At 61.1% G+C, this 273,505-nt stretch overlaps 9 protein-coding genes and 2 long non-coding RNA genes across 25 annotated transcripts; 4 read left to right on the top strand and 7 right to left on the bottom strand.

Annotated features, from left to right (window-relative positions):
* The first annotated feature begins 30,204 nt into the window (after positions 1-30,204).
* On the top strand, positions 30,205-33,104 carry LOC140617936 (uncharacterized). The gene is made up of 3 exons (XR_012018089.1): positions 30,205-30,388; positions 31,250-31,401; positions 32,514-33,104. It is a non-coding gene; the product is annotated as an uncharacterized lncRNA (long non-coding RNA).
* Positions 33,105-49,629: 16,525 nt separating this feature from the next.
* Positions 49,630-56,485, top strand: BHLHE23 (basic helix-loop-helix family member e23). Its single transcript, XM_072799740.1, has 6 exons — positions 49,630-49,746; positions 49,922-50,043; positions 51,623-51,707; positions 52,540-52,641; positions 52,979-53,117; positions 54,562-56,485. Exons 1-6 carry the CDS (start codon positions 49,630-49,632, stop codon positions 55,233-55,235), a joined length of 1,239 nt encoding a protein of 412 aa, XP_072655841.1. The 3' UTR covers positions 55,236-56,485.
* Positions 56,486-80,408: 23,923 nt separating this feature from the next.
* SLC17A9 (solute carrier family 17 member 9) lies at positions 80,409-93,857 on the bottom strand. 2 transcript variants are annotated; one of them, XM_072801702.1, is made up of 13 exons: positions 93,657-93,856; positions 88,716-88,913; positions 88,201-88,340; positions 86,684-86,783; positions 85,407-85,537; positions 84,909-85,005; positions 84,664-84,760; positions 84,011-84,098; positions 83,266-83,300; positions 82,791-82,906; positions 82,072-82,127; positions 81,899-81,928; positions 80,409-81,474 (listed from the first exon to the last, which is right to left on the bottom strand). In XM_072801702.1, exons 1-13 carry the CDS (start codon positions 93,716-93,718, stop codon positions 81,311-81,313), a joined length of 1,314 nt encoding a protein of 437 aa, XP_072657803.1. In that variant the 5' UTR covers positions 93,719-93,856; the 3' UTR covers positions 80,409-81,310. The 2 variants fall into 2 exon arrangements, with proteins under 2 accessions (XP_072657803.1, XP_072657804.1); XM_072801703.1 differs by lacking the exon at positions 84,664-84,760 and having other exon boundaries at positions 85,427-85,537; positions 93,657-93,857.
* A 923-nt stretch (positions 93,858-94,780) lies between these two features.
* On the bottom strand, positions 94,781-105,509 carry GID8 (GID complex subunit 8 homolog). Of its 3 annotated transcripts, none has more exons than XM_072801697.1 (6): positions 105,406-105,509; positions 104,962-105,171; positions 102,719-102,848; positions 101,533-101,729; positions 100,801-100,998; positions 94,781-100,132 (listed from the first exon to the last, which is right to left on the bottom strand). In XM_072801697.1, the coding sequence occupies exons 3-6, from the start codon at positions 102,834-102,836 to the stop codon at positions 99,959-99,961; spliced, it is 687 nt and encodes a 228-aa protein (XP_072657798.1). In that variant the 5' UTR covers positions 102,837-102,848; positions 104,962-105,171; positions 105,406-105,509; the 3' UTR covers positions 94,781-99,958. The 3 variants fall into 3 exon arrangements, with proteins under 3 accessions (XP_072657798.1, XP_072657796.1, XP_072657797.1); XM_072801695.1 differs by having other exon boundaries at positions 105,016-105,171; XM_072801696.1 differs by lacking the exon at positions 105,406-105,509 and having other exon boundaries at positions 105,016-105,257.
* A 205-nt stretch (positions 105,510-105,714) lies between these two features.
* Positions 105,715-155,534, top strand: DIDO1 (death inducer-obliterator 1). Of its 6 annotated transcripts, none has more exons than XM_072801659.1 (17): positions 105,715-105,880; positions 122,398-122,551; positions 123,061-123,177; positions 124,034-124,871; positions 125,548-125,869; positions 128,338-128,550; positions 129,522-129,732; positions 138,059-138,512; positions 138,603-138,762; positions 139,736-139,852; positions 139,974-140,078; positions 140,292-140,427; positions 140,694-141,219; positions 141,622-141,775; positions 142,611-142,700; positions 143,573-143,768; positions 150,973-155,534. In XM_072801659.1, exons 3-17 carry the CDS (start codon positions 123,135-123,137, stop codon positions 154,044-154,046), a joined length of 6,639 nt encoding a protein of 2,212 aa, XP_072657760.1. In that variant the 5' UTR covers positions 105,715-105,880; positions 122,398-122,551; positions 123,061-123,134; the 3' UTR covers positions 154,047-155,534. The 6 variants fall into 6 exon arrangements, with proteins under 6 accessions (XP_072657760.1, XP_072657765.1, XP_072657761.1 ...); XM_072801660.1 differs by lacking the exon at positions 105,715-105,880 and adding an exon at positions 111,057-111,179; XM_072801663.1 differs by lacking the exon at positions 105,715-105,880 and adding an exon at positions 121,604-121,648.
* Positions 141,024-161,746, bottom strand: LOC140618781 (uncharacterized). The gene is made up of 3 exons (XR_012018844.1): positions 161,609-161,746; positions 148,698-148,918; positions 141,024-148,170 (listed from the first exon to the last, which is right to left on the bottom strand). It is a non-coding gene; the product is annotated as an uncharacterized lncRNA (long non-coding RNA).
* On the top strand, positions 161,490-177,171 carry TCFL5 (transcription factor like 5). Of its 3 annotated transcripts, none has more exons than XM_072801682.1 (6): positions 161,490-162,231; positions 163,133-163,319; positions 163,577-163,739; positions 165,412-165,655; positions 167,514-167,655; positions 176,421-177,171. In XM_072801682.1, the coding sequence occupies exons 1-6, from the start codon at positions 161,501-161,503 to the stop codon at positions 176,541-176,543; spliced, it is 1,590 nt and encodes a 529-aa protein (XP_072657783.1). In that variant the 5' UTR covers positions 161,490-161,500; the 3' UTR covers positions 176,544-177,171. The 3 variants fall into 3 exon arrangements, with proteins under 3 accessions (XP_072657783.1, XP_072657782.1, XP_072657784.1); XM_072801681.1 differs by having other exon boundaries at positions 165,409-165,655; XM_072801683.1 differs by lacking the exon at positions 176,421-177,171 and adding an exon at positions 170,270-170,674.
* COL9A3 (collagen type IX alpha 3 chain) lies at positions 176,971-192,983 on the bottom strand. 2 transcript variants are annotated; one of them, XM_072801678.1, is made up of 32 exons: positions 192,853-192,983; positions 192,288-192,356; positions 191,123-191,158; positions 190,433-190,504; positions 190,066-190,119; positions 189,535-189,570; positions 189,306-189,329; positions 189,074-189,127; positions 188,701-188,754; positions 188,402-188,443; positions 187,568-187,624; positions 187,139-187,192; positions 186,606-186,659; positions 186,239-186,292; positions 185,948-186,001; positions 185,184-185,237; positions 184,524-184,577; positions 183,733-183,786; positions 183,589-183,642; positions 183,397-183,441; positions 183,190-183,243; positions 183,059-183,112; positions 182,667-182,720; positions 182,493-182,564; positions 181,627-181,662; positions 181,172-181,216; positions 180,525-180,557; positions 180,239-180,385; positions 180,065-180,119; positions 179,453-179,635; positions 178,704-178,781; positions 176,971-177,960 (listed from the first exon to the last, which is right to left on the bottom strand). In XM_072801678.1, the coding sequence occupies exons 1-32, from the start codon at positions 192,928-192,930 to the stop codon at positions 177,770-177,772; spliced, it is 2,055 nt and encodes a 684-aa protein (XP_072657779.1). In that variant the 5' UTR covers positions 192,931-192,983; the 3' UTR covers positions 176,971-177,769. The 2 variants fall into 2 exon arrangements, with proteins under 2 accessions (XP_072657779.1, XP_072657780.1); XM_072801679.1 differs by lacking the exon at positions 189,306-189,329.
* Positions 192,984-195,750: 2,767 nt separating this feature from the next.
* Positions 195,751-202,960, bottom strand: OGFR (opioid growth factor receptor). Of its 4 annotated transcripts, none has more exons than XM_072801686.1 (7): positions 202,741-202,960; positions 200,511-200,579; positions 199,871-199,949; positions 199,054-199,132; positions 198,127-198,193; positions 197,436-197,584; positions 195,751-196,891 (listed from the first exon to the last, which is right to left on the bottom strand). In XM_072801686.1, exons 1-7 carry the CDS (start codon positions 202,912-202,914, stop codon positions 196,045-196,047), a joined length of 1,464 nt encoding a protein of 487 aa, XP_072657787.1. In that variant the 5' UTR covers positions 202,915-202,960; the 3' UTR covers positions 195,751-196,044. The 4 variants fall into 4 exon arrangements, with proteins under 4 accessions (XP_072657787.1, XP_072657788.1, XP_072657789.1 ...); XM_072801687.1 differs by lacking the exon at positions 202,741-202,960 and adding an exon at positions 202,410-202,476 and having other exon boundaries at positions 200,530-200,579; XM_072801688.1 differs by lacking the exon at positions 202,741-202,960 and adding an exon at positions 202,163-202,380.
* Positions 202,961-207,725: 4,765 nt separating this feature from the next.
* Positions 207,726-213,974, bottom strand: MRGBP (MRG domain binding protein). Its single transcript, XM_072801698.1, has 5 exons — positions 213,796-213,974; positions 211,373-211,494; positions 209,442-209,523; positions 209,048-209,122; positions 207,726-208,668 (listed from the first exon to the last, which is right to left on the bottom strand). Exons 1-5 carry the CDS (start codon positions 213,941-213,943, stop codon positions 208,487-208,489), a joined length of 609 nt encoding a protein of 202 aa, XP_072657799.1. The 5' UTR covers positions 213,944-213,974; the 3' UTR covers positions 207,726-208,486.
* Positions 213,975-231,349: 17,375 nt separating this feature from the next.
* On the bottom strand, positions 231,350-269,910 carry NTSR1 (neurotensin receptor 1). The gene is made up of 4 exons (XM_072801690.1): positions 269,060-269,910; positions 238,198-238,399; positions 234,677-234,767; positions 231,350-233,331 (listed from the first exon to the last, which is right to left on the bottom strand). Exons 1-4 carry the CDS (start codon positions 269,780-269,782, stop codon positions 233,082-233,084), a joined length of 1,266 nt encoding a protein of 421 aa, XP_072657791.1. The 5' UTR covers positions 269,783-269,910; the 3' UTR covers positions 231,350-233,081.
* Between the last annotated feature and the right edge of the window lie 3,595 nt (positions 269,911-273,505).

Genomic DNA, 273,505 nt, shown 5'->3' with positions numbered 1-273,505 from the left:
CCCCACACTTGAATTTGGGGGAACACAACTCAGTCCGTACAAGCCTGCTTTCAATTCTTTGGGGTGTGTACAGGAACGGGGTTGCTGGCTCCCACGGTATTTCTGCGGCGAGACGGTTGAGGCCGGCTAGACTGTTGCACCGCGGCGGCCGGGTTACAGCCTCCAGCCCAGGTCGAGGCGCCGACGTCTCCACGGCCTCCTCGGCCCGGCCGGCCCGGCCTTCAGCCCAACAAGGGACCCGGCTCAGCCAGCTCCTGACCCTCTGCCAGGCTGCCGCTGCCTCCCCCGAACCCGGAGCGCCGGGAAGGGCCAGGGCCCCTGGGGACCCTTTGGGACCATCCTGGGCCACGACCTGCGGAATCTCATCTTGGACGGTGGCGCTTAACCAGGAGCGGAATGCGTGTGAGTCCACGCTGCGCCAGGCCCGCCCCCACGGGTGCGTGTGTCCAGCCGTCCATGGGCGCTCCGGCATGAGCTGTCCCCTCAGGGGGAGCACCCGCCCAGCGGCACCGCCCAGGCGCCCGGCGTCCAGGCTCTGGATCCCAGTCCCTCCGACGCCCTGCTCGCCTGCCCTGCGGCCCTGGGAGTCCTAACCCCCCCCCCCACCCCGCCGTTCCCGCAGGAATCCCGCCTGGCCCCGGGCAGAATCAGCAGCTGCCAGTGTGACTTCCAAACACCCAGCCGCCTGAGTACCCACCTGCTGGAGAAGCCGGACCCTTGACGGCCGATCGCGTGGCCTGGAGCCATTCGTGCCCCACGGAAGGGAAGCGGTTAGTCTAACTTAGAACATTATTGACCTTGTCTGCACGTCTTTGTCCGTTGTGACCGGACCACAGGGCGGCTCTGGAACGTGCTTCTCACACCCGCCGACCAAGTGCCCAAGAACCTCGTAGCTCACACTCAGGGGCAACTGCCGCGGGCGCCCCTCCTCGGGCTCATCTCTGCATCGTCTGGGGTCTCTGGTGGGGGTGCGAGGCTGCACAGGGAGGAGGGCTGGTGTGGCCGCGGCCAGCGGGGACAGGGCTGCGGGAGGCTGCGCGGCCCCCAGGGCCAGTCCCCCCAGGCCCCTGCGCCCGGGCTCCTGCTCCAGATCCCCACACGCGTGTTGGGGCCCAGGGTTCCTTCCCTCGGGACCCACGGAGAGTCCACCCTGTGCTGTCCTCACATCAGGTTCACAGGCATGTGTGTCACCGGATCCCAGGGGGTGGGGACAAAGGTGTGTGTCCAGAGAGAACAGACCCCATCCTGGAGGGAGCCGGCGGGGACCTCTGGGGACTTCCCTCCCCCAGGTGGTGCCAGAGACAAGCCCGGGAAGGGCCTTCCTGGCGGACGGAACGGAGCGAAGTCGCCAAAGTCCTGAACAGCCGGCGGCCAGGCCCCAGCCAAGCTCCATGCCCAGAGCCCGGTGGAAACCAGACAGACGGCGGGTCCCCCAAACCCCTGGGCTTGGGGCTGAGGACACGCTGTGCTGCTGCAGGACCTTCCACCCACAACGGCCCCCGCAGACCGCCCACCGTGCGCAGCCATCGGGCCGGACGGACGGGAGGCTCGTGCGTCTGTCTGGGAGGAGCCAGGCCCTGCTCCGCGAGCCGGGCGCGCCGCTGGGGGCTCCCGGGGGCTCCCGGGGTGGTCTGTGCCGCCCCATCAGCCCCCGCACGGCTCATGAGCCCTTCCTCTCCTGGCATTTAATACACCTGATGAAGTTAAAGCATCCAGTGTATATTAGAAATAACTCAATTAGCTTATCAGAGCCCCAGGTCACTCAGAATCCGTTTTCCAGTTCCCCAAGCTATTGGTTTCGGCCCTAACAGCCCCATCCGGAGCCCGGTCTGCAGCCATGTCCTGCCAGACAACGGCGACTCCATGTGGTCTCTGCGGCGGCCACCCGGCCCCGCGTGCAGGAGGAAGCCGCCGTGGGCCCCTCCGGAGGCCGGGGGGCCGGGGGGCTGGGGGGCCAGGAAACTTTATTGATAAAAGCAGGTGGTGGGCAGGCGTGGCCTGAGAGGAGTTCGGTGCTTCTGTCACGACGCGTGGCAACGGCTGCGGTGTCCTTCGCGGTTACGACGAAGCCTGTACTGCGGGAGGGGGCCGCTGGCGCGGAGCAGGGGACGTGGGGCCCACGCAGGGCACCCGGGACGGCCCAGGACAACCAGGCGCCCAGGTGTCCACGGTGCCGACACCGAGAGCCCCACTCTGGGGTCCTGAGTCCAGGGAGAGGGTAATGGGCGCTCGGGGGCCGGCGGGTTACACATGTGACAGTGGCGGCCGTGCGCAAATCTCATCACCGCTCAGTCCCCTCGGGCTTAAGCACACACGTTACGTGTCCGTCTGCAGGCTGGGGGCCAAGCTCGGCGTGCCGGCCGCTCGGGGTCTGCTGTCTCTCCCCGGCTCACGGACGGATCGTGGGCCCCCGACACCGCCGCACTCAGGCTCCAACCTACGAGTTCAGGGGCCCGCGCACCGGGTGACCAGGGCGGCACAGCCCGCTGGGCGAGGGGGCCCGGGGCGGGCAGGCATGAGCGAGCGACGGGAGGGTCAGCGCACGGGCCCCGCGTGCTGTGGGCCCGTTCCTCTGCAGGCACCTGGGCGCAGCGATGGACCCACGGACGCGCACCTGCTGGGCCACCGTCAAGCCACCGCAGGGGCGATGCACAGCCTGGGGCACCCAGGTGGGTGGAGGTGGGCCGCGTCTCGCCTCAGTGGTGGCAGAGAGATCCCCCGATGCGCCACATCCCTCTGCCGTGATCCCAGCGCATTAGGAGAAGAACTTTCTTGGAAATGGCCCCGTCAGCTGGGTCCACCGTGTGAGGTCCCCCGGCGCCTCCCCCTGGGTAAGCGGGGTTGTCTCCGGGTCCGGGTGTGCACGGGGAGGCTAGGAAGTCGGAGGACAGGACCCCACGGGGAGCACACGGTGTGCAAGGCCGGCCACCTCCCGTTCATGTGTAATGAGGGGCTAATAAGGACTCCCTACTTGTACAGTAAGTGCGCGTGCTATGGGTTACCTGATTATTTACCCGGAGTTAGCAAGTGACTCGGGGTCTAATTACCCTGCATAATTGTTAACCTCCTAGTAACACTTTAATTTGCAAAGCAGACATAACCATGTGATCGCCCCGCAATTACAGTGATAGTCACTCCTCAATTACCTGCACAGAGTTTGCGGGTGTTTACAGGCTGCCTAGCGCCCACGCATACTCCCCCAACGTGCTGCCCCCGCGTGTGCCCGCGCTGGCCCCCGTCTCCCGCACCTGCTAACCTCACACCTGGAGCCGCTTCCGGGGCTCGTTCCTCAGTAGCAGGAACGGCGGGGGGCCCCTGCTTGGAGCCGGGGCTGTGCCAGGCTCGGCCCCCAAGCGTCCCCCGGCCGGGCCTCATCGTCGCCTGAGCTTGTGAGCCAGGACCGCTCCAGTTTGTAGCTGAGGAGGCGGACGTCCAGGCGGGGCGGGTCCCGCGGGTCCTGGGCCTCTGCGGTCCGCAGGTGCAGGTGCAGGTGCAGGTGACGCCAGCGCTGTCCACAGAGGGCCCGCCCCGGGCTTGGCGTGGGAGGAAGCCGACCTCGAGGCTTGTTTCTGTGCTTGCTTCTTCCCAGCCCACGGAGTGTCCAGACTGGATGCCCCCGGAGTCGCGCTGCTGTCCCCTCCCCGGCGCGTCCACATCCATCTTGCAAACCGCTTCTGATTCCAGAGTTGAGGCCCCAGCAAGGGGACGTGGCGCAGGCATCACGCAGTTTTCCCACCTGGAGAGGATGTGCCTCGTGCCGGGCCCGTGCAGGCCTGGACACCGCCGACAGGGCCGTCCCCGCCAGAGCGTGAGGTCGAGGCTCTCCGGGGCCACACTGCCGCCCTGGGAACTCGCTGCATAGACATGAATGACCCTCAGCCCGTCCTGCGTCCCCTTTCTCCATGCGCCCTGGGTGCACTGAGTGTGGTGGGGACGGGGAGGAGGAGACGCAGGGTGCTGGCCCAGCCCCTCCACCAGGAAGCAGCTCTTTGCCAACCCGGGGCTCTCTAGAGAGACCCCACACCCACCGTGTGCCACACACCAGAGCAGGCTGGGCCCTTGCATCTCCTAGGACATGGGCCCTGGGAATAAGTGGACGCCCACCCCCGGAACATGCCAGCCCTTGGCCCCTGGTTCAGCCGGCGGAGGCCAGTGTGGGCAACGGCCCTGTGCCGGCCACACCCAGGCACCCCACATCTCAGCAACGCTGTCCTTTCGGATCCATCGGTCACGTGACGTCGGGCAAGCTCCTCCTGATGGAGCCCGTCCACAGCCACCCTCCAGGCGCTCCACACCTCACCGTCCTCTGCGGGCTCACCCCACTTTCTGTGTGTGAGCTCCAACACCCCCTTGGCCACTGCTCCCCCAGAACTGTGCCTCTGCCCCTGGCCTGGCCCCCAGACAGCCTGCACCTTCCCAGGATGCACAGGGCCAGCTGGGTCTGGTCTAAGTGGAAAAGTGGGGTTAGAATAAAATCAGGACGTGGTGCTTGGTCCACCTTCTGAGGGCAGGTGAGCCCAGGTGACCCAGTGCCCTGGGGGAGGCGAGGCCGGGGCTGGCCACCCCACCACAGCTCACAGCGAAGCCCCAATACAGGTGGAGGGCACAGCTCCTGCCCCTGTTAGCCCTAGAGACCTGCTCCCCACATCCGACCACCCTGACCTCTGTCCCCAGGACCCCGCGCTTGCTGCTTTTAAACAAAAGGCAGTGATGGATGCTCGCTTGATTGCAAAGCCCTGCAGGCTGTGCACGCTTGTGTTTCACACATTCTGAAACCCAAAATGAGAAATAATGGTCTACGTGTGACAGACTCCAAATACACCCCAGGCTGAACGGCCATGAACCACATCGGCAGGTTCTGTGGGGACATTTCCTGCCTTTGTTTCCGGGGAGGCGAGGTGTAGAGCTGCCCTCTACCCTGCTCCCAGCAGCCTCCACGCTGACTTGGGCCTGCACGGACGCTTCTGGTTTTGAAAAGGCAGATGTTCTGTGCAGGTGGGAAAACGCACACAGGTGCACACACACACAGGTGCACAGACACACACGCAGGTGCACACAGGTGCACACAGACACACACAGGTATACACACACGCAGGTGCACACAGACACACAAGCAGGTGCACACAGGTGATACAGACACACATGCAGGTGCAGATACACAGGTATACACAGACACACACTCAGGTGCAGACACAGGTGCACACATACACACAAGCAGCTGCACACAGGTGCATACAGACACATACACACAGGTGCACATAGACACACAGGTGCAGACACACACAGGTGCACACATACGTACACACAGGTGCATACAGACACACATGCAGGTGCACACAGGTGCACATAGACACACGCAGGTGCACACAGACACACGGCCATGCACACACACGGCTAGGAGAAGCTGAAGGGCCTGAGATTCCAGGGGAAGCCACATCCTTAATGACACATGATAATAAAGGAGCCAATAAACACAATTAGCATATGTTTTAAATAGTTTATTAGCGAGGCTTACCATAAAATGAGACTAGAGTGCTCCAGGGTGGGTTGGAATAACAGCTTCTAATTCTTTGAGTCGTAAAATCCGTGGCTCGGAAGAAATGGGTGTCCTGGCTGAGAGTCGGCAGCCCGAGCTGCCCCGCAGGGGTGAGGCCTGCGAGCCTGCGGGGCCTGGGAACCAGGGACGGGGCTGCCGTGGGGCGGGGGCGTGCACAGCCTCCGTGGGGGTGCACAGCCCAGAGGCAGGAGAGCCCACGCCCCCGCGGGCCCGCACCCTGGCCTGGTTCCCCTTTGCCGAGGGCCGTGAGGGTCCCTGCCAGGTTCAGCGGGAGCGGGTTCTGGAAGCTGGTCGTCTGGCCAGCTGGGGCAGAGACACAGGCCCCAGATCCTCCGCGCACCCGGGAGGCGCCCAGGTCAGCGGGGACACCCTGCCCACGGGCCGGCGGGCTGACGTCATGCCCCAGCCCCGGCCTGTCCCAGCACCCGCCTAGGGCCGCCCTCTCGCCGCGCTCGGGGTCGGCGGCCCAGGTGGCCGAGGCTCGTCGAGGCGCGGGGCGCCGTGTGCAGGCGGCACCAGGGTCAGTCCAAGGCTCCCCCGGACCAGACGCGGTGAGCTGATGCTTGAACGCATTTGCCCGGCGGGGGGAAGGCGGGAGGGTAGGATCCTTCCCGTAACTACGTGCGGGGCTCCGGCCCGGGCTCTTCAGTCGCTCACCCCGGATCTCTTGGCATTTCGGGTCTGGGGGAGCGCGGGGGAGCCCCGGCCACCGCGGCGGCTGCTGGAGCGTGTGTCGCAACACGGGCCGCAGGCCTGAGGCTCACACAACCGGCCGTCGGGCTCCAGCCCCGCGGAACAGAAGCCCGAGGCCACGGCGCTGCGCCGGTCCCCGCGGGGGCGTCAGGGCGGGTGTGCTCCAGGGGCTGTGCGCCTCCCGCTGTGGCCACCCTGGCCACGGGTCCTCCCACGTCTGCCTGCGTCTTCACGTGGCTTCTCCCCATGTGCCTCTGACCAATGTCCGCCTTCCCGTGAGGACGCCGGTGGTTGGACGCCCCCCGACTGCACCACAACCTCATCGTAACAGAGATGCAAAAAGGTCACCTTCCAGAATTCTAGGAGGGACGCTGTCCAGTCCTGTTCAGAGGGGGCCTCAGCACCACCCCAGGGGCAGCGGAGGGCAGGGGCGAAGGGGGGCCCACCCGAGGTCTCCGTGACCCCGCCAGGAGCTCTGGAGCTGCGGTGACCTTCGGGGTCGTCCCAGTTGAGGGCGGGCTAGGACCTTTGTCCCCCCACGCTGACCCTGGTAGGGCAGCGCTGAGCCGGGGACTTGGCCGTGAGCTGCCAGGAACCCCCCGGCCCCTCCCCTCTGGGCCCACCCTACCCCTCCTGGGATCCTGAACCCATTCCTCCCCGTTTCCCCAACCTGCAAAAGCTGGAGGGCCCCGGGCTTGGTCCCCACGTCTCCCTCCTCCAGTCAGGCCTCCCGACTGCCCCGGCTGGGTGGGGTCCCTGTAGCCATCTGCAGGGGCTCCCAGGGGAGCCGAGTGAGTACCCCAGGGTACAGTAGCACCTTCAACACCACCCGTCACCACCCCAGCGTCCCCACAAACTCTGCTCTCCCCACAGCTGTCCATCCTAGGACCTCCTTGTTGCTCAAGCCTGGCACCCAACCCAGGCCATGCCACTGCCCCGCTCAGAGGCCTCCATTCCCCTCAATTTGGATCAAACCCTACAAGGTTCCATGGCTCTGGTCCCACTGCCTCTCCTTAGTCCTGGGACATACCAGTCACACTCCTGCCTCAGGACTTTTGCACCTACTGCTCCCTCTTCTTGGAACGCTCTGTCCCCCAGATCTCTCTGTGACCCATCCCTTCTCTGCCTTTCCGTCTGGGCTCAGCTGTCGTCTGGAGAGCTCACGCCTCTGCTCTCTGCTCTGCCCTCCTACCCGGCCTCACTCTTCCTCTAGGCCCTGGTGCCACTCACGTCTTCGTGTCTGTCTGTCTGTCTTCCTATTATAACATGAGCTCCCTGAAGGCAGCAGCAGGTTTGCCCTGTGCTCACTCCAGGGTTGCTCACTCCGGGGTCCACCTGGTAGAGGGCAGCCTCCCCCGTCCTTGGGGGTGGGTGCCGCGGGGAGAGGACCACCTGTGAGCCGGGGCCCCGGGGCCGCTCGGAACAGCTCACACCTGTTATGGGCTGACGTGCCGCTTGTGGGGCCACCGTGCCCACCTCATCCCACGCAGCCCGGGTGGCCGGGTGGTGCACCTCTGCCTGTCGCCCGCCAGTGTTGCTGGGAAGGTGGCGCTGGACACAGCCTGGCCGCAGGGCACGCCCGGCACCGAGAAGACTCTTGTTCACGCTTGCAGGTTCAGCAGGGATGCCGTGCGGAGCCACGAGGACGGGAGAGGCGTCCCTGCGCTCTGCCCTCCGGCCCGAGGCCCCCAGACCGCTGGTCCCTGCGGCTCTGCACGCACGCCGGGGACCGTCCTCATCGAGCCACTATTGGATGGGACGCCTGGGGCCTCAGCAGTGGAGCGTCTGCCTTTGGCTCAGGTCATGACCCTGGGGTCCTGGGATCGAGTCCCATTTCGGGCTCCCTGCATGGAGCCTGCTTCTCCCTCTGCCTGTGTCTCTGCCTCTCTCTCTCTCTCTCTCTCTCTGTGTCTCTCAGGAATAAATAAAATAAAAATCTCTTTTTAAAAAAGTCACCATTGGATTCCGTGTCTCTCGTATCGGTCAGGCTCCCGGATCGCTCCCAAGACGGAACCCCTGAGGAAAGGGTCTGCCGCAGGCAGGTGCAGGCGGCCAGTGGCCACAGTTGGCCGGACCTCCCCTGGGACGGGCCGAGTGGTGGGCGTCCTCAGGACACAGGCGCGGGGCCGATCCAGCTCCAGGCCCAGGCAAAGGCACATTTACACCTTTAATTCGAAAGATTCCCCCTCAGGGGAAACAGCAGGCGTGGGACGAAGGCCCAGGGAAGGTGGCGGGAGCCCTCGGCCTCTTGGCTCTTTCATGCTCCCCCTGCACGAGCTGCTGCCTGCGGCGGGCGTGTGGTGGTCTCGGGAGATGGAGCAGCGCAGGAGACGCTTCCCCACTCCCTGGGAGCCTGAGGTGCACCAGGCTTCCCCGTTTCTGCTGCTGCGGAGGAGCAGCACTCACCTGGCCCTCCTCCCTCGTGGTCACGCGCTGGGCAGGGCCGGGAGGGTGAACATGGCAGCTGAGCAGCCACGGAAGCCACTTCCCGAAGACATGGGAGGGGCAGTGGCTGGGAGGGGAGGGCTCCCTGGCTCCGTCCCACCGAGTGAGGAACAACAAACAAGCCCTTCATCGCTCGGGGCTTCGGTTTCCCGAAATGAGCAGCAAAGGCAACATCCATGCCTGCTCCAGGCAGGACCCAGACAGCTTTCCCAGCCGCCCCCCCCGCAGAGGATCTTTGAGGGGATAAACGAGGTGCGCTTTGGTTGGCAAACCCCCTCTGCACGCGCGTCTCCATCGCCAGGTGCACGCAGGGAGCATCTGCTGAAGGGGGCGGCGGTGCAGGCGTCTGCTGGGCTCGCAGGGACCTGTGGCCACGGAACCCCACAAGCAGAGGGACCCAGCGGGTCACTCCTCCCCCAGACACACCCTGGGTGGGGGCGGTCGGATCATTTCTGAAGAGCTGACACCTGCGCGCCCTGCCCCACATAAGGGCTCTTTTTGCAAAAGGAAATGATTGGGAACGTAGGTTTTACGGGAGACGGCTTATACAACACAGATGCGGGAACTCGGGTACAAACAACACATGGACATCCTGAGAGCAGCTGGGGGTCACACCCCCCTTTCTGTGTGTCCTTGGAGAAAGCCAGACAGGCAGAGGGAACAGCCCATGCAAAGGCCCTGAGGTGAGAACAGGTCTGCCCTACGACAGGACCTCCAAGACCCCATTGGGCTCTGATTGGAAGGCACTGGGCATCCGCGGGGTCACGGTGGCAGGCATCACTCTTCCCTCGTCCAGTGGCCTCCCTGGAAACCATCCCCTGCGGGACACAGGATGTGAAAGAAGCTGCCCTTTCCAAGGACGGACAAGATGAGGAGTCACGGCCAGCCCAAGGCCGCTCACCTCGAGGGAATGTCCAGCCCCCGGATGCCCAGCCGCACGGGGCAGCTCCTCCAGCAGCTGAGAGCTCGGTCACCTGCAGATCCATCAGAGGCTGGCTGTGCATTGGCCGAGGAGCAGGTGTCCCTGAGACCTGGCTGGCTCTGCCCAGGGAGGCACCTAGGCCAGGTGGGGGGCGTGGGCCTGGCTCCTGCTGGGGCCCCTCCACCCCAACACCAGGGCCCCCTCAGTGGGAGGCTCTTCCTCTGCTCTGGCCCTCCAGCGGCCTCCAGGCACGAGCTCTTCGGAAGGGGCTACTTCCATTGTTCCTGGGAAGGTGCTGAGCAGGCACCAGGGTGCTGGCCCGGGTATTGACCAGGGTGCTGGCCGGGGTGCTGACTGAGGTGGGGGTTGGCTGGGGTACTGATAGGGGGGAGGGGATGGGGTGGTGGGAGTGGTGGTGGTGCTGGCCTGGGTATTGAGTGGTGGTGCTGGCTGGGGTGCTGACTGGGGTGCTGGTTGGGGTGGGGGCTGGCTGGGGTGCTGAGGGGCGGGGTGTGGGGGGTGGTGCTGACCTGGGTATTGAGCGGTGTGCTAGCCAGGGTGCTGACCAGGGGATGCTGACGGGGTGCTGGATGGGGTGCTGGCCAGGGTGTTGACCAGGGGGTGCTGACAGGGGTGCTGGCCAGGGTGCTGACCGGGATACTGGCCAGGGTATTGGCCGTGGTTGCTGGCCTGGGTGCTGACCGGTGTGCTAGCCAGGGTGCTGACCAGGGGTTGCTGACAGGGGTGCTGGATGGGGTGCTGGCCAGGGTGCTGCCAGGATGTCACGTACTTTCGTCTGTGGAGTCAACTCAGGTGACAGGTGTCTTTGCCAAGGACAGAGGCTCCAGGCTCTCCGCCACGCTCACTGGGCTGCATGCCCATCTGTGCAGGAACAGTGACGGTGGAGCTGGCTTCATCAGCTGGGGTGAGAGCCGAGAAAGTATTTGTGTGGGTGGTATGTTCCCCGGATGCCCTCAACGCCATCTCCCACCTCATATGCTGTTCTTACTGTGGGTCTCTGACCCCCTCTTGATGGGGCTTGGGGTCTGTGTCCCCCTACTTGACTCCAGGGGGCCTGTGACCACAGCAGAAGGGACCCCTTATGTGGAAGGTGACACAACTTCTTCCCTCTCGGGACACTGGCACTTAGAACCCAGCCTCCAGGGGTGAGAAGCTGACGCAGGCCCAGGCTCAAGCCCTGGTGGAGGGAGGCTGACCCAAGGGAGGGCCCCTCGGGATGTGGTCCTCAAGCCCCACCAAGATGCCCAGCTGAAGCCCCGTGGGGCAAGCGCAGGCCTTCCTCTCCACAAGATTGCAGATCTGAGAGCTGAACAAATGGCCGTTACTTTAGCTTCCTAAGTTTTGGGGTGGCCATCATGCAGCCATGGCAACCAGAGACGGGTTGGTACCCGGAAGTGGACAGCGTCCCAAAGCGGTGCCCCGAGGCGGTGGCATGGGCGGGGAAGGACCTAGCAGGCAGGGGGCAGGAGTCGAGCACAGGGTAGGAAGTGAGTGCCCGCTGGACGCAGAGGGCCAGTCCGGGAGGCTTCCAGGCAGCGCTGCCAGGGTCCACTCTCCTCTTCCAGCCACTGTGGTGAATGCAGGAGGGCCGAGCACAGGCGAGCGCACTGCACGGCTCCAGGGCGGTGGAGCAGTGAACGAAGGGCTGGGGCAGGAGTACAGCTGGCTCTCTGTCCGTCCGTCCACTCTTCCTGACCCTCAGACTGTGCTCAATCAGGGTGAGACGGGGACTGTCACAGCCTCCAACGGGCTTCGGGGTGCCTCACAGAGCCCCCCCACCAAGGTCCTGCTGAACAGGGGCCTCCAGGCCCTTGAAGGCATCGGTGCCTCTGAGCCTTACAGGGGCCAGAGGCAGAGGGTCCTGTCTCCGGGATTTGTAAGTGTGACCACACACCCATGGGCGGCCCCAGTAGAATTGACAGGAAGCCTACAATGTTTTGTGAGATGTTTCTAGTGGGGACATATCTGGTTTGGACTGAAAAGGAAGGCAAGTGGACAGAATGAACAGGGCAGAGCCAAGAGCCCAGAGGACATTTCCAGGTGACCATATGGAGCCCTCAGCAAGGAGCCAGGCACCCACCTGGACCTCAGGACCGATGGGAGCCTCTACCCTTGCCCCTTAGGGTTGGTGGTTGCTCGGTGGTTAGTCCACACTGGTCCCAGCACGCCGTGTGGAAGCTCGAGCTGCCCAAAGAGAGGCCTGCGTGGAGAGGCACCCACCGCCAGGCCCGCCTCTCCAGCCCTGCGGGTGCACCATCTTGGAAGCGGGTCCTCCAGCTGGAGTCCACCTGCCCCAGCTAACACCGGGGGGCAGAGACAGGTTGACTCCTCCAAGTCCTGCCCAGATTACAGATCCCTGATCCGGATGATCTTTCCTTAAGTCATGATGTCTTGGGATGGTTACACGGCAGTGGACAACCAAGGCATATATAGGACAGTTCCCGGCACATGGTGGGCGTTCAGTGAAGATTAGCTGCTATTCTTATTTTTATCCTTCTTATTATTTTCATCTAGAATATCAACATCAAAGAAGTTGGTCTGGCAGAAAATATCAACTTCCAGAGACCCACGGGCCCAAATCCCCTGGGCTGCAGCACTGGACACATCTCCCCCTCGGCTTTGTGGATGAGCTTGTTGAGACATCAAAGTTTCATGCTTTCCTAAAAAGAACGGGAACAGGTGTTGTATTCTGGGTTATCACAGGCTACATGCTGTTGTTTTTCCCCTTGTCCATAACTTCTTTGCCTAAAATGTAAAAGATGGTGAAAACGTATGAGGCCTCTCGGTTCCTCTGACTTAAAACTGCCTGACTTTGCTTTTGCAAGTGGTGCAAATACAGGACACTTGTTTCCATTTTGGTTTGAGCAAGGTGTTCTCAGACACCAGCCACGACCCCACGAACTGGCAAGTGGGATTGATGTGATGAGTTCCAGGGCTGCCCTGCAGGAAACCAGGCACCTGAGCCAACCCCTCAGGTTTTTTAATGTAGGTGGGTCATTTGGGGCCTTCAGGCTCCTCCCTGCTGCTCAGGTGAGGACCGCACACCACCAGGTACCACAGTCAGGTGGGGTCTGGAGCTGCCAGGGCCTCTCCACCGGCAGATCCCCTGGAGCAGGATAGCCCCCTGTGCTAGTGGTCCCAGCCCCCCAGCCTCAAACCCCAGTGCCCCATGCTGTTTTAGGATTTCATTCCCCATCCCAGGGGCCCCCAATGGAAGTGGCCCTAGACAAGGACCCTTAAGCAGCCAAGGAGACCAGGTCCATCTCCCCTAGATATCACGGGCCTGACCCCAGGAAGCACCTGCACCCCAGTCTGCAGCAGCCTCTCCTCTGCTTTCAGGGGGCCAAGGGCCATCCGGTGTCCCCACTCGGAGCCTCTTGCAAAGGAAAGATCAGCTGCCAGGGGAGCCCCATGGCGGGGAGAGCCGTGTGGCCGTGAGGTAATCAGCCCGCAACGTTATTATCATTATGCTGCTAATTAATTCCCAGCTCATTACATTTCCTGTGGCTAATTTGTACTCGGGCTGATTTGATTAAACTCATCTCTATGCTAATAAATGTGTTTTCCATTTGTTTTAGTGGCTGAAGGAAAAGAGTTCGATATTTACATATTTTGACGTTTATCAGAGAAATCGCGGCATCTGAATTAATGAATATCTGGGTTAGTTTGTAGGAAGCATTGTAGGGTCAGGCACTTCCTGCAGGCTGCCCTTCTGCTACGGGACCCTCAGGCCCAGCTCCGTGCGAGGTCTCCTTGGACCTGCGCCCCTGCCCTGAGGGGTGTGGTGGTCACCCCCTCTCTGCTAATAAGCAGGTGCATTTACGAGGCCAGCACAAAACCCCAGCTTTCTCCTCCCTCCAAGCCTGGGCAGGAGGCTGACAGGGAAGCCCCTACTTCATCTTGACTATGGACCCAGCCCCCCAGCCCCTCAGCCCCCGCAGCTCCCTCCAGCTGCTGTGTGAGCCCCCAGCCCCTGCACAGATACCTACTGGCACCCTGGCGGGTCGCTGCTCCATGCAGCCCCTCCCAGTCCGTCCACGCTGCGGCGTCCCCGGTCCCCTCTGGCCTCAAGGCCTCAGGCAGGTGGAATGAAAGGACTATGTGACCTGTGTCCATCTGTTTCCTGCCGCCTGCCCGTGTCTGCACCCAGCAGGTCCCGCTCTCGCCCAGCTCCATGTTCCTCTTCCAGTCCAGTCCTCTGCTCCACCTCCCACCATGGCTTCTGTTCCAGTGCTGACCACCGCCTCCCCCTGCCCTCCCTGCGGGGCCCTGGGCTGCGGCGCACAGAGGGGATACCTAGGGCCGACCCAACCCTGCTCGGGCAGAGGTTTCTGTGCCAAGCCATCCTAGACTGCATTTGGTGACCATTTCGTGGTGCCGGAGTTGGGGAGGGTGTCAGCGGGCACAAGCCCGCCCCAGCAGGGTCAGTGGATATGGCGGCCTCTGCCCCCCAGGTGCAGGACCAGCCTGCAGCCTGGGCCTCCCTGGAGAAGCGCCCTCAGCCCCGTGCTGCTCCCATAAAATGCTCTAGGGAGGAACGCAGCCCAGGAATGACTGAACGATGGCCCAGGGCAGGACAGCAGACACACCTGGCAGCAGGTGCCGAGGCCTCGGGGGTCTGTGCTGACCCACCGCCCACCGCCTGGGCTGTGTCTGCACAGGAGCAAGTCCTGCAGCAGAGCCTGAGAAATAGAGGTCGGGGCGTGGGGCAGGGCCTCTGGGGGACGGGGTCTGGGGTGGGGCAGGGCCGAGGCCGAGATGGCCTGTGTTCCTGGGCTCAGCATCCACCCCATGCCCGTGAACTCTGCCCCGTAGTGGGGCGAGCACTTTCTCGGGATCTTTCCACAGGGGACACTTAGGCACGAATTGCTGTTTCCACGGGCTCTGCTCTCTCCTGGTGGTGGCCTCCGAGCCCAGACGGTTGTCCAGTCGGTTGCGGCCATGAAGGGCCCAGCAGGACTGAGGCAGCATGTGAGGAGGGTGAGTGTGGAGGGGAAGGGAGCTTGGGAGCCGGGCAAGGACGTGGGAATGGATGCTGGAGTGTCCCTGCGCCTCTGCAGCCAAGATGAGAGAGACCTGGGGGGGAAGCGGAGGAAGGGTAGGTGTGCAGAGGGGACAGTGGGGGGGACAGAGCGGGGTGGGGGACGGGGGGGTGCGGGGAGCAGGCTGCCCAGGCCACACTGGGGTGATCTCCTGGAGCCTCCTAGGAATCCTCCACCGGGCCCAGCCCGGGGTTTGGCACCGACCACATGCACCTGTGTGGTGCAGCCTCTTGACGTAAAAGGACCAGATCCAAGGCTGCCCAAAGCACCGTTACGTGAACATATGAGCTTCGGGCATTTGCACGCTCCGCTCACACATCCCCCTGTTTGCAGCAGGGCTGTGGGCGTCATTTCCAGATTCCAGAACCCCAGAATCTGCCCTGCTTACACTCCGACTCCGACCCTGGGCCCGGTCCTCCAGGATGTGGAGCTGGCACTCCCGTGGAGGGAACACGTTGCTTGTCTTATCTTTTCTCATTGTTGTTATCACGGATCTAATTCGGGGGGCTCGTTTGTGGCATTCTGGCCCAGGGACAAGCCAAAGTCTCCCAGAGGCCGCGTTCCCCTTGGGAAGTACCACCCGGGCCTCTTCATCCCCATGCTTCTTCCTCAGCCACTAGCTTCCCCCTCATCCCTGGAAAGATGACAGAGAAGTGGCCCCCGTTTCCCGATGGAATGTTGACCCCGCCCCCAAGAAGGACTCTGTGGCTGCCCCCCCAGTAGAGCCAAGGGGAGGGGCCGAGGGGGGACCTTCCGGAGATGTTGGCTAAGGGTTCCTGGTGGGAATTCACGGACTGAGCTGCAGAGAAGGAAGCACGGTACCGGGCCGCTGCCCTGGAGGACCGGGTACGCCAGGCTCCGTGACTCACACCGGCCCCCAGCACAGCCTGACACACTGCCACTGAGGCGGGCGTGAGCTCTGGCCCAGGGTCCAGAATTTACAGCAATGCGTCCCCAGTATGGAGCCATTTGGCAGATGGGAAAACAGAAATGAATAATTGTTCAAAAACAAGCTGTGTGTCTCCTCAGTTCTCCGAGGTCACGCTGTCAGCGGTGGGGCCAGCATCCACCGCAGACAAGAGGGGTCCAGGGCCCCCCTTGTGGGCCGTTCCAGGCGCTTTCCCTTCACCGGCCTCCCCACCTGGCTCGGCAGCCCCCTGCGCCAGCCGCATGCCCCCCTCGGGTTGCCTCCGTCCTCAGCCACCCTCAGACTCAGGCAGCCCGCTCCCATGTCCCCACACTGCATGCGGTCCCCATTGGCGACAGGACTGGGGGAGAATGTAGGGTCAGCCAGGCTAGGTCCCACACACGCCCATCAGATGTGGCACTGAATGCCAGGTAACAGAACCACTCTCACCAACGCATCTGGCAAGAGTTCCAGGTACGTGCAAATGGTCATTCCGCTGGGTATTTGCTTTCACTAAATTTGGGTGGGGGACTCCATATTTCAGCATAAACTCAATGTCAGGCCTGTTGATAAATAGGCCAAGAACACAGGCCTCGCCCTTGGGTGCGTAGGGTGTGGGAGTACACTGGAGGTGCCCGGGGGAATCTGCTCACACCTCCTGAACCCCAACTCTCAGGGTGGGCAGACACTCAGACATTCCTAGTGACCTTCTTGAGGAGCAAGCAGAGGAATGGTGTCCCCTGTCCCTTCAGGCGGTTGCCATAGAGAGGGAGAGAGGGAGAGGAGGGTGAAGGAGGGAGGGACCAGTCAAGGAAGCAGCGGGAAGGCTCAAGGTCTGACTGAGGCTGATGGAAACACTTAGGTTCCCCAAGCACGTAGGCAGGACCGTAGCTCCCGGTGTGTTACCCCGAGGCCCGGTGGAGCTGGCGTCGGCCCCAAGCTGTCCCGGGCTGGAGGTCGTCTTCAGCACCGCGGACAGCGCCCCGGCCCCGCGTCCTGACCGGACCCTGCACTGCGACAGCGCCCTGGGCCCCCATCCTGACCGGATCCCGCACCACGACGGCGCCCCAGGCCCTGGTCCTGACCAGGTCCACACAGAGCCCGCGCCCTGGGCCAGCTGGGCCACTCAGGGGACGCGGAGGCACAGGGCCCGGCCCTCCCAGGCAGGAGGTGAGGGGGGCAGCTGCCATCAGCTTTGCCAGCAGCCGGGCAAGGACACACCTTTGTCTCCTGGGGCCGGCTGTCCTCCCTGGGGCTTGTGACACGTGCCCCCAGTGAGTGACGACCGCCCAGCTCCCTGTGGGGAGCAGGAGCCTCTGGGGCCAGGCATTGCAATCGGCCTCTACCAGCAGTTCTTAGAGCCCCTGAACCAGAGCAAATCAGCTGCCCAAGGAAGCTGGTGTGGACGCAGGGAAACAGCCCCTGTGCACCCTGGGGCTGCACTCGCAGTGAGGGGGTCCTGGCAGGGGTCCTGGCCTCCATCCCAATCCCACACCAGCCTCCGTGGGTGATGCTGGCTGTCTGCGCTGTGGACCAGGAGACGCGACACCACGGGGCTGTGCCTGAGCACAGAGGTCTCCTCTATGCTCTGATGTGGTTCCCACACCCTAGTACCTATCACGCGGGACAGTCAAGGCCCCAGCCTTCACACTTTGTGAATCCACACGTGGCTCGTCCACCTCCAGGCCCCGTGCCCAGAGACCTGGGAACAAAGCTCGTCAGCTCCTCCCTTGGAGGCTTTTGTGGGGATCCTGTCTCCTTTCCCCCCCAGGACCCCATCAATGCCCCAGTGCATGAGTCCAGGTAGGGGTGGGGGTGCTCTGTGTTCTATTCCTCACCAGGCCAAATGCAGGGGCGCAGCCCACGGGATTGGGGTCCAGAAGTCTGGAGCCTCTACTGAGAGTGGCCTTCCCTCCCTGTTTACCTTAGAAAGAAATCAGCTCCAATGGCACGTGTCCCCAGAAAGAAAGGAATTGTGTCGTGCGCACACCTGTGTGCACCTGTGTCCACCCCGAGCTGCCCTGGGGCCTGCTGTTCCCCCTCCGCAGCCTGCGGCCAGCCCTGGGAGGCAGTCCGCTGGTCCTTCAACATGTGCGTGTCTGTCCTTCTGGACCCCACCTCTCCCCACTGCAGGATGAGCTCCTTGCTTCCTGACCTCTAAGAATCCTTTCATGACTCCCCAGGAGGGGAGGAGTGTACAGACCCCTTGGAGGCAGGCAGGAGCTAAGGACCCTAATAACCTGGCTGCACCATGAGTGCACTTATGCCGCGCCCCGGCCCGCTGTTCCTGTGGAAATGTCCCGCTTACCCTTTCCCCTGACGCTACCTGCCCCGGGGGCCCGGGAGGGTCTGGGCTTCGGGAAGGCAGATGGTTTCAGCGACAGGAGGTGGGTCCCCGATCCCGGGAGCTGGGCACCTGCCTCCCGTCCTGGCCGCTGCAGACCACTCGCTGCCTTGGGCCTCCTGGGCATCAGGCATCAGCACCAGGCTGGGGCGCGGCAGGAGAGCTGGAGGGAAGAGGGGAGCGGGGCTGTCTCGGAGCACGCCTCCTTGTTCTGCGTCTTTGTCTAGCGTGTGTGCAGCCCCCACTCCTGCTGTGGATGCTGGAGCCACCTTCGCTGCTGCATGGGGTGGGGCTGGGGTGCAAGGCAGGGTGAAGACGCAAGCAGGTGGCGAGTAGACCAAAGACGGTGAACCTGCCGGCCCCGGCCCCGGTTTGCGCCACTGTCCTGACTCCAAACACAGCCCCCGGCTCACGTGGTCCCTAGGAACTAGCTCCCAGTTGGCCAAGGGTGCTGGTGGATGCTTCCCAAGGGCTGGCGGGGCCCCCCTCCTCCTTTCCACCCGCCTGAAAGGTCAGGCCAGTTTGTTCGAGGAATGAGTGAATGGGTGGATGTGAGGGTGGCATCCGGCCCTGGAGAGTCAGTGTGTGGAGCTGGCCGCCCCTCCAGGCCGCAGGGCCTCCCACTGTCCTCCGCCCGACGCACCCTCGCAGGGCAGGGTGAGACTTTCAGGTTCTGCTGGGCGGGCAACTCTGTCCCTTGTGTGTGCGACGGTGCCACGCGGGAGTCCTGGTGCGTGAACTGGGCAGGGGGGACCCCGAACGAGCAGGCTGGTGCTGGCCAGCGTCCCACGGGGCACACGCTCCCGAGAGAGGAGCCAGCACCGCACATCCTTCACCGCAGGGGCCGCTTGCTCGAGGACCGTCTGACGGGGGCGGGGGGGGGGGGGCTCAGGGCGCGTGGACACAGGGCCCTGCCCCCCCACGTGTTGCCCCCCCCAGCTCTGCAGGTCCTTCCAGGGCAGCGAAAGCCAACGTGCTATTCATTTACATCTGAAACAAGCTTAGGAAACCCTAAATCCTATAGTTCTTGGTCCTTCTTTGTCCACGAGGTCATGGCTCCAGTGGGTCAAAGCCTCCTGTACCCAGTGGACATCTGGGGCCCTGAGGATCCAAAAGCTTCCGTCTGTACCAAAATAGAAAGGCCTCAGCCTGGGTGGTACCAGGCAAATGAGCAGAAGAAACAGTTACGTGACCCAGGGAGAGAGAACATGTCAAGTGTGAGGCTTTTTCATATGGTGTTTAGCGTCACCCGCCTGAGTAAAGGCATTTCATCACGGACGTCCTTGAAGCTTGAGTAGCCATCAGTCCAGTTGAGGTAACAGAGCCACCGCCTGTGAAGCGGCTGCCCCGGCCCCCACCCCGCGTGCTCAGGGCCACACGGCCAAGACCGAGAGGCGGGGAGCCTCGGCTTCGGGGTGGGGGCCCTTGGGGCCGGGCAGGGTCTGGTCTGGCACCCTTCCCCGGAGGACCACGCCGCCCATGGTGGAAAACCGGTCCCCAGGGCAGAGGGACGCGTGAGTGCCCGTGAGGTCGGAGGCAGGCTGCGTCCAGAGGCTGCGTCCACCCCGGGGGATGGCAGGAGGCAGCGCAGGGAGTGCAGTCGTCCCTGGGGGGCTACGACGCTCTACCCCTGCCCGTTCCCCTGGGACTCTGCCTCTCCCCAGCCCGGGAGCAGCCCGTGGGAGTAAAGCCGCCTTAATCTGGTGAACAGCAATCCCCCCGAAATATGTTACCAAGGAGGGAGCGAAGGGAAAGAGGAGATCCATCACAGGGTGCCGAGAGCGAAGCCTGGCAGTGGAGCAGGTGTCTGTCCTCGGGGCGGCCCGGGGTCCAGGGGAGCCCATCCCCCCGACCCAGGGACACACAGTGCAGGCCCCCCCACCCGACAAAACCCCAGCCGGGAAAAGAAGCCCTGGGAGGACCAGGAGCCGGGAGGGGAAGCAGCCACACACGTCCTGCAGCGAGAGGACCGAGGGAACGGGCCTCCTCACCCGAGCAGCAGCCGGGGCCTGGGTCCCTGTGCCCACGGGGAGGAAAGCCCTGCACGGCCCACGGGCTGGGACAGCGGCCAGCGGCCCGCCTCCCGGGAGCCCAGCGGGTTTGCAAGTGTCACTCCTGCCCAGGCCCAAAGCCTGACACGGTGCACAGAGCCTGTGGCCCAGGCTGCAGGGGCTGCTGGGCCGGGAGAGGCGGCGCCGTGCACGGGGTTCAGCCCGGCCCCCTGCTCCATCTGGTCCCCCAGCCCCGCCGGTGCTCTCTCCTCCTCCTCCTCTTTCCTCCTCCTCCTCCAAAGACCGTTTAGGACTTTACCAATCATGAAAACCAGAACCCACAATAAACAATAGCTTCTAAAATTCTTTCTGTTCTGACAGTCGAAGAAGACGCCTTGGCAGAAGCTGGAAGGCTTCCCCATCTTAAGCCAGCGTCGCCGCAGCAGGCCCCAGACGCGGGGAGCATCAGGCCGCTCCCTGGAGACACCGGCGGTGCCCACGGGCCAGGGGCTGAGCCAGCACGTGTGGGTGGCAGCCTGGTGGCCCGGCCAGCCCCGCAGGGCCCACAGTCCTCCAGAGGGGACCTGGAGCAGGACACGGCAGCCGCGCCTCCGGGTGGCGGGAAGAGGCCTCCTGGACGAGGAAGATGGACCGAACCTGGGTCAGGCTTCAGAGCTGCCTGCCCCTTCCGCTGGCCCCAGGGTCCCGCCACCAGTGCCGGAACCAACGCTGGACGCCCAAGCTCAAGCGGACCCGTGGTCCAGCCCACAGGTTATTTCCCCCCTGAGGGTGCTGCGCCGTCCCCCCCCAAAGTTCCTCCTAAGGGGCCGCTTTAGCCCCCATGACTTTCTGTGTCTCCCCTGCGACTGACGAGTCCGCGGTCCTGCTGCGTCAGGGGGACCCACAAACACTTGCAGTAGGTGGGGAGGCTGTGGGTTCAGTTTTTAAAAAAACCAAATCTGATCCAGAGACTGTTTCTGGACTGATTTCTGATGAAACGCCCACATTCCACATTGGAGGAAACCACGTGAAAGGAAGTATTTTAGACCGTTTCTCCTAATTGCTGTTAACGAGACCAAAACAGAGGCTGAGGGCGCAGCTGAGGGGTTTCCACGAGGACAGCCCGTAGGTTGTGTTGGGGGCCCTGCCCTGGAGCCCCCCCCCCGGCCCCTGCCCGCCAAAGCCGCTCAGGATTTCTGTCCCTACTTGTAGGAAGCCGCCTGGGGGAGGCGGACAGGGCAGCTGGGGGCAAGTATCCCCCAAAAGGCAGGCGCCGTCTCCCCACGATCTTGGTGGGGTGCCCCAGGCCCCACCCATCATGTGGCTGCTGTGACCTCCTGCCTCGGCCGGGCTGCTGGCGCCGCAGAAGCAGGTTCACCGGCCCCTTCGGCGTGAGGCACCCACATCCCCCGCAGGACAGCAGCTCCTCGAGGCCTGAGGCCCCTCCCTCGGCGACCCGAGCCCACGTCTGCTCCGACGTGGAGGGGGCCACGCCCCTCGCAGCACCCCATCCCGCGCCGGCCAGGACGCCGAGTCCACAGGGTAACTACAGCGGCTCGCGCCCCCCACCCGGCCTTCCCGGGACGCCCAGGCCCAGCCCCGGCGCGCTCCCGCGTCCGACACACTGACCGAGGCTGAGCCGAAACTCTGCCCAGAGCCGGCCGACGAGGCACGAGACCAAGCGCCTTCCCCCGACGGGGCTGGAGGTGAGCAGGAGCTCAGCCCGCGGCCACCGCCACCCTGGGTGCCCTCCGTGGCCGCCAGCAAGTCAGGGGCGCTCGGGGGCTCCGCGGAGCCTGCACACGGCAGCCCGGCCGCTGATCGCCCTGAGAACCAGGTCGGGGTGGACGCTCCCTGGACTCGCTCAGAGCGAGGACCCCGGTGAGGGAAGAAAGGCCCGGAGCAGGGCGGCTCCAGGGGCGTGTGTCGCCCACGCGTATGCCCGCCCACGTGCTGGAGGAGCCCGGGATCCCCACGCCTGGCCGCCGTCGGGCTCATCCTCTGAGGGGACGAGCTCGCCTCCCTCCCGTGTGGCCCTTCCCGGCACCCGTCCGCTGGGCCAGCTGCTGCCAGCCTCCCACCTGCCCTGGGCGACCCTCCCCGGCCTCCTCAGTGGGAAGGCCAGCTCCGTCCTGGGAGAAGTGGAACAGGCCAGGCACCCAGAGCAGCCCCCGTGTCTCCGTCCCCACGTGCTCCGCCAGGGGAGCAGCTCAGGGCCGCAGCGGCTGCACCCGGGTGGCCCGGGAGGGGGGGACACGGAGACATCGGCCATCAGCTTGCCCGGGAGCTGCCGCCAGCCGGCCACGCTGACACGGTGCAGCTGCCAGGCTCTGAGAGACGGGCCCGTGCCGAGGACGTGGCCGTCAGCGTGGGGCAGGGGGTGTGCTGCCCATGCATGCGGCCACGGATGCGGAGCATGCGCCTGATAACACACCCACGTGCGCACAATCACGGGCACCCATAGGTGCGCACACACAGCCGTGCACATGTGTGACCACACACGTGAGCACACACAAGCACACACAGGGCAGGTAGCGGTCCCTGGGGTGCAGACCGCTCTCCTCCAGCAGAGCCCCCTCTTTCAGGAGCAGGTTTGGGGGCGTCTCCTGAATCCTTGTCTCCCCTCCTTGGCCTCCGCTGGATTTACGGATCTGAGTAAAGCTTGGTGAGTGCTTCCTCCCAAACCCCACGGCCGCCAAAGACGCTCACACCTCAGAGACCAGTTTCCTCGAGCGTGACCTGTGTTCCCTCCGTCCTTCCTGCAGGAAGAAGGTCTTGGGAAGTGTTTGTGGTGCCGCAGTCAGATGTCCGACCACCCGCCCCGACCCACTGCAGGGCTGAGTGCGGCCTAGACCCACGGGCCAGAAGCTCGACAGTGAGCCGGCCTCCCAGGGGCGCACGCCCGGCCGGGTGTCAGCAGCAGCTGGGGGGAGCAGCACCCCTGCCAGCGCTGGGAAATGCCCCAGGGGGCGGAGGGCATGGGCCATAAAGGTACCAGGAGGGCCAACAGCGTCACTCCCGTGCCGCGCTCTGCAGGGTGCTGGCCTCTGGCGCCGGGGGGGTGGGGGGGTGGGGTGGGGTGGGGGGGGTGGGGGGGTGGGTGGGTGGGGGGTGTTATGGAGACCCCGAAATGCAGGGCCTGCTTCCAGGGAGGACCCCCTGCCCCCACCCCACAGCGGCCAGCCTGCCACTGCCCTCTGCCGACCATGCCGGCCCACCACACTCCTGGCCCTGGAGGGCAGAGGGAGGGGACCACAGGAGAAGGAGGCCCGTGTCAGCTCCAGTCAGCATCAGCAAGCCGGTTGCTGTGGCAACGGGAGGATGGGGGTGGAGGGGCTGAGTCCTTCTGGAAAGCAGGGAATGTGTGTCCTCCTTCCATGGAGCCAAATTCTTCACGCTCTGCCTCCCCCTCCCAAACCCATGTGACCACCCAGGCCCGGGGATGGGGCTAGGCCCTGCTGTCCTGGAGGGCCTCACCCCACGGCCAGGTTCTGCTTGGGGTGTCGTCAGCAGGAGGGACGCTCCCCCATGCTGCAGGGTCCCTAACGCCCTCACGGGCCACATTCCATCCAGATAGACCGGAGGATGCCCGGGCGGTCACCCAGGGACAGTCACTGCGGCTCCCTCGCCTGGCTTATGGGGGAATCAGTGAGCTCAGCCAAAAGCAGAGGCTGGGTAGGCCTGACCCCAGCAGGGACCCCAAGGCCTCAGGCCCCCCCCTGCCCCCCGTGCACACAGGCCTTTACCTGACGCTGCCGCACACACCCGCCTGGAGGGTAGCCGCTGACCCAGCCTAGGCAGGAGCTGGCTGCAGCACTGCTGGAAGCCAGGACCCCAGCCCGGCGGCCCCGGGGGGGCCCACCCAGCATGCACAGGCCAGGCCGCAGGGTCACACCCACCCCAGCACCCAGCGAGGGGTGGGCAGCCGAGCTGGGAGCCTGCATCCGGGGGACCCAGGAAGCCCTGACCTCGGGGGGCCACCCGGGGAGAGGCTCGTGGGCATCCAGATGGCTCCTGGTTCTTCAGTTATTACTTTATGTAAACAAACAAGAGAGTCGCTGGTTCTAAATAAAGTTGTCTGTGTAAATTAATATATCATATTCTGTCCTGAAATAGAGTTATTTGTCTCTGGAGGATTCATGTTAAAGACTGACATAGGGTATAACCGTATTCATTTGCATATGCAGATATGTCTAATTATTCGACTCGCAATTAAAGGCTTGTGTGTCAGCAAATGAGACTAATTAGATACATTTATCTATGATAATCAGCTTTTTACAAACAAAATAGATCCCCCTTCACTTCGCAGGGATGTGGTTCTTGGGGAGGCCTGCCTGGGGGAGGCGCCTGGAGGGAGGGGCTGCGGCGGTCCACACCCGCCTGGACAGGTGCAGCAGACACACCTGGTGAGCTGCCCAAGGCCACGGACCCGCACAGCCAGGCTGGGGGGGGGGGGGGTGTCCTGGAGCCTGTCCCTGGCCCTCGCAGGAGGACGTGCCACCAGAATCACATGGTGGAAGCTCCAGGCCCTGCAAAGCTGTGGAGCAGAGGAGGCTCCCTGGGGCACAGAAGGTCCAGGGGAAGAGTCCAGAGACATGCAGAGTCCAGGGAGAGGGTTCTGTCCCCTGGAAAGAAAGGACAGATGTGTTTCTCATGAAGAAAAGAGGCCTCCAGGGTCACTGGGAGCCATGGGGGTCCTGGGGTCAGGAGCCTCATGCTGGCTGGCATTGCAGACCCCGGCTCTCGCCTCGGAGATCTGTCTGGACCCGCAACACAGGTGAGAGCCCCCGCAGACCCTTCTTCAGCCCCGCATCTTGGGGGGGGCTACCGTACAGCAGGCCAGCCCACCGGCACCCGGAGAGGGCGTGAGAGAGCCTGGCTGGCCCAGCCACAGTCACAGCCACCGCACGCCCCGCCCCGGCTCCCAGCCGCCCCACCGCCCGCCCCCTTTGGGGAGACCCCTCCAGGCACGGCCCACAGCGTCTGCCCACGCCGCTCCCCAGCCTCCCCATCTCCCTGCCCCTCCGTGCTCCTGCGGGAGCCGAGCGCTGCCCCCAAAGTAGGTCCACCTCAAGGTAAGGCTCTCAGGAGCCCGCCCTGCATTCGGGCAGGCTCCGGGCCCCAAGGTGCCTGTCCTTGCAAGGCAAGGAATGCAGCCGCGGCCGCGGGGAACAGGCCGGGCAAAGCGGAGACAGACCCGGGGGCGGGGCCGCAAGTGCGGGGCCAGGAGCTGCAGAGGCGCCTGACGCAGCTCCCAGCCCGGCCCTCAGAGCCCCGGAGGGCACCGCCGGCCACACCGGGTTTCTGGCTTCTGGTTTCCGGGACTGAGACACAGATCGCTGTTGTTCCAAACCACCCAGTTTGAAGCACTTTGTTAAAGGGGCCCTGACACCTCTCCCACCCCCGCTTTGGGGTCGACTTCCGGGGGAGCCCCGGCTAAGACAGGTACGGAGTTTTTTCCGCTAAGTAAGCAAATTGATTTATTTATTTTTTAATTTTTATTTATTTATGATAGTCACAGAGAGAGAAAGAGAGAGAGGCAGAGACATAGGCAGAGGGAGAAGCAGGCTCCATGCACCGGGAGCCCGACGTGGGATTCGATCCTGGGTCTCCAGGATCGCGCCCTGGGCCAAAGGCAGGCGCCAAACTGCTGCGCCACCCAGGGATCCCAGCAAATTGATTTAAATACTTCTTTTAGCCTTTGGCCGGAGCAGAAATATCTGTAAAATGACGGCTTTGGTATACTGGTTTAATATTTCCAAATACACACTCAAAATAAACCCTTGTAACGTCGAAATTGTCCACCGGAGCTCTGGCCGCCTGAAATCCCCCGCCTGCCACCTATGGTGGCCACGGCCCCTCAGGAAGACTGGCTCCTTTTGCTCTTTTCAGAAAGATGGGAGGGGGTTCCAGCATCAGAGGGACCCTTTCAACCATGGGTCTCTCTAAAGAATCCAAAGCATGAAACAAAAAAAAAAAAAGAATCCAAAGCATGACTAGTTCCTAAAAGAGCATTTTTCTTTTTTCTTTTTTTTTTTTTAAGATTTTATTTATTTATTCATGAGAGACACACAGAGGCAGAGACACGGGCAGAGGGAGGAGCAGGCTCCCTGCAGGGAGCCCGACGTAGGACTTGATCCCCGAATCCCGGGGTCACGCCCTGAGCCAAAGGCAGACACTCAACCGCTGAGCCACCCAGGCACCCCAAAAGAACATTTTTCGTACAACTTTGCAAGACTTGACAAGCCGCATCAAGCCAGGGGAGGTGGTGGCTGCTGCCACGTAGGGATCGGAGCAGGACTAGGCAACGTGGGCAAGGACGAGGCAGTCAAGGCCCAGGGGAGCCCGGTCCTGGAAGTGACCCTCTGAGCAAATGGAGCAGGTGGGAGTGGGGTGAGGACCCCCAAATCCCTCTGGCCTGGCCTAGAGCCAGGGGGTGGGAGGCGTGGCTCCCCTCCGTGGCTGGAGAAGAAAAGGACTTACATTTTGGGGGGCCAGACAAAGCACCCATTTCTGGGTGGTAAGTCTGTGCTTGCCGAGGTGGGGAAGGCTTTGTGGGGGGAACAAGGACCGCCAGGTTGGGGAGCTGCCGGCAGCCAGCATGGCCCTGGCTGATGGGGCAACTGCCTGGACACTCAGAGAGATTCCCTTCAGCTTCAGGCAAAAAAACGGGTGCCTGAAATGGGGGTGTAAGGCCCCCCACCCCGAGGCAGGACCAAGCTGGTGCAGCCCCCAGTGCTCCTTGCCAGGGCTCCTGTCCTGGGTCTGTCCTCCCACCGTGGGCCCCGTCTGGGGACACCGACGCCCCTGAGCACAGGAGAGCTGTCCTGTGAGCCTGCGTCTGGGGCCGAGGACGGCCGGGGGGCTGCGGCCCCGCACGGGCTCCCGTCAGGGCGCGGCGTCCAGCGGGAGTGGGGCCATCGCCACCTGCAGGGATCCAGAGGGTGGAGAGGAACTGCCTTCTCCTGCCAGACTCCTCTTCACAGTCATCCATTTGGGGCAATTAAAGCCTTTATTTGGAAGACATAACACCCAATTTCCTCAGCTGAGCAGCTTTTGAAGCAGCATATTATTATCTCGAGTTGTGAGAGCAAGTTGTCCCTCAGAATCGCCCAGCCTGCGTCCTCGAGGCTCGTCTGCCTCCCCTCTGCCCCTCGGGGGGATGCGGGAGAGAGCCGGGGCAGGCGGGGGAATGGCTCGCCGGGGGACAGACAGACCGGCAGGGCCTCAGCGCCCCGGAGCCCACCCGGGGACGGCCCCACGCAGCCCCGTCTCTGCAAAACGCCCAGGCTCAGAGCGCGGCCGAGGCTGCGTCAGATTAGCTGCTGCCTCAGCAGGTCCCCCAGTTGATGGAAATCTAATCAGGCAGGCAGTCTGGCACCAAATGTCCTAATTTCCCCAATGCTCAAGGGACACGAGTGTCTCTTCGCTGCTCCGGCTCCCGGTCACACCTGGCCCTGGCCTCGTCTCGTTGCGGGGCCGACCTGCAGCTGTGTGGAGGAGGAGTCCCATCGGAAACCCCGGCTGTTCTCAGAACCTCTAAATCAATTAGGCCCCGGTCGAGAAAGTCACTTTAAATATCGCTGACATGTTAAAGAAGTGGGGGCACGAGAGCAGACGGTCAGGGCCCTCCCGGGGCAGCCGCGCGGGCAGCTCCGGCGGGGGGAGGGGCCCCACCTGTCCTGGGGGGAGACGCCCTAACGGACCTCCCTGCTCCCCGGCCCTGGGGTCCAGGCCCAGGAGAGCCCGTGCAGGCGGACGCCCTGCCAGCCCTGATGAGCCCCGGAGAGACAGGCCTGGGCCTGGAGCAGGGGCTGCAGCAGGACTCCAGCGCTTGGCACAATGACCTGTGAGAGCCCCCCAGGGCCCGCAGGGAGGCTTCGCATCCCGGGCACCTGCACGCCTGCAGGGGCGGAGGGTCAGCGTCGGCTCCCCCGGCCCTGGATGGACTCCCCGGAGGGGCAGGGGCTCACGACGGGCACCTCCCCTCCAACCCCGGGGCCTGGCGTGTCCTTGAGGACTCACCCACGCCAGCTGGCATTCCTGTGCCCGGCACAGTGCGGGCTCTCCACAGAGACCCGGAGGTTGGGCGGGCAGGAGGGGGTGAGGCTGCCAGCCCTGGTGCCCTTGCAGGCCTCACGCTCTGGTCGCTGGGCCTGGGAAAGGCGCCCGGGCCAGGAGGGTGTGCAGAGAGCAGCACAGGCGCCCGCCCACCTCGCAGCCAGCGCGGGTGGGAGCCGCCCCCACGGGTCAGCCCATCCCAGAGCCCGGAGGACTCCGGAGACCACTCGGGAAGGGCTGTGGCTTCAGTGCTGCCCTAGATGAGCCAGAACCTGGGCTCCCCGTGCGGGCGGGACTCCCGAGGGGGACGGGCACTGCTCTGATCCCTGCCCCCACGCGCCTATGTCCCCCGCCTGCAGCTGCCAGTGGGAGGCTGGGCCTGCAGGCTTCGTCTCCCCCTCCCCACGTGCCGCCACGCGTGTCCCTTCCCTCCAGCTTCTGGGCGCTGGCCTCTGGGGGAGACCTCTCGGCCAAGGGCAGTGGAGCCCGCGGATGAGCACCCCTGGGCAGACAATTCTGGAAGCTGATCGTGCGTTTCTCAAGGGCTCCTGGCAAAACCGGGCCCCACTTGCCCAGCATGACCTCCCTGACCATCATTTCCACTTTTTCTTGTTTCTTGCCTCCCTCTCCCTGGTCTCCTCCCAGACGAGCCCCGCATGCAAGCCCTGCTCAGAGCCCAGCTCTTGTGCCCAGTCCCAGCGCACTTCTCGGGGACAAACACCCCTGGGTCGGCAGGGAGGGGCCGCCTCCCCAGAGGCCAGGGTGAGCGTCCTGCAGCCCTGAGGTCGGGACGCGGGCTGATGAGGCCTCCAGTCCCGCCAACTCCAGGACCGTGTGTGAGTGCGGATGGCATGGTCCAGGTGTCCACCCGGAGCCGAAGCCGGCCCTGAGCCGGCTCCCAGGGGGTCACCTCTGCAGATTGTTGTGATGGTGGGGTCTTGTTGCCTGTGCTGGACAGTCCATACTAACGGTGCCCCAGCCCCAACAGAAGCCTAGACACCCAGGCTCCGCGCCTGTTCCCACGGGGCTGCTGGGGCAACTCAGCGCTGACCACCCAGCTCCTCGGCGGGAGGGCTCCTGGAGGCGTGGGGTGGGGTGTGGGGGCAGGAAGGGAAGATAGCTGCTTGCTCAGCAGAGGGTGGAGACGAAATGGGGTTTGAGAACTAACCCCATTCTTCTGACGAGAACTCACAGTTCAGAGAAACGTCGTCCTAAGCTCTGCTCCTGGAGAGCAAGGTGCATGCACGGCCTCGGAGCAGCATCTGCCGGGCTGAACGCTCACGGCCAAGCACGGTCACAGCCAGGGCCTCCGGGTGGGGGGCTGCCCACACGCAGCCCCAGGGAGTGGGGGGCAGCCCGCCCAGCACCCCCCACTCCCCGCCCTCCCAGGGGCGTTTGCCCCACCGCCAGGCCCCGGGGACCCCTCACATGCCTGCACATCTCGAGCACGGTTTCCCTCCAGGACCCCCTTGCAATCAACTGAGTTAATATGTTACCCCTAAATAAGTTAATTATATTATTACTTTCTGACACCGCAATCACAGATTTTTTATGTTTTGATGCTAAATTTGGTAAAAGTTTAAATTAGGGTAATTAAATAATTAGCTTTAAGATGACAAGCTAGCAAACAGCTTCCCCCTCCCTGACATGCCCAGTCAGCATTGCCGGCTTGGGAAATGCCAGAGGGAGAGCCACCCCGCAGCGCCTGCACCACGAGATGGGTTGTGCCCCTCGTTCCGGGCCCCGGCCTGCACCCCTCCCTGTGGGCCAAGTGTCCCTGGGATCGCCCACCAGCCTGGGCTCTTGTCTGGGATGGGGCCTGGCTGCTGCACGTGCTCAGCAGGGAAGAGCAGGCCTGGACTCTCTGCCGGGAGCAGCGGGGCTGCTGATGTGGAGGCAGACAGGCCCCCACAGATCTGTCCACGCAGCAAAGCGAGTGCATGGGTCCCCACGGGGGCTCAGGGCTCCACAGAGTCAAAGAGCAGCTTAGGTGTGAGACGCCGTCCCCTCAGCTCTGATTCCCGTCCCTCCCCTTCATCCTCTTGTCCCTCAAAACTGCACTGGCTCTGAGCACCAAGTCACAGATGTGCGTGACGATGGTTCTGGAGTTTGTGGCTGTTTGAGGAGCTGCGCCGTTTCTAGGGTAACGTGGCACAAAGAAACATTTAGGACCTGAGTGTTCAAGGAAGCAATATTTATAGAGCGTGTGCACCATCTGTGGCCTCATTTCTCTCCAGGTGAATTCCCTGTCCAGGTTGGATGTCAGCAAGAAAAGGCAGAGCAGCGCTGAGCATATGACACTTTTCCTTTCATTTCTAGACGTCTGTGTCGACACATACTTCTGCAGAGCCGGCTCCGTGGGGGCGCTGACCCAGCGGGCCCAGGGGGAGGGCTCTGCAGCTGAGGTTTGCTTCCAGTCGGGGCCCCTGGCTTGGGCCTGCGCATCCTTACCTGCGATGTGTCCCGCCCCCATGTGGGGGAGGCCTAGGCAGCTGGCCTGTGGGGGGTGGGGGTGGGGGTGTGTGGCAGGTGCACCCGCCGGGAGCCGTCAGCACCACGGACAGCGCCGAGCCCGGGGGCGGGGCGGGCTCCCCAAACCTCCACCCCCCCCACCCGCAGGCGCAGGCCGGGGCCAGAGCTGAAGCAAGAGGAGCCGCCCTTATTCCTGGTGCCAGAGGGTCCCTGGGCTGGGGGCAAGGGGAGGCCCCGTCACCACGGAGTCATGCTGAGCGTCCGGCCAGCGAGTCACTCAGGCGCAGCAGGCTGGCCAGCCCTTGTGAGCCGGGACCTGCCCCAGGTCCTGGCAGTGGCCTGTCCTCCGCCCTGGGAGTGGGCAGGCTGCGCCATCATTCGCTGAACGCGGGGAAGCGTCCCCTCCCCGACCCCGGGGCCGTCAGAATGGACAGGGCGGCGGGACGGCATCAGGACCCAAGGCTGAGTGAGCCCTGGCGGGCACCGCCGCTGGCCCAGCCCCAGAGGCCAGCTCTCCAAAGGCATGTCTCCTCCCGTCCCAGGGGGGCCAGTGGCCCAGAGCGCACCGGAGCTGTCACACGTCAGGGTCACACAGGCGCAGATTAGGCACGCGGGGCCTGGCAGGAGCCACTACCATCACCTCTTCCATTTCTCAGTGATCCCTCCACCTGCGACAGCTCCCCTCCCCCTCCCTCTCCCTCTTCCCTCCTCCCTCCCTCTCTCCGTCCCTCCCTCCCTCTTCCTGCATAGAAAACCTCTGTGGTCCCTTCTCTCTCCTGTTCATGAACTTTTAGAAATGGAAACCCACCAGGAAAATCCACGAAGAGAGGAAGGGGAACCGGAGAAGCCCAGGAGGAGGAGGAGACGCCTCCCCGGGGAACGCCCAGATGACCAAGAGGTTCCCAGGCCTCTTAATCCAACCCAAAAGGAAGCCACTTGTGGGCAGGTGAGCACTGGGGCCCCAGTGGGCGGAGACACCTGCATCAGTCAGGATCCAGTAAGGAGAGCAAAGCCCTCGCCTCGGGGTTTCCTGGGCACCAGTTCAGAATCGGAAGGGCTGCAAAGCCCAACAGAGGCCGCGGAGGGGGCAGCAGCCCCAGGAGGCCAACCCCACCCTGAGGGCTGGGACATGCGTCCTTCCAGGAGATCTCGGGGCCCAGCTCCTGCTCGGGGCGGGTCTGGGCTCATCCGCTGGCTCAGGAGAAGCTGCCGTGGGCTGGGGGAAGGGGTGACCATAGCTTCTATCTTGGTTTGGGGAATTTTTTTTTTTTTTAGATTTTATTTATTTATTTGAGAGAGAGAAAGAACGGGAAGTGGGGAGGGGCAGAGGGACAGAGGGAGAAGCAGACTCCCTGCTGAGCAGAAAGCCCAACGTGGGGCTCCATCTGGGACAGAGATCATGACATCATGACCTGAGCCACCAGGCGTCCCAGGCTTCCATCCTGACCTGTCCCCGCCTGCCCTCGTCCTCTGCTGGCGTCTGGCCCTCCCACTCTCGTCTGACCACGGGGGGGGGGCAGCAAGGGGAGCCCACACAGCTGAGGGGGGCTTCGGGGGAAGCGCTATGGTTGGAATCTCTTTGAAGTCATGAGGTGAGGGCAGAGGCCCAGGAGGGGGGCCACCCAGCTGGGCGGTCACTGCCATGGGGCCTGGATCAGACCTCGCTTGTCCACGGTCCACGGTCGGTTGCAGCAACGCAACCGGTTGCAGGGAAGCACCCCCGGCCCCGCAGCCTCGCATCCCAGCTGCTCCTCCCCTGCCCGGGATGGGTGGACACCTCGGCGGGTCCGGGTCCAGCGAGCCGCCCGGAGCGTGTGTGCGTCCCGCCCATGGCGACCCCGACCTCACACACGGGTCCCGCTGGAGAGCACCGTGTCTGTCCCCCACGACGGTCTTGCTCTGGGGCTGGGGCTCTCGGCCTTTTCCAGTGTCTCTGTGCTTTGTGTCTTGGCTCTAACCACGGGACTCTACTCTCAAACTAAGAGGGTCAAATGACGCCGGGCAGACTCCCCGAACATCTAGCACTTCACCCCGCACCTCGCCCACGTTGCTTTTTAGATTTCTCTCTCGAGGTTTGTTTCCGGCCCTGAGTTTACCTGAGTTCCCCGGTGCACACGCAGGCGTGGCCGTCTGTCCTGACGGCGCTGCTGCCTCCTGGGTCTGATGGAGTCCCGTCTACACCGGAGCCCCCCTGCAGGACCCTCGTCACCGGGCCAGCCTCCCTGCTCCCTCTGGGGGAACCGGGGGGTGGCGATGAAAGCTTTCCGCCTTTTTTTCCTGCCAATGACCAAATTCGAATGTACAATTTAAAAGCTACATTGGCACTTTCCACCCCACTGCCTGCGATGATTGTGCCGAGATTATTAAACCCGTCATAAATAATAATGTGACATTTTCTGACTGGGTATCTGATGAAGAAGCCGATCTTGGCAGCCTGAGACTGGACAGCCGGGATTGCTGAGGACAGGACAATTTCACGGGGTCCCCTGCCAGCCCCCAGGGACCAGGAGTCAAGGCCCCCAATTAAGTCTACACAGAAGCAGCCTCCCGAGTCCCAGGAGGGCAGAGTGGGGGTGAGGGGTGTCCCCGGCCGTGTTGTTCCCATGAGCCTGCAGCCTCCCCGGACGCGGCTTCGACCCCACCTGCCCGAGTCTGAGAGCCTGGTTCGGCCCATCTGTCCCCCGAGGTCTGAACCTGTCGCCCCGTTTCCCAGCCCGAGGTCACCGTCCAGCCAGGACCTGAGCCCAGGCTCCCGCCTCTGTGGTTGCTAGCCAGGCCACGGCCTCCCCGCCCCCAGCCCCAGCCCATCCAGAGCGGGTTCTGGGGGGGTCAGTTCCTTGGAGAGGAGGGGACCAGGGCACACCCGAGCACAGTTCCTCAGTCTCACCAGGATGCACCAGCCCTCAGGACACCAAAGAACACTCCAGAGTCCACGAGGTCTGACTGCTGCCCCCACCCTATCCCGTGGCTTGGCAGGGAGGTGGTGAGGCTGTGTCGCGTGGGATGGGGGTGCTGCTGTCCCCAGGGAGAGCCCCGCCGCAAACCCCGACACTGACTGGACACCAGGACGGTCGCAGGGGCAGGTGGGAAGGGGCTGGGGGAGGGCTGGGAAATGAGGCCCCTGGTACCCGGAGGCCATGGTAGGGCAGGCCGCAGGCTGGGGTGCAGGCGGGAGCGCGCCCTGAGGGGCGAGAGCAAAGCCGCTCCCTCCTCCCGCTGCCAGGTGCTCTTTCGTGCTATTTGATGTGGCTCTAAGTAAAGCAAAGTTAAAATTCTGAGTAATTACCGTGAGTTTTACTGTTTATCCTCATGTTGTGCAATATCAGCATAAAAGCAAACCTAAGAGGATCCCTGGGTGGCTCCGCGGTGGAGCGTCAGCCTTCGGCCCAGGGCGTCACCCCGGGGACCCCGCTCGCACCGGCCCATCGCCGCCTCCTGCGTCCCCTTCAAGTGCTGGTTCAAAGGGACACGTGGCGCCTGCCAGCCTCCCCGACGGGACGCCCTCGCTCTGATCTCACTGGACCCCCGCACGTGTCCCGGAATTGTGTGTCCAGGGGCCTCCTGAGCGCTCCGTGCAAACGCAAGAAATGACGTAGAAAAGAGAGACACGCGTGGCTTCTCCTCCGCTCACGCGCTGGCTCCAGCGGCCCCTCAGACGTCACTTATGAAGCTCGGGTTCAGGTAAAATCGTTAAGAATTTCGAGATTGCTATGGCAGAGCCTTGAAGCAAGCACAGGCCCTCGGGGTGGCCCCACGCCTGCAGCCTGCAGCCCGTGACGCTGGCCTCGCTCCCCACGTCATGGGAGCCGCGGCCTGGAGCCTGGGCCCACCCAGCGCCGGAGGCCGCGGTCCAGGAAGGTGAGGCCCCCAGGACTGAGGCGCCACTACACCCACAGGCACACGTACACACAGGTGCACACGCTTGCCTGCACGCACACAGGTGCACACTCAAGCACACGGGTCCACAGGCGCACACAGGTGCGCACGCACACGCACACGCATACAAACGCAGCATCAGAGTCCCATCATCAGTGTTCCTTCCTGTGGGTTACCTGCTGCCTCACCTGGATCATCCTGTAAGTTTCAAATGTCCCTAAGAAGACACTGGGCACCTGCTCCCCAAATTCCTGCCCGGCCTGCTGAGTCCTCTCCCTGCCCATCTCCTCCCAAGTCCACATCCCAAAGGATCTGTCTGAGCTCTTCCAGGGAGGGGGGAGGGAAACAGGCTGATCAGGAAAGCCCTGTGCTGCCGAGTGAGCGTGCCAGACACACACCGACAGGCAGCTTCGGTGGAAATGGGGTTTGGGTTCTTGCCCCTGGGGCAGCACCGAGCTGGGTGCTCCCGGCTCCTTGCCCTGGATGAGGACGAGCCGCTCAGGCATGGGAGCCCCGAAGCCCCCACCACGACCACACCAGTACCCTCCTCCACCCGGCGGGCCCCTGCCGCTCCCTGCAGGTGACCCCAGGAGCCTCCAGAGGGGCTGAGGGGGCCGCCATGTCCTGGCTCTGCCGAGGGCGTCCCCAGCTGTCACAGGCCTAGCCCCCACTCACACGCCCCACCCTCCCCGGGAGGCCGCAGCCCAGGGACCTCCTCTTTGGGACCAAGTGCATGAGGGTGGTTCTGGGAGCCCCGGGCCGCTCTGCCCAGACCAGCTGCCCCTGGAGTAAACCTGGACGCCTCGAAGGTGCTTGCCCCCCCCCCCCACCCGGGCTGTCACCTGCCCCACTGAGCACAGAGCTGCAGGGTCCCAGGCTCAGCGCCTCAAGCCATAGTAGCTCTCACTGACTCCTCGCGTCCAGGTCGAGGGTCACCTGCTGTGGGAGCCCCTGGCCTCCCTGCCCCACCCCAGATGCCAGCCTTCGTCCCGACACAGGGCACACTGGCAGCGTGCTGCTGCTGAAAGGAGGAGGAACCGGTGAGCAGGGCGCTGGATGCCGGGCAGCCTTAATGACCTGACAGAATAGTGGTGCCGGAAGCTTCCAGAAGGCTCACACAGGAGCACGAGCCTCAGTCAGCAAGCAGCTATGCCACGCGAGCTCGGCCAGGCTGAGGAGGGCCTCCAGCGATGCGGGGCGCGGGCGCTCAGCTGCCAGGGGTCTCCTGGGCCGACAGGTACGTCCCTTCCCGCGGGTCCCGCCCCTGAACCTGAGGCCAGACGCTGCCAGGCGGCCCGCCGCTCCGGGGAGCCAGGCCTGCAGTGAACGCCGCCCGCAGACCACGCGTCCGCCCCGGGTCCTTGCTGGCCCGGACCTGAGGGCAACCAGGGGTGAAAACCCGGCCTCCGGACCCTGGCCCGGCTCCCTCCACCCGCCTCCAGGAGGCCTGTGGCACGAGCCTGGCGCTCCGTGCCATCCCGCCGCCACCCCGCCCGCACAGCGCGTGCTTGGCAGTTTGCGATTTCGCTTAAAAGGATGCAGAAAACAAGACATCCGAAGGCAGGACACACTCTTTGGTGGGAAGCCCACACTTAATTGAGGATGTAGCTATTTATTTTCTTCCCTCACTGGTCCAGACCATGAAATATTTATGTTTCCTCGTTGAGCCTCTGCGTTCAAACAGCCTCAGACCAGCTCCCTGTGGGACCGAAGAGAGAATTGTTAGTCGATAACCTCAAACAAGGGAGCGGAGACACAAGCCGGCGGCTCCAGCAGAACCCCGGGCGAGGGGAACTGTCACGGGACGCTCGTGAGCCCCGCGCAGCGCCTCGGCCCCGACCCTGGGCGGGGGCGGGGGGGGATTCAACTGCGTCCGGCAGCCCCTGGTCCAGCCCGGCGTTGCCCCTGGGATGCACGGGGGGCCGGGGAGCAGAGCATGCAGGCACGGCCGGGGGCTTGGGTCTACGCCAGAGGCGAGGCCTGGGTGGTCGGGAGCATTTGGAGCCTTCACCCAAAATGAATGAAATCATCACAAGTAAGGAGACAACCGCGTGTCTGCGTGGGGCTCTGCTCTGTGCCGCCCCGTGTTTGTGAGCAGGGGCGGCTTCTGCTGAACCCACTTCCCCCCTTATTCTGAGAATCAAGCTTCTTAAAAATGCCGAGGGAGGGGCTCCTGGGTGGCTCAGTGGGTTAGGCCTTCGACTCATGGTTTCAGCTCAAGTCGTGGTCTCGGGGTCGTGAGATGGGGCCCCGCATCTCTGCTCAGCTTGAGATTGTCTCCCATCCCCTGCCCCTCCCGCCCCCACTTTCGCACACACACGCACTCCCTCTCTCTCTAAAAGGAATAAATAGAAAAATTTTAAAACAATGCAGAAGAAGCGTCCCAGTCCCTGAAACAGCCCCTTCCCTGGAGCTGCACACAGCAGGTTAGGGAAGCGCTTGTTCTCCGGGGGGGGGGGGTCTGGGGCTGTCCCACACCCATCACACCTGGCAGGCACCCAAGGCCCTTGGAGAAGGGGGTGCCCCCGAGCAGAGCACCTGGGGAGAAGTGGCAGGAGGTGTGGGGGCGCCCAATCCCGACACCCCAAGCTCCAGACCAGGCTAGCGGACAGACGGACAGACGGCTGTGCGGGCTCTGCAGAGCCCTGGGGGGACTGAGAAGAGGGAGGAGGGAAGACTGGGCCCCCACCACTGCCCACACAGGACTTCATCACGAGGAGAGGGGAAGGGGGAGAACACAGATCCTGCTGCTGAGGAGCATCCCGCTTTAATTTCATGCCACATTAGGGCAATCGGGCAGGCAGCGCCCCGGAGAGGGGGTGGAGGGGGTGCGCGAGCCGCTTCCCCCAGGCCGCCAGCGCCCTCACTAACTGTGAACCCGATTCAACAGCGTTGGATTAACTCCATGTATCTCGCGGCCAGACCGGCAACCAAACAAGCCCCCCTCTTTGTTCGTCCCTCTTGAGAGGAAGGGGGTGAGCCCCCCCACGCCCACCTGCACACCCCAGAGTCGGGAACACCAAGGGAACATGACTTTTCCCCCCACAGAAATGACCCTCTGCCTTAAAAGGGAAAACACAGAATAAGAGATGGTGTCAGTTGGCTTCGCAGGCAGCTGCCGGGCGAATTACCATATTAATAAGCTGCTGTCTCGGGGAGGCGGGGCCGGACCCCGGAATTCACCATCCTGGGTCCCACTAAGTTCTGTCGTTTGGTGTTGGGTGCAAATGTTGAGTCTGCTCAAAAGGTACGCCGTGTGACACGCAGGGTCCCGTGTCGCGTGACTCCACTTGCCTGAAGGGCCCGAAGCAGGCTGGTCGGGGAGGGAAGTGGATCAGCAGGTGCAGGGGGGCGGGGAGGGGCTGCTAGGGCGTGGGGCTTCCTTTGCGGTGATGGAATGTCTGGAACCAAAGACTGAAGCTGCACAATATCGTAAATGTACTAAATGCCAACAAATTATGCTCTTTAAAATGGTTGACTTGGGGGACGCCTGGGTGGCTCAGCAGTTGAGCGCCTGCCTTCGGCCCAGGGCATGATCCTGGGGTCCCGGGATCGAGTCCCGCATCGGGCTCCCTGCATGGAGCCTGCTTCTCCCTCTGTCTGTGTCTCTGCCTCTCTCTCTCTCTCCATGTGTCTCTCATGAATAAATAAATAAAATCTTTAAACAAATAAAAAATAAATAAAATGGTTGACTTGGGAGCGCCTGGGTGGCTCAGTCGGTTGTGCATCTGCCTCCAGCTCGAGCTGTGATTCCGGGGTCCTGGGATGGAGCCCCATGTTGGGCTCCCTGTTCACAGAGAGCCTGTTTCACCCTCTGCGCCTCCCCCTGCTCGTGCTCTCTCCCTTTCTTTCTGTCGAATAAATAAATAAAATCTTTAACAATAAAAAATAAATCTATCTTTAAAAAAATAAAACGGTTGCAGTGCCCAGTATGGGAGTTATATTTCAGTAACACTGTGAACAACAGCAAGACGTGCCGTGCAGGCAGGTGTGAGGGTGAGGAGCGCCCCAAACTCCTGATGGGCACAGTCCCTCCATTGTCGGAGCTCTGCTCGGGGTGACGGCCTTGTGTGGTCACACTGAGGGGAGTGAAGATGTGACAACGACAAGCTCCAGTCAGGCTCCTCCATTCCCTTTGGACCAGGCCGCTGGGTCCTTCCTTGCACCGTGGACTCCCAGCGAGCTCCACCACCCTGGCCTCTCGGGCAGTGGCCTGGGCAGTTGATCTCTGCTCAGTCACCCTGTGCTCAGAAGGTTGATGGGCTTACAGCTCTGTGGTCACTGTCGGGAAGTTCTTCGTCATTTTTGAACAAAGGGTCCTGCGTTTTTATTTCGCAGTAGGCCCAGCAAATTCTGAGCTGGCCCTGCCTCCTTGGGGGGAGATAAAGGCCGGCCTCTCCCCCGGCTCGTTGGTGGGCCTGGAGCTGAGGACTGGCCAGGCCAGCCTCCAGCAAAGCACAACTGCCAGGAGGGGCAGCTCTGGGGACTGGGCAGGTCCAGCCCCGCCAGCCAGGCCCTGCCACCCACTGCTCTCAGATATGTGAGCCCCAACACCCAGCAAGGGCCAGCACCGAGTGGGCAAGGGGAATGGGGTGTGCAGGATGAATGAACGAGCAACAGGGAGATGTGTGCAGAATGAATGAATGCACGCGCGGGACAGCGCAAGCGGGATGAATGATGAATGGGGACTAGCAGGGGGGATGAATAAATAGATGAATGAATGGAGACAGCGCGTGCGGGCTGAATGAATGAATGAATGCTCATGTGGGATGGATGGGTGAATGGAGGGGCTGTGCATGCGGGATGCTGGGCCGCGAAGCTGCGTGGAGAGCTGGGCAGCAGGGCGCAGGGCAAGCCCAGCAGCGAGGGGCCCCGTCTCCGCCCCATCGCAGGGCAGGCCCCCCTTCATGAGCAGATTGTGCCCCCAAAGCCACCTGTTGAGGTCCTGAGCCCCCGCCCTCGGGATGAGCCCACTTGGGACTAGGGTCCTTGCTTCTCAGTCTGGCGGCAGTTCCAGCTCCCCAATGGCTCCGAGCCGCCCCCTCTGATTTCCACACCAACGCGCCCCTGATTTGCACGCCTACCGGAGACTCCCCACCCCCCCGCCCCCCGTGTTTGTGTTTGTAAGGCGCCCGCTTCACCTGGACCTCGGGAGGCGGCCGTCGCCGTCTGCCCCCACCAGGTGGCGCCCCTGCAGGAGCAGCTCTGGTCTCCGTGGGGCCTGGACGCGGGGTGGGCGCGGGGACGGCCCATGCTGGCCCGGGGTCAGGGGCCTCACCCCCTCCGTGCCGCCCACTGCTGTTCCCTGCGAGAAGGTTCTGGCACAGGGCACAGCGCGCCTTCTCCCTCGGGCTGCCCTTCCCTGTGTCTGGTTGACCCCGTCCCCTCCCCCAGGATGGACCGGGGAGGCAGGTGGGTGGCTCCAGCACCAGTGCCCAGCAGGTCAGCCACCCTCGGCTCAAACAGGACGCCACCCAGTGCAAGCTCCTCCGGGAGGCCTTCCTGGGACTCGCCCGGCCAAGTGCCCCTCCCACCTCCCCCCGCCCTCGCCTGGGCCAGGGCTGCCACCTTCCAGCCTGGGTGGTGGGGCCTGCAGGGCATGAAGCAGCGGAGGGGCCCGCAGGGGACAGCCAGCCTTCACGGCGGCCCCGCACAGGCCCAGCTGCTGGCGCTCACTGGCCTGGACCGAGCTGGGTCTCAGGTGGGTGCCCAGCGCTCAAGTCGGAGGTGGGGGCTCAGCCAACCTAACCGCAAGGTCCAAGGGTAGGGCGGACACTCGGGACAGAAGTTCTCAGGGAGAGAAGCAGACGCTGGAGGGACATGAAGCACCGGCTTCCTGCCGGGGCGGCTAAGCTGGGAGGAGCTCAGGCTGCGGCATCGGCCCCCTGGGGCTCCCCTGCCTGAGGGCGCAGTCAGCCCGGAGCACAGCCCAGAGGTGGGGCAGGGGGAGCCCTCGTGCTGTCATCCCTACACCTAGATCCAGCCGTGCCTGAAGCCATCATGGCTCATGTAACTGCAAACTCAGAGATCCTTTTCTTTCTGAAACCAGTTCGAATCCATCGAGGTTCCTTCCATTGCAGGCGGTCAGGTCCCCGCTCCGGGGAAGCCCAAAGCCCAAGGAGAAGCCAACCGTGTGCATTTGGCAGCAGGGAGCTGAGGCCGCCACGGAGTCACTGCCCCACACACGGATCTCTGGGCCCCAGGCCCCCGCCTGCTCCCTCTCTGCGGCCGTGCCTCGTGCTCGTGGGCCCCGACAAGCAATCTCACCTCGATGAACAGCAAACACCCACTCGAGGAGCACGAGGGCTGGGCTGAGCGGCGACCCGCACACCCGGCCCGGGGCACTGCCTCCCGGGGCCCGACACTCGGGCCAGCACGCTTGAAGCTCTAACGAATCATTCGTTTGCTCTGGACCGCGCCTCAAGCAGCTGTTTAGGGGCCTGAATCTTTTTTAATTTTCTGTGTATTAATATTTAATCTCACTCGAGCGCCACATCATTTGTGCAGTAACGTGGGAGCCGTGGGAATAAGAATCAGTAACAGACGCATCCAATCCGTTCTCCGTGTCTCCAGGGTCCCCGCCTGCTCCAGGCGTTCACGGCTCCTCAGACACGCAGGCCGCCCAGGACACGGCCGCCCGGAAGGGCTGCAGGGACGCGGTCGGGGCAGGGCCCGGGGCAGCCTCCCGGGCCGTCTGTGAGGTGCGCAAGGGGAAGCAGAGGTGAGACCGGCTCGTCTCCTCCACGGGCCTTCAGAAGGTCCCCCATCCGGGTCCCCGCAGACCTCGTGTCCACTGGGGGCTCCCCTCCGCCTGCCCGCCCACCCCCCACCCCGCTGGGGGCTCATGGGAGAGGGACTCGGGCCACGGGTGGGGGCAGGGAGTGGCCGGGGCCAGGTGACCTCAGGTGCCCAGGGGAAGACAGTTAAGTTCCCCCCGCCCAGGACCTGGACCCCCGGCCCTGGGCCCCAAGTCTCAGGCTGCCCTTTACCCCATCTGCACCCGGACAGATGGCAGCACAAGGCCCGGCTGTGCCCCGAGGGCACGAGAGCTGGCAGCTGACCCTCAGCAGAAGACGGCAACGAGGCCCCCGGGGCCTGGCAAAGAGCTTAAGTCTCACTTGTTCAGTAAATATCACAGACTCAGAAGCCCCCAGCCCAGGCCGCGGGCCCGTGGAAGGAAACACGGCCCAAGTGCAGCCAGACTCTGGCCTGCGGGGGAGGGACAGCAGGGACACCCGCCAGAGGAGCAGGGGCCACGCAGCAGCTCCCGCCCGGGACACCGGACCTCAGAGCACCCCGGACTGTGCTCTTGAGGGAGAGAAGCTGATCTCGGGGCCCTCGGCTACCAGCCCACCGGCTGGGGACAGTCCCCACGCTGCGGCTCAGGAAGGGTCATGGCCTAGAAGAGGCCTCTCTGAGCAGAGGAGACAGAGGCCAGAGTCCGGGAGGCGAGGCAGTGGGCGGCCCCAGGGCCAAGGACCCAGGGCTGCCTGGAGGAGCCCCAGAGATCGGCATAGGGACCCCGAGCTTGGGGCACATGCTGGTCTGCACGCACAGTGGAAACTCCCCAGGATGGGGACAGTGGCAGGACTCACGGTGGGCGGGGGGGAGCAGGCAATGGTCATCATCGCTAGCCATGGCCCCCGAGGGGCTCCATGGGGATGGATGAGCCTCGGGGTGCTGCGGGGCACGCCTGACCCCACGCAGTTAGCTGCACGAGAGCCAGGCTCCCCGAAGCCTCACACACAGTCTAGCGCCCAGTGGCACGTGACCCCAGACATCAGCGAACAGTCAAAATCACCAAGGACACGAGAAGGGGAAAACCTGACCCATAGCAGGAGAAACCTGAGGGGTGGGGGACGCAGGAGGGGGACACAGGCGGGGGACGCAGGCCGGGGATGCAGGCAGGGGACGCAGGCAGGGGACGCATAGGCAGTGGGGCCTCAGACAGAGACTCCACCCACCCACCCGTGACCCCTGAGCTCAGGGGCAGAAAGGTGGTGGGAGCCGGAGGAAGGTCTGACCCTTCCTTCCAGACATGAAGCGTGCAGCCTCTGAAGTGAAAACCGCAACCGACAACATTCACAGCAAATCGCACAAGCGTCCAAGATGAAGCCCACGGGGGAAACGGCCGGAAGACGAGGGTCTCCGTGACTCGCAGGCCGAAACCAAAGTGGCGGAGGGACGGAAAGCGCCCTACGAAATAACGATCAAGTCTTCCAAATGCGTCGAAAATCCAGAGATTGAAGGAGCCCGACGCCCCCGCCCCCAATGCCTGCAGCAGGATAAACATCAAGACGCCGCGGCGCAGCGATCCTCAGACAACTGAGGAAACCCGGCCGTAAAGAGGAAGCCCCAGCAGTCAGGGAAACGGGCGCAGCGCACTCAGCGGGTCGGGGTCGGGACGGCGGCGGGCTTCGGGGGGCCGATCCAGGCCGAACCCAGCGAGGCGGTATCTTTAAAGTGCCCAGAGGGGAGGAAGATCTGTCCGCCTAAAACCCTTCATCGCACAAAATTATCTTCACGGATAAAACCTTTTTAAACAAACAAAAAAAGAGTCAATTTATCACCCGCAGGCTCTCAGGGAAAAACCCCACCAAAGTTCTTCAGGCACCGGGAACGGCCCCAGACCCGTCCACCCGGAGAACAGGGCAGGCTGGGCCCGGAAACACGTGCGTGATGTTAAGATACCGTTTTATTGTTTATTTTTGGAGGATAATCGAGGCTTAAAGCCGATTTATTAACGATGCGCCGTGGATGCACCCACCTGCCCTCTCCGCGAGCCCAGCGACGGGGCTGCCAAGGCCGGGGCCAGCGTGCAAAGCAGGCGCTGAGACAGCGGCCGCCCGACCCGGGCCCAGCCGAGTGGCCTCGTCCACAGGCCAACAGTAAAGGCAAGAAGGGAGTCACCGTAAACACTCGGTGCAGAATGATTCCAGGGAAGAGGACAGGAAGGACTGGAGGACGTGAGCCGAAGAGGGGGAGCTGCGGCGTGTGCGGCAGGGGCGTGCCCTGAAGACCCACCAGCCACGGCCCGGGCCAGGAGGAGCCACCCGCAGGCACCCGCAGCGGCAGGTGTGGCAACCCCTCGGCCGGGACGAGGCCCGTCGTCCAGCACGGCTCTGGGAGGGAGGTCAGACTGGCCTGGGGCCCAGGGCTGCGACTTGCTGGCCGTGGGGCGCCCGTGGGGGACGGGCTCCTGCCTGCTGTCCCGGGGCTGGGCACTCCGATGCCAGGACAGCGCCCGCCCCGCTGTGCGCAGCCAAGGGGGGAAACGGCCCCGCGCACTGCCCCCGCTTCGTCTCTGCGTCCAGACAGCGGCAGGGCACAGACTGGGGTCCAAAGAGGTGTGGCAGGGCTGACGGGCCCGGTGAGGCCTTCCTGGACGGCGGGGCAGGGCTCCTGGGTCCACCGTGTGGTCGTCCCGGTGAAGGTGACCCACCAAAGCGCAGGAGGCGCGCGGGGCACACAGTCCTGTCCTCGCCTGAGAGCGCAGCACCTGGGAGGCAGGCATCATGGTGGGGCCTTGGTTTACCCACTTTCCAGGTGAGGAGAAGAGCTGAAGGGTCCGGGGGTGCTGCCAGCGGCCTGGCCCCGGGTACCTGGGCTCCGACCACTTCCTTCTAGGCCTGGGGCCACCTCAGCCTCCTGGATCCCCCTGCGGCCAGACCCTGCTGTCCTCGGGCACCAGGCTGGGCCCCCTCAGGCGCCACGCGAATGCCCTGTCCCCCTACATGGTGTCCCCTCCCTGCCCACACGGGACCTCCCCCTGACCCAGGGCTGTAGGGGGCAGGGGAGGGGCTGCTGCCCCAGAGCAGGGTGGGGGGACCAGGGGCCGCGGGCGGGGGGCCCTCCCGGCTGTGTCCTGGTTACTCTGGAGGGTCCAGGGCCTGAGGTCTGGCTCAAGAGCGGCCAAGACACACCGGGCCTCCAGGCTTCTGCGGCCCCCAATCCTCCCCGGTGGCCACTGGACGCACAAACCCAGGGGCTTGCTGCCCCCCGGAGGCTGGCGGGGGAACCGCCCCTGATGGGTCACCCCTCAGCCCTGCGAGCAGGTGTGGGGGGGACCTGGGAGAGGGGCAGGGGCAGGGACTGGGGCCGTCCTACTCTCTGCCACGGCCCTGGACACCCAGGCTGTCCTCCAACCAGCACCAAAGGTGCCGCAGCACAGCCCCCCACCCATGCAGAGCCCCCCACTGCCACCAACCCCGTGAAGTGCTCAGCAGCGGCTCAGGAGGCAGCGACCTCAGGCGACCTCAGCAAGGGCTGGGCAGTCACTGCCTGATGTCCAAGGGCCTGCAGAGCAGGTGGGGAAGGCGGCAGGTGGGAGAGGCCAGCGCAGCCGGGCAGGCCGACGGTAGGAGCAGGCGGGGGGCACAGAGGAGCAGGTAGGATGTGGGCGGGCGTGGGGGCAATGGCCGGGGCCTGGCACGGAAACGCCGCCTGCAGGTGTCCACAGCTGACCACCTGGGCAAGGGCGCGAGGGGGCCGGGCGGCTGCGGCTGCTGCTGTGCCCAGCTCGGGGGGCCAGGGGGCCACAGTTTTCTTTTGAGGAAGGGGACCAGGGCGGGGACTCGCCTGATGTGCTTCACCAGGATCCCCTCATCATCTGGGGGAGAATAAACGTGGGGACCCCACACAGCAGCGGGAGGCCGTCTGGGTTACCTGCTGCTGGGTGACAGGCCACCCCGCACCCGGCTTAAAACAACCCCCGCTATGGCTGGTCGTGTCCAGGGGCTTGTCTGCCCCACGTGCCCTGGGCTGGGTCGGGTCGGGAGTTCCAGGAAGGGCCAGCGACACCCGGGGCCTCGGCGTGGGCAGGCGCCGGGCACCCTCCACGGGACCCTCCCTGCAGGACAAGGTGCCCAGAGCCCAGAGGCGGGGAGGCAGCAGAGGCAGAAGCACCCCCCACAGAAGTGACGCGGACCCCCAACGCACGCAGGGGAGGAGCACAGAGGCCAGTGGCTGGAGCAAAGGAAGGGGTGACTCCAAGCAGCCACTCGAGCAGCAGGAAGACAGAGCCAAGGTCTGTCTGCACCCCCACGTGGCTGACCCAGGACCCCAGAGCTGGCCTGGACACCCCCAGCTCCAGGAGCCGCTCGGCCCTCACGGGTGGGCCGGCACACACCCTGCCCCAAAGAAAAGATAAGAAATTGGGAGAAACTTCAGGACCCCACTTCCTTGTGCCCCCGGTGAAGCCAGGGAGCAGTCGGGGAGCCCGAGTGGCATTTCCACATCGTCCCACGTCAGCAACCGAGACGCCTCCGCCAAGGGGAGAAGCCTGGGGCCGGGCGGCCTCTGATCTCACTTCCAGACTCCAGACTCTGCCGCCAGGACTCCCACAGCGGCTCGGCCGTCGGGTGCTCACGGCCCTCCCTGCCGCCCTCCCTGCCAACCCCAGGCAGCCTGAGAGCGGCTGATCAAAGCCAGGGACAGGACAGCTGGACCCACGGCCTTCCTTGGGCCCCAGAGCAGATGGTCTGACAGCAGCAGTGGGGAACACCGGCCAACTCCTACTTCCTCCAGAGCCCGAGGCCAGGGTTCTGTCCATTTTTAATCAAATTGTGTTTTTTGCCATTGAGTTGTATGAGTTCTTTATATAGTTTGGATATCACCTCCTTATCATACATAGAATTTGCAGTTTCTCCCATTCTGTAGGTCGCCCTTTTATTTTGTGGATGGTTTCCTTCGCTGGGCAGAAGCTTTTTAGTTTGATGTAGTCCCAGTAGTTTCTTTTTGCCTTTGTTTTCGGTGTCAAATCCAAAAAACTCATCACCAAAACCAATGTCAGGGAGCTTACTATCTGTGTTTTTTTTCAAGGAGTTCCATGTTTTCACGTCTTTTTTCAAGTCTTTAATCCATTTTGCGGTGATTTTTATGGATGGTGTAAGAAAGAGGCCCAATTTTTGCACAAGGCTGTCCAGATTTATCAACACTATCTGTTAAAGAGACCATCCTTTCCTCACTGAATAGTCTTGGCTCCTTTGTTATAAATTAATCGGCCATATATGTGTGGGTTTATTTCTGGGATCTCTATTCTTTTCCTCTGGTCTATTTTTCTGCCAGGACCACACTGTTTTGACGACTACAGCTTTGAAACACAGTTTGGAAGGAGGAGGAATGATGCCTTCAGCTTTATTCTGCTTTCTCAACACTGCCTTGGCCTTTCAGGATATTTTGTGGCTCCATATGGATTTTAGGATTTTTTTTTCTATTTCTGTAAAAAAAATGCCATTGGAATCTCGCGTTGAATTGGAAAATTGCATTGAATCTTTAGATGACCTTGGACAGTATGGACATTTTAACAATATTAAAGTCCAATCTATGAGCACAGAGTATCTTTCCATTTATTTGTGTCTTTTTCATGTCTTTTCATCAATGTTACAGTTTTCAGAGTACAGGTGTGTCAGCTCCTTGGTTAAATTTATTCCTACATATTTCATTCTTTTTGATGCAATTTTATTTATTTTTTTTTGATGCAACTCTAAATGGGATTATTTTCTTAATCCCTCTTTCCAATGGTTTGTTGTTAGCCTATAAAACAACTGATTTTGAGGGTGCCTGGGTGGCTCAGTTGGTTAACTGTCTGATTCTTGGCTTCATCCGAGGTCATGATCTTAGAGTCACGATCTCAGGGTCGTGAGATCAAACCCCGAGGTGAGCTCCGTGCTCAGGAGGGAGTCTGCTCGAGATTCTCTCTCTCTCCTTCTGCCCCTCCCCAATTGTGTATTCTCTCTCTCTTTCTCTAAAATAAATAAATCTTTTTAGAAAATAAACACAAATGACTCTTGTGTATTAATTTCGTATCCTGCAACTTTGCTGAATTATTTTACTTCAGTTTTTCAGTGGCGTCTTTAGGATTTTCTATACAGAGAGTCCCCTACTTATGATGGTTTGGCGTACGATTATTTGACTTTGCAATGGTGTGAGGGTAATACACACTCAGTAGGAACCCTAGTTTGATTTTTGATCTTTCCCCCAGCTAACGCTACGCGGTCCGATCCTACCTTACGATGGTGGGCAGCTCCCAGGCAGCCTCGTGTCCAGGAAGGTCAGCAATCATTCTGCACTCAGCCAACTATTCTGTTTTTCACTTTCCACGCAGTATGCAGTAAATCAGATACTCAGCACTTTATTATAAAATAGGCTTTGAGTTGGATGATTCTGCAGAACCGTAGGCTCACGTCGTGTGCCGAGCACGTTTAGGTCAGCCAGGCTAAGATGGGATGTTTGGTAGGTGAAGGGTATTGAATGCATTTTTCTCCTCGTGATACTTTCAATTTACGACAGATTTATCAGGATGTGACACCATCATAAGTCACGGAAGGTCTCTAGGCAATATCGTGTCATCTTCTAGAGGCAGTTTTACTTATCCCTTTCCTTTTTTTTAAAAAAGATTTATTTACTTATTCATGAGAGACACAGAGAGAGAGAGAGGCAGAGACACAGGCAGAGGGAGAAGCAGGCTCCATGCAGGCACCTGCAGGACCCCGGGGTCACGTCCTGAGCCCAAGGCAGATGCTCAACCGCTGAGCCCCCCAGATGCCCTTACTTACCCCTTTCTGGTTTGAATGACTTTTATTTATTTTTCATCAGGGATATTGGCCTGTATTTTCTTCTCCTGTGGTGTCCTCACCTGGTATGCAGGTAGTGCTGGACTCATAAAATTAGTTTTGAAGCATTCCTTCCTCTTCTGTTTTTTGGAAGATTTTGAGAAGGGTCGGTGTTATTTTTTAAACATCTGATAGAATCTACCCGCGAAGCCATCTAGTCCTGGGCTTTTCTTTGTTGGGAGGTTCATAGTTAATGGAATCAACCTCCTTATAGTGATTTGTCTGGTCAGACTTTCTATGTCTTCATGACTCAGTCTTGGTAGGTTGTGTGTTCCTAGGAACTTACCCGTTCCTTCAGGCTGTGCAACCTGGTGTACAACTGCTCAAGCAGCCTCTCACGATCCTTTGTATTTCTGTGCCATCGGCTCAGCGAGGTCTGCGGCAATTTCATTCATAACTACCGACCGCTAACAGAAGAAACAGACAGACTTGCAGCCATGTAGACCTCTTGAATGATACAATCAGTGAATCTGACCAAATTAACTTATATAAAACACCACACGCCACAACTAAGGAATGATCATGCTTTCACCAAAAAAAAAAAAAAAACAAAAAAAAAAAAACAAAAAAAAAAACCTTACAAATTTTGCAAAAATCAGACATTTGGGGACTCCTCGGTGGCTCAGCGGTTTAGCACCAGCCTTCGGCTCAGGTCATGATCCCCGGGGGTCCTGGGATGGAGTCCCGCATCAGGCTCCCCGCTGGGAGCCTGCTTCTCCCTCTGCCTGTCTCTGCCTCTCTCTCTCTGTCTCATGAATAAATAAATAAGTCTTTAAAAAGAAAAAAGAGAAGAAAATAAGTAATCATGTTCATGTCATTAGGGAGCAAAGTTTTCAGAGCAATCCTAAGCCCCCAGCGGAATGGCTTTACGGGTGGTTGTCACCGTGTGACCTAGTCCAGGTACACAGTGAGACTGTCACAGCTCAGCAGCAACTAAACACAAAAAATAAGAACACGACGGATTTGAATGACACAATACATACCCTTGACTGAATTGAGGTAAACACAGGTTATATATCTATACGTATATACGATTCCAACTGGGTCCAATCAAATTCCCATCGTGTGTGTGAGCCGCCTTCGCTGACCACAATGTGCCAAAATAAGAAATCAGAAAGAAAGGGGAAACCAAAAAGGCATTCATGTAAGTGAATATTTCGCCCGAGGTTAAAAAAAAAACAAATCACAAAATTTAAAACTGCTTCCCGGGCAGCCCAGGTGGCTTAGGGGTTTAGCGCCACCTTCAGCCCAGGGCGTGATCCTGGAGACCTGGGATCGAGTCCTGCGTCGGCCCCCCTGCATGGAGCCTGCTTCTCCCTCTGCCTGTGTCTCTGCCCCTCTCTCTCCTCTCTGTGTATTCTCATGAATAAATAAAATCTTTAAATAAATCTTTTAAAAATTAAAAAAAAAAGACTGCTTCCCTAGGAAGAAATCAGTCACTGCTTCAAAGAAATTTGGAGGCTCTGTATCTAAACGTGAAGGGCGCAGATTGTGTTCTCAGAGGGACAACAACGAGCCCTGACTGAATGTCAGGAGTCTCCGGCCAAGCTCATTGATCCCAATAAAGCACAACAGAGGGGTTTCTTGTCCAAGCGGGGGGTAGGGGGTGGGATGTCAGGAAGGCTTCCTGGAGGAGGAGGTGCATTCAGTCCTATGGGATGGGCAGGGGTGTTGGAAGTGGGCCGATGTCTAAAGCCAAAGCACTGAAACTAGACCCATCCCAGGTCACACCTCCCCAGCCGTGGTACAGCAACCCCCGTGGGCGCTGGGGGGTGATGTTGGGTCGAGGCTTGCGGCAGGGGGTGGGCAGGTGCAAAAGGCCCCCAGGGCCCCTGAGCAGCAAGTGAGCGGCGCAGCTGGGCATTTTACGTGGAGAGAGATGAGCCAAGCCAGGAACGGAGAAGAGGGAGGACAGAAGGAAGGGCTCAGGCCAAGACCCTCCCCAGCTTCCTCACCGACTCCTCTGCTTACCCCCAGGTTGGCAGCTGGGCGGAGACAGGCTCGAGCCGATGCAAGCCGCACCTGCCCCCAAGACGCGTCCTGGTCGCCCGGACCCTCCGCCTGCGGGGACGGCGAGAGGGGGGCGACGGGGGTGCTTTGTGAACTGTCCGGTGCCGTAAAAATACACTAAGTGGTAGTTTTGTGAGTTTTCTCACAACACCCGGACCAGGAAGAGCTTCCCGTGAGCAGATCGGGACCAGACCCTCCACCCTCCCCAAGGACAGCGCAGGGACCCTGAGCAGAGGGGGGCAGACGCCCAGCCTCGCTGCGGTCACTGCAGCACCGACCCCGGGGCCCTGAGGCGCTTGGCAAGAGGTACATGGAGACGAGTGTCGCCCTAAAATGAGCTACCGGCACTCGGTGCATCAGCAGCGGCCGCAAACGCGGGGGTGGGGGGCAGAGTGCCACCTGCACCACCAGGCCTCCTCCCGTGTGCCCCGGGGACCCCGCCCCGAGGAGCCGCCCAGCCAACAGCAGGCGTGGCAAGCCCGTCACCTCCCGCGCCGGGGAAACAGCACAGGGAAGAATCACGGCCCGAAAGCAAGAAGGGACGCAGAAGATGCAGAGGATTGAAATAAGCCCCGTCAGGCACCTTTCAGGGAGCGTCTGTGTGCAAACCGCGTGGCCTCCGCGGCCTCCAGCTTCTTGCGTACGACAGGCTGCTCCTCAGCGATGCTTGACGAGACACAAAGCGCAGTGGGTGACAGAGTGACAACGAGTCCCCGCGCGAGGACACGGGAACGTTGGGTGGAGTCCTCAACCCCAGCCTGGGAATCGCCCAGAGCAGGTGTGCCTGCGGCACCTGTGGCCTGTCCGTCCTCCTCGTCCTGTCCCCACGCCCCTCGGGTTTGCCGGCGAGGAAGGGCGGCTCCCCCAAGGCCACTCGGCGCGACCTCTGTGGACCGCAGAACTGTCCTCCTCTCCCCCCACCCGGCCCCCCAGGCCTGCGCCCCAGGTGACTGCACCCCGCTGGCCCCCACCCCGAGACCCACCCGCTGGAGGGCTGGCATCTGGCTGGCCAGGCCAGACAGCTTGCTGCATGGGGGCGCCGCCTGCAGGGCCCGGCACTGGACCCCACGGCCAGCGGGGGCGGGGGCACCACTGGCTCAGAACGGCCTTGGGGCACAAACACGATCCCCTCCACCCAGGCGGGCACAGGCCCAGGGGCTGCGCAGCTCCCTGGCACCCCGCAGTCGGCGCTGGCGGCCTCAGCTTGCACTGCCCCTGCTCCCGCCCGGGGTGAAGGACCCGCAGCGGAGAGCAGGCCGCCTGCCCTGAACACCGGGGGCAGCGTCGGGCCCCAGGACGGCGAATTCGGTGAGCGCCACGACCGCCCTCTCCACTCCATGCAGCCAGGGAACCAGCCTGTGGCGCCCCACCGGGAGCCCCGCACCCCACCGGGAGCCCCGCGGCCGGCCCAGGGCGCCCCTTGCAGCAGGCCCCAGCTCCCCAGCAGCCCACCCGCAGGCGGAGCGCAGCCTCCCGGGCGGCCAGCAGGTGGCGGCCGCTGACCAAAAACCAGCCTGTGTCTGCGCTTTGCGGGATCCGGGGCTGTTCCCTCCGAGGAGGGGCCTCCCCAAGGCTGCCTCCCGCCCGCACCCACACGTGGGCCCACCCGGCCTCCAGTCCTCCTGGGAGCCGCTGAGGGGCCTTGGCCTGAGCTTTCCGCCTCCCCAGCGCCCGCCCGGCCCACGACCGCGGCCGCAGCTGCAACAGACGCAGGCGCGACCTTAATCTCCGCGGCGATGCCACCTGCGACCGTGTCTGGGACGCTGGGTTCAGTTCTCAGGGTTCAATCTTTTACTTTTTAAAGCTTGTGTCGTAATCACCCGGTGCTCACCCCGGTGCGCGCCTCACCCCATCGCCTGCTGCCCCCCTCCCCCCCGGGCCAGCAGTGCACCCCAGAGCTAGGCGGCTGTTTCTTGGTTTGCCTCCCCCCTTTCCTTGCTTGTGTCTACAGGTCCACTGGGCGGTGATCATACGGCTTTTGTCCTTCTCTGACTTATTTCACTTAGCCTAATGCTCCCTAGGTCACCCCCGGGGTGGCAGATGTAAGACTTCACTCCTCTTGGGGCTGAGGGGCTCCCCATCACACGCATACATCCAGGCCAGGTTCTGGAAGCCCACCTCGCCCCCCTGTGCTTAGTTTCCTGTTCTACCGACATGCCCCACGCTGGGCACCATCCCCCCAATCCCACAGCCTCCACCCTGAGTCCCCCGGCAGGACACCATCCGATGCTCCCATGGCCTCAGGGTGTCTGTGGAGTTGGCCCAGCTCTCTCCGCGTCCCCTGTCACCCCCTGGCTGCTCTGCTAGGCCTGGGGGGCCCCCAGGGGGAAGTGCCCCCCGAGCCCCGAGACCACAGTGTTCTGTTGAGCACGCTGCCCTGAGCACGTTCAGTGACCGGTGCTACCCTTTGACCTGAGTTCAAACTCCCTGGCATGGCCGGTGCCCCGACCCTGGAGTCCCTGTCCCCACGCTGGCCCCTGCGGCTGTCCTCCAGCATGCTGTGCCCCTTCTGACGGCCTATATGCCCCCCGGCCCAGCCCCTAACCCTTCAGACCATAAACGCCATGGCCTCCTGTCCACACCAGGCTGTCCCCAGTGCCCGCCTGTGCCTGGCCTCAGCCCAGACCCTTCTCCTCCTTGCCAACCCTTGCCACCCACGTTTGTTCTGGGCCCGGACGCACTGGTGGGTGAGCCCTGCCCTCCTGAATGCACAGCCAGGGCAAACACGGGGCCCCAGCGCAGGCAGAGGCGTTAGCCGGCATGCAGGTCCTCTCCACTCCTCGCAGGGCCCGGAGCAAGGGGGCTCTGAGGTTCTCGGTGACTACTTACCTCTATGTGGCCTCAAATACCTGCACACAGCATAGGAGCCCCTGAGAGCCAGGATCCTAGGCATTGCTGGATTTCCAGAACCTTCCAGAGAGCAAATGGCTCTAGGCCATTCGCTCCACAAAAGCACACAGCACCTGCTCACCCTCCCTGAGCACCCAACAAAACATGGACCATCTCTGTTCTCTCGCTCTGAAGGAACCGGACGGCACAGATGTGAAGCCACTTCGCCAAGGTCTCGTGCTGGAGGCCAGGGTGAGCCCCGTCTCTGGACCGAGTGGCCAGCCAGCATCCTCAGTGGCTCCCAGGCCTCCAGGCAGCCCCTCACCTGGCGGAAGGTCTGGGGTCCCGGCCTTCACCCCAGCAGCACCTCTGGGGTCTCCAGGAGAAACTCTGGAAGCCACTGTGCACTCACGGCTTGTGTAGCGTTCAGTCCAAGAACACGGGGAACAGTTAGCCAGTGACGCTCCCGGGGCCGTTCCCCCGGTGAACGCTCCAAACGGGGACTTGGGCGGGGAGCACGAAGCCCTCCCCTGTTCTTCAACCGTGTCAGAAACTCCAGGGTCACTCCACCCCTCTCAAGCCCTCACACGCGGCTGGCAGTAATCCCCAACCCCTTCCCTCGGCCCCTGGAACACTTCCCACTGGACGGCCGCCTCGCACTGGGGAAGCTGCGCCCAGGGATCGGCACGGCCCCCGCCCCATTGCAGGCTGCTGGGAGACCTGCAGATTCCCACACCAGGCACCTCGGCCGCCATCCCCACAGGTGCTGGTCTAACACCCACCTGGGGAGGCCACCGCGATGTCCCTGGTGCGTGTGTGTGGAGGGGGGACACAGGTCAGACTAATGACCCCCCCTGCCCCTGGTCTCTCACTGGCCATCCTCCCACACCCCACCATGGAGGCCATGCCCTGGTGAGGACAAAACCAGAAGATTCCCTCCTTACATGAAACACCGGGACACTGGAACCAGAGGTTTGTTCTAACAGAGAACCACACTCCAGTCCCCGCCTTACACACTAGGACTTGCGGGAGCTGGAAACACCCTCAGGACGCAGGTCTCCTGGGAGAGCGCAGTGGGGACTGGAAGCCCAGAGAGATCCTCGCTGGCGCCTCCAGGCCTGGAGCCACAGGGCTGGTGGCCAGAGCCAGCAGCTGGCAGCCTCGTGGGGCTTCGGCGGAGAGGGCACCCACCTGGGGCTGCACACGGAGACCCCCACCCCGCAGGGGCCCCAGGCAGGTGCGAGTGCTCCGGGGAGCGAGGCGGGTGTCTCAGGTTGTGCTGCGTGCTCTGCTCCAGCCCCGTGCGGGGCGGGCTCCTGGCGGAGGGACGGAGGGACGGAGGGACAAACACGAGACGGACTGGGCAGGTGCCCTGGTGAGGTCGGGCGCTCTGCGGTGGCAACCCGGGGCGTGGGGGAGCAGGGGAAGCGGGCGCCACCCAGACGGCCAGCGCCCTCCACCCCACGGCCTCCCCACCTCCCCACCCTGGCCGTCGGTCTGTCCCCCGGCGCGGCCCGGGCTCCAGAAGAGGCCGTCACCAGGTCCCTTCTGATTGGATGGCCGCCGAGTCCCCGCGGGCGCCCCCCGCTCCTTAAAACTGCGGCGGAGCGAGTGGGAGCCGGAGCCCGGCCGGCCCTGCACGCGCAGCGAGGGTGGGGGGCGGAGGGCGCGGGGGGCGCGGGGCGCGGGGGGCGCGGGGGGCGGAGGGCGCGCGGAGGCGCCGGGGAGGGCCTCGCGGAGAGGCTCGGAGGGGCGGCCAGGCCGGGCGCGGGCGGGAGGCGCCATGGCAGAGCTCAAGGCGCTGTCGGGGGACGCGTACCTGGCGCTGGGCCGCGGCTACGCGGTGGCGACGGGCGGCCTGGCCTACGGGGCGGCGCGGGGGCCCGAGGGCGGCCCGGGCGGCGAGCTCCCCGCGGGCGCGGCGCCCCAGGGCGCGGCCGAGAGCAGCGGCGAGCAGAGCGGCGACGACGACGACGCCTTCGAGCGGCGGCGGCGGCGGCGGCGGCGGGGCGCGGGGGGCGCGGGCGGCGCGGGGGGCGCGGGGGAGGCGCGGCGGCGGCCCCGGGAGCAGCGCTCGCTGCGGCTGAGCATCAACGCGCGCGAGCGGCGGCGGATGCACGACCTGAACGACGCGCTGGACGGGCTGCGGGCCGTCATCCCCTACGCGCACAGCCCGTCGGTGCGCAAGCTCTCCAAGATCGCCACGCTGCTGCTCGCCAAGAACTACATCCTCATGCAGGCGCAGGCCCTGGACGAGATGCGGCGCCTCGTGGCTTACCTGAACCAGGGCCAGGGCCTGGCGGCGCCGGTGGCCGCTGCGCCCCTGCCGCCCTTCGGCCAGGCCGCCGTGTACCCCTTCTCGGCGGGCGCCCCGCTGCCCTGCCCCGACAAGTGCACCGCCTTCTCCGGGACGCCCTCCGCGCTTTGCAAACACTGTAACGAGAAGCCCTGAGGGCCCGGCCGCCCCCTCCCGCTCGCGTCCTGCATTTCACCTGCCCCCCGCCCCGGACCGGACCGGACCGCGCCGCCCCGCCCCGACTCCGCCGCGCGCGCCGGGAGAGGCCCCGGACCTGGGGCCCAGGGCGCCCCGCCGCGCAAACCACGTCTGGGCACCGGATGGAGCCGCCGAGCCCGCAGCGCATCCCCGGGCAACCTCCCCACGTCCCGCGTCAAGCCGGGGTCGGGACAGGCTGACAAGCCCTGCTTGTCCGAGCACCGTCCCTCACGCTGAAAAAGAGAACCAGGACTAGGGCGGGAGCCGGTCCGCTGCGACCCGGGCGGTGGCCTCGCGGGGCTGTCGCCGGGCCAGGGACAGAGCGGCTTGCCCGGCTCGGCGGCTCCGGGCCCTCGCGGGGGGCGCGTCCTCCGCCCGCTCTCGGCTCTCGCTCTCCGCTCTCCGCTCTCACCAAACTGCGGGCCGCTCCTGGTGGCTGTTTTCCCGCTGCCTGGACCCCACACCCCAGACCCGGACCCCGGCCTCCGAGGCGCCAGGACCTCAGCGCCCCTGCAGCTGAGCACCCGATGCGCCCCGACCCGGGCTGCAACTGTCCCGCACAGAGGAGCTGGACTGCGGCGGGCACCGGTGACCCTGGGCAGTAGCTTTGGGGCTCTTTGAAGTCAGTGTGTTCTGTTGTTTTGTTGTCTGCCCAGCGGCCTGAACGAACCTCTAGAGGTGAGTGGACGCCATCCCTAGCTGCCTCCGGGTCTGCAGAATCTGTCCCCTAAAGAATCCCTGGACTCCCCGGCCACCACCTCTCCCGCCGGGAAGTCCCTGCGGGGTGTGGCCCTCGTGGAGTTGGAAGGAGACCCGCCTCGCGCCCTCCGCTTCCAGGCTGCTGTCTGGAGGAGGGTCCTCGCTGCCCAGGGCCCCACTTGGCCTGCAGTGTCCCGGAAGGGCCCCATCTACCCCGGTGACCTCCACACCAACCCCAGCGCGTTTCCAGGGGAGACGGCCAGGCCACGGGTGAGTAGCCGGTGGGAGGAGCTGCTTCCTGACCCCCGGAAAGGTGATGGGTTTGTCTCTTGGTGTCCCGGGCTGTCTCTTTGATGTGGGTGCACAGCGCAGATCTCTGCCACCATAGGCGTCCCCGCACTCTGCGCCGCCGGCTGGCCACCCTGGGGACCAGGCTGTCCGCGCCCATTTGCACCCCAGCCGCACTGCTGCAATATCCAGCTTTATTAACCCAATTTCCTCGGCTGTCGTTAACGCTATGCTAATGAGGAGAGGACCTCCGCCCTACAAAGCGGCCTGTCTAAAGCATTTAACTTTAATTAATACATTTCAAAAGGCCCTTTTGTATTTGCAAAATGAAGTGTGTGATTAAGTCTTATTCATAAAGACATATGCTTAATACTGGTTTTTGCTAATTTCCATATTTATTTCTTCACTGTCCTTTTCTCCCAAACGCACTACTTTATCAGTTTTGCACATTCACAAAGCTGAGCGCCAGAAGCTATGCCTCGAATCCCTTTCAGGTAACGGAAGGCAGGACAACTGGCAATTCCAACTTCATTTACTGCCAGGGTCATTTCAAAGTGATCCTAAATCAACTTTATAAATTACTTGTCATAATCTGAAACAGAGTTGCTTATTCTGGTTGAAACCAGCTGTGTTTAGTACATCGTTTCTATTCAGCGTGAAGTTATGATTTCAAGTTATTTTTTAAAATAATAGGATTAAATTTTAATATTAAATTAAATATGTTCATTTGTGACTGAATTCAGTTTCAATTTTCAGATAATTGTGTTAACTTGGACCACATGCTTTTTTTTTTTTAACTCATGAGAAACAGAGAGAGAGAGGCAGAGACAGAAGCAGGCTCCCCATGGGGAGCCCGATATGGGACTCTATCCCAGGACCCCGGCATCACGACCTGAGCCAAGGGCAGGCGCCCAAACACTGAGCCCCCCAGGCGCCCCTGAACCACATGGTTCTAAATCATGGGGTCTAGAGTCTCTGAGGTGCAGACAGCCGATATGTATGCAGCCACTCAGCAAATATATGAGATACTAACAAAAAGGTAAAGGAAAAAAATCTCTCTGCCCCCTCTTGGATGAAAAACCACAAATTTTTGTAATTTTTTTTTATAGATTTTATTCATTTATTTGAGAGAGAGAATGAGGGAGAGAGAGAAAGCATAAGCAGAGAGGTGGGGGGCATAGGGAGAGGGAGCGGTGAACTCCCTGATAAGCAGAGAGTCGGTCATGGGCTCGATCCTGGGGCTCCGGGATCATGACCTGAGCCAAAGACAGACACTTAAAAGACTGAGCCATCCAGGCACCCCGAAAAACCACAATTTTTTTAAAAAAGGACCACGTAACTAATCATAAGTTCTCCCAAAAAATTACATTAAATGGTTTTTTTTTTTTTTTTTTTCTGTAGTTGCGCAGCCATGTATCTGCATGATCTACTGTTCTCCAAAACATCAGCCTGCCTTTCACGGGGGTGGAGTGGAGTCTTTTTTCAACCTGAAATTAGGCTGACTTTTCAACAAGCCTAAGGTCGCAATCTGTTCTATCAAATACGAGTCACTTGGCCTCCCCATTCTAAGAACCCCCAGCACAAGTACAGAGACGCAGTCTGCCCGTTAGCAAGCCCACCCCTCTCTGGAAACGTCGGACAACAGGGTTCTGGGCATCTAACCGGCGGCACTCCTCGTGCATCTCACCCCCGGAGCCGGCACTTCTCCAGCCCTGGGGAGGAGGGAGGTGGGAAAGAGCCTTGCTTATAAGTGGCCTTTGAAACAGCCTTTTTCCTAGATGCTCGTTTTTTTTAGATCCACCTTAGGGTAAGGAAAGATGACTTGCTGGGACATCTGGATGTGGCTGGGGGAATGTCCCTTTAAACCCTGGTTGTCCCACACAGACCGGGCCACCCATGAAATTGTAGCTTTTCTAGTGGCTACGTAAAAAGAGTAAATAGATGAAATCAATTTTAATGACTCTTATTTATCCCAATGTATGCAAAATATTATCTTTTCAACACATAATCATTATTTTTAAATTACTGGGGGGATAGTTCACATTCCTTTTTTTTTAACTAACTCTTCAAAATCCAGTGTGTCTTGTACTCAGAGCCTTTCTCAATTCAGACCAGCCCTGTTTCAAGTGTCAGTGGCCACACATGGCCCGTGACCGCCACGGTGGACACTGCAGCTCTAGGCTGTCCTGTCGCAAAGCATGTGAGGTGCCTTTGTTTCCTTCACCTTCATGATAAACAGGAAACGCCCACTGGTTCAAGGAGTAAATTCTAGAGCCAGACACACAGGAAATGCCCCATCCTGGTTACTCTTTGGAGCCCGGTTCACCAAGTCTAGCTGAGGCCAGGGCAGGTGGCCAGAAAAGCCAATGTCCATTTTCTACCATGAAATGGCGGTAGTACATCTACAGAGTCACCAGGTCCAATGCCGCCCAGCCCCGCACTGGCCACCCACGCCCACACCGGGGGAACCAGCAGCGTGGTGACACTGCCACGGGGGCTTGGCTTGAAGCCAACCCTGCCTTCTTCCCCGGTTAACCACACAGCTGGGGGCTCAGCCACGCTGGCCGCTGCTCGTTGAGACCAAGGCTCACTCAAACTCAGGTTATGAGCCTGGGGAGCCCAGCTCGTGGGGGCTTAGAGCAGGTTTCCCTGAACCCAGGGGCTCCCCAGGGGTCCCTTGCTGCGGGCTGGAGAGGCAGGTTGCCTGGCTGAGGTCCTGCACCCTGTCTGTGTTCATGGATTGGTGCATTGGTGGCCGGTGCAGGTCCCGGCACGCCCGCGCTCCCCATGGCACCCCCAGCTTGCCAAGTCGAAAGAGGAGGCACACAGATTGGAAAACCAAAGTGGGCGTTCCTTAAGGTTAAGCTAATGAGGGATCCCTGGGTGGCACAGCGGTTTGGTGCCTGCCTTTGGCCTGGGGCGCGATCCTGGAGACCCGGGATCGAGTCCCACGTCGGGCTCCTGGTGCATGGAGCCTGCTTCTCCCTCTGCCTGTGTCCCTGCCTCTCTCTCTCTCTCTCTGTGACTATCATAAATAAAAAAAAAAGGTTAAGCTAATGATTGAGCATCCCAGGACAGACACAGCCTCCTCTTCCCTCCTTTCTTTAACGTGACCAACGACAGACATGTGTCTCTCTCTCCTTTGGGTATTTCCAGGGGAACGTGTCTACCGACTTGGTAAGACACCACGGTGCCCGGGTATCTGACGCCCGAAGACCTTTGTTTTCCTCCAGTTAGGAAATTCACTCGCCTAAAACGGCATCCCTGGTTTTCAGTAATAGGCAGCGGCACCCGAACTCCATCCTGACCTAGCTCTGCCCCCAGGGACCGGAGCATGGACGTGCCAGGGTGTCCAGCCCGCAGGAGTTCGTCCACAGACCCTCATGGACGAGACGCACCGGCTCCTGACTGTTTGGTTTTGTTGGTTGCGTCCCAGGGTTGGGATTTTCTCTTCCTTCGTGCGGACGTGAGGAGAATCCTCGGGACGAAGCTACTGAGCGCCCCGGTGCAGACACCTGCTTTGCCAAATATGCGTGTCTATTTCCCTTGCAGGTTGGGACATGAAAGGAAGAGGCACCTCCTCATAAGGGACAAATACGGTTTTCCTAAAGGATGTGTGAATCGCACCGACGGTCCTTGCCTTGCCTCGCCCTTGGCCGTCTGCGGGAAGTCTGATTAGAACGACCAAGCGGCGGAGGCTTCGGAGCCCCGGTTAATCCAGCAGAGAGTGATTACAGCAATTTTATCATGTGAATTCGCCTGTGATATGTCTTTAGTCTATAATCGCTCTTGGCATCCCATTTTAGGGGATGGAAATAGAGGGATTTACAATGTATTAAATCATTTCTCCAACAATTAATTACCTTTTTGGATCATAACCCTGGACGTTATGCTCCATACCCCAACAAAAGTCAGTTCCATAAAATTAGAAAATTAATACACATTTGCAAATCTGATTGCGAAGGAGCAAAACCCACATTACCAGAAATGCAAAAGGGCTCAAAGAGTTAGCAAAATTTCCTTGGTGCCCTTGTTTTCCCTGTTTTACAAAATGATTTATGCTGGTTTTCCCCAGTCTGAAGTACCCGAGGCATATGTATTGATACAAATGTATAAAAGCTGTTTTTAAGTGAGGCCCTCTGAGGAGGACGACGCCAGATTATTTGGAGAGGTAGCGCGGAGGGGTAGCCCTTGGAAGATGCCCGCGTGGAAGGGGGTCTCTGAGTAAACTGAGGCTTCTGCTCCACGAGCGCCCCTTGGGGTCTCTGGGCTGTTGCCGGTCAGGCTGCAGAGGATCTCTGGGCCCCAGCGGCGGCTGCCGTCTGCACCCCCAGGAGACTCAGCCGTCGGAACACAAAGCAGAGCTGTGCATGGGCTGGGCCCGTGGCCTTTGTCCCCCGTGACGCTCAGACCCCCCTGGGTGCCCGCCCCACTGACCGCCAGCCTGATGGGGGTCGGCGATGCCACCTGGGACAGGAGCAGGATCCTAGGGGGTTTCTCAGGAGCGGCTCGCCAGCGCGTCAGTCGCGGAGAGCCTTCCCGGCCGGCCTGGTCTTGCCTCCAAGCCCACTTTGTCTGAAGCCATGAGGCCGCCGTCAGCCGCTCTCGCGGGGGCCCTGATTCAGCCTGACAGGAGCCCCACCTCGGAGCGCCGTGCGGACCGCGCGTGCTGCGCTAATGAGGCCACAGCCAGTCTGGGAATTGGCCACAAACCCAGACCCCGATGGGACCTGCGCGCTCTCTGATGGCCACGAGGCATGTGACAGGACGCATTTCACTCCGCGGCCTGGCCCCCCGGCCTCGAGCTGTGTGTCCACGGCCCTCCCCGCGCCTCTCTGCTTTTTAACCACCGAGGCCCTGAAGTCACAAAATCCCTGGAAGAGTCTCTAAGTCTCATGCACGGCGACAGAGCTCCTTTCACAGCTGAGGCCGAGTCCAGGATCCGTCCCGCCGCGTGGGCCCGGGGCTCCCGGAGCCAGCTCCATGTGGCAGCCCGGCCGCGGCCCAGGCAAGCTGCTGAGGGCGCAGCTCGTCCCTCGGGGGCCGCGTGACGGAGAGTCAGAGACCCCACACGTGGGAGTCAGTCGATGCCAGCGGGACCACGGCACCCAGGCTGCTGGCGGGAGAAACATCTGAGCCAGATGACTTAGGTAGAAAGGGCTTTGTCCCTCCGAGCACATCACTAGCCAACCCCACCAGGCTGGGCCACCCCGATGCCGGCGGCCTTCGCACCCTCAGGTGACCCAGAGATCTCTGCAGGCGGCACCTGCATCTCTGACACCACAGACCACTGCGAAGATGTTTATTTTATATTCGGGAATCTGGGTTTCCAGAATAAACCAGAAGCCTTTTCGCTACAAATAACTGCTGTCCGTCCACACTGGGGTCTCCCGGCGGGCTGTGGGGTCGGCAAGGACATTCAAGAAGAGCTCCTGCAGAGCTTCCGGCCCGCTCCTCGGCCTTATGATATCGGGGTACCAGACGGGGTGAGAGCTTTGCCCCAGGATGTCCACGGGCTGCTTCCAGAAAGGCCTGGGTCTGGGGAACAGAACAGGCCCCCGGCTCCCTGCGCAGCATACACATCCTAGCCCATTCTGTCTGTCCGTCCGTCTGTGTGTCTCTCACTCATTCTCTCCTGCAGCTGCTTTTGGAAAATCAAAGAGCCTACAACTCTTTCCCTCCCTCTGGGCGGCCCTGTTCCCCTAGAGCACACACGTTCCTTAAAATATTCCAAATGTATTCCGCTGTCTCAGGACCCGGGTCACAGCCTCGGGCGGTGCTGGCCGCATCTGGCTCAGGCAAAGGCCGCGGGGCTGGAGGGTGCAGGCGGATGCGGGGTTAGAGGTGGCGGGCCGTCACCCGTCACCCGGGGTGAGGACAGGCGGGGGCCTCCGTTATCCCCTGCGGGGACTGTCTCCTGAGCTCACAGGCGTGTGTCACGCTATGGACACTCCCATCTCCCATGCAGGTCCCCGGGTCCCCGGTTGCAGCCGGAACACAGACGCCCACACAGCCTTGGGCCCCCACCCACGGCCCATTTCTCCCGACGCCCCCCGTCACCCTCAACTCCCTGCCTTTCCATAGACCGCCTGGCCTTGAATGTGAGATTAGCAGGGTGCCCTCTTGCCTGCTTGTTGGGACTGGGGGTGTCCCAAGACACAGGCTTTCCATTTTAAACCCTGGAGGGGCACCTGGGGGGCTCAGCGGTTGAGCGTCTGCCTTCGGCCCAGGGCGTGACCCCGGGGTCCTGGGATCGAGTCCCGCATCGGGCTCCCTGCATGGAGCCTGCTTCTCCCTCTGCCTGTGTCTCTGCCTCTCTCTGTGTGTGTGTCTCATGAATAAATAAATAAAATATTAAAAAAAAAAAAAAAACCTAAAAAGTTCCTGGGCAGATGGCTGAGGTTAGGGCCTCAAACCCTTTCTGAAAACGTAACAGAGGGTAAAGCAGCATAAACAAAACCGGCGGGCAGGTCCCTGCTCTCCACCCCCCACCTCCTCGGGCTCCCCAGGGACGCCCTTCAAGGCCACAAGGCCACACCACGCCGGTGACCGTGGCCCGGAGCAAACCAGGGTTGGCTCAGGTGGGGTCCCCCTGCCGCCCACGCGGCTGCCCCAGAAGTAGGGCGAGGCTGCTCTACGCAGACCACAGGCAGGACCCAAGAGAGAAGTGCCTTCTGTTGGGTCGGGGACATCCTCGCCGCAAGAGCTACGGGGAGCGGGGGCCGCCGAATGCGTCGCCGTGCGGCTGAGGGGAGGCCCGAGCCGGGCTCCCAGAACGCGCCTCTCCTGGGTGCCGCCCCCCGCCCGGCCCAGCGCCCATCGGATTTTAGGAGGGGTGAAGCCGGGACAGGGGTGCGGGCAGGAAATCAGCGTCTCCTAATGAGCATGTTGTCGGGGCAATTTGCTCTAATATTTGCTTAATAAGGCTGGTTTATAACCTAATTTTGAGGAGCCGTGCCTCCCCTAACCTGCCCGTTACGGGGACGAGCGTCTCTCTGGCACCGCAGGGGACGCGGTGGTTAATTAATATCGCGTTGGAAGGTGGCGTTGCTGACAGATGAGGGACATGGGTGGACTTTCAAGGATACTGACTTCATTAGGCGGCCTCATTACAGCTGCAGAGCCGCTAAATATGTCATTTTAAAGGGAAGCCTCGGCTTTCAACTGCCCCCCCTGCTCTCCGCCCACCACGTCTGCGGCGGCGGCGAAGGAAGAATGTTTCCAAAATAATTACAAACGAACAAACAAGGTCAGAGGCCGCCCGAGGCTCCAGCAGGTGTTCCGGGGGCAGGGGGTGCGCCCCACAGAGGGCGGCGGCCCCTCCTCTGTGGAGGGACAGTGACGAAGCCACAGGCACTGGGGACCGGGTGGGGCCGTGTGCTCCCCCAGGCCCTGGTCGGGCTTCCTCGTCAGCTGCTCTGGCCGCACGCGGTCGGCGGGCTGCACCGGCCGGGCCTCGGACAGCACACGCGGGGACACCTCGCCCGAGGCCCCCGGTGCCCCCAGGAGCCTGCAGAGCCTCCGGGGGAGGGGTGCGGGGCCCTTGTACAGGCTCAGCCCTACACTGGGCGCTTTCCTCTTCGTGTTGTGCGACGACAGACTTTGCATCTGCCCGACGTTTAACTGGGTTGAGGAACACAGTTGGGCGGCGTGAGGTACGTCCCCAGCCCGCGCCGCCTGCTTCCAGACTCCGTCGTCACCTGTAACGGGATTTGTTTCAAGTCACGCTCATCAGGGTGTATTTACACGCAGTGCCATGTGCCGGCTGTGCCGCACGTCGCTGCGAATGTGGGGACCCGCAGCCGCCACCGCGGTCGAGATGGAGAATCTGCCCTCCCCAGAAGCCTTCCCCCCCCCCATGGGCGTTCTGGGCCTGGAGTCTTGCCTTTCCCAAAGCACCTGGGGGCGGGGGAGGAGTGCCCGTGTGCGGCCCTTCCCAGCGGGCACGTGAGCCTCACCGGGGTCCCTCCGTCTTACCATCTGTAAATGGGGTGCCAACCTCGACACATGAGGTTTTGAGAGGCCGTGCCAGGTGTTTCCCTAAATCTCAGCGCCACTCTGCGATGTGAACGGGACTTTTTCGGGGTGAGATGAGCTCCCCCGCCCTCGTCTTTACGGGCGGGTCTGATCGGCGGGGTCAGAGCTCCCCGGGGTGGTTCCCGGTGAGGGCCTGGGACGGGGTGCGGTGAGCACCCTGTAGGCACTGATTACACGGGAAGTGACAGCCGTGGCCACGGAGGGCCCCAGGCAGCGCCAGGCGGGGACGGCCACATGATACCACTTTCTGGAAGCCCAGCACCCTGGGCTCCCGCCAAGCCACTTGTCAGCTGGCGTTAGCCCGGGGACCTCCAGACCCTCCCGGGGCGGACAGCATAGAACGAGAACCTGGTCGGGACGCAGGACACGCTTGCAGCAAGGGAGCCGCTACAGCCACGACCTCGGCGGCGGCAGCCACGGCCACTCGGGCCCCACGAGCCTGCGTCCTCCCCGGGCCGCCGCTACCCGCCTGCTCCTGCTGCACCTTTTTGATGCAGTAAAACGCGGAGGATGTTTAACTGGAGGATGTGAGCTGAGGCCTGTGGTCGGGGCGGGGCCTGACGTCAGTGGGGAGCACAGGGGGCATCCGTAATCCTGCGTGGCAGCTCGGTCATCTGTCCCGAGGGAGCGTCACGGATGAGCCTGTGATTACACGTCCTCACGTAGGGCCCTAAGTCAATCTTTGCAATTTTCATTTTGTGGAGATTTAATGTAGATCCGGGCCCTGTGGTCGGCTCCCATTTTAATCCAAAGTCACTCATTAAATGGAGACCAGCAGACGCGGGCGGGCCGGGGCTGTGGGCCGAGCGCGGGCTGGACACGCGAGCCCGTTCCAGATGGACGCTGCTGGCCTCGTTCTGCGACGGGCACTAATCTGAAGCCCTGACCTGCTTCTCTGCACATTACACATATTAAATACAACCCGGACCCCGAGGAACCGAGCCCCGTGTGGCCACCGCCGGGAAGCAAGGGCAGTCACACTCACGGACACGGACGCTTTCCAAGTCTACCAAGTAAACACGTGACCAGAAGCGCGGTTTGCCGCAGGCCGTGGTTCTCGTTTCAAAGGAAGGAAATTTTCAGGGCACCTGGGGGCTCAGTGGCTGAGCATCTGCCTCTGGCTCAGGGCGAGACCCCGGGGTCCTGGGATCGAGTCCTGCATCGGACTCCCTGCGGGGAGCCTGTTTCTCCCTCTGCCTGTGTCTCTGCCTCTCTCTCTGGGTCTCTCATGAATAAATAAATAAATTCTTAAAAAAAAAAAGAAAGGAAGGAAGGAACATCTCTGTCCTCTGTCCTGGGGTCTTTGCTGACCGTCCTTGCAGACAGTGACCCGTGGCCCCGTGGCCCCATCTTCAGGGCCTGGGTCACGCCTGGATGTAAGGTGCAGGTAAGCAGATCCAGCTGGGCTCCCCTGACCCCACTGTGTCCCCCAGCCGTCTCCACCGAGTCCCTCTGTCCCCCAAGGCCCTGCCCCAGTGACCGCGGGCTGGGGAGAGACCTGCAGACACACTGCCTCTATCAATCCCCCGATGTTATCTTTTATTGGCAGTAATAAATGCTGGGGCTAATTAACGGAATGGGCCTAACGGCAGTAATGACTGTCCCACAGGAGTGGCCCTTCTGGGTCTTACATAAAACCCTCAATGATAAAATTTCCTCTGAGGCATTTTCATTAAGTTTCCATTGTTCTGAAATGAAGCACAGGTCGTGCTAGAACATTCTCAAGGAGCTGCTGGAGCCTCACACCCATGCTGCACTTGGGAAATAGGGTGTGGGGACGGGGGCGGGGCGGGGGGGTGGCCCTGGGGTCGGTCGGCGGTGGCCGGGCTGGAAGTGGGGACGCTGGTACCCCCGATGGGCCAGAGGCCCAGTGAAGACTGAAGACTGTCCAGGCCGGGGGGCAAGTGCATGTGTCTCCCTCGGGCACCCGGGCCTGGTGCCCTTTTACAAATGACCTGCTTGGGGTCCCTGGGCAGCACCTAGGGGACGGGGCCCCCAGAAACCAACGCGTGCAGTTGACACATGAGCTCCCGGATTCATTCCGGACCAGCGCCCAGCTAACCGTGCCCGTGACCCCCTCAGCCAGCGGGACGAAGCGTGGGCAGCCACGTTTCTCAGCTGCAGGGACAGGAGCAGCCAAGGTTAAGAGGGAGGAAGCCAGAACGAGGACTCCCCCCCTCCAGGCCAGGCCCTAAACCAGAGCCCATCCCGCATGCAGCCTGGGGCCTCTGTAGGGGGAGGTGCTCCTGACCTGGAGGTCTACGGGGCAACACTGCAGGGGTGGGGGGGGCCAGATGGGGGATACAGCTCCCACCATCCTGCAAACGCACCCTAGCGAGTTAGAGGCACAGACAGGTACCTGTGTCAGCAGAGCCAGCTGTCCCAGGACGGTCACCACCAGGGCTTCCAGACACACACACACCACTGGGGGTAGCATCAGAACCACTGGTGTTTCTGACTGGTTCTGGCTAGTGGTGGTCAGCTGTGCAGCTCTCCCTGGGTCTCCCAGCCCCCACCCAGCCCCCCACCCACTCCCCACCCATTCCCCACCCCAGCTTCCCACCCTCATTACCTTCCCAGCCTCCCAGTCCCTTCCCATCCTCCTCTCAGCTCCCACCCTAGCCTCTCATCCCTCTTCCATCCCTTTCTCATCCACCATCCATCCTCACCCCAGCCTCCCAACTCCCTCCCATCCCCCACCCATCCTCCCATCACCTTCTTGGCCTCCCAGCCCTTTCCCATCCCCCACCCAGGCTCCCATCCCCCACCCAGGCTCCCATCCCACCTTCTCATCACCTTCCCAGCTTCCCAGCCCATTCCCATCCCCCTCTCGGTCCCCACCTCAGGCTCTCTTCCCTCTTCTATCCCCTTCTCATCTCCCACCTGTTCCCCACTCCAGCCTCCCATCCCATCCTTCCATCCCCACCCAGCCTCTACCCCAGACCCCCATCCCATCCTCCCCTCCTCACCCAGGCTCCCATCCCCCACCCAGACTCTCAGCCCTCATTCCATCCCCACCCAGCCCCACCCTAGCTTCCCATTGCACCTTCTCATCGCCTTCCCAGCCTCCCAGCCCCTTCCCATCCCCCTCTCAGCCCCCATTTCAGCTTCTCATTCTTCTTCTATCCCCTCCTCCCATCCCCCCAGCCCCCACCCCAGCCTCCCATCCCCCACTCCCAGCCTCCTTTCCCCCCAGGGCCTGTCCTCTCTTCCTCTTTATGGGGAGAAGTCTACCCTCACGTGAGGCCTGGCCCAGTCCTTCCCTCCACCCAGGAGAGGACTGTGATCCTCTGTGGGTCCCCGTCTGTCCCTTGGATGCTTCCACAGACTGGGGAGGCAGAGTTCACCAGGAAGCAGTTGCTCTTTGTCCCCTGAAGTCAAGAGCCAAGGCCACAGAGCAGCGCTTGCCCCAAGCAGGCCCAGCCCCAGCTCAGGGGCTCCCAGGGCCACCAGCAGGCCCAGCCATGAATATTGATGGCTCTGCCTTTGTGACAAGCGTCCCACTCAGGCCTGCTGCAGAGCGGCCGCTGCGCCCAGATCTATCTGGCTTTGTTGAGTGTCAGGACGCGCGGTGGCGACAGATGGACACTTGCCTCCAAACCTCTGTGCGCCCAAGCCCCGCACAAAGGAGCCCAGGATGTTTTTAATATCACACACTTGCCTCGGGGCTTGTTTTCAATCCCATCTACCAAGGGCTTGGGCTTTTTATCAGCCAGATGCCTTAAGCACTTTGTCAACTTGGACATCTGGCCGCAGGTTTAAAATTTTTTTATTTGCTAAAATATTTAATAGTGTGGCAGGGGTTTCACTGGGGACTTGGGTCACGGTGGCACATGCGGGCACCCAGCAGCTCCAGGAAAGAACCACAGGCCCCGTCCCGGTGCGCGTGGCTCTTCCCAGCTGGAGGAGTGAGACTTCCCTGCGTCCAGGTCTGGCCTCCCTCCCAACAGTGGGGTCTGTGAAGTCAGACGACAGTCACGACTGAAAACCGGCTGAAACCAATCCTGGACATGCACGTCCACAGCAGGACTGTCACCACCTGTTTGGTGCTGTTCGGTACCAGAACGTAGCTGAGGGTGGGATCAGCCCCTGCGCCCATCCTCCGATGAACAGACGAGCAGAAGGTGGCCTGTTGGACAGTGGTCCCTTACTCGGCTGTAACAGGGATGGCGTTCTGTTCTGACATTCTCCAGCGTGGACGGGTCCGGAGAACCTGGCGCTGAGTGAAGAGTCACAAAAGACCACGTAGTGTGTGACTCCCTTCACACCACGCGTGCACAGTAGGCAAACCAGGAAGGCAGACGCGTGGTTGCCAGGAGCTGGGGATGACGGGACAGGGGCGGGTGTGGGCTGTTTTTCTGGGAAAGTTCTGGAACTAGATAGTGACGATTGTGCAACATTAAAAAGCTTAACATGGGAAGGGGGGTGCCTGGGTGTCTCCATTGGCCAAGCATCTGCCTTCAGCTCAAGTCATGATCCCAGGGTCCTGGGATCAAGTCTCCACTCGACTCCCTGCTCAGCGGGGAGTCTCCTTCTCCCTCTCAGTCGCTCTCCCTGCCTGCACTCATTCTCTCTCTCTCTCTCTCTCAAATAAACAAATAAAATCTTTTAAAAAAAATAATAAAAAAATAAAAATGCTGAACACGGTAAATGTGTAAAAGACAGTCGCAAAGATGCCAAGATGCTGGCATGGGTTGTAACAGCCTCCACCCTGATCATCAGAGGCCACTCGTGACCAAGGGTCCCCCGAGTGCCCAGCGCATTTGTCTGCCGAGGCCACGTGCACAAGCTGGAACAGCTGGCCTTGGCCTTGGCCCTGGCAGATCCTGCAGATGAGCACGGCCCTGGCGGCAACCAGGTGAGTCAGCCTGAGATGGAGAAAGGCTTCCTGGAGGAGGTGATGCTGGGCTGAGCTCAGGGGAAGGATGAGGGGGTCCAGGCAGGGGAACAGCAGGTGCAGAGGCCCCGAGGCAGCAGCATGGCTTCGGGGATGACAGAAGGATGACCCGGGGGTCCAGGTCGGGAGGGCGGCCCCAGGTACCCTGTTCCTGCCCCAGGAACCGGGGGTTCCCTGTGTGGAAAGAAGGTGGATCTGAGGGCAGTGTGCGTGCCCCACGGGCCCTTCCCTGAGCTCCTTGCACACGCTGGCTCAGGTGAGGCTCTCCCCTCATGGCCCCCACCCTCCACCAGTGACGATGTGGCGGCCCAGAGGGATGGTCGCTGTGAGCCCCAGGTGCCCTCCAGGCAGGGCCTCCAGCCGGGGTCTGGGTCTGGAGCTCCTGTCCAGCTGCAGTGACCCCCCCACCAAGTGCCGCCCTCACTGGGATAAAGGCTCCTGAGAGATCCCAAGAAGCTGGCCTGAAGCCTGTGGTGCTGCAGCCTGGCCCCAGGGTCACCCCAAGTTCTCGGTCTTGGGAGGACGCATCTCCATCTCACACCCTCCCCCGGACCACCTTATGAAGCCACCGGCAGGTACACCAGAGCCCCACTGCCTTGCAGGAGCCACCAAACGACCTGTGCACCTGTGCGTGCTGCTGCCTCCGACCGCCTCGTGCTCTCCAGCACCGCCCCCCCAGGCCGCACGCAGTCCGAGGACCCCGGGCCCGAATCCCCGAGTTGGGGGATGGCTCAGAGCAGAGGGTGGTGCCATCTGTGTCTGCCCACAGCCCCGGAGGTCCACCCCAGGGCCAGGCGGACAGAGACGCCACTAAGGACATGGCGTAGAGGGACAGGCCAGTCCTCTCCAGCATGGCTGTCTTCCAGCCTCAGGGAGGGCGCTCCTGGGAAGAGGCAGAGAGAGGCTGGAGGAGACCGTCTGGGCCACCATGGGTCACAGTGCCATCCATCCCCAGAGAGGCTGGCAGTCAGTGAGCAGGGTTCCTGCACCCACGCCCCCCAGCTGGCCTCAGATGGGCCCACCTGCTCTCTTCAGTCCCACTGCCCCGCTCTGGGCCCATCCCTCCCGCTGTGCCCGCCCCCCACTCCCCCACCTCCTGCCCAGCCCCACTGTCTACAGGCTCTAGGTGGGAGGACAGAGATGGACTCACCTGACCCCACAGCAGGTTGGCCAAGGCACCTCTGCATCCCTGGATCCATCCCCCAGCCCAGAGCCAGGACTTTCTGGGAGCTGGAGGACTGAGGATTCCAGAGGCTTCCACGCCGCCCACATGCCAACCACCCGTCGGGGACCAGTTCCTGAAACCGGCCAGAGAGTGTTGGCCCGCAGCCCCTGCACCCTCCCGGCCTCTGCACCCCGATCTCAGAGCCCTGAGTCACTGTCACCACTGAGGGAACCCACTCGGACTTCCCAGCCCAGGCCTCCCGCAGCCCCGTCCCGCGGGCAAAGCTGGGCAGGACCCAGGGCGGTCGCCTGGCATCAGCACCTCGGGCAGGGCCGGGCCTGGGGGCGCCGGCAAGCACCCCGCGGGGGTCGAGGGGTCCTCTTTTCCACCCCAGCAGAGGAGGGCAGGCAGCCGGACGGGCTTCCCTGCGGAGGAGGGCGGCGGGGCTGCACCTGCCCGAGTGCCGAGGGGAGGGGGCGCCGCAGCCCGCACGCCCACGCTGCAGCCCACTCGAGACTCTGCGTCCTCTGCCAATTTCTTCAAAGGGGACATTTGTTCTCTCAAGGAGATGCCCCCCTCCTTGGGATGAGCTTTCATGTCCCCACAAAGGCTCCAGTAGGCATGAAATGTGCCCGCCGAGCCCACCCTCATGTGGCTGAGTGTCTTGGGCTGACGCTGGGTCACCTGCGCCGTCCCCCCCCCGCCCCGCTGCCCACCCCCCAGCTCCGGCCGCATCTCTCGGGCCCGGGCCCCACAGCCCCCTCCGCCAGCCGCGCCAGGACCCCAGCCGGCTGGTTTGGGTTCTGCTCCTCTTCTTACCTTTAGATGTTCAGCAGCATGAATATTCTTATTTTTTATTTAAAACTAATTTGGAGTTCTCGCTCTCTAAGGGGCTTCTAATCACCAAAAATCGCCTCCGGCAAGAGCTGATTGACAGGCCAACGTGGCCACTTCTGAAGAACAAATTGGCCATTGGCAGTGCCACATACAAAGGGAAATGCCAAGGGCTTGTTATTTATGAGCTATTAGGGAGAATGCTATTAGCATCTGCTTCCCACATGGGCAAAAACACCTGTCAGACATCAGGAGACCATAAAACAGCACACGTTTAATAGTTACTTTGTTTAAAAAGTCATTAAAATTGAATGTCAGCTAAAACTTAGGAAAACATTTATTCTTCAAACCCCCTTGAATCTCGCTGGTGAGGCCAAGCCCGGGCTGTTTCTGCCCAGGACGGAGACACAAGTTCGTAAATAGGGAGGGGACTCCCCCAGCCTCAGTGACAGAGGGAGGCAACCTGCCCGTCGGGTCCCTGATGAGGTCCCCGGGCCCGGCGGGCGGACGGGACTGCACCGCGGCGGGCCCTGCGCTCCCTCTGCGGGGCACCCCGCCCGACAGCCGCCGCCGTGACAGTCCCCAGGCAGGGTCCTGGCTCCGTGCTGGCCGTGGATGAGGCGGGCTCTCCGCACACTAGGCGGGCGCAGGGTCCTCGCTATCGCCTCCACGAGCTCCCCGGAGCCACGACGGAGGGCCGGTTCTGGGACGGCTCCTGATGGGAGCTCGTGGGCCCACGCCCAGGACCGGGTCGCGGCGCTCATGGGGCTGGGCCAGGCCAGCTCCGAGAGGGTCTCCACACAGGGAGGTCGAGACACCTGCCTGCCTCCCAAGTCCCACTGCTCGTGAACAACAGATGGTCCCTGGGACGGGGACTGGCCCGGGGCCCTTGCTGCCCACGTTTGCTACCCAGCGTGGGTCAAATACTGAAGGCGAGTGAGAGGTTTGCTTTGGGGATAGGGGTGGGAAGCCCCGTTCCAGGTGGAGACGGGGGAGACGGGGCGGCCGGGGTCACGGAGGGACAGAACCAGGCCCGGGTATCACACTTAGCGCAGGCACAGCCGCTGACGCGAGTGGCCAGCTGGCACCGAGGCCTGTGGTCCAGCTGTTTGGGCCCCAACAAAGTTGCTCCCGTGCAGGTTCTTGGCCCAGCTTTGCCCGGGGCCGGCATGGCGCCATTGGGCTTGGCTCAGGCCGGTGGGACAAGGTGGATATAGGGACCCCAAGAGAGACCAGGCCTCATGGCTGGCCAGCTTTGACCATGTGCCACCAGACCGAGTAGCTAAAGCTTGTTGTACATTTTTCACCAAAATGAACGGACCTGGTGAAAGTCACTTCAGCAGAAGAGACGCGGAAGTGTTGGTGATGGTGCGCGGCCACGTGGAGTGACGGCAAGGACTGGAGCTGGCTCGGCCAGGGGACTCCGCGACAACGTTCTGCAGGAAAGCCCGTCATGAGGTGGAAGCCGTCCTGGGCCGAGGAGCTTGGAGTCTGTGGCTCCGGTGTCCTCTCGGGTGGCACCTTTGGGTCCATCTGTTCAGGGAGAAGGCACCGGGGGAAGGGCCGAGAAATCAGAGCGGCGGAACAGCTCTCCCGCCCTGAGAAGCCATCGTCCGGGAGAGAACAGCAGGATGGGGATACGGAGGGTCCGAGGGGAGCACACCCCAACTCCGAGGGCCCCGCCCCACCCAGCAGACCAGTCCCCAACCTCCACACCCCAGCTCCGCCTTGAGGACTCAGGGCCTCCCGAGGGCAGTTCCAGTTCGGGGATGCATGGGGCGTCGAGAGCGTGGAGGGCCGGTTCTTCCTGCCTCTGCCTTGTGCTGAGGCCCAGGGGAGGGGGCTCCCCAGCCCCAAATTCCCAAATGACTTCCAGACAAGCTTTTGGACCTCATACTGTTGAACAACACTCCAACCCCAGCCTGTAAGGCAAGGCCACTATTCTGCGGGGACAGAGGAAGGAGGACAGAAGGTTGGGGTGGGGCCAGCTGGAGATACTCCGTGGGAAGTGGCGGGGAGGGTGGGGGAGCCCGTTGGGGAGCATCTGGGGGCAGAGGTGGGGATAGGGGAGCCCGTGGGGAGCATGGGGGTAGGGGTGGGATGGGGGAGCCCGTGGGGAGCATGGGGGTAGGGGTGGGATAGGGGAGCTGGGGAGGGACGCCGACTGCTGGGACGGGGGAGCACCCGGCTCTTGGGGACTAAGTCTCCTGGGGGGATGCAGAGGGACCCATGCTGCACAGAGGCCTGTAGCCAGGGGCCTGGGGCGCCCTCACGTCCTGCCCCGGGGCCTTGTTCCCACCGTGTGGCCTCCACACGGTGAAGCCCATCCAGGGAACCGCTCCTAACTGTGGAAGGAGAACGAGTGCGGGGGGGGGGGGGGGGGGGGGCTGAGGGGGCGGCGCACATGCCTGGCTGCGGGGGAGAGGGCCAGGCTGCCCACGGAGCACCTGACTGGGTCTCGCCTGTGCCCCCCACACTTTTAACTGGGGTGAGAGTCACAGGACATTAAATGAGTCAGTGACCAACTCAACAGCAGTTAGCAGGTTCTCTGGGTTGTGCAGCCACCGCCTCTCTGGTTCCAGAACATTCCGTCACCCCAAAGGAGGCCCCGTGATGGGCAGCAGTCACTCCCTGCCCACCCCGACCCCTGCTAACCACCCCTGCACTTTCTGTGTCTCTGTCTCTGGATTTTCTCATAATGGGATCAAATGACGAGAGTCCTTGTGTGTGGGCCCCTCTGCTCCGCGTCTTCAGGGCTCCCACCCACGCCAGGGAGGGAGCACCTGAGCCCACCCCAGGCAGGGACCCAGTGATACTCAGTGGGGTGGATGGGCCGCGCCCCGGGAGCCGGCTCAGCCGCCCACGGACCTTGGCTCCTTCCCGCCTTCTGGCTGCCGTGCACATTCCTGCACAAGTTTTTGTCTGAACACGTTTTCATTCCTCTTGGGTGTAGACCTAGCGGTGGCGTTGCGGGGTTGCCATGGTAACTTTAGAGTTTAACCTTCGGAGGAGCTGCCAGGCGGCTTTCCCGGGGGCCGTGAGGGCGCCCACGTCTCCCGTTCTCGCCGGCACTTTCTGTGTCTGTCTGTTGACTCCAGCCGCCCGGCGGGTGTGCGCGGTGCCTCGCCCTGTGGACTGTGTGTCGGGAAGGGATGATGTCGTGTCAGGGTTCACGGTCCCATGGCTTCTTTGTGGGAGGACTGAGCCGATCATTTTTTCTGGACACCGGTCTCTGGGGCGTGGTGTTTTGTCTACACTGTGGTCTCCTGAGTCTGCTCTGGCATTTCTGTTTCAGAGTCTCAGGCAGACAGACGTGGGCCTCTTCTCCCCTTAGATTTGCCGCAGGAGGTCACAGGGGGCGTTGGCACCGCCCTGTGGGGAGGGCTGGAGCAGGGGAGATGTCGGGGTGCACCGCAGCCACAGCAGAGGCCTCTGCGAGGCCCCGGGAAGCCCTGGAGCCGCAGCGGGCCTCAGTGGTCCAGGTGAGGCCGGGAGTGGGGCCCCGCCCTGCGAGCTGACAAGTCTTGGGAACAGGCTGACCGTGGGGGTGGACCCTGGGAAAAGCACCTGGCTACGGGGCGCCAGGGTGGGGGGGCCTCAGCGGTTTAGCGCCACCTTTGGCTCAGGGCGTGACCCCGGGGTCCCGGGATCGAGTCCTGCACCGGGCTCCCCGCATGGAGCCTGCTTCTCCCTCTGCCTGGGTCTCTGCCTCTCTCTCTCTCTGTGTCTCTCATGAATAAATAAAATGTTTTTAAAAAAAGCGCCTGGCTGTCTGCTGCTGGCAGCCCCCGCCCCCATCCCGAGTGGGGTCTGGGTGGCCTCCAGGGCAGCCTCACCTGGCCTCTAGGCCCTGAATTCCGGGCGGGTGGAAACAGAGAAGCCACATTGTTGTGGGCTGAATCGTGACTGCATCTGGAAATAGGGTCTTCACAGAGGTGATTAAGTCAAAACGAGGTCAGCAGGGTGGGCCCTCCTCCAGTCTGACGGTGTGCCGTGTGCGTGTAAGAGATCAGGACACACTCAGAGGAGGACGGCCTGGACACACGCGCCCGGGAGGGAGGCCTCAGGAGGAACCAGCCTGCTGACACCTTGTCCTCAGACCTCCAGCCTCCAGAGCCCTGGGACAATGGAGCTCTGCAGTCCCCACGGCCCCGGGACACGAATACACCAGCATCAGACCCGTCCTGATGCCACTGGGCTGGTCCACGTGGAGGTGGCCACGAAAAGCTTGCCTGCAGGCAGGAGGAGGGGCCGACAGGATCCGCAATGTCCCTGCTGGGCACAACCGGTGTTGGGGGGCCGTGCCCTGCGGGCAGCCTCCACCGGGTCGTACCCCAGGCCACCTCTCCTCGGGGATTCAGGAGGAAAGAGGAAACGTCACTCCCAGGCTGAGCGCTGGCCAGAGGCTCTCCAAGCCAAAGGAGGAGGAAAACGCAAACGGCGCACAGGTCCGCAGGATGGCAATTAATGCTAATGCGTTAAATAATTTAATTGGACAGGCTGTATTTCATGCCGCACGTCCCTGGCATTTTTAGTGGCGGCTCCGTTGGTCTGTCCTTGGCACAGCCGCTTTCCTGGCTCTTTCCTAAAGTGGCTCCTGGGTCCTCTGTCCACCTGAGCAAAGGCAGGCACCACTTCTGTGAGGGGTAGGAAGTGGGCATCCGTCAGATTCTCTCCGAGCCACAATCATGAGCGAAGACTGGGCCTCCGAAGAGCGACGGGGACCCTCCAAAGGTGGCTGCTAATCAGAGTTGGGCGCCGCCGCCAGGCCCTCCTGCAGTCTCCCACGAGCCCATCGCAGGCCCAGCCCAGGTGCAGCTGGACACCCCAGCCCCACGTGGATGGGCTCACCTCCTCCTTTCTCCCCAGGGAATCCCAACCGATCACCCAAAACCCCGGCTACCTTCCTTGTGTTCTCTCTGGTAGCCTCTGTACCCGGGGGGTTTGCAGGGGTTCCGCGGGGCCATCCTGCCGGGGGCTCCTCGCGCGGTTAGCTAGGGGGCCTCTCCCTGTCCCCAGGCATGCCAGGGCCTCCCTCGTGTCTCCCCCAAGGTCTGGTGGGCTCCAAAGACCCAGTGTCACAGGGGAGCCCTTCCTGGCCTACCCCAGAAGCCACCTCTGGTCTCAGCCCATCTAGAGCTGCGGCGCTTGGGGCTTCTCAGGGCAGACGGGTCTGCGGCCATGAGCGGCACGGAGCTGCCTGGTGGCCGGTCATGCAGCGGGGCCCGGGATTTCCGCCACAGCTGTCCCCGTTCCCCCTGGGCTGGTCTTTCTGCCAGGTCCAATAGAGGGAGGGCAGAGGGCCCTGCACCTGGGCCAGGTGACTTGTGCAAGATCATTCCAGTAGGTGGTCAGGGTGAGGGGCAGAGGCAGAGAGAGCAGGACAGGGGTGCGGGGTGTTGGCATCTTTGTTGGTGGGAGGAGGCTGGCAGGAGGGGACTGTGAGGTGTCTGCAGGCGGCTGGTGGCTGGTGGCTGCCTCCCTGCGAGGAGGCAAGGCCACACCTGACCGGCAGGGTGTGAGGGGCCATCCCCTGCCAGGTGCAGCGCTGGGCCTTCCGGCAGCCCGCCCGCCCGGACAGGCAGAGATGCGGAGCCCAGGGCAGGTGCAGGGCGTGGGGGCAGCATGGCCCCGGGGCATCTTCACTCCACTTCCACCCCTCCTCACGGGATGACGGGGCAGCGGGGCCGCTTGCTCAGGGCCAGCAGCTCTGGCCTGTGACCTCACATAGCTGCCCAGGGCCACCACCTCAGCTCAGGGAGGGCACCTGCTGGACTCCAGGGAAGACCAACTGGGGCCACTGCCCGGGACGGGTCGGAAGGGGAAGGGGTCCCACACGGGAGGATGCGGCTCGGCTCCGCCTGCACCAGTCTCCCCGCCAGCTTCTGGAAAGTCGGGAGTGTCTTTTGTATTCCAAAGGCCAAAGGGCCACGCTTGCCTTTAATTAAAATGCACGTCCTTTAATTAAAGGCGCCATAACACATGAAGGGCATCCACTGAAATAGGACGTGTGACACAGTCATTTCCCTGCTGTTAATTACTAATTAATGAAGCTATTTCAATTAATAGCTTCCCCACCTCACTCCCCCCTTTGACAGGCCCCGTGCTGGGGCACATCCTAGAATCAGACACCAGCTCCCGCGCCCGCAGCCGCTGTGCTGAATATTCATGCCACGACCTCAGTGCTTTTCAATTAAACATAATAAAATAAATCCCAGTCAAAGTGCATCCCAACATGTAGCTCATCTCGGCTTCCTCGGGCGCCAGAGGAGGGGGACCGGATGGCCCAGTGCAGCTGGTCAGGGCGTGACCCACCGGTTATGAGGCAGGACCCGCCCGGGAGGATGGGTGTGCAGGCGTCCCCCAGGGGGCAAGTGGGGACCCCCGGGGTGCTGCAGTCCTACAGCTGAAGGACAGAGCCAGAAGCGGGGGTGGGGGGCAGCCCCCAGAGGTGGGGGGCTGTTAACATGTTAGGCACGAATCTTAAGTGGCCTTTAAAGATCCTGTTTTATGGGGATCCCTGGGGGGAGGGGGCTCAGCGGTTTAGCACCTGCTTTCAGCCCAGGCCGTGACCCCGGGGTCCTGGGATCGAGTCCCGCGTCGGGGTCCCGCAGGGGGCCTGCTTCTCCCTCTCCCTGTGTCTCTGCCTCGCTCTCTGTGTTTCTCATGAATAAATTAATAAATAAAATCTTTAAAAATAATAAATTAAGAAAACTAAAGGAGAAAGAAGAAGAGGAAGAGACAGAAAGAAATGAGGGGGAAGTGTCACGGGGACCAGAAAGGGACGGTCCTGCGCGTGCTCGGGGGATGGCGGGGCGGGGAGACCTGCGTGGGCAGCGGGGTCGAGCACAGGCCCTCAGGGAAGCCTGGGCCAGCACGGGGGGACCGGGTGGAGGCCACTAGTCCCGGAGTCTAAACTCCCCCAGGCTGCCCACCTGCTCAGGTGGGAGGGCAGCCCCGCGCCCAGCCAAGCGGCCCCTGAGGGTGCCGCCCCCAGCCCCGCCCCCGGCCCCGCCCCCTGCTGCCGCGGCCCCGCCCATCCGCCAACCCGCCCCGCCCCTGAGGACGCCCGCCTGCAGCCCCGCCCCTGCCCCGCCCCTGCTGCCCCGGCCCCGCCCCCTGCTGCCGGCCCCGCCCCCGCCCCACCCCTGCTGCCCCGGCCCCGCCCACCCGCCCGCCCGCGCCCCTGAGGATGCGCCCTCCAGCCCCGCCCCGGCCCCGCCCCCTGATCCCGGCCCCGCCCCTGCTGCCCCGGCCCCGCCCCCTGCTGCCGGCCCCGCCCCCGCCCCCCCTGCTGCCCCGGCCCCGCCCACCCGCCCGCCCGCGCCCCTGAGGATGCGCCCTCCAGCCCCGCCCCGGCCCCGCCCCCTGATCCCGGCCCCGCCCCGGCCCCGCCCCTGCTGCCGCGGCCCCGCCCACGCGCCCACGCTGCCCGCGCCCCTGCCCCGGGACATCCGTCTACAGTCCCTCCAGCGGAGCCGAGCGGAGGGGACCGCGCGGCCAGAGCCGGGGCGCCTCCCGCGGGGCGGCAGAGGCGGCGGGGGCCGCGGCTCCGGGCCGGTCAGACGGCGCCCTCTGTCGGCCAGCGGCGGGCGGCGGGCCTGGGCCTGCAGAGGCGCCCAGGTGCGGGGAGGGGGCACGGGTGCGCAGGTGGGCCCTGCCAGAGCTGCTGACCGGGTCGGGACTGTCGGAGCCTGCGTGCAGCAGCCAACCCGGCGCCCGGGGCGGCCCCCACCCTGCCTGAGCACCCTCCTCGCCACCAGCGCCTCCCCGCCAGCAACCATCGCCCCCAGACTCGGGGAGCCCCGGCCAGGATCCAACAGCGGCCTTGGGAAGGGTTAGGGAGCCCGCACCCAACTCCAGGGTGGCAGTCCCCACCAGGACGGCAGCTGGGACCCCTGCTGCGCACCACTGTGCCCCCGAATCCCGCAGGCCGGCCTCCCTCCTCTGACGTCGAGGAAGTGACCCAAGGGGACCCGACGTGGCCTCGGTTTAGCACGTGTGTCCTAGCTCCCCCCGCCCCTCCTGGGTCCCACGTTCCTTCAGGGGCTCCGGGTGCGACAGGGCCAGCTCCTCGCTTGTCTCTCGGCTCTCGGCTTGCTGTGGGTTAGAGACACCCCCATGTTCACAGCTGCATCGTTCCCAACCGCCAAGAGGTGGAAACAACCCCAGGGTCCGTCCACAGGCGAAAGGATGAACAGGACGGGGCCGTGCACACAGTGGGGTATCCCTGAGCCTGAAAGGGAGGGCAATCCTGACACCTGCTAGCACGTCAGGACAGGCCAGTCCCTGGAGGACAAATCCTGCCCGAGTCCGCTCACGGGAGGGCCCTAGAGCCATCACATTCAGGGGGCCGGAGAGGATGGCGGGCACCCGCAGCCATGGGCAGGGAATATGTCTCACGGGGACAGTTTCAGTTTGGGAAGGAGAAAGATTGTGGGAACGGTTGGTGGGGACGGCTGCGCGGCACGCCTGCCGGGTCACGGCTGCGAGGGCAGAGCTCAGCGCAGGTCCAAGGACTTGCCGGTGTTTGGTGCCCCCGCCGCCTGCCGTGGGGAGTCTCCGGGGCTGGGCTCCTTCGCATCCAGGGTTGCTCAGGAAAACCTCCTGCAGCACACACGCCTGGGCCTTGGTGGTAAATTCCTCGCGCCCCGTGGGAACAGTCAGGCCAAATCCACGCAGGCCAGACTCCCAGTCGGTAACCAAGAGTCTTTCTTTCCAGTTCTTTCTGACCCAAAGTGGGGACCCCGTGGGGAGGAACACATGCTCCCCCAGAAGCTGCCCTGCGTGCTGCGGCGTGCACCTGCGCCCTGAGGCCCGATCCCGCGGTGCCAGTGGCGGGCAGCCCACCGCAAGGCCAGTGGCTGGGTCCGGGCGGCAGGGCCACCGCCTGCCCCGCACCTGCCCGCTGGCCTCCACCTGCCTGCAATCTCGGCTGCCTCCTCGGCAGTGAGTTCGACAAATCTTTCATACCTGTTTATTCTTTTTTAAAAAAAAGGTTACGGGCACCTGGGGGGCTCCCTCTGTGAAGCATCTGCCTTCAGCTCAGGTCAGGATCCCGGGGTCCTGGGATCAAATCCCTGCGTCGGGCCTGCTTCTCCCTCCCCCTCTGCCCCTCCCCATGCACGCACACGTTCTCTCACTCTCTCTCTCTCTGTGTCACTGTCTCAAATAAATAAAATCTTTTTAAAAATAAGAAAGATTAATAAAGTAACAGTCTCCCTTTTCCAGTTTAATAGCCATCCTTTTTAAATAAGTCTGGGGTGATTTTTTCACATTCTTAGTTTCTTTTTTCTACATATACATCTTGCAAGATCTATTATTAATTCCCAAGATGACCAGCGCCTCTGCTACAAGAGGACGATGTGGGAGGGCTCCCCGGTCCCTGGAGCACCCCGGGCAGGAGAGGGACCCACAGTCCCCTCACCACTGGCACCCGCAGGCTCATCACTAGTGCCAAGGGACTCACGGGGGATGCGGGGGGAGGGAGTCCCCAAAGACAGGCGAGGGCATCTAGCCCACAGCCCACCCACTGACGTAGGGGTCTCCGCCTGGCTGCTTGGAGAAGCAGAAATGCCACGGGGGGGCAGTCCTCTTGGGAACACGTGGTGGTGGCCAGGAGCCAATGTTGGTGATCATGACCACCCACTGGGGTGGTCACCTAGCAGGTGGGTGCCAGGGATACGGCCGCAGTACACAGGACAGCCCCCCTCGTGTGCCAGGAAGCCAAGCAGGGCAGGTCTGCTCACGGGAGGGCCCTAGAGCCATCCAGTCTGGCAGCGCCCCACCCCTGCGAGGAAGGGCGATGCTCCCACAGGGGTGACTGCACGGGCGCGTGGATCTACATGGAACGGACTAGGTCTGTAATGACGCTGCTGCTACTGAAAACACTCACTCCATCGCCCCCGACAGTCCATGAACCCTGAAAGGAGGGCACGATCACCTCGCTGGCAGGTGGAGAAACTGAGGCCCACCCAGGGCTGCCTGGCTCAGCCAGGGCTAGTCCTCTTTCTGCTCACATATCTGGGGTCACGAGTGGGAGGCCCTGAAAGTGAGCCCGTCACCCGCAGGCAGACGGCACTGGGTCCTCGGGCAGCGGTCAGGCTGGGGTGGCTAGAGGTCCTCGTGGGTGGGGCTCAGGTCCACCCGCTGGGCCTCTCCGAACAGCAGGAAGGTGCACAGCCCCAGGCCGCTGATGGCAGCCACCAGGTTGAACATGGAAGTCCAGGAGCCCGTGGTCTCGATGAGGTAGCCGCCCAGGCACACGCCCACGACACCTGCACAGACAGGGGCGGGCAGGCCGAGCGCTCCCGGGCAGTCCTGAGGGCAGTGCCCAGGGGGTCTGGGGGTGGGGCTCCGGGAGGGGAGGCCGGGGGTCCGGGGGCCGGAAGCCCAACTCAGGGGTCCAGGCTGCCAGGGCAAGGGAGGGCCGGGACCTCTTGGGGTGTCCAGGGAACTGCCCGGGATAGGTCTGCACCCCCGTGGGAATGAGCCCCACGTCTACCCCCGGAATCCGCACACCTTCAGGCCAGGGGACTGGGGTATGCGCTGTGGCACGTGGCTGCTCCGCCAGGCACCCTCCCCGCCCCACAGGTCTGACCCTGGGGCACCTTCAGGGCCCCCCCAAAGGGCTGGAATGCGGGAGGGGGTGGGGGGACTCAGGGTCGGGGCGGCTGGGAGGCACCCCAGCCCGTCTCTCACCTGCCAAGGCCCCGGCGGTATTGGCCACACCTGTGAACAGGACGGAGGAATGGTCACAGGAGGCCCACCCGCTGGGGGCAGCCCCTGGGGGCCCAGGCGAGGGGCAAGGCTGGGGTGACCAATGCCTGGGCGGGGAACAGCCACGTGTCGTTCAAGCGGGGCGCGGCTCTCACCGAACAGGAAGCCGGCACAGGATGGAGCCAGGTCCTGAATGTTGACCGAAATGCCACTGTGGGAAAGAGAGAGGGGTGACCCCGGGGCGGCTGCCACCCCACCAGGCCCGGGGCAGGTCCTCTGAGTGCCTGCATCCTGGGAACTACCCGGGGCACACTCAGAAGCCAGCCCAGCCAGGGCACGAGGGTGCCCATCAGTCCAGGGCCCGAGGCCTTGCCGGGGCGCTCGCCGCACCAGCTCGAGGCCAGAGATTCTCTCTCCCTCTCCCTCTGTCCCCCCGACTTGCACACACGCACTCTCTCTCTCAAATAAATAAATAAATCCCTAAAAAACAAAACAAATGCACACTCGTTTGCTGCTTACTAATTTGAAAAGCGACATTAAGTGGCCGATCCCTAAAACAACTTCCAGTACAGTTTTCATCGTCAAACGCTGGTGCTGCCGAGCAGCTGAGGCCGGAGCACCCTCCTCATGGGACCCAGCACCCCGTCCCCAGCCCCTCCCAGGCTCAAAGTTTGTTTTTCCTAAGGTCCCAGGTCCACGCCTGCTTGGGACCCAGAGAACCTTTAGTCCTGGTGGCTCGTCTGGGGCTCTGACACATGCCACCTGCACACGCCCCGAGCCCGGTGGCCTCTCCCATGCATCCAGGGTGCAGGGCGGTGGGGACGCCCGCGGGCAGCAGGGGGCAGCTGCGGTGGGTGGGGTGCCCGGCCCTTACCTGTGGTTGAAGGTCTGCAGGCCAATGGACGCCGACGCGAAGACCACGGACTTACAGAAGCTCGAGGTGTGGCCCAAGCACAGGGCAAAAACGCTGGACAGCCCGAGGCCCATCACCTGCGGGAGGGGGGTGGTGGCAGGCCAGGGGCTGTGGTGGCCAACGGGGCCCTCCCTGGGGCCACCTGGGGTGCACTGAACACGGTCGGGGGGAGCCCCTCCCAGGCCGGCCCCGGGGAGGCCCCACGATGAGCCCGTCCCACCTGTTGGACCTAGAGGGGAAGGGGAGCAACCGAGGCCGGGAATGTGTGCCGGGGCCCAGGGGCAGGGAGCCCACAGCACAGCTGGGAGAAGCGGCCCCAGCACTGACCCAGGGCACCCTCCAAATGCTTTCTGGGTCCGGTGACTGGACGTCACAACCCTCGGTCCCAGGAACAAAACAGGGACGTCAAGAGAAAGCCATTCGGCCCCCTCCCTACCTGCATGAACTTCCGCACAGCAATGGTCCTGTAACCTGGGCAGAGGGGAGACGGGGACGCGTTCCCATCGGCCGTTAGTGCTGAGCCCCTGCGGGCACCTGGCACCTGCGTGGGGCCCCAGCCGGCAGGGCTACAGCGAGGGAGCAGGTTGGGGAGGGACGGGCCCCGGGCTCAGGGTGGGGAGTCCCGTGTCGTGCGGGAGGCGTGTGCACGTGTGTGTGCGCATGTACCCTGTGCTGCGTGTGTCCAAAGGGTTCTGCAGGCCACGGTCCAGCGCGTGCCCAGAGGAAGCGGCTGGAGGGTTACCAGTGCGCTTTCCTCGAGTTCCTACAAGTCCTCTCCTTTTTCCACAATGAGTGTGAAGCACTTCTGTAACTAGGAAGGACTCACATCTAGGAGTGAGCGCACGCGTGCAGAGCAGCGGAGCGTGTGTCTGTCCTGGGCTCACATACACGCCCGGACCTATGACCTCTGACCTCACCAAGGGGCCTTTCCTCCTCTGAATGGGGTCGGGGCCGCACCCAGCCTCCCGGGGAGGGGGGACGCCACCGTCACAGCATCCTCTCCTGCACCCCAAGGCCCTCGGAGAAACTGAGGCTGGGGGAGGCCACCCGGAGTCCCACGTGGCCCGCGAGGTCCTGGGGGGCCCCTTCCCATCACTGTAGACCCCCCAGGAGGGGCGCCTCCCTACCCCCACAGTGTGGCAAAGCTAGTGGGTTCCCCGTGGCCCCTGACCCAGGCTCACCCTGATTGATTAGATGGTCAGAGAGGAACCCGCTGAACAGACTGGCGGGGATGGCCACCAGCCAGGGCACCACGTTGAAGACCCAGCCCTGCAGGGAGGAGGGGGCGTCAGAGGGGACAGCTTGCAGGGGCCAGCTGGCTGCACACGCCCAGCGACGCCCACAGTGACCCTGACTGTCCCCACCAGGCCGAGGTCCACGAGCACTGTCTCCTGCAGGCCGAGTCCCTCATGGCTCCCTGCACCGAGACAGGGCTGAGCTGGGGGTGCAGGCCCACCCTGGGTCCTGGTCACCAGACGGGGGGGCGGCCGGATGGCCTGGGTGGCGTGGGCCAAGCTGCCCCAGCAGGTGACGCCCCTGCCCGGGTCAGGACCCCCGCCTGCCCCATCCTCAGAAGTGACCATCCTCAGATAGCACCAGGGCGGCCACACGCGGTCCCTCGGGGGGGAGGGGGATGCCGCGGCGGGGGGGTGCTGCCCTGTCCTTCCCAGCGTGCACCAGGCCAGAGGCGCCAACCTTGAGGGTCGTCTCGGGGCCGTGAGCCCCCGCGGTGCCAGAGCCCACAGAGTCCAGGCGGAACCAAGGGCCCACGTGCGTGCCGGGCACTGGCTGCGGGGTCCTCCCTCGGCCCGCGAGCGCCAGGCGGCCCACCCACCTTGGAGCTGGGGAATGTCTCCTGAAAGAAGGTGGGCAGCCAGGAGAGGAGGATGAAGAAGGAGCACGCGGACGACAGCTGGGAGGAGATGGCTGCCCTGGGGAGCAGGTGCCCGGCTCAGTGCCCCGGCCCGCACACGGGGCCCCGGGGCACCGCCCCCCGCCAGGGTGGACCACGCCCGCGTGGGCTCTGGGGGCGACCCAAGGCCTGCCGGGCTCAGCGCGTGGTCCCGAGGCGCCGCTCACCAGACGGAAGGCTTCCGGAAGAGCTGTCTCCAGGGAACCTTGGTGTGCCTGGACACCGGCAGGCCTTGCGCCAGAACGCCCAAGGCCAGGATGAGCTCTGAGGGGAGCAAGGGGTTTCCGCGTGAAGGCCACTCAGAGTCGGGGCACAGCGTCGCCCGCAGCCGACCGGCCACGCGCCCCCAGCCCCGCGGCCCCCTGGCCGTGCGCGCCCCCCCATCCTCCTGGCTGGCGCCTGGGCTCTCAGCATGTTCCTTTGAGGGTCAACGCTTGTGCTGAGTCTGAAGAAGCTTTCTCGACCCTTCCCCTGCCCTGGGACCCCCAAGCCCCCTTCCTACCATCCCTGCACCAGCCGCCCCGCAAGCGGCCTGTGCCTGCCTCTGCCCGGAGCTGGCCCGAGAGCTGGCACGGCCCTCAGCCTCTAGTCCGGGGCCCCGCCGGCAGGCGCTCGCTCCGGTGCCCGGGCTGGGTGGCACCTCGCACCTCCCCGGCCACGGTTACCTTTTCCAGTGAGCAGGTACCTGTACACGTAACACACCCACAGCAGGGTGAGCCCGCCGGAGAAGTAGAAGACGCTCGGCCAGCCGTACCAGTCCAGGAGCAGGGAGCCCACGGCCCCCGTCACCAGCGTCCTGGACGACAGAGGCACCCCGTGACCCCGTGACCCCGGAGACGCCTCCGAGAATCCCCACCCCCCGGGAGCTCGTCACCAGGGAAGCAGCTGCTCGGAGGCCCCGGTCTGAGCGTGCTTCGCGGCGCGTTTCCAGCACCCGGGAGCCTTCCGGATGCCTTGGGACCTGGGGGACGTGGGCACGGCCACGCGGCTACGACACGGCCCGGGGGCCCTGCACTGCCCTGGTTTCTTGCCTCCAGGCCCTCAGGCCGGCTTCCCGTTGAGCTGCGGCTCCTTCTACACTACACAAGGCGGCGAAGAAGAGGGGGTGGCGTTGGGACCTCAAGTTAGCCCTCCGGCCTGTGCGTCTTCACGACGACTCAGGGAGGCTGAAATGCTAAGATTTCTAAATGCAGAAGCAACAGAACTGAGCACGACGCCCGGCTGTCTGCCGAGCTCCGGCCAGGAAGGTTAGAGGGGAGTGGGGCCAGCAGCCTGGGGGCCTCCGGGGCCAGCGCCTCTCCCTGCACCTCATAGCCCAAGACACAGGCCCAGGACTTGCACGTGAGGCAGGATTTCAGAAATATGGCCCATCCTTCTCGTGCAAGCATGCCCACGCAGCTTCTCCGGAAATCTCCCTGGCACCCTGGGTTTTTATCTGGGCTGCCCCTGGTGCACCCACAGGCACCCCGACCCGCCGATTTCTTGCCTACATCGTGGCAGTGGGGACTTCAGGGGCCTGAGCCCAGCGGAGCGAAGCCCCATCAGCACAGCAACGTGGCTCTTCTCCCCAAGCAAGGTGTTGTGCGGGAGTACGGGGACAGGGTTCTCATGTCCAGACTGGGCCGGGTGCCCTCCAGGGAGCATGGATCACCTCCCCCAGCGGGGCGGCGTCCCATCTGGCTCCCCTGGCACAGGTGGAAGGGGCCTCGATGGCTCGGCTGCTGCCCCAGCCCACCTGCCGAGACTCACAGCCAGGTCACCTGCCCTGGCACCAGGTACAGAAGATGTGTGAGAGAAGCACTTTGCACGGGGACGAGGTCTCCTGTGGCACAGGACCAGCCCACCCACGTCACCCTGAGCCACAACATGCCCACGTGGCCTGTCTCCACCCGGACCCACCGGGCACCCTCTGTCCCCCTGGGCTCGCTGGGCCGGGACCTACCCGCACTGGGAGCCAGCCCCCACGGCGCTGTAGGTGAAGGCGCGCTCGCTCTCTCGCACCTTCTGGGACAGGAGGCTGGTCAGCGCCGGGAAGTACACCCCTGAAACGAGCAGAAAGCTGTGTCCCCAGGCAGTCACCTGGGTCCAGCGGGCGGGTCCGGCCAGGGCTACGAGCCAGGCTGGGAGGCTGCCGCTGGGGCCCATTGAGGGTCACTCAAGCTTGGGGTGTCCTTGCTCACCTCACGCCCAGGGGACCAGCCAGACTAGGTTTCAGCCCCTCTCTGCTGAGACTCTCAGCGTGGGGCTGCTGGTGGCTGCCCGCGGTCACGCGGCCAACGAGGCTGTGGGGAAGGGGGGCTCCAAGCTGGCACTCCTCCCACCCGCCCCTGGCCCCGGGGCCGCACCAGCTCCAGGGCCCTGGCACCGACACACACACGGGCACCCACGGCACGGGTGAAGCCAGTGAGGCCCGAGCTGCCCTGGGAGCACAAGGGCCCTGCTGCTGTGGATGTCACATGGGAAGGGGGGAGGGAGCTTGGACCTCCCTGTATGTTTCCTTACAACCTCCTGTGAATCTACAATGATTTCAAAATCTGATGTTTTCTGTGCTTTTCTCTAAAGCACGAGGAAAAGCTAAGAGGCCAGGGGGGAAGACAGGGCTTGGGCCTCCCATCGGGGCCCTGTGCCTAGGCCCACGCCGAGCGCCAGTCACCCAGAGTGACAGCTGCTCCTCGAGACCCCATAATGGGCCACAGACGGGCCTCCTGGGAAGATGGGGACATGGCCAGGGCTGAGGGCCATTTGGCCGGCTGCTCCGAGAGCCAGCTCCAGCCTAGAAACCCCAGTCGGTGTCCTATAGCCCAGACGCGGCACCAGCCACCGGCCACTGGCCACCGGAGAGCACGTGGGGTGGACAGGAGCCGACGGCCCGTGAGCCAGACCAGTGGGGCTGGTCAGGAAATAGGGGCCCATGCGGTCCTGGGGGGCTTGGGCCAGGGGCAGCCTCTGCCCAGCAGCATGTGGAAACTCTGCAAGTCCCCGCTGCGCCAGGGCCAGTGGCGCTGACAGTGACCGCGTGCCCACCGGGCTGCCACCCGTGTCTGCGCAGTAGGCCGTTTGGCAGAGGAGGGCATCTGACATGAGAACGTGCCAGACTTTGAGGTGTTTCTAGAGAACGCACAGCGCTTCCCCACCTGGACGTCGTGGTACCAAGCAGCCCGCCGGGGGCAGCGGGGTCTGTCCACCCCTGCCCGGGGCCGGACTGCCCACGAGGACAGCTGCTGCCCGGCAGGCTGGAGGCTCCCAGGACCAGGATCAGGGGCCACCCGGATCCCCCGCCGCTGACCTGAGGCACGCCACGCGCGGGAGCACACGGGAGTGCAGGGATGTGCACACACATGCACCCACCTGCATGAGCACGTCCACGCGCGCACACACATGTGGACGACACGCGCACACCCGCCTTGCTCTACCGCGGCTGAGACCGCGGGTGGAGGCTCCCGAGCGAGGCAGCCCTACCTTGGAGCAAGCCTGTGAGGATGCGAGAGAAGGTCATGAAGACCAGGTGGGCGCTGCTGAGGTGGGCGAGCAGCGGGGTGGCGGCAGTGATGAAGCCCCAGGCGGAGGCGGACAGCAGGATGACCTTCTCTCCCCCGATCCTGGAGGAGGACAGGAGGACAGGAGGACGGTGACGCGAGCTGCGCGGCGCAGGGCTCAGAGCCCCGGTGTGCTGCACGCCTCGCTCAGCGCAGCCCCGGCCGGGCCACTGGGCCTTATCCTCCTCTGCAGGAGAGGCTGGCACTGGGGGCCGGGTCCCGCTGTCGGTCGGTGCCAACGAGCACCCCGCCGGGCAGCTGGTGCTCTGGCCATGTAGCCCAAGGGGAGCCGTGCACCGGCCCCGACCACCTCCCCTGAGGACCCCGGCGCCCCCCGCCATGGTCTTGTCCTGGCCGGGGCCTCTCCCCTCATCTGTTCCGTGGGAGCCGCCCCCCCAGGAGCAGCCCCAGCCCTGCGTGGGGAGCGGCGGCCGTTACCGGTCCCCCAGGTGGCCGCCCACCACCTGGGTCAGGCAGTAGCCCCAGAAGAAGCTGCTGAGCACGATGCCGGCCTCCTTCTTGTTCCAGCCGAAGTCCTGGCTCATGGACACGGTGCACACGGGCATGCTGACTCGGGCACAGTACAGGAGGCATGTGCCCAGCAGCAGCGTCCCTGTCCACACCTGGCACTCGGGCCTGCAGGAGAGAAGGCGCCGCGTCAGGCTGAGGAGGGGCAGCGTGGCCACCTTCCAACACCTAGGTCCCCCTGCGCGTGGGGCCCCCTCCGACCGCAGGGCAGGTACTAGGCATGAGCCGCCCACAGCAGCAGAGCCTGGGGACAGCCGGGCAGCCAGAAGGCAGGTGAACAAACCGCGGCAGGAGGGACGTGCTCCCTGGACTGGCGGCCAGGATCCAAGCACCCACGTCCCACCGACCGGGGGGCCCAGGAGGGCACCGGGCAGCAGCTGACAGCTCAGTAACCGGGGGCCCTGCTGAGGGAGGGCCACCTATGGGGAGGGAGCAGGACAGTGGGTCCCCAAAGAGTCCCCGGGAAAACGGTGCCTCCCCACAGAGGACCAAGGGGCAGGACCAAGGGCTGGATGGCCAGCAAGGGGACACGGTGCCGCCGGGGCAGTCGGCCCTTGGAGAACCTGGGCGAGGTGAAGCAGCTCTGGATGCCCGGGGAGGTCACTAGTCAGGTGTCCCTAGGGGGATGATGGTCCTTGAAACTCCTGGTCACTGCTCTGTGACTGTCGCTGAGACCCGGGGACGTCAGAAACTGTCCCAGCTGCAACCCCATGTGTCCTGGGCAGCAGAATAAGTGGCAGAAATCTGAACAAACTGTGAGCTTGGCTGCCCCTGCTGTGCGGATGTTCGCTGACGGAAGATGTGGCAGGAGGTGACCCTTCGGAGGGACTCCAGAAACCAAGAACTGTCCCCAGAGACAAAGTTTACTTTGCAGCCACGGGAGAGGGAGGGAGCTGTGGGCAGCGTTCGTGCGGGTGGGGGTGGGCGGCTGGCCATCTCGTGCGGTGGCACCATGGGGGGTGGTCAGGACCGTGGGGGGGCCTGAAGCAGACTGGCGGGGAGCTCAGGGTTCCCACCCGCACCTGACGGCCCCCGTGGGACACAGGTGCGGGCGCGGTTCTCCCCAGGGAGGAACGGCCTCCCAGGCCTGAGGACCCCCACGTGGCTGCGGGCGGTGCCCACACCAGGAACCTGATGGGCGGGCGGGTCAGCTGTGCCTGGGACCCCACAGGCGGGCCTGGCTCTGGGCGGGGCCGTGGACATGGAACAAGTTTCCCCCATGAAGAAGGGCTCCTGCCCCTGACCTCTGCCCCCTGCACGGGTCGGTAAACAGCAGAGCGACCAGCAAGTTCCCGATGTCCACCAAGGGGCCGTCGTGACCCGGGAGGGAGGCGCGGCAGCCGAGTCCATGACCTCAGGCCGGCATGTCCCTGTGGGGTCCATCCCCCTGGAGAGCCACAGTTGCAGAGAAGGAGGTACTCCCTGGGCGTCAGGTGTGCGGAGGGGCGGACCGCGGGCGCCCTGGGGCCGTCCCTCCCTCCCTGCCACCCCCACAGCCAGGGAGCCATGTCCTCAGAGGCTGCAGACACCCCCATCTGTGGGGCACTGTCACTCGGGGCTTTTGGGGCGAACGAGTCCAAGTTCCAACAGCCTGGCTTTCTGTCCGCAAGCCGCCCCGCATCTGAGGCCTGCTTGGGGCTGGGGGTGTGGTGTGGCCCCTTAGAGAACTCTCCAGGGGGAGAGGCGTGGGTGCCGCCGCCTTGCGGGGCTGGCGCTCCTCCACGCGCACTGTGAAGCGGTGGGAGCGCGGACCTCAAGCTGGGTCTCTGGGTGTCAGAGGGGTGCGGGGTGCAGGGCTCCGGGTCCCCCCCTGCTGCTCCCTGCTCCTACACGATGGAACGTCATGAGGCCAGCGGGAAATAGGGTCCTGAGCTAAAAACATCCCCAGTTCTGTAATCCCGGGAGCCGGACACCAGACCCTGCTTCGCCGAGGCTGGGAGGTGCTCCACCCAGACTCCCCGTGCTCCTCGTCATCATGCCCCCACCACACGTCCTGGTTCTTAAAATGTTACTGGAATGATTGAGAAGCCAAGACAATGGGAACTGCAGCGCAGGGGCAGACCCGACCCGTCCCCACGGCCTCCCCTGCTTGACACGCCAACGTGGACGGGTGGACCCGCAGGGCAGCTCGCCGACTCTCCCTCTGGGCTTCAGGGCCCAGACGCTAGTTTTCTTTCTGGAACCAAAGTCTACGCAGCGGTGGGGGCAGGGGACGGGCACCTGCCAGGCAGGTGAGCCCCCAGGTGGCATTCAGGGCCCACCTGACATGGACCTGGGACCCCTCGTGGGCTCAGGCCTGCATCTCCTCCTGGACACGACACTCCCAACGTCTCCCGGGTGCTCATCCCTGGGACTTGACTAAACCCGCCCCGGGAGCGCCTCACCCGGGCGTCCATCCCGGGGCAGCAGGCCTGTCGGGGTCGCTGCTCCTGAGCAAACGTGCCCGCTGGCCTCACTAGGGAGGCACAGAGCTACACAGTCCAAACTGCCCAGCTGGCTGCAGCCCGAGGAGGAGCGCCGGGGGCACGCCTGCCCTGCCGTGGCCCCACGCCCCGCATCCTGGGGGGCCCACGCCGCGCCCGGTGCTGGAGCTCTCTGAGCGTGTGTGGTCCTGCCCGAGTGCCCTGGGACAATGGCAGGGCGTGGGAGCGACACTTTCAACATCCCACGGACAGCCGCGGTCCAGAGGTGCCTCCGAAAAGGAGCTTCATTCCTTTCTGTGGTCAAAGCAGTGGACGGTCACCTGCACCCAGACTGGCCCGTGCCCCTGCTTGCCCACCTGCCCTCAGGCGCGTGTCACTGGTGACCCCGAGAGCCTGGCTGTATTTGCTCTCTGGGTGGGAGGTCCAGCTAGAAACCCCGGAGGGGCTGGCTGGGGGGCCTAGGACATGGTGCTGCCCCTTGGCCCCCTCATGACCCGGGGAAGCCAGGAAAAGCCCATCGGCGTGCGGGCAACCGACGCTCGGAGTGCGCGTGGGGCACGGTCCCAGAGGCCCCCCGGGCAGAGCCGCTAGGCAGGCAGCAGGACTTCCTCTCTGTAGCTGCTGGGGACACAGAACAAGGAAGTCTGGCTGGAGGCGGCAACCCAGACCCGACAGCTGCCCAAGGGCGGGTTAGGACGCCGCACCCAGACACCTCGACCCTGCGGATGACCGTTGGGGAACCGTCGACGGCACCACTGGCCAGCGGGGCTTCATCCTGCTTTGACCGGTCCTGAGCCTCAGGTCCGTGTCCCCAGCTCATCAGAACGCTTCCTGTGAACCTTCTAGAACCTTCTGCATCCTCCCAACGCCCCCATGGGCATAAGAAGCATCCATGGCTGAGTAAACGCATGGTCACGTGGCCCCTCGACTCGGAAAAGGGAAATGTGCCGCCGCTGCAGGCCAGGAGGGCAGCAAGCCGGAGAGAACACACAGGCCCGAGGCCACTGGCCGCCGCCCCCAGGGATGCTGCTGGAGAGTGGCGGCCCTGCCCCCGGGGCTCAGGAGAGAGTCGCGTGGCGGTCGGCGCAGAGGGCACGCCGCGTTGGCAGCAGTGAGCAGCCGCACTCGCTGCGGCTGAGTACGACTGTCCACTCGGGTGGGACTGGCCCGTCCCAGCTGAGCCCAGCTGCACCCAGGACCCCACAGACCCCTCCGGAACTTCTGGCTGTCTTCCCTGCCAGGGTCCCGGGGAGCTGCAGGTGCTCCTTCCTGAGCCAAGTGCAGAGGGAAGTCCTTAAGGCAGGGCCTGCCGGAGCCACTGAAACAGAACATTCTACAGCCCTGGGCCACAACCCTCTGCCCAGGTGGCCGCGGAGCCGGCCCGCCCCCTGGGTCGGCCCCTCCTTAACCAGGGCGAGATGACAGCGAGGCAGGGAAGGGAAGGCGGGGAGGGAGGACGAGAGCCGGGCAGGCGGCGGAGCGCTCCTGGACCCGCTGAGTCGGCTGCAGTGCCCTGCTCCGGTGGGGCCCGGCCTGGGGACGGGGCCTGCACCCCACTCTCCACACCCCGTCCCACGGGAGGCTCCCAGCTTGGAGCGCTACCTCTGAACGTCAGCCTGTCTCCATCGTGCCCCGTCTCAGGGGTTCTGCCCCAGGGGCCTCCTGCAACCCTGTGCCGTCAGGAAGGAGCCGTCACCCTGCGGGAGCAGTGGCCGAGCCCCTGACACCAGCTCCTGGGCCCTGAGCTGCGGGTGGACTGGCCTTGCCATCCCAGGGCCCGACTTTGGGCCTGGGGTCCAGCGGCTGGCCTGCGTGGCTTGGTCCACAGAACAGAGCAAGGGCCGAGGCAGGTGGTCTGGGGACTCCCCACGGTCCCCCCTGGGTGTTGGTTGCCGCGTGTGTCACGAGTGTGAGCAGAGCTCCTGCCCTGGGAACTTGGGCATGTTGGCAGTGGACGTGGACACGGAATATAAGGATCTGCCTGGGCCCCCACGGTCCCCCCATGGAGCGCGGTCCGCAGCACACAGCTGGCAGGCGGGCCCAGGCCTCAGCCACGGGGCTGCAGACTCCAGCACCGGAGCCCGCCTGCCCTGTCGCCTGCCCTGTCGGGTGACCGCGCTGCTCCTGGCTCTCAGGCCTGGACACGCGCGCCGTCCTGCCTGGCAGGGTCAGTTCTAGGACTCGAAGCTGCGCCTGGGGGCTCCCTCTACACCGTTCAGGATGACGGCCGCTGCCCCCGGGAAGGCCTCCCGGGATACTCCTGCCTGGAGGCGGCTCAGGGGGCACTCCCGGCCCTGGGACTGGATGGAAGGTCCCGGGCTGGGGCTGGGTACGGTGTGGGGACCGCCAGGGAAGTGCGCGACCCCTGGTGGAGGAACGGTGGCCTCGCCCCCTCCCCAAGCCACCGCCCCCAGCACCGCGGCCCCACCTGGACCACTGGGCGTCCTCGGCCCCGTCCCGGCGGGCCTCCTCCGGTGGCAACGGCTGCATCGGGGACGGCTGCCCACGGGCACAGCGCGTCCAGGTCGCGCTCCTGCCCGGCCGACCCACAAGGGCAGCGCCGCCCAAGGCCACGTGTCAGTCCCAGCGGCGCTTCCGTCTGGCGCTCCTAGGACGTGTCGCCCCCGGACGGCCACCGCAGAGGGCGGGCTGGCGGGCGGGGCACACCACTGGTCCCCGCCCCGTGCCCGGCAGGCGGCAGTCAGGGCCCACCCCCCCGGCTCCATGATGGGAGGGGGCAGGCGGGGAGGGTGCAGGGTCACCCTCCGCAGGCTGGATGGACCGGGCTGTTGGAGGGGTCGCATCCGGTGGTCCCAGCCCGGGGTGTCTGGGCTTTGGCCTCGTGTATCGGGGATGGTGGTGGTCCTCCCGTCACAGGGCTGTGAGCACAGGGGACGGTCTCTGGTCTCCGGAGTGCAAGGGCACTTAGGGTCCAGGGCAGCCAGTTTTGAAGACAGATCTTCAGAGGTGCACTCCAGGCCCGTCACCCCGAGCCAGCCCGCGCTGGGCGGCCCAGTGGGCAGCGTCCACGCAGCAGGTGGCAGCGGAAGGGGCCAGAGCTCCCCACGAAGACATAGTGAGCATGCAGCCATGGCCAGGCCCCACGCCGGCCCCCGGGCCCTCACTCTCAGGGGCTTCACACATCCACGTGAAGGACAGAGCAGCACAGAGGGGGGCACACCGGGACCCCAGGGCAACCGCGGACTTCTGGCCACACTGTGCTTCCCCAGGCTGCTGCCTCCTCGCACCCTTCACCCTGCCTCAGTCCACCACCCACACAGCAAGCAGCCTGGCCAAAAGCCAACTGGGTCACGTCCCACCCCCAACCTCCCCAGGGCTCCTCGCTGCCCTTACAGAAACCTGGGATGACCCGCACCACAGGGCCTGCCTTCCCCACCCTGCAGAGCAGCCCTGCCACGGGGAAGTGGCCCCCTCTCCCCTCTGTGCCTGCCCCCTCCCCCAGGTGTGCAGGAACCAAGGGACACATGAATCCATCTTCTGAGCAGAATTAGTGACTTAATGGTAGAGGGAAACAAGGACAAAGAACTATGATTGCACTGGAAATCAGAAAGATTAACTTTATGATAATAAATGAATTTAATCCGATATAGGTTCTACATGTGGAATTCTTGAAGGTTCTGGAACAGTGCATTCCTTTCAAAGTGCTGGTGAGTTCACTATTTGAGTCTTGGAAACACTGCTGTTCAACATCTGTTTCACAGTAAACATATGCCTGGACGCCTAGACATGAAGGACTCGCTGGGCCTGTGAGTCTGGAGCCCTGCAGGGACTAGCAGCAACCCCCCCCCCCCCACCACCCCCGCCCGGGTCTGTGTGCTTCCGCTGCCTGCCCCCGCCCCCCACACCCCTGCCGCCCGGCCCGGGAGTCCTCCATGATCCTCAGGCTTGCTTCACTTTCAGAAGCCAGGTGGGAGAACCCGGCTGCGTGATGCTGCGGGGCGAGGGTCTGTGGCAGAGGAGACCCTGCTCGCACGAGCATCCGTTGGACATGTCCAGGGGGAGAAGTCCCAGTCAGCCAGTGCTCTGGCACCCGAGTCCAGCAGTCCCCGCAGCAGTGGACAGCACCTCCTCATCCCCAGGCTCCAGAGGGAGGCGGAGTCCCACAGCACAGAGCACGCCTGCCTGGGCTCCGTCCACAGGGGCAGGGGGCTGCAGCGTGACTTGCTTCGAAGTGCAGCCAGTTGGAAAGGAACACGAGGATAAACCCACTGTCCCCGGTTCTCACTGCTTCTGCCAATGATTTCGGTTGGAGCTGAGTATAGAGGAGTCCGATAGACCTTCTTCTGTGCCATGTTCAGAATGGACCCATCAACCTGGCCGTCCAGCTGGGAGACTTCCCACACTGCAGATCAGTCTCGGCCCCACCACATGCTCCCTGCAACGAGAAACACCTCTGGCCCGCAGGTGCAGGGACAGGATGACCAGTTCACCCAGACCACCCTTCCCTGCCCCCATCAAGGACCTCAGGCGGCTGGAGCTGGGGCCTGGCATCCTGCGGAGGCAGAGCGGCTCAGGACACCTGCCCCCTGCAGAGTCCACACAGCCACAGAGGCCCAAGGCCCATTCAAACACTGCGTTTACATCCACAGAAGTAAATCACAAGGATGGGACAAGTGCCTGGATGGTATCTCAGAATTAAGGCACAACATCCAAGACCGCAGGCCTCCCGCGCCAGGGGCTGTGGCTCCTGCCAAACGCCTCAGGGGGTCTTGAGTGCAAACCCAAGCGCCCAGCGCTCTGCGCGCATACATCACCAGGATCCACTGCACTGCCTCCTGCTGGCATGAAGAAGGGCTGAGATGCCACGGCCACCTGGGGAGGAGTGACAGGGAGGCTTCCTTTCCCCTCTCCAAAGTCCAAACACCATGAGGGCTACAGCTCAGGATGCCATGCTCCAGCCCAGGGCATGCTCTCTTCTGCACTCACGAGAAGGCACTGGGGAGCTGTCACTCCAAGTCTCCGTCGGGGGTCCCGCAACTGCCTTTGCACTAAGTGCTATGGGAGCCAACAGCGTGGGATGCACGCCCCGGCCAGACGTGGCATGAGACGCACGGGGAGAAGGGCCCCAGGGCTCACTGCAGCAGCCCCTCTACTTTGAATGTCTGCAAATATTTCTAAGTTTTTTAAAAAATAAGTTTTCAGGTTAAAATCATGCAGTGGTGGCCCCAATCTATCTCCTTCACAAAAGCGACAGGCTGTAGAAAACGGATGGCAGATTTCAGACGGCGCACGCACAGCACGCGCTGACACGCACGCACAAGTGACACCAGACGGAGCTGGTCAGAGGGCGACAGGACAGCAAAGCATAAAGATGCGTGAAACTAAACTTTCCTTCCACCAGTTCTGACAGATGGACGCCAATGGAACGTGCAGCGTATCTAACTTATTCTTACTGGAGACTCTTGGTGGGGAAAGGACAGGAGACCCGGCGGTGACCCCTCTGAGAAAAATAGGAAAAGTTTTACCATGAAATTAAGAACAGGCAGCAAAAGCAACCTATTCTGCATCCTTCAGAGGACGCAGTGGCGGGCACCCATGCCGGCGGGAATACAGTGGACTCAGACCGGGGGAGCGAGGACGCTCGCAGTGGGTCACAGCGGTACCACAGTCACATGACCGGTGCGGATGTCACGACTGACTCTCAAATCCGAAAAAGCATCACGTTTCTGAAATGGAAACGTACCCGCTGTAGCAATGGAGCACAAGGTATCCGAGTACATGGCGGAGAGCCGCACTGTTCAGCTCCGGGGCGGGGCGGCCTGCAGCTCATGGCCCCGCGCCCGGCTCGGCCTCCTGTCCGTGCTGGGACCCCACGGCAACTCCCGGAAGCAGCTCCTGCTCCGTGGCCCCAAGGACACTACGGTCTTCAACATACACTGTGCACGGTTCCTTCTGAAACCCAGAAGGGCTGGTCCCACAACTAGCCCTACAGAGGGAAGCAGACCCCCGCCGCCTGACACACACCCTCCTCAGGACTCGTCCCAACTGCGGGGAAGAGCCGCCGCCTCGTCCCCGAGGCCCCACACACGGCCTTCAGTCCCGTGCCCGGGAGACGCTCATCTCAAATACCTTTTCTAGAACCTGCAAACCTTAACGCAAATGGCAAAATATACCAGCTCTCGCTGGACTTGCAATAGTCCCTAGGCCTCGGAAAGAGCCCTCCCACAACTTCGTGGTATCAGGAACGTGGAGCACAGAATATTCTCAAATTTTATTTATTTCAAGGCACTTTCCACAAGAAAACATTAAAAGAATAAACTATGTAAACTATTACATTGCAGAAAACACAATGGCGAGATCCAAAGGAGAGAAAGAAAAATCAAATTATATTTAATGTTCATTATCTCAAAATGGCTTAATTTAGTGTGCTTGCTGAAGACACAGAGACCGCAGGGAGGCGGCAAAGCCACTCCTGCCGAAGCAGGTCCCCAGTCAGGGGCGGCGCAGGAGCGCAGAGCCGCCGACAGAAGCGAGGACAACAGGGCACAGCTGAGGGTCCCCGTGGCACCACAGCCAGCTCGCACTGGCGTCAGCACCTACTCGTGACGTCACTCATGGGCCCGACAGGTGAACCGGTGCGAGGCGAGCCCCGTCTGGGCCCTGGTGGTTCAGGGGTGACTCCTGCGTACAGGACCTCCCGTCACTACCCATCTCACACCCTCTCATGTGAAGAGCGTGTCAGGGGATCGTATATTAATTATGCACATAAAGGGCCTTATATACACTAAGAAAAACTCACTAGAAGCATGCTGAATTCTCTGGTGCGTCTCAAACGTGTAGCGTTACCGACACCTCTCTGCTCGTGCTTCTCTTCCAGCTCCTGCTCTAGGCGACGATTAATTACCTAAGGGTTAAAACCTTCTGCTCCAACTTGTCACCCTCAAGCCTCAGAGGAAACGGCCCCAAAGAAAGGTCACATTTGGAGGGGACACGTGCTCCCTCCCGGGCGCCGAGGAGAACCCCCACCTTCATCCTCACAAAAGCAAAAGGGCAGCAGGAGGGCAGTCAGAGGCCGGGAGGGCCCACAGAGCCCGCACCGCCCTGCCTCTGCCTCGGTCACCACCCAGGGCAGGCGCCTGTCCGCCGCTCCAAACCACTACGCCCAGAGCACACGTGCAAGCGGAAGGCAGACACGAAGTGGGCCAACAGCTGATGTCCCAGCACTTAGCGACAATGCCCAGGCCCACGGGCTCACGGCGGACATGGCCCCGGCCATCAGCGGCACACCACCTGACCTACGGGCGTCTCCACAGGCCTGCCTGACCTCTCTGGTCATGGAAGCACGCTCCCCACGTCAGTGGCTCTGGGCACCTCCCTCCGCCAAGCCCCTGCTGCCAGACTCCATCCTGGGACCAGGATCTGCCCAGGGCAACTGAGCCCCAGCCACTGCGGCAGCGGGCAGCTCCCACCAGACGATGGGCCGGAGCCACCCATGGCCACACGGGCCCTGCGCCCCGGGGCACAGTCAGCACCACCTCCATAAGCCTCGGCCTGCGGGGTCCGTCAGGAGCTCTGTAAGGATCGCCCTCCAGGACCATGCCCGGGGCACCCTGCAGTGAGTCCATGCGCACGTGTTTGCCCCACGCCGAGACACCGAGTCACAAGGGCACCCGTGTCCCAGCCCCTGCCCTGGTGGCGGGATGCGGGAGGGCACAGAGCACAGATTCAGGATGCCTGTGAACTCACAAGCAGCACAGCACAAGCCAGTGACCACACACTGACCTGCTGCGCTCCCGGTCAGGGCAGCCTGCAGCCGACACACACCTGTCAGCACCGGCGCCCCTCCGCCCACGGGGGTCGGCTCCCTAGCACACACACCAGACCAACCAGACGGGGCAAGCGGCCCTCTGGCTGCAGGAACTAGCTGATGCCACCACCATCACCACCAGGACGGAAGCCCCGAAAACAAATGGTTTGAGATGATTAAAACTTTTTAGAGGACATTTTGGTCATTCTTGAGATCAAAGAGAAACCTTTATTTTCAACAAAACTGCCTAGAAGAGAAGGTTCATTGATCCACTAGGAAAGTCGCTCACCACAACCAGCACCAAAATATATATTTAAAAAATTAAAAAACACACAGCCCCGCCCCTCACACACACATCACCCCAAAAGCCACACAACCCAGACCAAAAGGGAAAACAAATCAAACTCAATGCCCTCACACAAAAGAAGTCTTTGAATTAGGATTTACAAATTTATATAGTCTTTCCTATGAAAGAACAAAAACAAAAAACCAAGGGGTAAGAGAAAACTTCTCCACAAAGGCCTGACGAGTCTTGGGAGAGCTGAGAAAACATATGTTCTGCCTACAAGCTAACAAAGCAAAATAATGATCAGTGCTTTTTGTAGGTTTGAGTGGGAGGCCTCAGTTCAACAATATCCCCTCCTAACCGAGCACTCGACGGGGGTGTGATCCTTCAGGAGCCAAACAGCAGGAGCGCCCCGCGGCCCGTCCTTGCCTTCAGAGCACGCACAGAGTCTGCACTGCACTGCCAAAGAGACAGTGCCATTCACTGCACGGTTTCCAGCACTTAAAAGGGCCACGTTTCCCTTTAAAAAAGATGCCGAGTCAAAAAAAAAAAAGAAAAGAAAGAAAGAAAGAAAAAGGGGAAAAAAGAGTTCTCTACTGCAGTAAAAATCTCTGAGTCACAGACAGCTGCTCCGAGGAGTCCGTGCCGGGGAAGCGCAGGGCCACCAGCACGGACTCTACTTGGGCTCCTCGATCACACCTTTGCTGAGGTCTGTCATTTTGGGATATTTTACTTTCTTCTGGTCCAGCTCATTCTGAGCCCAAAGGAGTAGTTTCAGTAATTTTGCCAGCTTGGGTGTTGACTCACGATTTTCATAATCTAGGACAGCTTGGTTAACTTCACTCCACACCTAGAAAATAAACACATCCAATAAAAACCACTAGATGTGCAGAGGAAGAGAGTCTCTTATCACGTGCATCTTCTACTTCAGCTGTTTTTATGTGGCAAGCTTATTTATTTAAATGAACGTGTAGCCTGTAACCAGGGGGCGCTCCAGGGGACGTTAAACACACATTTTTCGTCCACAAGGAGCTCACAGTCTGGTCAGCAACGATCACATCTGGCCTGGAGAGCCGTGAAATGCCATCAGCCAGGTCTGGGGGGTGGAGGGCAGTGTGCGTGACCCAAGTCCCACCGGAACCAGCGTTGAGGGAACAGGTGTGGCAAGCCCTCCGGGGAGGTGACGAGCCATCACGGAGGCTGCAGCACAACAGACCAGCAAGGAGAGGAACAGGGATTTGAAGTAAAAATGCTGAGGACACCTATTTTTAAGAGTCTCCAAACAAACAGAACAGGAATAAGATTAAGATACAGGAGAGAGGCCGACCAAGAGGTCTGAGAATCGTATAATCACAACGCTCCGTTCCTGGCTTCCCGCAGTGAAAGATTACACGCCAGGAAGAGTGCATGTCCCACGGCCAGAGATGGCCTCTGTCACCACAAACTCAACACACTGTGGTTCCTGAGTCCGGCTCTGGACACTCACTGATGGAAGGAGGATCCCTTCGCAGGTCTTACCTTCTGCCTCTGCATCATATGAAGCAGGTCCCCAAACGGCGACTCTTCCGGGTTGTCAAAGGCCAGCAGGGCCAGAGTGCGCTCCATCTCCGTCAGGCATTCCCTGCTCTCCTCGCCTTGCTCGGCCAGCTGGGTCTGTGCGAACTCCAGCGCTGCCTCAGTCTCACGCTGGCGGATCAGCTCTATGAGGTGCTGTTGCTGGTCACCGGCAAAGGCAGACACACTTACACACCCACGCCCAGGTACACAATGCCCGGCAGTGCAGCACTACTTTCTACTCAAAGGACAATTGCCTAGCATCCCTGAATTATCAAATTAGCATTTTAAAATAAGATTTGTTTGAAAGAAAGAGAAAGGAGAGGGAGGAAGGGAGGAGGGAGGAGGGAGGGCACACACAAGTGGGGAGAGGGGCAGAGGAAGAGAGAAGCGAGGAGCAGAGCCTGACCTCATGACCCTGAGATCTGAGCCAAAACCCAGAGTCAGGTGCCTAACTGAGCCACCCAGGTGCCCCTAAGTTAGCATTTTTATTATTTTTTTATTTATTTTTTAAGTCAGCATTTTTAAAGTAAAAAACAGCTTCTGAAATATGAAATGCACCAGCTAAATGAAACCCCTTCCCCTCATAAACTGAAATACTCTATTTAAATGCAAATTAGCTTCGTTACTTCTGAAATCACCACATATAGCCTTATGGAGTGGCCACAAACCAGGTATCTCTCAACTGAAACTCACTTGCAGGTGGAAGTAAAGGTACCGGTTTGTGTCCAGGAGCTCTGGATGGAGACTGTTGATCAATGCAATAGCCTCCTGGATCTGGCCTTTCAGGATCATCTCCCGGATTTTGATCCGCTCATCAAGTGTTTCTAGGTCCACACTAGGTTCAATCCCAGATTCCATTCGAAATTTCTCTGCTGCTTCCTTAAAGCCCTCTGAAAACAACAACCATCTTCAGTGCTCAGGAAGCTAGTAAGACATTAATGCAAGGGTTTTTTCTCCCCTAGAAAGCCCATTCACATCAAATAAATAATCTTCGACATGACCCTCACCTTCTTAGGGATTTGGTATTAACATCTCTGTAGCTTACTAGTTATGTTCCACACAGAAGATGAAAAGAATGTATTCCACTGCCCCCCACCCCACCCAAAAACCTCTCACCTACCCGCCAGGGGTGAGAATGAATGCCGAGAAGCCCAGTGCCATACGGGCTCCTTACAGAGGGCTGCAGTTCCAGGCCAAGAAGCTGCAGGGGGCTCCTGGCGCGTCGGGACGCATTGGCTATGCCCTCCCAGGCTGAATGGACCTTCCCACTCCTGCCTCTTTGTGGGCCCACAGTTCTCTTCAACATCCAAGCAGGGTATGTGCCCCACCCCCGCTATAGGCAGACATTCCCTTCATCAGCTTTCACAGGAAGGGGGTACCGTGAACAACGGGAAGGAGACTCATACCTGTTTGAAACAACTCCGTTTTCTGATCATGTACAGAATCACCCTTTTCCTTCCCAGTACCAAGGAGGACTGTTAGTTACAGACCGCGTTTGTTTCTTTCTGTGTGTTTCTGCCCCTCCCCCTTTCTCTTTTGAGTTAGGTGCGCCTTCTACAAACAGTCCAGTATAATTTACCAGACTGGCCAGATCAGTTAGTCAGGACTCTCAATGTGCTTCAGCACATTCTTAGTTATACTCATTAAGTGTAAAAATGTCAAAGGCCAAGGAACAGGCCTTGGAGCTCAGACACTGGAATCACCATCCCATTTCCAAAAGACTGTATCTTTACTATGGTAATCTACGAACTCATTAAATCAGCATTGTGTTTTTATGATACCCAAACACAACTTAGCTTTACCAAGAAATAAAGTTCCAACTGTGTGTACGAAAAGGCAGTTTTGTTCGACAGGTGGCATCCTTGCTGTGAGCCATTACCTGTGACCAAGTAGTTCATGATGAGGCGATTCATGTCTGCCCGCTGGACATGCAAGTTATTGAGTTTCTCCATCCACTCATCTTTCGTGATTTCATCGGGTTTTTCTGCATAACTCATTCTGATTTATTTCTACAGGAAAAAAAAAAAGATGTAAAAATTAGTGAAGGTCACTGGAATGAAAGGTTCAGCATTGGGAATACACTCAATGGCAACGCAATAGGCTTGTGCGGTGACAGGGGGCAGCTGCACTTGTGTGCACAGCATAACCTGGACAGTTGTCAAATCACTATGCTGTACGTGAGAAAGTTAACACTGAGTCTCAACTATACTGCTAAAAAAAAATTTTTTTTTGAAGGATTCTACGATGACTACGATCATTTCAGAGATAAATACAATGACACGAAAAAAAAATACAATGACACGGTATGAAGTAACAGAGAGAAGATACTTTAAATCTGGAGAACAGCAGGTGTAAAGGGCCCCTAGCCCAAGCGCAGCCTAGGGACCAGAAAGAAGGCCGAGATGTTGGGAGACAGAATGTGTGCAAGGAAGAGACGAGTGCCTCCAAACTGCCAGGTCAAGAGTGTGGGGTGTCATGCCAAGTAAGGCCTTACAGGCCAAGGGAGGAGTTTAGATCAACTCTCTCCTGAGCACAGGCGGCAGCCACCAGGGACATGCACTAAGGAAGCACCAGCTCTTTCACGTATGCCCTCAAGAAGTCTGCCGCTAGACATTCAGCAGACTGCCCAACGCTAAGAAGTCTGACTCCACCGAGTGTCAACGCAGACAGTTGTTCCCCTGAACTGTGACGCTGCTGTCAGAGCAGTTGGAACTGCAAACATATTTGGCCCTCTCTGCAGAGCTGACCCAAGCTGCTCACAGCCCAGCAATTCTACGAGGCTGAGACCCTCAACCTCACCACTGAGCACCTGACACGCACACACCCACTCAGAAGCACTGCTCAAAACAGCAAAAACACGGAAGCCACCCACCCAGATGTTCATTCAACAGCAGCACGGACAAACTGTGGCCCACAGAACCACAATCCCAGGCCCCAAACCCTTGGGGAAGTATGTTTCAGAATTAAAAATTTTGCAGACTGTATGAAGCCTAAATGGCACAACTTATCTATGTCACATGACATTCTCACTGCAGTCTGGGGCAGCACCCCACAATTAAATATTACCTCTCCGGGGACACGTCTGAGTACCCACACTGAGTGCAACAGAAGTTATTAAAAGCTTTCACCTGGTCAGACTTTTGCCATCAATTAGTTAAAAAAAAAAAAAAAAAGAACTTTTAGTTTTCAGAGCTCCTTGAATTTTAAGATTGCTGAGAAAGGGCTCCGATCATGCAGCGACATGAGAGAATTTGCTAAACCAATTAAAATAGGAACACAGCCACATGGATCTCTTACAAACCAGTTGAACGAATAAAGTGAGTTGCAGCAGGGCCCAGGTATGCCAGACAGTTTTATAAAGGACAAAAAAACAACGGCAACAAACAGGAACGTGAGAAAGCGTTTTGTTGCTTTAAGTAAAGACACGATCCTCCAGAGCGGACAGGCACAGGCCCGGGGAGTACCAGCTGGGCAGCCCTCCACTCCCACTACTTCCTATTCTTCCCCCCCGTAACCTGTGAGTTGCGGGGCTCACTTAATGCCAGCTAAGTACACGCGAGAGTGCTCCCCTCAATTAAAAAGCTAGACGGTGGAAACGGGGTGGCAAGCGCTGAGCAGCAAAGCCAGCAAGGAGCCACCAAACGGGCGCAGCGGCAGGGAGGTCGGACACACGGCGGGTGAAGGTTCTACGGACGTGTCAACGGCCCTGCTCCGGACTGAATGCAGAGAGATGAACAAGCAGGAGCGCTTGAGACTCGGCCGAAGAGGAAGGCTTGAACAGAGGAACAGGTTGGAGGAGTAGAGCAAGTTTGGGCCGACTCTGACTCCTCGCTGGGAAGGCGAGCCGGCCCCAGGATCACAGGTCCGCAGCTCAGCGCTGGGAACAGTGACAGCGGCCGCACAGGGGCGTGAAGGCCAGGATGCGGCACCGATGGCCCAGGGGGCGCGTGGGGAGGGACGCGCGGGCCGGTGGCGAGGCCAGGAGAGGAGGCCCCGGGGTGCCGGGACGGTGCCGCACGGGGCGCAGAGGGCACACGCGGGGCGCCGGGCCCCGGGGCTCCAGGCCAGCACAGGCGTTGCTCAGACCACGGTCCTGGTCCTGGATGGTCCACGGGAACTAACCGAGGACGCACAGGCAGCCGGCCCCGCGCGGCAGGCGGCGGCGCCCGTCCTCACCGGCTCCGGCTCCGGGCCCGCTCCGCTGGTGGTCATAAACGCCGTCCTCCCCGCGGGGCACAGGCGCGGCGGCTCGCGGCTCCTCGCGGCTCCTCGCGGCTCCTCGACCCCGGCCGGCCGCTCTGCGCGTCGGAGCCTTCGCGGGAAGCGCTGTCCCTTTAGGAATAAACGCCCGGTTACAGCGCCCGGCGCCGCGGGGCCCCGCCGACCCGGCCGCGACCCGGAGGCAGTTGGACGTGCGCGCCCGGGAGGCCCCCGCCCGCCCCCGCCCGGGCCGCGTCCCCGCGCGCCTCCCCGGCGCCTCCCGGGCTCCTCCCCGCCCCGCCCCGGCCCGCCGCGCTCCCCGGGGAAGCTCGGCCCGGCCGCCCGGGGCCGCCGCGGCCATCTTACCTGGCGGAGCCCGCCTCCCGCGCTGCGCGGTCTCCACGGCCGCTCGCGGGGCCGGGCCGAGCCGGGAGGGCGGCGGGGCGCGGGGGACGCGCGGCGGAGGCGGGAGCCGCGGCGGCGGCGGGGGCGGGGGCGGGGGCGGGGAGCGGGAGGGCAGACGCACCGGCGGCCGCCCCTCCAGGCACCTCCCGCGAGACCGCGCGAGCGCAGGCCCCGAGCCGGCAGCCAATCAGGGGCCCCCGCGAGGGGGCGGGGCGCGGCGGCCGCCCGGAAGCGCGGGACTCGGGCTTCCGTCCTTGCGCAGAACGGCGCTCGCGGCGCCCTCGCTCTACGGGTTGGCGCGAGAGTCAAAAGGCGTCGGCCGACCCCGGGCAAGATGGCCGCCGTCGAGGTGTCGTTGTGGGGGAACTTCGCGCCGCGATGGCGACATCTAGGCTGAGCCGGAGGCGAAGGTCCCCGCTTCCTCTCCGCGGCTTGTGTGAGCTCGCAGGGCAGGGGCCGCGGGCGAGGGGGAGGGCGGGCGCCGGTGCTGCGCGCCGCCCCGAGGGGCCCCCCCGCCGAGCGCCCGCCGAGCGCGGGCCTGGGAGGGGGCGGCCGAGCGCGCCCCGGGGAGCCCTGCGCGGCGTGGGCCGAGGCGGGCTGCGGGGCGCCGGCGGGGCGGGGAGCGCGCTGCCGCCCGCCGGCTCATGAGTCGACAGAAACGGGCCTGCCCTCGGGGAGCGCGGGGCGCGGGGTCCGCCGGGTCGGGCCGGGGTGCGGGCGCGCGCGAGGCGGCGGGGCCGGGGCCGGGGCGCGGGGGGCGGGGCCGGGGCCGGGGTCGGGCGCCGCGGGCCGCGTGGGGGGGAGCGGGCGGCCGGGGTCGGGCCGGGTCGGGCCGGGTCGGGGTGGGCCCGGGCGGCGCTGCCCGCGCTTCCCGACTCAGAGCCGCCGGGGCAGTGCGGGCCCGTGATGCCAGCCTGTGCAACGCCCTGACCTGTGCCCGCTCCGGATGCCAACCTCGCCGCGTGCGCAGGGGCGCGGATTTTTGAAATTCTTTCCAAAGGGACGCAAGCGAAAGCTTGAGCGCGGTGCCCCGAGGAGGTGGGCCTTGCCGCCCGGGGACGGCCCCTCGGCTCTGGGGCGGCCCCCAGGCTCCCGCGCGCCCGGCCGGTGCCCCCCCCCCCGCCCGTGCCCTGCTCCTCACACCCTCCGGGCACTCCCTGATGGCGCGTGCCCAGTGGGCGCAGCCGGGAGGGCTCCCGCCCCCGCCCCTTGCCTCTGCTGCAGCCGCCCTACCTCGTCTGCAGGTGCTCGCGGGTGCTCGAGTGGGGTCTCGGGCAGAGCACTTGCAGACCAACTGCCGGAGATGGGGAGGCCCTCCCTAGACCAAGCTGAGCGCACCGCCCCCGTAGGCCCACCTCGCACCCTGACTCTCCCCGCGTAGCTCTGAGCCCACCGGTTTCTGCCACTGATGGCTGATAACGTTGCAATTTGCCACACACACCTGGGCTGCACCAGAGCCGAGACGTTAGTACCTCGTAGGAGTTCCGTAGGTATCTGTTGAGAACGGGAAGGAGGAAATGAGTGAAGGAGGATAATCGAAAGCAGCTTCCGCAACAGTGGACGCAGGGAGACTTCGCCGAGGGGGGAATGTTTGCAGTCTGGCGATTGAGCCCCTGCGGTGAATGGCACTCAGATGTGCAGCCTGGTTGATGAGGCTCCTGGTGGTGGCACCAGCTGGGCAGACGAGTGGGCTAGAAGGGGGCGGGGGGGCTGGGGAGCCCAGGGTCAGTCTTGCTGGGTTGGAGGTGCCTGGGGGACAAGGCTAAAGTTGAAAGGAGCAGCCGGGGCTGGACGTGAAGGTTTTACGGTGACACCCTGTGACAGTTAACAAACATACTTAGAGAAAGACTGTAGAGAGGAGGAGCAGATAAGTCTAGAATCCAGAAGGACGGCACCAGATGGCCCCTATGCAGAGAAGAGGTTTTCCATTAAGTCAGCAGAGAGGCTTGACAGGGACCAGGGGGTTTAGCAGGTTCTGCAGAAGTGGGGAGTTCTAGAAGATGAGCGGTGTCCAGTGCGGCAGGGCCGTCCTGCAGGCATACTTGACAGGCGTTGGGGACAGAGCAAGGAGCACAGTGACACGGGAATGGAAAATGTTAGACGACAGTGAGTGGAGAGGTGAATAGGGTGAGGGGAGCAGTTTCACACTGGCAGAAGCCTCTGAGGTGGAGAGCAAGCAGCAGGTGAAGTTGATCCCATTAAACCCTGAAGCAACAAGATTTGGTGGCTGAGGGGGAAGGAGAATCTCCAGGCTTCTGGCTGGTGCGTGTGGACTAGGGACACCAGAGAAGGGTCTGGTTGGAGGAGAGAGGTTCAGGAGTCGTGAGCTCATTTTGCACCCGTGGAGATGTTAGGGGAACAGGTCTGGGCAGGGGTAAAGTGGAGCACAGCCAGGAGTGCATGAGCTCCCCTGTGGACAGTAGGTGCGCCTATGGAAGGGAGATCAGGCCAGCCTGCGCCAGCATAAGACCCCTTGTGCTGCTAGGTGTCTGGGGGTGTGGGGGAGCACCGAGGGTGTGGGCCACTTTGGTACAGCCTGGAGCATTGGCCCAGTTGATAGGAAATAGGAGGGTCTGTGGAAGGGGAGCAGCCAGGTGGCCAGAACCTCCACTATCCTCCAAGCCCAGGTGGAGACTTCCCTTGTAATAGGTTAGCGGTTCTTTACAGACGAGTGTTAAACACTTACTAGGCTTACGAGAGCATTAAAAGTGTTTTTGAAAAGGGAGGAGTATCTGAAGAATAAAATACACAGTGTTGCCTTTACTCAAATCCTGGATTGCTCAATAACCAGGCTGTGGGCTGTGTGTTACAGAATGACAGCATTTCCGCGGATGTTTTTATCTTATTTGCAAAACCCAAAAGCATAAAATCAAGCCCCTACACACTGAATGCCCTGCTTTGAAAGAGATTTGGTGAAAACAAACTAATTCTCAAGGATAATATGTAAACTGACCAGTTGCTGCTCAGAGTCATCGGAACATGAGGCAGTCAGCACCAAGAGGTCAACTTCCGTTGCATTAGCCTTTTACGGTGTGTTCAGTTTCTCGGTGAAAGTGTTGAAAGAGTAAGGAAGAATTTTATGATTGTTCAGCTCTGCTGCACCCATTCAGGTGCTGGGTGTCTTAGCTGAATTCTGAGACCCAGTGAAGCATATTTATGAGGTTTTTGCGGTGGCCCCTTCCCCTCCCTCTTCGCCTGATTGTATTTTCTCTTTCGGGACTGTACTAGCAAATCAGAAAGCACTGATTCTGGGTTTCTTTGCATGAGTATTTTACCTATGAGTACATATTTCCTGATCCTTTGAACTGTGTGCAACAAGGTGCTTCCTGAAACAGGTGGGGTGCTGGGGGCCACACAGTCCTGCCACTGCGTACCAGCAGACACAGGCAGCACGCCTGAGTGACCGACTTAATTTGCCCCATCAAGGTGCTGTTCGTATACCATTTCATACAGAATTTGACTATACCCTTCACACCTGGCTGGTGAAGAAGTCGATATACACGTACTGGCTTTTTTTTTTTTTTTTTTAATTAAAGTGAAAGTATGTAGGTAGCACACATGTATATGCACAAACACATATCTGCATAGTTAACTTGGGAAGTTATATCTGTATAAGCTTTGAGGATTCCCTTGCCCCTCCCCCCAATCCCAGTCATGTGATCGTGATCTGGTGCCTGGGTGATAGAAGTGGTGAATGAAGAGATTTTTCCAATTGATATCCACATTTTCTTTCTTTCTTTCTTTCTTTTTTTTTTTTTAAAAACACTTGTAAAATTTTTGTGTTTCTTTACTTTAAAATTCTCTTATGTTCTTGAAATGCTTACTTTCTATTGGAACGGGTCCCGCAGGAAGGAGAGGAACTTTCGTATGTCTGACACTCCTAAGATTTTTCATTTTTCTGTACATCCATAAAAGGCAACGTCCTTGGCCTCCCATCTCTGTAGACAGATTGGGAAGATGTTATTTCTCATTGAATCTCTACATTTTAGCAATGGTTGATTTGATTTGGAACTCAGAAATAGTTGTGGTATTGGAAGGGTAATTTATGTGTATTGATGTGGTCAAGATTCGGAATAAAACTTTCTGGGTGTCCTTTTGAAATCTCGGATGGCTTAAGTCTCTGTTACTCCTGTTGGGATTTCTTTCAAATGCTCCTGCTCACCTTCACCAGTGTGGTTTTGTGAGCCGGCAAGAGGAGGAATTAATGTATGCAGTATTTCTGTTCTGTGCAAATCCAGAAAGCTACCTTTAGACCTGAGTTCATGCAATCTTTCACTTTTTAAGTATTTTCATTTTGGAAATAAATCTCTTCAATGATAGCCTGTAGCCCTTGTAGGCAGAGCTGTGCTCCTGAGGCCCCGCCCCCCCCCCCCCCCCCCACTCCGCCCGCCAGAGACTTGCTGGTGGTGATGACCACCCACCCTGTTGCATCTCAGGGAGGTCCCCTTCCCCGCTGTTACATGGAGGGTGATGAGCCTAGGGCGCACATAGGTACAACTGATTTTCTCTGAAACTGTTTTTCTGTCAATCTCTAACAGGCACTGCGTTTTTTGGCCTTTTTTTTACTGGGTGGATTCCTTTAGAGACTTAGGAGATGAAAGCAGTCAGAAAGGAAATGCAGTTCTCATGCCCCACAGTGTTTAAAACACTGATTTCTCCTGAAGTCAACTTTATTTTTCACGGAACTCACAGTGCAACACCTCAGAGTAACAGGCACCACTGGGCAAGGTGGGGGTAGTGAGCCTCGTACATGAACACGACCCCGTGCACTCCTGTGAAGGCAGCAGAGCCAGGGCCTTGTCACAGCAGAGAACATAAAATACTCGCACTTCTGTCTGAGGATCTCTGGAGAGGGTAGAGGCAGGGCAGGGCACTTCTCCATCCGCGCCCAGTCTCGTAGACAGTTATTTGTACATCGATTTAGAGATTGTCCCAAGTCCCTGTCCGCTGCTTTTCATCCCTGCAGCCACCGTACACGGCTGGGTGCAGAGACGTCGCCTTGTCGCTGGTTACCCCGTTGGGCTCCTGATGGAGGAGGCTCCTAGGATCTGCCCCTCCCGCAGCACACGGGCCCCAGTGTGCAGACAGGGGCCCCGGGTCACTGCTGGCTCCAGCAGCTTTCCTCTCGCACCTGCCCCTGTGCGGCCTCGGCCCTCCCCTCTCCCCGCATCTGGGCGCTGGGAGAGCGGCGAGCCCACCCCTTCGCGGGGTCGCAGCGGCGGGGACCCGCGCGGGGCCCTCCTCGGAGGACCAGCATCCACGGGATCGCGGCGCCTGCAGGTGTCCTCCGAGCAGCACGCTGGCCGCGGGCCCCTGGCTCTGCTGCACACCGGCCGCGTTCTGCCGCTTGACAAGGGCCACGGGGTTCCCGGGCCTGCGCTCAGGCCCCGGCGTGGCGCCCCGTGCTGGGAGCAGGTGTGCGGCCCTCCGCAGCCTGCCTGGGCTGTGGGTGCTGGGCCCGAGCGAACAGCGTCCGGGCGGCGCCGGCTCCTCGGCCCTCGCGGGCGCAGGCTCGGGCTCAGGGCGCGGGCGCGGGCCCAGGGCGCAGGCGCGGACGGAGGGCGCAGGCGCAGGCGCAGGGCGCGGGGCCTCCTCCCTCCGCGCGGGGGCGCTGCTCGGGGCGCGGCCGGCCGCTCTAGCCCCGCGTCTCGGTGGCCGCGCCGACCCCGCCCTCCCGCCCATTCCGCGGAGCTCGGAGGAAATGGCTGCGGGACCCCGGAGGCCTGCGACCCGCGGTGAGTGGCGCCCGGCCGCCGGGGGGGGGCGGGCTCCGCGGGGCGCACGCGGGGGCGGGGGCGGCGGGGCGGGGCGCGGGCCCGGTCGGCCGAGAGCTGGGCGTCCGCGCCGGTGCTCGCCGCGCTCCCGCCGAGGAGAGAAGATGGCGGCGGCCGCGGGGCTGGCGGGAGCGCGGGCGGAGCGGGGCCGCGGGGTCACCGCGGGGGTCACCTCGGGGCGACCGAGGGCCCTGCGCGGCCGCCGGGGCGCCGGGTCCGCCCGAGGGGGTGAGCTCGGGGCCTGGCCGCGGTGCGATGGCACCGGGAGCGGCGCGCCCTGCGGTGACCCCGCGGAGCCCGAGCGGCCGGAGCGCGGCCTCCCGAAGTCCAGGCGCCGAGGGGCTGTGCTGGAGACGGTCTGGTGGCGCTGAGCCGGCAGGTGCAGGCCGGCCAGCCCCGCGGGGTCCTGCGGGGGCGCTGCAGCCGCTGCTTAGGAAGCAGGGAGGGCTTTCGGGGAAACCCTGGGAAACACGGGCTTTGAGTATTTTGTTTGCCGTTTTGACGTGCGCTGGCCGCACCTGTGTCCCGCCGGCCACCCCGACAGCAGGAGGGCCCGCTTGAGCTTCCGACGGAGACGCGGTGCCCCTCGTGCCCTCGGTGCCTCCTTGCCCGGGACCCTCCCTCCGCCCGTCTCGGTCCGCGGGCCCGCCCCAGTTCTTCCTTGTGCTCCAGGTCCTGGAGGGCCCGGTGGGCAGAGCCGCCTCACCCCTGAGGACGAGCGGCCAGGCGCCTCGGTGCAGGGCCCACTGCAGCGACTGGTGCCAGTGGAGACCCGACTTCTCACGTTCACCCGCGGGTGCGACGGCGCTCAGGCGGCCCGGGGACCTGCAGGGCTCCTTTGCCTCTGCGCTGTGCCTGTGGGGCCAGAGCTGCTCAGGGCCAGGGGTTTTTTTTGCTTTGAATCCGGCACCTCAATAAATGAGCTCACAGGTGGGGCCATGGGTCACAACAGCATGTGAGCGAAGTTGAAGATTCTGTTTAATTCATCCCTTGGCCGCAGATACAGGTATCCGGTATCGTGCGCGCACTGAAGGAATGAGACCTGAGCCTGAGGTTCTCGGGCTTTTTGTGCTGGTTGTAACGACCAGGAAACTGAAGCATAGGCAGGGAACTTTCCCAGGAGCTCAGAGCTTATTTCTAAGTGGGCTGCCGGGCCCACCCCAGACACATGTCCCACAGCTTCTCCTGAGCCACACGGGCTCTGCTGAAATACGCCTCCGAGAAAGGTGCTTTAGCCATGCATCTTAAGGAATTAAGATCTGTGACCTTCAGAATAATTCCTCCGTTTATCATGCAAATATTTATTGCCTCCTGTGTGCTAACCACCCTGGCTGTGACAGCAATCTGGAAGGCCTTCCTGGTCCCAGAGACCAGTGCAGTGGGGACTTGTGGGGACATCCCAGCTCCTTCACCTGGGATTGGTGTGGATGCGTGTACGTCTCTAGGACTACTCCACAGTATTTCTGTTTTAAATCCAGCAAAGGTATCTCAGAAGTGTCCCCTGGGAAGACCTGCCCCAGGCTCTGTTGTGAAACTTCCTGCCAAATGCATGTTCTAGGCACCCTGGTTTCTAGTGTGACTGCGTTCTTGCACACTTTTAACAACAAATTTAGGAATAACGTGGATCTTCTCATTTTCCACCGAGAGCTGTCCCTTGTTAGTATTTGATTAAATTCAGGTTGTTCCAAGCAAAGTAAGTACTGTACTGATAGGGAGAAAGGGCACCAAAAAAAGTGTAATTGGCTGCTCCCTCCTGCTCCTTCCTGTCCGCTGGTACCCACAGTTACTGATTTCTGTCAAACAATGAAGCTCATAGCTGTGCGCATGTGTGAGCATCACAGTGGCTTGTTGAGGAAATGTGTCCTGGGGGTCCCACTCAGTGCTTCAGGTGGGCCTTGCTGTGGGTGAGCGGTTGGAGTGGGGACTTGGGCTCCCATTTTCAGTTGGCAGAGTGGCATTTTCAGGTCCTGCTGTTGACGCTGTAAGTCCTCCTCCCATCAGGTGTCTAACTCACAAGGAGTCCATTCCAGAGCAGCTCAGAGACTGGTTTGTTTTCTGGTTTGGTTTATGCTTGCAAGTGTTCCGGGTTCTGGTTGTTGTTAGTTCTGTTGACGTGATAGATTTTACCTTTACACACTTGTCTAGTGATCCTGGGGGATTTCCATTTAGCTTGGAAATGGAAATGGCTTAAGAGAGCCAAAAGATTGGACGTGTTTACAAGTTAGGCCAGATGACTGTTGTCCTTGGGTCCCTACAGTGGGACAGTGTCTCTCCTAGAGGCCTGATTACTGTGCCTGGCAGACTCAGGAAGTGCGTTAAGTAAGAAGGCTTTTTTCCTAAATGGAGTTTCTCCCTTGTGTTTCTTTCTTGGGCAGTGGGGTTTCTTAACAGTGGATGTTTAACATTCCTCTCTTTGTGGTTAGTATCGAATGATGAGTGCTAATTCCATTACAAAGGCTCTGTGGTTTACAGTTGATAGAAGAGGGATCAAAACATGGTCTGACTTGAGCTCACTTGGTCTAGGTGCTCACACTACTGGAAAAGAGTTTCACTTGCTTAGACCTCATTATTTGAGAAGTAATTTTTAGGGTAAGTTGTTATGTGAAATTGGAGAGGTAATTGTGTGTATTTTAATAAAAGTTTTTGTAGTCATGGCTATAAAATATGCTTAATCGGTAGGTTATCTGGTGTGCTATTTGTAAAGCAGATGTATCTCTCTGGGTATCAAACTCAGATGCTGTGGTTTTGTTTTTCATATGCTGGTATACAGAGTTTTAAATGGTATTTAATACACTTCTATAAGAAAGTTTGTGAGGTTTTTCTCCCCAGTGTGGAGATAGCTTTATTCTATGTTAGGTTACAAACATGTATACAGAAAACTGAAACAATATGAGAAAAACAAAGCAGACACTCCAGAAATGGTCCCATTCAGAAGCTCACGTCACAGCTCCTCCCCTGTTCATGAACATGGGTGGGTGTGTGTGTGTGGCAGGACGTATTTAGGGAGTGTGGTCCCTGTGCAGGGCTGACTCGTGACCTGTGCTCTTCACTCATGTGTAGGACTACTTCCGTGGCAGTGGCTCTGTGGTTCATCCTTTAATTGCAGTCTTAAAGAATTCCATTTTGTGGATATCCTTAGTTCCCCCTCCACCTCCTCAAACCAGTGTCTGGATGATGGACATTGGTTTGTGTCCCTTTGGTTTTTTTTTTTTTTTTTTTTTTTTTGAAGATTTTATTTATTCATGAAAGACAGAGAGAGAGGCAAAGACACAGACAGAGGGAGAAGCAGGCTCCATGCAGGGAGCCCGATGTGGGGACTCGATCCCGGGCCTCCAGGATCACACCTCGGGCTGAAGGCAGGCGCTAAACCCCTGAGCCACCCAGGGACCCCCCTTTGTTTTTGTTTTTTAAAGTGTGGCTGGGAGCACCCTTACAAATGCACCTGCTCTGGCCCCGTGCCAAGTGCATAAGGGGATCTTGTTAAATATTTGCCAGATATTACTCTTAAGAAGGCCTGTTTCCCCAAATGCACACCAACACGGACATTGTCTTTTTAACAGATGACATTGATCGCTTACTGCATGCTTGCGGTGTGTGAGCGCTGACACTTGACACGGTGTAGTCTCACATAGCCTTTTAGGAAGCTGGGAGCTCACAGTTGTCCACAGCCCGTGAGGAAGCACACTTGTTCAGCCTGTCTGCCTGTTAGGTTTGCAGCTGGGGTTGAAGCCAGGAACATCCTGATGGAAAGCCTGTGTTCTCGTCATCAACTGCTGTGCTGCCCCCTTGAGCCTCCCAACCTCAATCTGCTTAGCCAAACTACCCCACTTATACCTGGGGGCGAGGGGCACTGGGGGCTGCCATGGGCAGGACTGGGACTCCCAGCCAGATGCCCCAGCACCCCGTGGAGACAACAGGGCTATTGGACACTGGTTGTGGACTCTGGGTTTGTCAGATTGTGGTTTATACAGTCTTTCCACAGCATGGGGGTTCTTAGTAGTAAGAGAGCCTTCCTCCGCCCTCCTCACATGTGCAGGCTTCACCGTCAGGTTCTGTGCATGGATCTGTAAAACTGGGTACAGAAAATCCTCTTATTCTGTAACTTTAAGCTTGGACCTTGTTCCATTACCCTCCAAAACAAGATGAGACATTGGCCTCTGCCAATGGGAAGACTCCCGAGTAAAATGCAATGACTTCTTGACTTTAGGTCCCCAGTCATGATTCTTGTCTCGTGGCCAGCCTGTGACTTGTGGTCCTGACAGCACCACTCATGAAGCAGGTGCTTGGGAGACAGGGCCTCTGTATCTTCTCCAGACCACGTTGTCTTTGAGTTCAGGTGGTAGTCACTGTGTGAGCCTACCGTTTCGTAATTGGAAATAAGCATCTTCTCTGTAGTTGCTTGAAACTGTGGTTGAGGAAGGGCAGGGGCAGGGTGTGGAGGAGTCTGGTACTACAGCAGCACTGCCGCCGCTTGATCTTCAGGGGGGGGGGGGGGAGCAGCACTGCTTTTGCCCTATCCTGTAAAGTTACCTGGGCACTCAAGAGCCTCTTGGTCACCTGCGGTTACTGGGAGCATTGCAGAGCTTTTGTTGATGTCATTCTGTCTTCTTGTTTACGGTGCTTGGCATGAAAGTGGAGGTATCTCAATTTATTTGTTCATTTTTAAGTAATAAAACCAGGCATGTTAACATGAATAACGTGGTGTAGAAACTATCTTCTAAGACAAAAACAGTGATAGAGGTAGCATTGCTTTATTATTATTTTTAATAAATCTTTTTGACTTCTGGCTTAACTGACAACATCTGAATTCTCACATCTGCACGCAGACTATGGTAACATCACTGTCACTTAGCTTCTGGAAAGCTCTACAGTGTACTACTATGAGTGGCCAGCGAGAGAGGCATACGCTGTCTTTTGTGTTTGTGCAGATAATTTGACTTGGGGACCTCCTGAAAGGCCTGTGGGCCATACATTGAGAACGTCTACTTTAATTATGATTAGAAATGCCTCTGCTGTTAAGAAATGAAAACTTTACAAGATAGTTGACTCTGTAAACTTTAACACCTGGGGTAATGGGTTACTCTTAGGAGGATAGACAATGTCTCTGAGTTTTTTCTATTGGCTCAGCCATGTGTTTGCTTTTTGCAAAGACTTGGTGTTCCAGTGCACACCTCTCCAAGTAGACCACCTGAAAGGAAGCGAGAGGCCCATTGCATGGCCAGGGTGCTGGCTGGGTGGGAGGACCCTACGACCTCTTTTGGCCTTAGGCCATATGGGCCTGACTACAGTCTTAGTGTGTAAGTGGTCCTTTGCATGGATTGTAGGATGCCCTTTCATTGTGCATGGATTTTCACTAGATCCTTAATTCCTGTTGCAGTAAAAATGGGGGTGAGAGTGGCCTATATTGGCTATGGAATGATCCAGTCTTGTGTTGTGAACCCAGGAAACCACAACAGGGTGCAGGGTCCTGAAGTGATGCCCCCTCTTGGTGCCAGAAGGGAGTGCCAGCCAGCCACCCACATACACAATTGGGACCCAAACAGACCACTGTGGATATAAGAGCAATAGGGTGGCCACTTGGGCAGGGGGGTCCTCCCTGGAAGGTCCAGGGTTCTTAATAGCTTCAGGACCTAGAAACCCACCCACCTCGAGGGGAAACAGCCCCCAAAGTGCTTAGCAGGGATGACTGGCACTTAAATGTCACACTGTCCTGGGAAGTGACTTATGCTGCCCTCATCCCCTCTGTAAACATACGTAGACCTCTCCCTCTTCCCCTCTCTTTCTGTTGGGGAAGGAGGGGAGGAGACTCCCATCTGGGAACCCATTCCAGGGTCATTCTTGGGCTTTTAGGAGTAGCCAAGCTTGCCCCATGTGGCAGATTCTTTTAATGAGTGCAAGACCCTGTACAAATCAAAGGATCGCTGAGAGCCAAACGGTGGCCTTATCTTGGGAGTACCAGTCCCCTACGATGTAGGATTCCTACAGTCCCTTGCAGTGTTTGAGATTGTGTTTTTGTTCAGAAATACGAAGGGAGCAGTTTGGGCTGCTTTAACAAAAGATCACAGACTGGGGGGCTGATTTCTTTCTTCCAGCTCTGGAAGCGCACGATCAGGGTGCTGGTATGGTCAGGCCCTGGTGAGGTGTCTTCAGGGTTTCAGGGGGCAGGGCAGCTCTCTGGGTGCTCTTTTTTTTTAATGGCATAAATTCCATTCATGAGGGCTCCAACTTTATGACCTGAGCACCTCCCAAAGGCCCCATCTCCTAGTAATGTCACCGTGGGACTAGGTTTCAACGTGAATTTTGGGAGCTGGGGGCACAAAATGCAGACCATGGCCGAAGCCCCTCCGCAGCATGAAACAGAACAGTGAAAGCCTCATTTCCTTCTCCATCACTTTGGTAGATGTAACGCAGCTGTTTGGCCTCCTGACGCTTATGTAGAGTTGCCCACCAAGGTCATGCCTGTGTTCTGCAACAGAAACTGAGTAGAGAGAAATCAGTGCCCCCTTGCTCACCCGTGCTGAGCTGGAGGCCCAGCTTGACACCAGGGCCTGGCTGGGGCATCAGTCCCCAAGAGGCATTCAAGTAGCAGCTTATGCTTTTTGTCTCCATATACATGTAAAAGCAGAACTTCCAATTTTCTTAAAATTTAAGAAATTTTAAACAGGGTTGTTTTTAGATTTTCTATTGATTTCTTTTTTTTTTTTTTAATTTTTATTTATTTATGATAGTCACACAGAGAGAGAGAGGCGGAGACACAGGCAGAGAGAGAAGCAGGCTCCGTGCACCAGGAGCCCGATATGGGACTCGATCCCGGGTCTCCAGGATCGCGCCCTGGGCCAAAGGCAGGCGCTAAACCGCTGCGCCACCCAGGGATCCCTCTGTTGATTTCTTGAGAAACTTAACTGTGTTGGGGACACCTTCACTTGATCAGAAGAATTTTAATAATAGTGCTTTTTGGTAGCAGCAAAACTGAATTAATCAAGTCAGATTCTGTGTAGATGTTCAAATAAACAAAAATTGGATTTCTTAGTTTACTTTGTGGGCCCAAACCTCTCTCTGTCCATGGCCAGAGCACAGGGTGAGGGAGGGGGTGTTTGCTGCTGCAGACCTTTGGGGTCCGTGAGGAGAAGCAGAGTTGCTCTCGAAGCCACCATCTCCATGCGGGCCGTGGCCGCTGCTAACAGTTGGACAGCTTGGGTGCTTTGGGGGCTGCTGCATCGTCTGTAACTGCGGGCTGGGGCTCGTTGGGGTGGTTCTAGTAATGACTGGATTGCCGAAGATTCTTCAGTTAGGGGAAAATTTTCTTTTTTAGTCGTTTGAAGAATTTCCCATCTTCTCAACCTTTTATCCACAAGGAAGGATTAGTTGTGAGGCACAGGGTCACAACTGTGCCTAAGTACAAAATGAAAACTTTGGTTTGTCCGAATTTCATCAGAAATAATGAGGCTTTGTTGTAACGTGTGTAATTTCTGATGGCAGGTTAAAATTATTTCAAGATTAAAATTTTTCTTTTTGGAAATGGCGGGAGGGGTAATGAGGTTTGGAAAAACAGTGTTTGGCTCCCTGCTGGGGGCCCTAGCTGTGTTCTAATTGTCTTGCTGTGGAAATAGGAGCTTCATGTGGTCACACAGCCTAGCATTTAGAGAAGTTGCTCTGAAGTTTATAGAGAAGCAGAGGTCTTTCAGCGGGTACCTTGCCATCACTCCCGTGTGCATGTGTCCTGGAAGCTGCACCCTCAGATTTACAACGGTCTACAGTCCTACATCACTGATATGGACTGCTGATTTTGAGTTTTGATTTTTAAGTAATGTATTACATTTTGGGAGGGTATTTTGGGTTCTGTTTTTAAGAAACCACATCTGGCAGCTTAACATTTTGAAGTTGGAGAATCCAAATTGAGAATTTAGTGGTTTCAGAATTCTGTGGAAGGAATACTTGGCCCCTTCTCAGTCCAAAGTGCAGAGAAGTATTGTTGCTTTGCACATATCCAAGGTGTACTTAACTAATAGTGTAATGAAGTTCTCACAGTGTGTTTCTTGGATTCCTGGGGGTATCACAGCTCTGGGTGGTGACAGTGGCACCGTCAGCCTTCTCACTGAATGGACATCTGCACTGGCATACAGAAACCAGTCTGGACAGTGGCATATCACAGTACGGTGTACAGTCTGCTGCTGAGCATCTGTAGATCACCTAAGATGTGCTGTTTCCACCCTCCACCCCTAAGAATGTCCTTGAAGAGGCAGCAGAGCCTGTTCACTCAGGTGAACCTCACCACTCCAGGGTCCCGCCCCATCCCTTTAAATTCCCTGTAATGAAATGGCAAGCACCTCTAAAGCACTTCTGTACCCCAAAGCAGGGTGGCTAGCCAGGAGGAGCCCTGTGCCAGACTGGCCACCCTTTCATGCCCCCGCCCCCCCCCCCCCCCGTGCAGTAAAGAATGGACGGGCCCGTTTTCTTTCTTTTTTTTTTTTTTTTTAAAGATTTTATCTATTCATTCATGAGAGACACAGAAAGAAGCAGAGACACAGGGAGAGGGAGAAGCAGGCTCCCCTTGTGGGGAGCCCAATGTGAGACTCCATCCCGGGTCTCCAGGATCACGCCCTGGGCTGAAGGCAGCGCTAAACCGCTGAGCCACCCGGGTGCCCCAAGGTTCCAGTTTTCAGACCCAGTATCTGGCAGGCATTTTCTCAGAGAGGAATGCACGTGAGTCCCAAGGAAAGCAACCGACGGTATTTGTTGCTAATGATAAAATTTGAGCTTTTAAGTAAGAATTACGATTTTGTAGAGCTTGTATCTGCAATCACAAGCTTGATGGCTTACCAGGAATTATACTCGAGGAGGTGGGTGTCGCATTAACAACTGTGTGTCAACAAAAAACAAAAAAACAACTGTGTGTCTTCTGTATTGTGATGAAGTGTGCTGACACGTGGAGTCTGCATAAGTCAGTAAAGTAGGGTTTTCCACGTGACCAACATAACGCGGATACAGTGATGGGTTCCGAGTGTGTGCCTGACAGATCTGTGACTTCCCTGTAGGAAAGCATGATTTCAGAGGTCTCGGGCTCCACGGTGCAGCTGTCCTTAGGAAACTAGTCGTTGTCAAATTTCATCATGAGGTCAAATAGCATCCACAATTACCTGAAAATGTTCTCAAATTTAATTTTGGAAATATTGATATATTCCACATAAACAGAAGCCTTTTGGAGCCCTCTGTTTCTAAGACTGTAAAGGGGCCCACGAGAGCAGAGTGAAGAACTAGTTGCCTGTTCCTAAATTGCTTCACGGCCATTTGTTCATGCCGTGAGCAGAGCAGTTGGGAGGCTCTGGTTTGTGCGGTGCATCTTCACATGTGAACTTCCACAGCGTTCGTTCGTGCAACTTCTGGTTAGTGGGAAATGGAGCACTTGGTGGCTGAGAAGAAATACTGCACTTAGAAATGAAGAAAGATAAATTTTACGTTATTTCAGTGCATTCAGTGCTCGTAGATTGTTCTCATTTTCCCAGTTTCAGGGATGCCCACCTTCCTCTGCCTTCCTGGGGAAAGTGCTTATTACATACATGATATGATTGCAGGTTTGGCTGTATCCTTCCTGCTGTGCACTGTGTGGTATAGAACCACATACTACATTCAAGTGGTGTTAGGGATTCTACATGATTTTTTGTTCTTTGTCTTGATACACACACTTTTGTTTCATGTGCCGAAATTTTTATTAGAATTTCTGTGTTGAAATTATCAAAACATCATTTTTGCAAAGAAAAAGACAAGGTAAATGAATCCGTTATCTAAAATGATTGGTTGTATTTTGAATATACTGCATGTCATCCCATTCACAGAAATAACTATATTTTCCTTTCTTATTTTTTATTTTTATTTTTTAAGATTTTATTTATTCATGAGAGACACAGAGAGAGAAAGAGAGAGAGAGAGAGAGAGGCAGAGACACAGAGGGAGAAGCAGGCCCCATGCAGGGAGCCTGATGTGGGACTCGATCCCGGGACTCCAGGATCACACCCTGGGCTGAAGGCAATTGCTAAACCACTGAGCCACCCAGGGATCCCTATTTTCCTTTTTTAATTGATTATTCAGAGCTCAAATCCAGAAACATGTTTCTTTTTCAGATTAAAGTGTATTTAAATTTTTCATTCCTTAAGTACATTTTACTTTCTTTGCCTATATAAATGCTCGGTGTTGCAAAATATTAAAAGTAAAGTTTATTTCTAGTTTCTTTTGAGAAGTAAAGGTGTCTGAACTGTCCAGGCCTCAATTTGAGATGCGTTTGTCATATGTGAGAGATTTGGTGGCTATGATGGTGGATTGCTAATCAGAGTGGAGTGGGCGCTGTCTCTTTAAGAGGAGAATCATCATAATGTTTGTATTTGTTCTGGGGTCGCTAAGGAGACCCTACAAAGTAGTCCCCACCTGGCAGGCAGGTGAGCTGTGGGGCAGTGGAGGTTCAGAGCCTGGCTTGGGAGGGGGCACTGGGGGCTGGAGTGTGAAATGTGTGAAAAGATTCATGTTGAGGACTTAAACTGGAACAGAGGCTTGTTTGGTGTGTGTTTCAAGTAGGAATGGCGTTCTGCAAGAGTATAATCTAGGAGAACTGTTCTTTAAATTCATGTAGAGGAGATGTAGCACATCGACGTTAAGTAATTATTAGTCTAGTCTTTCTTGAGCTTTAAAATGATGGTGTGTCTCCAGTATTAAGAATTTTTAAATACTTCTGTTTGTGGATTTTGTTCAGTCTTTTCATGTTTTATTTGTGTTTCTCTCTGTGTTTGGTTTTATCAAGCTGGGCCCTTATCAGAAGTAGGGTCCTAATTGAAAAGCAGCTGATAACCAGTGACTGGTTTGGAAACCAGGGTACTGCTGAGGCCTCTGCATGCTTAGCAACAGCTTTCTCCCTGCTGCTGCGTAGTGGCCAGGCCTAGCTGCCTTCTGGTAGAGTGCGGTCCAGTGCCTTGCCTTCTGCACAAGCCCTTAGGGAAGGGGACAGTGTTCTCTCCTTTTCTTCTCTCTCTCTCTCTCTCTCTCTCTTTTTTTTTTTTTTGACTCCCTGAGTGGATCATGTGATAACGTATACTCAAAAAATTACTTGGAAAGTTTGAGGTTTTTTTTTTAATGTGGTTTTAGTTACAGTTATATCTGTAAATGATTTCCCCCCCCTTTTTTTTTTCCTTAGGAGCTTACTCTACAGGAACAGTCTTGAGATGATCTTTGTTGTTACCTGTGAGCAGTGACGGACAACAGCTGTGTTCGTGGACCAAGCGATCTTATCTGTCAGGTGTTTGGACCTCCGGAAAAGTTGCCCAACCGAGCTTTTGGTGTTTGGGCAGGTAATGCAGCACCAGTGCTAACATCACCAGCACAGTTTTCACTTAATAGATTTGAAAATGTGTTCCTGTTTCTGAAGTGGCATTTTATATGAAGAACCAGTGTAACATTCATATTTATTTGAAATACTCTAAACTTTAGCCATAAGATGTTTAGACAAATGTTCAGCCACATGCTGAGAATTTGACTCAGGACACTGTTTTATTTTTCCGTTGGCATTTTATTGGTACAAGTACCCGGCATCGTATACTTCCTTTGGTAATAAGTGTGTTTTGTTCAGGAGAGTTCTTCCTGCAGAAAGCCTCAGGTGACCAGAAATGTGGTATGGTCCTTGGTGGCACACATGCTGATACCACAACCGCTCCCATAAGCTTCTGTGTGGCCCAGGAGCAAGCTGGCCATGTTCTAGGGTGAGGGTTCTGTAGAGCTAGCAGGAAAGTGGGAAGGGACAGCACTTCGTGGAAAGTAAAGAAATCTGTTTGCATGTGGTTTTGTATTTTATATCTTGAAGGTTTTCATATCCTATCACAGTCCTTCCCCTATGATGGAAAATGGCATAAAGGCTGAGTCAGCATTAGCGTTTCAATGCGATTGAAGCCTGGATTGAAGTTTGGAAAAAATTTTCAAGGTATATATGATCTTTTTCAGGTTTTCTCATTTGAAACAGGAGCTGAGTTCATCATAAGCATGATCCTTTAATAGTCTATCAGAAAGTGAGAAAAAATAAGTACACTTAACAGCTCCCTGTCATTATTTTCAAAAGTAGCCAACTTACCTCTTACTGCATAACAGCTACCCCCGGAGTGGGGGCTCAGGGATCTGGGCAGGGCTTAGCTGGGCAAGGCTTAGCAGGGTGGCCCTTATCCCCACAAGATGTCCATGGGGGCTACTCAGCCCTTGGCTCACAGCAGGGCTGGGGGGGGCGGGGTACCCTTCTCTCTAGCAGGATGCTTGGACCACTTACATAGCAGCTCAGGGCTCCAGAGTCCAGTCCTGTTGCACACTGGGCCTCAAGACAGCCTGGCAGTTCATCCATCTGCTGTGCCCAGGGTGGTGGGAACGAGCACAAGGGTTGCTGAGCTCACCAGCTCTGCTCACTCCCTTGCACTGCTTGTGCTGTTCATTGTTGGAAGGCTTCCCTGCTGCTTGTGTGGTGGAACCCTGTACTGAGCAGCTAGTGCTGGAGGGATGGGTTTGAGTTGCTAGCGGCAGTTGTGTACTGAACGTTAGATGTGTGACTGTTGAGACTTCAGTCCAGAGTCTCCTCAGATCTTCTCCCATACTACCTTTTAGGACCCTTGATCAAGATAACTTGTTTGAATGGATACCTTCACTTTATCTAGGTAGAAAATTGTTTCATCAGTGTCCGTGCTCCCTCCTTTGTGTGAAAGCTGTGTGTACTTGGAGCTCAGAAATTTGTTATATTGGCAAAAAAAGGTCGCCTCATTAACATTGCTTGTGGTTTGGTTCCGTTTCACCATTAGATATGGATGAAAAAGGTGACCCAAGCAATGACGAAGTACCCAAGGCCATCAAACCCACCAGCAAAGAATTCAGGAAAACTTGGGGCTTTCGAAGAACCACCATTGCCAAGCGAGAGGGCGCTGGGGATGCCGAATTAGACTCTCTGGAGCAGCAGCCCCAGCAGCAGCAACAGAGTCTCTCCTTGCGACGCAGTGGGAGGCAGCCAAAGCGGACTGAGCGGGTGGAAGAATTTCTTACAACAGTCCGACGGAGAGGAAGGAAGAATGCAGCTGTCTCCCTTGAGGATTCCAGTGAACCAGCATCTTGTCCCGTCACAGATGTGGAGACAGCATCTGAAGGGAGTGTGGAGAGCACTTCTGAGGGGAAGGGCGGGCCCACGTCTGGCCCCACGGGTGATAAAGATCAACCAGCTGTCTCTGTAAAGGCCAAAGGAGGTGAGGACGAGGATGACACCTCGGACAGTGACAGTGATGGGTTGACTTTGAAAGAACTTCAGAACCGCCTGCGAAGACAGCGGGAACAAGAGGCGGCCGACAGACCCAAGAGCCTCCAGAGCCGCCTGAGGAAGAAGCGCCGGGAGCAGGATCCCACGCAGACTGTGGATGTGGAGGCGGGTGATGCCACAGAGAGCGTGCTGCCCTGCAAGCAAGAGCCCAAGGCTGAGCAGGGCACGGTGTCCCAGGCTGAGAAAGATGGCGGAGACAGGGAGCTGGAAGGGAAGGCCGCTCAGGGAATTGAAGGCGGAGACCCCGGGGATGTAGGCAGGCAGAAGCCTGAGTGTGAGGCCTATGAGCCCAATGCTCTGTACTGCATATGTCGTCAGCCGCATAACAACAGGTAGGCCACAGAATGGGGGTGGGGTGGTGCTGATGGTCCCCAGCTTCCAGAGATATCCACGGCATGAGGACAGTGAGGGAGATTTTTGTCCATTTTGAGGAAATGCATTCCAGAGCTGGGCTGCATGAGTAACTTGTTCACTTGGAAAGGATGAATGAGGCGTTGATTAAAGAAAAGTCACAGAAGGGTAGGGACTTCCTGTAGCCACACGGGGCTTCCCACTGCCGCAGTGGGGGGTGGGGGGGGCACAGGAGGCAGCACAGGCTAGGGCTCTCCTGTCATCCTGGGTGTCTCTTGCACAGCACCACTCTAAGCCTACAGGAGCACGTGTGGGCAGGCTGTGATTGGACTGCAACTAGAGCCTGTCTGACTGGATGCTGGGTGGTATTGGGGAGCTACCACCTGGAGTGTTCAGTGGGATAGAGGTGTGCAGGTCTCTAGGCTAGAATGCCGTGAAGCCTGCAGCTCACTCCAAATGCTTCTCAAAAAAACCCGACACATAATTGTTTGCTGATAAAGTCGAGAGAAGGGCATATGGATATTCCTTATCTGTTCTCTTTCTCTGTTTTGCTTTTTTTCATAATAGGGTGTTAAGATCAATACAGCTTTTTAATATGCCTAAAATCGAGTGTTTATCGTATTTTCATTCCTAATGCCAGTATTTTTACCATTTTAGGTTTATGATTTGTTGTGACCGATGTGAAGAATGGTTTCACGGCGATTGTGTGGGCATCTCTGAGGCCCGGGGAAGACTCCTGGAAAGGAATGGCGAAGATTACATCTGCCCAAACTGCACCATTCTGCAGGTGCAGGACGAGACGAACTCAGAAAGCACAGAGCAGCAGGAGGCCAAGTGCGGGCCGGCAGACACAGATGGCACAGACTGCACAAGTATAGGAACAGTAGAGCAGAAGTCTAGCGAAGACCAAGGAATAAAGGGTAGAATTGAGAAGGCTGCAAACCCAAGTGGCAAGAAAAAGCTCAAGATATTCCAGCCTGTAAGTACTTGTCTGAGAGGTCACTGATAGAGGGTGACCTTGTAGGTCTCAGACTCCCATCAACAGAAAAGTCAAGACTTGAAGAGTTTCCTTCTTTTGGAGCTGTTTAAGTTTTTCGCTGCAAGTGGCATTATGTTTGCTGCAGGCTGGGCTCTGGGTGCAGGTGATCCTCTGCATGTGGTTTCGTGGGCCTCCTGTGTTCTGTGTTCCTTGGGACACCACAGGGGACCTTTCTTTATTTAAATCTTAGCAGCCGCATAGACTATTCGTATCAAGCTAATATTTTCCTTAAACGAACTCATCTTTTAAAGTTAGTTTTTCCTTAAATATTCTTTTTGGAATCTCAGTTTTCACATAAACGTATCAACAAAATTATTTTGAGTTCCAGAAGTAAACATGCACCTGTTTCACCTGACCTCACCACTCTGAGAGGGCTGGTAGTCTTGTACCTGCCTCACTGTGAGACACCAAGAGCTGTGCTGGTGGGAGGGGTTGGCACTGAGACCACTTCATCCCTGGTGTCCGAGGCACCTCGCATGGCGGCTGCTGGCGTCACCCTCTGGAACAGCCTCAGGCACTCTGGTGCTCCCACCATCTGGGTGTTAGTCCCCTTTGAGGCCGTGGTTCTTTGTCACATCTCTGGTGTGTCGCTAGCTTCTGATGCTGAGGGACACTGCTACAGGCTCTTGTAAGCATGTTCCCCTAGCCCTTCCTGAGGCCCTAGATAACCTTGAATTGGAGGCCTGTCCTTCAGCAGGTGTTGGGTATACAGAAGGCCTGAGGGCTCTGGAAGCCCCAGGGTGGATGTGCTGTGAGGTCTTGACCATCTAAATGTAGCCAGCCTGGAGAGGTCAGGACGTACTGTATGATATATAGTAATGGTATTAACTGTGTCACATTTGGTTATTAAAGATTCATGGAGACGTAAATTAGTGGGAAGAGTTACTTTAATTTCACATTTTTGTTTTTCATGTTTGAGGGTAGATAAGCTTAGATTCTATTCTTGGTCAAGCTTGGATTCTATGTAAAAAAAAAATAGTCTCAGAAAATCTAATTGAAGAGATAAGATTTGGCTCAAGTACATTTGAGGGACACGTTCATGTGTGTTTTAGTCTTGACCATCAAAAAAAAAAATACTTTATTATTATTTTTTTTTTTTAGTCTTGACCATCAAAAAAAAAAAATACTTTAGCAATTGTTAACAGAAGCAGTAGGGTTAGGTCTTGTTAGATTCCTAACAAGGAATCTTAGCATAGCAAGTGACCAAGTCTTAGCAGCTTCACACAGCACGCATTTATTTAAGCTCAGCTGCCATGGTCAGAAGCCTGGGCTTGGCTTAGCCAGGCCTATGCAGGGGTCTTAAGAGACGGGACCCCTCTGCCAGTGTAAGCTTAGATTCTATTCTTGGTCAAGCTTGGATTCTATGTAAAAAAAAAATAGTCTCAGAAAATCTAATTGAAGAGATAAGATTTGGCTCAAGTACATTTGAGGGACACGTTCATGTGTGTTTTAGTCTTGACCATCAAAAAAAAAAATACTTTATTATTATTTTTTTTTTTTAGTCTTGACCATCAAAAAAAAAAAATACTTTAGCAATTGTTAACAGAAGCAGTAGGGTTAGGTCTTGTTAGATTCCTAACAAGGAATCTTAGCATAGCAAGTGACCAAGTCTTAGCAGCTTCACACAGCACGCATTTATTTAAGCTCAGCTGCCATGGTCAGAAGCCTGGGCTTGGCTTAGCCAGGCCTATGCAGGGGTCTTAAGAGACGGGACCCCTCTGCCAGTGTAGGCTGGGGTCTCATCAGAGGCTTGGTTGGGGAGGGACCCACCTCTGAAAGGTTCCAGTGGCTTTTGTGTGTGAATGTGCCCTGTGCCATGTCTGTGGCTCAGCAGTGCTAAAAGTCACTCACTGTTTGAGATTCACATTGAATGGGTGTTCCTGGATTCCACCTGGCAGCCTCACCCTCATGGAGGTCCCTCACAGGAGCCACTTGCTTCTTCAAAACCAGCAGTGGAGTCTTCTCTCTACTACAAGGCCCAGCCCCTCTTGTGACATTTTCTCTGGATGAAGCCAGACCCTTTCGATTGCTCAGAATCGTCTCATTTGGAACCTTAGTTACATCTGCAGAACTCCAATTTGCCCTTCAATGGAACCTTATTAATGGGTGTGAAACCCCATTTTGTTGGAAAGGCCCCAGAGCATGTGTGTCAGGGCAGAGTCCTAGGGCCCCCGTCCAGTTCTGCCTGCCACGGGTGGTGTGAAGTGTAGTTACTGTGGGTGCCCTGCCTTAGGTTGGATCGAGTCGGGCACTTTTCAAGAAACAAAGATAATACTTTGTGTATTAAAAATGCTGTTAGCGTCTCCTAAAATTAGCAAGCTCAGCACTACAAATAGAAATTTTACAAAGTGCTCTAACTGCTAAAATTGGTAAGTACGTTGTTTGAAGCCACATGTTTTGTTCTGCAGGTTGTGGAGGCTCCTGGTGCCTCAAAATGTATTGGCCCTGGGTGCTCTCACGTGGCGCAGCCTGACTCAGTTTACTGCAGCAATGACTGTATTCTAAAACATGCTGCGGCTACTATGAAATTTCTGAGTTCAGGTAAAGAACAAAAACCAAAACCTAAAGAAAAGACCAAGACGAAGCCAGAAAAGCTCATTCTTCCGAAATGTAGCGTTCAGGTAAGTTGATCGAGACCACCCATTTGAAATGGTTAAGTGTCTGCGTGTTGCAGGCAGGCACAGTTGATGGGTTTGTGATGCGTGGGGGACATCGGGCACAGGCGGAGTGCCAGTGGGATCAGCTGACTCATCCTCCAGCCTTCACGATTTCCGTGTCTGTTACACACAAGCATATATTCTCCCTCTCGCAGAGGGAGTCATTAGCACTGACCGCAGTGATGCAGGTGCAGGAGGGAACTGAGCCTTCCATCCGGGACCTGGCAGTCTTGGGAGAAGAGCTGGGGTTTGTTGGAATCTGTGTGGCATTTAGACTCCAGCAGTTGGAGGTGGGAAGTGGGTGTGTCTTGTTTCAAGACCTAGCTCTTGGAATTGTCTCTCTCCTGTGCTGTGTGTGATTCGAGAAGAGTCCTGGGTGCTTAGGAATCACAGGAGTGATTCCCTCCTCTAAGCCCTCGCCAGGAGTGGCTCAGGTCAGCATGGTGTATTGTGGCCCCCATTATATCTGTGATGAACAAGGCATAAGTAGTGCCTTTGGGGGAATTCTCTCAATGTTTTTCAACACTTGTTTGGCCTTTAGGTGGTATAGTTTTTCAGACCAGTGATTGTGAGTTTGGGGAACCCCAGAGCAGTACTTGCTGCTGTGCAGAGTACCATGGTGACCATGCCAGGCACCTGGCAGAGGAGGCGGGACACCGCTTTCCTCTGGTCTCCCAGTGTCCACAGTGTTCACCCAGTACACTGTCACCCAGGTCCTCGTTTGTGTCTGTCCCTCCATGGGGACCTTCAGATTGCTCAGATGTGCTAGTGTAGCCCAGCCCTGCTGCTCGGCAGATGCAGAGCCCCCGGTGAGGGTGGTGAGGGGCTTCGAAAGACCCCAACTGTAGAGCATATCATGACCTTTGTTGCAAAACACGATGAGCAAAGGCTCCTCTCTGACCTCGTTAATGATTAGGGTTTTGCTGGTTATCCAGGCAGGCATTAGAATCTCTTCTCTGCACAAAAGACCAGCTCCAGACAAGAAAGAAAACACCGTGAAGAGGGCGACGATGGCCCCAACGAGGAGCGAGGTCCTCGCGAAGGAAGCGACCAGTGAAGGCACGCCGTCCTGGGCGAGCGACCACAATTACAATGCAGTAAAGCCAGAACAGACTGCTGCCCTCTGGCCACCACTGTTGTATAAATGTATGTATCACCTAGGGGTAGTGTCTGGAACCCTCTTGGTCTTTCTGGACAGCTGTCACATGGGCCTGTCCAGGACCAGGAGCTTTAGCCATGGTTAGTGCTGCAGCTGTAAAGACGGAAGCAGATGCCCGAGCCCTGTGAACCTCCTCAGTCTGTCGGCCCTACCTGTCCATACACACCTCAAAACGCTGTACAAACCTCATTGCTAAATGTCTCACCTGGCACCTAATGTGTTTAATCTCTTTAATTTTCACTGTCGGGCTCCGGTAAGTATCTCTGGTCTTCGGCGAGGTTGTGCTGGGTAGGTGCGCTCCTGGCACCCAGACTCTGGCCTGTCTCAGCCCTGCTGGCTTAGGAGTCTGTCCACCTTGTCTGTTCTCTGCACTGGGAGGGCTCCCCTTCCTCTCGTGGGAATCCACTTCTGCAGGTACTGTTGCACCTGATACTCAAGTGTGATTTTCAGGAGTTAAATTATTTTTGATCCAACAGGAATTTTTTTCGTGTGTGACGCAAATACTACACACACGCACACACACACACACACACACACATATTCAAGTGCCAAAGGCTGTTTACCACTGCTGCATATGCTCCAAGGTAAGTGAGTTTGACCTTCTGGCCCTTGGAGCAGTGCCCTCACTGAAGGGAGAGTGCCAGCAGCACCCAAGACCTGACTCTCTCTCCTGGAGGCCTGTACTGTCGGGTCAGACCATCCCCACCTCCACCCCTGCTGGTTCTGATAGCTGCACGAGGCCCTGGTCTTTTCTCTCCATTCTGGCTTCTCAGCCAAGCACTCCTAAAATAAGTTTTGAAAATTTAAATTGATCCATAGGGCACATCTTAGTCTATTATTAAGATTTTCTTTTCTTTTAATATTTATTCGTGAGAGAGGCAGAGGGAGAAGCAGGCTCCCGGGAGGGAGCCCATGCAGGATCACGACCTGAGCTGGAGGCAGACGCTCAGCCGTTGAGCCTCAGCGCCCAGGCATCCTTGTTTTCATTCAGTTTTAATTTATATGTGTTTTATGTTGTTTGTACCTTTTACGAAAGTACCAAAAAATTAAGTAGCTTTAAATTCCCAGACTATAAGTGTGTGCTGCTTATTCCTGCAGCTGGATGCTCCCACGGGTCCATGCTACAGCTGATGGGGTTGGGAAAGTGTGTAGCTGCTCACTTTAAGAATGTAAGTGTCCCGAGGCTTGTGGAATGGAGTCTTAAGTAAATTGCAAGGCAGTTCTAGGTGGGTAGGGGTGGGGGAGGTTAGGGGTGAGCTGCTCAATCACAGGTTAATTGATTGCTGTATTTAAATAAGTCCCTGATACACCTTAGGTGGTTTGAGGTAATTCCATGCTAACAACATATTTCAAATCTTAAATGAAGTAGCACGTTTACGGAGGTCATGCACATACCTGGAAGTAAGCATCATGGACCAGTGAACACTGAGGGAGCAGTCGCTTTGGAATATGGTGCTCCGGAGCTCTGAGTTGGTCATAGGCACATAACAATAAAAGGAAGCGGGGTCAGGAAGCCCAGAAGCCCTGGGTGGCTGGCTTCAGTACAGCTCCCATCCCTACCATCCAGACTTGGAAAGCTGCTTCGAGGCTCCCAGGGTGCTCCCAGTGTGAACACGGAGGGTGAGGGTGGGGGAAGACGAGGGGAGCACTCAGGGTAGGGAGGCCCAGAAGGAGGCTTGCTTCTGCTCCTCCTCACCTCTGCTGCTTTTTCTGCACATCAGCTCACTAGCTTGACCTGCTGCAGGTGGGACAGAGAAGTGTGTCTGATGGCCCTTTTCAGCACATGTACATCTCAGAATTAAAGCTGATGGATATCCACAATTATAGCATGCATAAGGGACATATTTTTAAGCTAGTTGCTTCTGATCCTTTTTTGTTATCCCAGAAGTGTCATCTTCCGGTCACTGGTAAAATACCCGACTTCAGCCTCGGTGAGTAGCAGTTGTGTCTCTGCCTCTCCCCCGAACCATCACCTCACAGTGGGGATGTCAGGCAGCACACACACATGCAGCAGAACCCTACGTGCCACAAGGATCCCCTCCTGCCTTTCTGGCTGGCTGCAGCGCATGCTCCTCTGGGTTGGGCTAGGTTTGGGATACAGCTGGTGTTGGGACAGGTGTTAGGAGGAACCGTTCCCACGTTTTGACTTTGGTGCATATCAGGTCTGTGGGGAGATCCCCATTCAGCCCATAGTGGGAGTGCCACTGCCCAGGAGGTGTCTTGGGCCATTCCGTTCCCCACCCCCACCCCCAGGCTCCTGCTACTGACCCTGGGTTGTGGGTAGGGAGAGCTGTCCTGTGAACAGGGTGTGAGGGGACCTCCCATCAAACAGGCAGGGATTTGGCAGCCTTTCTGCTTCTCCCCACGGAAGGATCAGCAGAGATGCTTTGCGTTCTCCAGGTGATGAAGTTCACGTATCATTCTCCCTAGTTTTTAACTTTCTGAGGATTTCTGTATGGTTCCTTTTCACATAGAGAAGTGACTGCTGCTTCACTGCTTCCCTAAATCATGACATTCCTGTTTTGATAACTATTTTTTTCTGTTCTTTTTCACTATTGGGTCAACCTCCCGTTGTCAAAGCATGAAGAGGGCTGAAAACTTTTCTAAAATGTCCCTGATTGATTGGCATTTGGATGTGGAATTCTAATATTCATAGGCACAATTCCTGGTATCTGGGACCCCCAAATGGCTTATTAAGGGACTTAAAACACTGGGATTCTGAACAGATTTTGACTGGATATGTGATTTCTACAGTTTCATCTAGCTTTGAGAATAGAATGGAAAACCATAACCACCTCTGTACACCGAGACTCAGATTTGTTAAAGCAACCTGATGCAGATAGAAACATTTCCCCTGTTAAGTTCACGGGCACACCACACAGATGGTCCACCTGCTTGTGAAATGGAGCAAGGAGAACACGGATTGTCGCGAGGATAACTAGTGGTGTGGGCTCCAGAGGCACGCTTCAGAAACCCTGAGCAGAAACCAGTTTCCTATAATAAATATTCAGGGGATATTAGGGCCCAAGAATATATCGTAGAAATGTAAATCCTTGAGAGTGGGTAGTCGTGAGTTTTATCAGTTACGTGAGCCATTTTTAATCCATCTATTCCAGGATTGTCATTGGCAATAAAATGTGGTTGGGGACAAATCATACCTGGTACATCTGAACCAAGGTTCTCCCCCTAGTAAGAGGAAAATCGAAAACTTGGACTGATAAGGGATTTAGCTTGACAACTCTATGCTATCCCTAATGTCTGGAATTCCCTTGGTTCTCAGTGGTATTCTTTTGGTATTTCAGACTTTTACTATTTACAAGCTTAAGAAACAGCTACCTTGAGAAAATGAGGTCAAGGAAAGGTTTCACGTGTACATGAACTTGAACATTGGAGTTAAAGCTACAAGTAGCACCCAGTGCTGCCTCCTTAGTTGTACGGCAGCCACTGGAACTTTCCAGCAGGATTGGCTTCACTCCACCTGCCCTCCGTTGAACTTCGTATGACCTTGGGGAGCTGTGGGTCGACTGGTGCCTAAAGTGGGAAACTACAGGGACGTCCCTTTGGTGGCATCAGTGTTCTAGAGTCCATGGTTCCCTCAACGATGCCGCTGTGAGCCCTCCGATACCGCACAGGAGTTTCAGGGGCATTTGCATCAAGTCCTGATTCTAAGTGTATGATGCGTCCCCGTGCAAATAGCTATATTCTTTGCTTCTGTAAACCAAAGAAGTGCTGAAGTGAAGGCTGGGCCCTCCTCTAGTGGCAAGAACCTGGAGAAGTTGAGCTAGAAGCACGCAAAGGTAACTGCTGCAGAGCCCCAACTCTGGTCTGCACAGGGCCAGCAGCCTTGGGGTTTTCTGCGGGATGGGGCCCTTTGGGACAAGGGACTGACGGGAGGGTCAGTGGGCTCTCCTAACGTTCCCCCACCCCCCTGTGTTGGGTGAACTAGTAAACAATTAAGGTACAAATGATACTGGTTAAAAGCTCACCCTATTAAAACTGGTTGTGCCTGTTAACCAGTTTGAGGGATCTCAGGAAAGCAGCAGTTCTACTCCCAAGTGAGTGTCAAGTCCAGGATCCCGTCCTGCCCTGGCAGTGGGCTGCTCACCCAGTTCCATTCCTGTAGTCAGGAAGAGTGAGGCACCTGTCCCCACCCCCCACCCCCTCCACACACAAGGCTTTGATCCCATTTTGTTTGGTTCATATTGAGGGATGATCTGACCGGTTCTTTTTTATAGATCACCCATTCAACCTGAATCAGGTTTGGGGTTTGTTTTCAAGATATAACGTGTGAAACTTGTTTCCAGGTGTATACTTGGTCTTTTACAAGTGGAGAGTAACAGTGTAAGTCACTCAAATATTGGACACCAGTAAGAAAAAAAAAGCCTAGAACATCTTTGTGGAGCCACGCCGTGATGGTTTGGCTGCGATCTACATAAAGACATTCCAAAGATGATGTCTAGCTGAAGAGCATCAGGGATGTAGCTTATGCTTTCTTGAGTGTTAATTTGGGAATACATATTTCCTGATACGAAAGCAAATTGGTACTTTATTGTGCTTCCAAAAAAAATTTCACTTTAAAACAAACAGGCACAAAAAGCAAACTGATTTTCTCTTGCTACTGTTAATTTGACTTTTCACAGCAGGAGAAGTCTTGACGGGCAGACAGAGCTGGAGTGGGAAACCCGGTTGTGCACGCGTCCCCCTGAGCTGAGCACGGCACTGCGGCCTGCGGGGGCCCTCGGGGCCCTGGCCTTGCCCTTCCTGTGGTAGAGCCCTGGGGTGCGCCCTGCGCTTGCCGCCCAACGCACTGGGGACCCGGCAGGAGTGGGGGGCACGCGGAGGTCGCCGGCAGTGGGAAGCAGGGGCTGGGTGTCAGTCTGGGGGGGGGGTGTCACGTGTGGTCTCAGCGGGACCTTTGAGGCCCCCCCCGCACCCTGGAACGCACCCCTACCTGAACGGTCCTCCCGCCAGAAGCTCACTGTTCTTTTTTTGGCTTTTCCAGCCAGTCGCTCGGGCGCTGGGCCTGCCTGAGAGGAGGGTAACTTCCATCTGGGGATTTTTAAGGAAAACTGGTACCAGTCGGGGCTGGACGAGAGCACAAAAGGCGTAGAGCCCCCGCCGCCGCTCTGAGGGCTCAGGCCGCCCGGGGCTGCCGGGGCCGGAGCCGAGCCTCACCTGGGCCGCCGCCTCCGCCCGAGCCCGCCCGCCCGCCCAGGCCCGCCAGTGCCACCCAGTGGCCGGCGATGCTGCGGCGCCGCAGCCTCCGCCCGGCGGGAAGGTGGCCGAGGAGCGCGGCCGCTGTGGGCGGCCGGGCCGGGGGAGGGCTGGGGCTCCGCAGGGCTCTGCAGGGCTCCGCAGACTCGCCTCCTCCCGCAGCCACCAGGGCCTGGTGCCCCGGCGCCCCTGCCCTTGCCCACGAGCAGGTCCTGGCCCGCGTGGGCACCTCGCCCTTGCTGCCCGCGGCCCTGCAGTGCTTGGGGGAGTCCTCGGGCTCCTGAAACCACCTCGAGCGCTCTCCTAGAACAGCACTTTCTGGTTGGTCACGCGGTTATTCTTTGCCCTTCTGTAAATTCATACACGGCACGATACACCGTGAATTCAGATGAATCCTCAAACAGTTTTAGCTCTGCTCAAAAATACTAGTGTTCCTGTCACCTTGAGGACATTGCAGCACTACATGGGGTCTGTCTCTGGCAGGAGCTCACACAAGTCTAGCTTGCAAGGGGACCAACTGCAGCTGTGTCTCCAGCACTTACCAGATAGGCACTTGCAAAATACTGGCACATTTTAAACATTTCCTGGTAGAAGAAAGAGGGTCATGTCCAACTTGCTGGTGGAGACCATCAGTTTCAGAACATTGTACTAAGAATTTACTTCTCTGATTATACCTGTCATATGCTTCCCCAAAGCACAGGGGATAATGAAAGTTACTGTAACGAGTAACAACTGGTTCTATGAAATAGCATGATTTTTAAGAAAAGCCATCCCAAGTTTTTGAAACAGATTGCCTATTTACCATTAAACCGTTTTTGGATAATAGGTCACTTTAATCACATGTATTGAGAATGTCCTAAATATAACCTTGCTTTGGAGTTCTGCTGAATGAGTGGGGAAACCCTGCTTAGACAGGCGGTGCTGCTGATCTTAGGCTCTGACCGGGACATCTTGCAGTGAGTGTTCTTAGAGTTAAGTTTTTCACCTGCAGCCACTTAAATATCAAGTGTCAAAGACACGGGTGTCCTGTACGTGACCAGCCTTCCTGGGGTTTCTGGAAGTGCCTTAGGCCAGCTTATTTTGAGCATGCTCTTAAAGTCTGCTCCACAGAGTTTCGTCTTGCTGAAGGGCAGGGACTGACCCGTTCTGGGCCTCAACTTTTCACGCTGGCTGCTGCTTCCTTCACGGCTGCTGGCGGGCAGATGCCTCCCTCTGCTCAAGGCCCGTGTGCCCTGGGCCTTGCCATCTGGCCCTGTGTCCTTGCTGTGCTGCCCTTTCCTCACTCCCGCTTCCCATAAGAAAAAGTACCTCCATCTGTTTGACTTAACCCCAAACTAGCAGTCCTCTGGGCAAGGTGGACCTTGCAGCCAAATGTGAGCTGAATGTTGAGGTGGGGTACTGCCCGAGGCCTCTGCACCTGACGTGATGCGGTGCTCCGAGGAGGGTCGAGGTTACCTCTCGCTTCAGGAGGCATTCTCGCTGTGTGGAGTGTGCTTCCTTTAAATGAAATCCAGTTCCCCAGGGCACAGCAGGGTGGATGTGGCATGAGCCAGCTGCCCTGGGACAGTGGGCAGGGGAGGTGGCCAGGCGGCTTAGGCCTGAGGCTACCGGCAAGCGCCGGGCTCTGGTGGACAGGCCACCCCGGGCAGGGGCAGACAGGAGGCATGAGGCTGGAGAGCTGTGTGAGGTAACCATACAGGATTGAAGGGCGGAACTCCTGCCTGGTAGTGAAGCAGGTTAAGCCCTGCCCTAAGTTGGGTCCTTGCAGTAATGCCGTTGTTACAAGCTTCATAAAATGGTCAAGCCTTGTTTATCTTAAAACCTGGGAAAACCTTGAGATGCCAGGGCTTTCCCGGCTGCTGGAGGAAGGGGGTCTGTGGGAGCGTTGCCCTGGCCCTCCACGAAGACAGCCAGGCACCCACAGTGGTCTTGGGAGTGCCATCCCCTGCTCAGGCTTCTCTGTGGGCAATCCTTCAGATTGAGAATTTTCACCCTTGTTCGTTAGAACACTGACTGCCGAGTGGATGGTTTTTAATCCCTGGGTAAAACCGAAAGGTGCTGGAGCACATGTGGAAGGCTGACTGCGAGGTTCGAGAGGACCCCGGACCTGGGGAGACAATGCATCCGAGGGTCCTTCAGTGGCTTGACTACCGCCCTAGGTGGCGTTCCAGTGTGCTGCCCTGGCTCGCTTTCCGGGCCCACTGTTGTGACCATTTGGCTCCTCCAGACCCATCATTGTGCGCTGTGTGCAGCACCTCTGGCCTTGCTGGGGTCACCACTTCCTGACCAGCCATCTCTGTCCTTGGAGGGCCGGCTGGCCGTGGGACCGAGGGGCCACGGCACTGGCCCGGAACCCTCTTCCTTGCTCACCTGAGACCTTGATTCTCATGGTCCAATACAGTACGGTTATAATCAATCCTTTATATTCTCTCTTTGTGAAGAGAAAGTACCGGCATCATAGAGTCTTGTGCAAGTTGAGCAGTTTTGACTGCATCCTTGGTTAGACCAAAAGTGCTCATTTATTCTCTTCCCCCAGTAACGGGTACAAGCAGAGGGCTGCCTGTGGGGACATTGTCACACAGCCACTTTCCCTCTTGTACCAGCGTTGTCATTTCCACTCGACTTTGGTCCAGGCCATGGTGAGCACCTGCATGCAGCTGCAGGCCCGTGGGCCACCCTCCCAAAGCCCGGAGAGTGGAATTTCCATTGGAAGAGAATGTCTGTCTGACCTGTCCTGGGATTTTCTGAATTCGTGTTTACAAAAAATTACACTTGACCTCTTCATGAAAGTGCTTTTCTACATCAGTTTTTTTTGTTAATGCACAATTTGCCTTTCAGTTTTCAACCTTTGCCAATGATTGTAATTAAGCCTATGGCAACTTGGGTTTGTTACTTAAAATAAAAGGCTTAACGTAACGAAGTACAGCAAAGCATATTTTTCTGAAACAATATGTGCTCGTGCTCATCTGTATGGCTGGCAGCCCTTAATTGTCACACTTCTTTCCTCGATTTGATAGTTATTTTAAGTTGCTGTCCCACAGTCACGCAACCATGCAACTGCCCCCAGCCTCACTAAGCATGTGCGCATCTCCTTTGCAGCCACAAAGGAGGATAGGCGGGCGGAAGAGAGGACCACAGCACCCAAGAAAATGCCTCCTGCAGGCCCATCGGCAAGCGGCAGACAACCTTCGCCCAGAAATCTCCTTCCAAAGAAGTCTCCGCCCTTTGCAAACGCAGCAGCAGCCAAAGTGGCCATCAAAAAGTCACCCTCGGGCTTCAAGGGCCCTGGACCCAAGCGGCCCTGGCTCTCGGCCACCCCCTCGGCAGGCACTCCTGCTGCCAAGCAGGCAGGGCTGGCACCTGGGGCTGCTTCCAAAAAGCTACCCAGCTCAGCCTCGTTGGTGGGGGCCGTCAGGAAGCCTGCAACCGCCTCTGTGTCCTTGGCTTCTCCAGCCCCGGGACGCCTGGGGTCCTCGAACCCCACCCTGTCTCAGCCAAATTCTCAAATTCGGCAAAATATAAGACGCTCCTTGAAGGAGATATTGTGGAAAAGGTGGGCTATTCTCCTTGATTTCTTATTGTGAAAGTGGTTGAGTAGACTGTGGCTGCAGCAGTTCACGCAGTCCATTCTTGTTCCTTCTAGAGTCAATGACAGTGACGACTTGATCATGACGGAAAGTGAAGTAGGCAAAATTGCCCTCCACATTGAGAAGGAGATGTTTAACCTCTTCCAAGTCACGGACAACCGCTACAAGAGCAAATACCGCAGCATCATGTTCAACCTCAAGGACCCCAAAAACCAGGTGTGTGCAGGTGGCCCAGAGCAGGGTGCGCCAGCTCTCAGGGTCTCCGGCCATGCCTCACCGCGGTCATCTGGACACTCCTGTCCTTGCAGCGCGAGCCAGAGGGCCGCTGCCCCGCTTCCCCGGGCGCTCTCAAGTCCGGCCTGGTCTCACCAGCTGCAGCTCTTCTAAACGTGGCTGTGAAGTTACGTTCCTCACAGCAGCTCCAGAGTAGTGTTCCAATTCTTAACCTTAGTTTATGGCTAGCTCCATATTTGAGCTTCAGACAACCTTTTCTGCCTTGTTATGGATCCCCATCATTTGAGCCTACCGATTCGGGCTTCCCTAGAGCAACCATAAGTGGTCTTAAACATGTCGCCCTGTAGTGCTCACCATTTGGGCAGGTGCTGTGCTTGCATGGGGAGGGGACCCTGAATCCTAGCAGCTGTCGGGCAGTGCTCTTTCAGTGGGGTTGAAATGGGAGTTAGCTGGGAAAGCATTAGCTACTTGGCCTGGTGTGGTTCCCCCGCCTCCTCCCTTCCGGGGCGCGCCATCTTCAGGCCTTCTCTCCATTTGCCTTTTGAACCCTTAGACATGCTTAGAAGCAGAGTCCTACACCCTGACTTCCCGTCTCACTGCAGCAGTCTTGTGGCAGAAGTGATTTCTTCCTACCTTTATTCCTAGCTCTCTGCTTTTTTCTCAGGTCTTTTTAGCGGAGTCGGCACAGCATGGCCTATGAGGGCAACTACTGACCCTCGTGCCAGTGTTGTCCGGACCCGCTGGCTCTGCAGCGGGGGTGGCCTGGCCTTTACCCACACCCCCCCCCCCCCGGGCGGTAGGGGATACGGGTGAGATCAGGCCCCTGCCGAGCCTTGTCCTGGGCCTCAGGGCCTCCGGCAGAGGCTTCTCATGCTGCTGTTTCCCTCCTATTCCATCTAGCATCTTAGATGCTGAAATGTTTTTGAAAAAGTGAATGAAAGGTGTTTATTTTTAGGGGCTCTTCCATCGTGTTCTGCGTGAGGAAATCTCTTTGGCAAAGCTTGTGAGAATGAAGCCAGAAGAACTGGTGTCTAAAGAGCTGTCCACGTGGAGGGAGCGGCCGACAAAGCCTGTGAGTGCCAAGGGAGGGGCCGGGGCGCTGGCCACTGGGCCCTTCTAGGTCTCCAGGGGTGAGGCAGGAGTGAAGCCGTCTGAATGAGAAGGTTTAAGGCTCTCTGTTCTTTTCATCTCAGGTGATGGAGTCTAGAAATAAGCTGCACAGTGAAAATAAAAAGACCACCACTAAGCAGGAACCCGTGCCTGACATGGAGGATTCTCCACCTGTGTCTGACTCAGATGTAAGCCTTAGGGATTTCCAGAGAGAACAGGAATTGAGTAAAAGTAATCTGTTGCCAGGGGGCTTAGGTCTCTGAGTTGTTGGGCCAGACCCTGAGCTGCTAACAAGCAAGCACGGTGTGCAGCGGCTCTTCCTAGCAGAGCTGCTGCTGTGCTGTTACTACACAGATGGAGGGAAGTGTGACCCGCTCAGCCCTTCCCTCTTCACCTTGCAGGAACAGCAGGAGTCGGTGCGAGCCGTCCCGGAGAAGAGCACCGCGCCCCTCCTCGACGTCTTCAGCAGCATGTTGAAAGACACCACGAGTCAGCACCGGGCACATCTTTTTGATCTGAACTGTAAAATTTGTACAGGTGAGATTTGTAATTGGGGGCATGAAACTTTGGAGCTGAGGCTTAGCTTCCTTTTGTTGAAATGACTGATCCTCCTAGTGGCAATTGTACTGAACCCAAGCCTAGCAAATTGAAAGACCAGAGTGGTTTTCTGAAATTAATGGAGTTAAACTCTATCTTTAGAATGTGCTTTTATTATTATTATTACAAGAAATTATCTACTTGGGGGCAAGCTGTGCTCTTGAATATGTGGGATTTCTCAGGAAGGCCTTCGTCATGTTCTTCAGGTCAGGTTCCATCATCAGAAGATGAGCCGGCTCCAAAAAAACAAAAGCTGTCGGCTTCTAAGAAGGAAGAGCCAAAATCCAAGTATGAGGCCTCTCCCTCTGAGCCAGTTCTTAGCTCCGCTGATGAAATGATATCAGAAACTCTGCCTGAAAATGCCTCTGAGCCAGACCTGGAAAGTGCTTCTCATGCGCACTTGGAGAGAAAGTATTTCCCGGTGCCACCAGGAGACAGCCACCCAGAACCCTCCAGCCTGGAAGGCCCCTCCGGCCCAGCCACCTGTGGGGGCACAGTGCTCACCACTGTCACGGTATCCGGCCGAGACCCCAGGACTGCGTCAAGTGGGTCGTGCACAGTCACGGCCCCTGCGGCAGCCCGCCAAGATGGTGCTCACACAGTGGAACCCCGACAAGATGTCCTGAAACCTGCAGTGACCTCGGTGACGGTGCCCAAGTCCATACTAGCTAAGCCGTCCTCATCCCCTGAGCCCAGATACCTCCTGCCTGTGCCACCACCACCACGCATCAGGTGCGTTCTGCATGTGTAGTGTGAACAAGCCGTGACTTCATTTCCTGCGGGTTAACAGGAGTAACAAAGGGGAGAGATCCCCTAAGTTCAGCTCAGATCCACCAAGAATACAACTTCGCTCTGATAATTTGTGTAGGTGTGAGAAGCCTGGCTTTAGCATGGTTATTCTAAATCTACAGATCTTGAAAACTGAAATGTGGCCTTACGGTCATTCGGGTTTGTTGCCTATTCAGTTAATTTTTTCTGGACCAGGATGTCTAGAGCATCATGGTTACAGTGGCTAATTTGAAGAAGCTACTAAAATTTGCAGGAATTTACTCTGCCTTTGTAATTCCATAAAATCTTCATACTTTGGAAATTGAGCAGAGAGAAAAATTAATTTTCTCTGGTTTTGTTTTACAGCCTCTCCGAGTCAAGGTCCCCTCCAGAAGGAGATACAACCCTCTTTTTGTCTCGACTCAGCACCATTTGGAAAGGATTTATTAACATGCAGAGTGTAGCGAAATTTGTCACTAAGGCGTATCCTGTCTCTGGGTGCTGTGACTATCTCAGTGAGGTTAGAACCGAGAGTGAGAGCAAGTGTGTGTGTGCGTGCACTTGTGTGCATGTGTCTTCCTGCTGTGACTATCTCAGTGACGTTAGAACCGAGAGAGCGAGTGTGTGTGTCTGTGCGCACTTGTGTGCACATGTGTCTTCCTGCTGTGACTATCTCAGTGAGGTTAGAACCGAGAGTGAGAGCGAGTGTGCGTGCACTTGTGTGCACGTGTCTTCCTTAGCTGTTCCGACCTGATGCTGGGGTCACATGTATGGCAGTCTTCCAGCAGAGGGTCAGCATGCATAGGACCCAGTGGAGCCTGCTCTCATAAACCATCAGGTTAAGCAGTTTGGACACTGGTGGAAAGTCGAATGAGAAGTTGGGTGTCCCAACGTTTATGAAAAAGCGAGATGGTTTTCCTCCTCCCTCTGTCCAGCAAGGGTGTTGAGCCAGTGTGTGAGCCACTCCCAGCTGGAGGCGTGGCAGCACGTGTGGACATGCAGCAGCTCTTTGCTTTTCCAAAGTCAGTGTGAATAGCACTAATATTTAGTGCAACCTTAGCGAGCAGAAATAAGTCACTTCTGGATCATGTCTCAGTCCTTACTGTATGGACGTGCTCGTGACACATAACCTAGAAACGTTCTCAGTTTGGCAGAAGGCCATCATGTCACGCTCATGCTTGGTAACTCCTAATCCTGGATGCTAACCGAGGAACGTTTAGTGCTGGTGTTAACCATGTTCTGTGGAAGAGTTGTGCTCTTCTTGACTCTCGGGTAGTTTGGTGCCTTGAAGTTACTACGTCAGTCTAAAGTGCTGCGGCTATACTGGTCGTTTACTCAAAGTACGTTTTGTTTAGGACCTGCCGGACACGATTCACATTGGTGGAAGGATCGCACCCAGAACAGTTTGGGATTATGTCGGCAAACTCAAATCTTCTGTGTCTAAGGTACCTGCCATAGTCTAATCTCTGCGCCTGTGGAGGAAGGAGTTTGTGTAAATGCAACTCTTCCTTTCACTTTTCATCTTGATGGGTTAGTACTTGAAACGTCAGCCTATAAGTTAGTTAAGTAGTACTGGGTAAATGTTTAAAATTACATTTATAGCAGGATAACTGTGTGTTTGGGTAACACGGTGATGGCAGTTTTATTATGATTTATGTTAATGTGTGTGCAGTTCAAGGTTAGCGAGAAACAGAATGTCTCCTCATTATTTCTGTGACTGAGGGAACCCACAGGTGCCGGAAGGCAACTGGCTTCCAGGAGGCCTGGCGACTGGCTTCCAGGAGGCCTGGGCCCTGGGTGGACCTGGGGGCTCTGAGCCCCTGAGCTGCGGCCGCAGCTGGGTGTGTATGCGTGGGGAGGGCTGCGGTTTTCCTCAAGCCCACACGGGGCTCAGAACCTCTGGTCTCATGGAACCTTCCCATGATGGAGCCGCATTGGCTCTGGTGTAGATCGTGCAGCCAGGTGATCGGGACCACCGTCCCCACAGTGCACGCCCACGCTGCCCTAAACCTGCACTGCAGCGGATGATGTATCGGTCCGAGGACACTACGAGTGGGGCTGCTTTGGGGACAGTGGGCTAGAAGCACAGGTGGTCTTTAGGAGATTCCTGCTGAAACTGGGTTGAGTCCAGCAGCCGGATACTGGAGCTCCTGCAGCCCCCCACCTGCATCATCCTGATGTGCTGGGCGGCAGGACTGTGGGGACCGGGCCAGAGAAGCACTCGGCTCATTTCAGATGATCTTTGAGGTTTAGAAGCACAGGCGCCTTCTCCGACCGGCCCAGGCCAACGCTCTCTCGTCCTCTGTTTGTGCTGCAGGAGCTGTGTCTGATCCGCTTCCACCCTGCGACTGAGGAAGAGGAGGTGGCCTATATTTCTCTCTACTCCTATTTTAGCAGCCGCGGCCGCTTTGGCGTTGTAGCTAATAACAGCAGGCACGTCAAGGACCTGTACCTCATCCCACTGAGTGCTAAGGACCCCATTCCATCCAAACTCTTGCCCTTTGAGGGACCAGGTAAGCGCCAACTTTCTGAGTGGTGACTAGACACACCTGACCCCACATGTCCCTTTCCTGCCAACCCCACGTCCTGCTGAGCTTGTCAGACAGATCTGCTACCTCCCCCAGACCATGGCCTTCTAGCAGCAGAATGAAGGGAGTGCACACGGAGCCGAGTGAGCTGCAGACCTCGGCTTCTGGGGCACCAGGTGGCACTAGAAATACCCTTTCTCTTGGCATGAATTGTCTTAGAAAAGTGCTGTGAAGAGAGGAAAACCCACAGCATGCAGCCAGCCTCTCGTGGCCTCAGGTCACTGGAGGCCGGAGAAGAGCCAGAGAGGAAGGTAATCCTCGAGGTGGGCTTGCGGGGATGCCTGTGCTTACCACACAGCTCAGGAGTGAGGAAATGCCAGGGGGGCTCCGCTCCTTCCTAGGAGATTGAGGAAAGCTATTCTGGGTTTGTTCATTCCTTAGAAAGTGGTACTGTTAGAGGAGAACTTAACAGATTAGTCTTAAACAGCTCAGACTTGTCCAGGGTTGAGGGTGATTCCAAGGGGACATGGTTGTGAGGGTCCAACTCTTGTTAACCCCTGAGAAGAAGTCCACATGACTGAGTTACACACTTGGCAGAGGATGCTCATGTTGAAGTGTCACCTTCGCCATGAACTCCCCAGAGGATGGATAAACCCAAAACATGCCATGTCTGACGCACGGTGAACGCTCTTGAGCAGTGGCTGAATGCCGGGCCATTGCTGGTGCTACCTACACTTGTCCTTGGCCCTGTCACCAGTCCCGGCAAGTGCTCCTGCCACAGCCACGTGCTGTACGCAACCGCATCTAAACCCTAGCTGGGCCCAGCAGGGCTGCTCCGGCCAGAGTACAGCACCCACACGCATGTCCTGGGTCCTGACGAGCGTGCTCCTAGCACCTAAGGCCCACGGTGGTACGGCTTGGTGTCTGTAATTGTGAGGGGGAGATACCTGCTGGCACGCTACAGTAAGTTACCTTATTGCCAAATATATTTTAAAAGCCAAGAACTTGAGGGGACCTCTCCGTATCCTTGGGGTGAAGAGATGCCACCCCCCATGGTGGCAGGAAGAACCTTGCTGGAGGTTCTTGGAAGGCGAGCAGCTACGTGAAGCGTGCTGGCCCGCTCCCTGGATGACTGTCCCGAGTTCCTGAGGGTGAAGACGAAGAAGCTGGCCTCTCAGGCCCCATGAAGAGCCTCCGGTCAGTCACCAGTATAGAAGCTCGAGTGGAGGATGTAGCCTAAGCATGAGTGTAGGGTTCCCTGGTAACACAGACATAGGCCTTCACGGAGCTGCAGGTGGGATTCGCCGCTTGCCTTAAGCCAGGCTAAAGCTCCTCCCGCTGCCCCAGCTGCAAGGTCCAGGGGGTGAGCTTCTCAGAGACTTAGCTGTCAGGGGAGTAGGCTGGAGGCCTGTGTGGAGATCCCACCTGGGCAAGGCTGCGAGGAGCTGGGCCTGGTGCGTAGGCAGGAGCCGCAGTGGGGGCAGCTCAGCTGGTAGAGAGGCAGGGGTCGCACAGGACGCTTCTGAGGTGACGCAGGGACATGGAGGGCAGTGGGGTGGGGGGTACTTGCCTGATCGGCTAAGTGCGATGGGCGCTGACCACTGAGACCCGCTCGGTGATCGGCCAGCTGCACCCCTGAAGCTCCGACCCCACCTGAAGGGGCACCCGAACGACCCATAGACTTCCATCCACAGTAAATATGGGACAGGAAGAGGAAGGGTTTCGGAAACGTAGTGATCCGTGAAACTGATCCTACAGTTTTAAAAGATTTTTTTTTTTTTAATATAAGGGGCTTCTCCATCTAACTCTCTTTAGCATATATTCTTTTATTCCCCTGATAATCGTTATTGCCATCAATATCTGTGTACATTCTCTACATCTCCCCGCTAAGCAGCCTCAAGCCCTGGCCAGGTGATCTCTCTGGCCTGCTTCACGTATCCATAGCATGGCACCCTCTAGACCCAGATGTTCGTGTGTCCTGGTTTCCTGTGTGTCGTGTGTGTGTGGGTGGTTGGAAGGCTGGATGCGTGTCCTGGTTGCGTGTGTGTGTCGTGTGTGCACACATCTGGAAGTCTGGGCATGGGGACACTCTCCCGTCTCAGAGGTCCCTGTCCTCCCAGGGTTCGTCTCTGCGTGGCGTCCCTTGAAAGCACCGGCCTGGTCAGAGGGTGGCAGGGCATCCCTCCGCAAAACAGCCAGCGGACTTGAGTATGTGCCATCCGGCAAGTACGGCGGTCCACAGCCTGACGGGGCACCCTTGACTCCCACCGCAGCCCCGCTGCGGGGAGCATCCGTCCCATTCTCCCAGGGAGTGACCTGCACTGCCCCGTTGACAATTGCCTGAGGTCACACACCCAGTAATTGGTTGTGCCAGGGTCTGCAGCTGGCCATGCCTGTTGTGCTCAGTCTGCATAGTCCAAAACCCATGCCTCGGTGGACACGGGGCTCTGGGAGGGACCCGCTATGTAAGCAGGAGGAGAGAGTGAAGAGGAGGTGAGGCGGGGGGTACGGAGGGTGTTGTGGAAGAGTGTGACCGGCTCTACCTGAAGCTGGTTTGTGGAAAGTCATTTCATACCCATAGAAAAGCTACAGGTGCCCTCACGCCCTGGACTCAGGGGCCCAGTAGATGTTGTCACCATGGGATTCTCCCCAAACTCTTGCCAGTCACACTTGAGAAGCAGGACACAGAAGGTGCCTAAGCTGTGTCCTGACCCAGGACTCTGTGTACACCTGCCCCTTGGCCAGTGCTGCGTATTTTCCCAGCATCGCACTCCTGACCACCCACAGGGAGCGTGTGTCCACACATGGCCCCTCCTTGGCCCACACGCCACGGGTCCACACAGCTTGTCAGAACACACTCAGCACGCTCAGCTTCTCTGAGGACGTGTTTGTGCACATCTGTAGCATTTGTCCATTAGAAATGCCAGGTTGTCTTGTGTCATATAGTGTCATTCTCAATGACCTGACAGCAGTTTCAGCAGACACCTGGAAGCCCGAGTCTCAGGCCCAGCTGACTGTCTTTCCCACTCGGGGCGTTAGTGGAAGCGGCCTCAAGCTGAGCTGACATTGGACGTTCATCTCGTATAGTCCCCCTGTGACCCTGACAGGCACGGACCCAGGCCGGGGCTCCCCGTCACTCCCAAGTGACTCGGTGGGGCGCAGGCTCTCGCCGGAAGTGCCCGTTAAGTGGCGCCGGGCTTCCAGGAGGTGCACAGTGCGGGGGCACCTGGGGGCACCGTCTCCCCCGTGCTGAGTGCAGAGGGCGGTTTTCCTGGAACCTGTAAATCCCGCGGTGCCGTCTCTGTACTCCCTTCTGCTTTCTAAACTAGCTGGAAACTTCTATGAGGTGCAGTACTGTCAGGTAAGCGCTCCTCCGTTTTCCTGCGTGTGTGTGAGTGAATCAGTGGCTGTGCACACATTGTCCTCAAAGTCAAGCACGGTATTGAATTCCATGTACCGCTCTTTCTCCTTCGAAATCAATAAAAATATTTCATGGAAACCAGTCACTGTTTGTTTGAATTTGAACCATTTGGTAGCTCTTGGTACCTGTCTCAGGTCCTGTGATGGAGGACGAAAGCCTCTGCCTTTGCTTTTTATAAGAACACAAGCCCCCTGTGGGAGTGCGGCCCGGTGCTGCTCTGGGGGCGCCCGGACGAAGACCGACCACCCTCTCCTTTTACCCGCAACGTGCGCCAAGCCCGGTGGCTGTGTACGGGTCTTAGGGAGAGGTGTGTGCGAGTGAGTGTGTGCGAGTGTGGTGGAGGAGGAGGGTTGGGGGCGGTATAGTGTCTCCCCTGTATTTGCCACGCCCCCTCCTAGGCACGTCCTCCCTCAGAACTCTGGCCTGCTAACTCCCACACAGTTTGTTTGGCAGGAGTGAAAATTTTGTTTTGATGGATTCAGACCATATGAGAGTTTTCATTTTAAAAAATGAACAGAGTGCCAGATAGATTTAGAGGTAAATGCATATTCTGGTAGTTTCGGGGTTAAGGGGTCAGCTTTCAGATGGTTTAAAACTGAGTTGGCCTGCTGTGAGGCCTGAGGTGCTGGGGGCGGCCCAGGGCCTCGCCTGCAGCCTTCACCCTCCCTGGCACCCCCGTGGCTAACACGCCGGGATACAGATCCTAGTTCTGTATCTTGTGTCAGAAGGTCAGTTGGCCCACGACTCTGCAGATGTCCCGGGTCCCTGGGTTTGTCCACTTTCTCTGCACGGGTCTGACTCTAGCCATGGAGCCTAGAGCTAGACACCCATCCCCCGAGGAAATTCAGGGATGCCCACCTACAGCTGAACAGGCTGGTTTGACCCACGCGGCATGCCCCGAAGACTCGCGTGCTCCGGCATTCCAGACGGGGTGGGTGCCGACACCCTTGTTCCCAGTGATGGCTCCTGGAAGTGGAGGCAGGTACATTCAGCAGCAGCTCCCGGGGTAGCCTCCCACCCACCCTCCTGCGTGTTCTCTCTCTACAAATTAGAAACCTAACAGCAGTCCTCAATGGGCGGTGGGTAGGAAGCATCTCTGCTTCTAACAATGGACAAAGGGAGGAACTTGGCCAAAGCAGAGAAGCAGCCCTGTGCCCTGGGCTGGAGCCCCCCGTCTCCGCGGCCGCCGCTGCTCTACCCTCGAGCACCCTCTCTCCAGGGGAGCGCTGGCAGCGGGCAGGCCCGCACGCGGCCCTGGCCTGGAGTCTCCCCAGATGTGGGCACCTGTTTGGTCCTGCCCACCGGCCCCCTGCCTGCCACCTGCCCTGTGGCCACATAGGCCATGGTTGAACCCGGGGTACACCCTCCCCTCAGTGAAGCTGGATCCTAAAGCCCAAGGCAGATGAGCGAGTTCTGCTGTTCTGCAGACGTGCACTACTGAGGGGCCTGAGGTAACTGCTGAGGGGCCAGTTACACGTCAGATATTCACGAACCGTATCATGAACACACAGGCAGACGGATGGGTTTTTGTGACCACCCAGTTTAAAGTCTTGGCAAAATTAAAAAGTCACACGGATGCAAGTCTGGAGCTTGGTTCCAATCACAGGTCTGTGCAGATGAGGTGGTTGGGAGTTGCTGCCAGTGTCCAGAGAGCTCCCGTTCTCCAAACAGCCCAAACAGCCGTAAATCCTGAGTCATTTAAGCACCATCTTGCCTGTGATGAATAGGGCAGAAAGGTTGGACTCTGCAGAGTGGGGCCACCAAGGTTAGGGGTCAGCACGTTGAACCCTCGGGGAGTTGGAGTTGCAAGGGCACACTTCACCAGAAGCTGAGACCAGGTCTCCCTGGCGTCAGCACAGGGACTTCCCCGCCACGCTTGCCGACCTGAGACTTGACCCTAAGCCACGGCCCTCTGCGTTGAGTAGTTGCGTGGAGGACAGTCGTGGTGACTTCCCTCCCAAGGCTCCCAGCCCTCGCTCATGCCCGCCCACCCACGTGGCTGAGCACATTCCTTCACTTTGGCTCAGATGTCAGGTTCTTCAGGGAGAGCCAGGCTAGCGGGGCTCCGTGGGGCCCCCTGTGGAGTGCAGGCAGCAGGCGCCTGGTCCGGAGTGGCCGTGAGAGCCGCTGCAGCAGCGGATCCTCCCCAAACTGGATGGAGCAAGCAGTCGAATGTCGGATAAATCGCCGTTACAGTGGGAGAGGTGCCATTCTAAGTTAAAATATCCTCGAGTTGTGTTACTTAGGAAACGAACTTGATGGATTACCCTCCAGGTCTGCTGAGCAGGAACGTTTGGATGTGATGCCCCGTGTGGGTTGCCTGACCTTCCAGTCCCCACTCCCTCCTCTGCCAGCCTCCTCCTCTCCTGGATACACTGCTGGGGGGGGGGGGGGGCGGGCAGGGAGAGAACATTCTGGAAGCCGTGTCTCTGACGAAGGCGGTGGTGAGGTCCTGGTGTGTTAGGAGTGGATGTCTTCAGTGGACATCTCTGCTCTGGCACAGGAGCCTAGGACGCAGGAGGCCTTTCCACGCGGTTGGGAGGGAGGGTAGCACTGTGCTGTGCCCAGAGACGCGGTCTCCCCAGCTCACTGTGGCACACCTGATTTTCCTTCTTGGGGCCGGATGGGCCATCTACCACCCTCTTGTGCTCGCCTGTCAACCCCTCTCTTGGAATTTGGGGAGATGAACAGACATTTTAGAATTCTGTAATGGTGTCCAAAAACAGTATTTGAAGTGACTTGTGATCATCTTTATAACCAAAAAGACTGGGGAAAACTACTGATTTTCAGTAAGTAAGGGATGTATATACATTCAGCATAAATATCTACGTGCTACTGATCAGTCGAATCTGTACAATTTGACTTTATCTTACACTACTGACATGATTTTTTGTTTGTGTATCATTTCTCCCTAAAATTATTGTTCTGTGACTTGGGTTTTTTTTGTTTGTTTCTTTTTTGATGTTAGGATTATTATGAGTGTGAGGTGGACAGTTGATACTGAAATATTAACATGCCTGCTAAAATATACGGTTTAGAATGGAATGATCTTTTTTTGTTTAAGAAATTGCTCTCTTTAAGAACTACCCTGTGCCCAGAACCCCCACGTGTTGTCCGCTGCCAGTTTTCTGAGCCCCTGGCACTTGTGTTTCGGCGCCGTGTCCTGTTTACAAAGACCATGAGCATCACTTAGCTCTGGTTAAGTTAATGTTAATTAACTAAATGTCCTCCTAAACCCAAAAGAACACCTATTTTAGCCATTTCAGTCAGCACAGCCCTTCATTCACTGTAACCTGGACACCGGCCGCTAGCGAACTTAGCTAACGGCGTGTGTGGAGGTGAGCATCACAATCACGTTGTACAACTGCCCCCTGAGTGACCTCTAGCTGAATTTATGGACTGCAGCTCCTAAGTTAAGGACAGAGGGCTGTGCAGCAAGAGGCGAATCAGAACAGAGCTAAGATGCAGCTGAAAAACCCTCCTGGTGCGGACGTTGGCATAGCGGCCTTCGCCGCGTACAGCTGCCCTCTGGCACCGGAGCTGGGTGCCGGGCCATGGTCAGGGCCGTGGTCGGGACGCGGGGCCGGCGCGGGTGGCTGCGTCCGCGGGCCTTCGCAGTCAGCTTCACACACTTGGTTTTACTTTGCCCGTGAGTTTCGTCCGTCTCCCTGTCCACCCGCGCCCACGCCCGCCCTCAACAGGGTTTGCGTCTGAAAAACAAAGACTGAAGTTAGATTTTTAAATGTGCACACATATTTTGTTTTTCAGGTCTTGAGTCACCACGTCCCAACATAATCCTGGGGTTAGTGATCTGTCAGAGAATAAAACGTCCCTCCAATGCCGGAGAATTAGATAAGGTAGAGGAGAAGCGGAGCCGACTTCAGACCCAGGAAGAAATGGAGGTTTCAGCCTACCCCAAAGTGCCTGCGGCCCCGCAGTCTGAGAGGAAGCCCCCCAAGTCCCAGGTGGGCTCCGGGGACACGACTGTCACCACCACCCCCCCGGGGTCTCCCCCACCGCCACCCCCGCTGCCGGAGCCACCCAGTGCGCCCGCGTCATCGTCATCATCAGTGTTGAAGATCCTGTCCTCACTCAAACCGGGAGCCGCGGGCCCCATCCCGCCCCCGCCCCCGCCCCCGCCCGCGGCCGCACCTGCCCCAGCGGCTGCCCCCTCTGCCAATTCCTCCACCTCGAAAACAGCCTCCCCCCTGGAGCACATCCTGCAGACGCTCTTCGGGAAGAAGAAGTCATTTGACCCCCCTGCCAGGGAGCCCGTGGAGACTGTCCCGGCCTCCCACCCAGAGGCCAAGGCCAAGGCCGATGGCGGGCTGCCCGCAGCGCCTCTGCTCGATCCAATTGTCCAGCAGTTTGGTCAGTTCTCAAAAGACAGAGCTTTGGAGGACGAGGAAGACGACAGACCGTACGACCCCGAAGAAGAGTACGGTCCTGAGAGAGCCTTCGACACTCAGCTGGAGCGCGGGAGGCGCCCCGACGCCGAGAAGGCCCCCGACGCCGCCGAGCGGGAGGAGGTGGCCTATGACCCCGAGGATGAGACCATTTTAGAGGAAGCCAAAGTGGCCATCGACGACCTGCCCAACAGAATGTGTGCGGACGGGAAGGGCGGCTCCGCGGAGCGGCCCGGGGAGCCCGCCGCCCCCTCCCTGGTGGAGCAGCAGAAGATGATCGAGGAGCTCAACAAGCAGATTGAGGAGCAGAAGCGGCAGGTGGAGGAGCAGGAGGCGGCGCTGCGGCAGCAGAGGGCGGCCGTCGGGGCCTCCATGGCGCACTTCTCCGTGGCCGAGGCGCTCATGTCGCCGCCCCCGAAGGCCTCCCTGCCCCAGGCCGAGCTGTTCCCGCCGCCCGAGCAGCAGACCGCGGGCCGCCCCGCTGCGCTCCCCGGCGCCCCTCCCGCGGCGGGCCCCGGCTGCGACCCGCGGCAGAGTCGGGACCCCCGGCAGGCCCGGCGGCTGGCGGAGCACTGCGAGAGCGAGGCCGGCGCGAGGCCGCCCGCAGCCCGGGACGAGGGAGCGGAGGCCGCCCCGACGGCCAAGCCCGACGGCCCCAGGCCCGAGCGCTCCGAGCGCTCCTCGAGCCCCGCGCTGCCGCCGCCGCCCACGGATGGCGCTCCCTCGGCGGGCCCGGGCGGCACGGCCAGGCCTGCCCGCAAGGTGCTGCTGCCCACGCCCCCCAGCGCCGCCTTCCAGCCCGGCTTCCCTCTGCAGAACGACGGGCAGAGTTTCGCCTCTCCGTTCTCAGGTCCGGCGTGTACCTCTCAGGAGAAATCGGTTGGCTCGTCCCAGTACGAGGATCCGAGAAATGCTCACTTTGCTGAAAAAAGTGACCACCCGGCAGCTGAACCTGACGGAGAGCCGCAGTGCAGACCCGGTGAGGGGGCCGCCACGTTCCCCTCCGCTGGACAGAGAGGAGGGGGCCCTCCGCCCCCGTCTCAGGCCCAGCGTGAGCCAGCACCGCGCACTTTCGGCACGTCGGGGCTTCATGGCCCCAATTTCCAAGGACCAAGGGGGCCAGTCCCTCCGTTTCCAGAAGAGAATATCGTCTCTAATAGCGATGGGCCCCGAGGGCCTCCGCCGGCTAGATTCGGGGCCCAGAAGGGACCCATCCCTTCCCTGTTCTCAGGGCCACACGGGCCACCCCCCTACGGGGACAGCAGGGGTCCCTCCCCCTCCCACCTGGGGGGGCCCAGAGGAGCAGCACCACCCCAGTTTGAAGACCGAAAGGACCCCCACGGGGAGAAAAGGGAATTCCAGGACAACCCGTACGATGACCTGCCCGGGCCTCCCCCTCAGCTTGAAGGACCCGAACAAGCCCAGTTCATGGGAAGTAGAGGCACGGCGCCCTTCCAGTTCGGAGGCCAGAGAAGGCCTCTGCTGTCACAGTTTAAGGGGCCCCGAGGGGGTCCCCCACCTTCTCAGTTTGGTGGTCAGAGAGGCCCCCCCCCTGGCCACTTCGTGGGCCCAAGGGGGCCGCATCCCAGTCAGTTTGAAGGACCCAGAGGCCAAGCACCAAATTTCATGCCAGGACCCAGGGGGATGCAGCCTCAGCAGTTCGAGGAGCAGAGGGTAAGCTCACCCCCGAGATTTGCCAACCCCCGGGCGCCAGCACCCCTTCCGTTTGGCGGACCGAGAGGGTCTGTGCCCTTTCCCGAGAAGAGCGAGCCCACGCCGCCCCGCTTCCACTTCCAGGGCCCGCCGGCGCCGGGGCTGAAGCCGGCGCCCAGGCCGCTGCTGGAGCTGCCCAGCCACCCGCCCGGCCACCCGCCGCCACACAGGCCGGAGCGCTGGGACGAGGCGCCCACACAGGGCCCCGAGGCCGATTTCCGCGAGAGCAAGGGCCACGAGTACCGGGGCCAGGCCTTCGAGGGGCGGCCGAGGGAGCGGTTCGAAGCCGGCCCCAAAGAGAAGCCCCTGGATGAGCCCGAGGCCGCGCTGCCGGAGAGCCGGCCGGGCCGGGCCCTGGAGGAGCGCCGGCGGGAGCGAGGGCGGCGCTGGAGCCGGGAGCGGGACTGGGAAAGGAGCCACGAACGGGGCCGGCACCGCGACAAGGACCCCGGCCGCGAATGGGACCGGAGCCGGGAGCGCGGCGCAGACAGGGACCGCGGGCGGGAGCCAGAGCGGGCGGCCGAGTGGGGCCGGAGCCGGGAGCGCAGCAGGAACCGCGAGCGGGAGCGCAGGCGGGAGCGGGAGCGGTCTCGCAGCAGGGAGCGCGGCCGGGACCGGACCCGGGAGCACGGCCGGGAGCGCAAGGACCGCAGCAAAAGCAAGGAGGGCGCCCGCGACCCCAAAGCTGAGGCCCCTCGCGCTGCGACCCCCGCTGCGACCTAGCGGCCTCGCTGCCCGAGCCCCGGGGGCCGCCCTCCCCTCCGGAGGAGCTGGCGCCGGAGCTGCGAGCACGCCGTTTGCAAAGAGCTATGGACTGAGATGCAGGATAGAATATTCTGCACATCAAAAATTACTGTAATTTTGTGTATAGTGGTTTCTTATAAAATTTCACATCTTTACAATTCTGATGCTTTTAAAAAAAAACTAAGAACTCAGTATTTCCATTTAAAATTACTGAAATGGGAAAGTGTACGGAAGCATATTGCTTTTTCAGATTATAAAGTTATCTTTTCCAATAACTTGACTATAGTAAATTTTAAGGGAATTTCAGTGGACCTTAGAGCCATACCGTTACTGACATCTCATCTGTATCTCTGTTTCTAAAAGCTGCTGTCACAGGCTCTGCGGGAGCACGCAGGCCTGGGGAGGGGGCCTTCTGCTCCTCCCTGGGAGGCTGAGAAAGACAGAGCTCGCAAATGCGTTTTTCTTTTGTCATAAAGAAATTTGAATTACAAATTTCGACCAGGAAACAAAACATTTCTTAGTTTTGCTCTGTTTTTGTATAACACCTTCTACATTTTTTTTCTCAAATAGGATTAAAAGCAACATCTGAGTAGAAATTGTTGCGTTTTTTAAATAGCAATTTATTGAAAAAGGTGTATCCTTTACCAGCCTAAAGAGAGTGAGAAAAGAAGCCAATTAAGTGTACTTTAAAACAGGGGTGGGTGGGGGGTGGCTTTGATTTGAATAATTAGGAGCATTTTGTTTGTGAAACTTGACCATCCGAGCAGCCCGTCCTGTGGCCCAGGGAAAGCACCAGCTTTTCCACCAGACTATTACACTGTCCGGTGATGCATTTTAAAGTTTGTCGTTGAAAATGGAACAGTTATTTGTGTGAAGTTTAAGATGGAAAACGGTGACAGTAGCTCTAGCTCGAGAACAATAAGCCAGGAGGCTGTTGACCAAAACAGTGTCCTGCTCCTTGTCGCGTATTTTCAAGTACTTCCGAAGCGGGAAATAGAGAAAACCTTGCTAATTTATTTGACTGTACAAATACACTTTGATAATTTTTTATATTTTCATAAACTTACTTTTGCAAGTGTAAAGTTAGAGAATTTCATTCATTCTTTGGAGTCTATTCCATTGTACATCACTACAGATTTTTCACTTTCTAGCACAAATGTTCAAATGATAAAGACACAGAGAACTCAATGACTCAGTGGTTCCAGACCAAGTGTCAGTAGGTTCAGTTGCATTGACGTGGTGTCAAGTTCCAACATCTACTATGATGTGAAGGGTTTTTTACATGTATTACAAATTTTTCTAATTTAAATACACAAATGTAAAAATCAAGTGTGTTTCTTTAGGTTTACTTGATAGAAATTTCTGTAAATTGTATTTTATATTGCAAAGTATGATATCACTGTACATTAAAACACGCAACTCCATAGGTTTTGTTACTTGAAGTAGAATAAATGTCTACAGAAGGTTTTCTGTCCCTCATGTGCGGTCACTTTTCCCTGTTGGGACTTTGGGGCTGGACGGGCTGCCCTGGTGGCTGATGTGCTCCCCCCCCCCGCACCCCTGCGCCCTCCCTCGGCAGATGTTCTATGCTGACGACCCCCAGACCACTCTGCTCCGCATGGCTAGACGCAGCCAGTGCCTGGTGCTGCCGTGGCGGGCTGCTCAGGGAGCACTGCTAAGCAGAGCGGGGGCCTGGGCCGGGCGGCGGCCGTCGCAGTCCCTTCGGGTGCCTACACGCGTGGCGGGGGCCCTGCCTGTGAACTGCAGCTAATCCCTGCTGCCCATAAGCAACCTCCACCTGGTGACCCCTGTGCTAGGGCGTCACCTCCTCGGCATGTACATCCCTGACTCCCCGGTGCGCAGAAGCGGGGAAGACATCCCTCCGGCAGGACGGGTCCCATCCTGGGTGGAGGGGCGGCAGCAACAGACTGGGGTCCTCGCCAAGCGCGCAGCCAGCCATGGAGGGCCCCAGACTCAGAGCGATCAAGGGGGTTCCACGGGGGACCCGGTGTGGGGCAGCCCCCTCCCCAGGCCACTGTAGCCTCCGAAGGATGTGTTGTCCAAGCGTGCGACAGGCCTGCCCCTTTGGGGGTGCCTGGAGGGGCCAGCCCCAAGCTCGGAGGGCCTCTGCACCCAGCTGCTGGCAGCCGAGCCCTGCAGCTCCAAGACCCCTGCCCACAGGACAGACGGCGCCAAGGCCACTGTCCCAGGGCTTCCCCAGTGCGTCCGGGGACCAGGCCCGTCCCAGGGCCTCAGTCCACCATCATACGCGCCTCAGAGGCTTGGCCTCGTCTGTGTTCGCCCCACAGCCCTCCTTTCACAGGCTCCACAAAACCCTCACGTGGCGCCAGGCAGCTCTGCCCTCCCCCTGCCATCCGTCATCCCCACCCCATGACCACGTAGCCAACGTCACCATGATGCAGGCTCGCTGAGCTGCATGCGGCTCCCCAGAAACCTGGCCGGGAGGAGTGCGGACGCGGCCAGCCAGGGCAGTCCCCGGGCCCTGGACATCGCGGTGCCCGTGGGGACCCTCTGCGGACAGCCAGCGGAGCCCGTTCCCAGACGGCTCACGGGTGCCGGGCCCCCCAGCAAGTCCAGGGCCCCGGCTGCTGGGGTGGGTGGTGGCCGCAGGCCCCTGGGGGAGGCAGGAGCACCCACACGCCCCGTGACTTGCCCGGAAGTGCTGGTCACGGGGGTTTTCCCTGAACCTTCTTCCCCTCTGCTTCTCCTTCACAAAATCGGGACTCTACACGTTCTTACATCTTTGCTGCACGTGTTTTATCCTGGGCGGCTCCCAAAGGCATCGAGTCGTCATCAGAAGCATTATTCGTGTTTTCCACGTTGTTCAGAAGGTTCACACCCTGCTGCTTTCGAGAGGATGAAAGTGGATGCTCCCTGCAGGTCCGAGGCCCTAAGATCTGTCCCCGCGCCCCGAGGCCCCAGAAACACGCGTTCCTGATGGTATTTCCAGCCCCTCTCCTCTGTGCGAGTGTGGCCGACGTGCAGGGATGTATCACCAAGGAGCTACAGTCAGGAGCCCAAGGAGGAGATTGAGAGGTTTCTGTCCGTCTGCCTCACAGGAACCTAGAGCCAGGCACTCCCAAGGGGGACACCCGGCCTCTGCTTGTCACTTTGTCCTCATGGCTGCAAGAAGGCTCCCCTGCAGCCATCACATCGTCCCCTCCCTGCCCTAGAAGCCAGCAGAAGAGACACAAGCTCCCGGGCACACCTGCCCCACCTGCTCCCCTTGTGGTCAACGCTGTCACACAGCCCCCCCAGGGGACTGCCGCTGCAACAGGGGCGGCCTCAGGCACCACGGTAGGAAGGGCAGGTGCTACACTTGCCGGTTTCTCATCAACGACCTCAAATTAAATTCCCATCACCCAGCAGGCCAGTCACCAGACACCGACCCCCAAAGCACATCAGCAACAGGACCATGTCACCCCCGAGGGGCCAGAGCTGGCTCCGGGGTGCGGATCTCGGTGGCTGCGACGGCGTGTGGCCCTTCCAGGAGCCCAGCACCCTGACGCGCGGCCCATCGGGCGCCAGAATGTCCTGGCAGAGCAAGGCAGCTGAGGAAAGTCTGTGGGGGCCCCGGGGAGTCACCAGGCTCCAAGGGGTGGGAAGTGGCCCGAAACAGAGGAGGATGCTCCCGCATGACGGTCGGTAAGCAGCCCTCTCCGGTGCCCATGCGGGGCCTCGCGAGTCCCCTCTGTCCCCGCAGGGGCACCCAGAGTCGTGCGGGCACCTCGATGCGCCAAGTAAGGGGAAGAAGGCAGACCCATCATGTGACACACAGGTGGGATCCAACTCAGGGGGCAGGAAACGGGGTGGGGTCAGGGGGGCTGCCCCAAGGGGCAGCGGGGAGTCTGGGCGGGGGTCGGGGGGGCCCCCCCGTTGGGCAGGGCAAGGCCCGCCGCTGTCCACACTGCTGATGTCAGACGCCAGAGGCCAAGAGCGCAGAAGGACACAGCGCGCGCAGATGTGTCTCCCAAGTCTGCGTGGTCCTCGTCCCGCATCTGGCCGCATCTGGCCGCGGGGCCTTCTTCACCACCTGGCCCGCGCTCCGTGCCCGAGACCACCGCTGCGTCCTCTGGACGAGGCTCTCTCCCCCTCGGACTGCGTCTTCTAGAACTGGAAGTTGCAGGAACAGGCAGCCAAGATCCCGCTCGTGGCTCAGAGGCGCTAACGGTGAGAGGAGCCAGCGCACTTCCACCCCTCGATTCCCAGATCCGTGAACCCCGGCTGCGCACGGGGAGCTGCATAAGCCGGTTGCCCACTTAGCACATACGCCATTTCCTGGAAGTCACTGCAAGGTGAGGGCCTGCAAGGTGAGGCTGCCCAGCTGGCACCGTGACCCAGTCTGCAAAAGGCCGTCACGTGCGCCCATCAGAACCGTCAAAAGCCAGAACATGACACCAAGGGGTGGCGAGGGTGCGGAGCAGCAGGCGATGTCACCCGTGGCCGGCGGGAACGCTCTGGGAGACGGGCTGCAGGTTTCTTACAAAACTTATCACACGGTCCACAGCCGCTCTTGTTGGCATTTATCCAAAGAAGTAGGAGACTCCGGTCCACACAAAACCCTGCCCGCGGGTGTTGATGGCAGCTTTATTCATGACTGCCAGGGCTCAGAAGCAACCAAGAGCCCTCCAGTGGGGGACGGCTGCGTGAACTGCGGACTGTCCAGGCGGGGGGGTGTTGCTCAGGCTAAGGAGGAACGAGCTGTCAGGCCACGAGAGACACGGAGGAGCCCTCCACGCACATCACGAAGTGAAAGAAGCCAATCCGAAAAGGCTGCACACTGCATGATGCCAACTACACGACGTTCTGGAAGAGGTAAAATTATGGACACAGGAAGATCCGTGGCTCCCAGGGCGGCAGGGGAGAGAGGGATGAACACACAGAGCACAGAGGAGTTTTAAGGAAAACACCCAGCACGCGACCCAACACACACACCCTGCGCGCGTCTTGTTAAATTTACACGCAAGGATATATTTTTCAGCGATTACAAAGGGCGTCGATTTTAGCCGCCGCGTGCGCAGGTTCGTTGCTGGCTTTGGGCCACAGTGAGCTCTGAACGGTGTTCTAGTCCGTGACCTCGGTGAAGTCCCTCGGCAGCTCTTCCCAAGGATTCCGTAGGCTTCCTACAGAGCCCATCACGTCGTCTGCAAGGAGCCAGCTACACCTCCGGCTGGACGCCTTCGCCGCCGCTCGCTTTCCCGCGCCGAGCAGAGCCCGTAGCAGGAAGCTGAACACGAGTAGTGCCGGGGGACGTCTCTGCCTTTCTCCGAACCTGGGGCGGGACATTCAGTCTCGTCCTCTTACGTACCGTGCTAGCTGCAGTTATTTCAGAGATGCCCCGGACCACGTGCAGGAAGTTCCCTTCCCTTCGTGGCTTGTAGAGTTTTGTTCTGCTTTTTAATCAGAAATGGATGTTAGATCTGTCAAACGCTTTTTCCCCCTGTTTCGGTCGGTTAACATAGTAAAGGATGTTGGTTGATTTTCTTTCTTTTTAAAATATTTTATTTATTTGACACAAAAAGAGCAAGCACAAGCGGGAGGGGGGAGGGGGAGGGAGGCGGGAGAAGGAGAAGCAGGCTCCCCGCTTGGCAGGGAGCCCACTGTGGGGCTTGATCCCAGACCCTAGGATCGTGACCCAAGCCAAAGGCAGGTGCTCAACCAACCAAGTCACCCAGGCGCCCTGGCGGATTTCCAAATGCAAACAAATGTTGTCTCACTGGAATAGGTTCTATTTGGTTGCAATGCATCATTCTCTTTAAGAATCCTCTTCGATTGATTCAATTTGTGAAGATCGTATGAAGAATTTTTGCAGGTTTGTTCACGTCCGACATTGCTCTATGGTTTTATATTCCTGTAATATCTTCACGTGGCTTTGAAATCAAGTCACGCTGGTTTCACAGAATGCATATTTGTGGAACGGTTTCACGTGCGACGCTTACTCTCCTGACGCGTGGCTCACACAGAGGATGCGCTTCTTGTTCTCACCGTGGGTCCAGAGCCACTCAACTGACTTTAGGACCTACCATGGGTCTTCCCGTAGATAATGACCATGTGTGCCGTGCTGCCCTCCCTTGACCCGTAGTCCTTTCTTCACGGTCCCTCTCAAACTGTTTTCTTGCCTGCCCTTTTGGGGCAGAAGCCTGCTCTGTGCTCACAGTAGCCACGGCTGGACCCTTCCTCACCCCTGCACCCTAGGCTCGGCCTGGATTCTCAGGACTGCCTCCGGAGGGGGGAGGCAGGCAGAGCCACTGGGAGTGACGCGGACTTTAGAAAAGCAGGTTTGGTCCTCTGTTCACATTTATGGTGCAAGCTCCGGGAAAGCCAGACCTCCTCACATTTCACGTCTAAGCAAAAGAAGCCTCGAAGACTCACATCTGCAAGAAGTCCACCCAAACAAGAAATAAAAAAGCGCCGTGGGTGCCAAGGGTCTCTGCTCCCGGGGGTGAGAAGCCACACTGCACCCCCTCGGCGATCTGGCTGCGGGGAGGGTCCTGTGACCCAGCGCCAGGCCCGTGGGACGCGGTGGCTCCCAGGTCCCACCCGGGCCTAGATGAGGATCCGCCTTTCCACACGGTCCCGATGACTCCGCGAGGGGTCTGCGTGGGCGCCACGCTCGGGACCCTCCAGGCCTCGCCCACGTCATTCCGTGCATCTCGTGTCTCTCTGATTCCGGTTCTCAAGCCGATGCACCGCAACCACCCGCGCAGGCTTCCGTGCCCCGCGGGGGGGGCCGAGCTGGGACCCGGCTCCTGCTGCACGACGCCCGGGACCGAGGGCGCCGCTCCCTGCCGAGGCCGCTTTCGGCCGAAGGAAAGCAAAAAAGCAGTGTTGAGACCGCGTGCGCGGCGCGACGTCGCCTTTGTTCCGAGGGAGGACGCGGCGCGGGAGCACGGGGAGCACGGCGGCCGCAGGTGCGAGCGACTGCCAGCAGGCGCGGCCGCGGGGTCACCCAGGTGCACGGAGCCGAGGCCGCACCTGCGAGGGGCTGGAGCGCGCGCACCCTTCCCGCCCGGCCCGGCCCCGCCCCGAGCTGCGCGCGCAGCCCTCGCCCCGCCCAGCCCCGCCCCGCCCCGCCCACACCTGCGCGCGCAGCCCGCTGCCCCGCCTCCCTCATCTCGGCCCTGTCCGACCCACCCCGGCTCCGCCCCGCCCACACCTGCGCGCGCAGCTCCCGTGGCGGCCGCGGCCGGGGGCGGGGCGGGGCGGGGCGGGGCGGGGCGGGGCCCGGGCGGTTGGCGGGGGCGGGGCCGGGGGCGGGGCCGCCGCGCAGGGGGTGGGGTTTCCGTTGCGGGGCGGGGCGGCGCAGGCGCGCTGCGGGCCGAGCGGTTTCCCGCCCCCAACGTCGCCCGGCGAGGCCGCGCCGGCCCGGTGCCCGCCGGCCCCGCCCCGCGCGCCCCGCCGTTGGCGCCGGCATGTCGGGCCCCGGGCCGCGGGAGCCGCCGCAGGCGGGCGGGCCGGCGGGCCCCGAGGGCGCGGACGCGGCGCCGGGCGAGGCGGGGCTGAGCTTCACGACCACCGACCTGAGCCTGGTGGAGATGACGGAGGTGGAGTACACGCAGCTGCAGCACATCCTCTACTCGCACATGGAGGCGGCGGCGGCCGACGGCGAGCTCGACGCGCGCCTCAGCTCGGCCTTCCTGGCGGCGGCGGCCCCGGGCGCGGCGGCGGCGGCGGCGGCGGGCGGCTTCGCGGCGGCGGCGGCGGGGGGCGCGGCGGCGGCGGCGGCGGCGGCGGGGGGCGGGGGCGCGGCGCCCGTGTACCCGGTGCTGTGCCCGCCCGCGCTGGCCGACGGCGGCTTCGCGGGCGCCGCGCCCTGCCTGGGCCACGTCGACTTCCAGGAGCTGCGCATGATGCTGCTGAGCGAGGCGGGCGCCCCCACCGCCCCCGCCGCGCCCGCCGCCCCCGCCGCCCCCGCGCCCGCGCCCGCGGAGAAGACGCCCGGCGCCGACGGCCCGGGTCCGGGAGCGCCGCGGCCCAAGGTGCCCGACGGCGGCGGCAAGGAGAACGCGGAGGGCGCGCCCGAGGCGCGGGCCAAGTCGGCCGTGCGGGTCCGCCTGGAGGACCGCTTCAACAGCATCCCCGCCGAGCCGCCGCCCGCCCCGCGCGGCGCGGAGCCCCCCGAGCCCGGCGTGGCGCTCAACAAGTGGGTGTCCCCCCGCCGCCCTCCCGGGGGCCGGGCGCTGGGGGGGCGCGGGGGCGCGGGGCGGGCCCGCCGGTGGGTGTGCACCGCCCGTGCACCCCGTGCGCCGCCCCCGCCGCCGCTGCGGCCTCCGCTGTGTGCCCGGCTGGGCCTGGGTGTGCGCGGCGGCCCCCAGCCCCCTCTGGCCGGCGTCTCCAGGGAGGCAGGCCCCGCGGGGTGCCCCGTGCACGTGCCCGCGAGCCGACGGAGTGCAGATGCCTACCCCGGGCGGGCCCTCTGCTCTGCACCCCGAGTGCACAGGCGCTCTGAGGACCCGAAGCTTTTGCGCCGAATTATCCACCTAAATATCAGGAGGAGCGTATCCCCCCCCCCCCCACACACACACACACTGGCTCAGGCCATCAGGCCAGGGGGGCTCCACACACAGATGAGCCTTGGGGGAAGGAAAGTGTCCTGTTGTGAGGCTTGGATGACACAAGGCACCTTCACCCTGTAGCCGGGATGCCAGCCCGTTGGTCACGTCCCAGACACGTCTGCTGCAGGGGAGCAGCCCCTGCTGGGGTGGCGCCTCGGCTTCCTATGCCTCGCACCCCTGTGGTTTTCCCCCATTTTGCCCCTAGTCATCAGATTTTGGAGAAAGGTCCTAAAGAGATGGAGAGAGACTGGCGTCAGGTGACGTCTAGCCCCGTGGTCCTCTGTGAGGAAGAAGTTTGAGCTTGTCCCCTGCATCGCTGGTGGATCACTGTTCTCTAGAGGTTTCCACGAGGAGGGGGCTCATCCTGCTCGGTCCGAGCTGCCTAGAAATCCCGGTGCTATCCGGGAGAGTGCTGGTGATCGCAGCGTTCGGGACCCTCGGCCTGCCACACGTGGTTCACGCGTCTCCGGGTCCCCTTTGTCTTGGCAGTTTGGTGACTCTTATCCGACATCCTTCCGAATTCATGAACGTTCCTCTTCACCAGCAGCAGAACAAATGCACGACGTTGGTGAAAAATAAAACCGCGGCGGCCGCCACCGCCTTACAGTTTACCTGCCCTCTGTTCACGGCGAATGCCTGCTCCGCGGCCGGGGGATCGAGCCTCTCACAGACGCAGGTAAGCGACAGGCCCGTCACGTGCTGCGCTTTTGTACGAAATGGGTTTTATTTTCATCAGGTCCGAAGGATTTGGTTTTCTTTCATCGAGCTTAATAATTTTTAAGATCAAGAGCGTCGATGGGGTTTGGGAAATCTTACAATCCTCAATGTGCCTGAAGTTACCCGAATTGCGTTAACACCTTTGACGTAACCTGGGTTAGATGCATTTGATTTGTGTGCATGATGGTAAACTTCCTGTTGCTTCGTTTTCTCCAGGGCTCTGGTAACCCATGTTCTATACTCGAAGCTGCCAAGCATCAGGACATCGGATTGCCTAGAGCATTTTCTTTCTGTTACCAGCAGGAAATTGAATCCACTAAACAGACTTTGGGCAGTAGAAACAAAGCTTTGCCTGAGCAGGTTTGGATTAAAGTAGGAGGTAAGCCATAAAGCAGAGGGAGCACTGCCCTGCTGGCATCCTGGCCCTGGTGGGGAGGGGGAGAGGCCGCGGGCGAACATGAAGTGGTCTTGGAAGCGTATCTCTACTTGGGGGACTCTTCTTCCTCCCCTTTCTCCCAGTCATTACACTTTTGAACATTCTTTTGAGTTTCAGACATCTGATACTGTTTTAAAAGATTTATCCATGTATTTCAGAGAGAATGAGCACACAAGCGGGGGAAGGGGGAAGTGGGGGAGGAGGAGAGAGAGAACCTCCAGCAGACTCCCCATTGAGTATAGAGCCTGACGTGGGGCTGGATCCCACCCTGAGATCACGACCTGAGCAAAACTTAGGACTTGGCCGCTCAACCAACTGAGCCACCGAGGCGCCCCTCAGACATTGTTTTTATGCTTAGTATGGAAACACTGAGTTTAGGGGCGGCTTTTTCTTTCCAGTAACCTCTGTAAACAGGAAAATGATGGACTTACATGAATTTTCAGTTTCCTTCAAGTTGCTGAAAGCACTTAATAGTTGTTGTTTTATTTTTTCATATTTTATATTTCGTGAGTGAGGCAGGAGGCTGAAGTCTACCAGGAGCTTTAGGAGACAATCTGCAGATTGAGTTGGGAGCGAGAGGCCATAAGGTGATTCAGAAAGTGGTAGAAATTAACTGCTGAAGGCCGACTTCGCTCACCTTGAGAGCGAGCTCATAAACCCTTTCCTCCTGCAAACAGGTTATTTTTCGGCTTAACAAAATAACATTAAGCTTTTCCAGAGCTGATGCGGGTAGGGCCGGGATGGAGTGCCGCACTCCTCAAGGCAGTGGGACGTTCTCCTCGTTAGCACTTTTTTACACAGAAGGATGCGCTATCATTTGCGAAGGGAAAGGCTGATAGTAAAATAAACCATGTGCTAACTCCTCAGCTTCAGGAGCAGAATATTCCCAACGCTGTGAATTCCCCGCCATGTCTTCCTTGCAGGTCCTGTTCTGAGAGTTGTGTGTAGGGAGCCTCTTGCCACAGAGACTCTGGTTTTGTTTGGCGTCTCGGGAAGGCACATCAGCGCGCATGCTAGTTAGGCGCCGGCGGTTCTCCGAGTGGTGGGATTTGCCGTGTTCCTCTAGCATGAGTAAGAGCTGTGGTGTGACTCCTCCTCCCGTGGGCGGAATCACTTGTCAGCTGAGGGCACATGTAACCATCAGGCACTTAGGTCTTGTCCTCTTCTGAGCATGGCAGGGAGAGTACCGGCTGTCACGTTTGAATAATTGTATAAAAGAAAATCCTTGGGAGAACGGTTTTTGGGTTTTTTTTTCCCCATTCTGAACATCAGAAAAATCGAACAAGTCTTGGTTTCTCTATTCATAGGTGGCAGCTAACTCCTGTTGATGAGAAAAGGGACTTTGACAAGGTTATGTACTGAGTACATAATACTCAGTGTTTTAAAGATTTATGTTCACTGTTGTGGTTTGGAGCTTGGAGCTTTGTGCTAACTGCTTGCTTGCACCAGTTACTGTAGTGGGTACAGCTCTTCCCGTTCCATTCTGGGTGTTCCTTGCCTGTTCACGTGTCTGTTTTGGACTGAAAAATGCCACAAAATACGTTCAGCATTAACGGGGACAAGTTAAATTAAATAAAAAATTAAAATACCACTTTTTTCTTCTTTTGCAAAGAAGAAGCGCTATGTAAGCAAGCCATAAATAAGAGGAATCGGAGTAGAATACGTCAGCTGGACACAAATGTAGAACGAAGAGCCCTTGGAGAGATTCAGAACGTGGGCGAAGGCTCCACCGCCACACAGGGCGCTTGGCCGCCCGCGGAGTCCTCGCAGGCAAACCTCGGGGAGCAGACCCAGAGCGGGCCCCAGGGAGGAAGGTCGCAGCGTAGGGAGAGGCACAACCGCATGGAAAGAGATAGAAGGTAATGCGTGTGATTGCTCATCAACACGCAAGTTTACTATAGGTACTAGCCGTAATCGGCAAGTTAGTCATGAACAGTAGTTTAGCTATTTCAAAATGTGTGCAAAGTGGAGAAGAGTGGCCAGAGTAAATGTTGACTTTGTTTTGCTAGGTGGATCGGGGTCCCCAGGATCACCCCTAGGCTTGAGGATTCATTACGAAGACTTACGGCTTTGAATTATTACAGAGAAAGGACACAGCAAACTTAGCAAAGGTGCCTGGGGAGGAGTCCAGGGAGCCAGAGGCGAGCTCCCAGGTGTCCCCTCCCAGGGGACTCCCAGATGCACTCCGCTCCCCCAGCACCGGGTCCCGAGCCGGGGAAAATGTTGCCAGCTGGGAACGCTCGCGAGAGACACGGTGCCCCGAGATTGCCCTGGCGGGGCGGGTCATGGAGGCATTCCCTACCTGGCGAGCCGCCAAACCCCGGGCCCCCAGAAGGAGAGCCAGCGCTCAGCATGAGCCCTGTTGTTTGTACAGACATTTTAAGCACAGTTAGGCACCTAACTAATGGTGCTGGGAACCCTCCTGAAATCCCAGTTCCCAGAGGCCTCAGGGGCCGGCCTCGTGAGTGGGCCTCCAGCAGACAGCTGGGCTGCACACCAGGGCACCGGCTTTGCCTGGTTCTTCTAAGAATGTTGGGGAAGAAGGGGTGTAAAACTGTTATTTAGGTCGTTTTATTTGCAGAATTTATTTAGATTTCATGTAGAACCAAAAGGTGGTTAATTTTTCTCTGTTTCAGGTGGGTTTTTACCTGATGTTTCTTTAAGTTAATTAACTGAATCATTTGCGGGGTACTTTGGACCAGTTTCCTTTCTATAGCACGGGGCAAGGCAAATACTCAACTTGGAAGCTCCAGGGTTGACCTAAGGCAATTTATTTCTTTTTATGGGATATTCCAGCTAGCTAGCCAGCCAGCGATCGTTCTTAGACCTGTACACACACACACAGTCTCTCTCTCTGTCTCTCTGTCTCTCTGAAGGATGTTGTGTGAACAATGAAGAAGAGCTTTCCTACTCTGGCGTTTCATCCACATTTACTGAGTACTTACGTGTAGGACCCTTACACCGTGTGTGGACACCCTGACATTCCCTAGGTTCACACACTGCAGGCTCACCACCTCTCCGGCTCTTGTCTGTAAAGTAGAGCTACGTCCTGCAGTCAAACACATGGGTGTGGAAAGGGTCTGGCTCTGTCTAGAAGTTCAAGAACGCGTCAAAATGCCAGCTGTCGTGTTGGCCTTATGAGGTTGCCACGTCAGAGCCCAAGTGTGCATGTGGGAAGGTGGGCATCAAGGGTCGTGCTGCGCAAGCTTCTCCGTGTCAGCTTCTCTAGGACCTGGCATTACACTGAGTATCCTCCGTGAGACTTAAAATGGCCTAATCGTAAGACTCAACTTGTGATTTAACTTATCTCTCTAAAAAAGAATTACCTCTAAAGAGACGGGGTTTCAGGACGTTAGCAGGCTGGTAGTCTGTGATCCTTTTTTGAACCGGGACCCCCTTGGAGATCAGAGCTTGACCTCTAGCTGTGGGTGAGTTCCTTGGCACATGGAGAGTGGGGTGGTAACTTTTGAGTGAAAAAACATCTACCCAGAAAAAGCACACACAGAATTTTGCTTCCAGTTTTGGGGGTTTGGCTCCATCCCTGGTCTAGAGACTTGAACCTGGCCCTTGCTCCTGGCCCATGAGAAGTCTGTGGGGAGGAGCCTGCAGCAGGACGGCCCTGCGGTACCAGCGGAGCGCGGTCCCCGAGCCCCGGTGCCAGGCCGGGAGACGTTTGCTTCCACTTCTCAGCTTGATTACTTTGGGTTTTGACTGTAGGCGCAGAATCCGCATTTGCTGTGATGAGCTGAACCTTTTAGTCCCGTTCTGCAACGCGGAGACGGATAAGGCGACCACCCTGCAGTGGACCACAGCGTTTCTAAAGTACATTCAGGAAAGACATGGAGATTCTCTGAAAAAGGTCAGTGTTCAGGGCAGATTATCAGAATTTTACGAATGTTTTCAGTGATCTTATTTATCGTTTTTTCCCTAAGGTATCCCAGAGTGTCCTTTGTTCCCTGGAATCCAGCGTCAGATACTGAGTTCACTGGGAACGAGCTCCGCTCGTTAATGTGGTAACTCACCGTTTACCACAGTAATAATCACAGCCTGGGTTGGTTCACTCACCAAGTGACTCACCAAGTGACTGGTAGCAGTCGTCAGATAACACGTTGAGCACCTGCCGTATGCAGCAGCTTGTATGGGGCTTGAAGGGGCTTCAGGGGTGATGACATTTTCAGCCTCTGAGAACTCTGTGAAGGGACAAAACAAGAATAGTTAAGAATTAAGGAGGGGAGAGAGGCAGATAAACGTGAAGCAGTCTGAAATTCAAATGCATTCAAAGACGGAGAAGAGAGACCCTTTCACACGCTGGGTGACGGGATGACGTGGGGGCTTTGGGGCCCGAGCACCTGGCTCCTCGGGCAGCCGGCACTGCCCTGACCCTGTCTGTTCGGCCCCAGGGGCAATCCCAGCGCGTGAGTGCGGCTCGTGGGGGACGGAACACGTGGTGTGAGTGAGAGTCCGGCTGCCCCCTCCTTGGTGACTCAGATGGAGGGACGGAGGCGTTCACTGCCTTGGCTTCAGTGCTCTGCCCCGGGGGGCCTCGACTCCAGGTACCGGTGTCGGCGTGCTGGTGGTCAGGGGGAGTGCCGATGAGGCCTCAGGTGAAACCAGCGCACCCTGATTCTGGTGCTGTCGAAGCCGCTGTGTGGCCGCAGCATCTGTTAGGGACCGAGCTGAGGTGGGTGCACACTCATGGGAGCCTTTTAAAAAGAGCCTGCTGTGTCCAGATCCTGGCGGGGGTCTGTGTTTCTGTTGCCCCCTCTGACTCCGCGTGGTCCTCACGATACGTGAGCTGTGGGGTTTCATTGTACGTGTGATCGCGATTGAGTGACATTTGTGTCACATTCCTCCTGATTAGATCATTTATGTTTATCATACAGGTACTCTTTGATGTTATTTGTTAGAGGCAGACTGTTAAGTTTAATCAAAATAAAGCTTTTATGTATATTTTTATCGCTTTTTAAATCTTAACTCCAGCCATTTAATACAGCGTAATATTAGTTTCAGGGGTACAATACAGTGGCCCCGCACTTCCATACCTCACCTGGTGCTCATCACAACAGGTGCGCTCCTTCAGCCCCCAGCCCTGCCCTCTGGTGACCTTCAGTGTGTTCACTAGGGTTAAGATTCTGTTTCTTGCTTTGTCTTTCTTTTTTCCCTTTGCTCATCTGTTTTGTTTGTTTAAATTCCACGTATGAGTGAGATAATGTATTTAATTGTCTTTGTCTTTCCACAGTTTGGCTGTGGGCATTGCTGCTGTAAACGTTGGGATACAGGAGCCCCTTCTAATCTGCATTTTTGTACCCTTTGGGGTAAATACCCAGTAGTGCCATTGCTGGGTCGTAGGGTGGCTCTGTTTGTAACTCTTTGAGGACCCTCCACGCTGATCTCCAGAGCGTCTGCACCAGCCCGCATCCCCACCAGCAGCGTGAGAGGGCTCCCCTTTCTCTAAATCCTCACCAACATCTGTTGTTTCCTAACGTGTTAACTTTACCTATTCTGATAGGTGGGAGGTGGGATCTCATGGTGGTTTTGACTTGCGTTTTCCTGATGCCGAGGGATGTGGAGCATCTTTTTGTGTGCCTGTTCCCCACCTGGGTGTCTTCTTTGGAGAAAAGCTTTTATGTTTTTGAAAACGACTTAACGTTTAGCTTTGTGTACCTATTAATAGTGAATTATTGATATAATTCATTCATGATGAAGGTGCTTACAACAAAAAATTTGTTAACTGTCTTTGTATATATTCAGAGGTTAAAGAAGCTAAAACTTATGGGTACTATATTTTGTATTCCATATGTGTTATGTTTCCTGGGTATTTCTGAAGCTTAATTACATTGAATGTGTAGATTGTTTCTGGATCAGAGTTAGGACGTGTCAAGAAACAGGCTGCAGGAATCCCTGGGGGGCTCAGAGGTTTAGCGCCTGCCTTTGGCCCAGGGCGCGATCCTAGAGTCCTGGGATCGAGTCCCACGTCGGGCTCCCTGCATGGAGCCTGCTTCTCCCTCCTCCTGTGTCTCTGCCTCTCTCTCTCTCTTTTTCTATGTCTATCATAAATAAATAAATAAATCTTTAAAAAAAAAAAAGAGAAAGAAACAGGCTGCAGTAGATGTCGGGGACATGTTGTTGGGATTAGCACATAACTCCCCAAGCAGGGTCTATGGCTATTTTCTTAGTAACTGGTCTCTCTGATTTGTGTAGTTGTGTTTTTACAGATAAGACACATGAGAATTTTGTTATTTGTTTATATTTTATTTATTTATTTGTGAGAGAGTGAGCGGGGGTGGGGGTGCAGAGGGAGAAGCACACTCCCCACTGAGCAGGGAGCCCGACGCTGGACTTGATCCCAGGACCCTGAGACGATGACCTGATCCAAAGACAGATGCTTCACCCACTGAGCCACCCAGGCGCACCTATGTGAGTGTTTTAAACGATTTTCCTAAATCGTTTTAGTATATATTTTCATTCCACAGATCACTCTACCCAGGCTTATTATGTTCGAGATGCTGGGGATCATCCTTTGAATGAGACCGAGACAGTGCTGGTGACGTGGTTGGTGCTCAGGTGTCTCCGTCCTGTCCCGAGGAGGAGAGCTGCTCTGCGGGCCCTGCCTGCAGAGGGGGCTCCTTAGGTTGGATGTCGAGGGCTCTGGAGGGTTTTAGGTAGCAGTGGCATGTCAACCTTAAAATAGCCAGTGATGCCTGCCTTTGGCCCAGGGTGTGATCCTGGAGTCCCGGGATCAAGTCCCACATCCGGCTCCTTGCATGGAGCCTGCTCCTCCCTCTGCCTGTGTCTCTGCCCCTCTCTCTCTCTCTCTCTCTGTCATGAATAAAAAATAAATGCAATCTTAAAAAAATAAATAAAATAAAAGTCAGTGATTTTACTAGCAAAATGAGTTTATTGGGGAATACAGGAACTGCGATTCAGGATACCCAAGCTGGAGTGTACACATGCAAGCCCCAAGAGACAGGGAAGGCCAGCTTTCTTAGGTTTTAGGGAGGAATCAGGGCGGTTGTTTTGGACGGAAGTCTGCTGGAGAAGGGGGTTTTGGTGGTTGTGGTGGTTTTCCACTAGCGCAGGCTGTGGCCAGTGCAGTGTTGCTGGGGCAGGGAGCTGTGGCGGCGGCCCCCCTCGCCACGTAAGTCTTTCTGCCTGTGTCGCTCGGCTGCAGCTCGCAAGCCCCCGAGGTGGCCCGACCCCGTCTCCAGGGAGGCCTGTTGTGCTGTCTCCACAGGTACCGTCTGATTGATGTTTTCCAAGGTCACCCTGGATGTAGAGGTTGAGGTGGGCAGGCGTAGAGGCGAAACCGGGGCTGGCCAGGGGCAGCAGGCAGCGGGAGGGCAGGACGGGGGACAGGGACCTGGCTCGCCCAGCTGGGTGGATGGTGCTGACCGCACGGGGGACATGGAGTTCACAGGGGGGGTCCAGCCTCTGTCTCAGACGTGCTGCAGTTTCAGTGCCCAGCAGGTGTCAAGTGATGTCCAGAAGGCCATCAGTAGAGGGGTCTGGTCATTGTCAGCCAATGGCTGGTCCCCTTGGTGCTCTTTATCTTGTCTTTTTTTTTTTTTTTTAAATTCCATTTTAGTTCCAGTGTCATTATCGTACAGTGTTCTGTTAGTTTCAGGTCACTTTGTGTTCTTTTCCTAAGGAACAGACATAGAGCACGATGGTACCTGATGCCCCCACCTGACCCCTGGGCCAACCGTTTTCCCCTCACGCACTCACGTTTGCTGCATAATTTCACAGTCGTTATAGGCACCAGTGTCTGCAGGCGTCTCCTAGAAAATCTTTGTATTTTATTTATTTATTTAATGTATTTATTTATTCATTCATCCCTGAGAGACACAGGCAGAGGGAGAAGCAGGCTCCATGCAGGGATCCCAACATGGGACTCCATCCCAGGCCCCGGGGTCACGTCCTGAGCTGAAGGCAGGCGCTCAACCACTGAGCCGCCCAGGTGCCCCAGATTTCTGAATTTAGATGACTTGTGTTCTATGGGAAATTTTGATAGAATTTGAAACTTAGAAAAATTAGAATGGTATGAGGAGCTCTGTGTCCCCCCAGACTCACCCCAAGTCACCAGGTATTGACATTTTAACCCATTTGTTGTGTCATGCTTCATCTCTCATATATTTTTTGAACCATTTAACAGTGAATCGAAGATCCGTAAATATTCGTGTTTATCTTACAGGGAGATACGTTATCTTCTTACGTGCTAAAATCAGGAAATTTAACCTTGCTTTCATGTGGTCGTCCGGCTCGGGGTCAGCATTTAGATTTTGCCTATTGGCCCAGTAATGTCCTCTATGACTTTCCCCGTCGGGATCCAGTCCAGAATCCCCGATTCTGCTGGGTCGTGGAGCTCGGCAGGGCTGGGGGCCGCCCCTTGCTCCTGTCCCCCCTGAAGCCGCCGGCCCTTGGCCCACGTTCCCTTCACGGCCTGCACTCTGTGCTGTGAGGCTGTGAGAACTCCCGGCCCCAGGGGTTCTCGGCCCCAAATCAGTCCACAGTCCTGGGGGGCGCGGCCGAGGGACTGACGGCGTCCAGTTGGCGTGCAGGGCCCGCCGGTCCCGTATTGAGAGGTGCCCCACGCCTGCACAAGAGACCCCCCCTCGCTGGCTCCTGAAGGTGGGACGGTGGCCTGTGGGGTGGGCACGGCGGGAGGAGAAGCTCCCTGCGGCGGCCGCGGCCAGCGCACGGGCTCTGCTGGTGCTGGAGCCGCTCCGTCCTCTCTAGGCCTTCATCCTTCCCGAGGCCTCGCGTGTCCTGGCCTCGGGGAGCGGGCCGAGGCAGTGCTAGGGTTTTTTCTACCATAATCTGCTTTTATGTTGTTTTAAAATCTTAGTTACCTTCTTTATTTTTTTTTTTTAAGGTTTATTCTTTCTGATATCTTGGGTATAAAAGCTTTTGGTCTGTTTTTCACATTTTTTATGATGTCATCAGTGAGGATGGTCTGTATAAAGAAATGGCTTTTGAAAGTTTGTGGAGACTCCCATCGTGACCTCTTCTGTGGTCAATTATTAAAAGTTCCGTGTTTATTTGAAAAGAATGCGTGTTCTTCGCTGGTGAATTGTGTTAGGGTGAGATGATGCTGGCGATTGAGACACTTTGCTCTCCTCCTCTTGCCTGGCAGGCCTGCTCCAAGAGGCACGGCCTGGCCCCGACCGCTTGCCCAGCTGGGGCAGCCCCGTCAGGTGCGTGTGTCCGCCTGCTGTCCTCCGCCTCCCCCCTTCCTGGCGCAGCTCTTCCACGTGGGATTAGAGCCCCCACTCTCTCCTTCCAAGAAGTACACTTTCTGGGGCGCCGGGGGTGCTCAGTGGGTGAAGCGCCTACCTTCAGCTCAGGTCATGAGCCCACATGGGGCTCCCTGCTTCTCCCGCTGCCCCTCCCCTCGTTCATGCTCTCTCACTCACTCACTCAAATAAGTAAGATCTTTAGAAATATATGTATCCACCTCATTTTCTTTAGTTTACTTTTAGTTATGTCCTCTCCATACCCAACGTGGGGCCTGAGCTCACGACTCCAAGGTCAGCATCTCCCGCTCTTCCTACTGAGCCAGGCAGCCGCCCCAAGGAAGCCACTTTCTATTTGGCATTCTCCTCCCCACAGATCTGAGGCGAATGTCGGCTTTGGCCGGACACCACCACAGGGTGTTCTGATTCGTTTTAAGACTCCCTCGCAAGTCTATCATTTCACTGAAACAGATGCTGGTGGAGGGAGAAGGACAGCAGCTGCCGGCTTCCTCGGCCCCGTCCAGGAGGTGGCGGGTCCCTGGAGAACCCAGACCACACGGTGGCTTCCCTGCTGCTGGCGAAGTGCTCACCGCAGGGGGACGCCCAGCGCCGGCCTCACCGTGTGCACGTCGTTCGGGATCTCTCTGGAGTCCTTTCTTACGTCAGAAATGATGGTTTCCCTCCTTGTGACTTTTGTGTAATTCCCGAAGGTAAATTGTACCTTCTCAAATATAGGCAAATATTTTATATTTGGGCTTTGAGTGTCATTTCCATATAGGAAATGGTCAAAGTGTGGTTCATCTTCAGCTGCATGGAGACCCTAAAACCGTTTAAAGTTTGGGAAGAGAATTAGAGATACGTGCAGGCATAGCTCCTGAGCGCAGGTGGTAGTTGCCGATGGCAGGTGGCGTCGGGCAGACGCCACTTTGACAGCGGACAGGCACGTGTCCAGCCATCCAGGAGGTTCGCGGGTTTCCTGGCGCAGCAGAGTACTTCTGCTTCCCCCGGACACGAAGCCAGTATAAGCCCATTACAGCGCAGCAACAGGCAGGCAGCACGATTCAAAACAGACAAAGGACTTGAATACTTTTTTCCAAAGAAGATAAACAAATGGCCAACAGGTCCAGGAACAGATGCCCAGCACCTCCGTTCATCAGGGAGATGCCAGCCAAGTGGATGTGCCCCTTCATACACGTCACAGCTGAGACGCCAGGTGTGGCTGTGACAAATGGCAAGAGCAAGTCTGGGAATGTAACGTGGCGGCGGAGGAAAGTCGTGTGATAGTTTGCAAAAAATTAGAATTACCACGTGACCCAGCAGTTCCACTCGCGAGTAGGTGCCCAGAAGGACTGAAAGCGGGGACCCAGATGGACACTTTGTTCTCAACAGCGCTATTCACAGTGGCCAAGACGTGGGAGCGCCCGAGTGACCGTCAGCAGAGGAGGGGATAAGTAACGTGTGTGCGCGCGGCGTAGGCTTCGGCCAGGGAAGCGCTCCGGTGCCTGCCGCAGTGTGTGGACCAGAGGACGCTCTTGTGAGCCAAGGAAACCGTCACAAAAGGACAGATGCTAAATGAGTCCACTTCTGTGTCCAATTCCTAGGGACGGAAAGTGGGATGCGGGGTGGGGGCGGGCGGGGGTCAGTGCTCCATGAGGACGGAGTGTCTGGGGGATGACGACGTCTGAAGTTGTGGTCACACAATATGGTGAAGGTAGTTAACGCCCCTGGAGAAAACCACCTGCAGTGGCTAAAATGGAAAGTTTCATGTGGCATATTTTGTACCGTAACAGAAAAATCTATAAACATAAATTTAGTTGTAGAAGAATGTGGTGTTTTAAAAAAACTTTGGGAAATTTATCCAGGCCCAGGTAAGGGGGTGTTCCGGGAGGTCTGCCGCAGACACTGGGACGCCTGCCTGCACCCTCGTCCTGCCACCCTCGCTGGAGGTTTTTTTTTTTTAATTCAATTAATTAACATATAATGTATTATTGGTGTCAGAGGTGGAGCTCAATGATTCATCAGTTGCTTGTCACACCCAGGGCTCAAGACCCCGCGGCCCCCGTGCCCCTCCCCCGTTGCCCCCTCCCTGCCCCCCAGCGGCCCTCAGTTTGTTCCCTAGAGCTTGGCCTCTTTATTTTCTCCTCCCTTCCACCTCGATCCTGTTTTGTTTCTTAAATTCCGCATGTGAGTGAGCTCCTGTGTTTCTGATTGGCTTTCCCTCGCTCAGCACAACACCCTCTAGTTCCAGTGCGCGGGACGTTGTAAAGCAGCTCCCCAGATCTCAGCCAGACCTTGGTCTCCTCACGATGGCTCCCTTTCTTTCTCCCCCACCCTTCATTGATGTCCTAGGGTTTCCCAGCTTGCGCATCTTGCAGACCTCTGATCTTTGTTTTGCAGGCAGAGGCCAAGGAGCTCAGAGCTCAGGCTGCTGCTTGCACTTGGCTGCTCTCCTGAGCTTGGGGCTGCCCCGCGTGCTCAGGATGGCCCAGCCCGACCCCGCCGTTGAAGCTGGGGCAGAGCTGCGGGAGCAAGGGCGGCCCTGCCAGGCTCCCCGAGCCAGCTGAGTCTTACAGAGCCGGCCCCTGACGCCAGGCCTGCCACGGAGCACTCCCCGGTGTGCGTGGGGTACGTGGTGGGCATGGTGTCTGTGGGGTGATGGAAAGTTCTGGAGACGGATGGTAGTGCTGCTGTGCAACTGTGCACGGGCTGGATGCAGCCCACCCAACACTCAGACGTGGTTAAAACGGTAAAGTAGTATGTAGACCTTACTACATTAAAAAAATATGGGACCCCTGGGTGGTTCAGTGGTTGAGCATCTGCCTTCGGCTCAGGTCGTGATCCTGGGGTCCCGGGATTGAGCCCCACATTGGGCTCCCTGCATGGAGCCTGCTTCTCCCTCTGCCTGTGTCCCTGCCCCCCCCCCCTCTCTCTCTCTCTGTGTCTCTTATGAATAAATAAAATCTTTAAAAAAACAAGTATGACTGCTTGTTTTTAAATAAAGAAGGCTTGGCTTTATGATATGGACAGGCATTATGGGAATCCATTAGAAAATTAACAATATGTGTAAATGTGAGAAAGATGTTTGAATTCTTGATTTTATCACATACACCCCTTATGAGATATGAGTTCCTGGATGACACCTTTACATAAAGTAGTTTAGCTCCTAATTTCAGCCTGTTGTATATTTTTAGTTTTTAAAATTTTTATTCATTTTAAGTGCTCTATACCCAGCATGGGGCTCGAAGTCATGACCTAAGGTTCAGAGCCGCACGTCTCCACTGACTGAGCCAGCCAGGCATCCCCCCCCCCCCCCCCCGCCGGCCTTTTGTGTTTCTTAGATGGTTTCCAGGTCTGTGAATTTAGGGCATTAATGGTTGTTTCTCAACTTCAGGAATTCGAGAGTGTGTTTTGCGGTAAAACTGGCAGAAGGCTCAAGTTGACCAGACCGGACTCCTTGGTGGCGCGTCCCGCACAGGAGAGCCTACAGAGCAGCCCGGCCATGGACGTCAAGTGACCGGAAGGGACCGCTAGTTCCCGGCAGTGGCGGCTGCAGCCCGGGACCCCGCGCGTCCGCGCAGCCCTGGAGCCCGGCCGTCGGGCTCTGGGGCACGTGAGTCGAGTTGAGGGGCCTCCGGTGGGGACGTTTCGTAAAGATGTTTGTCTAGAACAAAATACTTAGCCATTCGTGTCCTCTTAGACCATTTGGGGATGAAGACATGTTGACAATTAGCAAGAAACTTTTCAATTATCTGCCTGATTCCATCATGTTTTCTTAACATGATAACTTCAAAAATTAACATCCTTTGTAATTTCCTTAGTCTTCCAAGGTATACCGCTTTTTACTTATTTTATTTACATTTTAAATATGCCCACTTAGCAATTGGAACAAGTTAAATTGTTCTTGATTAGAAGTAGTTTGGAAATTTTGCTCCTTTGTTTCCCCCCCTGTGCTGACTTGAGTCGCCCGGGGCCGCGTTTGCGGAACTTGGTCCCTGTCCAGCCTTCCCGCTGGACCTTTTCCAGAGACTCCCTTTGAAGGCACTTTGTCCAGAAATGAAATACTGTCACAGTGGATTACTTCAGCGCCCTCATTTCGTATTGTCATTACTTTCTGTGTAATAAACTGTAGTGTTTGGAACTGAGGCTTTCACACGAGTGGCTTTATTTATCACAACAGGTAATAGCAGTAGACTTTCCTTCAATAAATACTGTTACTCAGAGACAGTCAAAAGTTTGTACCCAGGAAGCAGGTAAATCAGACTAGACCATGTGTGGAGGGGGTACCGTACGTGAAATCCTTTATTTGTTAGATTGGGGTCGCTCGGGTTCATCTGCCGCTACCTGTGAGCAGACCTCCTTACACAAGCGCTGTGTGAACAGCTTGCGGTTTTAGGTCTCGTGGAATCGTACGTGACTTTGTGTACCTGTGCCCTGTCTCCCTCTCAGAAGTGGGGTCTCGGTCGTGCACACGGGACCCGTGCCCGAGGTACGATGTTAGAGCTGATGCACAGGTGGAGATGCACGGAGGACGACACTGGGCAACAGGTCTATGACGGATGCTCTCAGGGACAAGTGTCCGGCTGCTGCCACCGAGGAACGAGGGGCAGGCCAGGAGGGCCGCGGGGGCCGCCGCGGGTGGCATGCTGTCCCCTCCCGGCACAGAGTGCCGCCGACTCCTGGTGTCCCTCCAGAGCTCCCTGCTGGCATCGGCACCACCACCTCAGTTCCTTTGGTTACGTTTTAGAAGCTTCTAGAACCTGACTTTTCCCCGCCGCCTCCCATCACAGCTCCTTGGCAGGCCGAGGTGTCGCAGATGCCGGGTGTCCCCTGAGCACCCACAGCACCGGGGAGGCCAGGATCGCCTGGAGGCCCGGGCTCGCCGTTGGCCCCGTCGCGGCCGTCTTTGCTAACGCCAGGCACGCCTTGTGGTCCTGGAGGCGGAGCGGGAAGGTGAGTGTTGACGGGAGAAGAGGACGTCGGTGGTGACTTCCATCCGTTCAGCCCGCCACCCCCAGCCCTGCTGCTTAGGGGCTGCTTCCTCCCTCTGGAAGGGCCGAGGGCAGGAGGCGGCGCGGAGGACGAGGTGGGGAGGCCGTGGAGGCCTGGCGTCTGCCCCGAGCATGGCAGCTCGAGTGAAGACAGGGTCTTTCGGGGGCGAGGGGTACGTGTGCAGAGCTGCTTGGTGAGCAGGGATGGGGGTGCTGCAGTGGAGCCCGGGGGCCCCCACCTCAGGGACGGGTCCCCTGAGCACAGGGAGGCATGGGGTCGGCTGGGGGGCGTGGGCGGGGCCTGCAGGGGAGGAGGGGGTGTGAGCGTGACCCGCGCTGTCCTAGGTGACGTGTGTGCGCGGCTGGGGGGATGGACGGGGCGGGGGGGGGCGCTGCTCCTGACAGCATCCCGGGTACGCGTGGGCCACCTCGGGGGGCGCTGTGTTGGCTCGTGACTGACGCTGATGCTGGACGGCTCTCCCTGCCTGGAACCCAGCCGCCCGCGCAGGGACAGACCCGCCCGAGCCTCTTGGTGTCACACGAGGTCACTGAGACGGCTCCTGACCGCCCGAGAGGCGTCGCCCGGAGAGGCACGTCGTTCCTCGGGAGACGGACACGCGTCCACCCGCAGCCGCAGCCCCGGGGACAGCTGTGTGGCCACAGAGCCGCCGCTGACGGGCACGTACCTTGGAGGCCCTGGTCCCCGGCCGGCCCGTCCAGACCCGCGCCTGCGGAGCCTTTGTCTCCTCGGTCCCCGGGGGCCCCTGTCGGGAAGCAGACGCGTGAGGGTGCGCTGGGCTGCGCGTGACGGGCGGGGCGCCCGCGTGGACAGCCTTCCCCGGGGAACACCCAGAAGGAGCAGGAGCGCCAGGACCGGGAGGGCGCGGAGTTTTGAGCTCTATTTTCAAAGGTGTTCAGACCCCACGTGGAGGACGGCGCCTCCAGGGCAGCGCCAAGCCGGCTGAGGGAACGGGCCCTCGCGTCTGGGCGGAGCCGGGCTCCGTGGGGGCTCCGTGGGGGCTCCGTGGGGGCTCGGCCTCGAGGCCTAGAAGCCCGCGAGCTGGCGGCTTCCGCGAGCTGCGCCCGCCGACGGGGGATGGGAGCGAAGTTTCCCTTGGAAACCTTTCTCTTAAGCTGGTTTTCAGGAACGCGATTATCTGGTCAGTAAGTTGGCGGGTCCTGGAATCCGGCCAACCGCGGCCCCACACAGAAGTGGGCGCTGGAGGCCGGTTTGGAAGAGCTCCTGGGACGGGGAGGGACGGGCTGGGGTCAGCGACAGGCGCTCCCCGGGGGCCGCCGGGCCGGGACACTCCTGCCTTCTGCGACGGCCCCGGTGCCGCCTCCTCCCCAAATGCTGCCCTGACGGCGTTCGAGGGAAACGTCCGCTGAGGTACCAGGGTGCCCGGGCACGGGGCGCGGCCGGCGGCCCACTCACCTCTGGGCCCCGGGTCCCCCAGCTCTCCGGTGGGGCCGCGGTATCCAGGGGGCCCTCGGGCACCGGGGTGGCCGATGGAGCCTGGGGGCCCCGGGGGGCCTGGGGGCCCCGCTGGCCCAGGCCGCCCGGCGGATCCGGGCGCCAGAGGCTTCCTCAGGTGAGCGGCCAACTGCGCGATTTGTTCTTGGGAAACAGAGATGCGAGCGTTTACTGCAGAGTAGGATGAGCCACAGCGGGCGGCCGTCGCCCCACTGGCTTCGGGGCAGGGGCCCCGGGGCTGCTACGTTTGTCCGTGGACCAGGGGGTGAGGCGCAGGCCTCGGTTGGGAGTCCGAGAGGCCAAGAGACGGCCACTCAGTCCCTCAGCGCTGCAAGGGCGCAGGGCTCGGTCCCCGCTGGCGTTTCATCGGACAGACATCTGGGGACACCCCCCTGCCCCGCCGCGCACCCGGCCTCTGTTAAATCCCGGGGGGAGGGAGCCCCGCCGGTGCAGACGGGACCACCCCGAGGCCTACAGGCTGCTGGGCCTGCCCGGGGCGCCCCTGGGTGGGAGGAGGCTGGGGTGCGGGCGGCGCGAGGACTGCGGGAGGCCCGCGGGGCGGGGGACACTCACCGCTGAGCATCCCCCCGCACAGCTCCCGGATGTGCTGCTCGCTGGCTTCTCGCCCCTGAAATTCACCCCGCGAGTCCGTCAGCAGACGGGAGCAGGCGGGCGCTCCTCGACGTGCCCTGCCCGGCCGCCACCCCGATGCCACAGAACGCTGCCCTCAAGAACGGAAAGACCTACCGGAACCCCCGGTTTCCCGGTGATGCCGGGCACGCCCTGGACGCCCGGGAAGCCCACGGGGCCGGGCGGGCCCGGGAGGCCCTCGACGCCGCTGGTGCCGTTGGGACCCTGGATGCCCTTGGGGCCCAGCTCCCCTCGACTGCCAGCCTAGAGGGGACCAGGAGGCGGCGGGTCGGGCGCGAGCAGTGGGGGCAGCGCCGCCCCCGCCCCCCTCCTGCCCGCTCCCCGGCAGGCCCACCGGCGTCTCCTCTGGATTTTGTCGTGGGAATGGCCGGCAGCCGCTTACCTCTCCTTTGGGTCCGACCGGGCCACCGGGACCCTGCAAGAGAGCGGGTGTTTGACATGCTGTTGGGTGGGAGCCCCTCGCGCAGGGCGATTTGGGGAGGACGGGGACCGGCCCCAAAACCACCACGGGGCTGCTTGAGGCCGTCGGGCGGCCACTGTGCCCCGGGGACGTTGTGTGTCTCGCTGGGATCGTGTTCCACCCACTCACGTCTGTGTGACTTATTTTCCCTGAGTGTTTGCGGCATCTGCTCGGTACGTTTCCTTACACACGTTTACTTGGCTTCCTGTTTCCTTCTTATCACGTAATAAATAACGAGCGTCTAAGCGTCGCTGTGCCTGGGGTTCCCCGTCCCCAGCGTGTCCTCGGGACGCTTCCCAGCTGCACATCCACTGCCAGAGGCCCCCCATGGGATTAACAGGGATGGGGTCCCAGGGCCCCACCGGTCAAGGTCGTCCAGGAATTGGGCAGGATAAGCCACGCAGGCGCACACGCAGCCCCGAGGTGTCTTGGCTACAGTTGCGGCCCCGCCCACAGCCTCGGCCTCCCCGGGGCTGCCCACGCCCCTCCCCGCCCCCCCCGCAAGCCAAGCCTGGCGTTCCTTCCCACCTGTGGATCAGTGAGGCCGACCTAACCCCAGTCCCACTCACCAGCTCTCCTTTGTCCCCAGGGAGGCCGTCGGAACCTGCAACACCCTGAAACAACAGGCCTGCAGGTCAGAGAGCTGTCCCCAGGCCCCGGGAGCTGGCACGCGAGCCCCGGGCCCAGGGTGGGGCACCGGCTGACCGCACTTGGGGACAGGACACGCCGGCCTTCTTGCCCAGCAGAACCGCAGGCGCTGGGACTGCTCTAGGTCCTCCGGGAGGTGGCAGGCCCGCCCCCTCCCCCTCCCGCGATGCATTTCTGAGCTCCCACAAGCGGGCCTGAGGCCCAGGACCGCCCCGCCGCCCCTCACAAGGTCACATTCCCAGGTCAGGGGGGTCGCACCCCCGGGAGCCAACCGTGAAGTGGGGCTGGGTGTCCCCCCGGAGCAAGGGAGAGAGACGACGGGGAGCTGGGCTGCCGGCCGCGCGTGCAGGGGACCTGAGCCCCGGCGCCCACTCACCTGGTCTCCCTTAGGGCCTGCGGCTCCCCCCGGGCCCTGGCACAGAGGAGGTCAGCATGAGAGGGAGCCCGGAGCCCCCCGAAGGCAGAGCCCTCCCGCGCTCAGCCCCGCCGCCCCCCAGCGCTCCGCGCCTGCCCTGGTGGTGCTGGAATCTTCCCAAAGAACCGTGGTCTTAGGGCCCCGGAGCGCCGTCCCGCGGGCAGTGCCACGGCTGCTTCACGGCTCCTCCGCCGCGGGCGCTCCAGGTGCCACGGACTGCGCGGCCCTCGCACAAGCAGTCGTCGGGGCGGCGCCGCGGACCGTGTGGTTAGGGACGGGTCGGGGAACTGCTGGGCTCTCCCGAGAACAGTAAAATAAAAATTGCCCATTTGCTCAAATCGCGGCAGGAGTGGGAGCCTGGCCCACGGGGCGGGGGCCGAGGTGTGACCTCCCGGGGGTGGGACACGCGGGAACGCCTTCAGATTTCCCGCCTGGAAGCTAACGAAGGGCCCCCTGGCCCGGCCATAGGCCCGTGGTTTCGGTGGCCCCGCCACCCCCGGGTAGGAAGGGAGGGCTGGGTGGGCGTCCCCTGGGCCCCACCCGCAGTGATCCTAGCCGGGCTCTGTGCTGCCCTGTGTGCCCGACTGTCCCGGGACAGCAGGGGCCCCACGGGGACTCCACCGCCCGTCACAGGAGCAGCAGAAAGTTAGAAACAGCGACAGGGGGTGGGGTCTTCACACAGCGGCACCGCGTGTCCAGGTCCTTGGCAAACCCAACAGATGAGGCCGCCCCCACCCCGGCCCCACAGCCCAACCCGGCCCCCCAGGCCCCCCAGCGCCCCCCAGGCCCCCATGGAGCCTGGAGCACTGACCCCCACAGCCACTCACCCGGTCACCTGAGGCACCTCGGAGGCCCTGGGGACCCGGCAGGCCGGGGTCGCCCATGCTGCCCTTCTGGCCCTACAGACAAGGACCCAGCTAGTCAGCACCCACAAAGGACCCCAGGGGGACCCCCCCACCCCCCCGGCTCCTGGACACAGTCTGGCCCCAAACCTTACACACCTGGAAGCCGCGGACGCCAGGGGCTCCAGGAGGGCCTTGTGGGCCCAGAGCCCCCTGAGAGAGAGAAGCAGGAAGTGAGTCCACTCTGCCCCCCCAGGGGCCCCGGGGACAGAGGGGCGGGGCGGTGGGTGGCCGAGGTCAGGCTCGCCCTCCGGTCCCACGCGGCAGTCGTCCTGGGTCCAAGCCCCCCATCCACGGCCGCCTGGGCCCCGGGCCAGGGTCCTCACTACCTGCCCCCAGGCAGGGCTGCGCACACGGGACAGCTGGGCCCAACCCTCTCCGCCCCGGGGCCTTCACGGGGTCACCACAGACACGGCTGCGCGCCCCCCACAGAGGCTGGGTCATGGTGACACTCCACGCCCCCCCATGCCACGCCGCAGCCCCTCACTCACCGCCGAGCCCCTGTGGCCAGCCTCACCACGCTCCCCAGGCACGCCAACGTCCCCCTGCACGAGGACAAGGGGATAGGGGTGTCAGCAGGGTCCGTGGACTCGGGGGGCGCACGGGGCAGGGGAACACTTACCGGGATGCCAGGCTCTCCCGAGGGGCCAGCCTCCCCCAGCTCTCCAGCTCGGCCCTGCACAGACGGGAGGGCCCTGAGTGCCGCCCTCCTTCCCCCTCCCTCCCCTCCAGCCCTGGGTGCCGCCCCGCACCCCCCCCCCCCGGGCCCCTCCCCCTCCAGGTCCGGCCGGGCTGCCCCTCCCCCCACCAGCACAGAGAAGCCACCTACCAGTTCTCCCTTCTCGCCCTTGGACCCTGCTCGACCCGGGAGGCCCTGCGCATCACAGGCAGGCGTCAGGGCTGCGGAGCACCCCGCAGGGAGCACCCCGCAGGGAGCACCTCCCCCGGCGCAAGCCCCCACTCAGGGACCCGAGGGCCTGAGCCCCGCCCCGCGAGCACCGAAGGAAGCCCGAGCTCTCACCGGCAGCCCGTTGGGACCCTTCTCTCCTGGGGCACCGTTGCGACCGGCCTCTCCCTGCGGGAGATCGGGGGACGGGGTGCTGAGGCCCGGGAGGCCCAACTCCGCAGACCCCCCTCCCGCCTAGGCCGCCGGCGCCTCACCAACCTTCTCGCCGTCCAGTCCCGGCACGCCATCCCGGCCGTCCTTGCCTGGCATTCCCTGGGGACGCGTGACGGCGTGAGGCCTGCTGGGCCCCCTGGGTACCCCTTCCTCCCGCCCCGGCTCCCCTCCCGGCACCGCGTGCGCGCAGCCTGGGCTGCCCTGGGGCGGCCGTGGTCACACAGCTCAGCGGCCGCGCGGTGACCGGGCTGCCCTGGGCCTGCAGGTGAGGGCTGCTGGCACCCGGCGGGGGGCTGAGGCCGCTGTGACCCCGCGCCGCCCCCGGCACCCACACGACACGGTGGCCCGTGTCACAGACACGGAACAGGCTGGGGAGCTGGGCAGTGGCCTTCCCGACCCCACCGTCTGGACAAATTTGGGGACGGAGAACCCCGCGCAGGCTGGGAAGCCAGCAGGACAGCAGGCCGCTTCCCTCTCGTGCCCCCTCGGCCCCGCCTTCCCAGAGGTGGCGGGCGGAGGAGCCTATGGGGCCCGAGAGCGGGGTCCAGGCAGCCCCACGACCCCCAGGGGGCCCCACACCCGCGCCCACGGGTCCTGCCCGGCCACCCTTCTGGCTGCACGCCCCTGGAAGGCGGACGAGCTCGACTGGGGCCCCCTAGCCGTGTGCGCCACGCCGGGCCCGCGCCCAGTGGGATCGGGGGCCGACTGGGGGCCACGTGCCGGCCGGGGCGGCCCCGCGGCTGCAGGGGGACTGTCGGGGGGGCAGCCACAGAGGACGGGACCCATTGAGGGCCGCGACTCCTGCTTCGCCCGGCACCGCGGCCGTGGGTACTCACCGGCTCCCCGCCCGGCCCGGCCATCCCGGGGACTCCCTTGAGGCCGGGTCTGCCCTGAAAGACACACAGTTGGCCCCTGAGGAATGCTCCCCGCAGCCGACGCCCCCAATTCCCAGGCAGCCTAGGCGGCCCCCTCACGTCGGGGCCGGCGCCGTGCTCGGGGCTGGGGACAGCGGCGGTGGCCCACCCCGAAGCCCAGGGGAAAGCCCGGACTCCTCGTCGCGTCCTCGCCGCCTCGTGCCCCTGCGACCGCCGCGCTCCGTCCAGGGGCGGCGAGGTTGGTCCGAAGGTGACCGCGGCGAATGGCGGCTTGCGGACGGTCGCCTCAGTTGGTCATCCGGCAGCTTCTGTTCACCTGCTCACGCGAGTCCCCTTCTCTGTCAGCCCGGCCCACAGCTGCACGGCCCGGCCGAGCCCACCCCGCCCGCCGCGGCTGGAGCAGCGTCAGCAGCCGGAATTCGCACCCCGAGTTGGGCCTCGAGGGGAGCTCGTTAGAGCTGCGGGGCCACTGCCCAGCACCCCAGCAGGCCGGGCCCAGGAGAGCGCAGCCCCCCACCCCGGCACGTGCCTTCTGGGCGTCCCCACCCCCACCCCCCCACCCCCGCCCCGGAGCAGGTGTTTTGGAGGAAGGACCCAGAGGAGCAAGGTTCTCTTACTTACAAGGTCACCCTTGGGGCCGCGGAAACCCTCTGGGCCCCTCTCGCCTCTGTCACCCTGAAATGATGGGGTTGGAGGTGAGGGGGTGTGGGGATATGGGGGTATGCGGAGGGGTGGGGGTAGAGGGGATGGAGAGGGTGGAGGGGAGGGGATGGAGGGGGTGGAGGGGTGGGGGTGTGTGGAGGGGTGGGGATGGAACGGTGGGGGTTTGCGGAGGGGTGGGCAGTGGGGGGCGGTGGTGTGCCAAGGAGTGGGGATAGAGTGGGTGCAGGGGGTGGGGGGGCGGGGCTGTGTGGAGGGGTGGGGGCAGAGGGGATGGAGGGGGTAGAGGGGTGGGGGTAGAGGGGGTGCCGAGGGGTGGGGGGGCGGTGGGACGACACATAAAGTGCCAGAGATGGCGAGAGAGCTGAGCTGAGGGAGACTGGTGGGCTCAGCCCGGCTGAGGTCGGGGGGGGGGGGGGGGGGGGGGAGGCACAACTGGGGCTGCCGAGGGGGGCGGAGGGGTGCTGACCTTCCCCCCGTGTGTGGAGACCAGAATGCCCACTTCCCACTGAGAACAGGCTCCTTGGTCACTCGACCCACTGCCCCCTGGATGTGCCCTTGGACACCTGCCCAGGGAGGGGTGCCACCTGCTGGGGGTGCCCAGGGGATGGGGCCACGAGAGGACTCAGCCCGGGGAGGGGCCGCATGGGACTGGGGGAGGTGTGTGAGGAGGAGGAGGAGCACAGCCCGCACCTGCACGGCCGCCCCCCCAGATGCACACGTACCACTTTCCCGGGGGCTCCTGGGATCCCTGGCGGCCCTCGGAATCCGATGGGACCCTGAGAAGGAGAGGGGGGGTCTGGCCCGCGTCCCCCAGGGGACTGGGCTCCATCCTCGGGCAGCCCCAGCCGAACACCTGCAGCCGCCCGCCGCCCAGAGGCCCCTAACCCTCCATCCTCCCCCACGTCCGCGCCTTCTCTCGGGCTCCCCAGGACCCCTCCCCAGGACCCCTCCCCATCTGGAGGCAGCCCCCCAGGGCCGGGCTGACGGGGCATGGCTGGCGCTGGCTGACTCACCCGATCCCCTGGGGGCCCAGCCGGCCCGGGCAGACCTCGGAGTCCCCGAGGCCCCTGTGAGGAGGGAGATGGGAAGGTAGGGCCTGGGCCAGCAGCCCCCCAGGACTGCACCGCCTGGAGCCCCAGAGGGCCCTGCAGTCGTCCCAGGAACACCTGGCCTCAGGCCAGGCCCTGGAGGGGCAGCGGGAGGGGAAGCGGGAGGGGGTGCCACTCGCCCTGGAGGGGGCAGCGGGGGGCCCACCCCCCTGGGATTTGCAAGAGGCAGGACCCCGGCTGGGCTCCCCTGGCGGGTACTGGCGCACCGCCCCCCTGCAGGTCGTCCAAGGGGCTCCCCTCCCCCTCCCCCAGCCCCCCAGGCCCCCCTCACCTGCAGCCCCACAGAGCCAGGGACGCCAGCGGGCCCAGGGGGGCCAGGATCGCCCTGCAGCGGAGGTGAAGCGGCGTCAGCTGGGTGGGCGCAGCTCCCCGGCAGCTCTCCGCACCTCGCACCCCCACCCTGAGCCCGAGCAGCGGGGCCATCGCCCTCTCCTCCGTGGAGCCTCCGAGGCCAGGGGTCCCCACAGCCCGGCTTTCAGCAAAGCCCCCAGCCCTTCCAGACACCTCTGCCGGGCTGCTGTGGGGCCGCCTGGGGGGCTCATGGTGTCCCCAGCCTCACCCGGACAGCCCCCTCCTCCGCGGGCAGCGGCCCTGTGAGACCGGGCAGGTGGGGTCTGTCCAGAGACCCTGGCCCAAGTCACTTGCCCTGAGCAGCGGCAGAGGCGGCCAGCACGCCCTCACCCACCCTCGCCTGTGCAGCCCCGGCCCTGCCCCCTGCCAGCGCCGCCCGGGCCTGTCCCCCAGCACCCCCGCTGCCCGGGCAGACCCCCCCAGGCGGCCAGCCCCACTGTGGCCCACGGTCACCTTCTCGCCGTCCTTGCCGACCTCTCCTTGATCTCCTTTGTAGCCGGTGGGCCCCTGAAAGCCAGTGGGGGCGAGGAGTCACAGCCCACCCCCAGCGGCCCCAAACAGACCCCTGCAGGGAAACTGAGGACAGGGCAAGGGGGCAGGGCCGGGCCAGCGAAGGGAGCTGGGGCCTGAGTCCGGCTTCCCTAGCCCCAGCCCTCTCCCAGTGCCCCCCAGTCCTGGTGGCCACTCCGTGTGGAGCAGAGTCGAGCAGGGACACAGGGACAGGGACGGAGCAGGGCCCCCCGCTGGGTGGGAAGTCAGCCCTTTCTTCCTGCAACAGCCGGGGCTTTCTGGACCCGTGGGTCCCCCCAACTGCCCCCAAGACCTCCAGCCCCACGTTAGACCAGGCTGTTGTGTCCCCTGGGGCGAGGAGGGCCGCCTCACCTTGAACCCCGGCATTCCTGGGGGACCGGGGGGGCCTGGTGGGCAGATGGCCGGGCACTGTCGGAAAACAGAGGGGTCAGACCCCCCAGACAACCTGGGACCTGACAGACCCGGGCTCCCAGGGCCTGGCACAGGCCGTCCCCCGAGCGGAGGGGCCTCGGGCACACCGGGGCCTCCGGGGACCCCGGGCAGGGCCTCAGGGCGGCTGCGGGTGCAGGGAGCTCCTGCACAGCCCCGGCCTCCGGCTCGGCGGCGGCTCCATGGTGGCTGCTGGCCGCACAGGGGCCTTCGTCCCGCGTCCCCGCGGCAAATTTCAGGCTGCGCTTCTCGGGACACAAATTGCTTTAGGAGCAAACAGGTGTCCTGGGGGCACAGGTGGGATGCTCCAGGCCCGGGGCGCGGTGAGACCCAAGGGATGGCGCTGGGTTTTCTAGATCATTCCACAGCTGATGGGGCACAGAGCCGGTGCCATCGACCTCTGCTCCCGATTCCGGAAGATCGCCAAGCCCTCCCCCTGGGACGCCAGCTGGCCAGGCCGCAGGACGCAGGGTGACCCAGCCTTCCCTCCTCGCCGGCCCTTCCGCGAGGCCCGGGGCCTCCCCAGACGCTGCTCCCCACGCACGCAGCTCAAAGCCGGGGGGAGCGGGAGCCGTCGGGACGCGGGACACGGCCGCACCCTGAGGAGCCCCGCGGCTTGGTCACAGCTGCGCGGCCGGTGGCGGGGTGCCCAGGCCCGTCCCTCCCTCCTGTGGGGGAGTCTCGGCGGGAGGGACGGGCCACTCTCCACATGGGTCCCCGAGCTGGGGGCCCCTTCAAGGATGGCTGCGCGCCTACCTGAAGGTCAGTGGCGCCCTCAGGGAGGACCCCTGGGTGACCCTGGAACACAAAGATGCTGGCTTTGACCCCGCCCTCCCCGGCCCCCCGCCGAGACCCGCGCTGGCACCACCACCACCAGACACCACCTGCCCCGGCCCTGCCCGTCCCCCGTCAGCGGCCCAGCGCAGGTCTGGGAGGTGGGTGGGAGCCCAGGTGGGCGTGGGTTCTGGGGCTGGGGGCCCCGGGGACAGGCTGTCAAGCCTGCCATGCCCGGCACTTGCCCTGAGAGGCTCTGGGGCCCCCTGCCCAGGACTTACGGGGGGTCCGGGAGGTCCGGGGGGGCCGGGGAGGCCTGGCAGTCCAGAGGGTCCCTGGGGGGAATGACGCGTGAGGTGGAGCAGGGCCCGCCTCGGCCTGAGCTGAGGGGACCAGCTACTTCCAGAGGGAAGCCTCCCGGGCCTGTGCCCTCGGGGTGCTCCCACTCTGCCCTGGCCTTGTGCTCCCGTCCAAGGCACATCCCTGGTCTGTCCACATCCCTGGGGACAGTCAGGGCTCCACCAAGAAAGGGGGGTTGGGGGGGAAAGGGAGGGAAGGGAGGAGAAGCCGGGGAGGCCCTTGGTGGCTGCCCTGGGGGGCCGGACAGGCAGGGCCCTGCTCTGAGCAGGGGGAAGGTCAGGGGCAGCCACTCACCGGGGGGCCCCGGAGGCCGATTCCACCGGGGACACCACTCTCTCCTGCCTCTCCCTGGGGGAGGAAACAGAGTGAGACGCGGGGCTCTGCACCCACAGAGCTCTGAGGCCCCCACGCAGGGCTGGTCAGCCCCTCTCCAGGGACAGGAACCCAGGCCCCTCAGCTTGTCTCTGAGAGGGCTGGGCACGCGCGGGGGGACGGGGTGGGGGGCACGAGGGTGGTCAGTACTCACGGGGGGTCCGGGGAGGCCTTTGCCCTGCAAGGCCAAGCATAGGGTCAGAACTTGCAGGGCCAGGACAGGTTTGCCTGTCGCTCCCCCAGGATAGGAGGGAGGCGCCCCGGGGGGCAGCGCCTGGCACAGGAGACGCCCCCCTGGGGAGAGAGCGCACAGCCCGGAGCCAGCCCTGCAGAGGCTCCCGGGGGCCCCCACCTGGTCAGCCTGGGGGGGAAGCGATACTCACCCCCAACCCGGGAGGCCCCGGGGGTCCCAGGCTTCCCTGCGGAAGGAGAGCGGCGGTCAGGAGGGCTGGGCCCAGGCTCCCAGAGCTCTGAGTGCAAACCTGCCCCCGCCCCCCACGAGGCTGCCTTACAGACGCCTGAGGCCGGCGGCGACGTCCTTTGCCCCCAATCGGCTGAGGAAATGACTAGAGCGAGCGGCACAGGGCCGGCGCCCAGGCAGCAGGAAGGCGCACGCTAGGGACCCAGTGCTGGCACCTGGGGCCCCTCCCCTGCTGTGTCCCTTCCCCCAGGGGCTCCCCACGAAGCCTGGAGCTGGCCTGGTCCCAGGAGGACGCGCTCGAGGGCTGCTCATCCCCCAACCCGGGCTGCACGCGAGGACAACCATGACCAGAGGCCGGCGTGGGACTCCGTGGTCTGGCCGCTCGCCAGCCCGCGCCTCCCGTGGACGTGGAGCCCCACAGAACCCCACGGAACCTGGGACCTGCTCCTGAGCTGAGGGCGTGCAGTGCGGGGAGGGGGCGGGGGGCACTGACCCGTTCCCCAGGTGCGCCCTTGGGTCCGGGAGGTCCGTCCTGCCCCGTCAGGCCCTGGGGAGAGAGGACAGAGCCTTGGGGTGGCCCCTTCCGCTCCGGCCGGCCGCGCACCGGGCGCCCCTCCCAGAGCCCTGCTCGGCCCTCACGAAGCCCGGGGGCCTGGCGCCGGCCTGGGGCCCTGGCAAGCGGGGCAGCGGTTTCAGCTCCGTCGGGGAGGGGGAGGGGGCATGGTCGGGGCTGAAGGCCAGCGGCCCCCTGCCGGGGACATCCGCTGCCTCTCTTGGGACGCAGCAGGCACAGCTGGAGAACAGCAATTAAGGTAGACTTGGGGATTAAACCCTTTCCTCCAGGTGGGGGGGGCACTCACGTCCACACCGGGCAGTCCCGGCAGCCCGGCCTCTCCTGGCTTCCCTGGCTTCCCTGGGGCCCCTGTTGGTCCCTGGGGGAAGGGGGTGGGGGGAGCAGAGGCGTGAGCGCAGGCGCAGCCCAGAGCCCTGGCCTCCCCAGTAGAGAAGTGTCTCCCAGCCGGGGCACTGCCAGGCAGCTAGGCAGCTGAGGAGCAGCCCCTGTGCACCAGAGGCCCTGCCCGCCTTCCTGCAGCCCCCCAGCTTGGGCGCCTCGGCCCCCCTTGCTGGCCCCAGCAGGCTGCCCCTCCAGCTGCCCCCTCCTGCTCCATCACACCTGGGGGACATTCACCTGGATGCTTCGTTCACCTGCTGCTCTGGCCCCCCAAGTGTCGGGCAGTGTGCTCCTCTGTGGGCCCCCCACCCCCAGGGTGCCCCAGGACCCTGAGTTCCCGAGCCTGAACAGCTGCATGAAAGCTCACTGGGGGACCCCTAACCCGCTATAGTGACCTGGCCTGCCTGGCACAGAGAAAGCTCGCAAGCCAGCCCCTACCCAGAGACACACAGAATCCCACACACTCCCTCCCGCCCGCTTCCTGGCCAGGCCCCTGCTCTGAGCCCTCTGAGGCCTCCAGCCCGGCGCGGTGAGAAGGGGTGTCAATGACCCCTCTGTTCTAGGGCCACCCCTCCCCTCACTGGGGCTGGACACTCACCGGGGACCCGGGCAGACCGGGAGGCCCAGCTTCTCCCTGCAGAGGGGAAGACACCCACATGTAGCAGCGTCTCCTGAAAGGTGGGGCTTAGGGGGGTGCAGCTGGCCCCAGAGGCCCCAGCGGATGACATGCAGGCACCCCAAGTCATCCACATTTGGGGGTGCCTCCCCTCTGGGGTCAGACACAGAGGTGGGAGCTGGGGACAGGGGGAGCTGGACAGCCGGGGCTCAGCCCCTACAGGGCCCACCCTTGAGGACCATTTGAGGGCAGAGGGACAGAGCCTCCAGGAGAAAGGGACTGTCCTGCAGCAGCCCCCACTCAGCCTAAGAATCTTCAGAGGGTGGGCTGTGGGCACTGAGAGGCCGCCTGCCTCTCAGGCAGCCCCCCAGTCTCACCGAGGCCCAAGGAGGCACCCCAATCCCCCATGACCACTAAGCCTGACACCCTTTAACTGAGTCTTCCAGGGCAGGTTTTTAAGAGGGAGCCCCCCCGCCCGAAGGAATGACTCAACTTGACTCCGGTCAGCTTGGGAGTCCTGGGGGACCAGGGGCCAGGCCTGGTTGGGAGGAGCATGGGAGCCAGCCCTGGGCCACGCTGCCCTCCCCTACCCCACTCCCATGGGGCTGTCGCTGAGCACCCTGTGGGTCGGGGTCGGCCAGGCCTGGGGTGGACAGGAGACCCCGGGCCATCCAGGCCCTCGGAGACTCAGAGAGAGGCTGAGGGACCGGTCAAGGGGGCTCCTGCGGCACATTATGGGTGAGGAGAGGCCTGGAGCACCTTTCATGCTGGTGGCTGCATTGGGGGTTCACCCCAGACGGTCCTGGGGGAGGCAGGCTGCAGGACGGGGCCGCCCTTGACCTGGGATGCCCTTGGAGGGCACCGTGTCTGGGGCAGAGCCAGCTCCCAAGTCCCCTCCACCGCCTGGGCCCTCACACCTCAGTACCCAATTCTAGCCCAGAGACCACCGAGCGGCGCCCCTCCCCGTCTGTGGACACAGTCCCTGTGGGGTGAACCCTGAGCGGGCGCAAGGGCCGTCTGTGTCCCATTTCGCAGCCCTGGCCAGTGGGGCTTGGTTTTGAGTCCATCAGGCCTGGGGGCTCGGGGAGGCTGGGCCGGGCCAGAACCACATCGAACCCTCCCCGGCCCTTCCCACCCCTGAACTCACATCAATGCCATCCTTGCCCGGCTTCCCAGGTGGCCCTTGGGGACCGGGGGGGCCTTGAGGTCCCACTTTCTGAAACGGAGAAATGTCATTAGGCATTTGTGCCCTCCCCCCTCCGGTGGGGCCGGTCCCCCGGGCTGGCCTCGGGTCAGCCCGGCAGCGTCCCTTCTTCCTGGGTCCCGAGCCCCCGCCCCACGCCTGCCTCGGAGGCCCCCCCAAGGCCTCGGGCTGGCGGTATCTGCAGTCAGTCTTTGGCCAGGAGGGGCTGCGCCACGGGGAGCCTAAGGAACAAAGGCGACATTGTGCCTCTGGTGGCGGCGGACCCTGGGCCGGGCGAGGACAGGGCAGCGTCCCGGGCTCGGCGAGCCGTCCCGGCGTCCGGCGTCCGCGGGGACCCGGTGGGGCGCCCAGACTCGGCCGCGGGCTCCAGGGCGCGCCGGGTCCCCACGCGTCCCGGGCTCCAGGCTCACTCGCGGGCGGGTCGGGGGGAGGGTCCCCCGGCGGCTGCTCGACGCCGGCGCCCAGCCCCGCGCTCCCGCCCCGCCGCTGCCCGCCGCGGCCCGCTCACCTGCGCCCCGGTCCCGGTCAGGGTGGCGGCCAGGAGCCGCGCGAGCAGGAGCAGGGCCAGCGTGGGGGCCCCGGCCATGGCTGCGCCCGCGCTCTCAGCGGCTCTGCGCGCCTCTGGGCGGCGGGGCTGGGGCGCCGGGGCTCGGGCGGGCGGGCGGGGCGGCGGGCGGCGCGGGCCCCCGGCCAGGTCCCGCCCCGCGCGCACAAGCCCCCCATTCAGCCGGGCCCACCTGGGGCTTCCGCCCGCCCCCGCCCCGCGCCGCGCCGGCGAAGAAAGGAGCCCAGTGGCAGCCTCTGGCCAGCCTCGGAGTTAAAATTATCCCGAGACGGATGAGCTGCACACACGGACCTTTGAGCAGGAAAGAAAGACCCTCTTTTCTCTCCTGTTCCTCGACAGGGTGTGGATGGCCCCGAGGGGCCCCGCTGGAGGAGGGGCGGCCGGAGCCTCGACCCAGGGGGACCTCCCGGGCTGCCCGAGGCCAGGAAGCCCCAGGACGGGGCCCCTACAGCTGGTCCCTGCTCCGAAGTCTAGGGCCGAGCCTCCCATCCCTGGGGGCCTGTCTCCAAACTGTCACTCTCCGGATGGTCGGTCCATCACGTCCTCCGTCCCCGGCAAGGGCCACACTCTTCTCCGGCTCTGCCCCCCCACCCCCCCACCCCCGAGCGCGACGAAGTGGTGGCCCTGGCAGAGGAGGGAAGCATCACCAGGGCCGTGGGGCCGAGCAAAGGCGCTGAGGGACGGGCCCCCTAAGGCTGCTGTCGGCCGGTCCCGCTTTTCACAAGCCTCGGGCAGCCCGGGGGCCCTGGATTCGGGCAAACTCTGCTTCACCCTGGGAGGGCATAGGAACGGCAGGGCGGCCCCCACGGGGTCTCTCCGACCCGGGTCACCCACAGGCCCACTGAGTTCGCAGGCTCTCGGCCCACAGCCGGGTGGGAACCCTGACTTCCCCGGGACAAGCTGCTCTCGGGTTTACAGCTGCAGGAACTCTGCTCTCCCTCATTCTTTCACTAGCCAAGCGCAACAGCGAGCGACGCGGAGTCGGGACAGTCGGATCTGTAACCGATGGACACCTGAGAAAGTCACGACTCTGGACCAGTCTGTACATGGGCTTCATTTCCGTGGGGGGGGGGACCCAGGACTTCTGAGGTGCCGAGGGTTCCCACGGGAGCAGTGAGTAGAAAACGCAAGGGATGGAGGGGGAAGCAAAGGGGTTCAGGCAAGATCTCACTCCCCACTGGGGTAGACTGGGCGGCTCCCTCCCACACAGCCGCGGCCCTGATGGGAGGGTGCGCGTGGATTCCATCCCGGGTGGGGGGGGGGGCCCAGGGAAGCTCGAAAGCTCTTGCCTTCCAGCGGAGTTCGGTCATCCTAGGACACCCTCAGACAGGCGGGCCATCCCACCCCGACCCCCAAGCCCGCAGCCTGGGGAGCCCCCCCATCTCCCCTGGGCCATACCTGCCCGGCCCACCTCCCCCACCCCCATGCTGGATCAGACTCAGAGGACGCCCAGCTGGCCTTCACCGGGGTCAAGGGAGGGACGTGGTGCCTGAACCCCTGCCCCACCCACACCCCCACCCATCCCTCCCTCCACAGCCCCTCCCCATGGAGAGCTGCCCTGCCTCGAAGCTCCAGCGGCCACAGCAGTCCCCACACCCGGTGCCACCAGGCAAAACCAAAGCATTATCCATCAGTGTGCAGGCGGTCGGGGGGGCCAGAGCTGCCTGCCAGGCCCTAGGTCCCCACTGCTGGGCCCACACACCATTCCTAGCTTTGCTCCAAGGGGCTCTCCCTCCCAGGTTTGTGCTGCTTTATTGAACCTGTGCCCCATAAGGGTCCAGTCTTAGGATTCTCACTACTAGGGGTTCAGCAGGACCCTGCTGAAGACTCCGTGCTGGACGTCCCCACTCATTTTGGTGCCTCAGGTTCCCCTCTGTGCTGGAAACTCCGTCACTGAGCCAAACAGGAGTTCAGGCACCCTTGGTCCTGCCCATCCCGGCAGGTGGGGGTCGGGGGTGGGTCAGCGGCACGGGGTACACCCCTCCCCAGCTGCTGCACTGGGGAACATTAACTCAGGGGCTTTCCCTCCCCCAAGATGACTTTGTCCCCCCCCCCCCCCAGGACAGGAGCTAACCATCAACGCTCTTCATGAGAATGGAGCCCAAATCAAGCTAGTAACTCTCAGAGGGAACTGTGTCCCCACAAACCCCCCGAGAGCTGTGACCCCCATCATTTCATTTCTTCAAAGGCAAGCACGTGGGCCTCTGCAGGCCCCGCACCCCGCTGGTGCTGATGCAGAAATGCCAGCGTGTCAGGAAGGGAGGGTCCTGGTCCCGGGGGACAAACCCTGGCTGAGAGCCAGCCGTGCCTTGAGGACCGGGAGGGGCGCTATGCCCACGCCAGGTTGCCAGGTCGGGGGGTGGTCAAGGAGGCCCCGAAGGCCGTCCGGGTGTGGAGGGTTGCTGTGGCTGCCAGGGTAGGGACAGAGGAGACAGGGCCACAGAGAAGGCTGGGGAGCTCACCCTGAGGTGCCACACTGCACCCCAAGTCAGGGCAGGCAAGGGCACTCCCAAACCACTGCTCCCCGCCCAGCCCGCCCAAGGGAACTGTGCGCGAGCCCCCAGCTTCACTCTTAAGCCAGTGACAAAAGGCAGCCAAGGGACCAAGGGCACGGGGCTGAGGGCCCCAGGAGGCTGTGTGGCCCGGGGGCCCAGAGGACGGACGTGTGTCCAGGGCTCAGTACCACTGCTGTTTCCCCGGCGGCTCACACGGCCAAGTGGTGCCACCGCTGGCCTGGCCGCTGCCCAAGGGGAGGAAGCCCCAGGAGCGGCACCGCTCAGGGAAGGGCCCCCGCCCCCCCAGCCCAGGCTGCCCACAGGACCGCTGTCCACGACCGACCCGCAAAGTCAAATGAGTTTATTCAGAAAAGGCCTCGGCACCAGACTAAGAAAATGAACCCCACTCCCACCCCCAGACCCTTAGGGGCCAATTTACAAAGAGGGGCGGGGGCGGGGGCAGAGAGGAGGGAGGCGGGCGTGTGTGAGGTGAGAGGATTTGAGTCCGGCGAGTCCGTCCCGCTGATGCCCGGCCCGCTGCCCGCGACTGCGCTGCTGCAAGAGTGAGCGGGGGTCCCCAGAGCTGCGGCGGGGCCAGGGGGCCGCGGGCACACTTCCCTTAAGGCTTCCGGGGTTTGGGCTAAGACCCCGGCTCGGCCTCCTTATCTACCGGGGGTCCAGCGCCGGCTGAGCTCCCCGGGGCGGCCTGCTCCGGCCCCCGCCCGCCTTCTGCCTCCTGCACCCCCTCCTCGGCCTCCCTGGCCTCAGCGCACCCCGGCCCCTCGGGCCCCTCGGCCCCCTCGGGCCCCTCCCCGCCGTCTTCCCCGCCGTCCCCCGGGGCGCCGCCGCCCGGGCCCTGGTCCACCTTCCTTCTCTTCCTCACCTCCTCGGCCACCTTGGGCCCCGGGGGCTGGGGACAGGGCCGCTCGGCCTCCCCGGCCCGCTCCTGGGCGCCCCCCGCCAGGCCGCCCTGGCTGAGCGCGCAGCCCTCCAGGTTCAGGGCGATCTTCTCCACGTCCGAGGCGCCCTGTGCGCCCGGCTCCCCCGGGGCCTGCTCCCGCCGGCTCGCCTCTAACTTCCTCTTCTTGCTCTCCTTGGGGCTCGGGGGCTCCGGGCCCGCCTCCCCGTGGCCCCCCGCGCCCCCTCCCCGCTCCCCGTCCTCGGCCCCGCCGGCCGTTGCGGGCGGGCGGGGGTCCCCGGGGCCGGGGGGCGGCCGCAGGCGGCGCAGCTTGTCGTGGGGTCCCCAGACGAACTTGCGCCGCGGCCGGAAGTGCTCCCAGGCGAAGCGCAGCAGCTGGCGGCGCTGGCGCGGGCAGCGCACGGTGAACACGAAGTAGTCGAGCGCGCTCTGGCGCACGGCGGGCAGCTCGCGGCGCACCAGCGTCTCCTCCAGGAAGAAGCGCGCCAGGGGCGCCTGGTAGTGCGGCAGGCCCAGCTCGCCCAGGGACTTGAGGATGCGCGTGATGCGGAGGTTGTTGTGGCTGTGCCTGCGGGGGAGCAGGGCGCTGGTGGCACGGGGACCCTCCGCAGTCTCCGCCGCCCTCTCGGCCTGGGCCGGCTGGTGCAGGTGGGGCTGTGACACAGCCCTTGGCCCTGTGGAACCCCTCCTCCCCCGGCCGTGCTGCAGGAGAGCTGGGGGGGGGACCCTCCACAGTCCTGGGACTCACACGGGGGCTGTTACCCGCGTGTCATCAGCGGATTCACCCCCGCCCTCCTCCCCACCCAGTGCTTCTCAGCAGGGAGGGGTGACGGGGTCTGTGCCTGCAAAGCTCACTGAGCAGTGGGCACCCTGCCCCACACCAGCAGGTGGAGGAGCAACATTACTGACACTGACTGTAGGACTTTCTTTAGGTTCCTCACACCCTATCACCTGGGGCTACCCAACCCTGCAAACAGGGAGGGTGCTTAGAGCCTCAGTCCCTTGGCCCGGTGCCCCAGGGTCCCTCCTCCCCCAAAGTGCCCCCCTATACCCGCTGACCCCAGCACAGCCCCAGCCCCCTCAACTGGGGAGGGGCGAGGGACAGTCCTTACCAGTTGAGGTTCTGGAAGCGCTTCTGGTAGTTCTGTGCTCGGCACACCTGCCCCGTGTCCCGGTCCTCCAGCTGGATCCCGTAGAACCCCAGCATGAGCTCGTAGGCCTTGACAAACCGCTCCCTGACCTCCTTGGAGCTTTTAAATGCCTGGAACACACCCCCCCCAGGCCAGCGGGGAGCTCAGGGCCCTTCACTGGCACACCAGGCTGGCTGACGCCTCCCTGGGGCCCTGGCTCATCTAGAGGCCTCCACTCAGACTTTGGGGTCAAGGGATAGGGTGCGGGAGCCCAGAGAAGCATTCACGATGGAAGTCTTCGTCTAAGCTGCTGAGAGGTCTCACAGGGGCCTGGGGTGTCTGCTTTAGCCCCCAGAGGAATCTGCCATCCCCTGGGACAGCTCAGTGGGCCCCAGGGCTGAGCACACGGCTGACACACCCTGTGTCCTCGGCTCCCCCGAGCCTCCCATCCCTCCCAGAGTGCCCTGTTCCCGCCCCGGCCAGGTGAGACGAAGCCCCGTCATCATGATTCTGTGCACAGCCCAGGCCCTGGACTCCCCGACTTGGGGCAAACTGCTAGAGAAAGCCAGATTTCTCTAGAAGCCTGGGGGGAGCACCGGGGGCAGAGGCAAGGACCAGCGTGGAGGGAAGGGGCTCCCGGGGCAGGCACAGCTTCCCAGCCTCCATAGCTCACCTCGACCTCCCGGAGCGTGAGGGGCTTGGCGTGCCAGTTCACTCCGGGTTCACGCAGAGGGAAGAGCCTGTGGGAGAGGACACGGCACAGGTCCCATCGGTGGCAAACTCGGGCTCCCGGCCACGGGCACACGCTCACCACCCTCCCTGGGTTCACAGCCCAAGCCCAGGAGGGCCGGCTGCATGACTGCGTGATGTGGGCTCTCACGAGTCCCAGGCCGGGGTGAGGGCAGGAAAGCTGCAGGCAGGGTTAGGGGCTGGGCACGGGGCGTACACGTGCCAGGAAGTCTGTGCGCCTGCTCACAGCCCTGGGCAGGGCGCCCCAGGCTCTCCTCTTTATTCTTTCTTTTCCAAGATATATTTATTTTTAGAAAGAGTGTGGGCGTGTGGGGGAGGGGCAGAGGGAGAGCGCGAGAAGTCTCAGTCCCCTGCTGAGCACAGAGCTGACCGGCTCCATCTGGACCCTGAGATCACGACCTGAGCCGAAACTCTTAAGGACCGACCCCCCAGGCGCCCCTCCTCTTTACGTTCTTTGTCTTGTCATCAATGCTGAGCTATTCCCCACGATGCTCTGTGCCCAGGGGAGGCCCCCAACACGCCATCTTCAAATGCACCCTGTGTTTGTGGGGCGATGTCAAGGGTCCCCAAGGCAGTCGTGCCGGCAAGGATCACCTGAGGCCACTGTCAGAACCCTGCCACCCAGAGCGTCCACGCGGCCTCTTGGCACCGGGGCCCACCCCGGAGGCCGGCCTGCCTGCTGCTCCTTCTGTCCCTCACGTGCGCTTCGGGCTCCCAGCCTCAGAGGCTCGGGACAGCCTGCAGGACAGTGGGGCCCCCGAGCACAGGCGAGCGCCCTAAGGCAGGCTCTGGAAAGGCAGAGGGCCTCTGCTCCCCAAGACCGCCCCAGCCCCCCAACCCCCCCACTCACCACTGGATGTAGGAGTGATTCTCCTCGAGGAGGTCATAGTCCGTCCTCCAGTTTTGAAGAATGTCTTCGATGAAACAGCCTGGGGGCCCCCGCGGGGACATGTCAGTGAGGAGCAGCTGGAAGCCCGCCTCTTCCCTCCCCTGTCCCCCAAGGACCCTGGGGCTCGGAAGCCTACACTCCTCCTGTGACATCACTCCCCAGACAAGGCCCCTGATTTCTCTGCAGTCTGGACATGGGAAGCTCACTGCTCACTGAGGGTGAGGAGGCTCCTGGGGAGAAGGACACGGGGCTCCGGGCCGCACCTGCCGTTGCGGAAAGCTGGCCTCCCCGCCCCCTGCCAACTACGGCCTGCAGGCTGACCCCCGACCTCCCGCAGAACCCCACCCCGCGGCCCGGCCTCCCGGGGGCGGCCGCTGTCCTGCAAAGGGCCGGACAGGGAAGCGTGGAGGCCGCTGTCCTCTGCTGCGCTTAGTGGGAAGGCGGCCTCAGGCAACGCTCGAGCGACGGGCGGTCCCGCCAGACTCTCCCAAACGGCCACGGACACTTGAATTTCATATAATTTTCACGTCACGCGATGCCATTCCACCTTAAGTCTTTTCCAACCATTTAAAAATGTACCAAGCGCTCTTCCTGGTGAGTGTGCACGCGGCTTTCCGCTAAGGCAGCAGAGCGCAGGAGCCACCGGAGGGCTGGCCCTTCCCAGGACACCCGGGGCGGCCCCTGGGGGCCTCCGGGGGCGCCGCGGGGCCGGGCTGGCGAGGTCCCCGCAGGGCGGCCGCCCCCACGACGGAGCTGGGGCAGCCCAGCAGGCGCGCACCGTTGGGCAGGAACCGGATCTCGTTTCTGTAGAAACTCAGGTTTGGCATGTCACCGTTGCCATCCCGCTCTATCAAATCCTGGAGAGCCAGAGAAGGGTGCCCGTCGGAGCGCCTCCAGCCGCAGGCTGCCTCCTGGGCCCTCACACTAGAATGTTCCCCGGGGAAGGCGGGTCTGCTCTCGGCCCGCCCACCTCCGATGTCCTCAGCCTGGGCGCCCCACCTGCAGGGAGGACAGCAGCTCCCCGGGACCAGCACCTTCCCCTCCCCACCAGCGTGGGCCAGGGCTGGCGGGTCCCCTACACCTGCGCCCCGAAACTCACGGTGCGGAGGGCGGGGCTGAGGGCTACAGGAATGCCACCAGCATGGGCCCCAACATGCGGGGCCTTGTGGGGAGGTGCCGTGGCCTGCTGGTCCCCTCGGTGGACAGGCAAGGGTGCTGAGGGTCAGACAGCTGGCCGGCTGCGCCTGCCACACTGAGTAGGGAAAGGAGCGGCGCCCCAGGAGGGACATGGGACCTCGTCTGAGAAGAGGGGCCGAGGGACACACTGCCCAGACGGCCTTCTCCGGGTGGAGGGTGGGAGGGTTCTGTCCCAGGAGGCCTGCCGAGGTGTGAGGGTGCCACGGGCAGCTGCTACCTACCGGGTACTGGTGCCGGTACCTGCGTGTGTCCCGCATGGCTCGCCAGTTTCGGGACCCCAGCATCCTGGTCTGCGTAGAGAGGAGAGGGGATGAGACCCCCATGGGAGACCCACCAGGAGGCAGGACCCACCCCTAGCGAGCCCCCATCATAGAAAGGGCAGCGAGGACCAGGGTCAGTGATCGACAAAACCAGAGGGGACGGGAGGGATCGGGGAAGGCCTGCCCCCTGCGCGGGCCCTGCTGCGCGCCCCAGCTCTCAGGACTCCCAGGCTGACCGGCACGTTCTTGGGGTGCACCCCACCCCACTTCCTACTCCCATACGTGCTGGCTACCTTCACTTGGGCCACAGCTCCAGGACCTCCCTCAGGGAACTTCCCCGCCACTTCCTCTCTGCACTGTGCTCTAGATTATCACTAGGCTCGTGTCCCCAAGGGCAGTGGCCTCACAGCTGACCACCCCGGGAGGGGCCCCAAACACTTGTCTGACAAAGGAATGAATGACTGAGGCTCAGGGAGCCAGTCTCTACCCAACCTCAATGCTCACGGCCCAGACCCTGTGTCTCCTGGCCTCCAGGCCTATGGCTGTGGGGGAGAAGGGGGCTTCTCAGCAAGATACAGAATCTCCCCGCTGCTCCCCCAACACCTATAGCCCCTGTCTCTGCAGCCCGGGCACCCCGGGGGCCTGGGAAGGATGGAAGTAACTGGCGACCAGGGTGCTAGGTAAACGCAGCTTGATCCACCCCGTTACAGGGTGGGAAGCACTAGTGAGGCTGAGCCTGGCTTGAGGTCTGACTGCAGCTGGGGAGGAGAATGCCCAGGCAGATACAGCTCCTGGGTGTGACCAGAGGAGACAGCTCCTGGGCGTGGCCAGAGGGGACAGCTCCAGCCACGGAAATACCTGGGTCCCAGGATCCTGGAAGGAGCAAAAGAGCACTGGGAGGGGAGTCAGGAGGCCAGGCCTACACCGCGCCCCTTGGCTCTGGCCCCATGGCCACTCCCCAAGATGCTCCAAATGGTTCTGAGCTCCAGCGAGGGTCTGGGGGTGCCTCTCCGCCCAACTGCCCAAGCTGGTGATGTCCTCGCCTGCCAGCCCAGGGCGAGCAGAGAAAGCAAAACTCAGAAGCTGGCCCCGCCCACCATCAGTTTCCTGTTCTCGTCCTCCCTGGGGCCCCCTGGGCGCTTCCCCAGGTCAGCTCAAGAGGGCACCAAACAGCCATGCCACGGCCCAGTGCGGGGCAGCTGGGGGTGCTACGGGGTGGTGGGGGGGGCTCGGGGATTGGGACTCGCAGAGGGACAGAAGCTGTAGAAGTCAGAGGACTGCGGGCATCTCACGGGGTGGCCGAGGTGCCAGAGCACTGCTTAAGGAGTGGGGCCCGTGGCACTACGGCCAGGACAGTGTCCTCGCACTCAACCAAGTGGGCATCTGCCCCAGGGCGAGCGCCGGACCCCAGCTGACTCCAGGCCTGTGCCCGGGCCTGCTTCCTCAAGAAGCTCATCCTGCCCTGGACACCGCAGACGCGCTCGGCCTTCTGGGCTTCCTGGCCGCGGGGCCCCTCTCGCCGACCCCTGCCCCACACGGATACGCCCTCAAACCAGAGCTCTCCTCTGCCGGGCGGAGAATCCGGCCCAGAGACCCGCAGCCTGCAAACCCACACGCGAGGCGAGCACCCCGTCCTCCACAAGTGACAGCTACGGCGCCAGGTCCTCCATGCTGCCCGGAAGCCCAGCCGGACCCCGTCCTTGCACGGGGGCGCAATGCCAGGCCGGGGAGTGCCAGCGCCCCCCAACACCGGCCAGGAGCAGCGACGCTAGTAACAAGAGTAGCCGGTGGTAACCAGAGGACCAGTGGCAACAAAAGTAACTGGTAGTAACGAGGGGTAACTAGAGCAACAAAAGTAACCATGGCAACAAGTAAGCAGCTGCGACAAAAGTAACCCCTGGTCACAGGCCATCGGCGGTAACAAAAGTGTCAGCTGGTAACGACAGCCACCGGCAGCCCCCGGTCAGCCCGGGCCGGTGCAGGCCTAGCTCGGGCAAGTGCGGGGCCTGCGGGGAGCCGTGCGGGGCCGCGGCGGGGGCGGGGGCGCCGGGGCCGGGGCGGCAGGTGGCCGGGGGTCCCCGCGGCACCCCGAGCGAGGGTCGGCTCGGTCCCGCGGCCGGGCCGGGCCGGGGCTGGGGGGCGGGGCGGGGCGGGGGCGGGGCGGGGGCTGCGGGCGCGGGCGGGGCTGCACCTGGAGCGCGCCGGGCCGCGGCGGCCGCGCGTCCTCCTCGTCCTCGTCCTCGTCCTCCGCGTCCGCGTCCCCCGGGGCGCCGGACTCGCCGTCCTCGTCGCCCGCCGCGCTCGGGCCCTCGCCGTCCTCCTCGTCGTCCTCCTCCCAGGTCGAGTCGCAGTCGGGGTCGTCCATGCTCGGGCGGCGGCGGCTCCGCGCTCGGGCGGAAGCGAAAGTGAGCGAGGGAGGAAGCGCGGGGGCGGGCCCAGGCCGGGGGGCGGGGCGGGGGCGGGCTGGTGGGCGGGGCGAGGGGCGGGGCCGAGTCTGTGGGCGGGGCCGGGGCAGGCCTGGAGGAGCGAGGCGGGCTGGTGGGCGGGGCCGAGCCTGTGGGCGGGGCCGAGCCTGTGGGCGGGGCCGGGGCAGGCCTGGCGGAGCGAGGCGGGCTGGTGGGCGGGGCGAGGGGCGGGGCCGAGTCTGTGGGCGGGGCCGGGGCAGGCCTGGAGGAGCGAGGCGGGCTGGTGGGCGGGGCGAGGGGCGGGGCCTGGCCTGGGGAGCGGGGCGGGGCGGGCCTGTGGGCGGGGCCGGGGCGGGTCGAGGCCGCCCTCCGCCGGGAGGATGTCCCCACTCCCGGAGCATCCCTCCGGAGGACGCCCGCCCCCTTCCGGCTGAGATTCCTCCCAGGTGTCTCCCCCGGCCCTGCCCGCCGGTGATTCCTCCCAGGAGGATGCTCCCCACCCGGGATGTCCCCCCCAGGAGCCCCCACGATATCCCTTCCCCCTGGGAGAATGTCCCCCCTGAAGGATGTCTCCCTGAGGTTGTCCCTGGAGAACGTCTTCCCCCGGGGGAATCCTTCCCAGAATATCCACCACCACCCTCATCCATCCCTGGGCAACCCCCTAGAGACTTCCCCCAAAGTCCTCTCTGAGAATGTCCCTCCCTGGAAGATGTCCTTCCCAGGATGCAGGGGACGTCCCTGGTGGATGCTCATCCTAGAGAATCACTCCCAGAATACCCCCCAGTTCAATACCCCCCCCCACCCACCCTGGAAGCCTCCCCTGGAGGATTCTCTCCCAGGAGGATGCCTGCCCCTGGGGGATGTTACCCTGTAGGGATGACCCCCAGGAGGGTACCCCCTGGAAGCCATCCTCCCAGAAGACGCCCCAGGATATCCTCACCCACGATACCCCCCAAGTGTCGGTGGGGTTTGGGTCTCATTAGAGGCTCCTTTGGGGAGCCTCCACCACCCCCCAGACTGTAGGCAGAAGTCATTCCTGGGGGACTAAGGCGGAGAGCCCTGTGTCCCTCCATAGTTGGTTGACAGCGGGGCCGCTGGCTTCTTCAGGGCACCGAGAGTGCTACAGTGTGCCGTCACTGGGGGCCCAGACTCTGTCCCCTTAGCCGCAGTCTTTCAGTGGTAAGAAGGCCCAGGTGCTGCCTGCACTTAAGGGAGGCCCGACAGCAGGACACAGAAATGACTGGGGGTCACCCCGAGGCCGTCCAACACATGTGACAGCTAGGCACCCCTCAGGGGCCTGTCCAGGGGCTGGGGGTGGCTGCTGGCAGCTGCCCTCTTTACTTACACGCGCACATTTCAGACACCTGTTCAGAGGCAGGTGTAGGCTGGAAATCACCTTCAGCTGCAAGCCTCCCAGAGGCTGCGGGTCCCTCGCTGGTCTCCTCCTTGACCTGTGCTGGTGGTCACAGGACCTGCAGCCATGCTGGGGACCCACCCCTAGAATGAAAGGTGGGGGTGGCCCCCCGGGCGGCCTGCTGTAGCTAATACACCACTTTATTGTTTCAAAAGCCTTAGCTAAAACTGAAACCTGGCTTTTAGATGGATCTGGCCATGAGGGTGAGTCCTGGGGTCAAGCCCAGCCCCCCAGGGACACTGACTGCTCAGCTCCCTGCCAGCCAGCTTGCAGGCCCTAGGCCGCCTGCACAGCCAGTGGCCGCCCAGAGCTCACCAGAACCTTCCCAGCTCGGCTGTGGGCACAGCTGCAGGCCTTTCCTGGGGATCCTCATTCATTCTCTGGTTTGCTCTCACCTGGCTGGACCTGGTGTTCACACCACCCCACTTCCTGTAAGGACGGTGGGGACTCCCCAGAGGTACAGACATCTGGGCCTGCCTGCCTGCTTCCTTCCTCCCTTCCTGCTTCCTTTCTCCTCCCTCCTCCCTCCCTCCTTCCTTCCTTCTACTTTCCTTCCTTCCTTCTTTCCTAGATTTATTTATTTGAGAGAGAGAGAGAGAGAGAGAGAGAGAAAGAGACAGGCAGGAGGGTGGGGCAAAGGGAGAGGGAGAGAGAGAGAAACCCAAGCGGACTCTGCCCTGGGCGCGGAGCCAAGACCTGAGCTAAAACCAAGCGGTCGCTGGAACGACAGAGCCACCCAAGGGCCGCTTTCTGGGCATTTCTGCACGCGGTCGGCCACAGAGGCCAGGGCAGGTCTCAGGGGAGCGGGCAGCCCGTGCGCATGTGGCAAGGCCGGCCCAGTGCGAATTGCCAACGGGGGCCTGGCCTGCGGGTCACCTGACGGACAGCTGGCCCTGGAGCCCCTGGCTTTGACGGCCCGGCAGGTGGCAGCAGGAGCCTCCGACAGAGGTGTCGTGTGTTGGGGGCAGCAGCACAGGGTGTGGCTGCTCTGAGAGGCACTGGGGGGAGGCTGGGCCTCGCTCCTGCCCCAGAAAACAGAGACAAGCGGAAGGCGCAGCGACATCTTGCTTGGTCTTCGCAGCCGATGCTCAGAGTGGCCCTGGGCTGTGGCCAGCGGGGCCGGGACTACAGACACCCTGAAAGGCTGCTCTTAGGACATCGCCCCGTTGCTGTTTTACAAGAACTGGTGGCAGCCAGCTGCGCCTTCCGTTCCTCTGCTCTTCTGTACCGTTCGCCCGGGCCCGCCTCGGGCCTGCTGAGTGGGAGCCAGATCCTGCCGCAGGATGAAGTGGGAGCCGCCGTCCGTGCTAAAGACGTGGCCGTGTGCCCTCCGTGGCCCGGGATGGCCGCTGCTTGCTGCACGGGGGCGCGGGGGGCTGGGCGGGGGCGCTGTGCTGCAGGGTGGCCCGCTCCCCGCCGCGGGGTCCCGTGGAGCTCCCAGGCAGAGCCAGTTGCAGCCACGTTACTCGTTACTCGGCCAAAGTCCCATCCTCACCCCACCCGCCCCAGGGAGCCCTGCTGCAGCCCACTGCTGCTCACTATGTGCTACGTGGGGTGGGGGTGAGGCTGGCCCAGAGCCCAGGGAGCTGAGACACCCACCCCCCCCAGGACAGGGGCTGCTCTGTCCCGGTCCTGGCCCGCAGCCTCAGCAGGTCCCTGTCTACGCGGACCACGCAGACCACGTGGACCACTGTGCTTCCCTTTGTGCCTCCTCACCCCTTGGGCCTCATCCCAGCTCTAGCCTCCGACTCAGGTGAGGGCGTCGTGAGGCCCTGAGGCCCCAGGAGGTTCAGCTCCCAGATGCCTGTGAGCTCCACCTGCCCCGACCGCACCAGTACGCACCCTCAACAGGCCGCGCTGTGCGAGAGCCGAGACTGCGTGGGCCCGCCAGGTCGGGGTGCTCGGGCGACCTCACCCCTCCCGAGGACTGCAGCCCCTGCAGGCACAAGGGCATGGGGATGGGGCCCCAAAAGGATGCCTGAGGCTGAGGGGCCACCGGCTCACCCACCTGCCTCGATGGGTGTGCCCTGCCCGGCCCTCCCCCCTTCTCCTAAGAGGGCAGCAAATAACCAGGCAGGTCTGATTTACTGACCAGGCTTTTCCAGCACGTTCTGAGGTGCCTGAAGATACTGTTTCAGGTGGGGGTTTACCTGGCAGCCTGGGGAAGATCCCCCCACCTTTGTTAGGACCCTTGGCTACCACAGAGCCATTTGCCCCGTTTCCCTGCCAGTTCCGAATCTCGAGGGACCAGGCTTCTCTCGGGCATCACAACGCGCGCTGCAGGACCTGGCGCAGAGCGGACCCTGGCTGCCCTGGCCCCCGACACGCACGGAGCATGCTCCCTGCCTGTGCACACAGAGCGACAGAGGGCCCTGCCTGGGTGCCCGGGGGGTGAGCCTGGGTCGACCATGGACCGCAGGTCTCATGGGCCCGCCTCTCAGAACACGGAAGAAACACCAGTGGCAGGAGCGTGTGGGGAAGTGGAGCCTTGGATCCTGCCCTAACCCTGACCAGGCTCTTGCTCAGGTAGATCCGTGCAGGAGGCCCGCCCCCCACCCCCTGCCCCCCAGGCCCCCGGTCCCCCAGGCCCTTGGCCTCCCATCCCCAGCCCCCAGCCCCCCACCTCCCAGATCCCCGGCTCCCAAGCCCCCTGGCCCCCCAGTCCCCTGGTCCCTGGCCCCCCAGCATCCCAGCCCCCCAGGCCTCCCATCCCTCCGCCCCCCCAGGCCCCCCAGCCGCGGGTCCACCTGTGCTGAGCTGGCGCTCCTGGTTCAGGAGCAGGGCCGCAGGGCTGGAATAGCCCTGTTCAGCTGCAGCCCCAGGGTTCTGTGCCAGGGGCCCGGGCCCCACAGGCGACGGTGGGCTTGGTGCAGGCCGGCCTCCCACCGCGTTGGGCTACCCCGAAGTGTGCGGGGCGCGAGCCTGGGTCTGGTGGGCTGCACCGCTGCCCGCCTCCTGCTCCCAGATGGTGGCTGGGCTTTCACCTTCCCCGAGACTTGTCAAGATGAAGAGCCTGGGACTTGGTGGCTGACCCGGGGGGCGGGCGCCTCCTCCTGGCTCTGCCTGGATGACTGGACCCTCCCCGTGGAGGACAGACTCAGCCCGGAGTCTCACGGCCGGGAGGACGAGCCAGCCGCCGGCTCTGCTTGTTTGCTGTGCTAGCACTTTGTATCTGAAGGACTTGTCACACTCAACAACAAAGTTTCCACTCCGGCCGTGTTTCCAGTTGGTGCATACATTGTATCCGGTGAACACTAAGAGGCCCGAGTGGAGGCTGCCTTAGGCACCTTGGAAAAATCCGCTTCCTGCTGTTAGAAAAGGGAACTTATTCTGGCATCAAAATCACAAGACTCTGGCTGCTTCTCTTGTGCTTTAATGGTCGGCACTCAAACGACAGCGTGTCAACGGCCCCGGCCTGCGCCTCCCTCCACACACTCATTTGGTCTGTTTGCAAGTTACCGGGTGATACAAAAATAGCCCGTACAAACTCTGTTTCCCGCATATAAAAACCGAGCGGAAAGGGTCTCAGTAGTCACTAACACAAAGCATCTCAGGAAAAATACAACACAGGTTTAACTTCTGCAGTATTTTTTTCATATAAAACACTAGTAAAATAGGCTTCTTAAAAATTAAATAGTGAAATACCACCAAATTATATACATCGTTACAGTACAAGTGAATGAGGCAAAGTATCCAGTTCTCGGTTTCTCGGGCGCAGGCGCTGTGCGGCGGGGAAGCCTGTCTCTCTCTCCCGAGGTGGCAGCCGCTTTACGAAGAGTGGCTGGCCGCCGGACAGACGGAGAGACGGACAGAGCCGGGTCGCCCAGCAAGACCAAGGTTCCTCAAGGACGCAGCAGGCAGGGCCGCCACTCCGGGGGTCCTGCCCGGGCCGGGGCTCTGCTCCCGGGAGCCCACACGGCGGGAGCTCACCGCGGCACTGGGGAGGGGCCGGGGCCTCGGCGCCCGAGCCGGCCCCGCACTCTCGGGCCCACCGGAGCCCCAGGTGGTCGCAGGGGGCCCTGTGGGAGCCTCAGGCACCGAGGCAGGCGGCGGGCTGGGGGCGTCCGGGGGGCCGCGGGGGGACAGCAGCGCCCGCCCCCTGCGTGGCTGAGCCGCCACTACGTTCGGCGCCGCTTGGCAGCGCTGGGGCTGGAGGGGTTGCTGTTTGCCGTGAGGACTTTGTCGGTGACCCGGCTGCGCTTCCGCTTGTCCGCCCCCTCCTTGGACCCCAAGTCTGACGGGTTCTTGTCTTTGCTGGACTTCTCGGTTGCTTTCCCCAAGCTTCCTGAAGACGAAAAAACTGGGAGACAAAATCATTTGGCTGAAAACAGAATATCCAGAGTTTTATTTCATCTTCCTGCTCGGTTACAGAAACCTGCCTCTGCACGCGCGCCACCCTGAGGCGGGTCCTCCTGACGACGGGGCCCCCTCGAGGCCCTGCGTGCAACCCCCCACCCGCCGACCCTGCCACGCGGAGCTCGCCTGTGCCCGCCGCGCGCGCTTTCCGTCCGCCTGCCACGTGCCGGGCCGAGGCTGCTCTGGGCTCGCGCGTGCCGTGGGCCACATGCCCCCACGCGCGGCTCCCGCTCAAGCGGGTGGAGGAGCCGACAGGGCCGCCCAGGCGGGGGACATGGGGCTGTGCCGGGGCCCAGGGGTGGGTCGGGGTGCCCCCCGCTCACCATCGTCCGCCCCGTTGTGGGGGTCCACGTCTTCCTTCATTTCCTCCTTCATTTCCTCTTCAATGACCACTTTTCCTGTGGGGCGACAGCTGACGTTTACCAAAACGGTGGGAGACGCGGCCCTGCCCAATGCTGCGGACGGCTCAGGCCGGGGACGGCTGTGTGTGTGGTTCTCAGCTGCCGCCAGGCCGCTTTTAAAGAGAGCCGATTGTTCTTGAACCAGTTCCCCCCAGCCCCCGAGGCTCCCCAGACCACCCCCCGTCCACCTGGCCCAGCACTGCCAGGCCAGCGACCCTCACTCCTCCCTGAGGCCCGAGACCGTGCCCGACACCATCACCCCCGGCTCCCTCCTGCCTTCTAACCCCGAACCGGACCCGACCTGCCAGAACCTCACCTTCTCGGACTTCGTGAATGATTTCTTCCGGAAGGACGAAATTCCTCTCTGGATTTGGAAATGGAAGGATCTCAGATTCATGCTGATGGCAAAAACGATGATTTTTGTTAAAGAAACAAAAAAATATGTGATTTTACCAAGTCACCAAAACCACGGAAGAGCCCATTTAGGAGCACCCGATGAAGGCCTACAACCGTGTGGGGTGGCGGAGGCGGTGGGGGTGAGCGGGGCAGGTGCCCTTTCCGCTTGCAGTCTACAAGGAGCTGGGCTTTTCTAACAGATAAGCAGAAGGCAAAGCTATTCTGTGAAGCAGGGGACCGGCCAGCAGAAGAGGTCAGGGACAGGAGGCTGGGCGGACCCCTCGCCTGGCACGCCCCTAGGGACAGGGTGGGTGCAGTGCCCACACTGCCCTACAACTGCCCTACAGCGGCTCCGTCCCCATCAGAGTACGTTCAAGGGCAGTGACTGCCGCGGGACACTGGTCCCTCCAGCCTTAGAGAGCAGGGGCTGGAGAGACAAGCTGCCGCCTGGAAACCAACAGGCACAGAGACCCCGGAGACCCAGGACCACTGGTGGAAGGGCGAGGGGAGCTGGCACAAAGGGTCTGTATGGGGCGGGGGCCTCTTTGCAGTCTGGGGGCTGCGTTACAGCGACCTGCTAGCCCGCAAACGCGCTGACCGCTAGCTCCTGGAGCTTCAGAAACCCCGAGTCCTGGGCCTCAAGTCCCCCCGGGGCGGGGGCAATGGACTCACACTGCCAGGGTCCTGCCTGCCTCTGCCATCAGCCCCACAGGGCTACTGGGGTCTAAGGAGGCTACAGCCTTGAGGTCTCGCCTGGTCCCGGACAACAGGCAGGATGAAGACAAGGGAGAGGGTTGGACCGAAACCCTTGAGTGGAGCCCTAGGCTTCCCGGTGTCTCATGGGCCTGCTGCGGGCGTCAGGGTCTGTCTCCGGGCTGTACCAGGGGCCCCCCCAGGACAGGGCGCCCCTGCCACCCTCACATCTGTGTCTGGCTTCTGGCCCCAGTGGCCTAGTGTCAGGGCACAGCAAGTCTGGGGACCAGGTGACCCCAGAACGTGACAGATGTGGGGGTGAGGCCCTTGGGGAGGGGCTCCTTCAGCACGGCAGCTGCTCCCAGCAACAGCCGCTCAACCTTTGGGCCAGGCCTCCCATCCCCGGGGCACAGCTGTCACCTTTATCCTCTCTCTAGGGTACAACAAGGACATGCCATGACCTGTCCACGGCCAACAGGAAACAAGGGAAGCTCTGGATCTGGACAGAGAACTCTGGACTCAGCTGCAGGGCTGGTGTGGCCCTGGGTCAGCCAGGGAGGCAGAGACCGCCCTCACCCCGCCACAGGTTCCTACCCCTCTGCCCCCTGTAAGTCCCACTCCCACCCCACTCCCCAGGGGCTCTGGCCTCCTCTGAGCTCCTTGACCCACCATCTCGTGCTGCCACAGGGCCCGGACACCTGCTGTTCCTTCTGGCCCTGCTGGTTCCCTAGTGAACCTGCCTGCCTTCAGAGGACATGAGCTGGCGGTCCATGAGGACGGGGACCCTGCCTGCCTGCTTCCCACGGAAGCCATATTCACCTGACTTGCACTTGGATCCGTCATGTTCCTGCCTGGAGACCCCAGGGCCTCCCGTAAGACCAACGTGGCCTTAGGCCTCAGCTCCCTGGTCACTTCCCCGGGGACATGGTTAGTGACCGCCCCACGTAAAGTAGGTTCTGTGAAAGTAGCCAGTTCCCATCACCAGGTTTGTGTTTTTCCTGAAACCACTTGGAGCTCCCTTAGTAACAGCTGCCCCTGGATTATGCACAGGGCACAGGGCCCCCCGAGACAGGGCCTGGCGGACACAGAAGAGGAGCTGTGTCTGGGAAGGGGGGGGCCCGGCTTTAGGAGGACCGGGGAGGGTGGGATCCAGCTCACCAGTGCCTGCATGTCATACATGGTGCTCAGATGGTCCCAGATGACCTTGGATGGGACCTGCCGACCAATGTTCTGGCTGAACTTGTCCCGGATACAGATCATGTGGAAGTGTCGGTTCACACCTGTGACAGAGAGGAGTCAACCTGTAAGGAGGGGAGGCTAGTAGCTAAGGGGGAAGGGAGTAGGGGAGGAGGCAGGGGTCTGCATGGGAAGGAGAGAAAGGTAAAGATGAGGGTAGCAGGGTGGGTGTAGGAGATACAGAGGGAGAGTACAGGAGAGAAGAAGGTCTGCAGGGTGGCTGGATGGGCTCAGGAGGGGGCAGGATTGGCAGGGGTGAGTGGGCTCAGGAGGGGACAGAGGAGGGGTGCATGGTGGGCAAGGGGTGGGTGGGCGTGCTCGAGGGGGCAAGCGTGGGTACAGGAAGGGTCAGGAGGGGGAAGGGTGGGGTGGGTGGGCTCAGGAGGGTACAGGAGGGGTGTAGGAGGGGGGCAGGTCAGCAGGGTCAGTGGGTGGGCTCAGAAGGGGACAGAGGAGGGTAGAATAGTGGAGGGCAGGAGGGGGCAGGGTCGGCAGGTGTGGGTGGGCTCAGGATGGTAGAGAAGGGTACAGGAGGCATAAGGAAGAGGGCAGGAGGGAACAGAGAAGGGGATAGAGAAGAGATGCAGAAGGGGTGGAGAAGGGGCAGAGGAGGGCAGAGGAAAGTAAGGAGGGAGGGAGAGGAAAGTAAGGAGGGGAGAGGAGGATAGAGGAGGGCAGAGGAGGGTAGAGGAGGGCAGAGGGGGGCAGAGGAGGGCAGAGGAGGGGAGAGGAGGGCAGAAGAGGGCAGAGGAAGGCAGAGAAGGGCAGAGGAAGGCAGAGAAGGGCAGAGGAAGGCAGAGGAGGGCAGAGGAGGGTAGAGGAGGGCAGAGGAGGGTAGAGGAGGGTAGAGGAGGGCAGAGGAGGGCAGAGGAGGGCAGAGGAAGGCAGAGGAGGGGAGAGGAAGGGAGAGGAGGGCAGAGGAGGGCAGAGGAAGGGAGAGGAGGGCAGAGGAAGGGAGAGGAGGGCAGAGGAAGGGAGAGGAGGGCAGAGGAGGGCAGAGGAGGGCAGAGGAGGGGAGAGGAGGGCAGAGGAGGGGAGAGGAGGGCAGAGGAGGGGAGAGGAGGGCAGAGGAAGGGAGAGGAGGGGAGAGAAAGGGAGAGGAGGGCAGAGAAAGGGAGAGGAGGGCAGAGGAAGGGAGAGGAGGGCAGAGGAAGGGAGAGGAGGGGAGAGGAGGGCAGGGGAGGGGAGAGGAGGGCAGGGGAGGGGAGAGGAGGGGAGAGGAAGGGAGAGGAGGGGAGAGGAGGGCAGAGGAAGGGAGAGGAAGGGAGAGGAGGGGAGAGGAGGGCAGAGGAGGGGAGAGGAGGGCAGAGGAGGGGAGAGGAGGGGAGAGGAGGACAGAGGAGGGCAGAGGAAGGGAGAGGAGGGCAGAGGAGGGGAGAGGAGGGGAGAGGAGGGGAGAGGAGAGCAGGGGAGGGCAGAGGAAGGGAGAGGAGGGCAGAGGAGGGGAGAGGAGGGCAGAGGAGGGGAGAGGAGGGGAGAGGAGGACAGAGGAGGACAGAGGAGGACAGAGGAGGACAGAGGAGGGCAGAGGAAGGGAGAGGAAGGGAGAGGAGGGGAGAGTAGGGGAGAGGAGGGGAGAGTAGGGGAGAGGAGGGGAGAGGAGGGGAGAGGAGGGGAGAGGAGGGGAGAGGAGGGGAGAGGAGGGGAGAGGAGGGGAGGGGAGAGGAGGGCAGGGGAGGGCAGAAGAATGGAGAGGAGGGCAGAGGAGGGGAGAGGAGGGGAGAGGAGGACAGAGGAGGACAGAGGAGGACAGAGGAGGGCAGAGGAAGGGAGAGGAAGGGAGAGGAGGGGAGAGGAGGGGAGAGGAGGGGAGAGGAGGGGAGAGGAGGGGAGAGGAGGGGAGAGGAGGGGAGGGGAGAGGAGGGCAGGGGAGGGCAGAAGAATGGAGAGGAGGGCAGAGGAGGGGAGAGGAGGGCAGAGGAGGGGAGAGGAGGGCAGAGGAAGGGAGAGGAGGGGAGAGGAGGGCAGGGGAGGGCAGGGGAGGGCAGAGGAGGGCAGAGGAGGGCAGGGGAGGGCAGAGGAGGGCAGAGGAGGGCAGAGGACGGCAGAGGAGGGCAGAGGAGGGCAGAGGAGGGCAGAGGAGGGGAGGGGAGGGCAGAGGAGGGCAGAGGAGGGCAGAGGACGGCAGAGGACGGCAGAGGAGGGCAGAGGAGGGGAGGGGTGCAGGAGAGTGGACGAGGGGTGCAGCAGGATGCAGGAGGGGGCAGGAGCGGCCGCGGTCGGCGGGGAGGGCGGGTGGGCGCGGGGGAGGAGGAGGTGCGGGGGGCGGGCGGCCTGCGAGGCCCCGCCCCCCGGCCGTTGCCCGGCCCGCCCCGCCCCCACGCGGGTCCGCGGCCTCCGCTCACCGACGGGCTTGTGGCCCAGCATGGCGTGGAAGAGGCACACCTCCACCTCGGGGCTCCACACCACCGTCTCCTCGGCCGGGCTGGTGGCCGCCTCCCCCGGCCCCTTGTCTCCCGGCGCGCCGCCGCCGCCCACCTCGGCCTCCCCCATGGCCCGGCCGCCCAGCGACGAGCCCCCGGCGGGAGCGGGCGCGGCCACGGCCTCCGCGCAGGCGCACTGGCGCGGCGGGAGCGCGCGGCGGGAGCGCGCTCCGGCTCGCGCGCGGCGCAGGCGCAGGCGCAGCTGAGGGGCGGGCCCCGCGGCGCCCCCTGGCGGTCGGGCGGCGCGGCACGGGCGGCCCCGGGCGGACGGCGGAAGCGCACCGGAGGCGAGGCGGGGGCGCCGCTGCGCCGCTCCGGGTGCGGCCCCTCGAGCCGAGCGCCGGGCGGGGCGGGGCGGGGCTGCGGCCGCACTTCCCCGACTGCGGCCCTAAGCGGGAACAGCAGGCCACTGGCCACGCCCGGCGGCTCCCAGGGGCCCGGCCCGACCTGACCTGGCCTTGACCGCGGGCCTCCGTGGAGGTGACACCGCGCCCCCCTCCGCTCGGGCCCCGGAGGGGGCGGGGCCGGGGCCGGGGCGGGGCCTGCTCCGGGGGCGGGGCCGGGGCGGGGCAGCCTGCGGGGAGGAAGTCCTCCGAGGCATCGCTGGACCAGGGCCGCCGGCCCCGCCCCCGGAGCAGGCCCCGCCCCCGAGGCAGGCCCCGCCCCCGAGGCAGGCCCCGCCCCCAGAGCAGGCCCCGCCCCCGAACCAAGCCCCGCCCCGAACCAAGCCGTCCCTGAACAGGCCCCGCCCAGGCCCCGCCCAGGCCCCGCCCCCGCCCCGCCCACCGGCGCGGGGCTGGTACCGCCGCGGGGAGCGCCCCTGGCCTCCCGCGGGGCGTGGACCCTGCTCGGCTGCCCGGGCCCCTCCGCGGCCTCCGCCTCCTCCTCCGTGCGGTGGGCTCGCCACCGGCGTTCCCGGGGCTGCTCAGCGGTACCGCCGAAGGTCCGGTGCCCCGACCGCGCCCCCAGCAGGCTCAGGCCCCGGGACCTCGGGGTGGGTCAGGGCGGGCTCAGCGGGCTGGGGCTGGAGCCCTGTCTGCGGAGGGAGCTGCTGCGGATGCGCCTGCCCTCCATGGCCCTCGGGTCCCGGGGTCAGCAGAGCGCCCTGGGGGGCCGGTCGCAGGCAGAGGGGCGGCAGGACAGGCCTGCGGGGCCGGGCGCTAGAAGGTGGCCTGCAGGGGGAGCCCAGTTGGAGGGCCCAGGGGGACCAGAGCCGGCCAGGCCTGGCAGGCTGGGGAGGGAGGCGGGCCGTGGGTGGGGGCTCAGTCCTGGACGGTGGGACCATGGCGAAGCTTCCTGCCCTGACCGCCGCACAGGAGGAGCCGGTGGGTCCCCCGCGGTCCTACCAGGTCAGCCAGGGCTCCCCGTTCGTTGCCTGCTGGTCACGCCTTCCCTGCCGGCTTGTCACATCACGGCGGCCAGGGCCGATGTGGCACACGACAGGTGGACGGTGACCATCGGTTCACAGACCCAGTAACCAACTGACCAACTCACTCTCCTGATCCCCCCGCCCCCGCCTCCTGTATTGTCTTCATCTTCAAAAGATGCAGTTGGCCTCCCAAGTGTCTAATCCCAGCCATGGCAGGCTGGGGCCCCAGAGGGAAACACGTAGGCCCTGGAAAGGGACCTCTCCCATGGCCGGTGAACGCACAAGCCACCCGGTTTATTCATCAGTCTTGTATGAATTTGGCTACTGGGAATTATTCCCAAGACCAGCTCTAGGTTCTGCCCACGTGGAATGTGTTGCCTGGAGAGCTGATGTCATCTCGGAAGGCAGTGACCATTGCTTATCAAAGGGCGCCTATGCTCCACTCCCAAGGAGCCACCTGGTTGTTGGTTGTGAGAGCTGGGTTCAGGGGAAGCAGTGTTTGGAAGGCTTTGATCAAACACGCCCTGGTGTGTCCACCTGCCCTGGGGAAGTGTCCTCCTCTCTGACCGGGTCCCTGGGACAGAAATGGGATCCTTCCCCAGCCTGGCTGGCACTCCCCTGCGGGCCAGTCCTCCCTGGCGCGCACTGGAGTCACCTCTGGGACACGGGAGGAATTCCCGGACGTAGGAGGCACAGCTTAGAGTTGGGAGGCCAGCTGCGGACCCACGTCCACTGCTCGACCATGGGCCTCCTCGGGCCTCGCCCTCACATCTGCACATTGAGGACAGCGCGTTATCCCCGTTCCCGGACTGAGGGGCCTCAGCGGGTGAGGTGCCCCAGGGCCCCCGGGGGCACCAGCCAGGGTGGCGTTTCCCACTCCAGACCGGCTGGGACTTGCAGCCCACAGTCACACCTCTAGGGGGCATCCCTCACCCGCTGTTTGGACTCAGACCGGCTCCAGTCTCAGAAATCTGCAGGCAGAGACCCAGTGAAGGCTTTTCCTGTTCCCCTGGCATCTGCCCCAGGGGCCAGTCAACGCATTTTGGAAAGAAAGTCCAATTCTTCAGACACGGCCGATGAGGAAGCGCTGTGATGGCCCCAGGGACATTTGTCCTGCCCCTGGGCATGGCTGTGCAGTCAGCTCGGTGGATCCTCGCAGCACCCGCTGTCACCTGCGGGGCTAAGCCTGGCCCAGAGGAGGAGGGGAGCCCCGGGGTGCCAGGCACCGTGGCTGGGCACTCCTGATGGGTCAGGGGGTGCGTTGCCTTCTTCGTGGAGTGGCCAGACTTAACATATCAAAGATGACCTCAGTGAAAGTTGAATTTCAGATAAAAAAGAATACTTTTGCAGTATATTTATGTCTCAAATACTGTGTGGGATAAACTTAGAGCCAAACGTATTCTTTGCTCATTTTCTGTCCGAGTGTTACCGTGTGTCCTGTGTTGCAGCCGATGATCCTGCTCCTCTGTCTGCGTTGCTGTCCGGTCAGCAGCTCGATGGCTCCTGCACTATGCTCATGCCAGGCCCGCAGTGTGGCGCCTGCTTCTCGCTGAAGTGAGCGTGTGCGGGGGGGGGGGGGGGGGGCGGACAGGGATGCCCTGGCACCGCGGGGCGCGCCTTAGGATGTAGAGGGGTGAGTGACGCGGGCTGTGACAGCCAAGGGCAGACCCCAGGCCCGGCTCCCCAGGCGCCCATTTGTGGGTAAGAGCGCACAACCATCGATGTCCCCACCTCCCGCCTTGACGTCCCCTGGGCACATGTGCCATGAAAAGCCACGCTGCCCTGGAGTCGGGTGCGTTCGTCCCTCCGGTCCCTGGGCTCAGGGTGGACCCTGCTGAGGAGGGGCAAGTTCTGGCGGCCCGGGCTGCTCAGCGTGCACACACTCACCGGCAGCACACACGCATGCCCACACGGGGGTCTTGTCAGAAACGCAGACTCTCCCTTATGGGCACATGCACACAGGCGTGCACACACACATGTGCACACACGCACGTGCACCACACCCAAATCCGTGGAGTCCACATCCACCCTCCAGGGTCTTCGTGCGAGGACCACACGGGGGGCTCTGGCCAGTGGCCTCTCTTCCAGGTCTGCGGGGACCTTGACGCGGGCTGGGGGCCAGGTTGAGCTGCTTTAGATCATCTTTTCATTTCCTGGTTTCCCGGGAAACTGAGCCTCACGTCTCCTACCCGTTTGGGGACGCGTGGCCTGCGAGCGCTTGGTGGCCGGAGCCAGGCCCTAGGGACGGCTGTGGGAACCATGGCCTCCCCTGACCGTAGGGGCCAGGCCGTCAGAACGCACCCTGGATACTTTTTGCCAGTGACTATTATTCTCCTATTTGTGGGCGGGGAAACTAAGGCACGGGACTGCTGAGTAAGGGGTCTGCTACGCCAGCCAGGCTTTGACCGCAGAGGGCCAACCGTGTAGGCTCTCACCCTGAGGGTGGGCGTCCCAGGGGACGGCACTTGTGTTTTGTCCCCGCTATGGGGACTGACAGGTCGGCCCTCCTCCTCCTCCTCCTCTTCCCACAGCCCCCGGGAGCCCATGGGCCAGTTTGCAGGAACCCCGTTGTCCAGGAGTGGGGTCGGCGCCCAGGGCGGGGAGAGCATGGGCAGAGGTGTGGGGACGGGAGCCCCACTGCTCTCAGGGGGCTTATTTCAGCATCTTGGCAGGTCATGGGCCAGCCCGGGGACGGGGCGGACCCTGGACCTCCAGGGCTGCGGACGTGGGGGCGGAAGACGCCCTCCCAGCATGATGCGCAGCCGACCCCTGCCCCACGGCCTCCCGCTCCGAGGGCCTGGGCGTACCGGTCGAGGCTGGGTCCTTCCCCGTCCACTCGGCGTCCGGCGCCGGCCGCTTCCCTGGGTACGTACCATGGAAGGAAATGATTCGTGGGTCAACGCGGAGAGTAACTAATGTTCTCTTTGTAAAAGGAAACAATTCGGTTTTACAGGCAGGAAAAGTCACCCTGAGAGAGAAGCCCCGGGCCCCGCACGGCCCGAGCCCGGCGTCCTGGCCTCGCCTGGCTTCCGTCCACCGTGAGCGAGGAGGGGGATGCGGGCTTTCAGGGTCAGCGGGGGCCCTGGGTGGCACGAACCGCCCTACCGCAACGGCACCTTGTCACAAATGGCGTTTGTCTGATTTCATATATGATTAGCTCCCGAATCCTGGCTTTCTCGGCGCCCGGAGCAAGCGTTTCTGCTGAAACAACTCCCCAACCTGCTTCTTTTTTCTTTTTTTAAATTTTTAAAAAGTTTTTATTTATTTATTCATGAGAGACACAGAGAGAGAGAGAGAGAGAGGCAGAGACCCAGGCCGAGGGGGAAGCAGGCTCCATGCAGGGAGCCCGACGTGGGACTCGATCCCAAGACCCCAGGATCGCGCCCTGGGCTGCAGGCGGCGCTAACCGATGAGGCCCCCGGGCTGCCCCCCAACCTGCTTCTTAAAATGAAATCACCTTCGTGTCACTTGAACCCCACAGTGCTGATGGCTGGAGGGGGAGGTCAGCGTGCGCGTAGGCGCCGTGGCGTGTGTTTGCCAGGACACAGATCCATAGACGTGGTACGCAGGCCTTTCGGGGCGGGACGCCACTCAGGGTTCCTGGGGTCTCGTGCAGAGAACCGTTCCGGGCCCGGCGGGAGGAAACGCTCTCACGGAGGACCAGCTCTCCTTGGTTTTGGACGGGAGGAGAGGACCCCTTGCCCTGTTATGGGGCAGCTGAGGACCCGCCGAGGCCCCGGCAGTGGAAATCACCGTGATCTCGTGTCCCCAGAGCCCACAGTCCTGGCCACCACTCTGGTCTGTCCCCACTGACCCCATGTGATTCCTGTCATGTGAGAATGAGTTTTCCACTGCCCTCACTCGGGCTTGAGGGGCAGGGACACAGGATAGCTCGGGAGGGCCCTCCAGTCCCTGTGTGCAGCAGGCGTCTCCGTCTGAGACACCCCCCGCCCCCCGCCGCCTGGGCTCCTTGTCCTGCAGCTCTGTGCACTGGGTCCCAGGGCCCCGGGCTCCGTGTGGACACAGGACACCTGCCTGGACCAGGGGGGCCCCTGGCTAGCTCATCTCTGAGGCTGCTGAGTCAGGCTACGCCCCGGTGGCCCGCTCATGCTCGTGCTGGGTTAAGCTGGAAATGCTGGCCCTTCCTGAGACAGACTCCAATGTTGGGGTGAAGCAAGGGGGGCTCAGAGCCAAGCGCCCCTTTTGCCGCAGTAGCCGGTGGCTACCAAAGCTGACAGCTGTCCTCAGCCGTGACCGTGTTTCAGGCCGGGGGGAGGGCTGTGAGCTGGAGCAAAACCCCGGGCTGCTTACACCCCAACCCAGGGACGCCAGGGCGGCCTGGCCTGCCTCAGGGCGAGCGGCTCCCGAGCCCCGCGTCAGGCAGCCCGCTGGCCGGGGGGTGGGGGTGGGGGTGTGGGGGGGGGCAGAGCCTGTCTGCCCGGCGCGTGCCCAGCGCAATGTGCTGCCTGCTAACCCGGCTGGAGAGCTCCCGGTGATGCTGACCGATGCCTCCGGCTTTGGTGAAGCTGCTTGGGTTTTACCTACGGAGGCTTGGGGCGGGGGGGACAGAGAGCCGCTTGCTTCCCCGGGACACACCGCCTGCCCCTCCTGCGGGGCCACCGCGGTCTGAACACGGCAGATGGAGCTTCTGCCACAGTCTGGGCCAGAACCCGATTGTTGGCACCCCCAAAGGAGCCCCTAGCAGGTCCCTCGGAGTACCCTGGGTCGTCTGGGCCTCGGTCTGGGCCGGGGGGAGGATTCGGGGAAGAAGCCCACTCCCGGCCGCTGCTCTTGCATGCGTGGCACGTGCAGTACTCACAGGGCACCCCCATCCCCGAAATTCCCACTGTGGGGCACAGAGCCCCTTCCCTCCTCCAGGCACCAGATCTTGCCGCGTCTCACTGCCTCATGAAGTCAGCAGCAGACACATCGCGCTGCAAGCCCTGGGCTTCGATGGGGGGGAAGGGGAGCTTCATTTCCTGGTTCAGGAGCTTCCCCTGAGGAAGCGAGGGGATGCTCTCCAGAACGGGGTGTGAGTTACTTGCGTCCCCACCTGGCCCTGGGTTGGGGTGCTGGGGGGCTGCTGCCGACCTTGTCCCACCCCCATCCTTCTTCCTCCCCTTGCCCCCAACTCCCTCCCCTGGAAGCGATGAGGAATACATGCTTGTATTCTGAGGCCATGCTCCTCCCTTGCCCCTGTCATGGTCCTGAGGTGCATGGTCTCCCCACCCTATGATGGCCAGTGGGTGGGAGGTCCCCCCTATGCAAAAGCCTCTAACTGGGGGAGGAACCATCTAGAAGCAGCAGGTAGGAGGGGTGGTGGAACGGCTTGGATCTCTAGCACCTGGGCTGGGCCTGTTTGGGCTTCCCTGTCATGTGAGACTGCATGGGGTCTGGGGCTTGGCCCAGGGCTGATTTTCTACCCTCGTGTCTGTGGCCACATCACTATGTTTCCCCCCCCCCACCCCCGCACCCCCGTGGAGCTACTGGTGGAAAGTTCTAATTGTGATCTGTGCACTCAAGCACCAAATCCTTTCAGTTCTCTCCATGGGCACAGCTGTTCAGTCCATGTCCATGGTGCAGCTGCCAAACTCAGCACAACCCTCATTTCCAAATGGAAATTTCCTTGGCAAAGTTTGGCAGGCCCTGGCCTTGTTATTAGCTGGTTTTTTGGCTCTGCAGGCAAGAAGCTTCCTCATGTTGCCTCTCTGCAGATGGAGGGGCATGACAATCTGTGAAAAGAACAGTGGCTTCTTCCTGAAGTGTCCTGCATATCTCCTTCACCACCCACCCACCATCATCCACCCACCATCCATCCACCCTCCATCCACCCACCATCCATCCACCCTCCATCCATCCATCCATCCATCCATCCACCATCCATCCACCCATCTACCTACCATCCATCCATCCATCCATCCACCCATCTACCCACTATCCATCCACCCACCATCCATCATCCATCCATCCATCCATCCATCCATCCATCCATCCACCATCCATCCACCCATCTACCCACCATCCATCCACCCACCATCCATCCATCCATCATCCATCCATCCATCCATCCATCCAGCCACCATCCATCCATCCATCCACCCAACATCCATCCATCCACCATCCACCCATCCATCCATCCACCTATCCATTCACCATCCATCCACCCACCATCCATCCATCCATCTACCCACCATCCATCCATCATCCATCCATCCATCCATCCATCCATCCATCCATCCACCGACCATCCACCCATCCACCATCCACCCATCCACCCACCATCCATCCATCCACCATCCATCCATCCAACCTATAAACACTTAAAGGGGTGCCCACTCTCTATGTGCCAGGCACTGAGGAGTGAACACAGCTCACACTGGTGATAGGAGAACATAATACATATAGGAAATAAAGCATAACAAGGCTGAAGCAGGTGTGTCAGCAGCAGGAGGAGGCCCAATCGCCCTGAGGCCACGAGGTGCTCACGTGAGGTTCTTCTTCGTACCACCTTTCTGCATATCTGACAGCTATTTCTCCCCCTCAGAACTGTACTGCCCAGGGCGACCCACTTTGCCCACCTCGTTGCAGCATCGTGGTGAATGACACAAATATTTTTCTGTCTGTGTGTCATTGTTTCCCAACTATCTTGACTCGTGGCCACTGAGAATTCTGTTTCCCATAAAAATTAACACTTGATTTTCCCTAAAACCTCCTCTTTCCTCCACCTGTTTGTGAGGTTGGCAGTGGTTGCTTCTGTGGGGCTTGGGGCTCTCCCCATGTCCAAATCAGACACCTCAGCAGCCTTCAGGTGGCCAGTCTGGGAAACTCTGACCGAAGCAGGAAAGGAATCCAACCTCACAGTGTGGTGGACACAGAACAGGCCAAGATGATGGACCAAGCTGTTTCCTTTGCATTCTTGATGTAACCTGCTCGATTCCAGGACTCAGAGACCCGGCCTGTCCACCAGAGGCCTCTCCCTCCGTGTTGTTGAGAAATCACAAGGAGCACTTCTCTGCAAAGCAAACCTTTTCTCCTGGGCTCGAGTAAGAAAGGGACCCGGACAATTCAGCCCATCCACACACAATCTTTCCTGTGACCCCAGCACTGAGCCTGTGTCACATCTGAACCCTGGGAGTCACAAAGGATCCTTCTGGGAAAGCCAAAGTTCCAGCAGGGCTGGCCACGAGAGCAGAGAGGGGAAGCAGTGGAGGGAAGGGGCCCATGGGATGTGGGCCCCAGCCAGGGCTAGCGTGTCTGTCCTCCGTCTGCCTCCCGCTCCTCTGCCCACTGGCCGGTGGCCACGCTGTCCTGCCTACCCTGCCCCACAGCCATCTTCCTCAAGGGTAGTGCTCAGAATGCCATGGAAGGCAGGGCCTTGCTGGTTTGGGAGCTCAGACCTGTCGATGCCTTGAAGGCACGGATCCAAGGTGACCCCAGGTGACTCGTGGTCCCCAACTCAGATCCAGGATGTAGCCTGCTCAGGACAAAGCAGGGGATGGCTGCAGAGCTCCCAGACTTGGAGCACACCTGCGGGGAGGGCGCCGGGGGTTCCCGGGTCTGGCGGAGCCAGGTCGTCCAGTCCGCAGGTGACGTCGACGTGCAGACACAGCCTCTGCACAGGGCCCGGGGAGGAGCTCAGCTCAGGGTTCAGGAGCAGGTTTATCCTCCGCCCCTGTGCACGCAGGCATGTGCCCGGACAAAGCTTTCTTAATAGCAAAAGACTGAAGACACCTTGCATTTGCATCGGAAGGGCACGATTTGCAGACTCGCAGGAAGGTGCACCGCAGGACTCGTATCCGTCCCCTGGCGCTGCCGCAGCAGGTCACCACACCACAGCAGCGGCCAATAGCGCCATAGACAGTCTCAGGCTCTGTAGGTCAGAGGGCTGGTGGGCTCAGCTGGGTCGTCTGCTGAAATTGAGGGGTCACCAGCACGGCTCCTATGGGGGCTCTGGGAAGAAGGCACCACCCGCTTGTGCAGGCTGTGCTCAGGATCCGGGTCCTTGCTGGCCGTGGTCGGAGGGTGTCCCCAGCACTTCTGGCTCGGGCCTCTGCCTCCACCTTCAAAGCCAGCAAAAGCGGTGGGGTCTCTCCCACACTTGGAGTCTCTTAGTCTCCCCATCCTGCCTCTGGAGATGCCCCAGAAGTTCTCTGCTTTTAAAGGTTTATGTGACTTGGAGCCCCCCTGGAAATTCAGAATATTCTTCGTACCTTAGTGTTTATGGCCTTAGTGCCATCTGCAGATTCCCTTTGCCCTGGTGTGGAAGGGCCCGTGTGAACAGGATCCAGCCCTCGGGGGTGGGCGGCCTGCCTCCCACGGACGCCGGGCAGCTGTCGCTGGAATGAGGCACGTCTGAGTGTGCGTGGACGGGTGGGGTGCAAGCTGCAGTTAGGTGTTAGTGCTGACACGGGGCGGCCCATTTGCCCACGTTCCTGTGCTGCTGGCTGGTCCCTTCAGGAGGGCAGCAGCCTCCCGGGCCGCCTCTGGGAGGCCTTAAGGGGCAGCAGGGAAGGCATTTTTCTGCACCAGCTTTGCCACTCTTTGGTGTCGTAAGCGGACTGGGAAGCTATTTTGGGGTCCCCGGCGAGTAACTGCCAGAAAGCCGTTTAAAGTCACCTACAGGTACTTGCCTTTGAAGAGCCGGCAGCTCCGCCGGGCGTGTGCCGGTGGCCAGCAGTGAGGCTGTTGTCATGGTTCCTTGGATTACACGTGGCGTTGGCTTCTGGATGGATGAGAAGCGCTTACGTGCGTGCTCGGCTGGGGAGGTGTGCTGGAGTGTGTTCTGGGGCCGTGGGAGGCTGTGCTGGGCTTCCTTTTATTTTTAGGGGTGTCAGCATGTCGGGGTACAGCACCTACCACTCTTCCAGCAGCACGTGGGCTCTTCTCGGGGAAAGAGCCACATCTACGGGTGCGTGAGAAAGCCAAGCATCCCCTGCTCAGCAGCTTCAGGCTGGAAGGCATCCAGGTGACACGAGGAGAGACGCAGCGCCAGGCACACGGAGTCGGAGTGACTCATGGCATGTTGGGGAAATACAGCTAAAAACAGAACCTGCTAGCCGGGCAAACCTCTCTGCAAAGGTAGAGAAAGAGAACGGCTTCATTATCGAATGAGCGCTACGCCAGCACGCAACGTGCCTCCAGGCCGCCTGCCAAGAGGTGCCGAAGACGGAAGGAAATCGCACCCTTTCCTAGAGCCAGGAAAACACGACCCACTGGACACGCGGTCTTCGGCTCGTTGGGCGAGTTCTCCGGGAGGAGCGCTTGACGGAACCATCCACCCCACGCGGCTCACCGCAAACCCACCGGGCACTTGGGGTGACCATCTGTGTTACTCGTTGGCTTCATCGAAGGAGAAATAAGGCCTGGCCTCTTTATGGCAGGAGGGAGTTCTGGGGGGAGGTGTCCCGGGAAGTCGGCTCCTGCCTCGGGGGGTGTGGTGCCAGCCTCCCTGAGGACTCATCTCAGGGAGGTGGCTCCCAGGTCCTTGAGATACACGGCCCTGGGCAGTCAGCTGGTGACAGGTTTCCTTAGCTTTAAAGGGCTTTACACACCTCCCAAAGGAACGTACACCCCACTCCAGAAAGACTTTACAATTCCCAGTTTTCTAAAGTAGATGGTGGAGGAAAGGGGAGGGAGCCTCTTTCCCTTGCAGCAGCAGGGGGAGTCCATGGTCGGGCTTGTCCTTGCGGCAGCGCCGGGGACCCGGAGGGGGCACACGCGCCGGCAGGCAGGGGCCCGGGCTGCTGAGGGCTCAGGTGGCCGGGTGCAGGCCCCGGGTGCAGGCCCCCGCCGGCCACGGCTCCCAGCCCCGCGATCCCGACCGGCCTGCCCGACAGCCGGGGCCTCAACGTCCCCGTGACACGGCGGTGCTGGCAGTCCTCTGGGGCCGCGGCAGGGACGCCAAATCGCAGGAGGTTGGTAGGCAGAGACGTGATGCTGGGGAGGTGCAGCGGTCGGTCATCCTCCCTGCGGTTGGTGAGGGGACGGCGGGGCGGGCGGAAGGCCGGCAGGTGCTTCGGGGAGGTGGGCGGGGTGGGGGCTGCGGCCAGGGCTGCCCCTCCGCCGGGAGCACGGGGAGACCGGAGGGTGCGGAGGCAGGTGTTGGGAGCAGGGGAGCAGCAGGCCCGGCTGGGACCCCCCAGGATTCGGCGTCCATCAGGGTCACCATCGTGAGGTGACCGAGGTGGACAGAGGCCTCCCGAGCACAGAGCCACCTTATCGTGCAAGAGACCGTCTCTCCTTTCTTGGTGCTCCCATTGGGTGAGGCCAGGCTGGGGTCTGGGTGGGGGGCAGGCAGGGTCAGGACCCAGGGTGGAATGGGGGGGCCTGAAAATTCATTTCCCGCCCACTCCCACCAAGGCTGACCCCCCGGGGCTGCGGGGGACGGGGGACAGCCCGCTCAGGGCTCCTTCTCGGCCCTCCTGCTGCAGTGGGCAGAGGGCGAGTCTCGGGGGCTGCTCCCGACCTGGGGTCCCGAACTGGAGACACGGCCTGCTGTGCAGTGGGGCTCTGCTCTGCGGGAGGCCGGGGTGGCTGGGCCTCCCCCCACCACCCCGCCCCACCCAGCCGGGCCCACTGACGAGTCGCTTTCTAATGTAAACGGATGACAGGGGCGCCCGGAGGAGCCTGGCTGCCGGGAGGAGGAACGTGATTAGACTCATTTGGGCCCAAGAGCAGTGATGGATGTGGACAGACCGAGCCGCCGGCTGACCCAGTGTCCGCCGGGCGCCGGGGGCCCCTCCGCAGGGCCGGGCCCGCTGCTGGACGGGTGGCTCCTGGACGCCCCACGCACGAGCTCAGACGGGACCCCCGGCCCTGCCCACCTGCCCGTGGCTCTCCCGCCTGCTCTCGCGGGTCCCTCTCCCACCCCCGGGCCAGCGTGCTCCTCCCAGCCGCCCCGCGAGCTCCTCCCTGTGCACCCCAGTCTCCCCATCGCATTTGCTGTCTTCCCGATTCCCATCTGTCCTCCTTGGGATCAACTCAGGGTCCCCACACAGCCTGGCTCTGGCACCAGGGAGGGGCTCAGGCAAAGTCGTCCATGGGAACCTCCACGTACCGGGTGGGCCCTGGGGGAGCACAGCCAGGGCTGCCCCTGTACTGCCTCCTCCAAGCAGCCTCCCCGGATTAGAGCCACCAGCCTGCCTGGGGTGAGGGGGGCTCCGCTTCCTTGCCGAGCTGGAGGCTCTGTCCCCCCGCCAGCCTCCCTGGGTGGCCCAGTCTGGGCGGGAGTCCCTGGAGGACGCTGGGAGGCTGGGGTTTGGGTGGGAATTTGATGTTTTCCGGGGCGTCCCCTCCTGTTGGGTGCCGCTGAGGCCCCCAGGGTGATACAGATGATTTTGAAATGGGACCTTCACGTCTCCATCGGGCTCCTCGGATGACTCGGGGCTGGAGAAGCCTTGGCTGTGTGCTGGTTGCCCATCCAGGGCAAAGCGCTTTCGGAGGCAGGAAGGCCCGTAAGGTGACACCTGCGTGGGGGCGGGTGGGCTGTGTGTGGCCAGGGGTGGGGACATGGGAGGGGCCTGGTGGAAAGAACGCTGGGCCCGAGTTGGGACACCAGAGCTGCTGACCCCAAGGGACGGCACCCCCTCTCCCGCCCTGACTCCATTTACTCACCAGGAAGAGGAACTGCCTCCTTCCTGCTCTGCGACCCCTGCGAGATCACACGACTGACCAGAGCGCGGCAGGGACTTCGCGTCCCTTCGCTGCTGTCCTGCCCCCCGCTGTCCCCTCCTCACTGTCCCCCCCGCTGGCTCCCCGGCCTCACCCGCGCTGTGTTCGGAGGTGGCTAGGCAGGGAAGGATGGGCGTAAAGGCCCGGCCCCCGGCCCAGCTCCCAGGACACCTGGAGGGCCCTTGTCACGCCTGAGCCCCCACGGTCAGACACGGCAAGTCCTCTGCTCGGGCACTCGGGGACGGGACCTCTCTTGGACACCAGACAGGCCATTTTGCTTTTGGAAACATCTGAATGTGAGAGATTTATTTTAACTTTGTGTCTGAAAGTTGGCTTCATGAGAGGGCGCCGTGCGGCTGACGGGGCTGCATCCCCAGGGCGGGCACGCAGGTGTGTGTGAGGGCGTGCACGCCGGCCAGGGGTTGGTGCATTTGCACGGCAGCTGGCACGGCCACCGGCTGGGCAACAGGCCCCCCGTTGGCCCGCGGTGATGATGTCGGGTGGGACCAGACGCGCACCACACTCGGTTCCCAAACTCTTTCATGTCACCCAGACCTCCCGTGACGGAAGGGACCCCTTCCTAATGAAGGGGAAAGCCTTCCCCTCGCCAGCGGATCTGCACACGGCCGGGTAGGCAGGCGGGCCCAGGCCGCCTTCCACGCCGCCGCCTCGCTCTCCTGTCCCGCCCTCTTGTTGCCAAGTCTCGCCCCGGCTCGGAGGCTGAGCTCACAGCCCTTGAAAAGCAGAGGCAGGGGGGGTGGCTGTGTGGACCGGTCGGCGTGTGGCGGGGTGGCACCCACAGGGAGCTCTTTGCCAAGCAGAGCAGAGAAGCCACACAAGGATGCCCTGCGACGCGTCTGCCCAGCCGGAGGGCCCGGTGCGGGCCGGGGTGCTGGCTGGGGGGGCGGGCGCCTCCGGGACAGCCTTGGGTGCCCTCCTCCGTTCCTGCCCCTGCAGGGGGGTGAGGTCTCTGGAAGCTTCCTTGCAACCTCAGCATTTCAGGATTTGGCCCAGCCGTTTAGTATTATATTTAATTGTCATCATTATTAGTAATTCAGAGCCGGCACATCTCACGTTGACAAGACACACGGTCACTCAGGATCAGCGTGGTCTCCCAAAGACCCTGTGGGTGAGCTTCCGGGCTCAAGACGGCAGGTGGAGGGAGCCCCGCGGGGAAGGGACACGAAAGGGGGTCACTTCCAGGGGAGGCAGGTGGCTTGGCTGGGGCGCAGTTCCCCTCTCCCAGCCAAGGAGTGCCCCCCGGCCCAGGTCCCCGCACGTTTCCGGGGCAGCTCCAACCCCTGAGAAGCCCCCGGGCACATGCCACAGGCGCCCCGATGGTGCTGTCTGCGTGCCGGGCTCCCCGGACGGCTGCAGGGAGCGTCTCGTCCTGAAGGCCAGGGGGGCCGAGTCTGCCCCTGAACTCCCATGGGAGACAGAGAATGCCAGGGAATGTTCTGCCAAAAACCTTCTTTTGAGGGGACTAATGTTTCCCCATGAGCCCTCGACGTGCTGGGGACGTGCCCTGCCGGGGTCTGCGGGAAGCCGAGCCCTCTGCAGGAAGGGACGGTGCAGGTGCGCGGGGCCGAGGGAAGGATGGGCCCGACGTGCGTGGGGGGGCCCAATGGCCTAAAGGCCCGTCCCCAAGGCGCCGCGCAGCCTGCAGCTGCGGCCGAGGACGTGCCGCTCACCGCGCACAGATGCCAGAGGCCGAACGAGCAAGCTGCCCGTTTGCAGCCCAGGCGAGACAGGAAAAGCCAGGGGCGGACCTTCTGCCGCCGGAGGACCGAGGCCAGCGACTGGGGAGGGCAGGAAGCCGCGCCCGACGACGTGCCCAGTCTTACCAGCGGGCGGCTTCGGGGCAAGGGTCCTGGGAGCTCCCCCGAGCCCCACTTGTCCAGGGGAGGAGCCACCCCTGCCGCCAGCATGGAGCCTCCACTCCCGGAGGTGGGGGAGACCTCCCCTCCCAGCACAGTGGCGGGCGGGGCCCCCACACCTCCCACAGCCCAGCGGTGGGTCTCGGGAGGCAAAGGAGCATGAGCCCTGAGCCTTTGAACTGACGGGTTCAGCGGGCATCAGGCCGCAAGCAGCACGTCCCCCCTGGGGTTTAGTTTGGATTGGACATTGGGAGGCACAGCCCTGGGGGACGTCTCGCTTCCCCAGAGGCAGGGCCCGGGAGCCCCTGGAGCCTTCTGGCCAAGGATGGCCCAGCGCAGCCCGAGGGGACCCCCTGCCACGCCGATGGGCACCCAGAGCAGCCCCTGCCCCCTTGGCTACCGTCCGTCCTAACCTGCAGCATTGCTTCCTCCCGGGAAGGCTTCCGGAATGTTCTGTGCACATTCACCTTGCTCCAGGTCGTGCGGAGACGGTGGCTCTGCCGTCCACTCTCCCCCTGCGCGGAGGGGGGTCTGCTGAGCTGAGCGGCGGCTGCAGACCCAGAGGACCCCGCACTGGGTCGGGCTGTGCCTTGGGTTCACCCCGCGTGTCTGTGGAGGTGCCCCCGCCCCTGCCCTCGTCTCCTGTTCTGCGCAGGCGAGCAGGCCCAGCGCCCACAGGAACTGCTGAGGGAGGAGGACGTGTGCGCACTAGATTTTCCGAGTCTCCATCAGGCACCAGCATCCGCGTGCGCAGAGAAGCCGGGGGCTGACCGTCGGGCCAAACGGCCCTCAAACCCAGCTGGCGGGGTTACGGTTCTCAGGTCACCCTGAGCCACAGCCCCTGGGTCTCCTGACACCACATGCGAGCCCACTGACCCTGTCCAGGCTTCGGGGTGATGAGGCCGGACGCCCGTCCCCACGCGCTCTGGGGGGCCTTCCACAGTTGGCAGGCTCTGGGCCTGGCAGGCGTCCCCCAGGGGCTTCCTGGAGCTGGACGGGGCCCCCACGTGGCTCTCCATCCCGAGGGAGCCGGGAGGGTGGAGGCCGGGGGTCTGCGCCTTGTGCGCGTGTGTGTGTGTACATGTGTGTCCGGCCCCCAGCCCTGCCCCACGTGCAGCGTCGGGGGCTCCTCCCTCCCGCCTCCACACCCTCATTCCCTTTGTGAATTCAGCCCGGACGTAGTTTCCACGGAGCTCTGATGAAAACTGGAATTCGAATCATCCTTGTGGGCAGTGCTGGGGGGTGGGGGGCGCGCCCGGGCTGATGGCGGGGCTCCTTCCTTCAAGCGTACATTTAAACGCATAGACTTCTGCACGAAGCCCCCCTGCTGCCTAGCCAGGGTGGTAGGCCAGGGAGCCCCAGGGGAACGGGCGGGCGGGCTCCTCTGCGTGCACGTGCCCGAGTGCAGATCAAGGTCCAGAGACTTGCAGAGGGACGTGTCTAGGGCTCTGGCCTCGCGGGACAGCGGCACTGGCCTGTGCCTAGGGTTCACACTGCCTGCCCGCTGCCCCCTATTTTTCTCTCCTTGGCTGGCCTGAAAGTCTACCGTTAGAGTTTCATTCCTTTGGATATTCTTGTAAAATGCCAGTGCACCTACTGGAGCTGGCCAGCGAGCCCCCCACCCTGGGGGTGGAGGCGGGTCCCGAGACTCCCCAGCTGCCGAGCGGCGTCCAACGCCTAGTGCCGAGGTGGGAGCACCCGGAGCCTCGCACCTCATCCCTGTGCCGGTCAGAGCGGAGCAGCAAGTCAGCTTTGAGGACACCGGTCCTTGCGGAGCACCCAGCAGGTGGATGAGTGAGGGAGTGAGGGACCCCGCACCCACCGGGCAGGTGGAGGAATGAGCCGTGTGCACACATGGGGCAGGCTGGGGCCTGGCAAGGCGGCACCTCCAGGCGAGCGGTGTTGGGGGGCCAGCCGGCCCCTCTGGCCCTGGGGACTCAAGGGGAGGGACAGGCCCCCGGGGCCCCGCAGGCTGGTGCCGTGCTGCTGGTCCCCAGGCTGGGGTCCTTGGGGACGCTGCCAGTCAGAGGGGAGGGCTCAGCGGGGGAGACGGGGCAGCCGTGTGGGGACGGGTCAGCACTCCTCCCGGGCCCCAGGTGTCCCCCAGCCGCTGACCCCTGGCAGGGGGCAGCTGACTCGCTTCCCTCCGTTTTGGGGGCCGCTAGAGCGTCTGCAGAGCCCAGAGTCCGACACTCGCAGGACCCACACGCCCATCACGAGGCCTCCTCTGTGCCCAGCCCATGGATGGGAAGCAGCTCGGTGGGAGGGGGGCAGGGGGCCGGCCCCACAGGTCTCCCCGACTCCAGGCCTCGAGGGGACCCCATGGCAGGTGGGTCCCCTTTGGCACACACTCCTTCCTCTCCCGCTGCCTCCTGAAGCTCTGGTCCTGAGCCGGGGGGTCCCGGCCCCAGCCCTCCAGCCTGTGGGAGCCCACGTGGTTTCGGTCGAAGGCCCCGTGGACGGCTGTGTGCCGTGTCAGCAGGCGCCCGAGGAATAAATGAACGAGCGAACGACTGGGCGCACGCAGGCCCGCTGGCCCCCGACATGAGAGTCCACGCCGCGGGGGGCAATCGTCTCCTTTATTGGGACTCGGGGGGGTTGTTCTTGCCGACCGCGGTAGGTCGTGGCGAGGGCTGGGGCAGGTTTGTGCGAGCGACACAACGGGGGTTAGCATCACGGCCAACAGTCACACAGGACACTGGAGCGACTGCGTGACGTGGCCAGGGGCGGGCTCTACGGAGCCGGTGGCCCACGGAGGGCGCGGGCTGTGCGTGGACGCGTCTGTGGCTGCGGGAAGTGCGCAGACGGGAACGTGAAGACCGCAACGGTCACGGGCACTTGGGGCCGCCGCACAGACCCTGTCCCTGCTGCGCCTGCAAGGGTCCGGGCTGCTGGGTGTCCCCATCGTGCGTCCACTCTGCCCCCACCCCAGGGAACCCCGTCTTCCGCCCGTCCTGGGCTGGGTCCTCCGGGAGGGCACATCGGCCGGGCCCAGACGGCGCCCACGCCCACTCGTCAGCCTCGGAGGACGGCGTGGCCGAGGTGCCGAGCGCGGGGGTGGCTCTCAGGGCCTCTCGGGACGAGTCCAGGCCCGTGCTCGACGCCCGCGGCCTGGGCACCAGCCTCTGCTTGCAGGCGCCCACTGGCCGCCTGCCCACCTGTCCTGCTCGCCTGCCCGGAGCCGACGGCGTGTGTGGGGTCTGGGTTGGCCTGGGTCCCGGGGTCCTGGGGGGCTGCTGGCGGCTGCCCACCCGGCGCCGCTCTTGCAGAAGGAGCCGGGGGTTCTGGGAGCGCACAGCTCGGAGCAGAGGGCCCAGGTCCAACGCCGCCGTGGGTACCGTGCCAGCCAACGGCCGTTCTTACGGGAGGGGCGGGTCCTGGTGCCCGGGCTGGGAGCAGGCCTCCTCGGCGGGGTCAGGGCTGCCCACCCGCTGCCCGTCTGCTCCCTCCAGGAGCCCAGTGACAACCTGCTGTAACAAAAGCCCATATTTCATTTTCCAGGCCCTTCTGCCCCTCGAGCCTCCCGTGAGGCAGCTCACACGGCCTCGGCCTCCCCCGGCTCAGGGGACCTGCCAGGGCACGGCCAGGGCCAGGCCATCCTGTCTGGAGACCGGCTCCTACAGACCACGGAGGTGCCTGCCCTTCCGGGTGCCCGGGGCTGGGGCCGCTGTGCGCGGCCGTGACGGGCGACCCGGGGCCTCAGCCTGGCAGCCACGGGCGCCTGTGTCCACGGCTCCTCCTCCTCACCTGTGGCTGAGTCCCCACAAATGGGCGAGGAGGACGGGGAGCCGGGTCCAGCCGACGCCTGCCCCCCCGACCCCCGGGGGCCCCTGGGCACCGCCCGTGGAGAGGAGGGGTCTGGGCGCCGAGGCCGTACCAGAGGAGGCCAGCGGTCCTCTCCTCGCCGGGGGCGCCAGGGCAGCGGCCGCCCTCCGCCCACAGCCCTGCCTCTCGGGGCGGCTGCCTCCCCACGCCAGCCCGGCCCGGCCTGTGCCTTTCATTTCTGTCCTCCCGGATCACCCCGTAGTGTGGGAACAAAGAAACCTGCCTTCCCCCACCACTAATTTCTTCTCATTAAAGGCCCTTTCTGGATCTGGGGTGAAGCAATCTCTCTCCGGCTTTCAAAGAGGGGCAGAGGGAGAAGCTGCGAGAAATGAGGCCTCTGGGGGTGGGCGCTGAGTCCCCGGCCTCTGCTGAGCCCTGCTCCTGCCCCGGGGGTGGGGGGCTGCAGGGAGAGGGGGAGGGGGGAAGGGGGCGACGCTGCCGTTGGGCCTCCCCTCCTCCCCCCGGCCCTAATACAGTGTCTCCCGGGTGACGTTGCTGGAGAAGGTGTGGTTGCTGGACACGCTGTTGGTCTTCCTGGTGAAGGCCGGCCTCCTCCCCCTGCGCCCCCACAGAGGACACAGGCAGGCCAGGGTGGACAGGAAGGCCTGGCGGAAGTTGGCAGAGACCAGGTTGTACAGGATGGGGTTGATGGCCGAGCTGACGTAGAAGAGCGCGTTGGTCAGCATGTAGAAGTAGTGGTAAAAGTCGTACAGGAACCTGGGGGCGAGGGCAGGTGTCAGACCCGGCCTGGTGGCGCCGCGACCCTCGGTGCTCGGGACAAGGACATTAAATTCTCTGACGTGGGGCTATTTCAGAACAAATTCCGGGGCTGCGGCATCTCTTGAGGTGCTGGGAGTTCCGACCACGCTCCCGCTGGCGCCGGTCGGGGGGCTGGCTTGTGGCCGTCCTCCCCGCCTGCCTCCACCCCTCCCTGCGGCACACCGGGCCCGCCCGTCTGCGTGCAGGAGGCCAGCTCGCTGGGGCTAAGGGGTGCGGCCGGACCCCTTCCCTGCTCCCTGGAGGGCTGTGCTCCTGGGCCTCGGCTTGCTTGCCTCCACCGACAGGGATCTCACTCCCTCACCAGGCAGCCCTGGGTTTCAGAAACCCTTTACTCAGCACCGTGCTCTGCTACCTGCAACTTCTCCTCGTCTGTCCTGGATCTGCCCTGCCCATGGTTCCCCGTCACTTTGAAGAAGCTGTGACCCTCGGACCAGGCTGCCCTGCTAAGCTCACGCACGGCGGGGCCTGGGGCTGTCGTGTCAGAAGGGCGTCCCGGCAAGGCTGGCCTCTTGCACCGGGGTCTGGGAGCTTGGATGTCCGGGGTCGCCACCCCCTGCGAGGAGGGGCTCTCGGGGCCTAGAGCATCCTACGCAGAGCAGATGCTTCCTCCTGGGAGTCTGGGGCTGGGGCGCGCGGCAGCCGCGGCATCTACGTGAGCGGCCCCAGCAAGAGCCCTGGGCTTCTGGCCGGCTGCCCAGCCGACAGCGTTTCACACGTGGCCTCGGTTCGTTCGGGGCATTTGGCCTGCGGAGGGGGTTCTGGAAGCCGGGCCTGCTCCCCAGGACGCCTCTGCGGGCTTGTTTCCCGTCACTGATTCTGCTGTGTGTCCCTGGGCTGCGGTAGGGCCCCGTGTGGGTGTGGCTGCCCCGGGGCCCCCCGAGTGCTCGCGGCTCCCCCAGCCTGGGGGTAGTCTAGGACACCCAGACAGTGGTTGCGCCCCCAGGTCCCACAGGGCCAGCCCTTTCTGTCTCTCTCCAGACGGCTCTAAACTCGTCTCATACCCACTCTCAGCTCTGCTCTCCTCTTCTGCTGTGACCTGCCCCGTGGCTGAGCAGCCTCAGCCACGGACGTGGTGTCCATCCCCCTGTGGCATCCATCCCTCCGTGGCCTTCCTTCTGCCCCCAGCCCACTCACAGTCACACCAAGAACATGCGGGGACACCTGACCTGCAGCCCTGCCTTGAGCTGCTCTGTTCCGCGCCCCCACCTCCCATGCCAACCTGTTCTGGGGAGCTTCTCCCAGCCCGAGCCTCACCCCTGCGCCCCAGGCTCCCGGTACTCACGGGGTCCACTGCTTATCGGAAATGTAGCAGAACATGAGGCGCCGCACGTGGTAGGGCAGCCAGCAGACCACGAAGGCGATGACCACAGCCCCTGAGACACAGAGAGACGGGGTCTCGGCGGGTGAAGGGGGGCATCCTGTCTGAGCCCAGAAGACTAACCAGTGTTAAATTGTCAGTGTACCCACCGCAGTCTACAGGCTCCGTGCCACCTCTCTCAAAACCCCGAAATAGAAAAACCCATCTTAAGATTCGTGGGCGTCTGGAGGGACTCCTGAAACAACCTTGAGGAAGATGAGCTGGAAGGCTCTCGTGTCCTAATTTCAAAACCTACCACAAAGCTGCAGTCGTCAAAACAGTGTGACCTTGGCCTAAAGACAGAGAGCCCAGAGGTGAACCCTCACAGATATGGGCGGGTGACTTCCTACGAGGCTGCCGAGACCATCGTACCGGGAAAATGGGACAGCCACGTGCAGAAGGAGGAGGCCAGACCCCTACCTCACACCTCATACAGGGTTAGCTCAAAACGGATCGAAGATCTGAATGTAGGAGCGAAGACTACAGAATTCTTATAGGAAAATGACTGGCGCCAACCTGACGACACTGAATCTGGCAGCGACTTCTTGGAGGGCTCAGGCAACAGAGGGAAAGCAGATGCCCTCGACTCCATAAAAACGAGCAAGCTGTGCATCACAGGTCACGGTCACCAGGGCGAAAAGGTGACTCACAGAACGGGAGAAAGTGTTTGCTTCACACATCTGACCGGGGATTAAAATCCAGGACCCACAGAGAATGAAGATGCAACAGCAAAAATCAAACAATCCAATTACACATTTAAAAATGCACAAGGAAAAAAAATAAATAAATAAAAAATAAAAAAATAAAAATGCACAAGGGACTTGGACACACGCTTCTCCAAAGAAGATACACAAATGTTAATCAGCACATGAAAGAGTGCTCCACGTCACTCATCATGTGATAAATGCAAACCAAAACCCCATTAAGATACCATCTCACAAAAAAAAAAAAAAAAAAAAAAAAGATACCATCTCACAAATAAAATCTTAAAAAAAAAAAAAAAGGGGCAGCCTGGGTGGCTCAGCAGTTTAGCGCCACCTTCAGTCCAGGGCATGATCCTGGAGACCCCGGATTGAGTCCTGCATCGGGCTCCCTGCATGGAGCCTGCTTCTCCCTCTGCCTGTATCTCTGCCTCTCTCTCTCTCCCTGTGTCTCTCATGAATAAATAAATAAAATCTCAAAAAAAAAAAAAAAAAAAAGATACCATCTCACACCCAGGACGGCTAATATAAAAAACAAAACAAAACAAAAATACAATCCACAAGAACACAACACCCTGAGAAAATAGTGCCTTTTGGTGTGGATGTGGAGAAACGAGCACCTCTTCACATGGTTGGTGGGGATGCAAAATGGTATATCCACTTTGGGAAAAAGTATGGCAATTTTTCAAGAAATTAAAAATAGAATTACCATATGACCCAGCAATTCTACTCTGAGTAATTTCCCAAAGCACTGAGAGTAGGGACTCAAACAGGTGTCTGCAGGCCACTGCTGCAGGGTTCACGATGGCCAAAAGGTGGAGGCAACCCAAGGATCCCCCAACACACCTGATGGATAAACACAGGGAAGGCCATCCAGACACTCAGCCTTAAAAAGAAAGGACGGGGGAATCCCTGGGTGGCGCAGCGGTTTAGCGCTTGCCTTTGGCCCAGGGCGCGATCCTGGAGACCCGGGATCGAGTCCCACATCGGGCTCCTGGCATGGAGCCTGCTTCTCCCTCCTCCTGTGTCGCTGCCTCTCTCTCTCTCTGTCTATCATAAATGAATAAATAAATCTTAAAAAAAATAAAAAGAAAGGACATTCAGACGCCTGCCAGGACGTAGCTGAATCTTAAGGACGTCAGTGCTCAGAGATGTAAGCCAGACACAAAAGGACGATCCCGCTGGGATGAGGCCCTTGGAGTAGCCGAATTCATAGAGACAGAGAGGAGGGGGGCGGTGGTTGTTGGGGGCTGCGGGGAGAGCAGGTGGGGACTTCGTGTTTCGTAAGGACAGAGTTTCAGTTTTGCAAGATGACAAAGTTCTGGAACGGATGGTGTGAATGCACGTAATACCCCTAAACGGACACTTGAAAATGGTCAAGGTCGTAAATTGTATGCTGAGTGTACTTCACCGCAATGGGAAAGAAAGCAATAAAACAGTCAACCGGTCGGGAAAACCTGGGGCTGGCTGGGCTGTCCTGGTGCAGAGAGAAGCCTGGCCCTGAGATGGTGCGTCCTCATCTTGGGGCCTTGGGGGGGCCTGCAGGAGGGGCTTGGTTTTGGGGCCCTGGCCCCTGGGCAGCTGCCCTGACCCCGCAGGCCCAGGAGATGGGAGGCCTGCCTGCTGGCAGCAGCAGGAAATAGGTTGGTGGCACCGGGACGTTTCAGGAAGCCTGTCCCTGACACAGCAGAAGCAAAGCTGTGACCCTGACCCCTGGACACAGCCTGACCCTGGTCACTGGCTACGGGCTGGGGAGCTCTCTTATCAATACTACCACAGTGATTAATGCTGAAATGGCAAGACTTTGGAAATACTACACTGAATAAATTATTTAAATGAATTTTATCTATTTCTTTTTACTTTTGAAAATATGCTTACTAGACCATTTAACATCACGTAGGGCTTGTGTCATATTCCTACTGACAGTGCTGCTCTGGACCTCTCTCTGCTAAGAAACCACAGCTGCTGAGGGTCAGGTGGCCTGGGGCAGAGGCCCAGAGGCCAGTCGGCCGAGGGGGAGGGTGACAGCAATCGGGAGGGCTACTGGGAAGCACAAGGTCAGGGAAGGGGTGGGTAGGGCTGCCTTCAGCAGAGTGGGGTGCAGTGTTTTGAGAAAGAGCCCTCCACCAGGATGCCAGCTCTGGGCACAGGCCGGGCCCAGGGTCCCACACAGGAAACATCACAAGCCACATGAGCACAAGCTCCACTCCGTGCTCTCCTGCGCTGGGGGCTGGCCGGGTGGGGACTTTGCAAGGGCTGGTCTTCAGGATCCTCATGAGAATGTGGGTCATCATGCGGTGGGGTTGCACTCAGGCCTCTCCAGCAGGCACCTGACCGCCCGCACACACGGTAACCCACCTCTGCTGCTCGGTGGCTATGTGTGCAAGCTGCCTGACCCAGAGTCCGTGCTCAGGAGACTAGTTGAATCAGTGAATGGATGGATGGATGGATGGATGGATGGATGGGTGGATGAGTAGATATATGGATGGAGGGAAGGAAGGATAGATGGGTGGAAGGACGGATGGATGAAAGGATGGGTGGACGGATGGAGAGAAATGGAAGAATGAGTGGGTAGATGGACGGTGGGCGCAGTAAGAGCCGCAGTCTGTAGGTGAGCCAGCCTTCGGCGTCTGCTGGGACTGCTCCATTTCCTGGGCTTAAACTTGACCCTGTTCACTGGTGTGAGGCTTGCTGCTCTGCTGGCCCCTGGCTGCCACCCACCCTGGGGGCCCAGCGGTTACGTACGTAAGACCCGGACGCCGTGCCGCAGGGCTTGGACCCTGCCAGGCTCGATGGACATGCTGAATGAGCTGTGCTGGTCCCCAACCGTGCACACCTGGCCCTGCTCAGCTGCCTGGCGGACCATGACGGTCAGCTTGTTGGCGATGATGGTGTTCAGGATGGAGATGACCACCATGGGGAACACGAAGGACATGAAGGTATTAATCTGCAGAGAAAGAGAAGGACAGCCGTCAGGCCGGCGTGCAGGGGACAGCGCCCTGCTGCCTGTCGCACCAGGTGGGGCCTGCAGTGTGGAAGGTGCCTGGTCTTCTGGGCAGACGCACACTCCACCTTCCACCTGCTTCCCGCTCCCGCCTGGTGCAGGTGGGGTTCACAGACTGTCCCTTCAGTGAGCCCCTCTGCGCAGGGTTCACCGTGTAGACGGTGCGGAGCAGACTCGGGTGCGTCCTGGCCGCGGCGAACGGCCGGGGCTCTACGCTCGCAGGTCTGGACACGACGAGTCACGGCTGCAGACCCAGGGCGCCGGGCTGCTCCTGCAGGACGGCCAAGCCCAGCATCCCTCAGGTACGCAGACGGTTCGTGTTTGGACAGAAAGGAAGGCCCTTCCTCCTGCCTCACCGTCGGCTCACTGAGGAGAGCTTCCTCCGAGCACCTCTCCCTCCCATGTCTTCGCATCTGGGGAAACCGAGCCTCATACAGGCCGAGAGGCTGGACTACAGCTGACCTGGCCCGTCTGAGCCCAAGCCAGAGCCTGCAGGACAGCAGGCTGAGACCGGCCCTCGCGCCCCGCGCAGGGGGCTGACCTGACGGGCAGCGGGGACCTGGCATCGCCTCCCGGGCCAGCGGACTAGCAGCCTCGAGCGCTGTGAACCGCGCTCGGCTTTTCACTCTTTCTGAACGCTCCTGTCGCCGGGCGCCCCCGCTCCTGGCCCTGGCGGTGTGGCCTCGGCGCCTCGCCCTGCTGTCCCTGCTCAGCTGCTCCACGCGTTCACTTTGCACTTCACGTTCACAAAGGCGTTAGTTGTGCCTGGAGAGGCCGTGCTGGCTCTGGCTCCTCCGGAAAGTTCCGGGTGGCCGACACCCAGGGCTCCCCGGGTTCCGGGCGGCCCCTCCTGCCACCTCCTAACCCGGTTTGCCTGCAGCCCTCGAGAACAGAGCCAGAGTAGCCTCTCCAGGGTGAGGACGCTGCAGCTCCGTCCTGCTCCCGCAGCAGTGGCCCGGGACGCCCAGCAGCCCCCGAGGCTGCCCGCAGGTTTGCTCTCCTCTCGGCGGCCCGGCCTCTGTCCAGAATGGGGCAGACTCACTTGCCGCTCTCCTGAGGGCACCGTGAGGCCTGCAGGGGTCCCGCCCCCCCTCTCAGGGCTCCAGGCCCCACCTCGGAGATCCTGAGGCCTTCCAGGAGGCGGGGGCCTGAGGATATGTTCGGTTCCACACGGCTCTGCTAAGCTGGGGGGCTAAGAGGCCAGAGAAGGGCCAGCAGGCCCCGGGGAGGGGCCTTTCCCACACTTCCTGGCCCCGGCGCCCGGCGCTCACTGCCTGCCTGCACCGGCCCCCGCCAGCCGCCCCCGCTGGGCTCCCTTCTCTCCTGTGTGCCCAAGCTCAGGGGCAGGTCCCGGGGTGGGGGGGCCCTTCCCACCCCCGTTGTCTTCCCTGCTGGTGGCGTCCACCTTCTGCAGGGAGGCGAGGGGCTGGCACGGGCCAGGGGCCGCCCCAGGAATGTTTCTGGGGCTCTCGCCGGGCTGGAGGTGGGGCGGGGGTGCAGCGGGACGCTGGGTCTGGGCCCAGGAGACAAACTGGTTCCTTGTGAGTCACCTCAGCTGGGTGTAGTTTAAACAGAACAAACGTATCCAAAACATTTTAAATGTCAAAACATTTAAGACAGCACACCTCGCTGAGCGCGGGCGGTAAGAATAGCGGCTTCTGAGGGCCAGGTAGGCAGTGGGCCGGGGCCCCGCACACTGGCCCGTGGGGTCTGGCCTGGCCCCCGTGGGAAGAGGTCCCAAGCTCTCAGTGGGAGAGGCCTCACCCCGCAGGCCTGCCCTGATCGCAGGCGGGGCCCTCACGGGCCGTCGGAGGGCGGATGCCTTTCCTGCACCCTCCAGCCTGGACCTGGACCGTGGGGGGCACACCTGACCCTTGGGGCTTGCCTTCTGCTGAAGCCCCCAGCATGGCTGGGGGGCTGTGTCCTGCACTCGACCCCCCACTCCTGGGAACAGGGGAGCAGCCCACCCCGACCCCGAGCAAACAGGAACGCGCCTCCTGAGCCTCGCGCACGCTCTCTGGGAACGCCGCAAGTGCTAGCACGGGAGGGCAGGAAGGCCCCGCTGAGGGAAGCCAGCGCCCCCCAGACAGGCAGGTGCCTGTGCGGACTCCGAGCCTGGTCTACGCATTTGTCCCAATAAAACAGAAGACTCGGGGACAGACAGGCTGATCCTAAAATTCAGATAGAAACATATCATCGAAGAACAGCCAGGAAAGTTCTGGAAAGGAAGGACGATGGGTCAGTACCAGACGGGGAGACACCCCCACTTACCAACTACCCGACACTCTCAACAGACGTCGTGAGATCAGCTCAGCACGGAGAAGCGGATGGACAGAGAGATGGTGCAACGGCGCCCAGGGAGGCACGGGCAGCGGCTCCGCAAGACGGAGAGGGTAGGTGACCCGCAGGGCCCACGACCTCTGCCCCCTCCCAGGACCCCCCGCTGCCTCCCTGAAAGTGCCCACCCCCTACCGGGGGCCCCCTCCAGCGGGCCTTCTCTTCAGGGAAAATTCATGACCTTTTGTCCTGCTGAGCCCGCAGGGGTGAGGGAAGAGGGGTTGGAACCTTCGGTACCGCGATCGCCTGGTGGGGAGACCTGCCCGGGTGCGAGGACGGGAGCCCACGGCATCGCTCGAGCTCCTGGACCAGCTGCCTGCAGCCGCGCGCCCCAGACTTTTAGGTGTTTTTTTTTTTTTTTTTTTTTTTTTTTAGCAAAATAAGCATTTCTCCATTCCCCTCATGACGTTCCGAGCTGGTTCTCAGAACTGGTACCTGGACTCCCAGGGACCCCACAGCAGAACAATGCAGTTGGAGCAGAGATTAAAACAGAAATTAAAGCCAGAAAACTACCAGAAGAATCATGGAAATCTTACTGTCACACATATTAACCTGGTGGAATTTAAGAAATAAAGTAGTTCACGCACTGCTTTAAAATTTGCTGTAAAAAACAAACAAAAAAACAATGATGAAAAAAATAATCAATTCTCTGGGCCCTGGGAGAAATTCCTGTCCTGCGTCACCTCCCGGGCCCTCCCGCTGGACCCTCAGGCTTCGAGGTAGCCCCGGCGGCCGGCGGGAGGCGGCATCCCAAGCTGGGGTCCCCAGACACCCAGGTCGCGGCTTTGTCAGCCCAGCACCTCGGGGCACCTGACCGGCCACGGGGCGACCTCCGACCCAGGGAGGCCGGGTCTTCGGGGCGGCAGGCTGTGAGTGGGGTCGCCTCCCGCCCTGCTGCCCTCAGTCTGGGCTCCGCGGCCCAGGGCCTCCGGGAGGCGAGGGCACCGGGGGGCACGGTCGGGGTGTCGGGGTGTGGACCCTGGCCTCAGGCTGGCTGGTGAGCCTTCAGACCGGGCTTTCTCGCAAGCACGGCCGCGTGGGGCCAGGGTGTCCCTGGGAGGGCAGGGCGGCGAGGCGGGCGCTTCGGTGGGGCCTGCCCAGGTCGCTCGAGGCGCTGGCGTGGCCGGTCCTGCCTGAGGACCCGGGGCTGCCCCGACTCCAGCCCTGTGAGCCTCCTGATGGGGACGGAGGGAGACCGCTGAGCGATAAGGGGGTGCGTGTAGGGACCTCGGGTCGGCCCGGAAGGGGGGCGCGTGTGGCAGGCTGCACCCGGTGAGGGGCGTCTGTGGATGCAGGCGGCAGGCCCGGCCCTGGGTCGGCGGGGGGTCCCCTGAGCCCCCGGGGCCTCCTCCCACTCCCACCCCTGCTTCGCAGTCATCTGCTCTGTGCTGCGGCCCATTTCTCTCTACTTCAGCCGCCTGTTCCGATGAAGAGATGCCCCCTCGCCCCCGGCCTCGAGGCCCAACAGCCGGCCCGTGGTGGGCGGGAGGGCACTAAACACGGGTGGGCCGTTTGCAAAGCCCAGAGCAGCTGCGTGAAGTAGGGAGATGGCTCCACGTCCGGGGGTCCCGGGAAGGAAACCCGGAGGAGGCCAACACGGCCGGGCGAGGCCTGGGGTGGGAGGCTCCCGTCGTGCCCTCCGTTCAGGGCACAGGGATGGAGTCAGTGGGACACACTTGGACCTGGACCTACGTGTGCGTCCCGTGCCCCCTGCTTACATGACAGTCACACGTGCCACCCTACGTTCCCCGGACCAGGAAGTGCCGGAGGCCTAGGGACCAGACCTCGGTGCGTGTGTCCTCGTTTCAGGGCCAAAGATAAGACAAGGGTCTTCCAAGGTGACACAGCCCAGATTTCCCGTCCCTCACCTAACAAGCACTGTGATGCTCTCGACGGTGGTCGCAGCTGTGTGGCCCGGCGGCCCAGGGATGAGCCGCACAAGGGTCAGCACCTGCCGCAGGCCTGGGCTCCGGGGAGGGAAGGCTGCCGGTTCTGAGCCAACGGGGGGGGGGGGGGGGGGGACCCGGCAGCAGGGTGGGGCATGCGGCCTGGAGAGGCCACGGGAGTCGCGTCTAGCACCTGCAAGGCCACTGGGTAGGAGGAGTCCAGGCCTGGGTGCGCCGGGCGTAGGCCTTGGCCCGACCCGACCTGGTCCATCCCACCACTTGGCTCTGGGAAGCATCGTTGGCTCTGTCTGAAAGGACGCCCGAGCGCGTCTACCTTCTCCTTTCGGGCTCGAACTCGGCCTTCAGCTGAGCGAGCGGAGGCTGGTCCCGAGCCAGGCCGCAGGCCCGGGGCCCCGGGACCCCGCGGACCGCGCCGAGCGCGCTCGTCGGACGGACGAGGTCGGAGGGTCGGTGCTCTCACCCCATAGAGAAGGGACCCGACCCAGCGAGGAGCCCGGACCCAGCCCGACCCGCAGCGGCGGTGCCGGCTGCCCTGTCACTGGGCCGCCGGGAGCCGTCACAAGGAGCGCGCACCCGGGCCCCGCCGAGGGCCAGACCCACACCGGGGGAGCTCCGCGGGCACGTGCCCGCCCTCAGCTGCCCAGACCCCACCGTTCCGGGTGAGTGAGAGTTTTTGAGAACAAATTCTAGGCCAAAGATTCTGACTCCTCGGAGGGCTCTCAGGGCCGAAGCTCCGTTTCTCTCTCCTTCCTTTGATCTGCTTCACCTGGTCTCCATGCTCCCCCAGGGCTGGGATCTTCTGGGGAGGCTGGCCCGGAGTTACCAGGGGCTCAGAGGGACGGAGGATCCAGCCGGGAGGGCGGGGTTCAGCACCGTGGAAGTCCCACCAAAGCTGGGGGGGCCCTGGGGACTGGGGGGACATGGGGAGTGGGGGAGACCTGGGGGGTATGGGAGTGGGGACCTGGGGGGGACAGACAGTGGGGGGGGACCTGGGGGGAGGCCTGGGAGGGACAGGGAGTGGGGGAGACCTGGGGGGAGACCTGGGGGTATGGGGAGTGGGGACCTGGGGGGACGGGGAGTGGGGGGAACTAGGGGGGACAGGGAGTGGGGGGGACCTGGGAGGGACTGGGGGGAGGGGAGTGGGGGAGACCTGGAGGGGACAGAGAGTGGGGGGATCTAGGGGGATGGGGAGTGGGGGACCTCATTGTGAGGGGCTAGGCTGGGAGAGGTGGGGGGACCCCGGGCTGGGGACCCGGCCAGCTGGAGCAGGGGCCATCAGGAACACTCCACCCCATCTCCAGGCCCTTCCTGTCCTGACAAGGGGTGAATACCTGTGGCCCCTGGAGGAGGCCCCGCCGCCACACCGGCTCCCGCAGCCAGCAGCCCTGCGCTGGGGAGTCCTGGCGTCCTGTGGGGCTGCAGCCACGGAGGCCACAGTCTGAGAGTGAACTTGGAACAGAAGCCCCCCTGGAGCCACATCCTGTCTGTTCCTGGCCCTGCCGCAGTCCTGGCACCAGCTGGGCTGCTGCGAGACCCTCAATCGGATTAAGGAAATGGCCTTCCCAATGCGCCTGTCCCTTCCTAGGGACAGGGAAGGAGCAGCGCGGCCCCTCCCCTGGTGGCACACAGGAGGCGCACTGGGGCCTGGCTCTGGCTGGGACTTGGGGGGCTCATCAGCCTCGGCAGCAGCTGGGGTGGCGAGCTGGCTCTTGGACTCTCGAAACCACACGGAAGCCATCTGTGCGGTGCGGCAAGCTGGCAGGGCTGTGGGCTGAAGGCCTGTTTGCCGTGTTTTCAAATATCCGTTGGCTAAAAAGCCCAGGAGAACGTTCACATCAGTGGGACATCTGCTAAGTAAGCAACACACGGGCTTTAAAGATCCTCGAGAAGGACGGGTGGCGGAGAAGTGAGCGCGGCCCCCACTTTTGTGCCTGAAAAAACGTGGGCAACGGTGCCCGAGTGGTGCCCTAACACGTGGAGACCACGGCCCTCGTGGGGTGTGCCGGGCTCTCGTCCCCACCCGCACGCCCGCTGGGTGACGCCTGTCTTGCAGGGTCGCTCCCTTTGCAAGACCGGCTGCTGCTTACCCCGCCCCCCATTCAGATGCGAGCTGAATTGGATCCAGTTGCTAAGCCTTTTGTGTGCATTTTTCTAACGTGTAGGGAATTAATTTGACTCTGAGGGATTACAAGTGGTGCCAACTCAGCACCGAGGCCCCTGGGACGCTGCATGTGCCTCTGACGGGGCTCCGGGCATCGCAGCTCTGCTCCACGCCAGGAAGACGCGGGGACCTGGTCTTGACCCAGACGCTCGCGTGCCGGGGGTGGGTTTCCAGGGAGTTCAGCAGCGGCCTCGGAGGGGCCTGAGGCTGGGGTTGGGTGAGACGGCGAGCTCGCGCGCCGTGGGCCGAGAGTCCGAGCCCGGGCAGCAGCGGGCATCGGGTCACCCGAGCAATGTGGTCAGGACGGCGCTGCGGAGCCAGGGCTCGGCCGGGGACCGTCCCCCACTTGGTACCGCCGCCCGCCCCGTTCTCCGTGCTCCCGGCATCGCTGGCCGATGGGCCTGCCCCCCAGGACTCAGTGTTCTCTTGCCAAGAAATCGTGTGGGCAGTTTAGCGAATATCCTGTTCCTTCCCAATTTCGAATTACCGTCCCCCGGCAGCGCTGGTCACTGTGTTCCCGTGGACATCTGGCTCTGCACCCAGCATCTCCGCTCCTTTCAATAGAATTAGCGCCCTGTCCCTGCTTGGGGTGAATCTGATTATGGTGGACCCGGGGTGGAGCGGCCGGCGGGGGGCGGCGGGGAGGGCTGGGAGCGGCCACCCCGGCCCGGGCCCCACTGGGCCTGCACGTGGCTCCGGTTTCCTCCCGAGCTGACCAGCTCCTGGGCCCTGAGGGGACCCGGGGCCCTGGCTCCACGTCCAGCACTGATGCTTGACGCTCCCTCGGCCGGGTTCCCCGGCTTCCACCTCGGGTGGCCGCGGCCTCAGGAACAGTGGTGGTGAGTCTGGCCGCTGCTCCGGCCCGTCCCGCCCCACGAGGGCCCGGCTGTAGCTCTCAGCTACGTCGCCAAGGCCGGCCGGCACGCCGCCCAGTGACCCCAGAGCAGGCCCCCGATGCCCGCGTGGCCTAGGGACCGTCGTTCTTCCATCTCCGAGAGAACACAGCCACGTGGCCACTGGGCCCCGCTCTGCTTCCCTCCTTTCCAGCCAGAGTCTGAAACAGTAAATAGGCCGGGCCGGTCAGCCTGAGAGGTGCCACCGTCCCCGCAGGGGCGGGATGGCACTGCGGCGTGCAGGGGCCACCCTGTGTTTCTAGGCACCGCAGTGAAGAGCACGGCAGCCAGGGTCTGGGTCGTGCCAAACGGCTTGAGCACATCCGTTCTCAGGCTGGGGTGGGGGTGGGGGGCGGCCTGGTCCCTCTTGAAGATCCTGATTCCTGGGAACAGGGGCAGGGGGGTCCAGGCCGGCCTCGGCCCGAGGACCAGGGCAAACACGCCCCTGGGTCCAGCTCCCGTGGGCGGAGGGGCAGCGGCCGGGTGCCCCCCCGACTCGGGGCCAGGGATGGCTGGCAGCAGGGCGCCACAGCCCACGGAGCCAGAGGGCCTGACTGGCTCCAGGGAAGCTCGCTGTCCCCCCCACCTCCGCGGCCTCCAGCTCTTCTCTCTTGCAGGAGCACATGGCAGCTGAGGTAGTTCAAGGGGACCAGGCTGTCCCCCGGGGATGGGCCCAGGGCAGGGGCTGCCTTCCAGCTCGGGAACTGCAGGGTGAGTGGCGACACGTCCTACCCACCCTGGCGTCTCCGCTTGGCGTGTCTCAGCACCAGGGCTACTGCCTCCGTGGAGTCTGCCGTCAGCCTCCTGGGCCCACCAGCCCGCCCCCCATCCTCTGAGCACACAGGTGCCCAGGCCCACCTCGTCTGACCTTCACGGGCATTTACTGAGCATCTGCTGTACGTGGTGTGTGTGGAGTGCGTGAACACACGGGACTCAGTGGGGAGCACGACAGTCTGGGGGAGACGAGGGGCCTTTTCCTGGAGGAGGAGTCTATGCAGAGACCTGAGAGATGAGGGGCACGAATGGGCGAGAGAAAGGGGTGGGGGCCTTAGGAGCCCGCGGGGCTGGGCCGGGGTCCCGTCACACACTGTCGCAGAAGCCAGAGGAGGGGTGAAGGGGGCGGCTCTTCCACGAGGTGGGCAGAGCCTGGGGGCCAGGAGGGGCCCGGGCCGGGGCGGCCTGCGGCAGGGTGGTGCCCGTGGGGCTGGACGCCGTGGGCGGTTGGGAGACAGTGGGGGGCTGAGGCAGGATGCAGGGGTGGGTGGGGTGGGGCAGCGGCAGGCAGGAGGCGGTCAGCGTGAGGCGGGGGGGCGACCCCAGCGACACTCGGCCTCTCGGGCGTCCAGGGGTCTGACCTCAGCTTCCTGCTGTGATAACCCCGGTGGGCGTCCCCTGGTCAACGTCCCCCAGGTTGGAGGCCCCCTCACGTCCTCCTCCCGTGGCAGGAGTCTCCGGCTCATGCAAATGTCTCAGCACAAGCTTTCCCTGTCATCTGACAGCCCGTCCTCCCCGGAGCCCGTCAGCCAGCCCGGGGCTGTCAGAGTCCTGGTCCCCCTGCCGCGAGCCTGTGAAACAGGATTTGTTCTGCTTCAGCGGAGTCGGGGAAAACTGCAGCTGGGGGTCCTCAGAGCTGCCCTCCCAGCCGAGCCTGGCCACGCGGGCGGGGGGCGGAGGCGGCCAGAGCGCGAGAACTCGCTGCCTCCATTTGCTGCTGCGACGCGCTGGACGCCCCGACAGGCCGCGGCCACTGGGGCCTCCTTGCTCCTGCTGCCACCGCCACGTCTCCCGACATCCACCCAGGTGAAAACGGCAGCCTCTGGAAGGTCCGTCCCAGGTGTGCGGTGTTCCGGGGCACTTCCCGGGCTCCCCCGGGGCCATCCTGTGTGGCCCTGTGGATACCGGCCCTACAGGCGAGGCCAGTGTTCTCGGACGGCCTGAAGCGGCCCCTCCGGCCCGGCGTCCTGGGGCTCGGGCTTCCGCGCTGGCCGTGGCCGCGGGCCAACCACCCGCGCAGGTGCCGGTGGGCCACGGTGTGCGGTCAGTGCGGCCAGCCTGTGTCATCCCAGGGAACTCGGCCACAGGGAGACAAAGTCTCACCAGCTCGGAAGCTACAGGAAAAACCCAAGCTCGGGGGACTGAGCAGAGACAGCGCGTTCCTAACACTGGAAAATTAACTTTGAGGCCGCCCTCGGGGCTGCGAGGCTGCGGACCGCTGTGGCTGCTTCCGCGTGAGCAGCCGTGTCTTCTGGCCTTCGTGCCTGCTGTCCCCACACCGGCTGCCGCCCGCCCCCACATGTCCCTAAGCAGCACGGCCGCCCGTGGCCATCGCGGTGGTGGCCTGCATCTTTGCAATCCTGGGGACCTCCCAGCTGCCTTCTTAACCATCACGGGCAGCCGTGGCCTCGCGATGTTCCCTACCCCCCCCACCCCGGCGAGGTGCTCCCCTAGACATCCTGGGTCATGACACAACTGTCACGGGTCCCTCCGCTAGCAAGACTGCCATGAACTGGCCAGCCGTGGCCCATGGAGGAGGGTCCTCGAACGCTGCTCACGGTTTCCAGAGCCCTGGGCGCACACTTCTGGCGATGTGGTTGGCCACCCGTCCCACCGAGACGTGGAGTCTGCGGCCCAGCCCGTGCTGGCCTGGCTCTGACCGGTGACGTGCAGCGGAAACCCTGCGTCCCGAGCCAGGCCGCCGCTTTCCTGCTCTCGTGGCCACCACAGCGTGAGGAGACCGTGGCTGGTCTCCTGGACGGCCAGGCCTAGGGAAGGGCCAGCGCCAACCTGCACGCAGGTACGTGAGGCCGTCTCGGACTCCTCCAGGCCCGGGGAGCCTCCGGGGGACAGCAGCCACCAAGGCGACCCCAGCCCAGACCAGCAGAGCCAGCCCAACCGCCACCCCAGGATCGCAAGCAACGTTACTGTTCGTGCCAACGAGGTTGGGGCTGTTTTGTTACGCAGCAGAAGCTAGCGGATGCACTGCCTTCCCGACGAGTCCTGTGGCTCTTGATTTATCAGCCGCATCACTACACTCTCTTTGAAGAGAAACACCCCTCGTGTAAGTATCCGCCCCCCACCCCAGGGCTGACAAGAAGCCCCGAGAAGGCAGGGTGCCGAGGAAGCTGGGGAACGGCAGGCAGGGCATCATCACGCAGCCGAGCGGGCCGTCCTGCCCCCGAATCTGGGGGCTGGTTCTGTCAGGACAGTCACGGCTCCTGCGGCGTCCCCCGTCGGCTGTGCTGCAGAGCGGGGGCGAGGGGCCCACAGGGGGCCGGGGGACCGTTTCCTTTCGTTTTTATTTCCTGGGGAGACAGGCTCACCCGTGGGTCTGACTTCTTGAAAGAGCAGCAGCATCTCAGTGAACCTGAGCGCGAGAGCGGGCTCTGTGCCGACGGCTCGGAACTCGAGCGTGGAGCCAGACACGTGGAGCCGGGCAGCTGAGCCGGCGGGCCTGGGGCCCTCGGGGTCTGGGTTCGCTGGCGTCTCAGGGGGACCTTCCCTCTGTCCCCACCATCAGCAAACGTTGCTTCGTGCTTCGTGGGCTTGTCATGTGCACTTGTGCGTCTGCGTGTCCACGGGCATGAGCGTTCCCGTGTGCGTGTGTGCACAGATGTGCATTTCTGTGTGTGTGTGCACGGTGAGCATGTAGGCGAGCGTGTGTGAGTGTGCGTGAGCACGTCTGAGTGCGTGCAAAAGTGTGTGCAAGCGCATGAGTGTGTGCGTCTCTGTGAGTGCGTGTGCGTGTTGAGCGTGCGTGTGTGGCTCCATATGTGTTCCCAGTTGGCTTCGGCGTGAGCAGAAGCAGGGCAGTCCCTTAAACACGGACTCGCGTCGTGGTGCTGCGGGCCCCGGGGACCCGGCCTGGCGCCCTCACCCCGCTGCCCTCCGCGTCCCCGCTGCCCTGCGCCCTGAGCCAGGCTGCCGCTGAAGGATTGTGTTCAGAACGAACTGTCCCCTCATGGGGCTCCCGGGTTGTGCCGGGTCCTGCAGGGGCGGGAAGGGTAAGTGCGGGGCCCTGACGACCAGGCTGCGGGGTGGGGACCACGGCCGGGAACCCCGCAGGGCGCTGCACTGTGAACAGGAATCGGTGGGTGCCCCACCTCGGGCCACCCTTCCCCGTTGGTCCCCCTGGGCGGCCTCGCAGATGGGGACGAGGGGGCAGTGGAGGCCCCGGCCGCCCTCTCCCCAGCCCGAGCCTTTCCTCTTCAGCCCCGGGGGTGCCCTCCCCTCCCGCCGCCCGGAGGTCGGTCTGCCGCACACCGAGTGCTGCGTCCCTGGTTCGTACGCTGGGATGTGGCGCCCACGGGTGTCGTGTCGGGAGGGAGGCCGTCGGGGGTGAGTGGGCCGTGAGGGTGGGGCCCTTGCACCAGGGACCCCCGGGAGCTCCTGTGCCCCCGCACCGTGTGAAGACAGGCGAGAAGCCGCCGTCACCAGCAGGGAATTGTGCTCTCGCCAGACACCGGATCCGCCATGTCCTCACCTCGGACGCAGCCTCCACCCCGGGAGGCACACGTGTCCGTTGTTCAGACCAGACGGCCCGGCTCCGAGGGGCTGTGCACCAGCCCGCAGAAGTGGGGCCGCCTCAGCGCACCTGCCGGGGAAGCCCCGGGGCCTGGAGGCCACTGTCCTTGGTCATTTAAAACCCACAAAACGGGACACCTGGGGGGCTCAGCGGGTGAGAGTCTGCCTTGGGCTCAGGGTGAGACCCCGGGGTCCCGGGATTGAGTCCCTCATCGGGCTCCCTGCGTGGAGCCTGCTTCCCCCTCTGCCTGTGTCTCTGCCTCTCTCTCTGTGTCTCAGGAATAAGTAAATAAATAAAATCTTTAAAGAACCCCCCCCATGAAACATTTGTGCCAGGACCTGAAGGCGTCCCCTAAGAACAAAGGGGCGGGAAGCCCGTGTGCAACACCCGGAGACATGTCAGGGCCCCCCCTGCTTCCCCCACGAGTGGCAGCGGAGCCTGACGAGCAGGCCGAGGACGCCAGAGCCTCACAGGGCGGGCCCACGGGCGTGTGCGGGGAGGGCTCCCCCTCTTGCCCCGTCACCTGCCCCCCACTGGCCCCCGCATCTCAAAAATGAACCAGAGTCATGCTGAGTAGCTAAGCCCCGAGGACAGGACGCTGGGGACGGGTGGGAGCGCCAAGGAGAAGCCGCCCCGACCCGTTGTTGCCGCGTGTCTGAGACCCCGGTGTCCCCATCTGGGGAGTCTCCTGCCCCGTAAGCTGGGACGGTCCAAGGAGTCCCCAGCCTGGAGGGCGGCCGTGAGGGTCGGAGCCAGCTCCTAACGCCATCGGGAGCAGCGGGAGCCACCCGCGGGCGCGGTCGCGCTTCACCCAGAAAAGCCAGTAGCCGCACCCTGGCCGCAGCAGCGCCGCTCAGCCAGGTGGGTGCAGCCCTCGGCCGTGGGGGTCCCAGGTGGCAGGCGGCTGCGGGGCCCGTGTCCCCCACCTGTGGCCCACCGCGGCCTCTATGGCCTGGCTTTCCAGGGCTTCTCTTCCGGAGCCAGGGAAGTGGGGAGCCGGGCAGGGTCCCCTCCCCCACCGCTCCCCGGAGTTAGCGCTCACGACGCCCCCGGAGCGGTGACCCTGGAGGAGCCTCCGGCCGCCCCGCCGGGGACTGAGGAGGCCGCTTCCCCGTCATGACTGGTGATCACGATTCATTTTCTCTGACAGATCTTCTCCCCAAAAGGTGCCCGCACGCCTTGATGACATTTAAATTACTGGGGATTTGCAAGTCCAATGCCGGCGTGAATATTCATGGATGCGTGTTCCCTTCTGGGGCACAGCCGGCCTGGGCCCCGCCTCTCCGCTGCCATGTGACAAGTCCTCCGACGCCTGTGGGGGCTTCACATTCTGGAACCTGGGAGCCGCCCGTTGCACGCGGCTGTCCGCACAGTCCTCAGGGTCGCCCCTGGGGGGTCCCAACGGGCCGGGAGGCACAGCCCAGGAAGGGCAGGAGGGCTGGACGGGGTGGGCAGGAGCGGGACGAGCTGCGGCTCCCCCAGGACACGGCAGACCGTCCCCGTCCCTCACCAGCAGGGAGCAGACGGCGTGGGGATGCGCTCCCCACGGTGCCCCCCCCGCGAGCCTGGACAGCTGGGGTGACCAGGGGCCCATACCCTCGGCCACGTCTGACCTGCTGCCAAGGCTGCGTGACCCGGCCAGCCCGAGGCGGGCCCGCAGGATGGTGGCCCCGTCGCTTCCTGCGCGGGAAGTAAAACACGCACATGCAGCCTCTGTGCCACGCGGCTTGGCACCTCCTCAGACAATAACAATAATGAAAAAAAGAACTACCGTGTGTCCCACCTGGGAGTCTTCCCCAAAGAGAGAAGTTTGCACGCCCACGTTCACTGCAGCACCAGCCCCACAGCCAGCAAGTGTCCACCCACGGGGGGGGGGACGAACAGGATGTGCTGCGTCCGCACAGCGGGATGTGGCTCAGCCTGAGAAAGGAAGCGAGTTCTGGCACCTGCTCCTACAGAGTCGAACCCGTGCCACGAGCCAGTCACAACACCCCGACCCACGTATGGGGGCCCCTGGGGGAACCAATTCATGGATATAGGGGGGACGGCGGCCGCCAGGCCCTGGGGGAGGTCGGTGGGGGGACAGAGTGTCCGTTTTGCAAGATGAAGAGAGTCCTGGAGACGGCTGGGGCAGCGGCCGCACACGGCGGCACCGTGCTTAGTGCCAGGGCGCTGCGCCCTCAAATACGATTACGACGGTAGATTTTATGTGAATTTCACCACGTTAAAAAAATCAGAAAAATTCTCTGAAACCTACAAACATACAAAGAGTTCTTAAAACCGAATAAGCAAACAAATACCTCAAAACACGGGCGCAGGATCTGAAGCTCATCAAAGATTTACGGGTGACCCAACAGGCACGTGCAGTGATGCTCGACACCCTATGTCATCGGGGAACTGCTGGTTAAAATGACGGGATGTGGTCTGGTGGCTCTGCTCCCGGGAGCAGAGACCTCCGGCCACACGAGTGTCACACGTGGGTGTCCACGGCGGCGGGGCTCAGCATCGCCAGACCCTGGGAGCGGCCGGGCGGCCCTCGAGCGGGTGACGGTGAACTGCGGACATCCGGACGGCGGGAGCTACTCAGGGCCAGGAAGAAACGGGCTCCCAGGCCAGGGAAACAGGGAGGAGGGAGAGAGGAGCCCATCGGCACAGGGACCCCCCCAGTGGCTCCAGCTCCGCCGTGCGGAAAAGGCACAACCACGGAAATGGAGAAAAGGAACAGCTTCCAGGCAGAACCCCGTCACGGCCCTCGGATGTTTGGGAACGGTCCCTGGGTCCCCGTAGTTCTTAGTTCCCACGGCCGTCCTGGGGACCCCGCGCCCACCGTCACCTTTCTCAGGATGCACCCAGTTCCACTTAAAACAGACACAAAATTACAGGATTAAGACCTAAGCCAGGGCTGCCAGGTGCCCCTGCAAGAGCTGGGGAGGCCGCCCAGCTGTGGCCGGACCCGGGGCCGCTGTGCACTCCCTGAGCCACCATATCCATCCCGCCCCCCGGTGGTGACAGGCGGGGGACCCGTCCTCACCCCCCATGGCCCGAGGGGGACCAAAGGCCTCTGAGGGCCCCGACGGCCGCCAGCCCCTCCCTGCAGGTGGCTGTCCCACATCCTCCACCTGCTGCGGGGAGCTAGAGGCCAGGGTCCCGTCCCCCTCCACCACCCCTGCGGCCTCGCCTGTTGTGGGGGAGCAGAACCTGCCCCCGGGGCTCCGGGGGGACGGGGCTGCCACGTGAGCCCAGCAGCCCCCGGGGGCGGGCAGGGCCCACAGCTGCAGGCGGCATCACAGCAGCCCTGCCCCTGGGCCCGACGGTGGGGCCACTGTGGGGGACACTCCCGGGGGTCTCAGCATTTGTCACCACGCCTCACATCCTGCCAGGGTTCCCAAACCAACTGAGACCTAAACCCCGAAGCTTCTCTGCTCAACAAGCCCGGGGTGTACCCCGGGCCCCGTCCTGGGCGTTCGGGGGGCCACCCTGCCCGTTTGGCCCAATAGCGCCCCAGCTTCACATTCGGGAGGCTCTCGTCGTGGGCTCAGGGGAGTGGTCACCCCCTCAGGGCCTTGGGGGGCCTGAGCTCCTGCTGCTGCCCCTCCCCCACGCCCAGCAGGGCTGAGCTCAGGTCCCACAGGGGGTCCTGGATGTCCCCCCCCCCGCCCCCGTGTTGGTGGGCTGCCAGGCAGGGATGCGGCGGCCTGGGGCTGAGCCCTCGGGGCCCGTCAGCCTTCCTCTTCCTTTTCCCCCACAACCTGCCAGCCTCACGCCAAGGCCTGGAGCCCCGGCGCTGGCGAGCACTGGCCCTGCCTGTAGGGGACGCAGCTGAGAGCCGGGCTGCCTGGCTGAGGCCGAGGGCCCTCCACGGATGGACAGACGGACAGACACTGTCCTCGTATCCACAGGAGCAGGGCAGGGAGGCCCCCGGGCTGGGTCCCGCCCCGCTGAGACATCACCGCTCACCCCAACACCTGAGTCATCCGCCCTCCCCGCTCCCCGCTGGACGCACGGCCACCCGCTGTCCTGGCCGGTCGCCCTGAGCCCCGCCCGGGCTGCTGAGAGGGGTTACGGGTCCTGATCCCGGCGGCTGGACGTGGGTACGGCCTGAGCCCTGGGCTGTGCCCGGGCGGGGACCTGGACGGGGGTGTCCCTGGGGGCCTGGAGGCCTCCCCGCTGCGGGGGGCTCCTGCCTGGCCCGTCTGACCCCAGTCAGAAGCTATCTTCCGCCGAGCGCTCAACCGGCCCCGTGTGGAAATGGGGCCCAAGCACCGGCGGGCAGTTAAAGCCACAAACGGCTTCAAGTTTTACTGAAATAGAAACAGCTTTGCAGAGGGGATGTTGAGAAATGAGCTCTGCCGCTTTTAGAAACCAGACAGTAGAAGTCTGCAGGACGGGCCTGTTGGAGACAGAAGCTCGGTGACCCGTGGGAGGGCCGCGGGCGGCCGGTGGGGGCCCTATGTCGGCGGAGAGGATGACAGACGGTACCACGCGACCCCACGTCAGTCGCCAATAATGAATAATAATAGGGAGGCACGTCCTGGGCGCTCGGGAAGCACCGCGCTGGGCTCCGGGGCCACACGTGAGGGGACAGCTGGCCTCTCCGGGGACCAGCGTGCGGGCGGCAGGGGACGGCAGTGCCGCCTCACAGGCGGGACACGGGGTGCAGGGAGGGGTGGCCGGGCCCGACGCCGCCACCCCCCAGGCCGGGCACCCCCTGGGCGTCCTTCGGAAAGAGCCCGTCCTCCTGGGCTCCCCGCGCCGCGGCCCTTCCTCCGGGGCAGGAGGGATGACGAGGCGTCTGCTTGTTACCGATGGAGGCGGAAATCCCGGGGCCGGGCCCAGCTGCCGCCCCAGAGCCAATCCGCTCCTGTCCAGGCGGCGGAGCCGGGGTTTTCACGCTGGTGACTCCAGCGCACCACGGGGGAAGCCGGGGGCACTTGACCCCAGGATGCCCCCACTACCTTGTGATTCGTTAATAAGGTCAGGGAAGGGTCATCACAACCCGGCAGGCGGACCTCAGAAAGGGCTGGAAGTGGTGCTCGACGCCCTAAATGCCAACGAAGGGCTCCCGTTGGGGCTGCGACGAGGCTGCGGGTGAGCATGGCCCCTGTGCGCCCGCTGCCCACCTGCGGAGCCCCGTGGACCGTGGCTCCTTTCAGCTCCTGCCTGGGGAGTCCCGGGGCGAGGGTGGGGCGGGGTTGGGGGTGGGGGTGGGTCGGGGCAGGGTCAGGGCTGGGGCGGGGCGGGGTCGGGGCTCCACAGCCAGGTCTTGGCAGGACTCAGGGCTGGGGAGCAAGCTCATGGGGGGCCGCGGGGTCTGCGCGCACCCCCGTCCTGTAGAGAGAGGCCCCGGCACCTGCTGTGTTTCTGGACCCAGGGCACCAGTCATCTGCCAGGAGACAGAGCGTCTGCCCAGGAGCAAGCCCCCTGCCGGGCCGGGCGGCCCTGGAGCTGTCCAGTGGGGCTGCTGGGGGACACCAGGACGTATGTCCAGGTCCTGCTTCCAGAACCTGCGAGTGTAGCTTTATTTGGACAAAGGGTCTTTACAGATGCAGGTGAGGACGTCGACATGAGCTCACCCTGGATTCGGGGGGTCCTAAATCCAGTGACAAGCGTCCCTATAATAGAAAAGGAGAGTCACAGACAGAGGAGACACGAGAAGACACCGGCGCAGACGGGAGGGACGCTGGAAGGGGCAGGAAGGAGGCTCTAGAGGCGCTGAGCCCTGCGCACACCCTGGCCTCAGACTTCTGGCCTCCAGAGCCGCGAGGGGCTGGGTTCCTGCCCCCTGAGCCACACAGTCGTGGTCCCTGGTCACCGCGGCCCCAGGACACTTACACGGGTCTCAGGACGGGCAGGAGCAGGAAGCTGCGTGGGGTTACAGCCTGTTCCAGACACGAAGGCCCGCCCAGCTGGTTTGAACTGGAAGCTTTCTGCGCCTCTTCCAGCTCATCTCCACATCTGACATAAATGTAGGCATTTTAATACATTAGACGGGCGTCTTTTAAACAAGCTGTCAGGAAAATGAATTGCAGGAAGTCGAACGGGTGCTAAGCTTGTGTAAGTGCCCTGCAATTATCTGCGTCTAGCACGCTGGCAAGTGTGACAGGGGTGCCTCAGAGGCGCCTCGCTCTTCCCGAAAGCTTCCTGCGGCTGGGGTGCACCTCGGCACAAGACCATGCTCAGGCGTCTGCGTGGCCGCCTCCCCAATCTTCTGGGCCTCCGAGGGTGGAAAGGGCCCCCACGGACCTGCACCCTGCAAGCCCCAGGCCTGGCAAGTGCCCGCTGCTCCTCAAACTCCATGCAGCACCAAGGCGGCAGGGGTCCCCCAGCGGGCGCCAGTGCCCCCGAGGGCAGCCCCCTCAGCACAGCAGGCCTCGGGGCAGAGTCCAGGGCCCAGGCGTCTGCCAGCCTGTGGGGAGCAGGGGGGCCTCTGGGCGGCCAGTCCTGCCTCACGCGGGCCTCGCTGCCAGCGCCGCAGGGGACTGGCCACGACCCGGCTGCCCGACGCCTGGCTCACAGGGGCTCGCATCTGCGTCGTCTCGTTACCCTGCCTCGGGCCCTGGCCCCTGGTGCCTGTGCTCCTGGCCGGTCGTCCCGGGAAGACAGGGGACCCCTGGAGGCCACGACCCCCTGGAGGCCGCCGGAGAGCGAGGCTTCACCAGAAGCTGGTTTCAAAGAATCGGAACGTTTTTCCATCTGGCTGGCCCCCGCCTTGCCAGGCCCGCCCCTGGAGTGGGGGAGACAGAGCCACGGCGTTACGGGGCTACGCACCCTGCGGCAGTCCAGGAGGGGTCTCCCCTAGGCTGGGGAGCTCCCTGCCCCCACCCGGCGCTCCTTCCCTTTACGGGTTTCCAGGAGCAGCTGGTGAGCCCAGACGCAGAGATCCTGGGAGGGAGGCCGGACAGATGTGATCGCTTCTCCCTCAGCCCCAGGCAATAAATAGTGACCTCAACAGCTTCCGACCGTGCACATCCTGTTGGGCACAGAGCCTGAAGCAGACGGACCTACAAATGGACAAATCTTTGATTTTGGCTCGGCACCAGCAAGTCCTGGATGTCCCGACGCCCGGGGCTCCCAAGTGACATGACCCAGGTGCACTTCCGCCCTCGCAGGTGGAGGCTTCGTGGTCCTGCCAGAGGACGGGGGAACTTAGACCCCGGACAGCAGCCTCCCGCGGCCTGCTGGGAGCAGTCACAACTTAGCAACCCCCGAACAGGGACTCATCCCAAACAGCCCGGACTCTCTGAACTTCAGGAGGCTGAAATCATGTGGGTTTTGTTTTGTTTTTTGTTTTTTTTTAAATAGAGGAAGCATTTTTGAGTTATAAGAGCACAGAACTCGCTGAAGAATGCTCTTAACCTTTAAATATGTAAGGGAGAGTTACTGAATTTTACAATAAATTCACCTTTTAACAGACAGTGTGCTAAAAATGTTTAAGTCCAAATAATGTCTCTGTTTTTCATAAGCTCCAGTATAAGATTTACTCAAACACAGTGGCTCTCTTCAACTTCCCGTTTCTAGGATAACCATGTTTCTTTGTTGGGTATTCTTTGCAGCTTTGTTTTAATAGTTCCTTTGAACCAACATCTTCTATCATAAACTGTCTCAGATATTTTTGAAAGTAGGCAGTGTTTAAAATCCAGGATGACTCCCACTTGGGTACTGGACTAGCTCTCCTGTCATAAACAACCATGCAACTGTACACAATGCACCAGCCAGTCGTTTCAGGCACAGGACGAGCTTCGGCACAAGACCACAGTGGCCGAGAGCAGGGAAACTCCCGAGGCGAGCCCCACTGTCACCCGTTTCTCTCCTTGGGGACATTTTCCTGATTGTAACATTAGGAGCTGAGGTCTGGACCCAGCATGGCTATTCCAGCGGAGGACACAGAGCTCAGCAAGAGCCCTGGGGCCGCAGGGCAGTCTGAATCTGCAGAGAAGGCACTGAAAAGAGAGGCCTTCCTGGGCGGGTGGGTTCTCAGAAGCCTGTGAGGGGCTCTTCGTGGCTCTGGGCTGGCTGGGCTGGGTTCACAGGTTGAAATGTTGACAGCCTTGTGGGAGGTGGCTGGCATCCTGGCATCCCAGCAGTGCTGGAGGGCAGAGGCCTCATTAACACCCCGAGTGTTCTGCTCGGATGCCAGGAGGTCCACACCTGAGGAATGAGCATTGTGCCCTAAACTAAGCTTAACTGAGCCTTGAAAGAAACCCCCCAATCCACAGGGGACATTGGGACTTGAGTCAGAGGGGCTTGGTTAAGCTGCACAGACGAGCTGTAAACCAGGGTGATCAGTCTGTAACCGGAAGACCCACCCCAGCAAGAGTCGACACTCTTGAAAGGAAGGTAACAGAACACAGAGGCTCTTCAATGCACCATCTACTACGTTCAGCATAAATAAAAAAATTATTAGATATGCAAAGAAACAGGAAAATGTGACCTGTTAAATACGTCAAGGGAGAGTTACTGAATTTTACAATAAATTCTCCTTTTAACAGACATTAATTAAATTTAATTAAATTAAATTTAAATTAATTTAAAAAAATTAATTTAATTATTTAATTAAAGCAGCCCTCCAGGTGAGCAATGAGAAGTGAGAAGTGTCAGGCGTGAATGGGCACAACGTGAATTCTTACCAGACTTTGATCACTTAAGGATGCATGCTTACAGCCCCAGAATAGCCGTTACAAGAACAAATACAGACGGGTGTACCCAAGAAAGTCGGGCGAGGAAATAAAATGGAGTGCTCTGGCTTTCCAGTCAGAGGACTAAGAGAAGAGTCTCTGGAAACTGGTGGGTGTGGGAGGAAATCTCAGCCATGAGACAGCTGGCAAGGGGATCCCCAATTTCTGTGCACGAATTGACACAGATCCTGAGCTTACCCTTGACCTGCACGTGCATGGAACACACCTAAAGAAGCAGCGTAGGGATCCCTGGGTGGCGCAGCGGTTTGGCGCCTGCCTTTGGCCCAGGGCGCGATCCTGGAGACCCGGGATCGAATCCCATATCAGGCTCCCGGTGCATGGAGCCTGCTTCTCCCTCTGCCTGTGTCTCTGCCTCTCTCTCTCTCTCTGTGACTATCATAAGTAAATTAAATAAAAAAAAAAAAAAAAAAAAAAAAAAAAAAAAAAAAAAGAAGCAGCGTAAAGGAAGGACCAGAAAGGTGCACCACACCATAAGCCACCTCCCAACGAAACCCTGCGTGGTGTGTGCACGGGCTCTGCAGATAGCACTGACGGAGCCACCACCACCAGGGAGGCCGACTGGCCACTCTACCTGGGCTCTCTGCCCAAAGAAAAGAATCCACTAAAAACATCAACATTCTCCAGGGGGTTCTAAACAACACAGCCATATTCAAAGTGTTCAGAAAGTACCCAGAATCCACTTGATATGGAAAGAACCAGGAAAACATGACTAATACTCACAGGAAAGACAATATACGGACCTCCCTCAGGAAGGCGTATATGGTGGGACTTGAGATGAGGACCCTGGAGCAGGTGCAAGAACCATGCTCCTTGAGGTAAAGGCAACACTCTTGAAATCAATGGAAAGATACAAGTTCTTACAAGATGAAAAGAAACTACATTGAAAGAACCAATGGAAGCTTTGAACTAAATGACACCATGTTATCCACCCAACTGACCCTCAGAGGGAGAGACACCCACCAGAGCCAGTGTGTGTTCTGTGCACACGTCACTCACTGGCACAGGTCGCGCCTCTTCGCCGCCGGACAGATGTGAACAGCTCCAGGGAACCGAAATCATGCAAGTGTGTTCTCTAAGCACACGGAATTACAAATCATGACAAATGTTGTCAACATTTGGAAACTAAACAACACGACTCTAAACAGTCCAAACACTAGTGGGAGTCTCAGGAGAAATAAAATATCTTGAATCAAATTAGAATATGTTTCCACAGTTTTAAGATCCTACTAAAGCAAGCATTTAGGAGGGGAGTCAGAGCATTCGATGTTTAAACTACAGATGGGTAAAGGCCCGGAGTCAATAATCTAAGCTTCCACCTTGAAGAAATCTAGGGGACTGTGAACAAATTAAATCCAAAAGAAGCATGGAAAGGAGATGAAGATCGGGGCATAAGTAAATAAAAATGAAAGCAGGGGGCAGACCCGGTGGCTCAGCGGTGTAGCACCGCCTTCAGCCCAGGGTTTGATCCTGGAGACCCGGGATCGAGTCTCTTGTCAGGCTCCCAGCATGGAACCTGCTTCTCTTTCTCTCTCTCTGTATCTCTAGTAAATAAATTAAAGATCTTTAAAAAAAGAAAAAGAAAAAGAAACCAGGGAGACAACAGAAAAAAATCATGAAACCGAAAGCTGGTTATTCAAAAAAGCATAATAATATCAATAAACTCCCAGCAGAATAGACCAGGGGAAAGAGGGTGCACGGTCACCAGGAACGTGAGAGCAGGGGGGGTCCTGGCACCTGCAGGAAGCATCAGGGCGACAGGAATGCCACAAACTCCTCGCCCCCAAATGTGAAAATAGACCAATTCCTTGAAAGTCACAAGTTGCCCAAACCTGCTCAGGCAGAAACACAACCCTGGGATCTCTCCACGCCCATGAAGGGAACTGAACCCATGGCTGGAACCTTCCAACAAAACCCCTGGCCAACGTACTCACTGGGGGACTCTACTCAACCTTTCAAGAAGACAGACTCCCAGGTCCACATAATCGCTTCCAGGAAACAGGAGGGAGCGAGTACTTCCCAGATCACTCCATGAGGCCAGCGCAACCCTGATACTGGCGCCAGACAAGGATGCACAAGAGAGTAAAGCCACAGACCGACATCTCTCATGAGCATGGACACAAAAGTTCTCAACAAAATATGAAACCAAATCCAGCAATATATAAAAAGGAGCCCAGACCAGACACGTGAGGCTGGTCCGACATTGAACACCAGTCAACATTTTCCACTGACACAAGGTCCCAGGAGTCGTCAAATCCACGGAGACAGAAGGCAGAGCGGTGGTCTCCGGGGCAGGGGGAGTGGTGGCCGGGGACCAGCTGCTTCCTGGGGACAGAGTTCCCATTGGGAGGTGAAAGGCTGCTGGACACGGGTGGTGGGGATGGTCACCCAGCACCGAGAACATGCCTCGGGCCACTGAGCTGTCCACTTAGCAGTGGCTAAGATGGTGAATTTTATGTTATATGTATTTTACTGCAATAAAAATGTAATCAATGTAATTCACTATATTAACTAGGGAAGAAAAACCACATAACCATACCAATCAATAGATGCAGAGAAAGCACTGGACAAAATCCAACATCCATTCATGATTTCTTAATCCAATAAAGGGCATCTACTCAAACCTTGAACAAAAAACCTCATCCTTGATTGTAAAGTGGAAAGACTTCCCCTCTAAGATGGGGAAGAAGGCCAGGAAGTTTTCTCTTCCGCTCCAATTCCATATCCTACTGGAAGTCACGGGCCAGAGCAATAGGGCAATGAAAGGAAATCAGAGGTGTACAGATTGGAAAGGATGACATAAAACTTCCTCTATTCGCAGAAAACGCGACTGTCTATGCAGAAAATCCCGGGGAACCCACAAAATAATTTGTAGAATTAATAAGTGTGCTCTTCACGGTTGCAAGACAGGACGTCACCACACGAAGCCCAATCGCACTTCTCTACGCTAGCCATGGAAAACTGGAAATAGAAAAATAATTCCCAAAACATGACTGCTTAGGCATAGATCTAAGAAACTACGTCAGGATCTGTATGTGGGAAGTTGGCTCCAAGGACAGCAAAGGGGACCTAACTTGGCGGGGGGATCATTGTACCCGGGGACTGGATGTCTCGGGGTCAGGATGCCGTGTCTCCCCAGCACGGCTTGACACACTGACTGCCTCTAAATAAAAACCCTTGCATGCTTTTCTTGTGGGGACTAAAATTTACGTAGAAGGCCAAGGGACAAAAGTAGCAGAGCAGTTTTGGAAAGGAGCACAGCTGGAGGACGCAGGCTGCTTGGAACGCGTCCTGTGGAGCTGCGGTGCTGGAGGCCTGTGGGGGCAGGGGCAGGACAGACACACAGATGGAGCGGGGCCTGGGCGGGGCCCCGCACAGGAGGTCAGGCGGCTTTTGACTAAGGTGCCCAAAAAACTCCAGTGCAGAAAAGATCATCTTTTCATGACCGATACTGCCCACGTGGATTCGTATATGTAAAAAAGAAAAAAAAAAAAAAAAAGAAAAAAAAAAGGCACCCATATCTTACCCTATAGAAAAATGAATTCAAAACAGATCACAGACCTAAATATGAAACTATAAAGACGATAGACAACAGCAGGAAAGATCTTTGTGAATTCCTAGACACAACACCAAAAGCATGATCCGTTAAAATGTCTGGTAAGTTGGACCCAATCAGAACCATAGCTGCTTCCTTGGGGACGTGCAGTGTTAGGAAAACGCAAAGATAAGCCGCTGAAGGGGAGAAGATGTCTGCAAATCACATGTCTGGACAAAGTACTTGAATGCAGAAGGTATTTTTAAAACTCTCGAAATGCAACAACAAGAAAACAAGTCCATTTAACACCTGGGCAAGCTCCTGGCCGGACAGTTCGGCAGAGAAGGAGCACAGGTGCCCACGGCACACGGACAGATGCTCCACATCACCTGTCGTTAGGGAAACGCAAATCAAGCCACAGCAAGACCCCATTGCACACCCCCTGGGTGGCTAAATGAAAATAAAACCCAAACCTACAACTGTTGCAGGTGCCGGGCACCTGGGTGGCTCGGTGGGTGAGTGCCGGGCTCAGGCCGTGACCCCGGGGTCCCCGGATCGAATCCCACGTTGGGCTCCCTGCATGGAGCCTGCTTCTCCCTCCGCCTGTGTCTCTGCCTCTCTCTGTGTCTCTCATAAATAAATAAAATTTAAAAAAGAAAAAAAACCCTATCGCAGCTGCCAGCAAGGATGCGGAGCCCCGAGTCCTCCTCCCACGTGGCTGTGGACACTCCGTACGGCACATCCGCTTTGGAAAGGCTTGGCAATTCCCTAGTAGGTTGAACACATGTCCTGCATGACCCGGTAATCCAGCTCCTAAGTGTCTGCTTGGGGGAAATGAAAACGCGTGTTCACACAAAATCCTATACCCGAATATTAGTAGCAGCTTTATTTATAATTGCTCCGAACTGGAAACTGCCCAAACGTCCTCCACCTGCCAAATGGATAAATAAACCATGGAATCCTCCCCCGACATAGGAAGACCCTATTGATGCAGGCAACAGCCTGGATGAGCCACCAGTGCCAGAGTCCGTGAAAGAAGCCAGACTCATGGGGGGACACCCCAGAGGCCCCGTTTATGTGACATTTTGGGGAAGGTGCAAGGCCCAGAGAACAGATCCTGGGTTCCAGGGTGGGGTGGGGCGCGGCGGGCCCCAAAGCAACAGCATGAGACAAAGCTCCGGGGCGACGGGACTGGCCTCCAGCCCCTGGGGAGGTGGTTCCGCGGGCCTGTGCACTTGCCAAAACTCAGAAGTAAACAAAGGAAAAGTGATTTTCACTAAGTGTAAATGTTAAAGTAAAGGGTTTCCTGCAGGGCCCTGCTGTGTGCACCCCTAGAGTGTGGATGCCCTTGGGTGACAGAAACAGCTCGCCGCCCCGGGAGGGGAGCCCACGCATCCGACGGCCCGGCCCCCCCAGAGGCGGCTGCATCCCAGCGCCCTCACCGGCCGCCGCCCGGAGCCGTGGCAGGCATCTCGCGTGTATTAGGTCTGAGCCCGGAGTCGGCAGGCAAAGGAACGAGGCCCAGAGTCTCGCTGCTCGGCCGGGGTCCTGCGGCCGCCCAGCGGTGAGGCCACCGGGCTGCGGAGCCCCAAGCTGCCCCCCGAGCCGTAGGGACGCTCCGGGCGCCCCCCCCCCGGGTCCCCACCCCGGCCCAGGGATTGGTGGAGCACCCCGCTGCCGTCGCGTGTGCCGTCACCCCGCGGGCGGAGGCCGGGTGCCGGGTGCCGGGTCTGGCTCCCTCCCGGGGCCTCAGTTTCCTGGTGGGACCTGAAGAGCCCGGGCCGGCCGCAGGGCCTCCGGGTGGCTGCACATCTGCGGGCAGCGGCCAAGCAAACGGCAGGTGCTGCTGGGGAGGAGCCGGGCGAGCTCAGCACCGGGTCGTGGCAGGCCCTCCCCCTGCCCCCGGGTGCCGCGCGCCGGGAGAGCGCCGCCTGGGGGACCCCGCTGGCCCCTCGGGGCAGGGAGCCTCCGGAGGACCGGGCGCCCCCAGAGCCTTCACGGGCTGGGCCGGGCCGCAGAGCGCTTCATGTGCGCCTCTCACGGACCCACGTTCGCTAGGTCACCCCCAGCACAGCTCCTGGGTTTCCCCAACGCGCGCACGACTGTCAGGGTGTGACGCAGCCTCCCCGTCCCCGGCCGACGGGCCCCGGAGTGACGCGGGCTCAGCAGCCACCTCACCGCGATGTCCCCTCGGGTGCGGGCCCCTGGCGGGAAGCGGCGGGTGCTGGGCCTCGGTCTCCTGTGGGGCATGCGGCCCCCTCCCCGCCGGCTCCCCTGTCGGGACTGCACACCGATGTCACACTGTCCCTGAACCAGAGCCTGGGGGACCCGAAGGAGCGTCCGTGCGCCGCGCAGCCACCTTCCTGGGGACCCCGTGGCTCGCTAACCTCTCCCACAGGTGCCGGCGTCACGGGGGCTCACGGGCTGGGGGAGGAGCGGAGAATCGAGGTGCCGCAGGATGCAGATCCTGAGAACACGACTCATGGTCTGACTTTCCTGGAACAGTTTTCTTCGCCTCAGTGGAGAGAGGTCCTGCGGCCTCTTGCTCCATGGAGTCGCATCAGGCGAGGGCCGGGGCAGGTGGCTGTGGGGCCCAGCTCCTGCCCTGCGGAAGCGCTTCCATCTGAGCAGGTGACAGAAGCAGGGAGCCCCCAGGAGCGGGTCCTCCAGCCCGGGGGCCACGGGAGGTGCACGGGGCATGAAAACAGCAACACGGCAGTGCTGGCGCAGGCCGCCCAGGCCTTGCCCTTCGCTGGGGGGCGAGGCTGCCACCGCGATGCGGTCCCTGACTCTGCTCCCGCTCCCCGCCCTCGCCTGGGCACCGCTGGGCCGCGGAGGGGCCGTCCTGCCCCGGGAGGCGCCCACGTTCCCTCCGTCCCTGCTCACGGAGCACACCTGCACCCGGTGTGCAAATACTTTACCACTGGTCTGAGCATCACAAAAACTAAATTTACTGCCAAAACAGCAGAACCAGGTCTCGGCAGAGGAGAAGCCCTGCCGTTTGCCAGGGCAAAGCCACCACGGGGCACCAGGTGAGGACGAGCGTGGGCCCTGGGCCTCTGCCCGTGTTGTCCCTCAGCACCGAGGGCCGGGGCGACCCTGATCCTGGGTGTCGATGCTCAGGACACCTGTTAGAGAAGTCTGGGCGCTGAGCTTCCCTCCCCTGCCCGCTGCACGCGTCCAAACCCCAGATCCCACCCTGCAACGCGGACAGGATGCTGCGTGGGAATGCGGTCATGCACAAGTGTGTGTGTGTGCACGTATGTGTGCACAACCTGTGTGTACGTGTCTGTGTGCATGCACACGTATCTATGTGCACGCATGTACACTCCATGTTCACACGTGTATGTGTGTTTCTGTGTGTGCGTTACAGGTGTTTGCACGACTATGGGCACAGTCCCCCAAGCTTTAGAACCCTGGACTGGGGGGTCAGCACCCCCCCGGCCCTCCCTCTTTAACTGGGGAAATGAGAACAGGCACAGGAGCAGCACGTGCCTAGGCGCTGAGGCCGCAACTGCGCCAGAGCCGGCGAGCAGGTGAGCAACCGCCCTGGGGGGCAGCTGGACCCTCACTGAGCCCTGGGTCAGGGCTGGGGGTCACCAGCATCACAAGGCTGGACGAGCCTCTGGCAGAGTCAGAGCTGAGCCAGACACTCGAAGCCCCAGGCCTCTGCCACCGCTGGTCACTGGTCCCCTCGGCCCTCGGGACCGCCCGCGTACTCAGTGAGGACTCGCACACGTTCGCGGGAGGGAAGGACGTGGCCCTGCCCCACCTGAAGCCAGCAACAGAGCGGCCGGGGCACAGGACGGACGTGGTGCCTGAGGTCAGAGCAGGGCAGCGGGCAGGACTGCAGGGGACCGGACAGGAGCCGCACAGCTGCTCCACGTGGGCAGGGCCTCCGTGGGGACCGCCGCGCACCCAGGGAGACGCGTTCCGGGTACGTGGTGGAGGCAGGGCTATTTCTCAGGGCGACGGTCTAGTGGGAAGACCCCTCGATGGCCTGGCACACACGAGCCTTCCATTCTGGAAGTCTTCACTGCCGTCAACAGTCTGAGGGAGACTGAATCCCGTTCCCTCCCGGGCTCTGTGGGCACCTCCTCCCGGCCGCCTGTCCACGTGGGGCCCAGGCCCGGGGGCCTCTGCTCCAGCTGCCCTCCCAAGCAGCTCCGCTCAGCCCAGCTCCAGGCTGCACGCTCAGAAAATGCCCGGCTGAATTCAGGAATGACTATTCAAAGTTGCTCAGAAATCTGATCCCAAATCCTCTCATTTCTAAATATGATTTCTGAGCACAAGTGCCCGGGGATGGGCTCCTGTGGACGGGGAGGGCCGGCCGCTTCCTGGGAGACATGCAGGCTTTTCTGCTTTGGAAAGGGGGGCTGTTTGATCGGCCAACACCTCCCCACTTGCAGCACGGTCGGGGAGAGGGGCACACACAGACAGGCACCCCCCACCCCCGTCAGGAGTCACTGCTTAAAAACAGTGGATGTTCGCCTTGACCTGCCCAGTGGCCTGGAAGGCCAGGTGGGGGACGCGAACCCGGGGCACCTCTCCCGGGGCGTGCAGAAGGGAGCAGGGATGGTGGTGAGGCCCCCCTGCCCCCGCAGCGGTCAGCACGGAGGGAAGGGAGCCTGGTGCGAGTCTTCCACGCACGTGGTTCGGGCCTTCAGGGGAAGCCAGGCCAGTCTCCAAGGGCGCCAGGAAGCCAGCAAGCACCGAGTCAATGCCCGGGCGGCACTATGTCTGTGGCGCAGAGGGGGGGCCTGTCTGCAGTCGACGCTCAGCAGACATCTGGCAAATGGGGGAACGACCAGGACGCACCCTGCATGCGTGGCTGTCGCAGCCTCCGAGCACAGGGAGTCCGAGGAATGACCCTTTGGGAGGTGAAGTGGTGCCACTTAGGCGTCTGATCGCACAGGACCCACAGAGGGGATGTTTCGGGGGCTGCGCTTGCTCTGCTGTGGCTTGTTGATGAGGATTCCAACCCACCAGCTCCTGGCCGAGCCCTGGGAGCCAGAGGGTTGGGGCCTGGGTGGGGGCGTCTCCCGGGTGGGCAGCGAGTGCTACGGGCCTCATCTGCTGACCCAAACCGGCCACGTGAGCCCTTTGAAGGCAGGAGGCGTGCTGCTAGGCCCCTGGGCACAGCCGGCCAGAGAGGAGCGGTTGGGGGGGGGGGCGCGGGGCCCCTGAAGCCGCAGCAGGCAACTTCCCACCGTTCATGGCCCGTGGCCCCATGTGCCGTTGCCTCCAGTGCAGAGACCACATTGCAGACAGGCAGCCGGGCTCTACTAACCTCCCTGCTGCATGTGGCTGGGGTGGGGGTGCTCTGCACGCAGGGGACCCCGCAGCCACAGGTTCTCAGCACAGGCGTTGTGGGGGGCACTCGGTGGTGGCTCGTGGAGGGTCAGCCGCAGCCCAGGGGATGAGGGGCAGACGCCAGCTCCCGCCCCAGCACACCGTCCTACTTCCAGCACGGGCCCTGCTGTAGGCGTCCAAGGACAGCCAGGTGGGGACGGGGCGGGGGGCACCCTGGCCCCCTCCTCTGGCTCCACTGAGCACCTGCAGGCCCCACCCAGACCCTCCATCCTCAGGCCACGCTGCACCTCCATGGCTGCCCGGTCCCAGGGCCGTGATGCCACCCCAAGTGGCATTTCTGTCCAGACCTCCTCCCACTCAGGGCCCTTGCCAAGTGCTCCCTGACCGAGAGGCCTTCTCTCCAGGGCCGACTCCCCTGCCTGTCGGGACGCCTCATCCCAGCCGCTCTCCTGGGGGGGCTCCCCCCAGGCTCCCGCAGCACCTCGCTGAGGCCCTCGGGGGCTGCTGGCCACTGGGCCCCGGTGTTGCCCCCCACGCAGCTCCCCACCTGCCACCACGCCCAAATACGTAAGACCTTCCCAGCAGAAGCAACTTTGTCATCACCACCAAGACGTGCCAGGAAGCACGCGAGCGCTTCCACGTGCTTTCTCCTGAATCCTCTCCCCCGTGAGGTCAGGGCTGCCATCACCTGGCTCACAGCCAGGACTTCTGGGGCTTAACCCAGGAACCGGCGCAGGGGGCATCGGGCTCGGCTCCCCCTCCCAAGTGTGAGCAGGAGCAGGAGAGCCAGGAGGCACGGGGGCGGTGTGGGGGCCACATGGGGGGATGCACGTAGCCTCCGGGGCCATGAAGCCTTTGGGAAGCGATGAAAGTGGCCGCCTTAGCTCTCAGGGACTTTGGGGACAGCCGAGGCCCATCTGTGGAGCGTCAGAGCCGTCACTGACCTGACAGCCCAGCCTCCTGAGGTAGAAGGAGGGGATGTGATGGGGGCCGAGAGCTGGCAGGTCCGCAGTGAAAGGAGGGCAGAGGGGGTGGGGCTGCCCCCAGCACCCGGCCCCCTCCCCCCCGCCCCTTCCCAGCTGCCCAGGAGTCACATTTCCTGGTGACCCCGCTCCCTGTCCCAGAGGGTGCGCAGCCTGGGGAGTCTTGTCAGCTGAGGGGCAGAGAAGCCGGACGCGCCTTGAGGGAGTGCCTGCCGGCCCCTGCCCTTGCCCGCCCTCCCCCCCGCGACGCGCTGCTCACCTGGATGACCACCTTGATGGTGGCGGTGCCCACGACGGGCGTGCACACCAGGCCGCCGGGGTGATGGCCGTCGGCGCTGCGGTTCTGCTGGCCCATGGTGAAGGGCATGGGCACGGCCAGCAGGCCCGAGGTGAGCCAGATGACGCTGATGAACTTCTTGGTGCGGCTGCGAGACATGAGGGTCTTGGCCCTGAAGGGGTGGCAGATGGCCAGGTAGCGCTCGACGCTCAGGCTGGCCACGTTGAGGGCGGTGGCATAGGTGCAGGCGTCGCGCAGGAAGTAGTAGCCGCGGCACACGGCGTCCCCGAAGGCCCAGGGGTGGTGCACCCAGATGAAGTTGTAGAGCTCCACGGGCATGGCCAGCAGCAGGATGAGCAGGTCGGACAGCGCCAGGCTGCCCAGGTGGTAGTGCACGGTGCTCTGCAGGTTCTGCAGCGACTTCTTGCGGCCCAGCGTGAACGCCGTCACCGAGTTGCCCACCGTGCCCACCACGAAGAGCGCCAGGTACACGGCGGTCACCGCCACCTTGGAGTAGATGTCCGTGTTCACGTCCAGGTCGCTGCTGGGCGCCGCTCGCGGCCGCTCCGACTCGTTGCCGGAGCCGTTGCCGAGGCCCAGGCCCGGGACCAGCAGCGCCGCCTCCAGCCCCGAGGGCGGCAGCGGGAAGGGCTTGGCGCCCGGAGCAGCGCCCCGGGGCCCGGGGGCCGAGCCGTTGAGGCGCATGGTGGGCGCTGCTCCGGCGGGGGCCGAGCAGGGGGAGCCCGCGGGGAGGCCCCGGGACGGCGAGCGGGCGCCCCGTCCAGCCCCGGCCGCGCTCCCCGGGCGCTCGAGGCCCCGGCTCCCCGCTCCCGCCCGCCCGGCTCCCCGCGCTCCGCTGCACCGGCTCCCCCGCTCCGGCTGCACACCTGGGTCCGGGCGCGGAGAGGGGCGCACGCTGGCGCCCGGCAGCCTCGGTCACTCGCCCCTGCGCCCCCCGCGCCCCGCGCCCACACCTCCCGCCGCGCCCGCGCCCTCCCGGGCTCCGCGCCTCCACTCGGCTGGCTGGCGGCGGCGCGGCGCGCCCAGCGCGGGGGGCGGTGGCGGCGGAGGCGGAGGCGGCCCCAGCCCGTGTCCCCGCCCAGCCCCGCGCAGGGCCGCCCGGGGGCGGGGATGTCGGCTCTGTCCCCGCAGCCTCCCCGGAGCGCGCCCTTCATTCCCCGTGGTCCCAACTTCTCACGCGCCCCCGTCCCCCCGCCCATCCGAGGAAGGGAGCTGGCCCGCTCCCCCAGGGGGGGTGAGGGAGGTGCCGGGGAGGGGGGACAGGGCACCGAGGCCCCTTGGGGTGGCTGGGGTGCTGCAGAGCTGGCCTATTGCCCTTCCCTCTGGGCCGTGCCCCGGCCTGGAGTGCTGGACGAGGGGAGGCAGAGAGCTGCGGGCTCCTATCCCTGGCACCCCAGGGAGGCTTCATCCCCCCGTGGGCATGGGTGGGCATGGGTGGGCACCCCACCCATCTTATCACCACCTGGGTTGGATCACAAGTCACCCCAGAGCCCGCGGCCCCAGGGGTCCCAGCCTTGCCCTGTGTGGACCTGGCCGGTTGTACCTGCAGGCTGGGGTGGTGGGGGCTGAGGAAGGCGTGAGGCTGAGAAGCTCGCCAGTGCCCCCCCCCCCCCCCCCGCCCCGGCCCAGACCTGTTCACCGTCCGCAGCTGGAGTGGGTCTGTATTTATTCCTCTTTTCAAGTGGCTTTGGGCCTGCCTGTTCCGCAGAAACCTGATGTTCTCATCAGGGGATCCTAGTGCATAAAAATGTGCGCTTAAAAATTCAGCCTTCAAAGGCAACACAAGCATCCCGCACGGCTTGGTCCTGGTCCTGCCGCTCGGCTTTGGGCAACCGCCTGAGCTGCTCTGTGCCTGGGCTCGTCATCTGTAAAACGGGCCTGATGCCAGGACGGATGGGCCCTGGGGCCAGGGCTGCTTCTGATGCCGGCGGGGCTGGCACGTAGTCGGTGCCCTGTGACAGGCATTGGTGACAGGACTGTGCAGTGGCTTCAGAGGGTGTGAGGGTGAAGGGCCCAGGCCAACAAAAGTGGCGTGAACCCCCAGCGGGTCAGACCAGCTTGCTCTCTGGGAGGGAAGCCTGCCAACAAAGTCAGCGGCTCCTGGGACGGGGACCTGAGTGTGCCGGTCACCCAAGGAAGTGATGGTGCCAGACCATGTCGGAGCCTCGGGGGCTCACTGCCATCTGGGCTCACAGGTGACACGGGGCGGGGGGGGCGTCTGCTCACCGCTCTCAGGGGCCTCCGGCGGGGAGGCTCTTTGCCGGCCAGTAGCTGAAGCGCCTCGGGACGCCGCCGGTGGAAACGCACTGTGGTCCAGCTGCTTAAGCTCACTGTTTGGTTTGCAAGCCCTGACCTTTCCGCTAAGCTGGCCTTCTTTTCGAGATTTCTTTCCGAGCCAGCCTAGGAGCTTAACAAATCATAAAAGTCAACTTAGCTCAAATATTGGACAAGGCATTTGCTTCACACCATGGAGGAAATGTCACTCGGAAGGTGCACGAGGCGGGCGCAGGCCCCGGTGGGGGCTCCCTGGGGGCCGGCTCGGAGCCCCTGTCCCGTGTATGGGGAGCCCCACGGCACGGAGGCCCTTTCTCCCTCTGACTTCCCCTGACGTGAGCACTTCCTAAACAGCTGAGACCCTTCCCAGTACGTGTCAGCGAGGTGAGGGGAGGGCAGATCCTGGGTGCAGCTGTGTCTCCGGGTGACCGGGCCGTGCCCTTGGCGGGTGCCCGGCCCCCACACTCACACGCCGAAGCCTGGCACCTGGCTGGCTTCAGGGGAGCAGAGCCCTGCAGCGTGAGCCTCGGGGCCTGTCACCCTGACCCCACGCTCCAGATGCCGCTGGCCTGTCCCGTAAGTCCCGTAGGCACTGAGGGCAGGGCCCCACACTGCCCCGGCCCTGTGGCTGTGGGAGGAGTAGGGGCATTTACTCCCCCCAGAAAAGAAGATCACGGTTGTGAAGACGACCCCTTTCCTGGCTGCAGGAATTCAGTCCCTGGCGCGGGCTGGGCCGTGGGCTCCCCTCTGCACCAGAGGGCCCTGCCTTCCCTCTGGGCCTATCGGCTGCAGGGCGATCCTTGCCAGGAAGAGACCTCTTCCTAAATTAAAAATAATAATAAGTGAACAGCCGTACCCTTATCAGGACAGAATTGATGTTTCCTGCAAGGCTGGGGGCAGGGGGAGTAGCGCTAATGTGGAAATGTAATTTGAGGAAATGTAATATGCATATACGTGCAGAGTCTTAGCTGTGGATTTTCTCATCCACGGCATGGAAATTACACACGTTTCCGAATGTACAGCATTCCAAGGAAAATCTTAAAAATAGAGCAACACATGTGCAAGTGTAAGCGAAGTGTGAGTGTGACCGGCCAGAGGGGCTGCAGAGCCTCCTTCCGCTCCCGTGGGGGCTGTCAGCAGACCCCAGAGGTCCAGCGCCGGGCCCGCGGAGGGCTGCCGGCTCGTCCTCGTCTCTCCTGTCCTGCTGCACCACCTGCCCTTCACAAGGCACACGTGTGTGCGTGTGTGTTCAGGCGCAGAATGTTGGGCGCCCAGGCCTTGGAGGGTCCTCACCGGCAAGCCCGCCTCCTTCCTCTGCGCTGGGGCCCCGGGCTGGGTGTGCGCTCCTCAGACAGAGCCGTGCCCGCGTGGGGAGGGAGAGGAGCCCCCACAGGGGCCGCGTGCGTCCTGCATCACCCCTTCCTGGGAGCTGCTGTGCAGAATCTTGATTGGGCTGCAGCTTCTCCGTCGAGGGTGAAGTAGAGCCACGGGAGACGCCTTCACTGAAGGGCTCCTCCCAGTTCCGGGGCCCCTCATCCTTGGATCTCTGTGGATAAACACGGACGAAGAGTGGGTTTCCATCGCCTGGAGGCCCTGTCCCTAGCGCTCCCGCTGCATCCCCCATCCGTGGGTCCACTGCCAGCACCCAGGGACTTGGGGCCACTCCCTGCAGCTCCCAGCAAACTGTAGGAGCCTTACGTGCAGAGGTGTTTGCAGGGGGAGGGTGTGGGGTGCGAGGGGAGGAGGGCTGATGGGACGGGGTGGGCACAGGGTGGACCGGGGTGAGGGGAGAGGAGAGAGGCCGCGGGGGCTCAGCTCCAGGCGTCCGGGCTGGGGGCGCACAAGGCGGGGTTTGTTCCCTCTGGGCCTCGTGGAACACTGCGCCCTGGGACCCTCACCCACCCCCAGAGGCCGGTGCCTCCTCCTCCGTGACCCTAACCACCCGGGACAGCTCCGGCCCTCCCAGAGAAGGCCGGGGGCCCGTGGAGCCCCCCAGCGTGAGCCTCGCAGGGAAGCTGGGGTCTGGGACGCAAGGGCCGGCATCAGATTGTCTCCCAAGGAGAAAGAAGATCCAACTTCCGAGACACGCTCAAGGCAGCCCGGTTCCCTGGAAGTTTCCTAGGAGGCTTGGCT

Source organism: Canis lupus, chromosome 26, assembly GCF_048164855.1.
Source record: "Canis lupus baileyi chromosome 26, mCanLup2.hap1, whole genome shotgun sequence".
Lineage (NCBI taxonomy): Eukaryota > Metazoa > Chordata > Mammalia > Carnivora > Canidae > Canis > Canis lupus.
This window is presented reverse-complemented; position numbering and strand designations above follow the sequence as displayed.

Bases quoted from the DNA above. Each gene is read 5' to 3' on its own strand.
- BHLHE23 (XM_072799740.1), top strand. From the start codon at position 49,630: ATGTCTAAAGCCAAAGCACTGAAACTAGACCCATCCCAGGTCACACCT. The intron at 50,044-51,622 runs GTGAACTGTCCG...CCGCCTCCCCAG, and splicing joins GGGGGCGACGGGGGTGCTTT to CGCCCGCCCGGCCCACGACC. The intron at 53,118-54,561 runs GGTCTGGGGTCC...CGCGGGCGGGAG, and splicing joins CAGCCCCTCACCTGGCGGAA to GCGCCATGGCAGAGCTCAAG.
- NTSR1 (XM_072801690.1), bottom strand. From the start codon at position 269,782: ATGCGCCTCAACGGCTCGGCCCCCGGGCCCCGGGGCGCTGCTCCGGGC. The intron at 238,400-269,059 runs GTGAGCAGCGCG...CTTTCTCTGCAG, and splicing joins CCATCAAGGTGGTCATCCAG to ATTAATACCTTCATGTCCTT. The intron at 233,332-234,676 runs GTGAGTACCGGG...CCTCGCCCCCAG, and splicing joins TCCGATAAGCAGTGGACCCC to GTTCCTGTACGACTTTTACC.
- TCFL5 (XM_072801681.1), top strand. From the start codon at position 161,501: ATGTCGGGCCCCGGGCCGCGGGAGCCGCCGCAGGCGGGCGGGCCGGCG. The intron at 163,320-163,576 runs GTAAGCGACAGG...CGTTTTCTCCAG, and splicing joins CGAGCCTCTCACAGACGCAG to GGCTCTGGTAACCCATGTTC. The intron at 167,656-176,420 runs GTCAGTGTTCAG...TCTCAACTTCAG, and splicing joins ATGGAGATTCTCTGAAAAAG to GAATTCGAGAGTGTGTTTTG.
- COL9A3 (XM_072801678.1), bottom strand. From the start codon at position 192,930: ATGGCCGGGGCCCCCACGCTGGCCCTGCTCCTGCTCGCGCGGCTCCTG. The intron at 181,663-182,492 runs GTGAGTGGCTGT...CCTCTGTGCCAG, and splicing joins GAGGTGCCTCAGGTGACCGG to GGCCCGGGGGGAGCCGCAGG. The intron at 177,961-178,703 runs GTACGTGCCCGT...CTCCGCCTCCAG, and splicing joins CGGGGACCAGGGCCTCCAAG to GACCACAAGGCGTGCCTGGC.
- OGFR (XM_072801686.1), bottom strand. From the start codon at position 202,914: ATGGACGACCCCGACTGCGACTCGACCTGGGAGGAGGACGACGAGGAG. The intron at 199,133-199,870 runs GTGCGCGCCTGC...GGGGGCCCCCAG, and splicing joins GATCCGGTTCCTGCCCAACG to GCTGTTTCATCGAAGACATT. The intron at 198,194-199,053 runs GTGAGTGGGGGG...CCTCTCCCACAG, and splicing joins AATCACTCCTACATCCAGTG to GCTCTTCCCTCTGCGTGAAC.
- SLC17A9 (XM_072801702.1), bottom strand. From the start codon at position 93,718: ATGCAGCCGTTGCCACCGGAGGAGGCCCGCCGGGACGGGGCCGAGGAC. The intron at 85,006-85,406 runs GTAACCGTGGCC...TGCTCCCCTCAG, and splicing joins GTACCTGCTCACTGGAAAAG to AGCTCATCCTGGCCTTGGGC. The intron at 84,099-84,663 runs GTGGGTGGGCCG...TCCTCCCTGCAG, and splicing joins AGACATTCCCCAGCTCCAAG to GGCTGGGTCTTCAACGTGGT.
- GID8 (XM_072801697.1), bottom strand. From the start codon at position 102,836: ATGAGTTATGCAGAAAAACCCGATGAAATCACGAAAGATGAGTGGATG. The intron at 101,730-102,718 runs GTAATGGCTCAC...TGTTGTTTTCAG, and splicing joins CATGAACTACTTGGTCACAG to AGGGCTTTAAGGAAGCAGCA. The intron at 100,133-100,800 runs GTAAGACCTGCG...TTTATTTTCTAG, and splicing joins ATATGATGCAGAGGCAGAAG to GTGTGGAGTGAAGTTAACCA.
- MRGBP (XM_072801698.1), bottom strand. From the start codon at position 213,943: ATGGGGGAGGCCGAGGTGGGCGGCGGCGGCGCGCCGGGAGACAAGGGG. The intron at 209,524-211,372 runs GTGAGCTGGATC...TTTTGCCATCAG, and splicing joins TGTATGACATGCAGGCACTG to CATGAATCTGAGATCCTTCC. The intron at 208,669-209,047 runs GTGAGCGGGGGG...TTTGTCTCCCAG, and splicing joins CCACAACGGGGCGGACGATG to TTTTTTCGTCTTCAGGAAGC.
- DIDO1 (XM_072801659.1), top strand. From the start codon at position 123,135: ATGCGATTGAAGCCTGGATTGAAGTTTGGAAAAAATTTTCAAG. The intron at 129,733-138,058 runs GTATGTATCACC...TCTCCTTTGCAG, and splicing joins GCCACCACTGTTGTATAAAT to CCACAAAGGAGGATAGGCGG. The intron at 138,763-139,735 runs GTGTGTGCAGGT...GTTTATTTTTAG, and splicing joins TCAAGGACCCCAAAAACCAG to GGGCTCTTCCATCGTGTTCT.